The sequence below is a fragment of the Syngnathus scovelli genome, chromosome 8 (genome assembly GCF_024217435.2).
Source record: "Syngnathus scovelli strain Florida chromosome 8, RoL_Ssco_1.2, whole genome shotgun sequence".
NCBI lineage: Eukaryota > Metazoa > Chordata > Actinopteri > Syngnathiformes > Syngnathidae > Syngnathus > Syngnathus scovelli.
This window is the reverse complement of record NC_090854.1, coordinates 18,386,707-18,646,815: the sequence shown is the minus strand read 5'-3', so window position 1 is coordinate 18,646,815 and position 260,109 is coordinate 18,386,707. Positions and strand designations below refer to the sequence as shown.

The 260,109-nt window shown below is 52.8% G+C and overlaps 29 protein-coding genes, 2 long non-coding RNA genes and 1 pseudogene across 65 annotated transcripts in view; 16 read left to right on the top strand and 16 right to left on the bottom strand.

The window, feature by feature from the left end:
- The window catches only part of pde1a (phosphodiesterase 1A, calmodulin-dependent), a 7,578-nt gene extending 5,284 nt beyond the window's left edge, over positions 1 to 2,294 (top strand). For all 3 annotated transcript variants that reach the window (XM_049728326.2, XM_049728325.2, XM_049728324.2), the window contains 9 exons: positions 1 to 68; positions 186 to 311; positions 401 to 502; positions 591 to 711; positions 777 to 858; positions 989 to 1,109; positions 1,219 to 1,403; positions 1,600 to 1,773; positions 1,915 to 2,294. The exon at positions 1 to 68 is cut by the window's left edge and continues 33 nt beyond it. In XM_049728326.2, the coding sequence (XP_049584283.1) occupies positions 1 to 68; positions 186 to 311; positions 401 to 502; positions 591 to 711; positions 777 to 858; positions 989 to 1,109; positions 1,219 to 1,403; positions 1,600 to 1,773; positions 1,915 to 1,952 (1,017 nt within the window). In that variant the 3' untranslated portion in view covers positions 1,953 to 2,294. The remainder of the gene's footprint in view (positions 69 to 185; positions 312 to 400; positions 503 to 590; positions 712 to 776; positions 859 to 988; positions 1,110 to 1,218; positions 1,404 to 1,599; positions 1,774 to 1,914) is intronic.
- Positions 2,295 to 2,920: 626 nt separating this feature from the next.
- On the top strand, positions 2,921 to 11,334 carry LOC125973809 (SH3 domain-binding protein 4). The gene is made up of 5 exons (XM_049728311.2): positions 2,921 to 3,548; positions 6,287 to 6,426; positions 6,851 to 9,177; positions 10,153 to 10,341; positions 10,431 to 11,334. Exons 2-5 carry the CDS (start codon positions 6,303 to 6,305, stop codon positions 10,659 to 10,661), a joined length of 2,871 nt encoding a protein of 956 aa, XP_049584268.1. The 5' UTR covers positions 2,921 to 3,548; positions 6,287 to 6,302; the 3' UTR covers positions 10,662 to 11,334.
- Positions 11,335 to 13,637: 2,303 nt separating this feature from the next.
- On the bottom strand, positions 13,638 to 14,803 carry LOC125973829 (trace amine-associated receptor 13c-like). Its single transcript, XM_049728363.2, has 2 exons — positions 14,591 to 14,803; positions 13,638 to 14,523 (listed from the first exon to the last, which is right to left on the bottom strand). Exons 1-2 carry the CDS (start codon positions 14,752 to 14,754, stop codon positions 13,731 to 13,733), a joined length of 957 nt encoding a protein of 318 aa, XP_049584320.1. The 5' UTR covers positions 14,755 to 14,803; the 3' UTR covers positions 13,638 to 13,730.
- Positions 14,804 to 16,350: 1,547 nt separating this feature from the next.
- Positions 16,351 to 17,765, top strand: LOC125974018 (trace amine-associated receptor 13c-like; annotated as a pseudogene).
- A 409-nt stretch (positions 17,766 to 18,174) lies between these two features.
- LOC125973833 (integral membrane protein 2B) lies at positions 18,175 to 21,543 on the bottom strand. The gene is made up of 7 exons (XM_049728369.2): positions 21,264 to 21,543; positions 19,492 to 19,635; positions 19,333 to 19,401; positions 19,044 to 19,187; positions 18,855 to 18,965; positions 18,630 to 18,780; positions 18,175 to 18,557 (listed from the first exon to the last, which is right to left on the bottom strand). The coding sequence occupies exons 1-7, from the start codon at positions 21,345 to 21,347 to the stop codon at positions 18,469 to 18,471; spliced, it is 792 nt and encodes a 263-aa protein (XP_049584326.1). The 5' UTR covers positions 21,348 to 21,543; the 3' UTR covers positions 18,175 to 18,468.
- Positions 21,544 to 21,967: 424 nt separating this feature from the next.
- med4 (mediator complex subunit 4) lies at positions 21,968 to 23,642 on the top strand. Its single transcript, XM_049728370.1, has 7 exons — positions 21,968 to 22,132; positions 22,262 to 22,328; positions 22,467 to 22,637; positions 22,750 to 22,807; positions 22,889 to 22,975; positions 23,072 to 23,203; positions 23,277 to 23,642. The coding sequence occupies exons 1-7, from the start codon at positions 22,056 to 22,058 to the stop codon at positions 23,447 to 23,449; spliced, it is 765 nt and encodes a 254-aa protein (XP_049584327.1). The 5' UTR covers positions 21,968 to 22,055; the 3' UTR covers positions 23,450 to 23,642.
- Positions 23,643 to 24,161: 519 nt separating this feature from the next.
- sucla2 (succinate-CoA ligase ADP-forming subunit beta) lies at positions 24,162 to 29,388 on the top strand. 2 transcript variants are annotated; one of them, XM_049729183.1, is made up of 11 exons: positions 24,162 to 24,301; positions 25,285 to 25,474; positions 26,063 to 26,162; positions 26,236 to 26,398; positions 26,762 to 26,890; positions 27,059 to 27,197; positions 27,365 to 27,526; positions 27,656 to 27,798; positions 27,873 to 27,993; positions 28,073 to 28,161; positions 28,235 to 29,388. In XM_049729183.1, exons 1-11 carry the CDS (start codon positions 24,218 to 24,220, stop codon positions 28,307 to 28,309), a joined length of 1,395 nt encoding a protein of 464 aa, XP_049585140.1. In that variant the 5' UTR covers positions 24,162 to 24,217; the 3' UTR covers positions 28,310 to 29,388. The 2 variants fall into 2 exon arrangements, with proteins under 2 accessions (XP_049585140.1, XP_049585139.1); XM_049729182.1 differs by having other exon boundaries at positions 27,059 to 27,276; positions 27,321 to 27,526.
- Positions 29,159 to 48,233, bottom strand: htr2aa (5-hydroxytryptamine (serotonin) receptor 2A, genome duplicate a). 2 transcript variants are annotated; one of them, XM_049729186.2, is made up of 3 exons: positions 48,112 to 48,233; positions 31,578 to 31,778; positions 29,159 to 30,993 (listed from the first exon to the last, which is right to left on the bottom strand). In XM_049729186.2, exons 2-3 carry the CDS (start codon positions 31,699 to 31,701, stop codon positions 30,248 to 30,250), a joined length of 870 nt encoding a protein of 289 aa, XP_049585143.1. In that variant the 5' UTR covers positions 31,702 to 31,778; positions 48,112 to 48,233; the 3' UTR covers positions 29,159 to 30,247. The 2 variants fall into 2 exon arrangements, with proteins under 2 accessions (XP_049585143.1, XP_049585141.1); XM_049729184.2 differs by lacking the exon at positions 48,112 to 48,233 and adding an exon at positions 32,498 to 33,227.
- On the top strand, positions 37,876 to 41,777 carry LOC125974210 (NXPE family member 3-like). Its single transcript, XM_049729181.2, has 4 exons — positions 37,876 to 38,058; positions 39,038 to 39,813; positions 40,004 to 40,323; positions 40,446 to 41,777. Exons 1-4 carry the CDS (start codon positions 37,888 to 37,890, stop codon positions 41,048 to 41,050), a joined length of 1,872 nt encoding a protein of 623 aa, XP_049585138.1. The 5' UTR covers positions 37,876 to 37,887; the 3' UTR covers positions 41,051 to 41,777.
- esd (esterase D/formylglutathione hydrolase) lies at positions 48,056 to 50,393 on the top strand. The gene is made up of 9 exons (XM_049729191.2): positions 48,056 to 48,424; positions 48,884 to 48,951; positions 49,026 to 49,114; positions 49,223 to 49,321; positions 49,450 to 49,574; positions 49,652 to 49,771; positions 49,848 to 49,946; positions 50,017 to 50,184; positions 50,273 to 50,393. The coding sequence occupies exons 1-9, from the start codon at positions 48,236 to 48,238 to the stop codon at positions 50,351 to 50,353; spliced, it is 1,038 nt and encodes a 345-aa protein (XP_049585148.1). The 5' UTR covers positions 48,056 to 48,235; the 3' UTR covers positions 50,354 to 50,393.
- A 240-nt stretch (positions 50,394 to 50,633) lies between these two features.
- lrch1 (leucine-rich repeats and calponin homology (CH) domain containing 1) lies at positions 50,634 to 62,465 on the bottom strand. 3 transcript variants are annotated; one of them, XM_049729178.2, is made up of 18 exons: positions 60,257 to 61,928; positions 57,076 to 57,220; positions 56,885 to 57,011; positions 56,686 to 56,791; positions 56,214 to 56,350; positions 55,959 to 56,074; positions 55,734 to 55,821; positions 55,559 to 55,664; positions 55,404 to 55,480; positions 55,193 to 55,272; positions 55,052 to 55,129; positions 54,901 to 54,978; positions 54,785 to 54,827; positions 54,629 to 54,698; positions 53,924 to 54,033; positions 53,696 to 53,833; positions 53,545 to 53,622; positions 50,634 to 51,145 (listed from the first exon to the last, which is right to left on the bottom strand). In XM_049729178.2, the coding sequence occupies exons 1-18, from the start codon at positions 60,480 to 60,482 to the stop codon at positions 51,026 to 51,028; spliced, it is 1,923 nt and encodes a 640-aa protein (XP_049585135.1). In that variant the 5' UTR covers positions 60,483 to 61,928; the 3' UTR covers positions 50,634 to 51,025. The 3 variants fall into 3 exon arrangements, with proteins under 3 accessions (XP_049585135.1, XP_049585133.1, XP_049585134.1); XM_049729176.2 differs by lacking the exon at positions 50,634 to 51,145 and adding an exon at positions 51,960 to 52,712 and having other exon boundaries at positions 53,924 to 54,306; positions 60,257 to 62,465; XM_049729177.2 differs by lacking the exon at positions 50,634 to 51,145 and adding an exon at positions 51,960 to 52,712 and having other exon boundaries at positions 60,257 to 62,062.
- An 11,271-nt stretch (positions 62,466 to 73,736) lies between these two features.
- On the top strand, positions 73,737 to 75,699 carry LOC125974214 (zona pellucida-like domain-containing protein 1). Its single transcript, XM_049729190.1, has one exon. It carries the CDS (start codon positions 74,274 to 74,276, stop codon positions 75,432 to 75,434), a length of 1,161 nt encoding a protein of 386 aa, XP_049585147.1. The 5' UTR covers positions 73,737 to 74,273; the 3' UTR covers positions 75,435 to 75,699.
- Positions 75,700 to 86,794: 11,095 nt separating this feature from the next.
- On the bottom strand, positions 86,795 to 96,775 carry tbx15 (T-box transcription factor 15). Its single transcript, XM_049729179.2, has 8 exons — positions 96,237 to 96,775; positions 92,995 to 93,238; positions 91,651 to 91,752; positions 90,275 to 90,446; positions 89,881 to 90,048; positions 89,743 to 89,807; positions 88,734 to 88,831; positions 86,795 to 88,272 (listed from the first exon to the last, which is right to left on the bottom strand). The coding sequence occupies exons 1-8, from the start codon at positions 96,460 to 96,462 to the stop codon at positions 87,443 to 87,445; spliced, it is 1,905 nt and encodes a 634-aa protein (XP_049585136.1). The 5' UTR covers positions 96,463 to 96,775; the 3' UTR covers positions 86,795 to 87,442.
- Positions 96,776 to 98,731: 1,956 nt separating this feature from the next.
- wars2 (tryptophanyl tRNA synthetase 2, mitochondrial) lies at positions 98,732 to 107,714 on the bottom strand. 2 transcript variants are annotated; one of them, XM_049729187.2, is made up of 6 exons: positions 107,530 to 107,714; positions 102,424 to 102,678; positions 101,670 to 101,750; positions 101,177 to 101,382; positions 100,883 to 101,004; positions 98,732 to 100,113 (listed from the first exon to the last, which is right to left on the bottom strand). In XM_049729187.2, the coding sequence occupies exons 1-6, from the start codon at positions 107,641 to 107,643 to the stop codon at positions 99,665 to 99,667; spliced, it is 1,227 nt and encodes a 408-aa protein (XP_049585144.1). In that variant the 5' UTR covers positions 107,644 to 107,714; the 3' UTR covers positions 98,732 to 99,664. The 2 variants fall into 2 exon arrangements, with proteins under 2 accessions (XP_049585144.1, XP_049585145.1); XM_049729188.2 differs by having other exon boundaries at positions 101,177 to 101,259; positions 107,530 to 107,711.
- A 2,570-nt stretch (positions 107,715 to 110,284) lies between these two features.
- wdr3 (WD repeat domain 3) lies at positions 110,285 to 116,719 on the bottom strand. The gene is made up of 27 exons (XM_049728934.1): positions 116,560 to 116,719; positions 115,541 to 115,743; positions 115,172 to 115,381; positions 114,962 to 115,080; positions 114,812 to 114,890; positions 114,570 to 114,665; positions 114,375 to 114,479; positions 114,198 to 114,299; positions 114,043 to 114,131; positions 113,861 to 113,959; positions 113,557 to 113,784; positions 113,374 to 113,467; positions 113,193 to 113,294; positions 113,040 to 113,122; positions 112,456 to 112,594; positions 112,320 to 112,376; positions 112,156 to 112,256; positions 111,974 to 112,085; positions 111,771 to 111,905; positions 111,650 to 111,700; positions 111,480 to 111,545; positions 111,311 to 111,403; positions 111,153 to 111,203; positions 110,988 to 111,031; positions 110,790 to 110,918; positions 110,608 to 110,701; positions 110,285 to 110,522 (listed from the first exon to the last, which is right to left on the bottom strand). Exons 2-27 carry the CDS (start codon positions 115,712 to 115,714, stop codon positions 110,367 to 110,369), a joined length of 2,808 nt encoding a protein of 935 aa, XP_049584891.1. The 5' UTR covers positions 115,715 to 115,743; positions 116,560 to 116,719; the 3' UTR covers positions 110,285 to 110,366.
- Positions 116,720 to 116,812: 93 nt separating this feature from the next.
- asdurf (ASNSD1 upstream open reading frame) lies at positions 116,813 to 117,503 on the top strand. Its single transcript, XM_049728947.2, has 4 exons — positions 116,813 to 116,989; positions 117,059 to 117,112; positions 117,195 to 117,270; positions 117,334 to 117,503. Exons 1-4 carry the CDS (start codon positions 116,912 to 116,914, stop codon positions 117,372 to 117,374), a joined length of 249 nt encoding a protein of 82 aa, XP_049584904.1. The 5' UTR covers positions 116,813 to 116,911; the 3' UTR covers positions 117,375 to 117,503.
- Positions 117,395 to 119,588, top strand: asnsd1 (asparagine synthetase domain containing 1). Its single transcript, XM_049728935.1, has 3 exons — positions 117,395 to 118,846; positions 118,977 to 119,158; positions 119,282 to 119,588. Exons 1-3 carry the CDS (start codon positions 117,395 to 117,397, stop codon positions 119,547 to 119,549), a joined length of 1,902 nt encoding a protein of 633 aa, XP_049584892.1. The 3' UTR covers positions 119,550 to 119,588.
- Positions 119,157 to 121,202, bottom strand: zgc:136439 (uncharacterized protein LOC678627 homolog). Its single transcript, XM_049728945.2, has 8 exons — positions 120,919 to 121,202; positions 120,674 to 120,763; positions 120,464 to 120,543; positions 120,253 to 120,368; positions 120,075 to 120,172; positions 119,947 to 120,015; positions 119,815 to 119,873; positions 119,157 to 119,727 (listed from the first exon to the last, which is right to left on the bottom strand). Exons 1-8 carry the CDS (start codon positions 121,108 to 121,110, stop codon positions 119,568 to 119,570), a joined length of 864 nt encoding a protein of 287 aa, XP_049584902.1. The 5' UTR covers positions 121,111 to 121,202; the 3' UTR covers positions 119,157 to 119,567.
- A 263-nt stretch (positions 121,203 to 121,465) lies between these two features.
- Positions 121,466 to 128,184, bottom strand: sympk (symplekin). The gene is made up of 25 exons (XM_049728922.2): positions 128,013 to 128,184; positions 127,661 to 127,776; positions 127,517 to 127,582; positions 127,342 to 127,395; positions 127,187 to 127,260; positions 126,982 to 127,108; positions 126,611 to 126,860; positions 126,298 to 126,468; positions 125,992 to 126,231; positions 125,752 to 125,903; positions 125,524 to 125,674; positions 125,118 to 125,325; positions 124,885 to 125,035; positions 124,582 to 124,817; positions 124,426 to 124,507; positions 124,082 to 124,343; positions 123,853 to 124,013; positions 123,647 to 123,755; positions 123,473 to 123,573; positions 123,182 to 123,272; positions 122,966 to 123,067; positions 122,707 to 122,894; positions 122,404 to 122,580; positions 122,013 to 122,315; positions 121,466 to 121,900 (listed from the first exon to the last, which is right to left on the bottom strand). The coding sequence occupies exons 2-25, from the start codon at positions 127,721 to 127,723 to the stop codon at positions 121,613 to 121,615; spliced, it is 3,807 nt and encodes a 1,268-aa protein (XP_049584879.1). The 5' UTR covers positions 127,724 to 127,776; positions 128,013 to 128,184; the 3' UTR covers positions 121,466 to 121,612.
- A 281-nt stretch (positions 128,185 to 128,465) lies between these two features.
- On the top strand, positions 128,466 to 132,414 carry LOC125974085 (solute carrier family 35 member F5). 2 transcript variants are annotated; one of them, XM_049728937.2, is made up of 15 exons: positions 128,469 to 128,679; positions 129,017 to 129,161; positions 129,310 to 129,459; positions 129,519 to 129,581; positions 129,679 to 129,763; positions 129,842 to 130,035; positions 130,111 to 130,192; positions 130,298 to 130,385; positions 130,464 to 130,528; positions 130,593 to 130,697; positions 130,790 to 130,949; positions 131,027 to 131,117; positions 131,175 to 131,329; positions 131,404 to 131,491; positions 131,904 to 132,414. In XM_049728937.2, the coding sequence occupies exons 2-14, from the start codon at positions 129,024 to 129,026 to the stop codon at positions 131,483 to 131,485; spliced, it is 1,458 nt and encodes a 485-aa protein (XP_049584894.1). In that variant the 5' UTR covers positions 128,469 to 128,679; positions 129,017 to 129,023; the 3' UTR covers positions 131,486 to 131,491; positions 131,904 to 132,414. The 2 variants fall into 2 exon arrangements, with proteins under 2 accessions (XP_049584893.1, XP_049584894.1); XM_049728936.2 differs by having other exon boundaries at positions 128,466 to 128,679; positions 131,027 to 131,329.
- A 149-nt stretch (positions 132,415 to 132,563) lies between these two features.
- gpr39 (G protein-coupled receptor 39) lies at positions 132,564 to 134,989 on the top strand. Its single transcript, XM_049728938.2, has 2 exons — positions 132,564 to 133,886; positions 133,979 to 134,989. Exons 1-2 carry the CDS (start codon positions 133,118 to 133,120, stop codon positions 134,383 to 134,385), a joined length of 1,176 nt encoding a protein of 391 aa, XP_049584895.1. The 5' UTR covers positions 132,564 to 133,117; the 3' UTR covers positions 134,386 to 134,989.
- On the bottom strand, positions 134,796 to 147,938 carry LOC125974081 (nck-associated protein 5). Of its 10 annotated transcripts, XM_049728924.1 has the most exons (15): positions 147,788 to 147,938; positions 146,233 to 146,389; positions 142,698 to 142,832; positions 142,116 to 142,206; positions 141,926 to 142,060; positions 141,748 to 141,816; positions 141,638 to 141,676; positions 141,403 to 141,534; positions 141,168 to 141,326; positions 138,838 to 141,089; positions 138,679 to 138,766; positions 138,539 to 138,596; positions 136,704 to 137,078; positions 136,381 to 136,470; positions 134,796 to 136,318 (listed from the first exon to the last, which is right to left on the bottom strand). In XM_049728924.1, coding segments are annotated over exons 4-15 (3,489 nt in total). In that variant the 5' UTR covers position 142,206; positions 142,698 to 142,832; positions 146,233 to 146,389; positions 147,788 to 147,938; the 3' UTR covers positions 134,796 to 136,316. The 10 variants fall into 10 exon arrangements, 7 of the variants coding, with proteins under 7 accessions (XP_049584881.1, XP_049584883.1, XP_049584882.1 ...); XR_007483373.2 differs by lacking the exons at positions 136,704 to 137,078; positions 147,788 to 147,938 and adding an exon at positions 138,436 to 138,467 and having other exon boundaries at positions 146,233 to 146,822; XM_049728926.2 differs by lacking the exon at positions 147,788 to 147,938 and having other exon boundaries at positions 142,149 to 142,206; positions 146,233 to 146,823.
- An 81-nt stretch (positions 147,939 to 148,019) lies between these two features.
- On the bottom strand, positions 148,020 to 150,498 carry ftcdnl1 (formiminotransferase cyclodeaminase N-terminal like 1). 3 transcript variants are annotated; one of them, XM_049728940.1, is made up of 6 exons: positions 150,246 to 150,498; positions 149,372 to 149,492; positions 149,094 to 149,189; positions 148,855 to 149,010; positions 148,580 to 148,756; positions 148,020 to 148,514 (listed from the first exon to the last, which is right to left on the bottom strand). In XM_049728940.1, exons 2-6 carry the CDS (start codon positions 149,484 to 149,486, stop codon positions 148,042 to 148,044), a joined length of 1,017 nt encoding a protein of 338 aa, XP_049584897.1. In that variant the 5' UTR covers positions 149,487 to 149,492; positions 150,246 to 150,498; the 3' UTR covers positions 148,020 to 148,041. The 3 variants fall into 3 exon arrangements, with proteins under 3 accessions (XP_049584897.1, XP_049584900.1, XP_049584898.1); XM_049728943.2 differs by lacking the exon at positions 150,246 to 150,498 and adding an exon at positions 149,951 to 150,211; XM_049728941.1 differs by lacking the exon at positions 150,246 to 150,498 and having other exon boundaries at positions 149,372 to 149,944.
- A 3,546-nt stretch (positions 150,499 to 154,044) lies between these two features.
- Positions 154,045 to 155,967, top strand: c8h2orf69 (chromosome 8 C2orf69 homolog). The gene is made up of 3 exons (XM_049728944.2): positions 154,045 to 154,624; positions 154,749 to 154,987; positions 155,298 to 155,967. The coding sequence occupies exons 1-3, from the start codon at positions 154,397 to 154,399 to the stop codon at positions 155,764 to 155,766; spliced, it is 936 nt and encodes a 311-aa protein (XP_049584901.1). The 5' UTR covers positions 154,045 to 154,396; the 3' UTR covers positions 155,767 to 155,967.
- On the bottom strand, positions 155,941 to 161,022 carry stk17b (serine/threonine kinase 17b (apoptosis-inducing)). The gene is made up of 7 exons (XM_049728939.2): positions 160,474 to 161,022; positions 159,271 to 159,483; positions 159,063 to 159,201; positions 158,851 to 158,977; positions 158,556 to 158,604; positions 158,283 to 158,462; positions 155,941 to 157,755 (listed from the first exon to the last, which is right to left on the bottom strand). Exons 1-7 carry the CDS (start codon positions 160,593 to 160,595, stop codon positions 157,506 to 157,508), a joined length of 1,080 nt encoding a protein of 359 aa, XP_049584896.1. The 5' UTR covers positions 160,596 to 161,022; the 3' UTR covers positions 155,941 to 157,505.
- Positions 161,023 to 161,215: 193 nt separating this feature from the next.
- hecw2a (HECT, C2 and WW domain containing E3 ubiquitin protein ligase 2a) lies at positions 161,216 to 173,656 on the bottom strand. The gene is made up of 30 exons (XM_049728948.2): positions 173,103 to 173,656; positions 170,818 to 171,261; positions 170,015 to 170,122; positions 169,851 to 169,945; positions 169,712 to 169,778; positions 169,482 to 169,651; positions 169,241 to 169,380; positions 169,078 to 169,178; positions 168,211 to 169,007; positions 167,750 to 168,089; positions 167,577 to 167,669; positions 167,262 to 167,412; positions 166,882 to 166,994; positions 166,672 to 166,796; positions 166,422 to 166,607; positions 166,138 to 166,272; positions 165,942 to 166,047; positions 165,768 to 165,864; positions 165,613 to 165,696; positions 165,435 to 165,520; positions 165,232 to 165,352; positions 165,056 to 165,169; positions 164,833 to 164,985; positions 164,657 to 164,755; positions 164,240 to 164,369; positions 163,901 to 164,047; positions 163,694 to 163,808; positions 163,345 to 163,430; positions 163,128 to 163,240; positions 161,216 to 162,989 (listed from the first exon to the last, which is right to left on the bottom strand). The coding sequence occupies exons 2-30, from the start codon at positions 171,197 to 171,199 to the stop codon at positions 162,878 to 162,880; spliced, it is 4,566 nt and encodes a 1,521-aa protein (XP_049584905.1). The 5' UTR covers positions 171,200 to 171,261; positions 173,103 to 173,656; the 3' UTR covers positions 161,216 to 162,877.
- Positions 173,657 to 174,093: 437 nt separating this feature from the next.
- faima (Fas apoptotic inhibitory molecule a) lies at positions 174,094 to 176,431 on the bottom strand. 2 transcript variants are annotated; one of them, XM_049728679.2, is made up of 5 exons: positions 176,301 to 176,431; positions 175,713 to 175,841; positions 175,414 to 175,642; positions 175,262 to 175,311; positions 174,094 to 174,926 (listed from the first exon to the last, which is right to left on the bottom strand). In XM_049728679.2, the coding sequence occupies exons 1-5, from the start codon at positions 176,397 to 176,399 to the stop codon at positions 174,777 to 174,779; spliced, it is 657 nt and encodes a 218-aa protein (XP_049584636.1). In that variant the 5' UTR covers positions 176,400 to 176,431; the 3' UTR covers positions 174,094 to 174,776. The 2 variants fall into 2 exon arrangements, with proteins under 2 accessions (XP_049584636.1, XP_049584637.1); XM_049728680.1 differs by having other exon boundaries at positions 176,264 to 176,401.
- Positions 176,432 to 182,829: 6,398 nt separating this feature from the next.
- Positions 182,830 to 188,030, top strand: gjc4b (gap junction protein gamma 4b). The gene is made up of 3 exons (XM_049728870.2): positions 182,830 to 183,191; positions 185,519 to 186,695; positions 186,829 to 188,030. The coding sequence occupies exons 2-3, from the start codon at positions 185,543 to 185,545 to the stop codon at positions 186,840 to 186,842; spliced, it is 1,167 nt and encodes a 388-aa protein (XP_049584827.1). The 5' UTR covers positions 182,830 to 183,191; positions 185,519 to 185,542; the 3' UTR covers positions 186,843 to 188,030.
- A 454-nt stretch (positions 188,031 to 188,484) lies between these two features.
- esyt3 (extended synaptotagmin-like protein 3) lies at positions 188,485 to 194,169 on the top strand. Its single transcript, XM_049728869.2, has 23 exons — positions 188,485 to 188,940; positions 189,442 to 189,483; positions 189,572 to 189,706; positions 189,785 to 189,861; positions 189,947 to 190,016; positions 190,130 to 190,219; positions 190,284 to 190,339; positions 190,429 to 190,549; positions 190,612 to 190,788; positions 190,856 to 190,938; positions 191,002 to 191,050; positions 191,141 to 191,230; positions 191,321 to 191,383; positions 191,473 to 191,529; positions 191,938 to 192,009; positions 192,150 to 192,236; positions 192,302 to 192,451; positions 192,593 to 192,885; positions 193,071 to 193,169; positions 193,245 to 193,376; positions 193,460 to 193,565; positions 193,636 to 193,685; positions 193,831 to 194,169. The coding sequence occupies exons 1-23, from the start codon at positions 188,551 to 188,553 to the stop codon at positions 193,910 to 193,912; spliced, it is 2,571 nt and encodes an 856-aa protein (XP_049584826.1). The 5' UTR covers positions 188,485 to 188,550; the 3' UTR covers positions 193,913 to 194,169.
- Positions 194,170 to 194,691: 522 nt separating this feature from the next.
- Positions 194,692 to 230,082, top strand: tns1b (tensin 1b). Of its 14 annotated transcripts, none has more exons than XM_049728850.2 (34): positions 194,692 to 194,963; positions 202,421 to 202,535; positions 204,970 to 205,007; positions 210,682 to 210,720; positions 213,635 to 213,676; positions 215,328 to 215,377; positions 216,449 to 216,611; positions 216,694 to 216,744; positions 216,823 to 216,945; positions 217,168 to 217,232; positions 217,319 to 217,402; positions 217,461 to 217,573; positions 217,657 to 217,717; positions 217,831 to 217,906; positions 218,329 to 218,458; positions 218,536 to 218,601; positions 218,690 to 218,806; positions 221,401 to 222,696; positions 222,816 to 222,875; positions 223,311 to 223,489; positions 223,702 to 223,831; positions 224,376 to 224,471; positions 224,704 to 224,730; positions 224,884 to 225,055; positions 225,148 to 226,025; positions 226,148 to 226,234; positions 226,316 to 226,444; positions 226,512 to 226,604; positions 226,697 to 226,774; positions 226,894 to 226,962; positions 227,030 to 227,195; positions 227,268 to 227,336; positions 227,413 to 227,442; positions 227,531 to 230,082. In XM_049728850.2, exons 1-34 carry the CDS (start codon positions 194,841 to 194,843, stop codon positions 227,667 to 227,669), a joined length of 5,154 nt encoding a protein of 1,717 aa, XP_049584807.1. In that variant the 5' UTR covers positions 194,692 to 194,840; the 3' UTR covers positions 227,670 to 230,082. The 14 variants fall into 14 exon arrangements, with proteins under 14 accessions (XP_049584807.1, XP_049584806.1, XP_049584809.1 ...); XM_049728849.2 differs by having other exon boundaries at positions 216,446 to 216,611; XM_049728852.1 differs by lacking the exon at positions 194,692 to 194,963 and adding an exon at positions 196,594 to 196,758 and having other exon boundaries at positions 216,446 to 216,611.
- On the bottom strand, positions 215,182 to 218,841 carry LOC125974062 (uncharacterized). Of its 2 annotated transcripts, none has more exons than XR_007483369.2 (4): positions 218,701 to 218,841; positions 216,678 to 216,881; positions 215,722 to 215,877; positions 215,182 to 215,423 (listed from the first exon to the last, which is right to left on the bottom strand). It is a non-coding gene; the product is annotated as an uncharacterized lncRNA (long non-coding RNA). The 2 variants fall into 2 exon arrangements; XR_011087181.1 differs by having other exon boundaries at positions 215,736 to 215,877.
- A 20,974-nt stretch (positions 230,083 to 251,056) lies between the features above and the next one.
- Positions 251,057 to 255,577, bottom strand: LOC125974063 (uncharacterized). The gene is made up of 2 exons (XR_007483370.1): positions 251,507 to 255,577; positions 251,057 to 251,387 (listed from the first exon to the last, which is right to left on the bottom strand). It is a non-coding gene; the product is annotated as an uncharacterized lncRNA (long non-coding RNA).
- Between the last annotated feature and the right edge of the window lie 4,532 nt (positions 255,578 to 260,109).

Here is a 260,109-nt window from a genome sequence, read left to right as displayed (position 1 = left end):
GTTTTTGCAGCGGCCATTCACGACTTTGAGCACACGGGAACCACAAACAACTTCCACATACACACGAGGTACGCCGGCCCCATTTTGCGTACACTCGTGTTTTGTCGTCTTTTGTGGCCACGCGAGCCGGCGTGTGTGTGTGTGTGTGTGTGTGTGTGCGTGCGCGCGTGCGTGCGCCCGCCCAGGTCGGAGGTGGCCATCTTGTACAACGACCGTTCGGTTCTGGAGAACCATCACGTGAGCGCCGCCTACAGGCTGATGGCGGAGGAGGACACCAACATCCTGGTCAACCTCAACAAGGACGACTGGAGGTAAGCGTGCACGCGTGCATGCGATGTTGGTTAGCGTGCAACACAATAGCGCACCAACGCGTACCGTATCGCGCGTGTGTGGCGCGCAGGGAGCTTCGCGCGCTGGTCATCGAGATGGTGATGTCGACGGACATGTCGTGTCACTTTCAGCAGATCAAGACCATGCGGAACACCCTTGCGCAGTCGCACAGGTGCGGCCACACTGGCTTTGTAGCGAGCGAGCAAATAAAGCCCGCCCCTTGCTTGATTTTCTCTTTGTGTGTGTGTGTGCGCGCGCAGCGTGGATAAGGTGAAGGTCTTGTCACTGATGCTGCACGCCGCCGACATCAGCCACCCCGCCAAAGGCTGGCCGCTGCACTACCGCTGGACGCACAGCCTCATGGAGGAATTCTTCAGACAGGTGGGGGCACGCGCAGGCGCACGCAGAGGCAGCCACGCATCCTGAGCAGGTGTTTTGTGTGGCAGGGCGACAAAGAAGTGGAACTGGGACTTCCCTTTTCTCCTCTTTGTGACCGCAAAGCCACCATGATTGCTCAGTCGCAGATTGGTAAGAAAGCGAGCGAGCGAGCCAGCGCCCGCCCGCCCGCACGCACGCACGCACGCACTCACGCGGGCATCGTCTGGCCGTTTGCGTCCGGCTCTGACCGGCGACGTTAACCCAATGGATTGACGCTCAGGTTTTATCGACTTCATCGTGGAGCCGACGTTCGGCGTACTGGTGGATGTGACGGAGAAGGTGATGGGCCCCCTGATAGACGAGGAGAGGAAGGCCCGCGAGACGGGAAACCGACGGCCCAGGTGCAGCCTCGCCTGGCCTGGCCTGGCCTGGCCTGGCCTGGCCTGGCCTGGCCTGGCCTGGTCTGGCAATGTTCCCGACATGCGACCGCTGATGTGCGCCTCTGTCCAGCCTGACAGGCAGCGGCTCGGTCACCGTGGAGTCCGTCCAGAGACGCGGCGGCGGCCGCCACGGCAGCCGCGATGACCGCCAGACGGACTTTTCCCTGAGCGCCATTGACCTGCCTGCGCTCAGGAAGCACCTGAGCGATGTCATCGGCAGGAACAAGGACAGGTGGAAGGAGCTCTCTGTGGACGGTACGCATACGCCCGGCCGGCATGAGCGCCATTTACACGTATGAATCCTCCACGCATCCTACGTCAACTGGAGCAAAGGCACACGTGCGCACGCACATAGGCGGGCTCAATAACACACCGGCACACACCCATCGATACGCTGTCACACACAGGCAATCCAAATTGAAGCTCAAGTGTCTTCTCGTTGGGTGGACAGAATTGGCCGATAAGAAGCAAGAAGGTCAAGAGGAGGCGGAGTCCAAGAGCAAAAGCTGCTCAAACGACCAATCGCAGGGCTCGGCCCGCCGCCCACCGGATGAAGCGCGTAACCACGACGACCATGAGCAAAAGTCATCCGGCATCCAATCTGAAGACCACTCCAGACGCAACGGTAGAGCACGCACGCTTGCACGCACGCACGCTTGCACGCACGCTTACACGCACGCTTGCACGCACGTGCGCATCGAGTAAGTTAAACAGGGACGGGCGGACACAACGACTGTCTGACGTGATGTCATAATGACTGCTGCAGGGGCGGGGCCAGGAGAGGAGGACCAGGAAAGTGCCTGAAAGCCGGACGTCTGGCCACGGCGACACATTGTGAGGCGTCAAGGACCTTTGCAACTTTTATTTTCCGACTGACCTTGAAGGCCTCGCACCGCCCGGCTCCTCGTGCAAACGATGCGTTTGACACCACGTCGGATGCTCGGCAGGCATTTAGCCCATCGAGCTAGCCATCTAGCTAGCTTGGCATGAGTGAGCCGTGACGGTGTTGTTTGGATCTTTGTCAATCATTGCATCGCCATGGCAACCCTCTCAAAAACACTTTGAAGCCAATGAAGTGAGCAGTGTGTGTGTGTGTGTGCGGTACAGATGATTTGAGGTTCAAACAAAATAAACATTCTCAACGGATTCACACGGTCGTGACGTCACTCATCCGCCAAGCTGACACTTTATTAGATGGCGCACACGTCGTGACACTCACAACGCTTCCACAGATTCCACACACAGCGCAAAGTTGTACCACCGTTAGTGACCACCAGGTGCCAGTAGAGCGCCTACATGCGAAACCAGCACGAGCGTCAATCACCCGAAAGAAGGCGACGGACGCCTAAGACTCCGACTTCTGGACGCTCAGTCAGTGAAATCACGGCGTGTTTGATTACAGGCACATCGTTTGTTCCTAGTGGTTATTGAAAAATTCAGATTTTCTTGCCTCTTGTGAAGTCATTTTCATGCGCTCAAAGTAAAACCAAATTGTCTTAGGTGAGAGTCGAGGCGCAAGAAATCATCATGACGTTATTCATCAAATCAATCGACAACCATTTTACTGTTCTCAAGGAGTCTCACTTTTGTGTGGGCCCCACTCGAGTAGCATCTGCAATCAACATTTTTGAAGCTTTTCTGACGGATAGTACGGGCCGAACCGGGAAATCGTCGTTCCCTCTTTTGTTTCGGACGCTTCCTGTCTTTCTTTGCGCGCAGCTGGAAGCGACGCCAACAACAACAAGAAGGTGCGCGTCATTGTGAGCCCTCCCCCCTCGAGGAGCACTTTGAAAAATAAAAAGATGGCTGGTTCCCGTTACCGTGACGACGCCTGCTGCCGATCCACAAACGAGGAAAACGAAGAATCCATCCCGCGTGGATTGTGAACGCGTCTTATTGCCCTAGCAACCAATTTCGCAACAAGCCCGTCCAAATTGGCCACGCTCGACGCGCTCCGCGGAGGACACAGGTCCAAGGACCCCGCCCGAACCCGGGTTGCGCGCTTGGCAAATAAGTGGAGGCGTGTGTCAAGTTTGCGATTGCTGCTGCGACTGCATTTGAGGACATCACAACAAAATGGTTTAATGTTCCATTTCGACAGCATTTCACATTTGCTCCGTGCGGCGGTGCCGATGACGTCCTGCGGGAGCCTCGCGCCCCTCCTCCTCGAAGGGCCTCAGCCCCGCCTCCCTGGCCGGGTGACATCAGCCGGGCTGGCTGCTGCTGGCCTGGCGGGCGGGCGGACGGACGGGCGCCCCCCACCCCCGGTCCCTCCCACTCCCTCGCTCACTCGCTCGTCGGCGGAGACTCCAGCAGAAGCAGACCGACAGGCGAAGCTCCACGGCGGCGTTGTCGGCGGCGGCGGCTTCGCTGGCGGGACGCGACGCTACGTGCTCGCCGGTGAGCTGCCATCTTTTTTTTTTTTTCCTCTTCTTCTTCTTCTTCTTGCCGTCGTCGTGGCGGCGGCGGCGCGTTTAGCGGATTCATGGAAAGTTTGCCAGCCCGGGAGCAAAGTGGGGAGGCAGGAAGACTTCCAAAAACGGACTTTGTTTGATGCACTTTGACTTGTGGTGGGGTAGTCGTGGCTACCGAAGCGAGTCGGGTCCGAAGCTGAGCCGAGCCGAGCCGAGCCGAGCTTCGGCTGCTCCTCGTCCAACACGTCACGGTGTCGGAAGGTTAAGATCGCGGCGGTTGCCATAGAGATTAAGAACGCGGATGCTCCGCGGGCTTCCTCGGGCTCATCCGGCCTTGGTCGATTCGCGATTAGCTTGATTGGACATCGCTATTTCCCGAGATGAAACGGGACGCGTTGTCGCTTCCAGATGCTTTTGAGTGGAACGCGTCGCGTTCACTCCAGGCCAGCAGGGGGCGACCGAATGCCGCCTTCGCCATGGAAAGCAAGCAAAAACAAGCGAGCTCCGGCCTTGAGCGCAAAGAAACGGGAATTATTCACGAGTGATTCGAAACCGATAGACGCAATTCATCAATAATTACAATTCATTGTTACAATGCTTCACTTCAAATCGCAAATTGATTGTATTCTAAGGCGATGTTTTCTGCTGTTTTTACGTGTTGAGTGGGAGCAAACAATAACAATGAACTAATCATTACAATCTAACCGTTTTATGGGCTAAATCACGTTTTATGCCTTTCAAACAGAAATTTTAAGTTGGTAACAAAAGAAGAAGGAAACCCTAACCCACCAGAGTCAAATAAAATACATGCCATGCCAACAATTGATGGTAGGCAAGATCAGTACCAGTGCAAAGAGACAGACAGACAGACAGACAGACAGACAGACAGACAGACAGAGCAGCAGAAAAGTTGGTGGCAGTGAAGGAAACACTGACCTACCTGAAAAAGAGTTTTTGTCATTGGAAGTGATCTCTCAATCCATTAAAAGATCAATAGATAGCCAAGTAAGTGTCAGTTCAGACGATCACTGAAGGCAGAAGCAGAACATATTTGTTGAAACGCTAACTCCAATGTTGTCAGATGAAGACGCTCTCACACCGCGGAGTCGGGATGGCAGACAGATGGATTCGATTCAAGCAAAAGTGCATAGAAGGCATGAAAGAACAACCTACAGTTGGCGTGGTGTGAGAAAAAAAAATAATAAAATGCAGTAGCAGAAAACGTAGCTTTTTTGGGGGCCTGACATAGGCAGAGTGTGGCCCGGCCGGCGTGGAGGTCCGGGCAAAGTAGCGCTGATCTCGGGTTGCTTCTTGAATGACTTTCATTGTTTCCGTCAGCGCACGTGATCTTAGATAAGCCCGGTCGGAGCCTCGGCGCCCCGTCTCCCTCCCTCGGGGTAGACCCCGCTCCCGCGTCACGGGCTGGTGTCAGCCGGCGAGCATGTGACAACCTCGCATGCAAATGTTTGTTTGCTCACCGACGGCGCGCCGCCTTTTGCCGGGAGCGCATGCTGACCAAGCACAACGGTGAGCACCGATTGGCCATTGCGTTTTCCTTCTCTGGGCACAGCCGGACTTTATTCCCCCGCTCGCGCCTCAGGTGCTTTCTTGTTGTGGTGGTGGTGGTGGTGGTGAAAAATATGAATCGGTGGGAACGTGGCTGCGGTCGTCATGGCGATCGCTTGCTTTGCCAGCTCCTCCGAAATAATTCATGATGTCATTCCAGGGACTGACATTCCTGGCATTCCTCCCGTCCAGATCCCACAATCTCAGAATCACACCTGGGAATGGAAAGTCCCGTCAGGGCCTAAGAACAAACCTCTTCCAAGGAATGCACAAGCCTTTTTTGGAAAAGGGGGTTAGGGTTAGTCGAGATTTGTTTGGTGGTTGTTCGTCTTGGCCAAGTGCTTGTTGTAATTCCATCCCTCCAAGAGAGGGGGCGCCATGTGGTGCTCAACGTGCAGATTTCAGTTCCACTTTGAGTTGGAGCTGGAGTCACGTTCTTTTTGCAGGACAGGTCATGTTGTTTGCTGTCGGGCTACGTGGGCGCTAGTGCAAGATAAGTGCCCAGGGAGGGAGGATCTACCTTCCAGTGGTCTCAGACTGTCATCACAAAGGCATTTCCTCCTCAGCCGCTCACTTCCTGCCTGCTGGACGGCCCACTGGCGGGGTGCTTCTACTACTGCGGTGGGGGGGGGGTGTGCCGCTTTTACTGCTATGATGAAAAAAGGATGACATTTTGGAAACATTGCAATGAAAATAATGGCTCCATTTGCCGCCACCTTTCGACTCAACTGTTTGACTGCCAATCATGCGCAGAGGAATAAAAAGTTGCCCCAAGTGTCCGAAAGGCCGTCTTGAAAAGGAAGATGCGCCGTCACCGGGGCGACCGGAGCCGAGGCGCACATGGGCGTCGTCGACATGGGCGTCCGCTCACGCTGCGCGCGGACAGTGGGAACATTCCCCAAAAGCCAGTCCAGGGAGTTTCTTCTCTCTCTCTCTCTCTCTCTCTCTCTCTCTCTCTCTCTCTCTCTCTCTCTCTTTTCTGTGGCGTTTTGCGGCCGTTGCTGAGCGTGCCAGCTTGGCTCCCTGCCACAAATGGGGGAAAAAATGCAAACACGTAAGGTGATGCCGTTTGGTGACGAGGCGGGCGCCACGACTCACCGAGAAGGCCCACCGTTCCAAGTCATTTCATGCAGTCTTTGCGCTTTGCTCTGCCACCAGGGAATCCGCTGCGGTCATGGCCGCCCATCGAATCCGAACCACGGCCAATAGCAACGCCTTGCTGCCTCGCTGCAGGTCCGAGGGGACGCTGATCGACCTCGGTGACGGCGTGTCCGAGTCCGGCCTCGGTGATGTCAAAGGTAAGCTAAGGCCGCCGCGCTGGTGGTTTGTGCTTTTCGCTTTAGACATTCGAGTCACGACATCGGGGTCAAAGTCAGCATTAGCGTTAGCGTTAGCATTAGCGTTAGCAGGGCTCCACCCAAACATGGACAACGTGCTTAAAGTTTTTGGCACAGTATTTTTTTTTTCATTGTCTCATCTTTTTTATTAAAGTCAAAACAAGTTGTTGTTTGAGCAACCTAATTTGTAAGTATAAATTGAGCCACAGTCCGTCTTACAAAACAGACGAAGACCGTTTGAGGTCAGGCCGATGGCTGCAAATGTGGTCGGCCAGCCCCAAAATCGGCTGAACAAGTCGGTGGCGCCAGTGCAGAAGCTGGAATGGAGCTCTGGTGCATTTCTCGACCTAGCTGACGGCGTCGCTCGCCCCTCTTGTGTTTCCAGTGCCTTCTCCCAGTGCCTTACGCTTGGACGCCGGCGCCTGCTTGGGCACGGCCCGAGAGGTGGTGGCCATCAAGGACTACTGCCCGTCCAGCTTCACCACGCTCAAGTTCTCCAAAGGCGACCGACTCTACGTTCTGGACACGTCGGGCGGCGAGTGGTGGTACGCCCACAACAACACGGAGATGGGCTACATCCCGGCCGCTTACGTGGAGCCCGTGGGTCTCCGAGACTCTTCCTTCAGCGACAGCGGCATGATAGACGGCGGCGGCGGCGACGCCAGGGAAGAGACGGCTTCGGAAATGGACCTACTCGGAGAGTGGGCCGGCGTCATTCTGACGCCGACCGCTTTCCATCACGGAAATCCTTTTGCCAGCGCACAGAGCTCAACCAACCCGTTCCTGCACGGCGATCCTCCAAACCCGCTGGACCAAAACGACAACGAGAAGTCTGCTGATCTTCTTCTTCTCTTTGACGCTCCGTCCGTGCCAAACCCTGTCGTGAACGTGAAGGGCTCCGGCGGGAGTGGTTTCGACCCGCTCGCCAGGGATAACCCCTTTTTCCGAAGCAAGCGCTCCTACAGTTTGTCCGACATGTCGGTCCTGCAGGCCCAGTCGGACAACCCTCCGACGTCCGGCGGCGGTTTCTTCGGCGGCCTCAAAGCGCCGGCCCCGGAGCAGTTCCCGAGCAGGGAGGCTTTCCGCACAGCGTGGCTTACCCATCGCAAGCTGGCCAGGTCCTGCCACGACTTGGACTCTCTGGGCCAAAGTCCCGGCTGGGGTCAGACGCAGCCGGTGGAGACCAACATCGTCTGCCGGCTGGACAGCTCGGGAGGCGCCGTGCGGCTCCCGGACACCGACATCGGCGTCCACGTCCCCGAGGGCCATGTGGCCCGGGGCGACACCCAGCAGATCTCCATCAAAGCGCTCTTAGATCCGCCTCTGGAACTGAACAACGATCGCTGCACCATCTCTGGGCCGGTGGTGGAGCTCAAGCTCAGCAACATGGAGACCAAAAGCGGCATCACGCTGGAGATGAAAGTGTCGGTGGCGGTGAAGGCGGAAAGGCGCGAGAGCGCCCGCATCGTGTGCGTCAGGAGCGACTGCAAAGAGGGGCCGTACGGCCCCGTCTCGCAGACTTCCCTGTGCGGCGACACGCTTCGGGTGTCCCTGGACAACTTGGAGCCGTGCATGTACGTTTGCGCGGTGGTGCAGTGCCAGTCCTCGTCTCCGGACTGCAACGTGTGGGATCACGTGGACAAAAAGATGACGTTGGGGGTGTACGGACCCAAACACATCCACCCCTCCTTCAAAACGGTGGTGGCCGCCTTCGGTCACGACTGCGCCCCCAAGTCGTTGCTGGTGAGCCAAGCGGGCAAGCCGGCGCAGTCCTCGCCCCCGGTCGCGCTACAGCTGTGGGGCAAACACCAGTTTGTCCTGTCCAGGCCCCGGGACCTCCGCGTGGGGGTCTACTCCAACATGGCCAACTTTGAGGTGAAGGCCGGCGAGCAGGCCAAAGTGATCCGGGCTTTCCAGATCAAACTGGGCAAAGTCAGCCGGCTGGTCTACCTGATCAGTTGCCGCAGTAGCGCCGCCGCCGATTTTTCCGACTTCACCCTGAGGATCCAGGTCAAAGACGAGCGGGATGCCATACTGGCCCAGTTTTGCGTTCAGACGCCCACGCCGCCGCCCAGGACGGGTCCCAAGACGTCCATGCAGCGGCGCTTCCTGAAGAAGAAGGAAGTGGGCAAGATCATCCTGTCTCCGCTCGCCGTCGCCACCAAGTACCCGGTGTTCCACGACCGCCGGGTCGCCAACCTCAGGTTCGGAAAGCTGATCAAGACGGTCATCCGGCAGACCAAGAACACCTACCTGCTGGAGTACAAGAAAGGAGACGTGGTGGCGCTTCTGAGCGAGGAGAAGGTCAAGCTGAAGGGCCAGCTGTGGACCAAAGAATGGTACATCGGCTACTGCCAGGGCCGGGTGGGACTGGTCCACGCCAAAAACGTGCTGCTGATGGGAAAGCTCCAGCCCCTTTCCTTCAGCGGGCCCGAGCTCACCACCTCCCTGTTACTGGAGCAGGTTCTGAGGCCCTGCAAGTTCCTCACGTACATCTACGCCTCGGTCCGCACCGTCCTGATGGAGAACATCGGCGACTGGCGGGCCTTCGCCGACGCCCTCGGGTACCAGAACCTTCCCGTGACGCACTTCTGCCGGGCCGAGCTGGACAGCGAACCGGAGAGGGTGGCCTGCGTTCTGGAGAAGCTGAAGGAAGACTGCAACAATACGGACAGCAAAGAGCGAAAGTCCTTCCAGAAGGAGCTGCTCACGGTAAGCCCGCAAATGGCCCACCGGAAAAAGGCCCTCGGCCGGCCGTGTTTGCCGCCCGCATCCGTGTCCGAGCTGTCCATTCCCACCTGCTGGCTGGTTGGCGGGCGGGCGGGCGCTCCGCTGGCTTTTTCCTTCCTGGTCTAGCGTCGGTCGGTCGGTCGGTCGGTCAGTTGTCCTTGGATGCAGTAGCACACAAGTGTGGTGGCAAATTTTGCTTTTACAGCAGCTTGCCTCTCCACCCAGACTAGAAGTAACTTAAGATGAAGGATCAGGTCCGACCGTGTGCTTCTGAGCTATCTGGGGCCGGCAGATGTTTCCTGCCTCATTGTTCTCAATAAACACAAGAAACCCCAGCTCAAGTCCAAGCCTCGAGCAATCAGAAAACTGCCCATTCGTCGCCGAGTGGCGTTTGCGCTCAGGTCAAAGGGCAAACGCGACGTCCCGATGACTCGAAGGCGTATCCCGGGGCGTCACAAGCGCGCAGTGCAAGCAAAGTGTTGCCGAGCGAGGCAGTCCCGCCCGCCAAATAAGAGTTGATTCCGGAGGAGGAATCATCTCCCGCTTGACCTTCCCGAAGCTTACTGGTGTAGCTCATTTTCAGTTCATTCCCGAGCCGCCCTGCGCCCCCCTCGCTCTTTTCTGCGGGAATGAACGGCCAAGTCATTACAGTCCGTCCGACGGAAGGGTCAGAGCTCACGCATAGCAAGGAATGGTGTGAAATGGCGCGGCGGGCCGGAATGGCAAAATAATGACGACAAGAAGAAGACTCACAGAAAGGCCAAGGAAGCAATCAGACGAGAGGGAAGTGGCCACTTACAAAGGATTCTTGGAATGGGCCTTTTTTTGAACCCAACAATTGAGGCAAAGTCATTAAGAAAGGCTACCTCGGAGTTAGTTGATCCACTCCAGGCTCTATTATTAGCAAAGCAGAGCAAGCTGGCCTTTGACGTGTCAACCTCTTGTCGTGTGTTTCAGGCCCTCCTGAAGCTGGACTGCCAAGGCCTGGTAGCCCGCCTGGTGATGGATTTTGTGCTCCTGACCACGGCGGTGGAGGTGGCGGGACGCTGGCGGGAGTTGGCCGAGCGCCTGGCCAAGGTTTCCCGTCAGCAGATGGACGCCTACGAGGCGCCGCACCGTGACAAGAACGGCGTGGTGGACAGCGAGGTGATGCCGCACTCGTGTTTGCTCCGGCTTGCTCTTGCTTGCTCTGGCGTTCTTTGCCAGCCCTAACATGTGCGCGTGTCGCCGCTCAGGCCATGTGGAAGCCGGCATACGACTTCCTGGTGACTTGGGCGGCTCAGATGGGCGACAGCTACCGGGACGTGATCCAGGACCTCCACGTGGGCCTGGACCGGATGAAGAGTCCCATCACCAAGCGCTGGAAGCACCTGAGCGGGACCCTGCTCCTGGTCCACTGCCTGGACGCCCTCCGGAGCTCCGCCTTCAGCCCGGCCTCGGCCGCGTCGGACGACTTTGCCATCTGACGACTTTGCCGCGGGACCTTTTTTCTACTCCGTTTTCGACACGCACGTCTGTGTTTCTTTCCGCTCGGTTGTGCTCGCACTGGTGTCATGAATTGGCGTCACCCGACCCGCCAAATGCTCAGGACCGCAAAAGCGGGCAGCCATTGTTTTGGAGCTTTTCTTCTTTTGGACCTTGCTTTTTTTGTCGGTCCATGTTCTCGTTTCGGAGCTTTTAGGTGCAAGCACACTCGTTTCTTTTGGTTCTCATGTAGTTGGCTCACTTTCTCGACTCCAATGGTGATGTGAGCAGGTCAGGTTCTTGTGTGAGTTTTGTTGATGTCAGGTTGTGTTGTTTTTGTGCCAACTTTCACATTCTTGCAGTATCGGGTTCCGGTGCGTTGAGGTCAGGACTCGGTGGCGGTGGGTGAATTGGGTTGGCTTCTGTCTGTCGTGTTTGGTCGGGCTCCGCTGCTACTGGCTCACTTTGCGATTTGATGGAATGAGCGATCGTTAGCTGACGATTTGTTGAGCCTGCAGCTTTCGACCAGCTACCGAAGATGTGCAGAGGGCGACCTCTAGAGGATCGCAACGGGCCGTACACACAAATAGGACAGAAAACCACTTGCCATGCGCTATTAAAACTGATGACACTTTCAAATTGCATTGTTTTTAAATTAAAACTTGTAATCTTTGATTTTTTGCTTCCACCTTTTTATGTTTGAAACCAGGGACGTGCGGGAGGTCAGAGGAGGCAAGGGAGGCCGTGGCATCATGAAAAGGGGAAGAACAAATTCAATTGTTTGGATCATAAAATCATTTTCCTGTTCATTTCAGCAGTTTCGTATCATTTTGAACTCGCTGAACTTCTAAATACTTTAAAAACCGAAGCCGATTCGCTCCCTCGCTCGGAGGAGCCAACGTCCGGTCTCGCCTCCTCTGAGGATTGCGTCATCACACGGCTGCCTATGTTGACAGGCCGCTATGCAATTCGACCGAGCTACTCTCTGTCCATACGTCGCTCTAAGTGTTCAAACACTGTGGCTATACTAACTCATTTCCCTAGTTAAGCTGACGTATATAATATCTTGTGGTTTTTGCCATCTGTCTGTAGCGTCTTGTTTCTTTAGCTGAACAAAACGGCTTTGAAAAGAGACCTTACGCAGGGCCTACGTCGTAGGCAACGAAACAAAGGTTCCCCAGCCTTATGGCAGGGGGTGCTAGTGATCCCGGGATGCTTCATGCGCCTACCTGTAGAAGGAGAGATCTCCACTTCAAATTTACGGTCAACGACAGAGGGGCAGTCGTCCATTTCTTTCGTTTGACATTCGTTTTTTTTTCCCCCTCCGTTTTTACATTTCGTTTCGCAATGGAGGATTACTTATCCATCCAAACGATTTTCAACGATGGATTTTCGGTCGAAGACGGAGGTCATCGGTAAAGGAAGAGCAACTCCGGAGTTCAAAGGTTGGAATCGGACAACGGGACTTCAGAGCATGTCTTTTCAAACGGCACGATCGAAAACAAGTTTTTCCATTCCATGTGCTTTATTGAGTGTTTTGATGTGTGAAGACCGCTGATACGAGATTTTAATTCAAATAGTTCAAATTAGGTAACGAATAAGCAGAGCAACCTTTTTTGTGACACGGTTAGGTGCCGGACAAATTTGACCGGGGGGGGGGGGGGGGGGTCAACCACCAGAATGGGGAAAAACAAAGATGACTTGTGGGTTTGACTTCATTTTCAAGTCTCAATTTTGCCCACATTTACAAATGCAATGCAATGGCCTGTTATTAGGTGTGGCCAGTTTGGGTGTACCTAATGGAGTGTCCGAGTGACGTCACATATCAAACAGCCAATCAGCGGGTGTGGTGGCACTTTTCGCTTTTTCTCTAATGAAGTGACCTGTGTTGGAGTACACCTGAAAATAGCGGGGTAGCTATTGGAGCGTCCAAGTGACGTCACAGATCAACCAGCCAATCAAGAGATGGGGGTGAGGGTGGCTGTGGTGGCACTTTTCGCTTTCAGTGAAGCTTTTTCCCTAATGAAGTGGCCTGTAAATAGGTAGGACACTTCAATGGATACACTACACGAGGTAAAAAATAAATGAATAAATAAATACGAAAGTGTCCTAATGATTCGCCTGCATATTTACATGTAAACGCCGGATAAGAGAGAGCTTCAAATTGTTTGCAATCCTCAGTTAGTAGTCACCACCGGTAGAGCGAGCCGCTCGCTCGCTCAACTCACCGGCGTGCCCGCCTACGGTAAACGAGAAAGCTCAATTCAGTTAGAACCAAGCGCGGTCCTTGTTTTGACTTGTCACTGACGCAGCAGATATGATTGCGTTTCAAACTTGAATCTTTTTTTTCCTTTCAACAATTCCAAGATCTCATTACTCTCAGTTCCTCTTCCCTGAAGGCAGCAGCACCTTTGAGAACATTTGGTAGGCATGTCTGTCATGAGTAGTAGTTTCAAGAGACCGTTTTAATAACAGGCGGTCGGTCACCTTGCACACCTCGATTGGGGCAGGTCATAGTTGCCCATTCTTCCTTGCAGAGTTGCACAAGTTCATTCTAATTGTTGTTGTCGTCACTTGCTGTGAATAAAAAGAAACTACAATAATAAAGTTAAATCATCGGGAACTCTCGTAAGTCTGTTTCAATATTTGCACTTCTACTGGTCGTTGAACAGTTGCAATGCAAGCATACGTATTTTGCCTTTTAATCGCAAACCTTTGCTTGGTTTCTCATCTTGGCATAGAGTGGCAAGTAGATGGCTTCACTGCGGCTGGCTGGCTGACGGGCGGAGTCAGGTCTCATCCGATCTGCTGCTACAGTTGCCGCTCAGCTGGGGGAAGGAAGCGGGCGGGGGGAAGGAAGCGGGCGGGGGGAAGGAAGCGGACGGCGGGCGGGCGGGCGGTCGTCCTGGAGGTGGGGCCGTATACTGTATACAGGCCCAGGTTTCGGGCCGCCGCCGACTTGTTGGGCGGCTCGACGCACGGGAAGGAAGGGCGAGAAGACTTGCGGCGAGGCACGACCGCGTCCCAGCTTTGCTGTGTTCTGGCAAGAAGCAAGCCCGGCGGGCGCCGCTCTATGCCGCGTGGCCCCCCGGGGAGCCCGGATGCAGCACGCGCAGCGTGAGCAGGTGCTTGACAGCCGCTCTGAACCATGGGTAGAACCACGCGTAGATCAAGGGATTCACGCAGGAGTTGAGGTAGTACGCGTTGAGCACAAACGTGGGCAAGCTGTCGGCCGCCAGCAAGACGCAGTAGTACGGACAGAAGCACATCAGAAAGACCAGGACCAGGACCCCCAGAGTCCTGGCCGCCTTCAGCTCCGACTTCTTGGCTCCGGAACAGCGCGCTTTGCTGCACGCCACCCGGGAGCGCGCGGCCCGTGCCTGAGACAGGGCCGCCGCAAACACGCGCGAGTACAGAACCACGATGGTGCTGAGAGGAAGGACGAAGGTCACCAGCAGATCAAAAACGCCCGCCTCGTAGTCCAGATGAATGAGGCACTGGCCGTAGCAAGAAGCGTGCTTGCCGGGGTGCGCCAGGTCCTCCCTCATTAACACGCCGCTCACCAGAAGAGAGCAGAACCAGCACACGCAAACACAAAGTTGAATTCGCTTGACCGTCACCGTAAGGTTGTAACGCAGCGGGCGGCAGATGGCCACGTAGCGCTCGGCCGACACCAGCACCACGTGGCCCACCGAGGCCGACGTCACCGTGAAGGAGACCAGGTTGTACAGAGAGCACAGCACGTCGCCCAAAGCCCAGCAGGATTTTGCCAGGTAGATCTCGCCCGGCCACACCAGCAGGCCCACCAGCAGGTCGGACACGGCCAGCGAGAGCAGGAGCAGGTTGGTGGGGGTGCGCAGACGCCTGTCACGAGAAGCACAAACAAATGAAATAGAGCCTTCGCTAAGGTTAAGAAGGAAAGGCCACCTGCCTGAAGTGGCCGATGGAGGTGATGACCAGCAGGTTCAGCAGCACGGTCAGCGTGCAGACCGAGTAGAGCACAAGAGTCCAAAAGACACCGTGGCTCCAACCGGACTCGGGCTTCCGGCACGACAGGTTGCCCAGCTGTGGAAAGCACAGCTCCTGGCGCTCCATCAAACAGCGCTCTGTCCGGTCTCGCTCGGAGGTGCCGTCTTTGTCTACGCCGCTGACTTGCCCCTCCCCTCGCGGCGCGCGTTTCCTCCTCCCAGAATGGGGGGTTGGGGGGTTGGAGGGCTTTGTGTCCAACCTCCGAGGTTGCTCTCAGCTTTACAGGCCTCAAATTCAGACGGTGTCCTGGCAGAGTAGCCGTCGGCAACAAAACAAGCTGGCCGGAAACGCGCCGCCCGTATTTTACGTTGGAATCCGTGACCTCAAAAGGGGCCATTTGGAAAATGACGCCGGCCGACAAACCGCGCTGACTGACGCTTTCCCAAGGCCGCAAACAAGGCCGAAGCGCCGCCAAGGCGCCTGGTGTCGGGCAACGGTCCAAAAGAAACCCACGGTGGAGGTGACACGACCACAGCAGAAGCTAGCTATCGATGTTGGCTAGGAAAATGTCCCGGCAAAAGCAAAAAGTTGAAATGGCGTCACAAACGCCACAGGCCAAAGGAGACTTTCATGGAGTACACTGGAGTTTGCTGGAAGCCAGATCGGCAAAAATGTCAAATGCCATTGCTAAGCCGTGCTTTGGCTGCTGACTTTGGCTCCTAAAAGGTCACCATGCACAAATGGGTTTTTTGTTTGTGACACTTTTTCTTGAAAAGAAACAGCGGCAAAACATGTTTTGATGCAATGCTTTGAAAGGAATCTCACAGCGAGGTGTCCCTCCCGCGAGGACGTCCGTCCGTTCGTCCGTGGAGGTTCCCTCCCCCAAGCGCCCCGTGTTTTTTCACACCTCAACCCATTAGCGAGCGAGCGAGTGAGCCATGTGTGAAGACAACACGACAACAAGTGAGGCTCTCGACACGCTTGTTATTCTTCATCCGCCGGCTGACGTCACGACCGTCCCGGAGCCGAGGCCGGCCGGCCGGCCGACCGACCTTTGGAGTGCGTTTGCTTTTCCGAAAGGGAAAATGACAATCTTCAAGACCAAAGGTCTGAAAATTCAGCCCCGCCGCCAGCGGCCATTTTCATCTCTGATCACGAGAAGAGCCGCCAAAAGTTCTCGAGGACTTTGGGACCACGGCGCAAGTTGTCAGGCTAAGAATGGAGAAGAATGAGCCGATCCCGGACGTGGCCTCCTGCTCTGCTTTTCTGTCTTTTCAAAATCCCAAATGGCCTCCGACGGAGGTGGCCAGTGAGGAATTTGTGTTTGGCTTGGTCGAGATGCACCTGCTTAGTAGCTGCCTGCTCTAGCTTGAAGCAAGGCGAAGGCATAGTGACTCCAACGTTCTGACAACATGGCCTTTTCTCCATGTTATTGCCCGAGGCTGTGTTGACGTCGTCACCAGAAGGTCAGCCGAGCTCCTGAATCCGATTGCCTATTTTCGAACTCCTGCTATTGTAAACGCACGCGTGCACGCACGCACACAAGGCAAAGAAAGAAGGGTGTCGAATCCACTGTATCGCTCAGCATGATGTCATACTTTGAAGCAACTTTGATCCCGTGGGAGTTGCCCGACCGACCGACCGAGGGAGGGAGGGGCCAAAGCGCATAAACGCGGCGGCCGGTCGGAGGTGGCCGCACAACGCGGGCCGAGCACGGTCCGCATGGAGCCGGGGGAGGCGTGCTTCCCGCAGCTGGGCAACCTGTCGTGCCGGAAGCCCCCGTCGCTGCCGGGCGTCCTGCTGCCGGCCGTCCTGCTGCCGGCCGTCTGCCTGCTCACCGTGCTGCTCAACTTGCTGGTGGTGGTGGCCATCTCCCACTTCAGGCACGTTCTTCCCGCAGGCCGAGTGCGTGGGCTCTATGCGCTATTGGGTGCCGTTGTGCGTGTGTGTGTGCGCTCGCAGGCGTCTGCACACCCCCACCAACCTGCTCCTGCTCTCGCTGGCCGTGTCCGACCTGCTGGTGGGCCTGCTGGTGTGGCCGGGCGAGATCTACACGAGCGCCGGCTGCTGGGCTTTGGGCGACGTGGCCTGCTTGGCGTACCACTGCGTGGCCTTCACGGCGACGTCGGCCTCGGTGGGCCACATGGTGCTGATCTCGGTCGAGCGCTACGTGGCCATCTGCCGCCCGCTGCGTTACAACCTCACGGTGACGCTGAGGCGAGTTCAAGGCTGCGTGTGTCTCTGCTGGCTTTTGTCCGTCCTGCACACCGGCGTCCTTCTGAGGGCTCAGCTGGCCCGGCCGCAAAAGACCAGCCCTTGCTACGGCCAGTGCTTGATCGAGGTGGATCTGGAGGCGGGGCTCCAGGACCTCCTGCTGACCTTCGTCCTTCCCCTCGGCATCATCGTGGCTCTGTACTCGTGCGTGTTTGCGGCGGCCCTGTCTCAGGCGCGCTTTGCCGCGCGCTCCCGGGTGGCGTGCAGCAAAGCGCGGCCTTCCGGAGCCAAGAAGTCGGAGCTGAAGGCGGCCAGGACTCTCGGGGTGCTGGTCTTGGTCTTCCTGATGTGCTTTTGTCCATTTTACATCTACTCTCTGGCGGGCGGGCTGAGCTTTTCATCGTCAGCGGCGCAATATTTGCTCTACCTGTTTGACTTCAACTCGTGCGCCAACCCCTTGATCTACGCCTTGTTCTACCCGTGGTTCCGAAGAGCCGCCGGCCACGTGGTGACGCTGCGCATACTGCGGCCGGGCTCCCGGGGACTGGCGCTCTGACGTGCGAACGAAGAAGCGCGCCTGCACCAGTCGAAAGCCATTTCCATGTCAGGAAGGAAAATCAAACGACAATCGCGACACCCTCAACAGTTGGCAGGATTGGAAGCGCCCATCGAATGGATGGGAAACTCCGCCAAAAAAACAACCCCATTGTTTCCTGACATCGGCTGGAACAATGAAAGCACTTGACGTGTGTGTGTGTGTGTGTGGCGATGCAGACAGCAAGCCGCTCGCCCAACGGCTCTGCGCGCAGTAAACCAGCCCGCCCGAACGCCGGCTCTGTTCACAGTTTGGACCAAGTCCAAAATAAAGTTTGTGACAGGGGTCCGGCTGACATTTCAATAAAAAAGATTCCTTGCTTCTAACTTCAAAATAGACTTGACGTATTCCCTCCATCTTCAATTTTTTGAATTGCTTCTCTCATGTTTTGCACGCGTCGTCGTCCTCTTGTGAGCAGCCCGAATTTCCGGCCGGCCGGCGGGCGTCCTCGTCCACGACTGGCCTGGCCTGGCCTGGCCTGGCGGTTGCGCTTACGTTTGCACCCGCTCCTTGTTTCGACCCATCGGCTCGCTCCCAATGTCGTCTCGTTCATTGGTTCTGTTTGCATTCAAGGGAAGCGACGAGTGGGATTTTTTTTTTTTTTTTTGCACTGCAACGAGCACCAAAAAGAAAAATCTGCAGCAACTTGGTGAGCGTTCAGGACGGAAAATACCGCTACCTTGTGGCCACTTTGGACGGTGTGCTCTTCATTTGAGGCGCAAAAAAAAAAAATGCCATCAGCTAAACGATTTGTTTTATTTTCTTTTGAACTGTACAAAGATTACATACTTATTTAAACCCCCCAAAACACACACAAATTGATCAATTTAAAGCCAACAGGAAAGAAAAGTCCAGTTAACGAGTCAGGAAGTGTGTTTAAAGAAAAAAAAAAAAGCCCCAGCATCCGTGGTGTGCCCTCACAAATGTCAAGCAATCAATCAACGCTTGAGTAATGCCGGCGGCGCCTTTACGTTTTCATTCAAGGAACACGTGAAATAAGAACAGATGGAAAAGTGGCCGGTGGCGGCAGCTTAAAACTGGCAGATGGAGGTCTCCACCACAAACTTGCTCTCAAAGTGGCGAATCCTGCGGCAGTTGAGAACTTGGCGCTTCTGCATGCCTGTGGACAAAAGAGCATGCACGAGTGGAGCAATGACCGCCGCCGCCGCCGCCGCCACCTTTCATGTCATACCCAAGATGCGCTCGCGCCGCTGCAGCTTGAAGGTCTGCTTGCCGCGGCACAGCTTGCCGATGAAGTCGCCCAGCTGCTCGCTGTGCTCCAGCCGCTCCGTCACCACCATTTCCTCGTGCACCAGGTACGACTGCGGCAGGTAGGTGCCCGCCTGCGCTCAACCACAAATGCCATTCATGCAATTTCAAGGCCGGCCAGATGAAAGGCCAGCGCTGCCGGCGACACCTTGATGTTGATCAGCAGTTCCAGGAAGTCCCTGGGCGGCACCACCACCGAGGTGTTGAGCGGGAGCACGTAGCACTTGTTGAGGCTCAGGTCCAGGTAGGCCGTCAGCCCCTGAGCACACAGAGAGCCCGGGTCACAGGGCCTGCCGTCTTGCCACCAAGGGCGGGCCCTGCGGTGGGCGAGGCTCACCCGCTGGAAGTCGTGCACAATGTCGGCCGGGTCGCCGTCCTCAAAGTCGGGCACGGGCACGTTGATGAGCGCCACCTGCTCGCGCTCCAGAATCCGGATTTGCTCCTCCAGCTGCTTCAGAGGCTTGGAGAGCTCCGCCTCCACCTGCGCTCAAAACCACTCTGGCCTTTCAAAATCCAGACTCCGAGTGGCTTCCAAATAAATCCCTACTGATTGGCTTTAGCGCCTTCAATTTGTGACTTTCGATCCAGAAGTCACAAACTTTCAACAAAATGGTTGCTTTGCTGACCTGCTGCAGTTCCATCAGGCTGAGGTCCTCCTCACGGTAGTTGACCCCGCACACAAACACCTCGCTGTCCTGCCGGGGATAAAAACAACCTTGAACATTGCCACATTCCGTTTGCCGTCTGGCTGGCCGTGGGCACAAAGACACGCTCGCGCCGCTCACCTCCAGAATGTAGTAGCGGTAGAGGTAGGCCCCGCCCACCAGCAGCCCCGAAACCATGAGGGCCAGACCCAGACACAGGCACCAGCGCCACGCTTGGGACCGCCGGCGAAGGAGCCCTGCCGCTGCCATTGCCGCCTCAGCGTCCTGCCGGGAGGGAGGGAGGGAGGGAGGGATGGAGGGAGGCCGGCAACAAGATGGGAGTATGCATGGAGGCGCTCCAACATGAGACAAAATTGACTTCCTGCGATGTATTGTTGACACTTCACTTTTTGTCAACAAACGGGGCCGGCGCACGCCACGCCCGACATATGACGGAGTTGTGTCCGCTGACTCACAGCAAAGGCATTTTGCGAGTTGCGACTGGCTTTCCCCGTGGGGGCGGAGGCTCGTTTCGACACCTAAACGCCAGAGGACGGAGGAAAACTATTTATCGGCGGGTGGCCACATGTTTCCTGGCTGGCCATTAGCGGCTCATTTGGTCCTTTGGCCAGATGCTTTGTGGCGGCCGCGCGTGTGCGCCAGGCCCATGGCAACGTTTTGAAAATTCTTCTCTGGCCTCCAAAGTGTTCTTTGCTTTGTGGCAGGCTTCTTAGTGGCTGACAAACTGACAAGTGACCAAATCCAAGCTCGGCCGCGGAGGATAAAGCGCCTTTGCGCTGGCCTGCCCTGCTTCCAAGTTTTAAAGCCACTTTGGTTAAGCGTCACCAGAGCAGCTGGTCCAGCACGAGTGGCGGCAGAAAATAGGAAGCCACGCACATGGGCTAAGCGGCGGCAACAACTTTGCCCAAAGTGCCTTGAGCATAAATGCACAAGCGCTTCGCTTCCTCTTTTGCCTGTCAGTGCTCGCTCTGCTTTCCCACATAAGTGCAATTTGTCCACCTTAAGATAAAGCAGCTTTTCTCAAGTCACCCCGTCGTCGTCATAAGTCACACCACGGCAGATTACCTTGACCTGTTTTCTCTTTATGAGAAAAACAACTTCTAAACAAAGGACAGGACATCCCGTGTTTATGACATCACGTAGCAGGATACACGCTAACAAAGTTGCGATAAGGGTGGCGTGGCGATGATTGTCCCCATCAATATCAACAAGTCATAAAGTGCAGCTTTATTGTCCACAAAAAAAGCAACCCTGTTTAACCAAAACGCCTAACTGACTTGCGTGCGTGAGGGAGTGAGAAGAGTGCAGAAAACAGAGAGAGAGAGAGACAGACAGAGAGAGAGAGAACATGACAGGAAACCAAAGATACCAAGTCAGCAGTCATGGCCTGACTTTGTAATGACATTTGTTTGGTGCACAAAAAAGCGGAACCGAGAATATTTGCGCACGTAGCCATGTTGAGTAATTGTTGACGACCATTAATATCGTTGGCAAACTTGTTTGCGACCTTAAACGAAACATGCCCCCCCCCCCCCCCCCCTTAAAAAACAACAACAACAACTTCGGGGCGGTGCGCAAACCCTCGCCAAGCTTCGCTGCTCAGTTATGAGATACGGACTTTAAACCCCGAGAAGACATTTGGTCGGGACAAGACAAAATTGGGGGAAATAACGCCAAATGTCAAATCCGATTTGAACAGACGCGCGAGACACTCACCAAAACAGCGTAAAACGCTCATGGTCATTTGAATCAACTCTAATCGAGGGGTGTATAGAAAAAGAAAAGAAAGCCATCGTGCATGTAACAAAGCCAAGCGGTCAGTTGAGTGTCGACTTAAGGAGTTTTAAGCTGCGTTAGCCATTTTTTTTTCTTTTCTTCCGTCTCGCACTCACTTTGTCCTGGTCGGGAAGGAGCGTCACCGTGTCCTTCTTCATTTCTTTCAGCGTCAAGGCTGAGTTGAAAGACACTTTAACCATCGTGGAATCGCTTTAAACTCCAACGCGGTCAGAAAAAAATCGATGTATAGTACTAATAAGAGTGCCGCCAGTGAAAGTAGCGACAGAAAAGCAGAAAGTTGTTGCGGGCGGCAACTTGACGTTCCACTTTCGTTGTGAGCGGAGCTGCTTGTTGCGAGAGGAAGCAGTGGGAATGTGGCACAACGCTTCCGGTTGCCTTTCACCGTAAACCTTATTTCAACGTAATAGCGACGTCACAAAAGTGTGATAACGTATCGCATCGCATCGCATCGCATCATTCTTTCATCGACTCGAGTGTCGATAACGTGGGACCGGCTCGGATGGGACAACTCACAATACAAGTGATTGGTCGTTTGCTGAGACATTAAAGTCCGCTGAATGCAACAAAAACAATTCTTATGGCATGTTATGTCATCGCAGTCGCACAGGCAGGTCGCACAGGCAGGCCCGCCCCGCCCCGCCTGCCCGCCCGCCTCGCCTGCCCGCCTGCTTAGCTTGTGTTTGAGAACTGCGTCATAGACGCTCGGTGTCTACTAATTTATTTTCCTCTATTTGATATGGGAATGAATGATTGCAGCATCTCGTTCAATCCAAATACACCTCACTGTAACGCAGTTAAAAAGAAATTAGAGTTGTAATCGAAGTCGTTTCCGTCTCATCACTTCCGTTTCGCCTACATCATTTCCGTTACGGGTGGCGGGAGCTATCATGGCGACCGCCGCGATGGTGAAGCCGACCAAAGAGCGTCTACTGAATGTTTTGGACGATTTGGAGGTTTTGTCTCGGTAAAGTTCCATCCCGCGACTTTGTGTTGGTGTCTGAAAAGAGTTAGCTTGCTTCTTCTGTCGACCTTGTCATTCTTTCTTCTCTCCTGTCGTTGTTTCTGACCATGCGTCGACTGTTTGCCTTTCCAGGGAGCTGATCGAGATGTTGGCTCTGTCCCGGAGTCAGAAACTCCCACAGCCCGGCGAAGACACTCAGGTACCGGGCACGACCTGCGGACATCCTCAGCATACTTGAGAAGTTTTCAGTTGAACTTATCATTTCTCCGGTTGTTGTCCTCCTTCCGTAATGCCACGAAAATGACAACAAATCGAATTTGTGACTTTTGCTGGTCAGATCCTGGAGCTGCTGGTGCAGCGCGACCGCGAGTTCCAGGACCTGATGGAGGTGGCCCAGCGGCAGGGCAAGGTGCACCAAGAGATGCAGCAGCTGGAGAAGGAGGTGGAGAAGCGAGACAGCGACATCCAGCAGCTGCAGAAGCAGCTCAAGGAGGCTGAGCACATCCTGGTGCGCGCCGCTGCTGTCGCCAAACGCACGCACGCAGAATGACGTTATCCGGACCCGCAAAGCCACGTTGGCAATTCCATTCGTGACCACACCGGTGTCCCTCTGTTGTCAGGCGACCGCCGTTTACCAAGCCAAGGAGAAGCTCAAATCCATCGAGCGTGCCAGGAAAGGTGCGCCCGAGTGACCCATCCACAGATTGATTGATTGACTGACTGATCAATTGATTGACTGATTGGCTTTGGGCCCCGCAGGAAGCATATCGTCCGAGGAGCTCATCAAGTATGCGCATAGGATCAGCGCCAGCAACGCTGTGTGCGCGCCGCTCAACTGGCTCCCAGGTTTGCTCTTGGATTCCGTTCTTTGGCCAACTCGGCCCATTCCAGATGAAATGTGTCAGAGCAAGGTGGAAATGGACAGGACGTGCGCTCTCTTAGGCGACCCGCGGCGGCCGTACCCCACAGACCTGGAGATGCGCAGCGGCGTGCTGGGCCACATGGCCAACCTGCCCACCAACGGCGTCAACGGACACCTGCCGGGCGACGCCCTCGCCGCCGGGAGGTTGCCAGGTACTCCTTCTATCTGCGTCCTTCTCCTATCTTCTTTGCCAGTTTGTAACTCTTGTGTGTCCCCCACGCGCAGACGTGCTGACGCCGCATTACCCCTGGCAGTCGACGGAGTCGTCGGCCGGCATGCTGCCGCCGCACAACGCCGCCGACTTTGGCCTCGAGCCGCCGGGGCACAACAAGGAGAACGAGGACGACGTGGAGGCCATGTCCACGGACTCCTCCAGCAGCAGCAGCGACTCGGACTGAAAGACCTGTGTGTGTACCTGTGTACCTGTGTGTGTGTGCGCGTGTGTGTGTGTGTGTGTGTGTCGGTCATGTTCTTATTCATGTTTGTAAACAAAACGCTTTGAGTGGGACTGTGCGATTTGTCTGCAGTTTAGTGTTTTGTACAGAGTTTATTTTGTGATTTATAAATAAAAGAATGAGCTTTGTCACTCAACTGAATGTTTGTCTTATTAGTGTTTTTAAAAGTACATAAATGTATTCCTTATTTAAAAGCACCTAATTCCTGTAATAAACTACCGACAGAACGTGTCTCCTTCACGGGCACTTGGAAATAATTCACGTAAATGAAACAGTCTATTGAGTGACAAACTTTATGTGACCTCCTAAAGTATGAGGAGTGCCAATTTAGCTAAGCTCCGAAGACATGATGAAGAAGCGTTAAGATCAAAATGAGAGTAAAGGCTGTGAAAATGTACGAACTGCGTGCTGTATGGCCGCGATGCCTTTATGAACACTAAGTCATTTGTTTCCTTACTTTTAAAACGTTTCTGGTTCATGGGCCATTATTTGAAATGGCAAGCAGGCTGTGGTGAAGGTGCATGGGCCATTATTGGAAATGGCAAGCAGGTTGTGGTGAAGGTGCTAACATAACATGAGAGCGAGAGGAAGCTCTTCAGTGATCAGGTTCAAGAGTATTTTCAGCGTGTCCGACGTCATAGAACGCGGCACTCGTGGGAATTGGCCGTGTCCTGCGCATGCGCACGACCAGGCATCCCCTGACAAGCAGACATGGCGACGTCCCTGATCTGCGGCCGTTTGACGGCAAGCCTGAGGAACTCGGGGCCCAGAGGTGCTCTTAGCGCCGCTTCCAAGGTGAGCTTTTAAGCACCTGCGAGCGAAGGCTTCGGTCGCCGGGTGGCCGTTCGAGTCTCGCCGCCACGGCCTCCTTTGACCGCCACAGCAGCCACTGAAGTGACAGGGTCAAACGGACATTAGCCGCATTGCTAGTTGCTTTTATACGCTAAGCAGTGCGGCGTTAGCTTTAACTCTTAAATAGCCGCACGAAAGTCTGCTTTTTGTTGGCGTTTGATGTGCGCAGCGAGCTGGCACGCTGGTGACTTCTCACTAGTTAGCTGGACCGCTGTTCTCTCCACGCATGAGCTAAATGTGTCACCGCAGCACAGCATAGCGTAGCATAGCGTAGCATAGCGTAGCATAGCATAACACAGCATAGCATAGCATAGCATAACCCAGCACAGCTAACGCAAGTAAACAAGTGAGCGAATGTCGTCATTCATGGTCGTAAACGTCAACAAGAACTGTCAACTGTCGGGATTGATCACACAGGTGCTTTGCTCTTTTAGCAGCGTACACCGCCCCCCTCAATATCTCGTATTTTAAGTATTTTTGTCTGGGGGTGTGCTACCTCCGTTTTTTTATACCTCTTATTTACGGTATCATTTCTCTTCTCTTCTTCAATATTTTGGAATTCACCACCAGCCAAGTTGTGATCCCATGTAAAGATGGAAGTCCGATATTTGGAAGCGGAAAAAACCCTGAAACAATTAGATAACCATTATGGTGAAAATAATGCTTCTCAGAATAATGTGATCAATATTCTAATCCAAATGATTTATCGAAGTTATTCATCATGTCAAGGAAAATATTTGCATTTTAATTGCACTACCTATCGTTATTTTTCAACAAATGATTGCTGAATAAGAAAACAGTCAAAGTTACTGCTGCCATCGATCATGCTGTACGTCACTCGCCCCTCTGGCAAAATTGTGCTCGGAACGCAAGCTTAATGACTTGGTCCTGCCTCGTTGTTAGCGGTTCCCTGTGTGCGTGTCCAGGCTCTGGCGGGCTCTTCAGGTCTGCTGGGAGGCCACGCGTCGGCGCCGTGTCAGCAGCAGCAGCAGCGGAGGAGCCTGTCCCTCCATGAGTACATGAGCCTCGGCCTGCTGAAGGACGCCGGCATCTCGGTCCCCGCCGGCATGGTGGCCAGCTCCTCGGACGAGGCCTACGCCATTGCCAAGCAGATCGGTCAGTACCGAGAAAGCAAAGCTGCCAAATTGCGGCGTTGGCTCCTCTGCCGTGCAACAAAAGGAAATGCACCCGGCTCAGCCCACGGGATCATCGGCGTCAATCTACGTGAACGTGCAAGTCAGCACGTGCGTGTGTCTTAAACAGCTGTTAGCGCTCTCGCCGGCCTCAGCCGTGCTGTCGTTTTCACTCAAAGAGACGCAACAAATGCCAGCACATAGTTTTATTCCCGACACTTAATGCACAACATTTGCGTTTGTCATATTTTTAGTAGTATTTGTAAAACCAATTTCAATTTTTTTTCTTTTTTTTGTTGAACCCAACGTTTCTTTTGAGAACTCATTCGAATTTTTGAGAAAATATAGGAAAACAACATGCTTATTGTTTGGTTCATCTTGGTTATATTTTAGGCAAAAAGTGTCTGCAAGGGAAATAATATGTAATAAGTTGAAAACAAATTCATTTTGGGGGAGAATAATTGTCGCGTATCATTTAAAAGAAGTTCCACTTTTTCAGATCTCTCGACCACGCTGCACTGTTGCCATTTACAAACGTGTGTGTGTGCGTGCGTGCGCGCGCGCACGACAGGTTCCAAAGACCTGGTGGTGAAGGCTCAGGTGCTGGCAGGCGGACGAGGGAAAGGAACGTTCGAGGGCGGACTGAAAGGAGGCGTCCGGATCGTCTACTCGTAAGCCGCCCACCGTCTCACTGCCTGACTGGCTCATTTTTAATGGTGGCGAGCGTGCGTGCACGTGCGGCAGGCCCGAGGAGGCGCGGGACATTTCCTCCCAGATGATTGGCCGCAAGCTGTACACCAAGCAAACGGGCGAGGCGGGTCGCATCTGCAACCAGGTCTTCATCTGCGAGCGGCGCTACCCGCGCCGGGAGTACTACTTCGCCATCACCATGGAGAGGTCCTTCCAGGTACGGCCCAAAACTGCCAGCATGAGAAGGTGAGACCAAGTCTGATCTCCCCCGATGACGAAAGGAAACGTTTCGTCGCTAAAAAATAAAAAAGGTCCATTTTAGATCATCAACTGGAACATTTGATGACATTGAAAATAACAATATGACAAGCCACATATTTCTCAAGCGGATCGGCCCACCAACAAGCAGTTTGCGCGCAGGGGCACCGCACCGCTAGATGGCAGCGTATGACAGAGCTTGCCAATGGAGCTTGCCGGCCAGATTCAGACTAGTAGCCATCCAATATTGGACTTTTGGAAAAGGACAAAAGAAGCTGGCGGCCGCAGTGCGCATTTGTAGCCGAGCCGCCCTCTGCCGCAGGGCCCCGTGTTGATCGGCAGCTCGCAGGGCGGCGTCAACATCGAGGACGTGGCGGCGGAAAACCCCGACGCCATCGTCAAGGAGCCCATCGACATCGTGGAGGGCATCAAGATGGAGCAGGCGCTCAAGGTGGGCTTTACCAAACATGCTCGTCTTTTGTATTTGCAAGGCAAAAAAGCCCTCCTGATTTTGGGAAGGCAGGGTTGTAATCTTGCGCCTCGCTGCTGCCGTTTTGGCTCGCAGCGGTTTGTCTTGCGTAAGAAATTGTAATTAGCGGCCGGCGTTGCGGGCCCGCAGGTGGCGCAGAAGATGGGCTTTCCGCAGCCGCTGCAGAAGGAGGCGGCCGAGAACATGATCAAGCTCTACAACGTCTTCATCAAGTACGACGCGTCCATGCTGGAGATCAACCCTATGGTGGAGGACTCCTCGGGCATTGGTATGTGTGACACCCACATACAGCCAGGCGCAGCCAGGCGCAGCCAGGCGCAGCCAGGCGCAGCCAGGCGCAGCCAGGCGCAGCCAGGCGCAGCCAGGCGCAGCCAGGCGAAGCCAGGCGAAGCCAGGCGCACGCGACAATCAGGCTCTTCCGTTTGGGGCCCGCAGTCATGTGCATGGATGCCAAGATCAACTTTGACTCCAACGCCGCCTACCGGCAGAAGAAGGTGTTTGACCTACAAGACTGGACCCAGGAGGACCCGCGCGACCGGCAGGCGGCCAAAGCCGACCTCAACTACATCGGCTTGGACGGAACCATCGGCTGCCTGGGTGCGTTCAAAAGTGGGACACGTGGCTCGGGGCAAGCTAACAGGAGCCTACCTGTCTTACTGCTAGCGCGTGGAAGCTCAATTCCTTGCCGCTAGCTGGGGCAAGGGCTGACTCGCTCTTGTCATTTAGTGAACGGCGCCGGCCTGGCCATGGCCACCATGGACATCATCAAACTGCACGGGGGCACACCCGCCAACTTCTTGGACGTAGGTGGCGGGGCCACCGCCCACCAGGTCACCGAGGCCTTCAAGCTCATCACGTCCGACAGGAAGGTGCGGCCCGCGCAAAGCACGGTGGGCGCCCAGCGTGGCGCTCGCTCAAAGGCCACGGCTTTCCGCTACCGCAGGTTCAGGCCATTTTGGTCAACATCTTCGGAGGCATCATGAGGTGCGACGTCATTGCCCAGGGCATCATCATGGCCGTCCGCGACCTCGACCTCAAGATCCCCATCGTGGTGCGACTGCAAGGTGCCCAACGTCTATGTTAAATGACGCGGGCTGGTGCGTAGGGCTGGCTCCATGCTAACCGGCGGGCGCTCTTCACTAGGCACGCGTGTGGATGACGCCAAAGCTCTGATTGCCGCCAGCCCGCTGAAAATCCTGGCCTGCGATGACCTGGACGAAGCTGCAAAAATGGTACGTGCGCACGCACACATGCACGAGATGTGAGATGAAAGGCCGCATCAAGCTCGCGCATATGTGTCGGCAGGTGGTGAGGCTTTCGGAAATCGTTTCGCTGGCGAAGGAAGCGCAAGTGGACATCACCTTCCAGCTTCCTATCTAATCCCCTTGCTACAAGCAAGCACTCCCTGTTTGACTTCATGTGGACACTCCCCCCCCCCCCCCCCCCCAAGTAGCCCCTCCCCTTTCTCTGTGGCCTGATGGCGGCGGGCACCCTTCACCACCCCTTTAGCTTTTCTTCTGGCTATTTAATGCGCACACTCCCCGCCAGTGTTGACACACTCCACCGCACTCGCGCTCCTCACCGGACGCAGCTTCACACACAGCAGCTGCTTATTTCCCAATGACGATAAAGGATCACGGAAGGCATTTTAGCTGTAAGACCACGGCACTAGCCCCCTACCCCCCCTTACTTGACACCGATAAACGGTCGCGCCATCTTTGAAGGCTACGCGCTAGCTCTGATTTAGCTCTGTGCTAAAGGTCCCATTTGTCTTTCCATTCCTCCCCGGTGTGTCGGTGGGGGCGGCTCTCGCCACCCATCTCCTCCTGGTGAATTATTCACCGCTGCTGTAATGGAACTTCTGCTTAAGCCCCTCGGGGCGGGGCGGGGTGGGGTGCCAGTCTAAAAATGGACTTGTCGCAACGCTAAATTACCCTGCGGGAGGGATCTGAAATGAGAAATGTCCTTTGCATTCAAAGACGGCACCTTATTGGGCGGGCGGGCGGCCGCAACGCTTTCATTTGTCTGTTACAAGCAAACGCTGCAATTGCGCTTCCCGTCTGGGTCTTTCTTGACTTTGACTGAACCAACGCTGTCTCGGCAAAAAGGTGTTTGCAATATTGGAAAAGGGTCCGCGGTGTCGGGCGCCACTTGTTGTCCCAGGGATTTTTTTCCCACAATGTCTTTATTTGGCAACACCTGCCAACTTTCAATAGCAACGGGAAGGTGCGCTCGTTGCGCCTCGACGACGTTCTCGGACAGGGTGATACATTGTGAGCGCAATGTGCCCCCCCCCCCCCCCCCCTTCCGCCGCCATCACGTCACTTGGGAATTTGTCTCTTTGTCTTTCTTTGTTTCCATCACGCAAGCGACGCGCAGATGACATGTAAATAAGCAAAGTGACGTTCTGGCTCTGTAAGATATTTCTGCTTCTGCGAAAAATAAAGACGGGACATGAGGAGGCGTGCAAGTGCGGGAACGCAAACGAGCAGCGTGTCAGACGCAAAATGCAATTTGAGAGCTGAGAAAAAAAAAACAACCATTGACATCAAACCACAATTCTTTACCCTCTTCCTTTAAAAAAAAAATCACCAAATTGACATCTGTAGATAACAAATGGTTCATTGAAGAGTTGCAAGATTTGACGGGGAAGAACGATGAGGCCCAAGACGAACGGATGAAAGCTGCCATTCATGGAATATCAACGTTCCCCTTTGGGAGAAGATGAAAATGGCTGGCCGGTTGGCCGGTTGGCCGGCCGCACTCCTGAACATTGTTGGCTGCCTCAAGTGCTGCTTTGACAGCCAAATTGGGCACATGAGTGCAACCAGGGCCAAATGATGACGATGATGAGGGGAAGAAGAAAAGCTGCCGGCTTCTGTGTGTTGATGTTTGTGACGTGAGGAGGTGATGGAGGGACACAGGGCGAGCTAGGCGACGCTTTGAAAAGCCAGGGTCCCCCCCCCCCCAGCCACCCCTTGTCACATGGCAGCATGGCGAAAATGAGGCGCATGAGTCATCGCAGGCAGCACATTTGGTCTCCTTGACAACTGCAGTGAGGGTTCTTTGCCAGCTCCAGCAGCCCTTCTTGCTGCTTTTAGGGGCGCCCTTCTTGCCTTTTAGGCTCTCCTCTCCCAAGCATTGCCTCGCTTGGGGCGCTCCGCACCCCCTTTGCGTGTTTTGCGCAAGCGGTGCACACTTCACTCACTTGAAATCTTCTTCTGGACTTTTGGCTTTTCTTGATCATGTTCTTTGTTTTCCTGGTTTTTTCTTCATCTTTCCCTTGTCCTTTTAATTTCCCCAAATTTTGGGGCGGGCTCACACGCAGCTTTCGTCCTCGTCGCCAGTCTGCGGGCCCCGTCGTCGGGAGAAATCGGGTAGCGGGCCTGGGTTGCGTCGGCCCCCGACGGAGGGGTAGGCCATGGGGGGGATGGTGTTGAGCGGAATGAGCTGCAGCGGCTTGTTGGCGGGCGGCGCGTAGCGGCAGCGCAGGTAGCGCAGGAAGGCGGCGCGGTACGTCTTGTTGAACAGCGTGTACACCAGCGGGTTGACGGCGGACGACAGGTAGCCCACCCACACAAAGACGTTGAGCAGGCCCGCCACCAGGGCGTCATCGCAGGCCGGCGCCTCGCACGCCGCCGCCAGCACGTTGGTGATGAAGAAGGGGCACCACATGACCACAAAGAGGAAGAAGACCACGCCCAGCACCTTGGACGCCTTCTGCTCGTTGCTGATGGACTGCGCGGTCCGGCGCCCGAAGAGGGCGGCGCCGGCTTCCCGCCGCGTCAGCTTCTGGGAGGATAGCGAGGCCTGCGAGAAGAAGCCCAGCGTGACGGCGGCGGCAGCGGCGGCGCCCCACCTGGGCCGCCCCGAGCGCAGCGCGGCCTCGTCGCGCAAGGCCCGGACGGTCAGGAAGTAGGTGACCACCATAATGGTGAGCGGCACGAAGAAGGCCACGAAGGAGCCGGCCAGCACGAAGCCGTCGTCCGTCAGCAGGCAGCTGCCGTCCTTGAACACCTTGGACGGGTCGCGCAGTCCCAGAACCGGGACGGGCGTGGAGATGCCTGCACAGCACACCCAGTCAAAGCGGTTAGCCACAAGCCCAGCAGGGCAAAATTGGACACTTTTGACATTGTCATGCAACATTTTGGCCAAATCTGCTTCACTTTGTTTGGAAAGGAGCTATTGTCGCTTGAATTGGATTGCTACAAAGGCTGCACGCGCGCGCGCGCGGGCGCACACACGCATTCACACACCGGTGTGAACAGTAACAATATTAGCGCTGGCGCGAGCAAGCGCGAAAGCAGCATGGCAAGTGCCTGCTCGGTTGCCGTGGCAACCGAGCCGACGCTAGCCGTTAGCGGCTCTTGCGTCCTTCAGTGGTTGCTGTTCGGCCAACATACGAAATTCTTGCCGATGATGACCCAATCCGTCATGACGTGGACGCGACGTGACCAAAGCGTATTCGGCAAGGAAAAAAAAGAAAAGCATCTGTGCGCACCAGACGCACATTCAGCCAGCGCACGTGGCAACCGTGCGGATGGATGCGCGTCGCTTGTCTCTGAGTTGCGCTAACAGATGTTATGCTAACACGTGGCGACCGCAGGTGGGTGTCCCGACCAACGCCTGGATGCGCGCTAGCACTCGCCGGCCGAGATGCTCCACACGGCCACGATCTTGATGCGGGCCTTGGTGCGCGAGTTGAAGCGGCTGTGGTGGATGGGCTTGCGGATGGCCACGTAGCGGTCCAGCGAGATGGCGCACAGGTGCATGATGGACGCCGTGGAAAACAGCACGTCCAGGTAGATCCACACGGGACACAGCTCTGACGGGAGAGGCCAGCCGTAATCTGAACGAGGCACACGGACAAATGGAGTGAGTACAAATGCTCGCTCGAGGACCGCACGACAAAGCAAGGACGCCTTCCCATTCCAACGCTCGAGTGAGTCGTTGAACGTTTTGAAGGCGGCGGCGGCGGAAAAGCGAGAGCCTCAAACGCAGTTGGCCTTCGCCAGCTCGTAAACAGCCCCCCCCCCCCCCCAACGTGCAAGAGATTACGGCGTGCGTGTTGTCATGGCAGCACTTCAAGTGGGCATTCGCTTTGCTGTTCAAATGATGAAACCGTTTGGCAAAGGATAGAAAACGGAAGGATTTGATCTGCGGTCATACTTTTTTATCGCCACAAGCAGCTCGGACAAACGTGGAAGTGGGAAAGCGGAAGGAAGGAAGGAAGGAAGGAAGGAAGGAAGGAAGGAAGGAAGGAAGGAAGGAAGGAAGGAAGGAAGGAAGGAAGGAAGGGCTCTCTCTGAACCGAAGGCCAGCGACCGTCAAAGTTGCCGAGAGTCACTCAGCAGGGGGCGAGTGACAGGCTACAGCAACATTTACAATACTGAAGATGGCAGCAAAGCACTTGGTCGGATTGGACGAGGTAACGGCGTGACGAAAAGCTCAAGTTTGCCTCCGAAGATGGCTTTGGATGGGATGGTGGAGCTGGCAAACGTGCGATGCCACGCCACGCCACGCCACACCACACGAGCCACCAGAATGAGTCACCCAATGTCAGCTCACCGTAAAGGACGGTCACCATGGAGACCGGCATGACCAACACGCCCAAGAGCATGTCTGCCACAGCCAGAGACATCAAAAAGTAGTTGGTTGCGTTCTGGAGCTTCTTCTCCAAAGACACGGCCAGGATGACCAGGATGTTGCCCGTCACCGTGATGCCGATGGCCGCCAGGATCAGCAGCGCCGCCCAATTTTTGCCCGCCTCGTCCCGGCAGAAGCCGGGGTCGCCGGAGCCGTTCCCGACGTGAGGACAGCCGTCGCGGCTGGCGTCGCCCGTCCGGAACCCGTGCGGGGGCTCCGGGATCCGCCGGCTTTGAGAGATGAGCTCTGACACGTTGCTGGCGCCACCGCCGCCACCGTGCAGGCTCATGCTGTGGCCGGCCGCCCGGGCTCCGGGAAACGTGGCCGCGTTGGGCTCATGATGCAAGCGCCGGCTGGCCGGCCGGACCACTCACTGCTCGTTCCTAGTCTTCATCCTCGCCTGTTGTTCTCCTCCTTCCATCCAGATGCTTTCAGTTGGAGGTCTCCAAAGGACAAATGTACCTTTTGCCGCCTTTCTACCTCCACGTCTCCAGCACCCTCACCTGTAGCTCGGAGACTTTGCCAAACATGGTCTACTAGAATCCCTCCGGAAGCTTGGGCTGGGATTTCGGAGAGAGCCGGAATGGATTTGCGCTTGTGGTTTCCTTCCCGCTGCCGCTGGCTTTGGCTCTCGAGTGGGCGCTCCCTCTCCTCCCCCATCTCCTCCTCCTCCTCCTCCTCTTCCTCCTCCCTCCTTCCCTCGCTCTCTTTTAGTTGGCGCAGCAGAGTGAGCGCTCTGGCTGCAGGCGCACAAAGCGGACATCCTCCAGGTGTAGTTAGCCAGCCTGACTTCCTTCCTTCATTCGTCCCAGTTGCTCTGTCCATCCGTCCGTCCGCCCATCCATCATCCATCCATCGGTTTGGCTCGTCACCGTCCGTCCATCCGTCCGTCTGTCCGTCCGACGCTCCCGTCTCGTCTGCCTTTTGCTTTTCTCCACGTCCTTTGTGAAGTTCTTGACGTGCTCCATAACTCCAGTCCTGAAGTGTCTTTGACTCCCTTTGTCTTAACGTTCTCATCTTAGTTCTTGACTTGGTGCTGGAAATAGGCTCTTGATTGTTTTGTAAGGCTTTCATTCTTTGGTCCTTAACTTGACACACTTTGTTCTTGAGCGGTTCTCCACCCGGGTCCATCCTTCTTTTCCAGACTCGGTGTTTGACGTGCTTCTCTGTGTGTTTCGTCTCTTGTTGTCGCTCGCTCGGTCAGTCCTTGGAGGAGGTCGCCGCAAAAGGTCGCGCAGGCTGCTGCTACTGCATATTATTGATTCTTATTGGGTCATCGGTGTTGCAAAGGTTACATCAGGTTTCAACCTGTACTGCGTATTTATTACTCACAGTCTTTGCACCCCTCCGACTTCCTCCAAATACCATCTGTCAATCAAACGCCCCAGGCGACTCTTGGGCGTGTGTCCGAGTGCGTGTTGCCATGGCAACGGCGATGCCGGCATCAGGCCTGCTGACCTGTCACACCCAAGTAGTAGGCAAAGGCTAAGGCAACGTGGCAACAATGTCATGAAATGCCAACGTGGTGAAGCAGCAGGTGGTTCCTCGCCCGCGGTGGTTGTTGTTATGTTTTGAAATTGCATTCAGAGGTGCGCAAGAACCAGATCAAGACAAACTCTGACGGGATCCAACGGCTGATGAAAAAGTGCGCGTGGCAGATGCTGATGACAGTACATCCATATTTGTTCATGATTAGTCTTAAATCCATTCAAAACAAACGAAGAGAAGAGGTCGCCTCGTTGAGCTCTGCTGCCATCTGCTGGCTGAGCAAAATCAGCGCCGTCGTCCAGAGGCACGCCGGCCCAGCAGCGCTTGGACTTGTGGACTAGTAATGTGCATTCCAGTTCTTTTAAGTGAACTGAATCTTTAGAATCGGTTCAAAAGAATCGTTCACCGAATCGTTCGCTATACTTTCTTATTTATTTATTCACTTATTTATTGTTTACCTCGTGCACTGTACCTATTGAAGTGTCCATGAGGTGTACCTAATAACAGGGCACATCATGAGGGAAAAAGCTTAAGGGAAAGTGAAAAGTGCTACACCCACCCTCACCCCCACTTTCTGATTGATCTGTGACGTCACTCGGACACTCCATTAGGTACACCGACATTTTCAAGTGCACCTAATAACTACCTTACACTGAGTGCTAAAAGTCCCAATGAGCGTGAGCAGCAGGGGGGGCCCCATTTCAACCCCTTACACTGAGTGCCAAGCAGGGAAGAAATGGGTACCATTGTTATAGTCACTGGTATGACTCGGCAGGGGTTTGAACCCACGACCTCCCAATCTCAGGGCGGACACTCTCCTCTCAGGCCACTGAGCTGGTAAACACTTGTATCGTAGTATAACACTTATAGTCGTTTTTAAATAACGTGTATAAATATTGTTATTCAATATATCTACTGCAATTTCGCATTAGATTGCTGGTTTGAAATTTGCTTTTAATATTATTAATAAACATTTATGTTAAAACTTGTCTGGCGTCTTATTCCTTGTTTTTATATTCGCCAATTAAAACATTAAAATCAGACATTTGGTTAACTGCTTTATATGACAATATGTGTAGGTACACTACACGAGGTTAAAAATAAAAAAGAATAAATAAATAAAGGGTTAATTGCACAACAAAAGCATTTCCTCACACCTGGGATCGAACCAAGCTCTTGCCGAGCAAGAGCCCGTGTCACTAACCAGTGGGGTATTTCGACAGGTAGTCAGTATACTATAGCTTGCACTGTTTTGTACGAGCGATGTGTATTCCAGTAAGTGAACTGAATCTAGAATCGGTTCACTCAAAATATTTGTTCAAAAGAATCGTTCACCAAATCGTTCGCTACACTTTCTTATTTTATTATTTTTTTTACCTCGTGTAGTGTACCAAAATATCCCATAATTATCTGCCAAAATAATTATGACGAATTTAAAACTATTCTACTTGTTAATACCTACAAAATAACATATTCTAACCGGAGATTGCATTGACCTAATTTTCACATGGTCCTTGTTTACATTTTGCATTTGACACTGACAGCTGTCAAGTGCAACGTTAGGGCTCTTCTTGTGTAAGTTTTATTTGTTATGGGTTTTCTTTTGTAAGTTTAACTTTGGGTACTTCGAAAGTGTCATTTTAAATTGTACTTTGCTAGGTGTTCGTGTACACGCGTTGACATCTGGAGCTGCTCCATAAAACCATACATGTTCCATGTGCTGAGAGCAAGGCTTCCATAGGTTAGTGGTTAGTGCTCTGGGCTTCCATCCCGGCGACCCAGGTTCGAATCTCAGTGGGACCCAAAACATTTTACAACATAGTTGCTCGTGTAACCATAAAACCATACATGTCGCATGCACTGAGAGCAAGGCTTCCATATATTTACAATTATATACATTTTTAAAGCATAAAAATTCTTCTGTTATGATCACCCTCTAAAAACCATATTTAAAAAACCACCACCAACAAAACAAAACAAAACGTATTTTTCTATTTTCACGCATTTTTGCAAAAACTCCAGGGGGCCGCTAGGCGGCGTGCTAGAGAGCCGCAGGCGGCTCCGGAGCGGCGAGTTGCCGACCTCCGGTCTAACAAATAACCACATTCCAAGTTCTGTTTTTTTAGACATATCTCTGAGACCCATCAATACTAACAAAATAAAGGAGGGCGTGTGTGTTTGTGTGTGCATTTTTTCTCCTTGTCAGTCAGGCCATAAACTGGTTTGTACTTCACCTAGTTTGATTTATAAATATCATTCAGTCTTTTTGGTTCTGTCACGGCAAACGTGGGACAACATCACGTCTACCATGTTCATCACAATGGCCCTAGGAGGGTGCACGTCGTGAGGTTGGTGGTGCGCCACACACATCTGCCAAGCGTCCACCAGCAAAACGTCAAGACCCTCGAACATGGCGCGCAGCACCGTGTCCAGCTGCAGCGAAAACCAGTCACTGAACTTTAGGCTGAGGTCCCGATCTTGAGCTCGAGGGTTGGGCGTGCGGACCACCACCACCGTCCCAGGGAGGGCCGGAGGTGGAATCGAACCCGCACCCTCCCAACTGTGAGGCGGACGTGCTACCCAGTGCGCCACCGAGCCGCCATGTGCAAAAACAATTAAGAAAAATAATACATTCAAAGAAGGACATTTGAAATGAAGTCAATCAATCCAAATTCTTTATTTGTTTTTTATATATATATTCATAGTTTAGGTCACCCCTCACAAGAAAGCAACTGTCTATGGAATTCCATAGCTTCTGCCACGGGTGTTTAAACCCGGTCGTTGGGGGGCGCTGTCCTGCATGTTTTCAATGTCTCCCTCCCAACTGTGAGGCGGACGTGCTACCCAGTGCGCCACCGAGCCGCCATGTGCAAAAACAATTAAGAAAAATAATACATTCAAAGAAGGACATTTGAAATGAAGTCAATCAATCCAAATTCTTTATTTGTTTTTTATATATATATTCATAGTTTAGGTCACCCCTCACAAGAAAGCAACTGTCTATGGAATTCCATAGCTTCTGCCACGGGTGTTTAAACCCGGTCGTTGGGGGGCGCTGTCCTGCATGTTTTCAATGTCTCCCTCCCAACTGTGAGGCGGACGTGCTAGTCCATTCTTTCTTAAAGCCTCTGTTCTCATCAGCAATCTTTCTCTTTTTGCCTTTTGAATCCATGGCCCATCACTCACACACCTGTTTGTTTACAACTCACCTGTGCCGTGTCGCTGGCTATGACGCCATTTTGCTATTTGGCGTCATTCTTAAATTTGGTATTTTTAATATATTTACAACTACATACATTTTTGAAGCATAAAAATTTTCGAGTTATGATCACCCTCTAAAAACCATATTTAAAAAACCACCACCAACAAAAAAACAACAACTGTGTGTGCTGAAGATGTACTCGTGGGCTTACTTACCCTGTAACGTGTAACTTTCTTTAGAGAAAACATACTGTAAGTGCTCGGACAAAACGTGTTTTATTTTTCATGGGGATTAAATGGCAATGGATGGTTTTGATTTGCCCAGGGTGCAAAAGTAGCCAGGACCGCCGCCTCTGGTGGTTAGTGGGATATCTCGATCTGCCGTTTTCAATGTAACTAGACTTTCTTTTGCTAAATTTCTTTTCTTGCCAAACTATCTAACACAACACACAGTTATATTAAATAAATATGGGATAACTCTTGTACAATTAAACTTTTTCTATAATACCCCCTAATGAAGAAAGAAACATTGTGGTCATTTCAAACAGTCTGACGTGTCTTTACGTAGTGCCAAAAAGAGCGGAAATTTAAAGATACCCCCCCCCCCCCCCCCCCCACGGTTTATGTTTGTGACGCTTCCGTCTCGCTCGTTTGACGAAGTTAGGTCCCGGTTGATGATAGTCAGACAGGTCGAAGTCACTGTGAAAATGTGGCTCAGGTATAGGAAACTTATCCGCATCGTTTCCACCCTGTTCGAGCTCATCTTCTTGCTGGACAATATCATCAATGTGGAGGTGAGAGAAGCTTGTTCAACTTTTTTTTTTTAAACCTGTATGTTTAATTTCACATAACCTGTCAAAATGCGAGCAAAACCCATTTATCTAAATTTAGATAAAAGTCAAACCCATTGGAATACCTATTTAGTATACTAAATATATCCATGTATAAACACTATGTCATAGTGATCATAGTGACTATGATCTTTCAACTTGGAAAAGGCTCTTGAAGACTTATGTCTTATGTTAATGTCTTATTTAAATGTTTTTAGTTAAACTGCACATTGGAGACTGGTCAAACGCAATTTCAAACTTCTGTGCTAACCCTGTTACATAGAATTTTTGACAATAAAGTAAACTTGAACTTGAACAAACACTATGTCATAGTGATCATAGTGACTATGATCTTTCAACTTGGAAAAGGCCCTTGAAGACATTTCATATCAATAAAGGTGGAGAGTTGCCAGATGAATTTACTCCTCTTAGTTATTCATCTGTGAACATCCACAAACATTAAAAACTGAACGCATCTATTGACGTCTAAAACATATTCGTCCCTTAGCTAAAGTAACGTCATGACTGAAAGACTTTTTGCAGCGTCTCCTTTAAACGTGATGCCTTCTCAGAAGACAAGTCGCAACTTTGTTTATCACCCAGGCTTCTCTGGTCTGTTACAGTTTAGATGTTTCGAAACTTCATGACCAAGACACTGAAAAATTCTCACCGTGGTGTGACTGCGACTGGGTACACAACTGTTATTCACTTACATAATTGGACAATGGTTAACTGTGATTTTCTGCATGCATCACCCGCATAAAGTGATGAGCAAAAATACATTATTTGTCAGAAATAAATATTTTTTCAACCAATTACATATGAATGCCAACTTTTTTGCAGTACACTTGACCATTTTTTGTGACACACTACAACAGTTGTTAATGACTGGGATAAAATGATCCGTGGTTAATCATATTTTCATAACGTGTCATCTTTTCAGATTTGGAAGAATCACTTGGTGTCAGAACTGTGCAAGGACCAGACACAGATCCAGCCATCCAACATCTCTGAAACCCACCAAGCGTTTCACCACAAGCACACCACTTACTGTCCACATCTGGCCCAGCTGCTGTCACCTGAAGAAGAGTTGGAGGAACGCAACTTGCTGGACCTCATCGCCTGGCCCAAGCCGCCCTCTGGCTCCGAAGCACTTGAGTTCTCCCAGACAAGTGACCCGTTCCATAGTCACTTCTCTATTGGCAATGGCAAAAACTGGTTCGTGGGCGACCAGCTGGAAGTGAACATCCTAATGCGGGACTTCAAGGGCCGACCCAAGCCCTACGGCGGCGATTTGCTGTTGGCCAGTTTGCGCTCGCCAAAATACGGGGCAGGTGTGGCCGGGCAGGTGCTGGACCACAACAACGGACATTATAGCGCTCGATTCCCGCTGCTGTGGGCGGGCCCGGCTCGGGTGAAGGTCACGATGGTGCATTCGAGCGAGGCCGTCGCCGTGCTGCGGCGACTGAGAGAGCAACGGCCCGATCGGGTGCACTTCTCCAGCATCTTTGGCCAAGGTAGTCGTTCTGAGAAGACGGTGTGCAACATGTGTCTGCCGCCAGACCAGGGGCCACTGTGCAATTTCACGGACCTTCACACCGGCGACCCGTGGTTTTGCTACAAGCCCAAAAACCTCAGCTGCTACACCCGAAACAGCTACGTCCTCGAAGGCTCCCCTGATAACATCATCGACAGCAACGAAGCGTGGCTCTTTCGAAGGTTTGCACACTCAATGATTTTTTGACATGAACTCAAGAACACATTTGAAATAATGGACCCACATATTCCAAATGAGATACTTTTGAGTGTCATAGAAGAATGAGAGTTTTTGGCAGCTGGTACTGTTGGAGCAGCGCGACCGACCTCTGTATTTCTGTTCTAACCATTGTGCTCATTTTTTTCACATCAGTGGCATAAACCTCAACGTTCCAATCCATGCTGACCCATCGAATGACATCATCGTGCTTCCTTCCACGAATGGTACTGTTGATCTTCAGAGTCATGATTTTTTTGAAGGGGGTGGTGGTGACAGCACTCAAAACCCGGACCACGCAAAGTTGGCAACGTCTGGATACTATTACAAGGAAGTTTGGAGGTCATTGGGTGGCGTGACCAAGCGCCAGTTTGATAGTGCGTCCATCATTCAGTGTTTGACCAACAAATCGGTCTACATGTACGGTGACTCGACCATGCGCCAGTGGTACGAGTACCTTGTCACCGTAATTCCAGGTTCGTGCCTCTCATTGCAGTATAAAATGGGTTTCCTGTTGAGGGAATCAAATAATACAATTTGGTTGCTCGTGATCACTTGTTTTTTTGGGTGTGTAATTTTACTGCACTCTGCCCTGCAGGGATACAAGAAATCGACGAGGAGGGTGAAGTAAATGTGGGGCCCTTCAGGGCCATGGACCTCACCCACAAAATTGTGCTCAGGTTTCGTTTCCACGGCCCACCCATCGTCAGCCGCACCGCCGTGATGGCACGCAAGTTGCGCTACATCGCCAACGAGCTGGACGGCCTGACCGGCGGTCCCGACACGGTGGTGGCGCTCAGCCTCTGGGCTGACTTCGCCCCCTTCCCCCTGGAGATGTACCTACACCGCCTCCGGCAGATCCGCAAGGCGGTGGTGCGACTTCTGGACCGGGCGCCTGGGACGGTGATCGTGATCCGCACGCCCAACCCTCGAGCACAAAAACGGGACCTCGTCTTAAACTTCAGTGATTGGTTTTCGCTGCAGATGGACACGGTGCTGCGCGCCATGTTCGAGGGTATTGACGTTTTGCTGGTGGACGCTTGGCAGATGTGCGTCGCGCACCACCAACCTTACGACCTGCACCCTCCTGGGGTCATTGTCAAAAATATGGTAGACATGATGTTGTCTTACATTTGTCCCGACTTGACCGGGAACGAGAGCCGGCAATTGAAAATGTGGCTGAATGTGATCGATCTTATTTAGCGAGCCGCTTCAGCTGTGATTTATGTACACTGACTAAAAAAAAACAATCCACTTATCTGTATGCTCAATTTAGGCATGTCTAATCTTCACCCTCAGAGAGCACGTTGATAAGAGTCGAAGAGCAACACACCATAAAAAAGGTTGTGTCATTTTCAATGGTTAATGTTTTCACGGCGCTTAATTAAACTATAAAGTCAATAAACAAACAGAATTGATTCTTCGAATGACACACCGACCAAACCTGGCTTTATGGAACGGGAATAGCCTCGCGAGGCGACCGGTTATGGAGTCAAATTGTAATTGTATGAAACGTTCCTTTAGGTTCAAAATAAATGTGTTCAGTTTGGTACTTTGTTTAATTTTTCACTTGTCATAATAGTATGTATTAGTAATAGTATTTTGTTTTCGCTTGTCAATTATTTAACGGGTTCTTTTATCACAAACCAGATATTTAGGTTGCATTACCTGACATGTTTCGGCTTGTACACTCTGATGAAGGCTTTATAGTGTCCACAAACAGGAACAAGGAAGAAAAGGGAGAGGGGAAAAGAAGGAAAGATATCCTCATAAGGCAGACATTTCTTCTGTTATCACCTGAATGTCCTGTTATTGACTGAATGTTTTGTATCTGTGTCATGGAGTTACTGAGCTGTGCCTTATGTGTAAAGGAAATGTGTGCTGTGTCAGTGTTTTGATTAAATAACTTTGTGTGTATACATTTTAATAAGAGTATTTACACATTGATTGACATGACAAATGATATAAATTAATAGAAATATGAACACATTGATTGACATGATACGTATAACAGTATGAAAAGTATAGAAGTATGTATAAACTAACAAAAATACGCTGTTGCTCTCATCACTACACGAGGTTAAAAATAAAAAAGAATAAATAAATAAAGGGTTAATTGCACAACAAAAGCATTTCCTCACACCTGGGATCGAACCAAGCTCTTGCCGAGCAAGAGCCCGTGTCACTAACCAGTGGGGTATTTCGACAGGTAGTCAGTATACTATAGCTTGCACTGTTTTGTACGAGCGATGTGTATTCCAGTAAGTGAACTGAATCTAGAATCGGTTCACTCAAAATATTTGTTCAAAAGAATCGTTCACCAAATCGTTCGCTACACTTTCTTATTATTTTTTTTACCTCGTGTAGTGTACCAAAATATCCCATAATTATCTGCCAAAATAATTATGACGAATTTAAAACTATTCTACTTGTTAATACCTACAAAATAACATATTCTAACCGGAGATTGCATTGACCTAATTTTCACATGGTCCTTGTTTACATTTTGCATTTGACACTGACAGCTGTCAAGTGCAACGTTAGGGCTCTTCTTGTGTAAGTTTTATTTGTTATGGGTTTTCTTTTGTAAGTTTAACTTTGGGTACTTCGAAAGTGTCATTTTAAATTGTACTTTGCTAGGTGTTCGTGTACACGCGTTGACATCTGGAGCTGCTCCATAAAACCATACATGTTCCATGTGCTGAGAGCAAGGCTTCCATAGGTTAGTGGTTAGTGCTCTGGGCTTCCATCCCGGCGACCCAGGTTCGAATCTCAGTGGGACCCAAAACATTTTACAACATAGTTGCTCGTGTAACCATAAAACCATACATGTCGCATGCACTGAGAGCAAGGCTTCCATAGGGTAGTGGTTAATGCTCTGGGCTTTCACCACAGTGACCCAGGTTCGAATCTCAGTGGGACCCAAAAAATTTTATCATAGAAAATTTGCAACACAGTTGCTCGTGTAACCATAAAACCATACATTTCGCACGCACTGAGAGCAAGGCTTCCATAGGTTAGTGGTTAGCGCTCTGGGCTTTCACCCCAGCAACCCAGGTTCGAATCTCAGTGGGACCCAAAACATTTTACAACACAGTTGCTCGTGTAACCATAAAACCATACATGTCGCATGCACTGAGAGCAAGGCTTCCGTAGGGTAGTGGTTAGTGCTCTGGGCTTCCATCCCGGCGACCCAGGTTCGAATCTTAGTGGGACCCAAAAAATTTTATCATAGAAAATTTGCAACACAGTTGCTCGTGTAACCATAAAACCATACATGTCGCATGCACTGAGAGCAAGGCTTCCATAGGGTAGTGGTTAGCGCTCTGGGCTGTCACCCCAGCGACCCAGGTTCGAATCTCAGTGGGACCCAAAAAATTAGGGGTAGGGTTAGGGGTAGGGTTAAAGGTAGGGTTAGAGGTAGGGTTAGGGTTAGGGGTAGGGTTACAGGTAGGGTTAGGGTTAGAGGTGGGGTTGGGGTTAGAGGTAGGGTTAGGGTTAGAGGTGGGGTTGGGGTTAGAGGTAGGGTTAGGGTTAGGGGTGGAGTTAGAGGTGGGGTCAGGGGTAGGGGTTAGAGGCAGGGTTAGGGGTGGAGTTAGGGGTAGGGGTTAGAGGTGGGGTGGGGTTGGAGGTGGGGTTAGGGGCAGGGTTGGAGGTGGGGTTGGAGGTGGGGTTAGGGGTAGGGGTTAGAGGTAGGGTTAGGGGTTGGAGGTGGGGTTGGAGGTGGGGTTAGGGGCATGGTTAGAGGCAGGGTTAGGGGTAGGGTTAGAGGTAGAGGTGGGGTTAGAGGTAGAGGTAGGGTTGGAGGTGGGGTTGGAGGTGGGGTTAGGGTTAGGGGCAGGGTTAGGGGTGGAAATAGGGGTTAGAGGTGGGGTTAGAGGTAGAGGTAGGGTTGGAGGTGGGGTTAGAGGTAGGGTTAGAGGTAGGGTTAGGGGTAGGGGTTAGAGGTGGGGTTAGAGGTAGGGTTACAGGTAGGGTTAGAGGTGGGGTTAGAGGTAGAGGTAGGGTTGGAGGTGGGGTTGGAGGTGGGGTTAGAGGTAGGGTTAGAGATGGGGTTAGAGGTGGGGTTAGAGGTGGGGTTAGAGGTAGGGTTACAGGTAGGGTTAGAGGTGGGGTTAGAGGTGGGGTTAGAGGTGGGGTTAGAGGTAGGGTTAGAGGTGGGGTTAGGGTTGGAGGTAGGGGGTAGGGTTAGGGTTTTTCTAAAAAAAAAAAAACGGTAGTTTAACTACCATGTATGGTAGTTTAACTACCGTGTATGGTAGTTTTTTTTTTTTTTTTTTTAAACGGTAGTTTAACTACCATGTATGGTAGTTTAACTACCGTGTATGGTAGTTTTTTTTTTAAAAACGGTAGTTTAACTACCATGTATGGTAGTTTAACTACCGTGTATGGTAGTTTTTTTTGTTTTGTTTTTTTTTTTTTTAAAAAACGGTAGTTTAACTACCATGTATGGTAGTTTAACTACCGTGTATGGTAGTTTTTTTTTTTTTTTTTTTAAAAAAAACGGTAGTTTAACTACCATGTATGGTAGTTTAACTACCGTGTATGGTAGTTTTTTTTTTTTTTTTTTTTTTTAAAAACGGTAGTTTAACTACCATGTATGGTAGTTTAACTACCGTGTATGGTAGTTTTTTTTTTTTTTTTTTTAAAAAAAACGGTAGTTTAACTACCATGTATGGTAGTTTAACTACCGTGTATGGTAGTTTTTTTTTTTTTTTTTTTTTTTTAAAAACGGTAGTTTAACTACCATGTATGGTAGTTTAACTACCGTGTATGGTAGTTTTTTTTTTTTTTTTTTTTAAAAACGGTAGTTTAACTACCATGTATGGTAGTTTAACTACCGTGTATGGTAGTTTTTTTTTTTTTTTTAACGGTAGTTTAACTACCATGTATGGTAGTTTAACTACCGTGTATGGTAGTTTTTTTTTTTTTTTTAAACGGTAGTTAAAACATACATGGTAGTTAAACTACCGTTTAAAAAAAAAGAAAAAAAAAAAACAAACTACCATACACGGTAGTTAAACTACCATACATGGTAGTTAAACTACCGTTTTTAAAAAGAAAAAAAAAACTACCATACACGGTAGTTAAACTACCATACATGGTAGTTAAACTACCGTGTTTTTAAAAAAAAAAAAAAAAAAACTACCATACACGGTAGTTAAACTACCATACATGGTAGTTAAACTACCGTTTTTTTTTTTTTTTTTTTTTTTAGAAAAACCCTAACCCTACCTCTACCTCCAACCCTAACCCCACCTCTAACCCCACCTCTAACCCTACCTCTACCTCTAACCCCCACCTCTAACCCCTACCCTTAACCCTACCTCTAACCCCACCTCTAACCCCTACCCCTAACCCCACCTCTAACCCCACCTCTAACCCCACCTCTAACCCTACCTCTAACCCCACCTCTAACCCCACCTCCAACCCCACCTCCAACCCTACCTCCAACCCTACCTCTACCTCTAACCCTACCTCTAACCCCTACCCCTAACTCCACCCCTAACCCTGCCCCTAACCCTAACCCCACCTCCAACCCTACCTCTACCTCTAACCCCACCTCTACCTCTAACCCTACCTCTAACCCCTACCCCTAACCCCACCTCTAACCCCACCTCTAACCCCACCTCTAACCCCACCTCTAACCCCACCTCCAACCCTACCTTTAACCCCACCTCTACCTCTAACTCCACCCCTAACCCTGACCCCACCTCCAACCCTACCTCTAACTCCACCCCTAACCCTGCCCCTAACCCCACCTCCAACCCTACCTCTACCTCTAACCCCACCTCTACCTCTAACCCTGCCTCTAACCCCACCTCCAACCCCACCCCACCTCTACCCCCACCTCTAACCCCACATCCCCAACCCCTAACCCCACCTCCAACCCTACCTCTACCTCTAACTCCACCCTTAACCCCACCTCTAACCCTAACCTTTCCTCTAACCCTAACCCTAACCCTACCTCTAACCCCAACTCCACCTCTAATCCTAACCCTAACCCTACCTCTAACCCTACCCCTAACCCTTATCCTAACCCTACCTGTAACCCCAACCCCACCTCTAATCCTAACCCTAACCCTACCTCTAACCCTACCCCTAACCCTACCTCTAACCCTAATTTTTTGGGTCCCACTGAGATTCGAACTTGGGTCGCTGGGGTGACAGCCCAGAGCGCTAACCACTACCCTATTGAAGCCTTGCTCTCAGTGCATGCGACATGTATGGTTTTATGGTTACACGAGCAACTGTGTTGCAAATTTTCTATGATAAAATTTTTTGGGTCCCACTGAGATTCGAACCTGGGTTGCTGGGGTGACAGCCCAGAGCGCTAACCACTACCCTATGGAAGCCTTGCTCTCAGTGCATGCGACATATATGGTTTTATGGTTACACGAGCAACTGTGTTGCAAATTTTCTATGATAAAATTTTTTGGGTCCCACTGAGATTCGAACCTGGTTCGCTGGGGTGAAAGCCCAGGGCGTTAACCACTACCCTATGGAAGCCTTGCTCACAGTGAATGCGACATGTATGGTTTTATGGTTACACGAGCAACTGTGTTGCAGAATTTTCTAAGGTAAAATTTTTTGGGTCCCACTGAGATTCGAACCTGGGTAGCTGGGGTGAAAGCCCAGAGCGCTAACCACTACCCTATGGATGCCTTGCTCTCAGTGCATGCGACAAGAATGGTTTTATGGTTACACGAGCAACTGTGTTGCAAATTTTCTATGATAAAATGTTTTGGGTCCCACTGAGATTCGAAACTGGGTCGCCGGGATGGAAGCGCAGAGCACTAACCACTACCCTATGGAAGCCTTGCTCTCAGTTCATGGAAGATGTATGGTTTTATGGAGCAGCTCCAGATGTCATCCACGCGTGTACACGAACACCTAGCAAAGTACAATTTAAAATGACACTTTCGAAGTACCCAAAGTTAAACTTACAAAAGAAAACCCATAACAAATAAAACTTACACAAGAAATAGCCAACTGGTGAGTGAGTCGGGCTCTTGCTCGGCAAGACCTTTGTTCGAACCCAGGTGCGAGGAAATGCTTTTGTTGTGCAATTAACCCTTTATTTATTCTCTTTTTTTTTAACCTCGTGTAGTGTACCTACACATATTGTCATATAAAGCAGTTAACCAAATGTCTGATTTTAATGTTTTAATTGGCGAATATAAAAACAAGGAATAAGACGCCAGACAAGTTTTAACATAAATGTTTATTAATAATATTAAAAGCAAATTTCAAACCAGCAATCTAATGTGAAATTGCAGTAGATATATTGGATAACAATATTTATAGGTATACACGTTCTTTAAAAACGACTATAAGTGTTATACTACGATACAAGTGTTTACCAGCTCAGTGGCCTGAGAGGAGAGTGTCCGCCCTGAGATTGGGAGGTTGTGGGTTCAAACCCCTGCCGAGTCATACCAGTGACTATAACAATGGTACTCATTTCTTCCCTGCTTGGCACTCAGTGTAAGGGGTTGAAATGGGGCCCCCCCTGCTGCTCACGATCATTGGGACTTTTGGCACTCGGTGTAAGGCAGGGGTGTCCAAGTCCAGTCCTCGAGGGCCGCATTCCTCCATGTTTTCCGAGTTTCCCTCATTCAAATGATCAGTTCATCCTCACGTTCTGCAGGAGCCTGATCATTGAATCAGGTGTGTTTAACGAGGGAAACTTGGAAAACATGGAGGAATGCGGCCCTCGAGGACTGGACTTGGACACCCCTGCAATAATACAAGAAAATTTCAAACCAGCAATGTAATGTGAAATTGCAGTAGATATTTTGGATAACAATATTTAGGCATGTGTTTGCATACACGTTATTTAAAACCTACTATAAGTGTTATAAAATCAAGACTCTCCCCGTTGTTGCATAACGGCGCATCCCTTCATGCAATAAAGTTAGCTGGAGTAAAACGTGCATAAAAGTGGCGCTTTTTTCTTTCCTTGGCAAATCGTAAAGGGACATTCAGGCTTCCGTAGTTCACTCCAGGAGGGAGACGACGCAACACGTTCACTGACTGATCCGTTGATGCACGGGGGGAAGGAAGGAAGGAAGGAAGGAAGGAAGGAAGGAAGGAAGGAAGGAAGGAAGGAAGGAAGGAAGGAAGGAAGGAAGGAAGGAAGGAAGGAAGGAAGGAAGGAAGGAAGGAAGGAAGGCAGGCAGGCAGGCAGGCAGGCAGGCAGGCAGGCAGGCAGGCAGGCAGGCAGGCAGGCAGGCACGCAGGCAGTTGACCCATTGACTCACTGATCCGGTCTCGCGATGATCTGGAAATGCAAATCACTCAGTCACTCATTCGTTCACTCACAGATCGTTCGTTGGTGAACGAGAAATGCAATTGGCGACTCGTTCGTGAAGGGGAAGTGACGTCATGTTCTTCTTCGTTTTGTTTTTCGGCGAGGTGGCACCAGCTTCAATGCGCATTACCGACACCTACTGGTTGAAGTCATATGAACTGAAAAAAAGAAGGAGTCAACACTATCGTGGACTCTGGATAGGCCTGGCTGCCTTGCATGTTTGGAGCGCCATTTCCAAGCAACGCGCGGCGTCTTCTCTCAAGGTACGTCCCGTCCGGGCAGCTGTCCGCCATTGCTGCAAAATGAGAGGCAACGCAAAGCAGCTCACTTTTCATTCCCGGAAAGAAGCTAACTTTATTGTCCGCTAACTTTATTGTCCGCTTTTCGTCGCTTTGCTGCGTCTGAGGCAGTGACAGGCACTCGCTGCTGTTCGGCGTACTCGACGCTCGCTCCCTCGCTCGCTCGCTCGTTCGTTCTCTCGGGCGCTGCATTCTGCAGCGACAGCATGAGCCGCTATTTTGGGGATCGGGTTAACCATATGTACAATAGATCTTGGCGTGACTTTGCTCATTTTTGCCATTCTAACGTAACGAGGAAAAAAGCTCAAGGTTTGCTCCAGGTGTCCCTTCTTCAAATCGCCCTACATGAAAACCTACCTGTGCCTGCTAAATGTCGGTTTGTTTCTTGTGCCACCTTAACGCAATGCTCGGTCCCACCATCAGATGGCGCTCACTCAGGTGTCCTCCAACAAGTGCGCAGGAGGTTTCCAGAAGGTCTTTGAACATGACAGGTGAGGGAACTGCAGGTCGTCTTCTCGCTTTCGCTTTACGGCTCACCTTCTTCTTCTCGTGGTTGTCGGTGCAGTGTGGAGCTCAAGTGCAAAATGAAGTTTGCCATCTTCCTGCCGCCCAAGGCGGAGACGCAGAAGTGTCCCGTCCTGTACTGGCTCTCAGGTGAGAACCAGAGCTCGCCTCGTTTGAATTAGAACCGGATCAGGTGTACAGCTCAGAGACATTTGTTTGCTTGTTGAGCCTCCTTACGGCGCTGGCGCTGTCTTCCAGGCCTGACGTGCACCGAGCAGAACTTCATCACCAAGGCGGGAAGTCAGCTGGCCGCGGCCGAGAACGGCATCATCGTGGTGGCGCCGGACACCAGCCCGCGTACGTGCTGCGCTGTGCTGGTGATGTGTTGAAATGTCTTTGAAGCAAACTTGGCCGGCCGGCCGGCCGGCCGCCCGCCCACCTTTGGACGTGTTCTTTGCTCAAGTTCAGCCGCACGTGGGTTCCAGGTGGCTGCGGCGTGGAGGGCGAGGACGACAGCTGGGATTTGGGAACCGGCGCCGGTTTCTACGTGGACGCCACCCAAGAGCCGTGGAAGAGCAACTACCGCATGTACTCCTACGTGACCCGGGAGGTACGGTGCCAGGCTTTTGCGCTGTCCTTGAAACAAAAAGCGCCGTGGCTTTTTTCTTTTTTTGACGGCGCCCACAGCTCCCCAAAGTGATCAACGACAAGTTCCCGGCCGACCCCGACAGGATGTCCATCAGCGGCCACTCCATGGGTGGCCACGGGGCGCTCATTTGTGCCCTCAAGAACCCTGGAAAGTACAAGGTACAGCTTGCTTGAGGAGGGCCGGAAGGCCATCTGCTCGGATGGATGCCCACTGGGCTTTTTGGTGTTTGCCCAGGCGGTGTCAGCCTTCGCTCCCATCTGCAACCCCACGCAGTGCCCGTGGGGGCAGAAAGCACTCGCCGCTTACCTGGGCCCCGAGCGTGCCGCCTGGGAGGTACGTTTGCCGCCAAAGCGTTGAAACCAAATAGCGTCACGGCAACCTCTCTCTCTCTCTCTCCCCCAAGGCCTACGACGCCACGGTTCTGGCTGCGGGCTACTCGGGCCCGCCGCTCGACATCCTGCTGGACCAGGGCCGCGACGACCAGTTCCTGTCGGCCGGCCAGCTGCTGCCCGACAACTTGATCGCCGTCTGCTCTGACAAGAAGATCCCCGTGGTGTTCCGCCTGCAACCTGTCAGTAGTAGCGGCCAAATTCTTGCAAAATGCTGACAGTGCTCCTTTTAATGTTAAAAGGCTTCTCCCCCCCCCGTCCTGTCCGCAGGGTTACGACCACAGCTACTTCTTCATCTACTCGTTCATCGGCGACCATATCAAGCATCACGCCAAGTTCCTCAATGCCTGAACACGCCAATGCCCATTTGCAATAAAAGTCCTTACTCAACTGCCTTTGTTGCTAGTTGTACTACGCATGTTCATTTTGTTTTCACTTGTCAATTATTGAAGTGGTTTTTCATCACCAACAAGGTATTTAGGTTGAATTACCTGACATGTTTCAGCTTGTACTTCCACCTTCATCAGAGTGTCCTTTGTTGCTGTCCCAAGCGATTTTCAACTGGCTCACTAGCGCCACCTGGGAAGTCACAAAAAACGTACTCGACATCAATCCGTGACATTTAGCACACTTAACATTTGATAGTCAGCTTTTATTTTCTGCTAATGTAGCAAATCAATCCTAAAGCTGCAGCCAAATATTTGGAAGGTTGCCCACTCGTCCTGGCCGGCGCACGTTTCGCTCCAAGCTTGCCGCCATTGTTAGCTCGTTTGCTCTTCTGGGCCAAGAAAAAAAGGGAGTTTACAGAGGTGCTACAAACGTCCTTGCAAAAATCCACACAATGATGATAAAAATAGACTTGGCAAAAATAGGTGGTCATCTTCAATGTACACCAATGTGGCGTTATCCAGTTCAATTTCAGTCCTGGAAAAACAGCCTTGTCCCCCAAAGTTTGCCTCTGGGGTAGCTGGCAATGCCGCCGGCGGGCTCAAGAAAGGTTCCGCTTGGTGGCGGGCGTCATCGTCAAGCACGCGGTTCCGCTCCCGGTGCGGCCACCTTCTGCTCCAGCAAGGCCTGCACCATGGCGCAGACCTTGAGAAGGCCTTTCTCCTCCAGGATGTGCTGCGGCAGGCACAGCTTGTCCTGCAAAAATGAAGGGTAAACAATTTGAAAGCCTCATCCTCGTTTCAAATGCTGACCTCAAAGCAAAAGCCTGATTTGAAATCCTGATACGAGTTCAAAGCCCTCATTGGAAAGCCCAACCTTAGTTCCAAACCCGAGTCCCAAAGCCTACCCCAATGTATCTGATGGTCGAAGCTACTTTCCGCTCAAGAATGACTTGGTGTCTTGCTCGAACACCATTCTTAACACATGCTCAATTCTCTTTGAAGCATACTGCCGCCTACTGTATAGAAAGAGTCAACGCAATGGTTTCTGGCAATCCCTTGTTTGGGTCATCCCGACCGAGTGCTTTATCCTCAGCCCAGCCCAGCCCAGCCCAGCCCAGCCGGGTTTGGGCAGAGTAGGCGGGGGTCGCCAGCCGATGGCAGCACAACCAACCACCTACCATGCATGTTTTGGAAAAGCCGCAAACTCCGCACAGGGAGGCTGGAGCCGGCCAGCCGGGTGAAACTGTTTTCAGACCTATGTTGGAGCAGTTTAGGAGGTGGAACTTGGATTTTTTTTTTTTTCCTCTTCCTTTCCGATTCCAATTGGTCGACCGTTCGATTCATTTGGGGGTGTTCAAACTGGTATTGAGGCTACTTTGCTTTTCAAAATTGGATTTTGGTCATCTTCAAGCGGCTACTTTTTGGATTGAAAGTGGGAACTTGAGCTTTGCAATCGGAACAACATTGGCCACTCCGCCTCCGGGCGTGACGTCAGCGGGCGGCTACGCTGCGTAACGGGCGAGCGCAGCACCTTTGACAAAAGATGAACCACACATCACAATTCAACGTTAGGTAAATATGGGTTCTTTGTTACAAACACCAGTTGACAGTTTTGAAGGGCACAACACAGCACAAAATGGACATTTTTCAAACGGAGGAGCGCTTCTTCCGTACGGCTTGGCTTGGCTTGGCTTGGCTTTCATCGCTTCAAACGAGTCGTACAGTTGCCGTGATGGGATGTTCTCTTCTAACTATGTGCTAAGTTGTGTCAAGTGCTTGGCTTAGGCTGTTGCAAAAGCGCGATACAAGGAAAGACTTTTAAGACCTTCTGGCGGGATTGTGCTAAATCGCCATTGTGTGGCTCAAGTTTCAAAACCATACAAAAGTCAGAAGACACTCAAAAGGAATGCTAAACGGCCAATGCTAACAATGAGGCTAGCGTTAGCGTTACATTTGGACCTGCGCAAGCGAGCGAGCGAGCGCTTTTGCTTGACGTCGGAAGCCTGACATTAGGGCTCCTTTCAGGTTGCCATTGTGCCAAAACCCGGCCATCGCTGCCGTTACGTCAGCTCGCTCCAAAGGTAGACGGCAAAAAGCAGCAGCAGGCAGAAGAGGTGGACAAGGCTGCAGCCAATCAGGTCCCACCACCGCCAGGCCGGGGGCGGGGTCTGAGTGGTCGCAGAGACCGAATCCGGCGCCGCCGCTTTTTTGTTCAGAGGTCGGACGGCCTCCGAGCGCTTCCCGCCCACCAGCGTCCTGACCGTGGCGCACAGGGGCGGCAGGCGGCATTGGATGATGTCGTACGCGGAGCACAGAGAAGACTGGCCACCCAAGAGAAGAATAGCGGGACGGACGGGGAAGAAACAAAGACCACCACCACCACAACAAAAAGGTGGGAAATCCAGGCGGACAGCGAAAAGAGAAAAAAGAGGTAAGAGATTAAAAAAAGTGAGCAAGGAGAGAGAGTCGGTAACCACGGCGACCAGCGGGGATGGATGCTGACCGGGAGCGGGAGGAGGAGGACGTCCGACTCTTCCTCGTCCCGATGCGACCGGCGAGGAAAAGCGGGCCGGCCGTGCGTGTGTTAGCGCGGGCGGGGAGCTTCTAGCCTGCGCAAGCTAGCAGTCTGTTAGCATGGGTGCTTTGAAGCCAGCTAGCAGGAAGTTAGCAAGACCGTTTGGAGCCAGCGAGCACGCCGGCTAGGAGGACAACAGTCATGCCAGTGGTGTAGCGTGTGGCTAACCGCCAGGCAGTTAGCAAGCAAGCAAGCTCCACACGCGTTAGCACCGTTAGCTTGTCCTCAGCAGTTTAGCGGCACATATAATAAGCGCAGCAGTTGGCGACGGAGCAGGTGCAGATGCTTGACAGCAGCATTTAAAGCTAGCAATGCTAATGCAGCACTTGTGCTACTGAGCTTACGTTCAAGGGTAAACAAAAAGAAAACAAAAAAGAAAAAAAGTGAGCACAAACAGGAAGTTGTTGCTCGGATGGATGAAGCAGCCACGCACGCACGCACGCACGCACGCACGCACGACACGAGGGTAACATCCTGCGAGGAAGGCCGAGCGCTGCCGGGTTCGAGTCCCTAAACCGGGACAGAGGATGCGAAGCCTCGACCTTCCCGCCAGGACCGTGTTTGTTTGGTAAGCTCACCTCGGGCACGCCCATCTTCCGACAGGCGTCCAGGAAGTTCTCCACGTTGCGGCGACACTTTGCCATGCTGAGTTTGGGCTGCGGCAAAGGAAAGGACAGCTCGGTCGAGGCGTTCCGCAGCGGGCGGGCGGGCGAAGGGGGCGGGGCCTACCACGGCGGGCGAGGGCACGTGGATGCTGGCCACAGAGCGCGGGCGAATGTAATTGGCCAGGTGGCAAAGCACCACGCCGTCCATCAGCGACGAGCCCAGGTCATCGGGAAGCACCACCTTCAGCCGGCTCTCGATACTCTGCGGCCGGTAGAGGGAAGGCGAGCGTCAAATACAAAAAGCTCGCCCGCCGCCGCCGCTCACACTGAGTGAGGCAGGACGGCTGCTTACGTCTCGGAGCTGTTCCATCAGCTCCAGTTCTTCCCTCAGCTGCTCCATCTTCCTCCTCATGGTGAACTGCGGGTCCACACACTCCACACTCTTATGGCTGCGTAGGAACACTGAACAACAAGGCCGAGTGGACAGAGAAGTAGAAGAAGAGGGAGGAACTTTTGAATTTAGAGCGAGCCAGTCATTCGCTCCCGCCGCCGGCTGCTTTGCAAACTGGGAAGGCGCCCGGGCCGGCGGAGCCTTCCGGTCGGGACGCCAACCGGGTCCGGACCTACCGCACTGGGGCGCGCCTCCCTTTCCGCGGCTACAAGTTCCGCAGAGGGGCGGGGCCTGCGAGAGACGGGTGGGGGAGAGAGGGGGCGAGCAGGCCAGCGAGGAGGGGGCTGCCAGCATGCGGGGATCATTGCAAATAAATGGGAAGATGGCAAAACGGGAGGCCACAACACCAGACGGCACAGAGAAACAAAAAAAACAAAAACAAAAAAAAAAAAAAAAAAGCAAAGAGCCACGTTAGCCTGACATTAGCGGTTAGCCACACGTCACATGCTCAGCGGGCCCCACATAAGCGCTACGGATCTGCGCAAGTCAACTCAAGCTGGCAATTAGCACAGTTAGCTCAGACTGACAAATTTGATACAAAGACCGTCAAAACACTCGGATGGCGCGATCATTTGATTTGGCATGGCGTTCAGCTTTACAACTCACCTGAGCGAGGTTTGAGTCCAAAGGGCGCAGCCGGCATTGTGGGAATTCTGCTCGGAGACCGGTTCAGTCGCTACGGTTGGAAGAAAAGACAAGAGCAGTACATTCAGCGGACGTTCACCATTGGTCACTGATTTCTTTCTGGGACTAAAGTCATACCTTTGGCGCGCCGCCGCCGCCTTCGTCGTCGCTGTCCTGCCCGCTGAGGGGGGAAACAAAAAGGCCCGCTAGTGTCAGCCCAATTCATCATCACAGGGTTCACCGGGCTGACTTACTTGACGGAGGGGTCCGCCGTGAGCCTTTCCACCGGGTACAGTCGCACGCCGCACAGCTCCTCCTGCTCCAGGTTGATTCTGAGGCGCACACGCGGCACACGTCGGCAAAGAGCTCGGGGTGGGAGGGGCAGGGCGGGACGAGGATGCCCACCTGCCGGGATTCCGCACAAGCTCCGCGGCCTCCTTCAGCTGGCCGATCACATCCGAGTCGTCCCCCGTCACCTTTGACCTGCAACCGTATTCATCATCCGTATTGTCAAAACGGACATCTGGCTAAGCAAGTTTCTCTCACTCGTGCTCTGACGTCCAGTGAAAGTCTTCGTCGATCCTCAGCGGCTCGTCCGAGTCTGGCGCCGCCGCCGCTGTCCGGCCCTGAAAGCCACAGCCACATTTGTCCAATATGACGCCTTGTGGCCACGTCGGACGTAATATCGTGACGTCACGTAACAATCGTTTCCTCGGTGTTTATCAAAGTCATGAAGTGCTTGTCATGGCCGAGTCACCTTGCCGTACAACGGCTCGCTGGGCGGCCGCTCGCTGGGGCTCTCCTCCGTTAGACGTGCCGCCTCCGAGCTGGGATCTGCACGGACACAAGACGTTCCAAGAAGGGGGCAAAAAAGCAAGCGGTTGGGCCGGGCCGAATGGCGCACGGGCGTACCCGTCAGGGAGCTGATGTGTTCGCTGGAGTCGTCCTTGCTGAGTCCGTCCTCCTCGGTGATGTGGCTCATGGGCACGTTGAGACTCAGCGTGTCTTCGTCCGACGGCTGCCAAAATATGCACACGCGCTCGCACAAGCAGAAAGAAAAGAGCGGCCGGCGGCGCGACCAGCAGACCTCGGTTGCCGACAGCCTCTTGTCTCCGACGTCGCTGTCCACTCCCGAGTCGCTGTCTTGCTTCCTTTGCTGCTCCGAGTCCTCCCCGCTGCACATGAAAGGCAAATGAAGCTCCTTTCTCCCACTCTCTGGCCACCGCTAACCTGATGACTTTTGCATCAGACTGGCTTTTTTGTTTTACGGGAACGCTCGCCGCCCGCCCGCCCGCCCGCCCGCCCGACTCACCGCATCAGGCTGAGGCGCTCCATGACGGGCAGGTAGAGCGCGTCGGCCATCTTGTCGCTGCGACACGCTTCTGTGCTGAGATACTTGAAGATGTGAACTTTGCCCTTGAGACAGATCTGAGGGGAGGGGGACATGTCGTCCTGTCAGAAGGTTCACCCCAAATGACGTTTTTTGCCTCTTAAAAATTGCACAGAGCAAAACAGAACTTTTGATGTCGTATGTAGAATTTGGAGCCCCGGGGAACAATGGCGCTACCTGTGCCGGCGGGCTCTGCAGCGGGTTGTTCTCCAGGCGCAGGGCCTGCAGCCGCACCATTTTGCGGTAGCTCAGCGGAATGGTCGACACCTTGTTGCACGAGAAGTCCAACTTGACCAGAGGAAGGTCGGCCAGGTCTGTACAAAATGGCGCCGTTAGCCTCTGTGTTGCTAACATAAACTAAAGCATGCTACACGCTAACATCAATTGTTAGCATAGCATTCGACCGCAAGGCACAAGATAAAAACCCCGGCATCTCCAGACTCAGGTTTCGATCCTGCCGTACGCTAGCATAGCGACAGTTAGCGTGTCACTGCAAATGTTAGCATTGCAACGGTCGTCCGTTGTGGGCTTTAAGACGAGAGCTCGCGCCGGTCCGCCCGAGCCTTCGTGGGACAACGCTATTAACGCGCGAGGTGTTAGGATGGTTAGCGGAAGCGCAGCATCCGGGCGGGCGGAGCGAGCGACCGACCTTCCGGAAGGACGCAGAGCAGATTCCGTCGTACGTTGAGCTCCCGTAAGGCCCGAAGACGTCCGATGTGTCGCGGTAGGGTCGTCAGCTCGTTACAACTAATGTCCTGTCGGTCGGGGGAGACAAAAGCGCCTTTTCAAAAACTTTTCCTTTGCTGCGACGGAGGAGTCGTCCAGAGTATGTACGGTCGCTCCCTCACCAGCTCCATGAGGCGACGCAGTTGTCCGACGCTCTCGGGCAGGCTGACCAGTTTATTGTTGCTGGCGTTGAGGACTCGGAGCGGCAGAGTGCACAAGCAGGCCGGTAACGAGCTCAGCTGGTTGCGACTGAAAGGACAAACCAACCCGTCATTGGCGACTGGAATGAGGCCGCCGGCCATATTTTGCAGACCTGAGGTTGAGCCAGGTGAGCGAGTGCAGGCTGATGACGCCGTCCGGGATGCTTCTGATGCAGTTGTGGTACAAGTTGAGGCTCTCCAAGGCCACCAGGTGGCACACTTCCGAGGGCACGTCCGACAGACGGTTCTTGGACAAATCTGGACGCACAATAACGCAAACACGCACGCTTGTAACGGGCCATACAAATGCTGCAGCACTCCAGAAAACAGCGGATTTCACGCAGAAATTCTGCAAGGTCGGCGTGTGTGTGTGTGTGTGTGTGTGAGAGAGAGAGAGAGAGAGAGGCAGCTGCATCCTGAGGAAAACGGCAAGACTCCTCCCCTATAATAACAGAGTCGGTCGGTCGGTCGGTCGGTCGGGCAAAAGCGTGACAACAACACGACTGCGCCTTGCTGTCTGTCGTTCTCCACTCCACCTCTGCTGTTGTCCGGAATTCCATTTTTTTGTCTTTCAAGACAATCGTTGGCAAATATTTCCAAATATATTATTGCAAAACACATTGGAGAAAATCTATTTTTTTTTCTCCAAAATAGTTGACACTTTCACATTTCTTTCATGTTGAGAGCAAAATCATTTGTGCACACTCAAACAGCGCGCACGCACGCACGCAGACCTCCAAGTGTATCTTTAGAACACGCGGTAACGTTTGGAGGCCGCAGCGGAGTAGCGCTGAGGGTCACGTGACCCGAGTGAGCCCACTCGCATGAGCGGCGGGGAGAGCGTGGGTCGGTGCTAGTGCTGCCCGCCCGTGCAAACACATAGTTGCACTCGCTCCAATTTCTATACATAGATGTGAAAATGTGTCGGCACAGTTGCCACCGACGCAACATCAAAGACGCGCAAGATGTGCCGACGCCAAACTTGCCCGTCCGTCTCGAGAGCCGAAATTCAACATTTGCGGACGTGATGTCACCGCGGGTTGGGCTCTTTGCTGTTTGCGGGAGAAGCGCGCCTGCCGTCATTCCTCATCCGTCCCACTTTAGCGCCCGCCTGCCTGCCAGGCTTTTGAAAAAGTAGGACGAGGAGAAACCAGAGCACCGGCCGGCCGGGGAGACGGTTTGCAGTCGCTACGTCTTTGTTCTCATTTTGGGGGCGACCAGCTTGTTAGTGCTCTTAGCTTGTGCTATAAAAGACACCATGAAAAAGGCCACCAAGAAATTGACAGGATTAAGTAGAAAAGGGAAGGGGGGGGGGGGGGGTGGGGGGGGGCCGCTGGGAACCAGACATGTCAAAACACACACACACACACACACACACACACACACACACACACACGAGGTTGCTGAAGGCTGAGGAAAATGTGGGTCACGGGGGGTTGTGTGCGCCGTATGTGCTTGTGTGATACATTAGCTGCATCAGCATCAAGTGTGGATGCGATCACCGAAATATTTAGCCAATTGAGCCGGAAGATTGTTCAAGAGAGCAAGATGAAATTTGGAGGCGGCCCTGTCCCTCTGCTAATCTCGCTCTGCCGCTTTTTACGGCGCGTTTGCCTGAGCCTCCAGACAAAGTCTGACAGCGCACGCGCGGCCTTGATTTTGGCCGCGCCACTTTAAAAGGGGAGACGGACGGCGGCGAGTCGCAGACGCCGCCGCCGCCTTCACGTCTTTGGGTCTGGCCGGCCCAATCTGGCGGCGAGCGTCTAATGAGATGCGTCGCATCCAAAAATAGATCTCACTTGAAACGGACGTCGGTGGCGGCGGCGGCGGCGCGCTGGCCATTCTTTTTTCCCCTTTGCAGATTTGCACCGGGCATATTTGGCCACAAATGTACCTGGGGAGACTCATTGGAATTACATTTAAAAAAAAGCAACAACACTCAATGCCATTTCAGAGCTAAACTTTTCAAATGGGCTCCAAATCCGCTTCCATTGCTAAGAAAAGGCACAACACTCATTTTATGAAGCAAAATGGTCACGCTCAAAGCCAAGGCAAGCCTTTCATACCTCACAAAGCAAACGGCCGAGGATGACATCCTCTCCCCCAAAACGACGCCATATTGGAAATCAAACGATGAGGATTTATTTGCCTGAGCGACGCAATCGCGCGGCAAGCAAACCTGCGCGGTCGGCCGTGCGGCAAGCAAACCTGCGCGGCCGGCCGAGCGGCTCCTTCGGGCCCCGGCGTTGCTCTCTGCTTTTGGCGCACTCTAACCCGTTTGCCCTCGCAATGGTCTCAAGACTTTCAAGCTGGAGCCGGCTGTTTCTCAGCTTCCGGCGGAGGAAAAGATGGCCTCCGGAAAACAATGAGCCGGCCGGGGTGGGCCCACTTCCCGCGGCTCGCTCGGGGGCTAGCTTCCGGTCGGCCGGCCGGCGAGCTAGCAGGCCAGAGGACTGCTTAGCGCCTCTCCCCAGCCAAAGATTTGCCGCCTCCGCATAGACAAAAATAATGCTAATGCAGGCGCCAATGTTAGCTTTGCCTGCTGCTGTTTCTTAGCTTGGGCCTCAGGCCCCACCTCAGGCTTTGCGTGCGTTGCAGCCATCCGTCTGAAGAACACACCTCAAATGTCCCCCACTTGGCTTCATCACCAACCTCCGTACGCTTTTCTAAAATAGTATCCGTTATTAGGACTCGCTCGCTCAGTCTTACGTAACATGGGCAGGACGGTTCGAAAAAGAGCTCAGCGGCGCTGTCATTGTCATTTCACAGGCATCAAATGCGATTGATGTTTGGCTCTTCCTGACCTTTGGAAATGATTGCAAGACATGAACAGGGCAAATGAACGACTGCTATTGAAAACACAGCATCGTGTGCTTTTGGAAGCAGGGTTACCTGAAGGGCCGGCCGGCCGGCCGTCAATTGCAATCTAGCTCGCACAAGCCATCAAATAGGAAAGGAAAAAGTTGCCTTTGTTAGAGAGGAGACATCAAGCTCCGCCCACATCCCCTGTTGACAAAACATTTTGCGGTGGGCGGGAGGGAGGGAGCCTGACGCGTCTTTGTGACGACACAGACCTCCCAGGTTGACCGCCCGCGCGTCCCCGTGGATGTTGGCAGCCGTCACACACAGGAAGACACGAGTGAGGATGGATGGATGGATGGATGTGTGTGTGTGTGTGTGTGTGTGGGGGGGGGGGGATACCGCGAGAAGGCACACGCCATTGACAGCCCTCCCACGCCCACTCACTCACTCACTCACTCACTCACTCACTCACTCACTCACTCACTCACTCACCTGCTTCCACCGTATCGCTCAGGTCGACTCCGGCCGCCGTCCGCGGGAACTCCTTGAGTTTCCTGGCACTGAGGTTGAGCGCGCCGCTGAGCGTCGCCTCCTCCAGAGCTCGCTCCAAGCCGCGGCTGTTGGGCGGCGCGGCCCCGCCGTTGGCGCCGATGTGGCCGGGCGGCGGCGGCGATGCCACCGGCTGGCCGACCAGGGGCTCCGCTCCTGGCGTCGCCATGCTGCTGCTGCTGCTGCTGCTGCTGCTGCTGCTGCTGCTGCCGCTGCTGCCGCCGCTGCTTGGCCGTCGGTAGCGGTCCGCTCGTCGCTCCGCTCGTCGCTCCGCTTCCTGCCTCGTCGATGCTGTGCGAGCGGCATCAAACTCAACGGCCAAAAGAAAACATCCGCGACACGTCCGCTCGGCGCCCTTTCAAAATACAACGAGCGGAAGTGCCTCGTCCACTCAAGGCTTACTTGGGAAAATGTGGACGTGAGCGAACCACGCATGCGCCTTACGAGGGGGATTGGGGGGACTTGACCGACGGCGACATCTGGTGGATGCAAGCTGCGTTACGTGTTCGGTGGCTGTGCGTGCGTGAACTGCGTGTTGTCTGAAGCGTTTCGCTCACGCTAGGTTTTTCCATGCTTCTCGTTCCACTTGTGGTGACACCACACACAGACAAAAAGGGACAACAGAATTTTTGCGGTAGGGGCGGGGTCATATCCTGCTGACCGCACCGACCCAAACCAAGCATGTCAGCTGGTGCGTGGACTCGCCCGCCCGCCACTTCCTGCCAGTTGTTGCTCCGGTTGCTCTGCTGTCCTCGGCTCGTCCACTAGATGTCAGCCAATACCTACGTTTCGTTTTGCTCCCGCACGCGCGCACGCACGCACGCACGCACGCACACAACTTGCTCCCTCCAACAAAAGTGGCCGTTTGCCGCTATCGTCCGGCTTCTAAAGTTGCGAAAGAGAAACAATTGTTCCCCTTGGGTTCGGCAACAATGTGCCGTCCAAACAAGAGCTGGCACCTTTGCGATGGCGGACGCGCTCGTTCATGCGCACTGCTTCCTGTCAAGACTTTTCACCTTTGACCCCGACGCCTGCTTAGCATTCAAGGCGGCGCTGCCTGGAATATATTGATGTTTTTTTTAAATTTTTTTACACACACGTCACTCTCGACACCTATCTAACGCACCCAATCATACAGCGCCGTAAAGTAAGGGCAGTAAACAAGCGGACTGGCGAAGGGACTGGAAATGACGTGAGTGGTTCGTTGCAAGCGCCATGCTGACAAACAACAGTTTGCTTCACTTTTGGCCTTTTACGAGGCCCACACTTATCACGGCGTGCGTAATTGTTCAAACGTCAACAAATAAAGCTGCCAAACGGGCCGTGTAACAACGACTCGTTAGCCGGACGCTTAATGTTCGGGCAATTGTTTTTAACGGGACGCCGCGCCGCGTCCGTCTGTCGAATCACCGCTTGACACAACGTTTGATGGGAGCGCGAAGCCAAACGAAATGCGCCGACGTCAGTCCCGCTTTTGATCAACTCCGAGATGAGTCATAAACACGTTTTACGTTTGTGTTGACACAACGTTTTAGACGTGTAAAAAAAGACACTTTTGCGGCTTTGTTAAATGCCCCACGCGCCCCAGGTGGGCGACGGTCCGAGTTGGCCCGCCTAAACTGACGAGACGGAATTCAATTCAAAGGCGTACTTGTAGATTCACGCTGGCCGCACTTTTCTTTTCGAATTGTTCGTGCATGGGTGAGCGAAGAGCAATTTGGTGAACTTAATCGTTAAGTGCGTGCTATCCAAGTCGCACGGCTCGCTCGGAGAAAAGGCAAAGCAATTGATCAATCGGCGGCCCGGCCCGGCCTGGCCCGGCCCGGCCCAGCCGCTGGGCGTCTTCCTGGGCCGGCTTCTCACGTGTCCCCCACCCCCAGTGGGGCGGGCAGGCAGGCGGCTCGACAACGGACGGCCCGATGGACTGTGACAAGGCCTTTAATCAGGCCCGGCCGACAATTTATGCTAATGGCTGCGGCCGGCTCCAACGGGGAGGATTTGATTACGCCGCGGCTTGATCTCGTCCACATCTGCTGCTCGCGCAGGCTCGGGACTGGGCTTCTTTGATTTATGCGGCCCCGCCCGAGGCTCGAGCCCCTCGCAACTTTGGGCCATCCGTTGCTGCTCGTCCCATCCGTCCGTCCGTGGCGATGGGGTGGCTCGGCCGGGAGCCTGCCGGGCTGACTTTGGAAAGGAGCGTGGTCCTCATTTGAAAAATGCCTGCCTGCCTGCCTGCCTGCGTGAAAAATGCATCAGAAAGAACATCTTGTTTGTGGCCGCCAGCCTTGTGCCTTTTGAGACGTTTCCCTTTGGGAGGACGGCGGCTCAATCCGAGGCCAAGGCTCGCTCGCTCGCTCACTCGGACGAAAGCGCTGTCAGGGAATGCTTTTGATTAGCGCTTACCTGACGGTCAGCCCCGCCATGTGTCCGTCCGTCCGTCCGTCGGTCCGTCCGGGATGAGCTCACGCAGCGCTCGCTGGCCAGCACAAAAGCAAAGACAGATGAACGTGGCGTCGTACCAAGAGGACTTTGACAGCAACCCTGCTAGCGTCGAGCTAGCGTGCTTTCTTGACGAGGTTGGGGTCACGTTGTGGAAAATGTCATGCCCCAAACAGGAAGGCAGACCTTTTTCTTTCGTTTTGGAAATAAAAATGTCTTTGGGTGGGGGATTGAAGAACCTTTGGCAAAAATGGAACAGGAAGGCTTGAGGCCCGCAATTGGAAGACGTGGCAAGTTTGATGACGTTGACATTTACTTGTTGCCGGTGTTACAAGAGCTCTGCGCTGCGGCCACACATGTGGATGACGCGCAACCACGGCGCCGCTTTTCCAATAAGTTACAATCAGATGTCTCACGTGTTGAACAGATCCGGGATGATTGTTTTTTTGGGGGGGGCCGTGTCGTCGACACGGGTCAAAATTTACGTCCGGAAGGAAGCGGGTCCTCTCCCTCTTCATTTGCGCTTGTATCCGTCATCAAAGCAAACGGGCTTTGCGGCCACGCTCTCCACGACGGCTGGCGTGGGAGCACGCTTCCTGCGCCGTCTGCGCGACAGACAGCCTTTGGACGTCCCACGGGAAAGAGGCTCGGGGCATGTGTCGCCGTCCGTTATCTCCGTGCGCCTTCTCTGCGTCCCGCTCCGGAAAGCCTGGAAGTGGCCAAAGTGGCCGACTTGCTTGCTGCGCCTTTCACAGCGTGGCCTCGCCAGGCCAAAGCGGCTTCGGTGACTGAAACGAACAAGTCAGACGATCCCAATTTTGAATGGCGAGAAGGCTCACCCGGAGCAATATGTAGTTTGAGGCTGATCCTCGGCCGGCCATGTGCGATCGAGGCGAGCAAAGAACAATGGGACAAATTTGTCATCTGCGAAGCTTAACGGGAACAACACGCCACGCAGACGCAGAGGAGGCGCGATGAGCACGGCTTGCATTTCCGTCAGCCGCTTTATTTGTTTCTCTGTCCGTCTGTCAGCTCAGAACAACACATCAGTAGCTAGGCCGACTGGAATCAAGGACTATTGAGGATTTTGTTGTTTGCGCGGCTGCAGAAGGCAAATGCAAGGGAACAAGTGTTTTGTAACCCCGGTCCAGCCGCAGGACCAGAAGGCCCCATGCAGAAGCCCCCCACGCCCCCCCACGTCCCAGGGGCCCTGCGGCGAGGCGGCCGAGCGGAGATTGGAGCCGGCACCTCCTGTTCGCTCGCTGGAGGAGGCTCGGCCTGAGGGATGGTGGAGGAAAGCAGACATGGCAGCCCCACTTCCTGTTTCCCACATGACAGCATGCAGGCCAGAATCCCGCCTGGCTGCCCATGTCTCTCTCTCCCTCTCCCACCTACGTCTCTCATCTCACACCCTTGCGTGCCTTTATCTGGCTTTCTATCTCTTCCTCCTCCGACGCTTTGTAACAGTGCAGAAATATAATCCAGATGATGGCCCGGGCAGGGTTACTAGTTTTTAGCGAGTTCCGCTTTGATTAGGGCACACCACGACGCGCCCGGAAGGGGCGGCATCATATTTCCAAAGCAGAAGTCGAGCTTTGACGTGAAAATCTTCGCGCTCCTCGTATAAGTCGATTATTGCGAGGACAAATATCACTGTTTGTGTCGGCTCTAATGATCCCAAACAAACGACGTCACAGAGCGAAAAGAGGCAAATGTTTTCCAGATGCCATCAGATGACTGACTAGTTTGGGCTGCAGCTTTCCAGCCATCACAACGCTATTTTGCTTCAAATCTCTTTCGGGGCCACGTCGAGAGAAGCGGCTCGCCATCAGCGTGGCGTGGCGTGGCGTGGCCTGCGTGCTAGCAGCCGTTCACCCGTAAAAAGTGCATCCCGGGGACTCATCAGTCCCCCGTCACAGACAGTTTGCCTCACGGTGCACGGTGAGGCCTAATTGTTCCGAGACCAGCAGCTGCTCGGGGCCGTCCGCGCGGGCTTACAAGAGAAGAGGCATGACGGGAATGGGCCGGAGGTTCCGGTGAGAGGCGGACAACTCAAGGGCCGCTTATTGTGCTGCTAATTGCGCCGCTAGTTGCGCCGCTTATCGCGCCGCTTCCGAAAGCACAATGGCACCTGCTGGCGCCTGCTGCCTGCCGCCTGCTAGCTGGCGCCTGCTAGCGCCTGCCGCCTGCCGCCTGCTTGCTTCTGCCTGCCGGCAACCATGACGGCCTGACAAATGTCGGCCACGAGCCCACACAATGCAGCCATGCAGGCAACACCCATCATCTCCTAAAAACAACAAACATTCATTCACAAGAGCATATTGTAAATGAAGCAACACTTTTGGTTGTGTATTTTTCCCAATCCTTTGATTTTCTATATTCTAGAACTTTCCCTTGCTATTTGTTGAAACGCATATTTGTGTTTTCTATACTTGGCATTTTCTTTTATTTGATACAATATCCGAGTAGGCTATTTTTAGTTTTTGCGCACATGCACATGTGCGCGTGTGGCCATAACTCTGACTCCCCATGCACGTGTCCGTCCGTCCGTCCAGCCATAAAAGCTAATAAAGCATGACTGGCTATGCTCTTCCTTCGCAAGACAAACATCAGATTCTTTTTTTCTTTGCGCGTTCTTCATAAATCACGACATGCATTGGCGTATTCAGCAGAACGCACCAAGTGAGTGTGCGTCAATGTGGAAAGTGTTGCAGGCTGTACGTATTCAAATCAACACGCGGCATGCATGTGCATGCTTCACCGGTGCTCATTTATGTAAAAAAAAAAAAAAAAAAAAAAAGAAAGAAAAAGGAACCCATGCACTACAAGTAAAGTAAACAGACCGACCGGAAAAAGTAGCAATAATACAAGGAAAACGTAGCAGAAACGAAAAGTCCAAGTCGTGTGAGACAAAAGTACAATCACCGCCAGAAAACGTCCAAATCGATTCCGAATAAAATGCAAACATGACAGGCCACAACAGTTTGTACAATAACATCCGTGAGTGCGTGCGTGCGTGCGTGCGTGCGTGCGTGCGTGCACGTGTCAGACCGGCTGGAATGGTTGAGCGCGGCCGGCAGAGTGTGTCAGGTTGACTAACGAGCAGAGGAGAAAGTCTCCCTCCATCCCCTCGCGTCTCTCGTGTGTGTCATGTTCAGACGGAGCGGTCGCTGATGGATGGCCGCTCTGCTTTGAATTACGCGTGCACGGATGAAGCTTCTCGCACACATTATTCCAATTTCATGTTCACCCACGTTTGTCAAGACTCAGGCACGCGCAAAAGCGCACAAAGGGACACGCACGCACGCACGCACGCACGCACGCACACACACGCCTAGCTAGTCTGACGTGACGCACCGCATCGCACCGCACCGCACCGCACCGCACCATATTCTGGAAAGGAAACATGCTCAAAAGGGAACAGAAGGTCCATGCCGAGGCTGGATTCCAAACCAATTTACAAGTTAAGTATAGTTAAGATGGCACAGCAGGGCGACGCACACCTCTCGTAACAGGACGCCCCCTTCAGGAAGTCCAGCGCTGCACATGCCCCAACGATTTTGAAAGCGCCGCGCTCGCCAAGCATACGCGCGACAAGCCGCATGCGGACATTCGATACGCCGGGACTGTTGATTCTGCTCTTTTATAGCCTCTCGCCCAAACAGTAATGCCACTATGTGCTCCCGCCCGGCCCACAATGGCCGGCCGGCCGTCCGTCCGTCCGTCCGTCCGTCCGTCGGTCCGTCCATTCGAGCCCATTACAGGCACAAAAATAAACAGCAAATGGAGCGTTCTGGACCGCTTTTGCTCCAAAAACACTTTTTACGAGGGCGGTGGCGTGCATGCCTGAAAAGCTGCTGCCGGGTTGACGGGCCGAGGTGGATTTTGTCGACATGCGTGCGCGTGAACGAGCTGAGAGGCTCCGCCGAGGCCCAACGCGAGAGGCCTGATGTTGCAAAGCGGTCCCAGCACGGGGGTGGGGGACCCGGGTCTTGAATTGTGGCTGAGGCCGGAACCTCAAGCGGGCAATTTGAAGCTCAGCATTGAGTTTGAGTCACTTGCCGTGAGGTGGCGTAAAAGTCGTGATTTACGAGGGCGACCGTGCGCCGCCGCGTTCCCCTCGACAGACTTGCAATTTCCTGTGCGAGAAAACACTCACTCAATCTGCGCCGAGGGGGAAGCACTCAAAAAGGCAGAGAAGGCAGCCCCAGCAAGAGAAAAAAAATGTATAATAATCGCAACCACCCGAAGAAAATGTCCGACAGCTCTCACTCACTTGACATTTAAAAAAAAAAAAAAAAACATTTTATTGACTCGCGAGTTCCCGGCAAAATTCATAAAGGGTGCGCGCGTGAGCGGGCCGTCCCGTTGATTGATTTGGAGCGCGCCGAGGCGCACCTCATAAATAACCCCCCCCCCACACACACACACACACACACACACACACTTGGAAACACATGGTCAAGGCATTTTCCACTCTGACGCTGCCGCCCAGCCAGCAGCAGAAGACGATTTTTGACATTGTCGATCATGACAGGATCCACCAAAAATCTCGGGAGTCGTGCCCCAAATGCAAGAGGAAGTCAGCCATTTTGACATGAAAAAATTCTCGGGGAGCGACAGCTAACAGGAAGTGTGGCCTGTCGCTCGCATATTCCAACCGCTAACAGGCTAACAAGTTGCCGGACAAAAAGCTTTTAGGCAGAGCCTAAGCTCTCTCAAACGCTTCCTCAAAGCGGGACGCTAAAGAAAAGAATCACAAGTTGACTTGGTGGCCCACCGCTTCCTTCTGCACCGAAGCCTCCCAGGCGACCAGTTTGGACCAGACGTCAACCAAAGCTTTCTTGAATGTTAAACCAAATAGTTTTCACTCATTTCATCTGAAAAAGCACCCAAGCTTTCAATCTTAAGGTAACATATCGCTGCGCAGACACACACCCACACCCACACACACCCACACCCACGGAGACCACCCAGAAGGACACGGGCTGTCAATCATGTCAGTCAGAGAATAAACAAGAGCATGTTTGATTTTTTAGCTTTTTTCAACACTCACCATGGCGAGAATTTGAACGTGGATGAACTTATTGACACGCGCGTTTCTTTCATTTTGGTCACACAGATGAGACACGTGAGTCTCCTGGCATCAATTTCATCTCTGAGCTGAGACACTTTTAGGTGAGCTAATTCAATTAGTGAGGCGCTTTCAAGTGGCCCTCATAAACACACATGCACGCACACACACACACACGTGCATAAACACAACGTGTGTGTGTCTCTAGGGCAAAGTTGTCTGTCAGCACAGAGGCTTGAGCGCAGGCCTCATTATAAGCCTTCTGGCCATGCAACACACACACACGTGCACACACACACACACACACGCACACGCACACACACACACACACACACACGTGCACACACACACACACACACACACACACGCACACACAAACTTTTAACATCAGCCCAAACGTGACCCGCTGACCTGGTCTAGTCTGGGTCCAGACTGTGGTCATGTGACTAATCCAAGGAGATTTTCAGTGTGTAAAAACATTGTCATTTAAAAAAAAACACACACAAAAAGGACATCATCGCGTGACATCATTAAATCTACGCGCGCACGCACACACACACACACACACACCCACACACATGCAGAAGACGTGAGGAGAAGTCGAAGAGGAGATGTCGGCCGCCGTGTGCGGCTTGCGACTGCTTCGCATTAGCGTCTAATCAAGTTAAAGGCGTTCTCTTCACCTCTTTGGGCTCCCAAGTGCACTAACTCAATTGGGTCGTGGCATCTCGGAGTCCACGGGCTACAACGCCGCCTGCCCGCCCGCGTCTACCATTTTGTTTTCTTTTCCTTGTACCTGCCTTGGCCCTCCCGCTTCAGGTTTTTAGCCCCGAGGACAAAAAGTTCCACCTCGCTGCCGTCAAAATAGTCTCGTTTTATCACCTTGGAAAATGTGGCTCAACTTGAAGTCGGTTTTCGAGCAAGGTGAGCAAGGGCTAGGAAATCAACGGGCCTAAAAGTGAGCAAGGCATACAAAATATAGATTTGCTTCCTGCTCGCGGAATCGGGACAGGGAGAGCGGTGGCAACAATATACCAGCACAAAATGCATTTCTCTAAACAAGTCCAGAGAAGCCCAGAAAAGCGCCAAAAAGTCCCACTTCCTTTTAGTGTCAATGTGCAAAACAGCTCAAAACCGCCAGCCAATTAAAAAAACAGTACCCAAACCCGGCGGGACCACTTGGAAATCCACACGGGGTCTCTGCTTCGACCCAATGTCAGAAGTTGACCCTGAACCCGGCCGGCACGGTGCGTGCGTGCGTGCGAACGCCAGACGCAAAACCCCGATGCGGCTACTTGCTAGCGGCTACTTGCTAGCGGCTACACCGCTCTACCAACATCACGGTAAGAGCTGAAGCTCGCTCATCAGTGCGGCAACGCAGCGGGCAAAGTGTCGCTCAAGCCGTCGCAGCCATGCACGCCACGCCGCCTTCCCGATAACAGGCGGGCCGGGCCTACTGTGAATATGACAAAAGCACACACACTTTTAACAGTTACACACCCCAATGCGCTACATCCCAGCTATGCGCACGCTAGCTTTTTGAGTTAGCACATTCTTTTTCAGTAAAAGAACACACACACACACATGCACCTGCTGTCCCTTTTGTTGTACGTGGCAATTAGCGCGGAGTTCTCGCCCGTTAGCGAGCCATTGTAGCATTAGTGCATTGTCCTAGCCGCATTAGCGCTGTGGCACTTGTGCAGCAAAGACACAAAAGCAAGCCGTGGTCATCACGGCGCATTTGAGAAAACGGGGCAGGTCAAGCAAAGAAAACGAATCCAAAAAGACGGCCACCCCAGTGTGGACAGAATATTTCCTCCAAGAAGAAAATATCCCCCTGCCTGCCAGCCAACGGTTCTCATGCAGTGACTATGAATAGTATCATTTATCTATAAAATTGCGGTCGGTAGAGCTAGCCTCATGAACACGTTCCCTGCCTGGGGTCAGACGTGCCACTACATGGACAATTTGAGAAGGACTGCAGCGGAGGGAGCCACACTTTGGCAATCCCAGCTAGCCACGCCAATGACCTTGTTTAGAAATACTTTGCGAGCAAGCCAGGCTACGTCAGCACCCAGCCAGCCTTCAAAAATAAAATCCAGCAGATACGTACGTATGTATAATAGAGAGGCGAAAAGCGCGAGGAGGGCCATTAGCTCGCTCGGGGCTAACGTTTGCGCATGTGGCAAGGTGTTGGGTGTAATGTTCAAGCATTAGTTTCAAGGTCTCTCACACGCACGCGCATTGAGGGGGGTCGTGCGAGCAAGCGAGCGAGGGTGCGTGTGTGCGTGTGTGCGTGCGTGTGTGTGCGTAATAGCCGCATTGACAGACATGAGCGACCAGCTGCGCTCGAATCCGCAAAGTTGCTCACTCGGAGAGAAACACGATCAAGGATTACCGCAAATGTTGACGACAGATGAGCTCATTATACCTTGTTGGGTTTGCTCGGGATTCGTTATTTCGGTTTTTGCTCTTCATTCAAGACGTCCAATTATAACGACTATAATGCGACTAATATTCCTTTCAAAACATTTGAAACTGTAGGAAAAGTTCCAATAAGGGCACATTCAATTATGGATAGAAATTCAAGTACAAACATCTATAAAATGAAGTCAATTTGCATTGTTGTCCTATTGTCGTTTTTTTTGCTCTTTTAACTAAGTGAGGAAAAATCCAATTCCTGAGGTGGCCACCTTCAAGACTACCACCAAAATGCTGGCTTGCTTGCTCGCTTCATTGAGACGGACATCGCGTTTAGTACGTAGTACTATATGACGAATAGCTGATGAGTGCTGGTCTGTCCTGAGGGCGTGATGCCACGCACGCACGCACGCACGCACAATGCACAAGTGTCGATTGCGCAACACTTGTATGCATTTGCGTTGACTTCTGCTCGGTCCGTGTTGCTTGTCCAGCTGTTTAAAGGCAAATCCCGACCCGGCGTGTTTCCACAGCTGCTGCCGGATCAGAACAAGCTGCTCCCTTTTACCCAGGGGGACCCCCAAGTCGAGAGCCCTTCCCCACCTCGTCATTTTTTGGGCGGACCCTCGGATCGGTGGCATCACGTCGAATCGCTGCGTTGTATTCAACGCTAAGGTGACATCGGAAACGAGCGACGTTCATTACCTGACGTTGTTCTCAGGCTGGGCTCTTTACCCATTGACCTCCAGATGTTATTTTGAGGGACCCCCATCCCGCCCTTCCCCCCATCGTGCCCTCGTCCCCGCGGCGTTCCGAGGCTCATCCAGAGACCTGCAAGGCTTTTTTATTTACTGCACGCAGACACGTGAAGGTCACACGTGTAGAGGCGCCTGATGACTTTGCCAAATGGAAAGAAAGGCTGCCGTCACCCTCGCCGGACATCTGGCTTTGTCGGTCGGCGGGCCACGGGAAGTGAAGGGAAGGGAAGGGAAGGGAAGGGACCCGGGCCGGGCGGGCGTCAAGCGGTGAGTCGGCCCGTAAAGGGCCCTCCGAGTGGCGTCCGGCGAGTCGTTCACCTTGGACACTTTGGGTCCAAGGCCCCCCCTCGCGCCCCCGTCTGGCAGGTGGCTTCCTCTCTGGATAATTTAGAGCGGGGCACACGGGTCGTCGTGGTCGTAGGAGCGGCCGCCTGCCGCAACTCGCTCGGCAACGCTAGCTTGCTTTGTGATGTCGCTTGCGCAACAACGGCGCTTAGTTTGCTAGCTTATGCCGCTCATTGGCTTTGGTGCTTTTGTCAGGCCGGTGGAGCGGAGCGGACCGGACCGGAGCGGGTCGGAGCGGACCGCTCGGACGGCTTTGCCGCTTGATTGATTAACAACAAGTCGGGGCCACGCCTTTCAAGGAAACGGCAGCTGAAAATGGCGGCCTTGAGCGCCAGCTGCCTACAAAGCAAAAGTTACGGCGTGCCGTCAGTCGCCGGAGGGGTCAAAGGTTGAGCGTGTCAAAGAGATTTTGACCTTGAATGACTTGTTGCTTCTTCAAACGTTAGTTGTTTGGAGGATTCGCTCGGCGTCTCCTTCCTTTTGAAGTTCTTTGACGGAACACGTTGCCATCGTCACTTTGGCGTGTGTCTTTTACAGGACGGGAATGTTTGACGGGGGGCTGGGGGGGGTCATCCATCTCCCACTCCGTCCCTGACACCGACCCCGGTTGCGCTCACACAACATGATGGAGTGGACCACAGATGGAGCTGCGGCACAGCGGGTGTCGGCCGGTGCTATGGCGGGCAGGTACGCCCACTGGGCGACGCGCACGCACGCACGCACGCACGCACGCACGCTAATGACTTTTACATGTGCGGGGCAGCCTCGGCTCCCGGCGGCCGAATTCCGCAAATAGATTTTGCAGAGTTGAGCCGCCTTCAGCTCAGATGAAATCTCAACGTGAGAAAAATAAGAATCAGCTCTTTTCTACGCTGCTTCTGCCAGTTTTTTCATTGGCTTGCCTACTTTGTTGGTCACTTCATTGTCAGGACTCAGGATACAATCAGTGTTTCATTTCACACTTAAGCATTTTCTATAAGTAAACTTCACATCACAACCCAGCAATGTGTCCTCTAGCAGCATGCACGCACGCACGCACACACACACACACACACACACACACACACACACACACACACACACACGCACGCACACACACACACACTGGACGCTATGCGAGAAAGGTCGCACACATATACGTCCAGCGTGGGGCCGACACCTGAGGCCACACGTTCATTTGCTGCATTCAAAAACACACGCGCACACACACAGTTGTCAAAGCGAGCCGCCTCCACAAAGGTTGTGTGTGTGTGCGTGTGTTTTTATGAGCTGTGGCTTGATCCCATCCTGCTGCAGCTCAAATCAGACCATCCAGCTGCTCTGGTGCAGCTCACCGTCACCATCCATACACCTGCTGTCCGTGCCCACACATGCACACGCGCATGCACACACACACGCGCACAACAACAACAACAACAACAACAAGGGCATCCACACGCAGCCTATTCATTACCGTTCCAGGCCTGCGCCTGCGCCTGCGCCTGCGCCTGCTGATGTGCGCCATGTAAAAACAATGAACGATAATCAACAACGCCAAAATCCTACTCGCATCCTTCCTAAAAACAATGTTCAAGAAAACAATCTGACTTTAGTACAGTTTTTAAAAATGATCATGAAAACGCATATATGTATGTGGAGCATAACAACAACAACAACAAAAAACTAGCAAAACAGTGTAAAGTGAGTAAAATAAAAAGAACTAACTCTGCAAACAGTGTGACCTTTAATAATTTGCGTCTTCCAAGTCTCCTAACTCAACCAACGGACCCGCAGAGTAACGCACGCACGCACGCACGCACGCACATACACGCACACACACACATATCTGCCCGCGGCTCTTTCACTTGCGACATTTTATCATCTGAGCGCCAGGCCAGCTCCACCAAAGACGACATTTTATCCGGTGTGAAGCGGGTCAAAGAGAGGCGGCCCAACCGCGGTGACAACCGAAGCCCGCACCGGATCAAAAGTGGCAAATGGCATATTTGTTTCTCTTGTTTAGGAAATCCAAAGTGATTGCGGCTGCTATGAAAGGAAGCATGGGCTTAGTTGTCTCCTCTTTATGTAAGACGCACGCGTGTGCCCAGGAAAGGACCACCGTCATCATTTGCATGGCTTCTGTAGATTCTGTTACCGGGGCGACAATACGCCGCCGATCAAATATCACTGTGCTCTTTTCACAACAATAGCTGAGCGCCACGCACACAATGTCCGCCTCGTATGTGGGACAGCCATTCGACGTGGTCCCGACGAGACGAGCCCGGCCCGGCCCGGCCCGGCCCGGCCCGGCCCGGCCCGGCCCAGCCCAGCCCAGCCCAGCCCAGCCCAGCCCAGCCCAGCCCTTCCCTAAGAACGAGGTCACGCTGAAGGAATTTTAGGCCTCGTACTCGGATTTGGAAAAACAAATTGAAAAGATTCAGGCCCAGGCAACAGCTGATCTGCTACTTTGCAGCAAAACGTCGGGGAGGGAGACGACCGCATCAAAGATAGTCAACGGGAAGTCAGACGCGCTTGCGTCCATTTTGGCCACCTGCCTGCCGGAACTCGGGCGCGCCAACGCTCGGCCCCGCTATTTGATGACTTGGCGTACTTATGTGGAGTTCTAGGTCAGCAGAGAAGGTGTGGTGGATGTCCATTGTTTAGTAGGTCAGGTAAAGTAAAGTGGGTCACGGATGAAGCCCACGGGCACAGGCGCTTCACTCGCATTGTGCTCCCAAATCCAGACGGGAAGCCCGGACGGGGAAACCCAATCTGTATGTCAAAAGCGTCGGATTTCAGGAGCTTGCCCCGAGGCTCGGGCCCACCACGCCGGAGCCACAATGGCAACGCGGCTTTGACCTTGATTTGGTCCAATCCCTGAAGACGCTCGCCTATAAAGAGTCCTGAAGTGGTCAGGTCCACCTGAAAAAGCTGAAGCGCAAGCATGAAGATCTTGTTGACGCTGGCGTGCATGATAGCGAGGAGCAGTCCGCTGAGCCTGAGCGACTGCGGCGGCGACGCCCGGCGACCTCAGATGGACGACATGGCGGTGGAGTGCGGCACGGCGTCCATCGCCCTGGCCATCCAGGTGTGCCCCGTCATCTACACGGGCTACAACGAAACGCTGCTCATCCTCAACCACGAGATGGGCCGGGACTGCCGCGCCACCTTAGACGAGTCGGCGTGGCCTCCCGTGGCCCGCTTTGAGTTCCCGCTCAACAGCACGCACGCCTGCGGCAGCACCTTCCTCACCACCAGCTCGGCCGGCACCGGCGTCTTCTCCGACTTCTCCAACATCCAGACGGTGAACGTCAGCGGCATCGTGCGCTCGCTGGACCCCACCAGCGGGACCATCACCTACAACGCCGAGCTCAAGTACTACTACTCGTGCGCCTACCCCTTGGAGTACCTGATCAACAACACGCAGTTGGACGTGTCGGCGTCCTCCGTGGCCATCCGGGACAACAACGGCAGCTTCCTCAGCACCCTGACCATGGAGCTGTTCCGGGACGCCGACTACGCCCAGCCCTTGCTGATCCCCCAGCTGGGTCTGGAGCTCCGGACCGACATCTACGTGGAGGTGAAGGCCACCAACCTGACGGGCCAGTTCCACGTGCTGCTGGACCGCTGCTACGCCTCCATCTCGCCCCTGCCGTCCAACTCCAGCTTCTTCAACCTGTTTGTGCCGTGCTCCCAGGACCAGCTCACCACCATGGTGCAGAACGGCGTGAGCCAGAGCGCCCGCTTCCACTTCCCGGCCTTCCGCTTCATCGAGCAGCAGAACCAGACGGTGTCCACCTACTACCTGCACTGCATCACCCGCTTGTGCGAGACCAGCACCTGCGCCACCTTCATGCAGTGCAACAAGCGGCGCAGGAAGAGGGACGCGGCCGACGTCACCCGGCCGTACACCGTCACCTCCCCCATGCTCATCACCAAGACCGAGAGCGGCCGGTCCAAGGAAGAGAGCCCGGAGGGCGGCGAGGGAGGCCCGCTCCCCGACTCCACGGTGGGACTCGGCGTGGCCGTCGGCGCCCTGGCGCTCGCCTGCGCCGCCGCCTCCTGCGCCGCCGCCGTCGTCTTCTACAAGAGGTTCAGGAAATAAGGAGGCCCAAAATGGCAAATCTCTAGCGGGTCGACTGCCGACGTCCGTTAGGCTAGTCCATCCGAATCAAAGCTTTAGCGTGGATGTTTTGAAAGCAAACTCAAAGTAGCTGTCAAAGTATTGTGTTTCTCTAATTTATTGGGAATGTCTTTTTACGTTTGAAGCCCAAAATGCCAAAAAGTTCCAGTCAGCCGGCCAGCCAGCCAGCCAGCCAGCCAACCACCTGTCACCCGATCCCCCTATCCTAGCCTACCCTAAGCCCGATCCCAAGGACAAAACGGATGTTTCTCATCTCATTTATGTAACAAATAAACAAGTATGGAAAGCTATTGTGTCCTCTTTTTTTCATGTGCCACAACAGGAAAAAGGGCCAAATGACGTCACCACGCTGCCGTCGAGCATAAACAATGAGGAGGCCATTTGGGTCAAAAGTGGATATTGCCGGAGCGTCTGCGACCCCTCGGCGTTGCGTCCGTCAGCTTCAATAAGCGGGAGTCTGGCGTGCGCGAGCGGCGCGGTGCAGCGCGGCGCGGCGCGGCCATACTTCACGGGCAGGAATCCGGCAATGACAGGCCGCTCCCTGCGGAGCCATAAACACGGAGCGCTCACTCAGCGCCGGCCGGCCGGCCGCGCCGGATCGGGATGATAGAGCGCAGCAGCTTTATTAAGTGTCGCGCCAGCCTCAAACCAAACGATGCCCTCCCTCCCTCCCTCCCTCCCTCCCTCCCGAAGCTCCCTCCCTCCCTCGTGACGTTCTTTGGGCAACGTTGGATTTTTCCCATTTCATTCTGTCCTCAGTTGATAGGGCTCAAAGTCGCTGGCAGCAGGTGGCACGCGCAAAGGATGTGTGCCAATCGCAAAAGGCCGGCCGGCTGGCTGCGCGGGCATCGCCGTCGGCGACCCTCCGTTGCCCAGTCGGCCCGCTCGCCCGCCCGCTGCACGTCACCGCTTGCACTATTTCACAGACGGGCGACGACACGCGCAATTTGGTCTCGGCCTTCAACATCATGTTACCATTACACGCCTCACTTTGCGTGTGCGCGCGCGCGCTCGTCCTTCCTGCGGAAGCGGCACACCTGAGCGCCGCCGGCACTATATCACGGAGGGCGGATGCGCGTTGCCGCGGTCTCCATGGGTGGCGCGTCCTTGGCCTTCCTAAATCTTTGCGAGCTTTCAAAGCGTTTTACGCGCGCAGCGGGACGAAAGCGGAGCGGCTTTAAGATGCCTTTGCAAGGCAACGACTCCACAAGTGACAGACTTGGTCAGGTGCTGGCTTCAGCAGACGCAACGCATTTGCCCAAGCAAGCACGGCTCAGCAACTCATGCAGGGCGTGTAAGTTGCCTTGCATGGACCGAGTGAAAGCGCCGTGCATGTTTGACGCTTCGCTCTGCTGTTCCCCTTCATTTGGCGTCAATTTACTTTGGCTAGTTTTCAAAACTGGTTGTTTGTTGATTGCCTGCGAGATTTCAAAAAGAAAGAATTGCAGAAAAGGAAGATTTTTTTTCTCTAACCAAAAAAAGAGAGCTCGAGCCAAATCTTAAACCTCGAGCATGAGCAAAAGAGCCGCGCGTGCATAGCGTTGACCTTCAACTTGCGGACGAGGACGTTGGCGGTGCACAAGAAGACACTTACTTGGCAACAACAGCTGCCCCCACCCAACATGCATTGCTCCTGTCACACAAAGACAAACACAGTCTGCAGAGAGCACACGTGCGCGCGCGAAAAAGAGCGAATGGGCGCAAATGCGGACAACCGAGGGAAGACGAAGGAGGTGACGAAGCGGAGGAAGCGGCGACGACTGCCAGAGCGGCGAAAGGCGCGGCCTTGTCCGCACATAAACACCTGACACGCAAAACCATCGGCGCTAACAACACCATGGCGGCGAGCGGCTATTTTTAAGCGCGACGCGGACGGGGACGCGGACGGGGCAGCTTCATTTCCACGTCTCATCTGTCACTTTTATTTCGGGCCGGTTGAGAGGGAGGGCCAAGTTACGCTGCGCAAAGAAGCCCAAGAGGCGGGGCCAAAGAGGACCGATAGTTTGTGGCTCCCCTCGCGGCCTTTTTGCTCAAAATGTAGTCAAAACGTTGGCTTTTTTTTTTCTTAGCAAAGACGTCGTTCTGGACACGAGCTCGTTGCTATGTTTTTGTTGTGCTATTTGACTTGCTTTGTTTTCAGAGGCTTTTTCATCCATCCATGAATTAGGCCGAGTCAGAAATGGTTGACTTATTTCATTGGTTTTGATTCGTTAAAATGAGCTCTCTCCTGTCCAGGCACACAAACAAATCTGTGCCATACAATGGCAGAGAAAGGCAAAGCCTCTTTTCCACACTGACCAGGTCACATCATTCCATCCTGGTCACAGACAAATGTGTAAATCAATTTTACACTCAAGCATTCATGTCTGTCATGTGTGCGTGCGTGCGTGCGTGCGTGCGTGCTGGCGCGCGTGCGCGTGCCTCCGCATAAACCATTTCAGCACAGCTGTGTTCTGCCACTCTATCTGTCCGGCCGGCCGGCCGGCCGGCCGGGATAAGCCTTTCAAATCTCCCCCGAGCATCACGCGGCCTGCGGCCTAAACGCCTCGCAAACGTGTGTGATGTCGCCGGTCCGCGCCTAATCCAATTAGGTTTGGCGCGGGAAGTAACCCGGCACCGCGCAAAGCCGGCACCTGAAGACGTTTGCGCCAACTTAACTTGATTTCCAAAAGGGAGGCCCGGAACAAAAAACACATCAGAAGATGTTCAATTGACAGAGGGTCCAAACGGGACGCCACTGCTCACGCTCAGAAGATGTCAAATTGACAGAGCGTCCAAACGGGACGCCACTGCTCACGCTCAGGAGATGTCAAATTGACAGAGCGTCCAAACGGGACGCCACTGCTCATGCTCACAATGATCAAATTGTCACTTTCAGAGCAGAACTTTTCACGCACTAATTGCAAGCTCGGCTCATTCCCTGGAGAAGAGGCAGGGGGGCCCAATAAAAAATGAGGAGTGGGATTGAAATCCGCACGGGGGGGGGGGCTCAGGGCCTTAGCACCTGTCGCGTTCGGCCTGGGAGTCATGAATGCGATTGATGAGCCAAGCGGGGCGAGCCCGGACCCCGGGATCTCCGGCGCAAAGCCGGGGGATCGGCGGACACCTGTCAATCAGCCGCACTTGGCTACCGACGTCGCAGCTGTAAGACGGCTAAGCTCCGAGCCCGAGCCGTCTTGTGACATTCTCACGGAAACCGGATCGGAGCAAACGCGCAAGCTTTTACTAGCCGGAGGACGTTTTGCTTTTCGCCCAAAAGAAGTCAAGCAAGCAGCCAGGACAAGCCTCCTGCAAAAAGCGGCCGAACGTCTCTCGGCCATCTCTCGTGCGGAAAGGTCTCCAGGGGTGGGGTGAGCTGTGGGCCAAAAGAAACAGGAAGGCGGCCATTTTGGTTTCAAGCTGCCATTTGACGGCAACTCTTTTTGCCGTCCCCGGTACTGTGGAGCGGCGTCCCGTTTTAGAGGGTGGCAAGAACAACACCCTTGAGCACTTTGGGTTTGATCTGGGTTTTATGCGCGGCTTACTTCCAAAATGTCACAAATTCGAAGTGGCTGGCATTTCCAAGTCCAGTAATAGTTAGGCCACAATATTAGAGCCTCCAAGAATTGGCAAATTTGTTTTGCTAAAAAGCACGACAACAAATGGAGGGGTATGAATACGCTCCAAACCTTTGCACTGACACAAATGCGGCCATCAAAACGGACGCCAATTTGGAGTTGAAGGACGCTATCTGGAAGATCCGCTATTGCTGGCGTGATGGTCCATTTGCTCTGCGCGCATGTTACAGAATATGCAATGACATCACTAATACGTGTCGCCGATTGACGACGGCTCTTGATTTCTCGTGGTGAAACGCTGCCTTTTCTTGCCAAGTCGTGATTGCAATTAGCGGCCGAGCTAAACGCTATCGCTAGCATTCGTCCGCCAATCAGTCGCCAATTGGAAAAGCGCTCGAGCGTCTGCTTGTTGAGGTTGATTCATGCTCGTCTTGTCGGAGGTCTCGTGACCGTATATTATGTGATGTAGAAAACCAGAGTAGAAATAAGAGTAATAGAATTCCGAATGTAATTGTACATATCCTATGTCCAAGATTGATCGTCTTATTATTATTAAATAGAGAAACACAAGTCATAAATGAATCAATATTTTGTAGGGGCATCAAGAATCCAACAAGGTCTGCTCATGTACTGCCAACAGATGAACGTGACGGTTGGCCAAAAATACAGTGGCTGTCATTGTGTGTGTGTGTAGGCAGGTGTCTAATGACCTGGGGGGGGGGGGGGGGGTCTGACACTGCAAACACATTCACACCAGGGAGGTCTTGGTGTTGCAGGAAGCATCATCGATTCAAAGAAAAGACAGGACGTCCCATGACCGTTTTCGCTTCCGAGGATTTGGCCAGTAATCCAAATTTGCTCCCCCCCTTGCCTTCCAATCTCCTTTTCGAGCCACAACATACCCCCCCCCCCCCCCACCACCACCCCCCCACCCAAGCACCGCTCGACTGGTCGGCTGCAGCTGTCCCGTTTCCCTCTAATTTTTCTCTGTCAGAATTTGCTCCTATAATTAGCAGAAAGACCTCAGCGACTCGGCCTCAAGTACTCCCCCCCCACCCCCCATCGGTAATCCCGCCGCTCCTTCCACGTTCCCAGCCGGGCCACCACCTGCCGGCCCCTTTTTTTACATGACGGCCGACAGGTTCTCCCGAGCACCCGCTGCCCGCCGACGACAACGTGGGAAGAAGTAAATAAGAGAGCCCCGAGAGCTCGCTGACTTGTCATTGCGTCCGTGTCGACCGGCTAATTGTTTTCCCGCCACATGCCGAGCGGTGCGCCGGCAAACTTTGTGGCTGGCTGGGAGCTGAGCATTCCTCAAGGTGAGGGCGCAGAGCCGCCTGCTGCCAGGCCGGCCGGCCAGGCGGCCTTCCGAGGTGGCTGCTCGCCAACGAGAGAAAAAGTTGCCACAATTTGCCCAAAACAGCGGCGTCCTTTTCTCCAAATGTTCCTTTCTGGTGGTTGGCCTGTCTTGTCTTTGTTCTTAAGGCGTTTTCTTTCCCTTTCCCACGCCGGTTTTGGCCGTCACGGCGGATTTGTCCGCTTTAGCGCCTTTTGGAAAGCTGAGGCCATGTTGATTTTGGGGGTTTAATTCCACATAGCGTGACGAAAATGTGCCACATTACACCTCTCTGAATTGGCTTTTTCATTGAAAGAAAGAGTCAGACGCGCCACGCCACGTCTTGGGGCTTATGAGACCACATGTAGGGCCACGCAAATATCATCATTATTATTATTGGATGGACGGGCGGACAGAGATGAAATGACAATTCATCCGGAATTGAAAATGGCAGCGAGGTGACACGGAACAAACTTTGAAAAGGGTGCGCACGCTTGGGCAACCCCACGACCGCAGTTAATTATTCTCGCTCGGAAAACACTTTGCATCTCGTCAGCTTTGGGCGGCAAATTAGCAACATTGCTAACGAGGCGGTTGGGGGGCGTTTGGCTGGGGGGCGTCCGGGGACACCGTGCACGCAGCTGTCGCTTTTATTGACCCGTCACTTCTTATACGTCGATGACAGTCGGCTGATACAAGCGGCTGGCGAGCTGGCAGGAAACCGCTTGTAAACTTCTCGATGGCGCTCATAAAAACACGCAAATAGATCACGCAGCCAGCCCTCATTCATTTTCCAGAATAATCCGATTTTTGCCCTGCAAGAATGAAAAGCGTCTCGATGTGATACTGATATCGTGGCATGATATCCATCTCCGTTCAAATTGAGAGATTTTCATCCAATTGTTTTTCAACGTGGATATGACGACTACTAGAATTTGGTGCATTTTCCAGAGCAAAGACTGATTTTTAATCCCAAAAATACGACGGGGGATTCTTTTGCGTGTGTAACGTTAGCTGCGCGTGCATCTGAGCACGGCCAGGCCAAGTCACCAAAGCGGATGCCAACCACGCCGTTCAAATGCAGTCTAGCGGAATGTTCCACTTGACCATCCAGCGACCGGCTCGGCCCGCCACGGCCCGCCACGGCGCGGAGAGCGCGCATGCAAGCACGCGCCGCGTTCTCGCCTTTCCGCGGACCTTCTCGTATTGCCGCGCTCGAGCAAACATTCGGGCTCATAAAACAGGAGATGCGGCCAGCGACTTTGTCCGCTACGACGTGTTAAGAGCGGACGTGAGGAAAGCCGGCAGACATAAACGTGCCGGCCGCAGTTCCACGTCACAAGCACATTCCTCGCGTCATCGTTGATGCTCGCTCCAGACCGTGCCGTCATCGGTACCGTACGCAAAAGTGTCTCTGAGAAAAGACGCCGTCTGCCCAAGGAGCCAAACGCCTGAAACGGTAAACCGAGCACGTCTTTTCAACAAATGAGCGAGCAGGTCAGCAAATTCAGCGGACAAGGCAAGGCAAGGCAAGGCAAGAAACAAAGTCTGTCTGTGGCTTTGCGCTCGTCTAGACAAGGCGACGTTTTTCAAGCGCTGCCAACAAGTTTGCGACTTTTCAACAGAAAAAAAAAACAAAAAACGGTCGCGACAAGAGGTTTCACGTTGCCGCCGCCAGCCGACAAGCATTCAGCGCTCGGCGACCCGTCTGTCAGCGACCGCTTGACAATTAGCACTTCATAAATCAGAGCCTCCTTTTCTTCAGCGATGGAACTCATTAGTGGACACAAGTATTGGGACGCAATTAACCAAAGCCGGAAAGTCCCTCGGAAGGCTCGCAAAAGACAACGGGGAGCAAGCTCACATTGCGACAACGTTGAGACTACTCGGTACGGCAAACGTGGCGATCTCGGTCGGCCAAGGAAGCGCCGGCGGCCGGCCGCCCGCCCGCCCGCCCGCCCGCCCGCCTGGTGAAAGTCCAACAAGTAAACAAACAAACAATCGGTCCAAATGTCTGGCTTTCCCCCGCTGGGCCTTTGCGGGTCAAAGGCAAAAGACCAGCGGAAAGCTCATAAATCAGCCAGATTTTAGAATCTGATGACAAACCAAATTCCTGTCTGAAAAGGTCCGCGGCCCCGCCCCCCACCTAGCGGGACTGTCATCGAAGCCGCCCTATAAAACATGGCAGCTGTCAGCCAGGCTCGCTCGGACCGCCATCCGACCGCTCACATGCTCCTTCTGAGGGACAATTCTGGCCCGGCGAATTCCACTTTGCATTTTGTCACATTGGACTGCTGAGGTGCTGTTCGTGGGCGGGGAATGGGGCACGGGGGGGGGCTGTCACAGCTTCCAAAAAACAAGAAGAACAAGCACTCGCTACCCGCCCGTTAAAGGTGGTCCCATAACGGGCCAGGCCGGGGCGCCCAGCTGGGAAATGCCAAGTCGAGGTCTCAGGTTTGGGTCATCACATCGTGCTAAATGTTGTCACGGCCATTTGATGAGGGGCTTTGGAGCTCATTTTGCACTCACCAAACGCTCAGTGGTGATTTGGGGATGGGCCGCTTGGTTGCTTTCATGCCATCCTTTGTCACTTGAACTGGTGCGGATGCTTTGTGCTAATGAGCTAGCAGCTGGCACGGCGTCTTACGCAACTAAAGCCGGAGGAGCACGTTGCTGCCACTTTCAATCTTCATTTGACTCGATTGCGCCGTTTCTTCCTTTGGTGGCTTGATCAAGAGAGGCGAGGAGAGCGAGCGAGCGAGCGAGCGAGCGCAGCGTGAACAAGTTGAAGCGCTACTAAAGTGTCACAGTCCAACTCGGGCGTCCTGAATTCAAAGCTGTCCTTAGGCGCTAGTAAATTTAACTTGACATTCCGCCAGCCAGCAGGTGGGGGGGGGGGGATTAGCGTGGAGCGCTAGGAGGCGCGTGACACGAAGGAAGGGAGGGAGGCTGGCGCTGCAGGGTTCAAGGGTCGCTGCGTACGGTAAAAAAGGCCGCGGGTGGGTCTAAATGCATACGGCGTATAAATACATACTATGCACGCGGTGGAGGCACATGAAAAGACGTTTGCCCAGAAACGGCCCACGCCGTGTTCTCAAGAAGTCAATCAAGAGACACCTGCTCCCCGTAGCAACAGCAGCGCTTACATTTAGCTAGCGCTTAGCCTTAGCTAGCGCTTAGCTTACGGTTAGGAAACCTTAGCTAACTTTGGTTTCCCCCTTCAATTGATGTCAGTCAGCGCCCTGTCTTGTTATGATGGCAGGAAGTTCAAGCGCGGCGTAGCCACAATGCTAACGAGTCGCTCTGCCCTCTAATGGCTAAATATTGAGTCATAATGAAGCGGCACACACATGCGTGGCATAAATCACTTTTATAACGCTTGTCACGTAAAATTGGACTGCCGAGTGTGTCGGCTGCGTTTCAAGTGGTGGTCTGTTTCCTGGCCGCTTGGGCCCCCGCCCCACCCCCACACAAGTCTATCTATGGGGGGCTCACACAAACACATACGTACGTGCGTGTCTGAATGCGAATCTGAAGGTGGCAGCTGAACCGGGACACACAAATGCACACATCTCAAGGTCAAACAATCATGACAGACATGCAAGGAACTACTTGTCCTACTTTCTTATGTGGAAATTTGTCGGGGCAACTTTGGTCCCATGTCCGTGTCGATTGCGCAGAAGGACGGGCGACCTTGAAACAAGGCGGAGCTTTTTACGATTCGGCGAGCTTAAAGGGCTACGATTGCCATTCGGGCCCTGCCAATGCCCACTTTACCCCTTCTGACTTTGTGGGTAGGCCGTGCTATTCATGGCTAAAAAAGGTACCACGCGCCCGCTGCCCACCTTTCCTGACACGAACTGACATGAGAAGAGAAAAGCCAGGTGATAATGGAAGCGGCCCGGCGTCTGGAGGCGGCCGGGGGGTGCAAAGCGTGTCGTTAACAAGGCGGCTCAAAGCCAGCGGCCGCATTAGCATGCGTCGCCCGCCCGCCCGCCCGCCCGCCGGCCGCCGCTGCCACCACGTCTCTTGAGGTGTGAGGTTTACACGGGCGCTAGCATGCTACCGTTCCTCGCACCCCGCAAAGCTAACACCCCGACAGACACGGAAGTAGGGTGCTGCTGATGCGCTTTATTGGCCAAGGGTGCTAAAAACGTGACGCTAGCTAATGACACATTGGAATGAAAAGTAAACAAATCAGGCTCGGGCACAAGTTTCACCACTGGACCTGAAGCTGGCTGAATTTCATAATGGGACACACACACACACAAGTCTCGAGGACCTTTGCCAAAGATAAAAGCGGAGGCCGGCCATTTTGGGCCTAAACTGACATTTGGGAGCAAATTCCAGGCCTCAAACGTTCATTTAAAAAAATACTGCCCTCAATAGCAGTTTGACCAAGGCATTCAAGTTCATGAGAGAGTTAGTCAAAGAAATGAAAACATTGGTCACCGACAGACAGCAAAAAACTCAAGACGTGACATTCGATAGAACGTCGGCCATTGTGCTTTGAGATGCATGACGGCTCCCGAGGTAACAAAAGCGCTAGCTTAGCCGAGCGGCAGGCTCAAAGTGTCACCGGGGTGCGGGCGGACGGATGCACGGACGGACGGGGGTTGGGCTGGTCACACGATCCGCTCTCGGGACCCCGCCCACCGAAGCGGACCTTTCTCATTTAGACGCGGGGGTTTCTCGGCGGGACGCCTCTTCAAATGAGAAACACCTGCCCGTGGGGGTCGTATCTCCGACATCTCCCGAGGCTTTGGTGTGCGCGCGGCGGGCTGGCTGGCTGGCTGCCTGCCTGGCCGGCTGGCTGGCTGGCTGGATGGCTGGCTGGCTAAAATGAGGCAAAAAGGCCCGTGGCCACAAAGACTGTGATCCTTAGAAGCTTCAGTCTGGTGCTGGTTAGGCTTGAAAGTGGTGGCCAAACGCAAACTCAGTCTTTTTGTCATCCACCAAATGTTGTTTGCTCCAAAAGCTTCCAGCAGTGATCAAAAGCACCAACTTGATCTTGACCCTCAAGGGGGCAATCTACTATTCTTCTTTCTGCTCTGCTTTTGTCACAGGTAATGAAGAAACAAGCAATTAGATGCCACTTCTTTGACCAGCAATCTCACCGAAAGACAACAACAAAATTGGCAAAATCCATCGTGGCTATTTGCTTGACGTTTTTGATTGTCCAAGGCCATGAAATTGTCATTGAGCTTAATGAGGTCAAGTGGACGTTGAACAAATTGGAAAGCATTTCCAAATTAGCTAGAAAATGCGGTCTGTCTTGCGCGGCCAAAAACTGTCTGAAGGTGCTAAGTCACTCCAGTTGAAATTTTCAATGTGGAAATCTTTTGAGCACATTCCTGACACGCGGATGACGACTTCACAGATGACTGCCAGTGCTTGGGAAGCTTTTCTGGCACTTTTTTTTCTTTTTTTTGATTGAACGCTTCAACACGTGTCGAAACCCGCGCGAACGCAATGATTCACGTCTGCGGAATCTCGGCAGGAGAAGAACAAAGGTGACAGGGCGACCTTTCGTCACATCCTCCAATTGGACAAGCGCAAGCAAATTGGCGCAAAGAGAAGATGGCCGCAGACGGACGGGGCCGTCCAATTTATTTGCCGCCGACGCCGCCGCCGGGGTGTCGGACGCCCGCTCGTCCGTCGGCGCCTCGGCCGGAATGATGAAAGGCTTCCGGGACCTTGTCTTCCACTCGGAGATTCTGATGGATGGCGCACGGTCCATTAAGCCATTGATGAATCGGCGGCGGATGGAAATAACGTCCGCATGGGTGGCGCGCCGCCAAAATTATGAAATCACGTCCCTCCCGCTCAGAGGGGGGAAAAAAACAACAGGTGGTTCCAATCGTCTCGGCGCTTGTGATGATGGCCCGCATCTGATATTTCACGCGCGTGATTGGCTAGAAATAGGCGTGTAATGGACGCCGATTGGCCCCGCAGGCAAGAAGGAGAAAACTTTTGGTGGACGTGACGCAGCACTGATTCCGCCGACCGTGTCAATTTGATCACCGTATGTGTGAGAAGTGACTGGGTTCGGGCCCTCGGGCCCCCTCGGGGCCCCTCTTGCCGTTCGCTTGCGTCCGGAAAAAAAACACAACAGCTAACGTTACGTAACGGAACATTACGGCGCACAAGTAAGCTGACGGAGCGGTGCGAGCTTACTCGGGAGACCTCGGCGCAGCTTCTAATGGCAAAAAGGTGTCAGGAAAAGGAAGGGCTGACTTGTCTGCTGCCGTCACCAATGTCCAGCAAAAGTAGCAGCAAATAGGACACACACACACACAGACAGACAGACAGACAGACAGCCAGACAAAGGCAAAAAAGATTCTTTTGGCTCACGTTCCAGATACTCATTCAAGGTTCTGTCCTCTGGGGAATTTTGGCCACATTGCTAAAGGAAATGAAAACGTGCGTGAATTTAAACGTTTATTGAGCTTCTTATGTGCTTGGCACTTTTTTTTTTTTTTTTATTTACATTTGCGCAAAGACATTTCTTTCTTGCTATATCACACATTTGAATAACAACCGTGGGACTGCTCAGCACATAAATACCACAAAACACACACCTGAGCAACTCTGCTTGGCTATTGCTGATAAATTCACACATTGACACTTACTGATTTGACACACATATATACACATATATATATATATATATATATATATATATATATATATATATATATATGTTTGATATGCTGAAAGACATACGAGTAATCCACTCCAAAATAGTGACAGCAGGTTTCAGTCTGTCAAAGGTCTTTTCTTGGGGGTCAATGTTGCCCGTGAAGGGGGGGGGGGGGGGGGGTTTGTTTCGGTAACGTGTTTAACAAGACAGGTCCCCAGATCTCTGCCCGCCCCACCTGAGGTGCCAACCCCAAGACCGCCCGCAATTCCGCTTCCAGCCCTCATCATGCCTACTGCACATGCCACCCCGAACATAAAGTTTAATAGTAGTAAGGACGTCCCCCACAAGAGCTTTTTAAGAAGAGGGGCGCATTCACAAAGTCGCATCCTTTTGTCTTCCAAATTTCCGTTTGGGTTTGTCCCCGCCTGCATGGTTACACCATGTGCATGGACATCTGGGAGGGGGCCCCGTACTGGCGAGCGTCGCAGGCGGCGGCGGCGCCCTGCTGCTGCCCGCCGCCGCCGCCGCCGCTCATGTGCATGGTGTCCACGTTGCCGTTGGACAGGTACTGGCGCTCGGCGAAGGCGCCGGCCTGGCCCGGGGGGCACAGCAGGCCCCCCTGGGGCTTCTCAGGACTGGTGGCCAGGCGGGGCGAGGCAGGGAAGTTGTAGCCGTACAAGTTGTAGGGGTTGTGCAGGGAGAAGGCGTTGTAGGAGCCCTGCTGCACGTGGTGGTGGTGGCCCCCGCCGAATACGTGAGCCGAAGACGAGGAGGATCCGGAGGGTGCGGCGGCCGAGGCGCCCGCTGACCCGCCGGCGCCGGCCTGCATCACGTATTGCAACTGCGAGGCGGGGAAGGAGCCCAGCTGGCCGCCGTAGGCATCCATTTTGCCGCCGCCGCCGGCCCCGGAAGCGCCTCCCTGCATGCTGATCAAAGAGGAAGTCCTCTGCGGCAGGAAGGAGTCGGCGGGCTGGGCGGAGGCCACGCCCGCTGCCGTGCCCCCGCCCGCCGCCTGCAGGCGTCCGTAGGAGCCGTCGGCCAGGCCGCCGTAGCCCTGCAGCGCCGCCATGTTGCTGCGGGCGCACGGCGGGTACTCGGGCAAGCCCAGGTTGCACAGCTGGCTCTCCCGGCAGCCCACGTTGAAGGTGTTGGGCGCCAGGTGGAAGGCGGGCGGCGAGCAGGACGGGGACAGGAGGTGGGCGGCTCCGGAGGGGGAGGGTGTGCCCGTGCTGGAAGCGGTCGGGGACGTGCCCGTGCTGCCGCCTGAACACACAAAACGGCAGGCACATTTTCAGCACCGTGGGCGCTGGCTGGCGGGCAGGCGGGCGGGCGGGCGCGTCGGCGGGCAGGCCGGCCACGCATGCTGATGCATGCAGATGCATGCAGATCGTCTTGGCGAGGGCATCCACTGGCAAAAGTGGCAAGCAAACCATGCGACGTAGACTGCTACGTTTGCAGGTGGAGCATGCGGGACAAGTGGGGGGAGGGGGAGGGGGGGGGGGGGGCGCCATCATTGCTTTCTTTGCAGGACATGCGGGCAGAAAATGAGTTTTTGGACTGGGTTGTTCTATGTGCAAAGGAAATACTGTGACTCGTCTTAAGTTCTTTTTTTTCCACTCTAACAGAGAAAATGGTGGAAAATGGTGCAAATGATTTGTTTGTTTGTTTGTTTGTTTGTTTGTTAGTTTGTTTTGAATTGAAAAGCCGAAGTCTGCTGGACTGACCTTGCTGCTTCTGCATGTTGGTGAAGTCCTCGAAGGTGAGCGTCCTCACCGGCGGCCTCCAGAAAGCGTACGTCTCCATGATGGCCTCCAGGCCCGTCCTGAACCGCAACAAAGTTGCAAAGTTGGCATGGCTTCAGCTCAACCGGCCGCCGCAAGTCAATTTGGAAGACGCGCCTTTGGAAGAAAGTCTACCAGGCTGGGAAGCCCGGCCGGCGGTCTGCGCCAAAGAGACCAACCGACTGGCCCGCTTTCAACTCCCACTTGACCGCGTTAGCGCTAACTGGACGACGGAGTAGCGCTGAAATATGTGACTGAGCAGTGGGAAATATACGTATTCAGGCTCATTAAGAAAAAATGCATCCATTTTGTTTGATGCCACGCTTTTACAATTTGGAATGTCAGCACCAGATGAAAATGGCATGTTGGACTTTGGCCGTGAATTAGGGAGCAATATTTGTCACTTCTCAGATTTGATTACGGCCTGATGATCTTTATTGGGGTCAGGTCGAAATTGCGAGGGGACCGGAGACGAAGAGGCTCTCTCGGTTTCATTTTGACGACGTTCGGCGAGCGTTATCGTCTCATGTGTTGCCGTTTTTCCTTTTAACGCTCGGCCATAAATCACAAAGTCTATTGTTTGAAAAGCGAAAAAAGATGTCCGCGCCGCCAATAATGCGGACCAGATGACGGGGGCTGCTTTCATGTTCCCCCCCGCCCAATCCCTCCAACGCGCTGATTCAAAGACAGACAAGGAAGGTATGATGTCACCACGGACGCAACAGAAGCCAACGAACGATCTGATCTGCCCGTCCAACCGACGTGGTTGGCTCCAAACAAACAGCGACCCGAGCGGCTCACAAACGGGAGCCCCCTTTCACGCAGACGACCTCAGTCTGGACGAGCCTCGTCCGGGACCAGAACAGCCACTAGTTCCGTGGCCGGCGACGACTGCTTTGGACACAACGAGAGCGTCGGCCAGACGCGCGCACGCACGCACGCACGCACGCACCTGTTTCTGCCAGAGTCCCGGAAACCTTTGGCAAAGGGGTTCCGGTCGATCTTTAATCTGGTGATCTGCCGAGAGAAGAAGAACGGCGACGGTAAGCGCGGCGGGTCGCACGGCCTCCGAGGAGGACGGCTACGCCACCTGCTGGTTCTGGTAGGCGGTGACGGTGGTGAAGACGGTCTCGGGAAAGCTGAAGGTCTTGACGCCCTCGCCGGCCGGCACCGCCTTGTTGGGTGACAGCTCGCCGCTGAAGTCCTTGCGGATGACGTGAACGCGAGGCTGGTACTTGTGCATGGAGTGAAGGATGATCTGCGGGAAAAACAGCCGTCACTCCAGCCGATGCCCGAGCGGGATTCAAACATTCGACTCCAGATGGAGCCAAGGAACATATTTGCGGCACATGTCGCCAGCGCGGGATCAGCCAGAGGACGAGCGCTCTCGTCCTTGTTCGCACTCGACGGCGCTCAACGGGCGACGTTTGTGCTTAAACCGAGCCAGGAAAGTCAAACAAGAAGCGGGCGGGCCGGCCGCTTACGTGTCCTTGGTCATCCAGTTCGTTGTTGGTCAGCTTGAGCTTGTCGAAGCTGACCACCTGCCGCATCCAGGTGTCGCCCGACGCCAGCGAGTCCGGGTGGATGTAGACCCGCGGCGGCACCGGCGAGTCGGCGTTGCCCGCCACCATCCACTTGGAGCTGTGGTACACGTACCTGCCCGCAAAACAACAACATGAGTGAGCCGCCAATAGTTCTGCTGGCCAAAATGGGAGGCGAGTGGTCCTTTCGGTGCTTCGCGTCACAAGCGAAAGGGCAGCCTCAACCGTGAACATGAACGCTGACGCTGATGTTTTTGACGCTCACCTATTGACTTGGCACGGCGCTAACGTGTCGCTGGGCTGGGAGGCAACGTATCGCTCGTTGAAGGCTAGCTCGGCTCGCGGCAGCGCAAAGGCTGACGCCTCCCATCCAAGCAAGCACAACAACGTTTTCCTTTTTAAGAATAATCTTCATCATTTGACAAGATGATTGGTATCAAAGTTGACACCGGTTCGGCTAATTTCACGTTTGTTTGCTTTGGCTGGTTAATGCGCACACGCGCTACTTATTAGCCACGAGCGTTAAGTGCAAACAGACGCGCGTTTTTCCTTCCAAACGCTTTGAAAGCTTCTTGTCCTTTTTATTGCAAGCGCGGAACAATATGGCAAGTACAATTGGGCCTTTTGGTGACACGCAAACCTGTCAGGACGTTGGGTATTGTGTCCCATTCACTTTTTTGGGTCTGTTTTTTCCATTTTATTTTCATTAAGAAAACGTCTCGTGTAAAACGAACGCATATGAATTCTTTTGCAATGCACTGTTGATGCTTCATGTTTGGATCTATTTGATCGTGGACAATATTTGCGGTGACAAAGTGACACGTTGCTCCTTTGGCTTACGCCACACGTGTTTATTGCCGTCACGCCCCTTGCGCATTTTCTCAGTCAAAAGTCGTTTCAAAAAATAAGGTCCTAAATCTCTTCAGGATGTCAGCGTTTTCAATTGAGGCTTCTTTGGCGACAAAAAATAAAACTTGCTAGCCGAATTACGAGGCCAACTATATATCCTCCGCGAGATTACCCAGATTAGTGCCGTCAACAACTTCTGCAAATAGTTTCCTGGATGTCAACACATTTAATTGGTGGCAGAAAAATGACAATGAGGTTTTGCGGAAAGACATTTGAAGCCCTTTCAATGCAAATGCTCGGCGCCAGCGTCAGTGCCACGTTTCGGCCCACGCACTCGCTCGCTCGGTCGGCACTAGCGAGCGACAGGCACTAGAAACGTCGCTTCGACGGACGCAAATTCACAAGAGGCACAACCATACAAGTTGCCCATTTGCTTGGCGGCTGGCTCGCTCACTCGCTCGCTCGCTCACCGGTAGCGCTTGTTGTCCACGGGAACGATGTCCATGGCGATGTAGTACTGCTGGTGGGGATCCAGGCCGGCGATCTTGACTCGCATGGCAGGAAACATCCTCCTGAGGCAGCAAACCAGCAACAATAAGTCACCGATTTATTCGCAACGATTAGCAATCCAAAAAAATACAAATAAAATTTGGAAATGGTCATATCATGCGGGAGAAAACAAAGCAAGATGCTTGGCCTTGTTTCAAAGACACCTAGCATTGCGCGTACGAACGGCTTCGTTGGGGAGCTTCTCGCCTATTCGCAAAAGCGAGCAGCACATGGGGAGAAAGAAAGAAAGAAAGAAAGAAAGAAAGAAAGAAAGAAAGAAAGAAAGAAAGAAAGAAAGAAAGGCGACGACTCGGCGGGATCAATAAACGTGGGAATGATCTCACGAGGGCCGAGCACGCAGTTGATTCAAATTCCTGGTCGCCGTCATCGTGGCCGGACGCCGACGCGCCGCTGTTTTACGGCGCTCGTTTGGGCCGGCAGAAACAAAGAAAGAAAGAAAGAAAGAAAGAAAGAAAGAAAGAAAGAAAGAAAGAGAGAAAGAAAGAAAGAAAGAAGTGCTGATCTCGCCGTTCTTATCGCGACATGAAGAAAAGATGGAAAGGCATAAAACGAGAGTAGACGAAAACAAACTTCGCACGAGAGAGAGAGAGAGAGAGAGAGAGAGAGAGAGAGAGAGAGAGAGGGAGAGAGCGCAGTCGTAAAATGAGTCGGTCGGTGGTCACTTTATTAGGGAGGCCATGCAGGTTGCCATCTCATCTGGCTCCGTGAGAAGGTCGGACGGAATATGAGGAGCAGCTGTCGGCTTGGCGCGCGGCCGCCTTTCGAGGAGACGCTGCACGTAATTCAAAGCCACGAAAAGCAAACAGCCGCTTCTGCCTTTCCCGTCCTTTGCTCGCGGGTGGACCTGCATGATCAAGCGGCCCACATCGATCGATCGATCGATCGATCGATCTATTGATCTATCTAGCGTCCGTCCGTGCGTGCACTCACCCCCTTATTCTTCCACTAACGCTCATTTCGTCTTGGTCTCGCCTATTGATGCAGCTTTGACATGTTGATATTGCATCATCTCCAAATTTAAAACATCATATTTGATGTATGTTGTTAATGATAAACGTGGATACTAAATCGAGTCGATCGAGCTATATTTTACAAAAAAAAGGTTTGTATTTTTATTTGATGAAGCAACTATGTATTTTGACAAAAATTCCCCAAAAATGACAATACTTTTTTTTTTTTTTTTTTGCAAGGACGTTCAAGGCAGCTCAGGAGCCTCACTGGTGTTGCTCTATTTTGGGGGTTACCTGCCAGCCTTGGTGATGATCATCTCGGTTCCGATGTCGTGGAATCTCTTCCACAGGTCGGCGCACTGCAGCTCCACGTGGATATCATCCATGGACGCGCAGGCGACTGCTGAGATCGCCGGCGGCGGCTGCGGGGAGGCCTCGCGCGGGCCGCCCCCACCTCCCGCCGCGGTCAGCTCGCCGAAAGAGCACGACGTCCCGTCGACCAGGTCGGAGCCGTCCGAGCCGGGACTCGCCTCCGAGTCTGCGCCGCGAGTGGGAAGGAAGGAAGGAAAGAAGAAGAAGAAGAAGAAGAAGAAGAAGAAATTAGCCGTTTGGCGTGGGCGGCGTCCCACAGCACCGACACGAGCAAATTACGTTTGCATGACTGCCATTCAAATTGCGCCTTACATGAAGGCGGCGGATGTTTCTGCACGACCGCTTGTTTGTGTTCTTTTCCTCCATTTGAGCTGCAACGGTCTGGTCTAACTGTGCATGGATCGAGCAATTGTTTATTATTTATTGAAACGGTTATTTTATCGCAGCTTAATCCCGGGGAACTGAAGCAAAGCTTTTATCGAATGAATGAATGAATGAACTTTTTTTTTTCCCCATTCAATTTTTAGGTCTTCAATTCCAGTCAACTCTATTTTCATGTCTAGGAGCAAAGCTAAATTGAAAATGCTCCGCTGTGATGTGATTTTCACTTATCGCCAGATATGATATTATTACACGCCAAGTGGCCCTGCTTCTAGGAGCTGAAGCGCGTGCATGTCCAGATGGAACTTTTTGCACCTGGCACCATGCAAATAAACAAAGAAAAGATAAAGATTGGGAAATGCGTGATGTCAAGTCCATTTTTCAAACACATTTAAACGCGTCCATACACTTGTTGACGTCATCACACGACAACACGCAAGCAGCTGTTTGGTTGCTTCACTTGCATTTTCACGTGCACGTGCTTGCCATATTGTTTTTGAAGCTGGCGTCCAAATGGATGCGCGCGTACATATGCGCACATGGACGACATGCGCATATGGCGCACGCAGATGTGTACATTTGAACGGAAAGTCGGAGCGCGCTGGAGCTGTCAACGGGCCCGCCCGCCAGCCAGCCCGCCCGCCCGCCCGGCATGCACCCTTCCGCCCGGCCGCTTGTTCGAGTCTTGGTTTCCGGCGGTGCAGGAAAAGGGAGCAAATGTTGCCCTTCGCCCGAGCTTCTTAGCGATGTTTTCCCAACCATTGCAATAGAATGGAATGGAGCATTTTCCCGGCTCGGTTCGAGTTGGCAAACTTTCGTTGGTGGAACTTTTTGGTGGTGTCGTTGGAATACAAGCCAGTCATGGCCGCCAACATGTTTGAGTGGCAAAACATCTCTTTGAGCCTTTGGAAATGCACGAGGCGCTTTTCCCGGAATTATTTTTTGCCGCATAAACAGGTGTGTATTTGGCCTCACGCAAGGACACACGCTCGTTTGTGCGTGCGTGCGTGCGTGTGTGTATTTGTGAATAGTGAGTGTACCGTGTGCGGTGTCGCATCAATGTAAAAAAATTAAAAAAGGAACATTTATTGTGCAAAAATGGTGAGTATAGCTACTTAACATTTCATGGTAAGTCGAGAATGGTGCGTCTTTGCGTTGCTTGGTTGTGTGCGAGGCCGAGCGAGAGGCCGAGGCCGATCGAGCGAGCGAGCGAGCGAGCGAGGCCGAGCGGTGCAGGCGAGAGACCAGGCCGGCGACCGCGTGCGAGGTTCAGCTCTGCTCTGCTCTGCTCTGCTCTGCTCTGCTCTGCTCTGCTCTGCATGGGCGCCCGAAAGCAGCTCGGCCGCCGCCGCCGCCGCAGTCTGACTTTAATTTTGCCTTTTCTTCCGCTGCAGCTTGCTCGTATTTTAAATTCGCATGTGCCGCAGCTTCGTCAAGTGATTTCAAAAGTGACCGGAAGGATGGATGCATCTCTTGATTGCATGCACACAATCGCGTCAATGTCTTTTTTGCGCGCGTCGCTCATCAGGCAATAATCAATTTCATTTTGGGTCAAACTACATTTCGTTGATAGACGAACCTTATAATTTTTTGGGAATGCTTCGGTACATTTGCTAAACGGACAGTAAACAACTATCAATCATTGTCTTCTCCTTTTGGAAGATTTCAAGCCAATGTCGGCAATATTTACACCCTAAAAGATTGCAGCGCTCATTTCATGCGATTATCAAAATATACGTATTACTGATTTGTTTATGTCCATATTTTAATTTCTTTTTCAAGCCAGACTTTTTTTCAGATATTTGAATTGTATTTGGTGTTCATTTGAACATTTTTCATATTACCAGTATTGGATTTTTTCCCCCCCTTCACATTCTTGCTGAAACAGATGAACGGTTTGCAGATTTTAAAAGCATTTACAGATTGACATTTTACATTCATTTTATTTGAATTTTGACCAAATAGTCAAACAACTTTCCCCCTTAAATATGTGTAATTAAATAACAACATTAGGTGTGTCATTTCAATCTAGCGCTATAGGGCTATATCAATTGAAAGAATTATGACACCGGTGCGCGCGCGAGAATGTGTGTGTTCATTCACGCAAATGAGAAAAAGACATATGGCATCGCATGATGCTACTAACAACTCAAGGACGTCTTTTGTTTTGGGACGTGCGCACGCACTATCAATCAAAGCTATCTGACAAAGACGGCCAAAAAGTTTGGAAAATAATTGTTTTGTTTGTTTGTTTGTTTGTTTGTTTCGTTTTTCCGTTCCATTGATCAAAAAATAAATATCCCGAAGATTTGATTTCGCTCAAAGCCTTATTTTGGTGTGACGTCTTTAACTGCTCATCCGCTCATTTATCAAGTGCAAATTCCAACATGGTTGTTTGCGTGCTTTCACTGTCACGGCATTGAACAATGTATACGTTCTTTAACGTCATCTTGGTATCATTACAAGCCACATTTCAAAGAGTAATTCATCTTATTCAAACGTATAACTTGGCGTTATTTAAATGATATGCATGTTACATTTTTTGGGGCAATTGAAAACTGTGAGAGCCTTTTTTTTTTTTAGGATTTGGGACGTGCACTTGAACGTGCGCGCTCCCGCGGGCCTGCGGTCAGCCTTCGCGTATTTGCACGGCGATCCGTGCTTCCTTGCAGGACCGGTTAAAACATTGCTGTCCGGTTAATGAACACGATGGTTTATGCAAATGAATAAAAGAAAAGAAATGTCAAAAGTGCGTGTGTGGTGTTGGGAGCATGCGTACTGACCAGGGTCTATGTCGAGACAGTGTGCCGGGTCGTCCAAATGGAGGTCGTCGTCGTCCTTGTGGTGGTCCCAGCCGACGCCGGAGGCGGCGGCCGTTGCAGCTGCGGCGGCGGCGGCGGCTGCAGCCGCCCGGAGCTTCCGCTTCTTGCTCGAGCCGATCAGGGCTTCCACGGAGAACGCGTGGGCTCGCGAGCTCAGAGCGGCGGCCGAACGCCTTCTCTCACTCATGTCGGACGGAGCACAGCGAAGCACCCGCTCGGTCCAAACCGCGCGTGGCCACGGAGACGTTTTTTCCCCCCGCAAAAAAGCAACCCCGAAAAGTAATCCAGCACTCAGACGGCGAAGGCGAAGCTGGAGCGTTGCGTGGAGCTTCCTCGGGCCGCCATGGTGGAGTGAGTGCTGGGCTCGTCGCCTCTGATTGATTCGATCGCTCCGATAGATAGAACTTGTTGGGTTTTTTTTATGCCGAGGGAGGGGCCGCTCCCGACGTCCAATCGGGAATGAGAGCGAGCTGCCAGCCAAACTTTCTTCACCAATGGCGTGAGAGCGAGCCACTCCTGCCTGCCTGCTGCCTGCCTGCCTGCCTGCCTGCCTGCCTGGCTGCCTCACGACCCGGAATGCACGCGCAACCAAACTGGAAGAGTTCACAACAGCTGTCAATCACACGCACATGCCAAATAAGCAACATCAATTTCGCTGACGATTATTGATTTGAATCTTATTAAAAAGCGTAAAGGAAAACCGATCTTGGGTCGCAGAGGACTCCCATGCACGATGAGATATGGATATGTACAAAAAAGACATGATTAACAAATACACCTTATGTGCCTGTATTTCACATTGTCTATTTCACCACTAACTCATTCCAACAAATATGTTGTGACCAACAAGTGGGAATGTAATGATTCCATTTATAAGTTGATGACATACATTCATACAAGTTAACGGGTGGTTTATGAAAACGTAAAAAAATCCGTCATCACAAATATTTCTGGTTTTCAAAAAAAAAAAAAAAAATCACACAACCACAATGACGTTTGTGTGCTTTTAATAGTCACATATATTGAAAAGTAGTTACTGAAGGGGGAATAGCAATATGTGCATGCCTTACGCATTTCGATAATAATTAACGCCGCTGTGTGCCGTTGAATTTCTATTTCAAAAATACACAATTACGAGGAAACGCCAACAAAAATAGATCAAGTATTACAAACTCCAAAACCTAAAAATCCAACCCAAGTCATATCATTTTTTTAAGGATGTCTGACTTTATTTTCATGTATTTACCGAGCAAGTGCAAAGATCCCGTTGCTTTTTTACATCTCTGTATGTGGACCTGCAAAACAGGACTAAAGTACACTCGCACGCACGCACGCACGCGCGCACATAAACACACGCTCATGATATTAATTGCATTACACTATATGAACGCCTATTACGTTTGATTTATTGCCCTATGAAATAATGTATAGAATACCTTTGGCCGATTGCATTTCAGTACAATCAAGACTCCATTTAAAAAATAAAGAAAATCCAGACCAAATATGGGAAACATAAATCATGCAGGTCATGATTTGAATGTTGTTAAAATTTCAAAAAATTAAAACCAAAATATGAGAATTATGAATGAATAGTTTCTGCTTTCCGTCGTATTTTTCTTTCAGGCATGGTTTCATGATTTGAATGAGCTGCTTGAGGACGTGGACGCGCTGCGCCTGCGTCAAGGGAAGGCAAGGCAAGGCAAGGCAAGGCAAGGCAAGGCAAGGCAAGGCAAGGCTGCCGCTGCTGCTGTTTTTAATATGCAATTAGCAGAACCCTTTTGACCCCGAGCGAGTGACCCCTGCAAGTGCAACAACTAAAACGTGCTGCAACAACAACCCCAAAAATCATTAGCCAGTGATCTCTGCAAAGCGCGCGCGCGCACACACGCACGCACACTCACGTGCAGGACGTGTTTTATGTTCAAATAAAAGCTAGTCAGCGACATGATTTTTTGTGCACAAAAGTAACGAGATTTTTTTTTTTTCTACAAAATGCTTTTAAACAGTCATTTTTGTTTTGCAGTTTAAAGCAGGTCGCTTTCATTATTGTCCAGCGTGGTGACTTTTTTTTGTGTTCATAAAACACGTTTGCACGTTTTGGTTTATTATAGACTAAAATCAACTAAATAGCACTTTTCGCATGTTCGTTCATTTTACGTTGATTTTTTTTAAAGGGTGCGAAAATGGCCTTATTTAGGGGGCGGTTAACACACAATGTGTGTGTGTGTGTGTGTGTGTGTGTGTGTGTGTGTGTGTGTGTGTGTGTGTGTGTGTGTGTGTGTGGAGGGGCGTTATATAAGGGTGGCAAGAAAATTGTGGAAATGAAGAAAAATAAAGGGTTAGGGTTGGCGAAAACTTTGGATGGTTCCTTTTTGGGCAACTTTGTATGCATGTAAACTATGTCTACATTTAATGTTCACATTTGCGTCCCAGTTGAGACAAAAATTGAAAGGTGCTTAACAATGCATTTTATTTTATTTATGAATCAAAACAATGCATGTGAAAATTGTGAGTTTTGGACATAACATATTCTAGTATTTGAATGCATCTCATGGCCTATTTTGTATTTCTTAACCAGAAAAAAAATATAAACACAGATCAAATGGTTTGATTCAAAACATGATGATTTAGTCTGTGATGTCATAAAAAATGGACCGCGCAGGGGCCATAAATGTCATGGCCATCTGTGAGCTGTTGTCTGACATTTTCATCAAACACAAAAAGTGTGTCAGAAACTACAAACAAAACCCCAAAAAAACAATAATAATAATAATTTATCGTTTTTAAATATGACTTGCTAATTTTTGTAATCATGATCGCGGAAAAGAAGAAAAGAGGAAAGGACGTTTTGCGGAGGAAATAATCAGTGAAAAAGTAATTACTTTAACTTAAGTACAAACAAAACAAAACAGAAATATTGACTATTCAGACATTTGTTATTATTTCTGCCAATTGTAGTCTTGAAAGACAAGAAAGAAAAGAAAAGAAAATGAATCTCCGCAAAGGCATAAAGTGATGTCCCAAAAAATAAATAAATCAGCCAGCCAGCCAGCCAGCCAGCTGGGCATCTGTGCCATGTTTGCCCGTCAACCGCCTGACTTTGGGTGAAAAACTCAATTTTTTGTATTTCAATTTGAATTTAGTATTTAAAAATGTGTCATAATTATTGTGACCGCCATGCATTCAAAAAGAATGCAGAAAAATAAAACATTTCAAAGACAGGAAACAAAAAATTAAAAACAAAAAAGACCAGGTGGCCTCTGTTCCAATTCCGTCTGTCAATAGTCAGAAAAATGATCAAAAAATGCATATATTGTTTGTGTCACAAACAAGAGACAAAGAAAATGACAGGCAAGCAGAAGGAGCAATGGGGCGCTCCCACTTCCAAGTCAACTGAATCCGACCAATCTCCTGACTTGCCGTATGGTGGGAGCTGCCAGCTCCCTGGCTCGGCGACGCCCCTCGTCCAGCACGGCCTCCAAGTGGGCGCCATCCGCCCGGAGCCGCAGCAGCCGCTGGCGAATGGGCGCCAGCCTCTGGACCAGCACCTCGGCCACCAGTTTCTTGTACGCCGCCGTGTCCAAACCCCGGGCCTGCGACACGGCCTCGTCCACGTTGATGGCGGCGGCGGCGGCGTGGATGCTGACCAGGTTGGACACGCCGGGCCTCGTCTCCGGGTGGTACGTCACCTCCGAGGTGAAATCGGTGACGGCGCGCCGGATTTTCAGGGCGATGTCGTCCGGCGTGTCCGTGATGTAAATGGTCGCCATGGTCTGGGGGTCCGACTTGGACATTTTGGAGGAGGGCTCGCGAAGGGATTTCACCTTACGGGTGGAGCCTGCGTGCGGATGGATGGATGGAGGGAGGGAGGAAGAAGGGGTCAGGGTCCAAAGTGATAGAAAATGGGTCACTTATTTGGGGGTGCGCACGCACCACTGAGATGTTTGTGCGGGGGTGCGCATCAGAAAATCTGGGCTAGCAAGAGGGTAGTCTGCTCCAACGACAAAGCGAGAGCTGGGACACAACAAACGGCGATGTTCAGCCGAAACCTTCGGGCAAAATGGCACTCGTATGACTTCTTGGGAAAAGGAGGGGGGGGGAGGCAGCAGAAAACCTTTAGGAAAGGTCACCAGGGTCTGCTACGATGAACACCAATTTGGAAGCGCGCATCTTCTCTTAAATGCGTTCAAAAGTTGCAAAGACAAATTTAAGGGTTGAATGTTTGGAGATGCGCAGCTGAAAAGCCTGTCCAATTTTCAAACCTCATCCATTGGCCTCCAAAAGAAAGAAGAAAAAAAAAAAAGACAGGATGGCGGCTGCAGATCAGAGCATCCCCTCCGCCGGCCACCGATCAATCACAAGTCCTGCCCCCCTCAGCAGTCAATTATCACCCTATTGGTGGCAAAGAAGCTTCTTTCATCAAAACTGCTGACGCCATTTTGTATTTTTACGACGCTTGGGAATAAACAAGCGCGCTTGGCGTGTGTGTGTGTGTGTGTGTGTGTGTGTGTGTGTGTGTGCGTGCGTGCGAGTGTGTTGACCATGTGTGTGTTTAATTGCAAGGCTTGCGCTGCACACGCTTTTAAAAATAGGGAAGGTGTCCTTACTGAGCAAGGCGCGGGGGTGCGGGAAGAGCGGCTCGCCGTAACGCGCGTTGAAGATGCGAGCCAGGTCCTGGGCCAGCTCCAGATGCTGGACCTGGTCCTCGCCCACGGGGACGTGCGTGGACCTGAGAGCCGGCCCGCCCGGATGAGAGCACGTCAACAGAGCATCATCTGGAGAACACGCGCTTGCGCAAACGTGCTTGAGCGTGGAAATCAAATCAAATCAAAGCTGCGGTGGGGCATATCGCCACCTAGAGGCCTGGAGCCAAAGCGCACGGCCTGGGCCGGCTCACTCACTTGTAGAGGAGAATATCGGCAGCCTGGAGGACGGGATACGTGTACAGGCCCACGCTGCCTTCGTTCTTCTGCGTGCTCTTCATCTGGACAAAAGAAGACATTTGGTGCCTCCAAACGGGAACATTTTCCGACTGGACAAGGTGCCTCCTCGGGGCCCGATCCACGCCGCATGTGTCCGGGAAATGACGGCTATTAAGAGGACAAATCTGGCAGGTGGAGAAAGCAATAAAACAGACGACGACGGGGAAGCGAGATGGAAATCCGACACCCGGCGGCGGGAGGAGAAAAAAAAAAACACGTGCTGCTATTCCAAAGGTTTCGTCCACTTGAACAAATAAACACCTCGCCTCGGTTTTCACAAAATCCGAACGGCCAATGCGCAAAGCTAAACAGATGTGAGCTTGCCACAAGTTGCGGCATGTGGCGTTGCTCACGTGGGGAGAAATGAGCTTGTGTGTGTGTGTGTGCGTGTGTGTGTGTTTTGCATGGCTACCTTCCACTGCGGCAGGTGGCGGAGGCGGGGCATGCTGGTCAAGCATCCGAGGATCCAGGAAAGCTCGGCGTGCTCGGGCACCTGCCGAGATCGGATAAGCTTTCACACGAGTCACGTTTTCAAACAAGACGGCAAGTGAGAAGGGGGCCCCTGAGAGGCGGCGGGAGGTACTGCGCACGGGGCCAAAGGCTTACATGAGCCCAGGTCCAACCAAACGGAAGGACAGTCGCAGAAGTGCGCCGCGGCTCCATTGCTTTATGTGACATCCTCTGGGCTTTGAAAAGCGTTTGCGGTGACAAATTGCAGCCGAGCGGCCGCTGGGATTTGCCGCTTCGTCGCTCCAGTGATGAAAACGTGCAAAATGGGGCCTCGCTCTTTTTTTTTGTTTGTTTGTTTTCTTCTTTCTTCCTCCTTGCCACTGAAATTCTTTCATGCGGTTAAAGCGGCCATTTCTCTGCGGTTGCTGTTTGTGTGTCTTTCCATCCTGTCCTGTCAAAGGAGAATGAAGCAGGCGCACGCGAGGGTGTCGGCGGCGGGTCAAGGCGACGACGGCGCAAAGATCAACTCCGAGATAGTAAAGAAGCCGTGGAGGGCTCCGAGCAAGGGGTCGGACTGCATGATTACGTTTGGAAGGCGGGTGCGTCAGGCTTGTGAAGGAGGGAGGGAGGGAGGGAGGGAGGGAGGGAGGGAGGGCCTGTGTCAAATGTGCAGGCGGCGGCGGGCGGGACGTGCGATTGGCCGCTCTGCTGCGCACCTGCGACTGCTGGAAGAGGATGGCCTTGCGCGGGTCCACGCCGCAGGCGAGCAGGCTGGCCACCATGTCCAGGATGTTGGTGCGGAGAGCGCGCGGGTCCTGCGGCCGGGTGATGGCGTGCAGGTCCACCACGCTGTACAGCACCGCCGGGTAGCGCTCCTGCAGGGACGCCCACTGCTCCAGGGCGCCCAGGTAGTTGCCCAGGTGGGGGACCCCCGTGGGCTGGATCCCGGAGAACACCCGCTGCGCTGCCGCCTGCCCGGCAAAACACGCTAACGTTTAGCATGAGCATTACGGCTAGATATCAAACACTTGCCAGGGCTTAACTAGCAAAACCAAAAAACATCATTTGAATTGAAATGCCAAGCCCGACGAGCGGCCTTCTTTTCATCGGATTTCCTCGGGCCTTTCTGCCGAGCGGTGCCGAGATCGGCCGGCGAGCGCGGAACGAGCGCCTGTCGCCGTTTGCAAAAATGCACCGGAGAGGCCGGAAGCGCTTAGCTCATTAGCCGCCGCCGCGTGATTGCGCCGAGCCTCTTTGGAGGTCGACCTGGGGCGCGAGCGGGACCCCGAGTCTGGCTCATGTGTGTTCTCACTTCCAGCTGACATGTTAACCCCCCCGAGGGAAGCCATTAGTCACGCAGACATGCTAATGGCGTCATTTGAGCCAATCAAGTGGCGAGCAGAGTCAACAGCAGCGGCTACAAAGCGCCCGTCACCTGGCCAGACACCGCTGAGGAAGGAAGGCCTGCCTGAGCTCGCTTTGTGGGAGGCAGGGTGGGAGGGAGGGAGAGTGGGGGAAGAGGTAAATCAGCCCCCGCCCGATGACAGGCCGGACAGCCACGGGTGTACGGCAATTAATTTTTATGACGGATGCCGCAACACAAGCGCAATGGTTGTAAAAGGTGATACGCTTTGAAATCACAGCGGCCACTGCGCCGCGACATGATTTGTTGCGCAATATTTCACGCCTCTAATAAAATTATTGGAGAATAAAGGGGGGGGGGGGGGGACTTCCTAACTTTGGAGGTTTAAAAAGGACACAGAGCATTTTGGCCCACAAGGTCAGGCAAAAAGTTGTCCAAATCAAATGGAGTCCATTCTTTTTCGTTTTTTGCACCATCCACGTTGCCTGGGAGGTTGGGCCCGCTCGGGTGGGTCGCTTGTGGCGGCTTCCATTTGCGAGCTCCCAGCTTGTCCACGTGGAGTTAAAGTCGGACGAGTTCCCGTGCGATCCCTCGCTCGCAGTTGAAATGTTCCGACGCCTCCGCTCCACGCTTGCTCACTCGCTCGCTGGCTGGCTGGCGTCTTGTATTTATTAAGCATTCTTGCGCGAGGATGTCATTTTGTTGTGGCTGATTAATGCAACATTTTCTCGCCGTGCGGTCGCTTGTTCATTGCAGAAGAAGAAGCCAGAGAAATGTTGGAAAAGGGCTCTCCTCAGGAACCCGAGAGGGGGAGAAAAAAGGCTCGCTCGCCAGCCGGCCGGCCATGGCATCCCGTTCGCTCTTTGCCCCTCCGCGTGAAGTGACGGCTGTTTTTCCGTCAGGCTGAGCGTGAGGCAGCTGGGGTTTCTTGGGTCCAAGTTTCAGATGGAAGCATTTGCGCCCCCCCAGCGCACGGTACAAGCGAAGACCTATTCTGGGAAAACGTGTGAAAACACAGCGCAAACGTAAGCTTGCCGTGGCCCGCCGCCTTCACACACACACACACACAAAGCGTGTAATGTCTTCAGCACATGGCGGCCGCAAAAGAGCAAAGCTTTCGTCGCCTTGGCGACCGCTGCTGTCGACGTTGAAATATCAAGAGCGGAGCGGGGGGCGTCGTGGTTCGGCTTCGACGTGCCGACAGTCGTTGGGGTTTTTCTTTCAATTTTTTAGATTTCATTTGCCAAAGAGGGAGCGCATTTCCTCAGCGGCAGTTGGCTGCGGAGACAATGACATCACTTTCAACCAAAATGGCCGACTCGCTGTCGGTGTCCAGGGCTGATTGACTTTTTTTTTTCCCTTGAGCAAAGGTGACATTGGCCACTTACCACTAAAATGGCTGACTTCCGACGTTGCACACATCTGCGACCAATTTTGGGATGGGGGGGGGCTAGTTTTGAGTGACTGTGATGTTGCAAAAGCAAAACCCAAAGCATCCAAACTTTCAGTTCTTCTCAGCATTTGGCCACAGACACGTGCGCCCCCTAGCGGCCGTGAGCGCTATACAGTAGCAATGCGACCCCCAAAAATCTTTTTTGTACAGCAGCGCACTCTTCGGCATACAGTGCCAATTTGAGCTCCACGTCGGAGTCCAAACGCGGGCTTCCGATAAGTGCGCGCTCGTTGTGAACGGGCCACGCCTTTTTCAACTCGGGATGACGGTTTTGGCCAGGCTAGGTCAGCGGTGGAGAGCATTTTCTCTCTCTGGCCGAGGCTTGGCTATTGTCGCCGACGACGTTCCAGCAGAGCCGTCAAGGTTATTCATCACGGCCGGCCCGACAGAGCGTATCTGTTGGGCCGTGGATGTGCTCTGGGCATCCTTTCAGGGCTTCCACGCGGCTTCCACGGCAGCCAAGACATTTCACAGCGTGCCAATTTCAACAAGCGCGCGGGACAGCCGCCCGCCGCCGGCTGGCTCGACCACTGGCTCGGCCCCCCGCCGCCGCCGACCGTCAAGTCTTTGCGGGGGGACTCCGGTGTCACGTCTTTGCCAGCGCCGCATCCCGGCAGATGGAAGGGCGGAAGGATTTCCCCCCACCGCCTCGGCTCTCCCGCAGCGCATCCCCACACAGAGGGCCCAGTGTTCCTTTTCCGTCCCGTGTTCACGGCGACGTTAATTCACCTTGACGTGCCTCCCCCCCCCCCCCCCACCATCCCACTTGGTCAAGCGAACTCTACGACATCGCCAGTGTTTTCGTTCGAGGTGAGAACACACCGCAGGTCCAAAACCCGGTACTGAGCGAAAAAGAAAACCGGACTGTTCTTCCCAAAAACTCTCCGTTCCAAGCCCTCATTTTGATGGTTCTTCAGAAAAAGCCTTTGGTGGATTTGCACCTGCGGAATGTTGGCGTCGGCCGTGCGGTCGGTTGGGGGGAAGCCAAGCTGAACAAGTCGAGAATCTCCTCGGCGGGGCAGAGAAGAATGCAGCTACATAATGAGCCCGAGGGAATAAACGCTGACGTGGCAGATCCCACCAACGGTGCCCATCCTCATTTATGCCCTGATATTTGGTGGCCAGCGGCCGGCGGGTCACCGGCGAAGCCCAAAGCTGGTTTGTTTTTCCTTCACCGATGGAGGGAGGGAGGGAGGGAGGAGCGCATTTGATTAAGTCTGCGTGTGAAGGCGGGACAGGTGAGATTGATGAGGTTCCTCCGAGCGTCACGCTGTGCAGCGGCAGCGGCGGCCGGGCAGGAAGAGAAACGCCGCAGTGTGGCACCGGCGGGTGGGCGGCACGGCCGGCCTGATTAATGGCGAGCGCAGCCCCTTCAAAAACAGCAGCGTTCCAAAAATAACCTGCACGGGCCGGCCAGCCGCGGCTTCACAAGGCTCCAGACTTCAAGACGGCCCGGAGGGAGGCCGGGGCAAGAAGGGAGGGGAAGGCTCAGGAAACAGTCATCGGCCTCATTAGGAACTCCAGCTTTAACGAGCGTTTCCACTTTACGCAAAAGTGACAAAAGTTGACGAGGGCAACCCAAGCAAGTATATGATCTTGCCGGCCAGTGACAGACGCAATTAGGGGGGAGAAGTTAGCGGCCGGGGTCAGCCGGGCCCGCCCGTAAACCACAGCGACCGACCTTCTTGCTGCGACCGACGGCGCTCATCCCAAGGGAACACCCACAGCGGAAAGGTCCAATAAATAAAATAAAAATAAATAAAAAAAGAAAGCAGAGTCACATTTGCAGCTCAACAAAAGGAAGCCGTTTGGGCAATTGGTTGTTATCCTGTTCCCGGGCGGAAGACGGACTCTTGCATTTTGGTGCCGAGTGGACAGAAAAGCACGCCCCCCGGGCCCATGAAAACTTTTGCCTGGCGCCAACATTTGCAGGTGGGGCTGACCGATGGATGAGCTGCTAATTTGGTGGAGCTGGCGGCAGACGGACGGAGTGTTGCTTTTCCTTCCTCGTCACGCTCCCCGAAAGGGGGCCGAGGTGTTATTGGCGTCAAACCTTCGCTTCCCCTTCACGCCCTGGAAAAAAGGTTTCTTTTCCTTTGCTCATTCTGCCTTTTTAATGTGGTTGCGGGATGAAGTGTCGCCTCTCCGTCACGTGTTCCACATTCTCACACACACGTGTGAGCAACATTTTCACGTGAGCGCTGCTTCAATTCTCTTCACACTTGCGCTAAGACTGTTTGAGGTGGAAGGCGAGGCGGTGTCAAGTGGAATCAAAAGTTGGACGCGAGTGGGTCAAGTCGAAACGGAGGTGGAGTAAAGGTGGTCACGGAGAGGAGGAAAAGCGCTAGCTTGGAATATTGTTTTTGTCTTTGCGTAGGAGCTGCTGCACCGGTTGTGTTCAAACGTCAAGGTCCTGCAATGCAATGTTTGTTTTTCAACTGTGGCGAAGAAAGTGGAAAGGAAGTTGGCAACGCGGCGTTACGGCGCAATTGTTTTGTCAACAAGCCACCATCTATGGTCTTGACCCCAAAGAAATACATTGAAATCGGGAACTACATTGTTTTATTGTTGTGCTTGCCTAACAGATATTTGTAAACTAGAGTTACAAGAAAATGAACTCGAAAATAATATCTGTGACTAAATTATTGATGAATAAATTGTGATCAGGACGCTCATCTACGACTATGAACGAGTCTTATATTCCTATTAGAATATTACTCCGTGCTATTTTAGAGCGAACGAGCGTTGAACTCAAGCTTTAACAACCGGACCAAATTGTCCGCACAGTTCGAACACACAACACAAACACAAACACAAACACAAAGGCTGACTGTCAACAGGCTCACAAATACGAGCGTCTGATGTTGACATTTCCACCACTGGTGGAGTGAGGCGAGGCAGGTGAGGGCAAAGAGGAGAGTCGGGCTCCCAGGAAAGAGCACGACACACAAGACACATAAGACACACAAGACACACAAGACAACTAGCACCGATCTCCGTCTTTACCTTGTTTTCCGACACGCCGCCATCGCAGAGAGACCTTCGGTGCACTCGCTGAAAGCTCCTGGAGAACCTGAGCAACACATGTCGCGCAAGCTTGGACCGCACCGGCAGCGCCATCTTGGAGCAGGGGATGGTGACGTCACAGCCGGCCAGCTCGTACGGCAGCCTCGCGAGGTCAAAAGCAGTCGGAGAACAGACGCGGCTCGAGCGAGTTTCCTCATCAGTCACCTTTTATCCTTCTTTTGTTACATGTTTGACGGTTCGAAACGCATTGCATAATTGCAGCACTTGTCATTAAAGCTTGTTTAGCGTGTTTAAGATCAAGAGGTGTTTTTAGGGAGCAACAAGTCCGCTGAAGTGGAAATAAATAAAGGCGCTAACAAATTCGAGTTGAAACAGAGTGCCGTTGTGGTGCCAATAAGAGCCACTTTTAAGGCAGAAATGAAGGTGCTGATTAAGGTGTGTTGAAGGGGGACATTCTTCAGGTTGTTGAAGTGCGCCTCGTTGTTGTGTCTGGGCCCCAACTGGCTGGCCTTGGTTTTCCCATGACCGCTGAGCTGCGCTGCGCTGCGCTGAGCTGAGCTACGCTGCGCTGAGCTGAGCTGAGCTCTTTTCCATGCGTGGCTGTCACCTATTATTATGATGACACACATCGCCTATACATTAGCGATCAGTCGGCACACGGGGGTCGGGTTACGCGACGGACGGACGGACGAACGGCGTGTCTGCGGGGCGCGCTCGCTCGCTCGCTCGCTGGCTCGCCACTACCTGGGAGCTTTCATGTCGGCAACATCTGCCGCATCTGGTTGCGTTTGCCACGCAAAACGTGAGCGCGTCATTCCATATTCATTAGCGTTTCCCGAGGCAACGCAAAGCAACGACTGCCGCTGCCGTCTCCCACGCTGCTCCGCGTGTGCGTCTGTGCGCGTGCGTGTGCGCGCGCGCGCGTGTGGCTCCAGCTCCTGTTTCCTGGCCACCCACCAGACGCGCGCGCGCGCGCACACACACACACACACCATCGCGCACCCAGTTGGAAATTCCTCGACTTGACTCAAGGCAAAGTTCTTTGCAACGAGGGAGACAAAAAATGCAGAATAATAATAAAACAGAAAGAGCTCGGGTTACTTGCAAGGCAGCCATGGAATTGTTCAAACGGGAATGCCACTCTAATAAAATGTGTGCGCCAGATCTGAATAGATAGCATTCACTGTCGTCGTGCCTATGAAGCTATTGTACAAATGCAGACGACCGTTACCATCAATACACAACTCCACAAGAACAACATCTTCACAATTTTCAAGCAAGAGTTAAAAATAATTGGACTGGAAATGTTGCCTATTTCTGAATACTATCTGAATACCAAAAAATGCAAATATACACGATATTATTATGTGTACGTAAAGTGAAAATTAAAAAAATGCAAAAACTTATGTTGTCATCAGCTTTTAAAAGCATGACTGAAAAGGAGCATTTATGACTCAAGAAAGATTGGCGTCAAAGCCTTCGATGTGTCCCAAAGTAGTTTGACCCGCCCGAGAAAGGTGACGAGCGATAGGCGACGAGTGAACGCGTCAAAACACTTTGAGCAATAACAGAGAATAACAACAGCGCATTTGTCTTCCCGCTCCACATCGGACACCTCATTAGGTACACCCACCCACAACGACTGACCGACCGACCGACCGATCGACCGACCGGCCGACGCCATGCCAAACGCCTTTACGCGACAAACGCAAAAACAAGTTGAGAGGTGAACTGGAATGCGCATTGGGAATGAAGGTCGCTCTGTGCGCTCGGGGTGAAAAAAAGGTGCCAATGAAGTGTCGAAGGTGGAGTTGGAATTCGGGCTGCGTACGTGCAGGGGGGGGGGGGGGGAGATCGAGCTGAGGGCTGTTGCTCTTTCATGCGTGTTTATTATGCCGGTTGTAGTTTTTCGGGGTGCCGTCCACCTGTCATAATAACGCCAGGGGGAAGGAAGGAAGGAAGGTGATGAGTGACGCCTCAAATGTGCCACTGTGCGCATGTGCGCGTGCGGACGGTGACGCTGAAAGACGGCAACTCCTCGGGCCGACACCGACGGAACGGACGCACGCGCGCACGCACGCCACCCAGGCGGACGGAATGACGGACAAGCCACTAAGGATTGACAGACAGCTCGAGGGAGGGACAAACGTGAGAAACGGTGACGACCCCAAAAGATCCACGTGTGACACTTCACATTCAGATACCAAATTTAAAACGAATCAAAATGCATGCGTATGCGAGTTCCCTTGGGGAGGCCCGTTTCAGCACCTTGTCTCGTTGCCTGTCGGGGCGTCGACAGCAGCCCAAGAGTGCAAACTTGCTCGTGCGTTTGTGGGCTAGGGGGGAGTGCATGTGTTGACCTCCTTTCAGGCCAGGGGGGGTTGTGTGTGCGTGAATGGTTTCCCCCGCCCTGATCTGGGTCAAGTGTGGTTATTAAAACATGTTTCCCTCTTCCGCTCACATGAGAGGAGGTGCGAGTCCCAAACCCCCCATCAAGAGCTCTCCGCGTGTCGTGAACTGACCACTTTTTTAACAGGCCGTCACTTCACTCTGGAGGGAGGGTATGGGGGGGGGAAAAAAAAAAAAACCCTTGCCATCGGATATCCTCGAAAGGGAATCCATGCAAACTTGGATAGGAAACGAGTTAGGTTTCCAAGTTGGGTTTAAACAATTGAGGCGTTGGTGGACATTCAGAAAATGTCATCAAGGAGTCCTTTGAAAAGATGCACTGGTCTTAAGTGGGAACAAAAATAAGTTTTATTGTTATGATTGGAGAGACGAGTAGAAAAACGCAAGAGTCTGGTTTGCCATTAGCGTCAAGTGAGAGTGAGGATGGCCCTCTCGCGTTTCCTCCGCCGTTTCTTCTTGTCGGCCAGGCGTCCCGTGGCGTCGGCGAACAACATCACCTCCTCTTTGCTCTCCAACTCGCGCTGGAGGAACTGCAGGGCGGCGCTGTTGAAGCCCATTAGGTCCTGGAAACAAACAAAAAAAAAGACACCACCGTGATGACAAAGAGGAGGGGCGAGGAGGAGGCGGAGCTTCGAGCGGCGGACGTACGCGGATGTCTTGCACTTTGGAGAGCGTGTTGGTGCGCAGGTCATCGATGACGGCGAGAAGCTTCTGGCTGTCGACGATCCGACCGAAATGAATCCTGCGGGGAAGAAAGAGCGGCCTTTCAAAAACGGGCCCGTCCGTCCATCCGTCCGTCCGTCACTGGTCAAGGGAAGCGAGTGACTCACTTGAGCAGGAAGAAGAGGCAGCGGCACACGAGCTCCACCTCCAGGCCTTCCCGGATGAAGCCGTCAAAGAGCTCCAACAGCTCCGGAACGTACGGGAACGGCAACACCAGCAGAGACACTTCCAGCTCGCTGACACGGCACAAAACACCAGTCCAAGAAAAAGAACATTTAGTCCTGTGAAAGAAAGTTGCTTCTCACCTGGATCGGACTTTCTTGATGACGTCCAGAACGTAGCGGGACGGCTGCAAGTGCGACACGTGCACAAACGAGCGAGCAGCGTGTCAAAAACTTGCCGCTCAAATCCGGAATTCAACTCCAGAGAAATTCTACAAAGACTCTGCGCTGACAGAGGTTCACACTTACAGAAATGTTCCCAAAGGCTACCAGGATGGGATTTGCTTCGGGAAGCGCCAGCTGCAAGTAGAGAGCGAGGGAGGGAGGGAGGGAGGGAGGGAGGGAGCGAGCGAGCATCAGCCAAACTTCCACATACTTGATGTCCAAACGCACGGCAAGCGGCTCACCTCCTTTCCGGCTCGCTGGCAAGCGTATTTATGTTCCTCCATCTTCCTGTTCTCCCCGCGGAGGAGCTCCAGAGCCTCCATGATGCGTTCGGCCTGTTGGTCAACACGCACGCGCGTCAACGTGACGAGCCACGTCGCGATTACCAACGGCTGAGCAAAGTCAACTCACAGCTTTGACCGTCTCCACCGTTTTCTTGGCGGCCGGCGCGGCTTGGCCAGGGGTCTCTCCGGGCACCTGCGAAACGCAACAGCAGAGTGACTGCGCTGCGGCCCGCTAGGTGGATTCAAACTGTCCTGAAGCCTTGGAAGAAGTAGAGAAGGAACAAGGTGGCAACTCACCGCCGGAGTATCACCTTTGGCCAGGCTCTCCTCAAACTCCGCCTCTCGCTCCTGACAAACCCGAAAACACGCTCAGTGGCGAGAAAGTCGAAAAGGAAGATTGATGAGAACGCTTACTCACCATCTCCCGTTCCTCCTCCAGGATGACGGGCTCCCTGGTCCTCTCCCACAGGCGCAGAGACTTGTCATGCGACGCCGACACCACGTGGTCGCCGTTGGGGCTGATGCTCAGGCACCACACCTCGCGGTGGTGGCCCTTGCGTGGGCGAAAAGAGAAACGTCAGCGGCCGGGCCCGCTCCCGTTTTGGGACAGGAGAGACTGACCTCCAAGGTCTGGATGTGCTCAAACTTGTCAGCGTCCCACTGTTTGATCTTCTTGTCCTTTCCCGCCGTGAAGAACAAATGCGTCTTGGGGACGAACTGCAGGAACATGACGCTGCGCGCGGGGCAATCCACGTGAGAAATTGCGAGGCGAGGCGAGCGTGCCGCCTGGCCACGCGGCCCACCTGTCGTCGTGCGCAAACATGGAGCGGTGACAGTCGCCAAAGTCCAGACCCCAAATCTTCACGTTGCGATCTGCCGAGCCTGTGGCTATCAGCTTGCTATCCTGGGGGGTTAGGGTTAGGGTTAGGAAGTAAAAATCATTTGATCCTGGCAGCGGGCGACTCACGTGTGTTATGTCCAGGCAGAGGACGGGCAGCTTGTGTCCGTACAGCGACAGGAAGAACTGCAGACGAGATGAGACGAGAAGAGTCATTACGTGCGGCGAGCCCCTCGCCTCGCCCCCGCCCGCCCGGTTGCCCCACCTTCAGCGTGTCCGTGTAGAAGACTTTGACGGTGCAGTCCAGTAGGGAGACGGCCAGGAGGCGGTGATCGGGAGAGAACTTCACGCACAGGACGTCGTCGTCCAGCTGCAACGTGCGTCTGTGCTTCAACGTCAGCTTCCTGCAACGCGTTGGGTGCAAACGACCATCGATGACAAGGAAAACATTCAAGAGGGAGAATGAAAAGAAGTCATCAAATGAGCAAAGAAAAACGCAAAGGTAAAAAGAAAAGGACAAAGATAAAAGACAGAACACAAATGAAAAAGGAGAACAAGAAAGGCAAGACGGAAAAAGTGCAAAAGAAAAAGCAATTAGAAAAGCACAAGGGAAATGGAAAACAAAATGGAAGAAAAAAGAAACTGGAAAACCAGGACCCAAACGGGAATAAAGGAAAACGGGAGAACAAATGGAAAGAGGGGAAAAACAAAACAGAAAGAAGGAAAGGAAAGGAAGAAGGAACACAATGACAATCAAGAGAAACGACTGTAATATGCACATCACGCCACCAGAGGGCGCTCCTGCACTTTCATCAGCTTCTGCCAGTGGCGTCTTGAAAGCAGACTTACTTGTGTCCACTGGCCTCGTCCTTCACCAACTCAAAGTCCCACAACTTGACCTTTTTGTCGGCGCCTCCCGTCACCACGCCCCGCTGCGCACCATGCAGATTGTTACACATACGCACATACGTACATCCATCGGAACGGCACGGCACGGCGTACCTGGTCGGGCGCCAGGCAGAGGGACCACAGGGCCCCGGCGTGGGCGTCCAGCGTCTCCAGGAGGCTCGCTGACGCCAACTCGAAGATCTGCAGAGCACCGCTCTGCAAAGCAAAAGCTCATTGATGAGAGCGCCTCGCCTCGCCCCTACCGGTGGGCACGACTCAGGACCGCTCAGCCCACCTTGGTCCCCAGGATGATCTGCCTGTCGCCGGGCACAAAGAGGGAGCAGAGGGCGTAGTCACACACCATGGTGCGCACCACCTGCAGCGTGGACCTGAGAGAAAAGTGGCACACACTTTGATTGGCACACCGCGAGGGCAAACGGCCGGCGCACGGCCGCACGAGCGGCGACGTGCCAGCGACCTGTTCCACACTTTGACGGTGTCTGCCGACGCCGACAGCACGGCCAGGTTGTCGGAGCTGAAGGCCAGGGTGCGCACGTCGCTGCGATGGCCGTCCAGCGTGAGGCGCGCCGTCTTGGCGGCCGTCGCCGCCTTGTCCCTCGTCTTCAGGCTGTACGTCTCCACCGTGTTGTTGTGCAGCAGCAGCGCCACCTTCAGCTCACCGCCGCAGCACAGGCAGTCGGCCCACCTGAGGCGAGGAATCGGCCCGTCAAGTGGCGGCGGTCGGGCAGATCCGAGGCGCCGGGCCCCTGGGACTCGGTCACCTGATCTTGGAGGAGGCCCTGATGTCGCTCAGTCGCACGATCTGGTCTTTCAGCGTCCAGTCCACCTGCGGCTCCTCGCCGTCGGCGCCTCCCGCCGTTCTGAAGGAGCAAGGCGAGCGTCACGCTTTTACTCCATACAATTGGAAGCGACAAAGGATGTTCGCGCCTTTGTTGCAACTCACTTGGCGGCCTTCTTGATCTTCTTGTCCATCTTCCTGCGCGCGTCGCGCTCCGACAGCACGGCAAACACTTCCAGGACGCTGTCGTTGCCCTGACAAGTCGCCATATTTCATTGCGTCTTTGCATTTGTCGTCTTTCTTCCGAAGGTTACACTCACGTGACAGGCGAAGATGCCGGCCTTGGTGTCGGCGGTCAGAGACACGACCCTGTCCCTGGCCTTGCGGAGGACGGAGCCCGCTTCCTTGCACCTCAAAATACGCTAAAGACGGCGAGAAACACAGAGTTGGTCACACATGGGCTCCAATGGTCAAGACACGCTTAACTCGCTCCGTACGTCTTCCGGACTCTGCAAGGCGTCGCCATCATTTTCGCCGTCGTCGTCCCCGCCGCCGTCGTCCGGCAGACTTTTGCCCTTCTTCGCTTGGGGCTCACCCTTGGCCTGCCACGACACACACACACACACACACCGCAGGCGGGCATCAAGCGCAAGGCGTCCACGCGCCCTTCAGGGCGGGCGGCAGCGTCTCACCTCCGACACGTAGGTGACGTCCCACCCTCGGAGCTGGCTATCGCCCGAGCCCGTCAGCAGCCGCCGCTCCTCGTTAAGGAAGGTCATGGCCCACACCTGATCACGAGAAACGCAAAACTGAGTCAGCGATCAAACTGTCATCTCAAAAGCAATTGATTTCAGTTGACGGCTCCACGTGTTTGAGACGGCTGTATTTTTGAACTACAATTGCGTTGAAGAAGTGTGTTGACGGGGACGCTCACCTCACTGCGGTGGCCCACCAAGGTCTTGAAGCAATGCTGAGTGTCCAAGTCCCACCACTTGACAAAAGTGTCCTTGGAGCTGCCCACAGCACGTTCGGCGGTGAGATCAAGTCGTTGTGCGTTGGGAGAAGAGAATTCGAGTAAGCTTACCTGGTCACCAGGAGGTTCTTGTCTTTGAGCAAGAGCACTTGCGTGACCTCGTCTTTGTGCCCCCGCAGTCGGTACAGGCCGCACTCGTTGATCACGTCCCACACGATCACGTCCGTGTCCTGCGAGCGCAAAAACAACCACAATAAATGGGAGGAAATGGGTCCGGCCCAAAAGTGAAGACGAGCGGGGCAAAGGTTTTTATTTGTTGACCTTGGAGCCGGTGACGAGTCTGGCCCCCAGCGCGTCGTAACACATGGCCGTGACGGCCGACTTGTGTCCGTTGAAGCAGACGTTGCTCTCTCCGTTTAGCAGACTGAAGAGCCGCACGGCGCCGTCCTCGTAGCCCACGGCCACGTGGACGCCGTCCGGCGACGGCCGCAGGAACGTCACCTCGTGTTTCTGGCCCGCCAGGATCAACACCTGCACCGGGAGACGAGAGAAAAACAAAACAAGTAAAAAACGTGAGCAGGAAGTATCCCAAAACAAATATCAAGAAAAGTTGTTTGAGTCAATTGATTAGAACGGAACCATCTCTGCCTCAGGAAAATCCCAAGGCAAGTTTGTTCATCTTCTTCTCACCTTCTCCGCTTTGCGGGTGTCCCAGATGAAGACGTGCTCGCACGCGGCCACGGCCACGTAGCGGCCGCGCTCTCCGCCGCGTAGCACGACGTAGCAGATGTTAGCTCTCTGGCTGCCGATCACGCCAAACACGGCGCCCGCCACGTAGCGTAGGTACTGCTTGGTCAAGCCCATGATGCGTGGACTCCAAGTGGCGCCGATCCCTGTGGAGACAAACCGCGGGAAAGCTTGTTGTGGCCAACTATTGTATTTGTCTGAACAATTGCAACCTACTGTGAACACTTGCTGTGTTACAATTACTTCTTGTTCTATTCCTATAAGAAACTACTACTTTCCAAAACCCAAAAGAGGCAAGGAAATAGTTGATGACAAATGTTAGTTACAAAATTGGCCGGGAAGGTGGTCGGTGTAAACCAAATGCAATATTTTGCAGTTTAAACACGATTTGTTCCAAGGATGTGCTCGAGAGCCATTATTGTCATTGTTTGGCACAGATGCAACGAAACTGAGTACACAGTGCTGCAATATTGACAACCTTTTTTTGTGGCAAAATGTTGCCTTTTGTGATTCAAACGTTTTAAGAGCTCATTTATGTGGGAACCAACCACTGTCTGTGTATAAATATTGTCCAGTCGTTGGTAGATTTACTAACAGACAAGATCTGAATTGTTTTTCAACTCAATGGAGAAAATAAATGCACTTGCAATTCTATGTGCCGTGGGGTAAGCTAGGCTACCTTTAGCCGGAAACTGACTGTTTAAACGTAAGAAATGCCCCGAGCGGGCGGAGATAAAGCGTCAAGCCAAAGGAGCGCCGTTTAACGTTCTTAACCCCGCCCGCCCGGCTACCCATGTGCATCAAATCGCTCCACCCTTGCACCCACGTGTCGATATTTCTGACTCGAAAGAGCTCATAAAGTCGCGCCTACGTTTTCATATGTTTGTTTGTGTTGTGGAGTACTGTGAGCTTTATATTTTAACGATCGTCCTCAAGAATCGGGCTCTTTTTTCAAGTCTTACCTCTGAAACGCAGCAGCGAGCTCCTTTCCTTCCTCCGCTGTTGTGAGGGGATGGAATGGCTTCAGACCGGACTCATCAATCACAGATTCGCATCAAATCACAAATTGCAGAACGATTTTTAAAAAACACATTTCCACATTCATTGTATGGTATAGATTCCGATCAACTCACAAAGCGAAACGGAACTTTGAACTAGCGTTGATAAATTGCAATCAGCGTTCTTGATTCTATTGCTTCTGACTGGGGTTCAGAACCCGGAAGTGTTTTCCACCGTCTGTCAATCGGTCGCTACTCATGGGTTAGCTTAGCATCAACCTTCGTTGTATGTGCGTGTGCGTGTTTGGGGCCAAAAATGTCTTCGAAAGTTAACAATCAGCAGCGCAATGCAAACGCACAGTCAGCCGAACGCAAGGAGGAGCTAAACAAACAGGTACTTGGATTGATATGAAAGAAGACATGCCTTGATCTGTCCCACAAACGTTTGTGTTTGAACTTTTAGATCAACGAGCAAACGGTGGTTGTGGACGAGCTCTCCAATTTGAAGAAGGACAGAGTGAGTCGGACTAAATGAATGCATTACATTCCGTCGTGAATGATTGCAATTGGACTGAAATGGATTTTCGCTTGACCTTTAGAATGTATATGTCCAGCAGAGGAACAGCAACATATTGTTTTTGGCGGACAGAGGGCAGACGTTGAGTTCATGCAAGAGTAAGTCCAGCTCCTGTGGGATAGTTTCATAGAAAGATAACCTCTTTCCTTTCTCGTCCACAGAGAAGCTGGACAGCCTGACTAAGGAGTTACAGGACATGTGAAGCCGAGCAATTGTGCAAGCATGTGTGGCATCTTCTGTCTTGTGACTCCAGCATCCTCTCCTTTCACATGGGACAAAGCCATCGACGAACGTTTAAAAAGAAGAGGCCCCGACTCCAGCAAAGATGCAATTGTCTCGGGCTGCCATCTTCCTTATCGGTGCTTGTTCTCGGCGCACGTTCTCCACATGAGAGGTCTTCTCACACCTCAGCCGCTGCAGGACCCCGCCGGCAACATCCTGGTCTGGAACGGGGAGGTCTTTGGCGGTTTACGACTCCTCCCAACTGAGAATGACACCGCTGTTGTTCTGAAGCATTTGTCCTCTTGTAGTAAGCCGTGTGACATTTTGTCATTCCTATGCACCGTTCGAGGTCCCTGGGGCTTTGTGTACTACCAAAAGAGTAAAGACTGCCTCTGGTTTGGGAGGGATTACTTTGGGAGAAGAAGTTTGCTGTGGAAGTATGACCAAACACTGAAAGCCTTGACACTGAGCTCAGTGGCAGCCCGGCCTCGCCGTCAATCTGCCATGCGCGCGACCACTCACCGTGAACCCGGTCACGAATCTGGCGCCGAGTTCAGCCCGAGTGAAGCTTGCCAGTGTACCGCTCCTTGCGAATGTGGATCTTGCGCCTGGCAGGAGGTGCCTGCAGTCGGTGTGTACACAATCAACCTGAAGTCAATTGTAGAATCCGGCTCACCGACCATTGAGCTTCATCCCTGGTCTCAGGTTGGAGATCATCTTGTTTCTGCCTGCCTGGAGACGACCCAGCCTTCTGGTCCGGGCGGCTGCGTCATACTAAAGAACCCCCCCAGCTTGCTTAGATCACCCGTTGCTCCTCTAAATACCACAGTGGATAAGGACCACGGAAGCCCAGAGTCCACTGTGGAGGATCTGGAGGAGCTTCTGGACCTTATCAAAAAGGATAAGGCGGTGAAAGGTCTGATAGACGTTCTCAGCGAGGCTGTCAGGAGACGCGTCCAGTCTTTGCCCGACGAATCGCAGGCCGGCGACCGTTCACGCGTCGCCGTCCTTTTCTCTGGCGGCATCGACTCTATGATCCTGGCCGTCTTGGCTCACCGTCACGTACCCCATAGTCAATCCATAGACCTTCTTAACGTGGCTTTTCAACAGCACGAGGCTCGGAAAGACTCTGCCAGGGGACAAAAACCCAGTCGGAGTAAGTCGGAAACCCAAATGCGCACGCCGATGTTTGACGTCCCGGACAGAATCACTGGCAAATCGGGCCTGAAGGAGCTACAAGCCTTGGCTCCGCAGAGGCGCTGGAACTTTGTGGAAGTGGACGTAAGACGGGAGGAGCTGCAAGAAATGCGGCGCACGCGCATCGCTGACTTGGTGTATCCGCTGGACACGGTCCTGGACGATAGCATCGGGTGCGCCGTGTGGTTCGCCGCCAGAGGGGAGGGCTTCCTGGCCCGGGACCACCACCGGACCGTCTTCATGTCTTCGGCCAAGGTAGGGGCGGGCCGGTGATACCCCCCGCTTGACTGTACGCCGTTTTGGCAGGTGACGAGACGGCCTACCTCTCTCTCTCTCTCTCTCCCTCCCTCCCTCCCTCCCTTCCTCCCTCCCTCCCTCCCTCCAGGTCATTCTGACAGGAATCGGCGCCGACGAGCAGCTGGCGGGTTACGCCAGACACAGAGTGCGCTTCAAGACCTCCGGGCACCAAGGACTGGTCCAAGAAATCGCCATGGAGATCGGGAGGATCTCGTCCAGGAACTTGGGAAGAGACGACAGAGTGATTGCAGACCATGGCAAAGAGGCGAGGTAACGGACCTTTATTGTTTGTTAGTCACGATGGCGCCACTCTGAGGGTTAAGAAATATTGAAAGCCGCACCGTGTGTATGCAAATGGCCGGGATGAAAAAGTCCGCCTCGACCCTCCCTCAGGTTTCCCTACTTGGACGAGAGCGTGGTGAGCTACCTCAACTCTCTGGCCATGTGCGACAAGGCCGACCTGTCGCTCCCGAGGGGCGTCGGCGAGAAACTGCTGCTGAGGCTGGCCGCCCGCCGGCTGGGCCTCGGGCCCGCCGCCGTCCTTCCCAAGAGGGCCATGCAGTTTGGCTCGCGCATCGCCAAAATGGAGAACGGCCGCGAGAAGGCGTCGGAGCGCTGCGGGAGGCTGCTGGACGAGCCGGCGGGAGGAGTGGCCCTTTGAGTCGCGTCTGTACATCAATCAATAAAATGTGGAAAGCTGCGTCGCTTCGTCTACTTCATGTACGCCCGCCCGCGTGCGTGCCACGAGGCGCTCTTTGAAATAGCCGTCGCACTCCACGTACGATTGCAAGTTGCCCACGTCGAAGCGGCCGCAAATCTCCTGCACGTACACGGGCTTTCTGCCAAAAGTCCAATTCAATACACACGAGCAGATGGGTATTACATGACGTTCAGCAAAAATCACTTCCTCCAAATGTTTTGTTTACCTCGGAATGAGCCAAGCCACAAAGTTTCCAGGGGCGTCTTTGTGCTCTATGGCCGCATCCTGACGTGATGGAAATTCAAATTCATTCAAAGGATCGAGCGTTGAAATGGAACGCGCGGATGAAGAGCGTCACCTTCTTTTCCAGGAGGAAGGTGTCCAAGAGAGGGAGGCTGTTCTTGGACAACACGTAGAAACAAGGACACTGCGGAAACACAAGCAAGATGAGCAAGCAAAGGGGGAGGGGCTTCGTATACAACTTACCGCTCTCCTTGACGTGGTCTCCGAAGGCAGCGGCTTCTCTTTCATACGCAAGGCCCGAAGATCAGGATCAACTTCCACTATTCCGTATTTGGCAGTTTCTGCACCAGAAGCAGGTGAAGACTTTTTTTTTCTTTTTTTCCTTTTTCTACTTCATAGACCAAAGCGGCGCAATGCTCACCGTGGTCTCTGCACTCGTAAGACAGCACCAGATTGTTATCCTCGCATTCGGCTTGGAGTTCACAAAACCTGGACTGGATCTGAGCAAGGCTGAAGTCTTCTTTGAAGAGTGTGTCGCTTGTGAGGATGGGGAAAAATAAACAAAAAAACAGTTAAGTTGGTCAACGTTTTGCCAGCAAAAAGCTGCTCACGTATGATATGTATGAGCTCACCCTCCAATCACCATGACATGGTCCTGGATGTGGAAGTGCTTGACTGCCAGCTGGAGGCAGGCCACCGCACCAAGGCGCCCCTGCGGATAAAACAACAACAACAACAGAGTGGGCGGGCGCACTCCATTCTTTTAAATACGAAATGGACTAAAGGCATCATCAGATGAATACTAGGCAAAGTTGAGCAAGAAAAAAAATGGCTATATTTACATCATTGCTCGTGGTGTGGTCGCAGACGATCTTGACCTTTGGCAAGTGTGCGGCCCATTCTTCAAATGCTGACAGGTAAAGAGCGTTGCTCTGTGGAGGAAAAAAACACACTTTCATTTGTTAAAGGCTCAAGGACCCATGGGCCAAGTTGACCACATTGGGTTGCCGTCGTGTGTTACTGCTGTCACACAAACAATGGGGGCGCAAAGTCCATCTCATTGAGTCGAAAAGTGGACTGAACTCACCACGACGTAGATGGCGTCCAGCCCGTCGGAGGCGCTCAGTGCTCCGATCCAGTGGCTGAGGAGCGCGCGGTCGCCTACGGGCAGCAGCGGTTTGGCGACGCCGACCAGGTGAGCGAAACGCCCGCTGCGGTCGGCCGAAACGTCCCGCTGGAGCCTGGTCCCGTAGCCGGCGGCCAGAATCACGGCCTTCATCGATACGCAGCGGCTGACGTGCGTGCGCGCGCGCGTGCTTGTTGCAGCAGTCGTACTTTGGCAGTGGCCAGCCCTCGCGCCCGCGACACTTCCGGGTTGCTGTCACGTGGGACTGCGATTGCCACGCCCCTCGAGGGAAAGATTTGCCGATATTGATTTCGTGCAACTCTTTTCGAGATGATTCAACAAATGTAAGAAAATATTTGATTTTTTTTCTTGTTTATTCATAAAATAAAATGCTCCTTTTTGCTACTATTTCTTCTACCTACCAACCACTACCCTCCAACTCGCCATCAGTCAAGACTGCGCTGCAAAACGTCAAAGAAATCTAGAAGGAAAAGCATGTGACAATGTCTCTTATTTTGTTGATTTATTGTCGACCGCTACGATGGGGGTGTGGAAACAATCCTGACACTCAAAATCAATTTTATACAAGAACAAAAGGAAGAGAAGGAACATTATAGTCCACAAACATTTTTCTTTTTCTTTTTGGGAGCGCTCTTCATTTCGCGCCTTCACAGCCACTCCCAATGTCCTGTTTGGCATCTCCGTCCTCGTCCTCTTTCAACGTCTCCTGGGTCTCGCAAGGTTCGGCTTCTGAGGTCTCCATTGGCTCCTCGGCTGGTTCCGTTTCCGGCTCTGGTTCGGGTTCAGGATCAAGCTCGGCTTTTGGCTCAAGTTCCGGTTCAGGTTCGGCTTTAGGTTCTGGTTCCACCTCAGGTTCGGCTTTAGGTTCTGGTTCCACCTCAGGTTCGGGTTCAGGCGTTCCATCGGTTCTCGCCATCTCCACCTAATGGAATTCAGATTGGAGTTAGTAAAGTCTGCTTTTGCGAGGTTGCCGAGGGATGTATGGCCACACGCGGGTTTGTTAATGGGATTCACATCAGGAAATTGGATTTCACCTGCAAGGTGGCATCGACGGTCTCCTGGCTTCTCACTGGATCTGCTTGATCTTGCTGCTGCTCCTGCTCCATGGGCTCTTCCTCTTCCTGCTCCTCGTCCTCCTCCTCCTCTTCCCCCTCCGTCTCCACATTAGTCGCAAGGGCACGCACTTCCTGCTGCTGCGCTCGCTCGGTGCCCTCGGCCATGAGGTCGGCAGCCCTCTCCGTGTGGGGCGCCTCCTTCTGCACGGGCTCCGCCGGCTTAGCCGCGGCTTTCTTGCTGGCTTCCAGGACGGCCATGACGGAGGCAGGGATGTGAGCTTGCTGTTGGATTCACCAGAAATAAAATAAAAAACAATGAGGGGGGGCACGATGTTGCGAAAAACGATGTCGCGTAGGGGTCGGTCCTTGCCTGGTGCGGCGTGAAGGACCGGACGTGGTGCAGCAGGGGCTCCCTCATCTCCGGGCAGCGTTCAAAGACGCCGGCGAGCTGGGCGGGAGGCAGCTGCAGGAGGACGCTGTACGACTGCGGTCTGGTCCTCTGGCAGCATTTGACAAAGCCCTCCCACACCTTGGGATACTTCCACACCTGAGGGGAGAGGAGAAAAGAAAAAAATAAATAAAGTAGAGCTCTCGTGTGACCTTTCACCTATTCTACTCGCCAAGCCACAGGAAGCAAGATCAAGGCCGAAGCAGGAAACGCCTTAAAGCTGACCTGCTTGACGATGAGCCGGGACAGGATGTTCATGACGAAGCCGCAGAGGCGCGGGTACATGCTGAGCGACTGGATGACGGTCCGCATCAGCAGGATGGGCAGAGGGCTCTGCTCCATCAGCTGCTGCATCACCACCGCCAGAACCTCCGAGGTGTAGACGTTCTTCTCGCCGAAGCACAGGTTGGTCGCTGACGAATTGCAATTTGACACATTTCAGGGCGGCCGGTCCAGCGTCTCGGGGCTCCGCCGGACTTCTAACCTTTGATGATGGACTTCATGTCGCATTTGGCCGAGTCGATGTTGTGCAGGGAGATGAGCAGATCGCCCGGCGTCAGAGGGGACACCGACGAACTGCCCTCGCCTGAAGGACAACACGCACAATAAAGCGCACTGGCACCGGTCGCCGAAATGGCCTCGTTGCCTTGGTTTCTTCCGAACAAGCACGGCAAAATGGATTGACGAGGGAGCATCTTACTGTGCTGGGTTCCCAGGAGCCGGTTGAACACCTCCTTGACCACAATGGGGTTGAGTTTGATCAGCTTGGGGAGCGCCTGGATGACTTCATTCTTCAACACCAAAACAAAGGCAAAAAAATGTTTCACTCAAATTTGCCAATCCTTTGTTACATTTAAAAAATATAAAAAAAGGTCATCATGGACTTGATCAAATGGTAAATTAGAGCAAAAATGTTTTGTGACTTGACGTGATATTTTGCATGCTTTTATGACGCAAACGACATAAAAATGTAAATGGTCCAATTTGTTACCTTTTCGAGGCCGTTGATGACCGGGATGAGGAAGCGAACGTCGGGCACACGTTTATGGTAAAGGTCCCGCACCCGCTCCACCAGTTCCGGAGACGGAGGCACTGCAAAGCGCAAAAATGCTTTATACTTTGGCCGTCCTTCTCAAACACGCCGTCCGTCCGTCGTCGGGCTCACCTTTGTCGGTGAGAATGTGCAGGCAGCGGGTCACCAGCGTCTCGGCCCCCTTGGGGCAGTTTTCCACCAGAAGCAAAAGCTCGGGGGAATTCATGCCCATTCCGCGGATCTGCCGGCCAAAGATTATTGTGGAAACAGACGTTGGCAAAAAGCTCAGAGGCGGGCCGGCGGGCGGGCGGGCGGCGGCAAAGGCCAGTTTGACTTACGGGGAGTTCGATGGCTCGCAGCACGCTGCGCTTGATATCGGCGATGGCCTCGGTGTAGACGGACGCCAGCTCGTGCACCAGCTTGTGGTTCAACGGCAGCAGAGACAAGTAGAGGAAGAGACACTGACGCACCGTCTCTTCGGTCCAAGGGGACGCCACCTCTGCGCCATCAAGCAAAGGCGTCAGTTTGCGAAGACCTGAAACGGCGGCGGCGGCGGCGTGTGCCCACCTGTGTCTTTGTCGGCCCCAAAGAGCAGCGACGGGGGGTTGGGGTGCACCAGGAGTTGCATGTAGTTCAAGGCAAACTTCTCAATGTAGTCCCGGAGGTGCTCTTTCTCATACATACGCTTCAGAAAGGCCAGGGCCGTCGAGCGCACTTTTTCCTTTTCATGGGAGCTGAGATCCAGAAGCACGTGAAGGTACTGGAACTGCCTGGAGGGCCGCTTGACGATGAGCTCCTTCAGCGTGGTCATGCCTAAATAGACGCGCGACTGCAACGAGACGACAGGGCCGAGTTGAGTCGACCTCCGGACGGAAGGCGGAACACCCCCCCCTCCGCTGCTACCGACGCACCTCGTCCTCGCAGTAGCGCCGGATGACTTCCAGCGCCGACTCTGTGATGATGGGAGCTTCCAGGACCAGTTTGGTGAACAGCCTGAAGCGCAACGAGGACACGGGTTAGGCCAGCCGATGTTTGGCCGCTGTTTCAGGAGGCTGTTTGGCGCTCACCCGTCCTTCTGCTCGGGCTTCTCCTGCAGCCCGGAGAGCAGCGTGTAGAGGCATTGGTCGTAGCTGTCCAGCAGTCCCGACGGCAGCTGGCTCAGGTACGTGTTGTACTCTTGATAGAGCAGCGAAAAGGCCAGCTCGCTGCGGCTGCGGATGTCCTCCAAGATGAAGTGCAGCACGTCCTCCTTCATGATGCCCTCGAACTGCGTCACCAGCTTGGAGAGCAGCTTCACTCGCACCTGGCAAAAGACGCAACGAGACACTTTTTTCTCCCCGTCGGCACTCGTGACGTCGAGCGGGCCTTACGTGGGACATGCCGCTTTGAGAGATGGTCTTTTCCGAATGAAGGATGCGCTTGATGGTTTTGGAGGTCAACTGCTCAATCTGCGTGTCGGATAAAGGCTGGATCACATCGGACAGCCTGAAGACTTTCTTCCTGCCGCTGGGCCCCGCCAATCTGCTCCACAGGGAGACAAAGAGAGTCCGGGAGAGTTCTCTTTTGCCATTACTTTGGCCGTTGCTCGGCTCGCGCCTCTGACTTAGTTTGCGCCGACGGAAGGATGGGCTCGGGAAGCCTCTTGGTGGCGGGGACGGTGGCGGCGGGCCTTCCTTTTTCCGAGTAGCCCCCCACCACCGAGATGGCCTGGCCCACCATCACTTTGCGCTTGATGAGCGAGTCCTTGCCGTCGTCTTCGTCGCCGTCCTCTCCGCCCGCCTCGTTCTCTCGCGCCTTGCACTGCTCGAGGCCTGCGCGTGCACCAAAAACACACTTCAACGCCAAATCACGCTCCCTTGTCCAAAACGACTCCTATGGGTCGATGCCAGGACACTTCATGGATGGTTGTGGGCGTTAGGTCAGGTCCACTCAAATTCAGCCGTTTCCACGCGCACGCCGCTGTTGTGGTTAGCGACAGAGGTCATTTTGACAAGCGCGGTTGGACCGACCTGGCCCGATCCCAGCCGCAGTCATCTGCGTGGCCATCAGCCGGGCCAAATGTTTGATTTGAGCGTCGGTGCCCGCCGACTCCACGGGCGTGTACGTGGCCTGGAAGGACGCCGGCATGGTGTCGGGCAGATACACCATGCTGATCAGCACCTGCGCAAAAAGACGGCGGGGTCGGTCGGGGGGGAAAAAAAAAAACAACGTGAAGAGAGTTCTCGTCGGGCGCTCACCATATTGGCCACGTTCTCCGCGTTGAGGAGCGGGCGCAGGAAGTCGGCAGTGAGGTCGATGGCGGATTGCGCCACCGGGACCGGAGCCGGCTTGGGCGCCGAAAGAGGGGCCGGCTCCTCCTTGTCCTCGTCGTCTTCCATCAGGGTCGGCTCTGAACGCCGAAGCAAAGCCACTTTAATAGCGGCGGGCAAAGCGCAAACTCCGATTTGCGCGGCTTTGCGGAAGGGCCACTCGCTCACCCATCTTGACCTTCTTGCCCTCGACGTACTGCTCCTGGCGCGGCCTCTTGCGCTGCTCCCGGACCGGTGGCGTGGAGCGCGCAATCTCGCTCTGAGGCATGCCCAGGTCCAGCAGCAAGGTGCCGATCTGGCCCTGGAACTCCACGCTGCACGGATGCTTGAGCACGGCCACCAGGTGCAGCTTGAGGTTCTTTCGCACGCTGCTCACTTGTGACTTGGCCAGGGTGGGCGGAAGGTTGGCTGCAAAAGAAAACAGCTCAAGGCACGGAACGCCGCGCTCCATTTCAGCCGCCGCCGCCTCCTCACCGTGCAAGGTCTCGTACGCCTGGACCACTTTGGACATAAACATGGGCCTTTGGCGGGCGATGGTGGCGAGGGAGCCCAGCGCGGTGGTCAAGTTAATGCTGGAAATGGCCGGATGCACCATGAACTTGAGCAGCTTGTCCAGAGCCGACTTTCCCTCCTCACACAAAACATCTACGGAGGAAAACACGCCGACTTGGATTCAGAAGAGGCTATATCGGCGGGCCGGCATCCTAAATGGAGTCCAATTTCGTCACAGAAACGACCAAATGTAGGTCGGCGGCGCTCGGGCTCCCGTATTGTAGTCAATTCCTACCGTAGCGGATGTACGCGTGGTCCTTGGGCACTTTGTCCAAGCTGATATCGCTCTCCTGCCGCTTGGGCACATCCGAGTCAGCCACGCGAGGCGACAGCGTGACGATGAGCGACTCGGTGAATTTGATGGCGTGAGTGCGCACGCCGTCGTTCTCGGAGTCCAGCAGCGCCAGGACGTCGCCTTTCATCTGCGTCACCATTTCCCAGCAGGCCTCCTGCATGTCCGACACGGCTTTGGCTCGCACCAGCCACTGGTGGGAAAAGGCAGAGGATGACGAAACAGCCAAAAGCGGGAATACCTTTTCACCCCGATAAAGCTACTGAGCAAAACCAGAGCAATGGCTACTATGCAGGCAAAAAAGAAGGCCTTACCTGTAGCGTCACCTTGTACATCTGCGTGAGAGTGAGAATGGCTTTCTTCACCACGTTGACACTGTCGTCCTTGAGCAGCATGTTCAGGTTTGCGATTAGCCTGAGCAGCAGCTCGTTGTCACGTTTACTGCAAAGACAAACAGCATGACGCGAGGCTGCCTAACCGCTCGTTTTACGACGCTCCGACCGCAATTCGAGCGCGCACCATGCTTCCTCGATGAAGCCGATGACAAACTTCCTCACTTCGATGGATTTGTCCGTCTGAAAGGCGATTATTTCCTGAAAGGTGAAGAAGAAGAAAAGAAAGGCTGAATTTCACATGACGATTGGGAGAAGATGCATGCTCACGTGCGCCCTTACGTCCAGAAAGTTGTCAAGGAGAGACGGATCTTTGTTGATGATAAGCTCTTGGACCTGGACAATAAAACGGAGGTGTCAAAAACAAAAGTTGGTGTTGGGGGATGTCTCCCATTGCATGTGAGGGGGATCACGAAGACAATTGAGCTCTATTGGACTCTTGCAGGAGAGTACACACCTGTTTGAGCACGGCCAGCTTTACATCTGCGGGTATCAAGGCAGCCTGATTCAAAAGCTCCACCACCTGAAGGCAGACACGGAGCTCACTCATTACGTGTTCATTCTACATTTGATTATTATTACTTCATAGACTCCTATTTACCTTTTCGCTTGTGGTCATGTTGATGACACTGGGTGTCTCTCCGTCATCTGCGGAGAACTCCATCGTGTCCTTCGACTTCCTTTACTTACTAAGTGTATCGCACCATATTCCCAATTCTGGTCGCATAAACATAAAAGCAGTGTCACGGACAGCCGTACATGAATTCAAGGCAACCGCGAGTAGGACGTAACAATGGACACAAGATCAGAAACCATGTTTACGGCTAATAGGCTAACTGGCGCAATGCTAACCACCAGGCACACAATTGGTCGCTGACGGCCAAGAAGCCCGAAATAACACACTCGCTAGTTGATACCGACGCATGTAACACGCCTTGATACAGTTGAAATACCTTCAATCCGATGAAAACGAAGCTTAGCTCTGTAAATGAAACAGGCACGGTCCGGCAGCGGCGTTTTTTTCTTCTTCGTGTAATAAAATGTGTAAGCCCGCAGCCACACTGCCTCCCCAAGGCACATTGCTCATTACACACACACGCACACACACACGGTGCAGTACTTTGCGTCGCATTTCAACAAATAATATTACAGCTAAGTCATAAATAAAAAAAACAGAAATACAAGTAGTTTTTAAGCATTCGCGTCGCGCAACATCCGAGTAACGATATATAGGAGCATTCCGGAAGTCTGTCTCTTCGCAGTTGCTCGTTCATTTGGCAAAGTATGTACCATTCAATGAAAACCAGTGTCTATAAAACCCGAATTAAGGGTTAAAAACGAGTCATTTAAACGTTGTTGCTGTTGTTTTTGGACGTTTACATTTTCTTTTATCTTGAAGGTGGATCCCGGAAGTCATCTCTCGTCGCTATTGGTTACCTTGACTCATCGCTCGTGGAAAAAATGGCGGCCATCGTCACCCAAAGAAGGAATTCAAAAATTCCCCACCTTTAGTTTTAACGAATCAAGCGGCGGAAAATTTCAAGAAAAAAAAAATCTGGAGGAATATCATTTGCTTCCCCATGCTGGCTGAAAAGTAGAAGGCGTCGCGAGCTACTTCAGGTTTGTCTCGCTGTGTTTTGCTCGTCGCTTCGCTCTTGTCAACAGCTGTTGAACGAAGTGCTGAAGCAGCTCTCCTTGTTTACAACAACACGTCTGCGCCCTTAACTTGCTGCCAATGAGATAGATAGATAGATAGATAGATAGATAGATAGATAGATAGATAGATAGATAGATAGATAGATAGATAGATCTCCGCGTCAATTTGCTGCCAACACTATTTCATTGCGTGCGTGTTGTCAGCGAGACGCTTTGTAAGGAAGTAGTCAAACGCTCCCTTCTGTCGTTTCTGTTGTTTGTTTGTTTTTTTGTTCATTTTCCATCTTGTGTGCGTGCGCAGCGTGGCGATGGACTGCATGCTCATCATGAACCGGATGGGTTCTCTGGGTAACTCGGCTGCAGCCCAGCGGAGGCGCATGGTCCTTGGGGTGGTCATCCTCCTGCTGGTGGACGTCATCTGGGTGGCCTCCTCCGAGCTGACATCAGTGAGGGCCACGTTGGCACCACGAAGCTTGATTTGATATCGATCGATTGATCGATCGATCGCTCGCTTGTGACAACTTGACTACTAGCGATGTGGATCTTGAATCTTGAACCTTCCAGTGAATTGTCTTCTTTCTGTGCCCGTTGCAGTACATTTTCAGGCGGCAGGAGTACAACAAGCCCTTTTTCAGCACCTTCGTCAAGACATCCATGTTGGTGCTCTACTTGCTGGGCTTCCTGCTGTGGCGGCCCTGGAGGCAGCAGTGCACCGGCACGCTCAAACGCCGACAAGCTTCACGTGTAAGCGGAAGTGCGAAGCGGATACGTGGTTTCCTATTGATTTTGTAATGTGTCCACAGTTTGGCGATACGGAAGCCTACTTTGCGCCCTGCGCCAACGACACCGCTGTCAACGACGGCTTGGTATGTCCAAAGTCTGCTCTATTTCTCCACCAATTTCAATAAACGAAAGACGAAAATGCAACTTGCGCGTGTCAATGGTGGTCTCCTTCTCACGCAGAGCGAACCGCTCTACGTGCCCGTCAAGTTTCCGGACGCGCCCGCCGATCTGTCCAACGGCTCCATGGAAACCAATCGCCAATCCGGTGAGTGTTGTTTTCCGTTGACGCGGCCGGGCGGGAATGGTGCTTTCTCATTCACCCGGGTGTGCCTTTGTGTCCCAGCGGCCTGTAAAAAGCAGCGGGTGCGTTTCAGCGACATGACGGAGGTGCGGCGGCTGCCCTCCACGCAAGCCGTGGAAGCCAAAATGTCACGGATGTCCTACCCGGCCGCCAAGGACCACGAGGCCGCGCTGCACGCGGCTACCAAGCTGAGCATCCGCGACGTGGCCAAGCTCAGCTTCTTCTTCTGCTTTGTGGTGCGTCCGGATGGCGCCGTTTTGAGCCATCCGAAGATTTGGTCACCGTGTGCCTTTCGCTTTGTTCCCGGGCAGTGGTTTCTGGCCAACCTGTCGTACCAGGAGGCCCTCTCGGACACACAGGTGGCCATCGTCAACATTTTGTCGTCCACCTCAGGTGACTCCCGCTCATCGGAACGGGCGCCGTGCTCGCTCACTGGCTCGCTCGCTCGCTGAAACGCCCTGGTGTGTCTCCCTCCCCGTGTGCGTGCACGCAACGCAGGCCTCTTCACGCTCATCTTGGCCGCCGTCTTCCCCAGCAGCAGCAGCGACCGCTTCACATTGTCCAAGTTGCTGGCGGTGGTGCTGAGGTCAGACATGGGCCAACGGGAACCGTTGCCGAGACGCGCGCTGCGCACTTGACATCTTGTGCCCCCCGCCCCCTTTAGTGTGGGAGGCGTGGTCTTGGTCAGCCTGTCAGCCTTGGAGCGGCCCGACGACAAAGGCGCCGCGGGTAAGTCCCCCGACGACAAAAGCCGCGCAGAGCCAGCATGAGTGCCGCCGGCGTGTCGCCGCAGGTTCCTTGTGGTCCCTGGCCGGGGCCCTTTTCTACGCCGTCTACGTGGTCATGATCAAGAGGTGGGCGGATGGCGAGGAGAAGCTGGACATCCCCATGTTCTTGGGTAAGCTCCGGCCGGCCGGCCAGCCGGCCGCTCGAGGCGAGCCGGCTAGCCGTCTAGCCTGCTAGCTAGCCGGCTTGTTTTGCGCCAGACAGGCTTCGTGGGGCTCTTTAACCTGCTGCTGCTGTGGCCGGGCTTCCTGCTGATGCACTACGCCGGCTTGGAGGCCTTTGAGATCCCCGGCCGGCTGGTGTGGACCTACATCTTGCTCAACGGCCTCATCGGGACCGTCCTCTCTGAGTTCCTGTGGCTCTGGTGCGGGCTCCGCCGCCGCGCAGCGCAGCGCCACGCCGCCGTCTTGCGTCTCAGGGCGCTTGCTCTGGCCTCCGCAGGGGCTGCTTCCTGACTTCGTCGCTCATCGGGACCCTGGCCCTCAGCCTCACCGTGCCGCTCTCCATCTTGGCCGATATTTGCACGCAGAAGGTGACGGGCGCGCTGGCAGCTGGCCCACGCGGGAACAAAACATTTTGGGCCTTGCAGGTGCGCTTCTCCTGGCTGTTCTTGGCAGGGGCGGTGCCCGTCTTCCTCTCCTTCTTCATGGTCGCGCTCTTGTCCCACTACAACAACTGGGACCCGGTGACGGTGGGCTTGAGGAGACTCCACGCCTTTGTTTTTCGAGCACATCGCCTTCACAGGTACGTACGCACGCTCGCAGCCGGCGCTCAAAGTGAATTTGTAACGCTTCTCGTCTCGTCTCGTCCTCCCCGAGGCTCCCCGAGGACCGGGAGCTGTGCGAAAGCCTTCTCCCTTTGCACGCCGTCTCCATGAACCAAAGAAGCCCGTGCTCATGATCTGCTGTAAGTCCGACCGCTTCGCTTCCTGAAAGAAAAAAAAAAAAGTTGCACATCAACGCAGGGCTGCTCTTCATCTGACCAGAAGCATGGCTGTTTGTTTGTCCAAAGTGCCGATAAGGCCCGTGCTGACATTCCGTTTGAAGGGGGATGGGGGGGGGGGGGGGGGGGGGGCAGCGCTCCAGACGGCTCGTCACTTTGTGTTGCTTGAATCACGTTGTGACTCAGCTTTGCTCACGCGCTCGCGTTAATGGAAAAAAAGGTCAGCGCCGGGAGCCTTCATCGTCCGACTCCCAAAAACAGAAGGTCTGGCCCATCTGCTGGCCACTTGGACCAATCTGGATTCCCAACACACGTTGCGCCGTCTTCCTTTCCGCAAGGCGTGCAAGCTATTGATCTTTTGATTTTTGTTTCCCAGGTATGAAAAAGCTGCTCGCCGTCCGCCCGGCCGCCGCAGAGACGATGGAGCCGGCCCGTGCCTCTATTTTCAATGCTTCAGTGTGGCGGTGGCGGCGGCTTCTGTCTTCTTGACTTCAGTGGCAACCCAAGAGGTCCGGGCGCCGGCGGAGGACTGGAGCGGGACTCGTCACGCTTCCTTTTGCTTTTCCTTTGGCGAGATTAAAAGAAAGGATGAGTGCAAGCACAACATCAATTTTGGGGCCGCTGTCATTCCAGACTGAAGAATTTGAAAAGATTTGATGATGAACCTGCCAGTCTTGTTTCCTGAACGGGTTCAGCACTTTGGGACAAACGTGTTCCTTCTTCTCGTGTGACGTGACGCGGCGCGGCGCCGTTTGTTTGAAAACACTTGATTCCAGTTTCTTGTCATTTTGCCTTGATTGTTGACCTGATCATCTTGTTCTTTGATTTGACGGATTCTCCTTCTCGGTCGGGTTCAACACAATTAAAGACTTTTTTGTTGTTGTTAATTGCTGTCGGTGGGCATTTTCTTATGGTCAAATGTAAATACTTGACAGACTTTGCAAAGTCGCTTCATGACATGTGTCCGACTCACTTTTTGATCTGTTTGGAATCTTGGAGGACAAAATCGAATCTGGCTGGCAATCCAGACTGCGCTTACGAATCAAGCGCTAAAGGCGAGGCGATGAGGCGCTCATGATAAGGAATGAGAGCAAATCTTTGTCATGGCGTTTAATGGTTAACTTGGCTGCTTTTGGGGGAGGAATCAAGCGAGGGAGGGAGGGAGGCAGGCAGGGAGGAGGACTTTTGTCCAAGCGCAGCTCCCCGTTGAAACAATTTTTCATGGGCAAGGAACACAGAGGACTATTTCAGGGGGTCCCACGGAGACAAGATGAAACCTCTGGCGTTAGGATTCACGTCAGAAGAGAGCGTCCTAGCCGCCCGCCGGTTCTAATCACGGCGACTGCGCCCAGAAGCTGATAAGACACAATCGATACGAGCAAAATCCAAAGCGGCGTGGAATAGGAGATAGCCGAATGAAGAATTTGGCCCAACGAGCTGCCGCAAGTCTTTAGTCCGCCACGCTTTTGGCGAGACGGTGCTTGGTCAATCGCAGGTCAGTGAAAGAACGTCTTGAAAATTTCATTCAAACAAGAATTGAGTCTTGAACTCCGGGGAAGCCTTCGGTCCCGGTTCTCCACCCACGGCAACATGGACGAGGAGATAGGCGAGGAGAAAGATTGGAGGCGGCTGGAACCCCAGCGCGGCGTCAAAGTCTTCCTGAGCGTCTTGTACAGCCTCATCCTGGTGACGGGCATCGCGGGCAACTCCGTCACCATCCGAGTCACGCAGGTTCTGCGGCGCAACGGCTACCTTCAGCGGAACGTGACGGAGCACATGGTGAGCCTGGCCTGCTCGGACCTTCTGGTTCTGCTGGTGGGCATGCCCGTGGAGCTCTACAGCGCCATCTGGTTCCCGTTCAGCACAGCGTCCGGAGGGGACGCCGCCTGCAAGCTTTACAACTTTGTGTTTGAGGCGTGCAGCTACGCCACCATCCTCAACGTGGCCACGCTTAGCTTCGAGCGCTACGTGGCCATCTGCCACCCCTTCCGCTACAGAATTCTGAGCGGGCGCCGTACGTCGGCTTTGCTGGCCCTGGCCTGGCTGCTGTCCGTTCTGGTGGCCCTGCCGCTGCTGGCGGCCACGGGGACGCAAGGCCACGTACCCGCGCGGGCCGACGGCCCGGTCCAGAACCTGACCTTCTGCACCAATCTGAGGGAGCGCTGGCTGATGTACCGAGTCAGCGTCTTTGTGGCCTTCCTGGTCTACGTGCTGGTTTTGGCCGCCGTGGCTTTCATGTGTAGGGCCATGATCGTGGTCCTGAGAAAGTCTCTGGGCTCCTCGGACGGAAATCTCAAAAGGCCCCGGCATGAGAGTGAAAAAGTGAAGATGGCCAGGAAGCAGACGATCGTTTTTCTGTGTAGGTTTTCGGCACGCTAGCTAGCTAGCTAGCTAGCTAGCGTCAACCCGAGCCGCCCCCGCCGACAGTGATTGGCGTTTGTGTTCCCTCAGGCTTGATCGTGGGCTCCTTGCTGGTGTGCTGGTTCCCCAATCAGATCCGCCGGCTGATGATGGCCGGCGCGCCCAAGTCCCGCTGGAGCGCGGCCTTCTTCCACAGCTACATCGTCCTCCACCCGGTGGCCGACACCTTCTTCTACCTGAGCTCGGCCCTCAACCCCTTCCTGTACAACGTGTCCTCCCGCCGGTTCCGCCGGGTTTTCGTGCAAGTGCTGCGCTGCCGCCTCGGCGTCCGGCACGTCAACATGCGAAGCGTGCCGTCGGTGCCGAGCTCCCCCAGCCGACCCGTTCGCTCCCTGCCGCTGGCCGACGGGATCCGATCCGAAGAGGAGCCGCGCGGGAAGGGGCGTGACTCGGGAGCAGAGGCGGCGGAGACTCTCAACAAGGACTTGGCTTTGTAGGAATTGACAGATTGATGCCATATGCATGCTCAAATGGCTTGATTGTTGCAAATTGTTGCCTGTCCAGCGTCGTGTGCGCCAGCCAATTGACCGCCGGGCACAATTCATCCAATCTCACAATGAAGACGAGTCACTGACGACTAATCAATCAATCGTCTTTGTTGATCTCGTGACGCCAGTTGGAACGAGCAGTGCGATTCAATGCTCTTCCGCCAGATGGCAGTGTGTACAATATTTCTACCTTTCGTGCAAGATAAAACCAAATCGAGTCTGCTTTTCACACTGAGTAAGCTTCTTCGAGATCAATACAATACAACACTCACAGGTTTCTGCCATATTTTCATCCTGAAGATTTGACCCCACTTGGCGTAGCTTGAGTTGTGCCATTAGAATAAACGGAGCAAAGAAAATTTCAGGTCAAACAGGAAACACTTTATTTGTTATTTTTTCCCCTCCAAAGTAAAACAAAGCAATTTCATAAGTGATTAGTGCAAAGGAAACGATCACCAAAAGACATCATTGTGATTAGCCATTTTTTATATATTAAAAAAAAAACACACATCAATATCAGGAAGTTACAATAAATGTGCAATAAACTGACAAGTCCACCAATCAGTGCAGTGAGTAACAAATACGAGGTAAATGTTAGAAAAATACAATATGCATACTCATTATAATGAGCCTTTTCTGGGTTTGTTTTTTTTTGTACACGACCACCACAAGAAGAAGAATGCCGAGCTCAATCTACCCGTATGTCAGTGTTGCCACTCGCTTCCCTGATCAATAAAAACCGCCTCACGCATTTCTAAGAGCTTTGTGTTGCTACGGGTACTGCTATCTTTTTTTTTCTTCTCTCCAACATGCACATAGCAGGTGAGCATAGTTTAAGTCACGAGGTAAATAAGAGGTCTAATGCTACCGTTTGAATATTTCTCCCCTCCAACCTTGATATGGCTCAATAGTGGCCCGATTGATGTGTAAATGATCCTTTGGTGCCAATGGACAGTGCTTAGCAAATAGAAAAAAGGTGGCTTTGGGACATTTTCACATCAATCCATTCTTTGCGGCTCTCCACACTGTCCAAAGTGGAAACGTGGGAAATTGGCTTGTTTGCAACCTGAGCCGGCGCTCTGCACTTTCCCCCGCCCGCAAAAGCGCACAATTTTTGCAAGCCGAAAAGCTTTTCTGGCCGTTTGGTTCTGCGCAAGCAAAGGGTGGAGCCAGACGCTCACAAGCAGGACTATTCAACTCTGCACAGCAAAAGAATAAAAGGACCATTTCACGAACAAGGTAACAGAGGCAACATGATTCAACAGCAACAACAACACGCAAAAGTAAGATGGAGCCAAAGCAGGCGTCTAAATACCATACCAGCAAAGCGATGAGCGCACCTGGACAAGACCGCTGGCCCGAGGGAGCCCATTGCTGACGAGAACAGGTGCAAAGCAAAAGCTAGCCGGGCACACGCAACCGGGACGAGACCGGCCGCCCGAGGGAGCCCATTGGTCCACCTGACGAGAGCAGACGCAAATGCTAACCGGGTGACGTCGCACCAAAAAGGATGCGGGGAAAACATGAAACCAAACCAAATGTAGCAAAAAAATCAGCAAGGCCAGGCAGCAAGTGGGCAGACAAAGTCAGCAATCCTGACACAAAAGTTTGAAGGACACGTGCTTGCAATTGGACCAGAAAAGCAAGCAAAATCCAGAAGCAGTGCCACGAGGAGCTTGTGGCAAGACTGCAAAGCGCAGCGTTCACGCCGCCCGTGTGCGCAAGCACCATCTCTCTCCACGCGAGCTTTGCCTTCTTCGCATTGAATCCGGATTTGCACAAATGCAAAGTGAGGAAAAGCGTCTCCGAGCTCCGGCCGCAAGCTCCGGCCGGGTCCTCTGGCGGGCGAAGCTCTCCGAACCACCGCGTGGAGTCGAAAGCTCTGGAAGGCAGACAGCGAGTGAAAAGGAAGTCGCGGGCGGCCTTTGGCCTTCACGGTCTTACAGTTGGCCAGCTGCAGCCTGCTCTGCTCCTTCTGCTGGGCCGCCCTGCTCTTGCTTTTCATGTAGGTCAGCCTCTTTGCTTCCATTTCACCTGGCAAAAAGCAGAGCGCAAATGTGCTGCGGGGATGCGCCCAACTTGAGGCAGAGGCCTTGGCGTTAGTAGCAAAAGCAAAGCGGCCATCATTTGGGGACAAGAATGCTGAAATACGGAGCAGCGGAAGGGGCGTCCCGGGTCTACCGCTCGTACGACGGATCACCTGCCGGCGGGTGGCGTGAACCCGCTCGGCGTCTCCGAGCTCCGGTGGCGGCTCTCCTTTACTTTACCTTGCGGCTCTCTCCGGGTTGCGTCGCGGGGATCGCACACGCGCTGGCGGCGGCGCCGGCGGCAGGCAGGCGTCACAACGGCTTGAGGTTGGGCTCGGAGGAAGGCCACGGAGGGGAAAGGCGGCGACCGGTCGGGGGCGGACAGAGAAGGGGGCGCCCCGTGGTCCCGAAAAGCCGAGGGGATCCTCCAGCGGGGGAGCGGGGACGCCTCCTCGCCGGAGGAGCCCGCGACGGGCGGCTGGGCTTCGGGCCCAGGGGTTGATGATGAGGACGACTTGGGGAGGAGGTGCAGGATGGAGGAGAAGAAGGAGCAGGATTCGGGGAGGGGGATGGTCCCGATTCCGCTGTCCAAGGTTCGCATCTGGCAGCCGGACCCTGGGGCACAAGCACAACGGTCGGCGGGGGGAGGGAGGGGAGGGAGGGAAGGAAGGAGGGAGGGAGGGAGGGAGGGAGGGGCCGGCGACACCGCTAACCGGCTAACTGTGGCTGAAGTGGCTGGCACTGAATTCCGTTCTTTAGCCCACCCGTCATTATTTACATCACCAAGACGGACAACACTGCATTGGCTTCGACCTCGTTAATCCCCCCCCCCCAAAAAAATCATCATTTTTCTGTTGCGTTTGTGTCACTCTCCAAATAAGCAAAGGACTTGTAGCCATGGCGTGTCATGGACTTTACTTTCTACCAGTGCCAATTGACACGGAGGCTGGAAAAGAGCCAATTGAAGTGAGTCCACTTGAACCACGCTGTCCATCCGTCCGTCCGTCCATCACGTTTGACATTGAACAACCAGCATGCGTCCACCACAGCCACCATGGAATGCACCATGCCTTGAAATCCACACCGCATTTTTAAGCCGGATCCCTCCGGGTGTCAACAAATGCCATTTTCTTAGCTCAGCATCTGACAATAAACACGACGAACTGCGGCCAGACAAAATCAACCTTTCTGTCGGCGTAAGAAGCAGGAGTGAAGAGCAAAAAGTAGGCACAGCTTGAAATACATATTCCAATTGAGTTGCCCTGCCATTTGGTGGCCGACGGTGGAATTACACCCAAAACCGCCGGCCCAAATTTGACAGAATCTGACCCTGGGATCCGCCACGCCGGGGGATTCCCGTACATTGGTGAGCAAACAGAAGCAATACGATGGCGACGTTTGCATGAAACGGAAACATTAGCTCTCCCTCTTTGAAAAGGGGAAAAGACGCCCAAGAGTCTCCTGCGCCGTTGCCGCCGCCGCCGCCGCCGTTGCCACCACACGACACACAAAACCACGACACGAGCATCGAAAGCACGACTGGCAATGGATCTAATTGAACAATTAGATCCAGAATGGGCTCACCCTGGCAACATATGAGGAGGACGATGAGGCCAGGCGAGGCAATGCGTGGACAACATGCCGCCGGGCTGAGCCGAGCCGAGCCGGGCTGAGCCGAGCCGGGCCGGGCCGAGCCGAGCCGGGCCGAGCCGAGCCGAGCCGAGCATTACCTTCACAATGCAGACTGGCCGGATTGCTCCCGAGTGGCTCCTGTCACCATCGTAAAAGTTCACCTTGTCTGCGGGACGCCTCCCACATGCCCGCACGCGCGCACGCGCGCACGCACGGCGGGCCCGACTCCAGCAAAATAGAAATAAGGCTAAAGCGCTTTCCCCCGTGTCGGAAGCAACGCAACGAAGCAAGTAGCAGAGGGAAACTTAGTTGGGTTAGTACTTAGGAGGCCTGGACTTACAGCAACATTTCAAAAGTGCTCTTTACTTCTTTCTGCAAAAAGGCAAGAAAGCCTCAGTGAGACTTCCCAGAGGCACGGCTTGCTGCGGCCGCTGCCAGCTTACCCGTGACGGCGTCCTGCAGGGCGCTGGCCATCAGGGCCGCCTTTTCCCCCTCTCCTCTCTGGCCCGCCCGTCACAGAAAGCAAAGAAAAAAGCAAGGTCAAGCACGCTAGCGGAAAGAAGCTCACCGCCGCTTCCTTCACCTGCGCGTCCCCGATGATGTCACCGCGCGGGCAGGGCACGGCGATGCACGCTCGCACCGCATCGTGCGACTCTCTCCTTCCCGCCGAGCTGAAATGGCAAATGGTTAGCGCCGATCGCGCCTTGGCCATTCCCACGACGACGACAGCGACACGTCTCACCAGTCTTTTCCGTCGCTTTTTCTCCGCTCTCTCTTCTTGTCCGTCTTGGTCTGCTTCCCCCCACCCAGCAGCGAGCTGATCTTGGGATCCCTCTTCTCCTCTTTGGCCTTGGCCACGTCCGTCTTGGCCGGAAGCTTCCCCTTGCGGAAACCGAACCAGTTGGCCAGGGCCGATCCGGACTTGTGCTTGACCTGGCTGCTCCTCTCCTGCTCCTGAGACTTGTGCAAGTTCTCCTCGATGCCGAGCATCACCTTCTCCTCGATGGCGGTGACGGCGCTCCGCCTCTCGGCTTCTTCGCAGACGGGTTCGCCGAAGGCGCTGCGGAACTGCTGCTCGATCTGCAGGCGTCTCTGGAGCCTTTCGCCGGACGAGCCCGGCCACGGAGGAAGCGCCGGGCCTTCCTCCATCAGGAAGTTGTTGAGGAGCGATCGGTTCAAGGGGCAGTGGTAGCTGGCGGAGCAGCTCACGCTTCCCGGCAGAACGTCGCCCAGGGAGTTGAGGGAGCTCCCGGAGTGCGTTTTGATCTGAGTGCGCACCTTGCCGGAGCGATTGAAGCCGGGGCGCTCGGCGTAGCGAGCGCCAAAGCTTTGGCTCCGGGCCTTGGCCCCGTTCATGCCCATTACCGGCTTCAACGGGGGTCTGGTGGACACCGAGACGGAACGCTTGAAGAGCCAGCCTTCCTCGTCCAAGCCCCAGTCCGGCGTCACGCCGCCGCCGCCGCCGGGCTCGGAATCCAGAGAACTGCAACGGGTCTCCTCCGTCTTGCGTTCCTTCATCACGTGCGCCTCGCAAATGTACGTCTGGTAGCTTTGGACGCCTTTGGCCCACGGCTCGGGATCCTCCCTGTTCTGCGGACGGGCGAACGTGAAAAAGGTAGCGCTTTCCGCTCCCGAGATCGCCTCGTGGGATCTGGCGTTGGCGGGAAGGGACGTTTTGGCAGCTCTGGAAGCAGCACTCTGGCACTTGGCGTAGTAGACGTCGGCGTACGTCTGAGGCGGGACTTGGGAAAGTTTGGGCTCGCTGATGCTCTGCTGAGACCTTTGCAAAACGTTGGGCTTTGGCGCCACCGTTCCGCCGTGGTACGCGGCGGCTCTCCCGACCCCCGGTTCCGATTCAAGGTGGGGGGCGGCCGGCGGCGGCCTGGGCGAATGGCCGTTGAGGACCACTTGATTGTCGACTGAAAAGTCGCTCTGGCGAACGGACGCGCTCTTGCCCGCGCACGGAGGATCGTTCACTTGTCCGGAGTCCGACGCGGTCCTGAGCAGGAGCGAGGCGGTCCGACCCGGCGGGAGCAGGGCGGGCGGGGAGCCCGGCTCCGAAGAGGCCGACGGGTCGGCGAGTCGCTCCGGGTGAACGGTGGCGGCTTGCGGCTGCGCCGCCGGAGCCTTTGAATCTTCACCGTCGGCCGTCAGCGACGCGCTTTTGACCGGCGACGCCAGGGGGGAGCGCTGTTGCACGCGCTCCAAAGACTTGGAGTCGTCGTCCTTTTCCGCCTCGTGATTCAAACTGTGCGCTTTTCCGTGATTGGCCCGTTTGTTGGGGCACCCGGACTTGTGACCCGGGATGAGGTTTTGATGCAGAGGCGAGCGGACCTGTTTGTGCTGTTCCGCTCCGGCGTCGGCGCTCTTGCTGCGCAGGATGAAGGCCTTCCTGGCCGAGTCGCAGAGCTGCGCTTTGGGCTTGGGGTTCCTGGAAACGCCGTCGCCGTGGCGAGGGACCTCGGCCGAAGAGCTGCGCTGCCGGGCCTCGCTCACGCAGCTCAAAGCTTTGGCGGCAGAATGGCGCGCGCCGGGGTCGGCGTCTCTGGCCCGGGAATCCGGGCGGTCCAGCCGGGATTTGCGGTCGCCGGATGGTTCCGGGTTGTTGTTGCTGTCGCTCAAGGTGACGCCAGAGTTGTGGCTTTCCGCTCGCGGGTGCTCTTTTAAGTTCTCCGGCGCCTCTGCTGAGAAGATGGCGTTGTCTGTGGTGGCGGTGAGAGGTTCTTCTGCCCCGTGGTGGCTCTGGACTTCTCCTGACATGTGGCCACCGGATTCCTGACTGATACGCCAGTGGTTGCCGCTCTCGTGGCTGATGCCTCCGACCACGTTTTTGTTTGTCCCCGACGGGTTCATTTTGACGCCCGGCAAGGAGATGCCCTCGTCGGACGCAGTCGTGCGGTTCTCCTTTGAGACGCTGCTCTGAAGACGCTGGAGGTCTGCCGGACGAGCGCCAAGGGGGCCGGCGCTGGTCTCGGGGTCCCAGCCGGCGACGCGCTGCGTTGCAAGCATCATAGTCATCACAGTGGCTCGCTGGCGGTGGTGACCTTGGGAGTGTCGGAGGCTGTTTGTCACCTGTTGTTTGGACGGGCCCCGCCCCTCCGCCCACGTGCGCGATCCGGCACCGGACGACGGCAGACGGCCGCCGCCTCTGCTGCCACGTGGGCACGTTAGACTCAAAAGACCGGGCCACCTCCCCACGCCAATCGACACTTTTCCATTCCTTTGGATTTCCTGGACAGAAGAAAGCATTTGACTTTCAACCAAACAAAAAGCGGACTGATGACCAATGACAAATCCAAAAGAAAACCTGTGGCAGCGGCGGCGGCGGCGGGCTCGGCGCGGTGCCGACTCGCTGTTGGAAGAAGACGCTCAGGAGGCGGTTCTGCTGCTCCAAGTCAAAGACACGCGTACGCAGCTTGACGCATTCCTCTTTCAAGTCCTGCCAAAAGCACAGGAGGGAGGGAGGGAGGGAGGGAGGACGTGGCAAGAGCGAAGAGGAGAACATCGCCAGAGCGAACACTTGAGTCTCCAACTTGGCGTACCTTTTGAGCGAGGAGAGCCTGGACCACCTGGTTGGCCACCTGCAGTCACAAACAAACGGTTGAGTAGACGTTTGACAGGGCGCCTCCGCCTACCGCGGGCGGTGTCCTACCTCATCTAGGCAGCGTTCGTACTGCTTCCTCTGGTTGCGGTTTTCCAAGGAGAGAGCCGAGTTCTCGGCCTGCGAGAGCCACAAGCACACCGGATGAGAGACGGCCAGCGCATGGGCGCTGATCATCAAGCGGAGTTGCCATCGTGACCAGCCTAAAATGTTTTCCGCCGAGTCGCACCTCCAGCGCTCTGAGGCGCCGGAGCACGGAAGCGCCTTCGTCGGAGTCCTCGTCCGGAGCCTGCGGCGACGTTTGCGAAGGCGCCGGAGCCTCCAGGCTGTCCTGCTGCTTCCACATCTCCTCCAAAAGTTTGTCCTGGAAAACAAAGCGCAGATTTGGCCTAGGTGGATTGCGTCTCGGTCTTTTGTACCTTATATGCTTTCATCAGGTCCAGTGGGTCCACCTTGGGGCCCTCCGATGAGTCCTGGTTCTGCAGGAGGCTTGGCGCGCTCTCCTCCATCCTGCAGAAAGAAGAACGGGACCTTGTCATTTTGCCGTTTTCTTTTTGTGACTCATCTGGAAAGCGGCTGCATTGAATGTCATTCATTTGACGCCTCCTCAATGCTCATGTGCGCTTGATGACTTTTTTTTTTTTTTTGCAACATCATCCGTCCATCCCCTGATCGGGCTCAACGGTTCTGTGATCACTTGTGATGGCTTGGGCTCATGTTGAAACGCCAGCCAGCTAGCTAGCCAGCCAGCCAGCCAGCCAGCCGCAGTGTATTTTTAGAAAGCCATTTGCATTTGAAGGAGCAAAAGAGAAGCCAAGTTGCCTGGTGCGCGTAGCTCATCAAATTGCTCAACGCGCAAAACAAAGCCAAACACTTGCTGTTAAACGCTTTGGTTACGATTGACAGCTCCTAAGTTTGACTTGATGGCTCAGATTTTCTCCAACTTCCTGTTACCGCTACGGGGTGTGTTTGCCGCGGTGCACGAGGGGCGAAGGTTTTACCCGGCCGGCCGGAGAAGTTCTGTCGCAGCGTCACCGTCTGCCAGAGCCTCCGCCACGGGTCGGCCCGCTTCCCTTCCCTTTCCTTCCCTCTGACCGTCCGTCCGTCCGTCCTTCAGCTTCGCTCCTGATTGCTGCCTGCGCAAATGAATACATTCTTGTTGATTGGAAATGCGTTGAGAATTGCAGAAGGACTGAAATACAGATGTTGGTGAACAGGAAGAACCATTTGGGTCACATTCCAGTCCATCGCTGCTGCCAGCTTGATGGTTTGTGATCCTGGAACTTACGGTCATTTTGCAATCGCCCCGGCGTGTACAAAAGGATGCGTTGACACGGATAGGCCTTTACAAATGTCCATTAACGTGATAAGAGTTGCTTCGCTCACAATGAATCCAGGTCAAGTGCCACGACACTTGATTGCGCCTCTGGCCGCTTCCGACTCACTCCGACCCATTTACTGCGCTGGGATGCTCGCCGCACGTGAACTACTGCCAAGTTAACACGACGCAAATAAACAAGACTCGGGGAGACAAATCAAACACCGACGAGGAAGGACATCTCCAGGCAAACGCTCACCGTTTAGTCTTGAAGAACAAGATTGAATAGCACTGCTGCCTAGTGGCGCTTAGCGGGAACGGTCGCACGGACATCGGAACCGACTCAAATATACGTGGACGTTGACACTTGCTCCTGAAAAGCCGCGAGTTCGGGCCCACGCTGAAGCCCCCCCCCCCCCCGAAAGGCCATCGCAAATGAAGACAGCCATTCCAAGTGAGTGAGGCTTTGTAAAATTGCAAATGGCCTCAGGTGCACGTGCGAGTCACTGGCAGTGACGCTTGCCAAGGAAGCGCTCGCCGCCTCTGCTGACCTACAAATCATTTCTGGGACGAAGGACTTGCGAGTTCACTTCCAAATCATTTGGAATACTATGATGAACGGGATTGCTGTCGTATCGCGCGACTAACAGGACACCGACTCGTTTGTTGGGCTCTGAAGACGAGACACGTTGTTTGGAGAATAAAGGCAGAGGTGCGCTCCAAATGTTTTTGGCGCACAACGGAGCCTCGCCTCGCCTCGCCTCGGCTGGAAGAAGAAGAGCGGGCCGCGCTGCCTCCGCCGGCTCGACCGGGACAAATGTGAACATTGATGGCGCTTCACAATGGGCGGCAAACAAAGGCGGCACGGCACGCGCTGACTTTGGGAGTAAAGAGCCCTCTTATACGTCTTACTACGCCGTTAAAGTGGCCATTCAGCCTCGGACGTCGGAACCATCGGGGACGGGCCCCCCAGGGCATCGAGTGCAGACGCTCACGTTTCGACAGCTTCCAAATGGGTTAGCTTGTCCCCAAACTACGAGCGGATTCCACTCGGCCCGTGCGGAACGCATCAATGGCCGTCGGGCTAGCTTAGCGCTAACTAGCGGCTCCATCTTGTCATTCAGCCACACGGGTGCATCGTCTCCATTTCAAACGTGTCTCTTTCAATGAATTGACTGTAACAATGGTTTCATTCAACAACATCATGGCATCTAAACAATGTAACGAGTTAGCTCGTCTTCCAACAAGGCGTAGCGGATGATGTCCATCTTTCACTTTGTATTTTGCTTGCGATTGCGTTTGGCCTGCCTGCCTGCCTGCCTGCCTGACTGGCCGGCCGCTGATATTCTTAGCGCTTTTTGAAGATGGTTGACGTTGCAGAGGTTGTTACCCCGCTGAGACGACGTTACTATTCTGTCGCTCTCGCAGTCTAATCTGGTCCCGCCGCGTGTTTTTATTTCTGGAGTTCAATCTTTGAGCGAGAGCTATTTATTGCCGATGTGCTTTTAAAAATAGACGTATCTTTTTTGATTGTGCTCACGCTGAAGGCCAACAATCAGGATTATTTCAGGTAGCACATTCATCTTTTGACATCTGTTGTGAAAAGGAAAGAAAAGGATTTGGACCAATCCCTTCGGGACACTTTGGACCTCGGTCAAATTCATTGAACCATTTCATTTAGCAACTCAACGTCGATTGAACGATGCCGCCACGTCGACGACACCTGCGAGTTGCAAAAAAGCCCCAAAACGAAGTGCTGCGCTCCGATGCGGACTGACTGGGCCGGCCGCTTCTGAGCCTTTCCGCTCAGGTCCGGTGGCAGCCGCTCGCCACAAGCACTCGCTGGGAGCCTCAAAGAACCTCCGGGCGAGCGCCGACCCCCTTTTTCCTCGGCTTGTTGTGGCGGTGCGACAGAATCCATCAGGCCGCCTGATAACGCGTGAGGTCTTCTTTGGCGGAGGCCCGATCTGCGCCGAGGTCAGAGCCACCCCACTCGAGCCGCTCATTTTTCGCCAGGCGGCGGGCGGTTAACACGTTTGTTTTTTTTGCCCGCTTGGGTTTAGTGCGGTGTCAGGGCTTGATTTTGTTGGGAGTGAAACTTTCCAAGAAAGCGCCACGCCAAGAAGTGGCCCAAAAAGCCTCAAAGTAAAATGGCCTGCCGGCTGGACCGTTGCGATCGACGTGTCCTGCGGGCGGGCCAACTAGCCTGCAGGAGCCAGTCAATTATTGATGCGGGGCTTAGCTTAGCCTACTTTCTCTGCGACTTCGGGGCAAGCAAGCAAGCATGCCGATTTGTCGCCATGTGTGCGTGCGCGCGCGCGTGCCACGTCTACCTGTTTGTGTATTATGCACGCAGCGTAGCCAGGCTCGGCCCAAACCGTTTCAATGTGGCCGCAGCGTCTAAACGGAGGCTTTGGTGAGACGTGGAAAGACTCGACTTGCTTTGCGCATGGCTTCGCTCCGGGCCATTTTGCCAGCGGGGCCAAAATCCGGCTTCCGGAGCCGGATTTTGCCTCAGCGAGCCGGCAAATCCTCCAGTGTCAAAAGTCAATAAAGGGCTTGCTACTTTGAAATCTTCTGCTTTTCCTGCTTCAACTTTGACGTTGTGATTTGGAACAAAGTGAGAGTGTGACTTGTCAAAGTACGGCTGTTTTTGTCAAGATGTTTTTTCTTGAAAAAGATTCTTCTCAAAGCAACTACTACTATGTATGTTTATATTACAACCTTGGGACAAAGTCATTCCAGCTATTCTATTAGTCAAACTGAAGGCTTACTTGCATTTTTCTCTTGCTACATAACAAGCTATTGAAAAATGCCACGTTGCATCATAACAATACGTCTTTTTTCTTGGGGGAAAAAAAACAACAACTCTCTTCTCCAAATTGTTCCCCCATTCATGATTTTAACAAATAGACAAATATGAATTTGTCACGTTCGTGTGTGTGTGTTTTTTGCCTCTCGAATGGAGTTGGCTTTTTACCAGCCGCACGCGCGCGCATGCATGCACGCACGCACGCACGCACGCACGCACGCACGCACGCACGCATACGTGACATCACAGGACCTTTGCACCTTTTCGGGATATGACAATTATGCCATAGTATGTCTGCATTGGCGGACATCAAAGCGTCAACTTGTGCTTAAGCTAAGCTAAGCTAAGCAGAAGCAATGGGTTGCTTGCCGGCACATCATGCTCCTGCTCCTGCTCCTGTCCTTACCTCGTCAGAGATGGACGTTACATCCCCGGAGCGCAGCGGGTAATCTGGGTCAGTGGCGGCAGCAGCGTCGGCGGCTGCAGCAGCGCATCCATCCGGGCCCGCCCGTGCGGACGCCCGCATCCGGCATCAGGAGCATCTGGCAGCAGGCGCTCGCATCCTTGCGCACAAAAAAGAAGGGAAGGAGAGCAAAAAATATGGATGAAGGGGAAGCAGAGAATGGGGATTCTATCTAGCAGGGCTCTGCCAAGGACTCAGCAGCTCCGCTCCGCTCCGCTCCTCCTCCTCCTCTTGGTGTTCTTCCTCCCCCCCTCACGCTCACGGTGCCTAATTTGCCGCTTTATGGCTCTATTTGTGTCTCCCTGTGATGCTCAGCCGCGTTTCCACCTCGCCGCTCTCTCTCTCTCTCTCTCTCTCTCCTCTCGCTCTTTGGGTTCCTCAGCTGCCCAGAGGATGCTGAACATGTGTGGACGGCGGGGGGCTGGGCTGGGCCGGCTCGGAGTCCAGGGCCACGCTTCATAGGTGGTGACGCGTGTGGAGCCAGCGCATTTGGGGGGCATGAAAGTGGATTGTTTGTTTGTTTGTTGCATGCACTCCCACCTCCCCTCCCCTCCCCTCCCTTAACCCAGTTTTGCAGTCTGACAAGAGAAAAGGCATTGCAGACATTTGGGATATTAACAGAAGGATTTTTGGATTGGGGGGGAAAAGGGACAACTTGCTATTCAGATGTTGAATTTGAGTATTGCAAAAGATAGAAGACTAAAATAGTCTTTTCTAAACCCAAATGTGGTGGGGGCGGGGCGGGGCAGGGCAAGGAAGGGAAGGGATCTGCTTTTACAGCGCTGCAACAGAGAGCTGCGTGTATTTATAGCAGGCTTGGCGGCGGAGGACGACGTGAGGAAATAAGCTCCTCTATTTTCTCGGCGCCCGCCCGCCGTCACACATGCGTGCGTGCGTGCGCTCGCTCGCATCTCGGGTGGTACGCTGCCAGGCTGCGTTAGATCAAATGGTGCGCAGGCACGCACGCACGCACACCCAAAATGCACTTAAGTGTCTCTTTTAGGATGGAGAAGACTCGCTCCCGAGTGCGCTTAGTCACGCTGGTCTTGAGCCAAATTACAAGTCGGCTGAGCCAATATTGAGCACGTGAACGGTTGAAAGATGCGCTCATATGAAGATGCATGCACGCATGCATGCATGTGTGTGTGTGTGTGTGCGCCGTTGCAGGAGAATCCCTCTGGGCTTCTGCTTTGACCTAGATGGAGCCGTGATGCTCGGCAGCCTGACAGGCAGGCAGGCAGGCAGGCAGGCGGGCAGGCGGGCAGGCACGGCGTGTGCATATGCGCAGGATGCGCACGCTCCGCCTTCAAAATGCAGCCCATGCCAAAACGGAAAAGATGCAGCAAAAGAAGCAGAGATGCCAGAAGCGTAGCTGGAGGCCGGCCAATGACAAGGGCCTCAAAGAGGGGCCCCGCTCAGCTTATGTAACTTGAAAAGAAAGGAAACCAACCATTCATGAGTGGCCAGTCAAAGCGACAGTGAACGTAGCAGAACTCACCTAAAGGGAATCAGTTGATCTTCAGGGTGCTGGCACAATGGCACAAGTCGGCCGCTTTTGCTTGATAGTCCAAGGCGGGAAGTCGGCCGGTATCTACAACAAAACGGGAAACTGCTCATGGGGTGCTGTTTGTCACTTAAGCAGGCGTCCTACTCACTGGCGCAATAAAGAAGCTTCCACAATGAAGCATCACCGTTCATCTGCAAATCCGAGTCATTGAAAAAGAGAATACTTTGCTGAAGCCCAATTTATTTTCACATGCGTACACTTTGCCGCTCTTTCCAAAATTCAGCCATCCCTCGAGACAGAGCCGTCTCGGCTAAGGCCCGGCACTCGTTGGGGGTGAAGCCCGCCAAAACGGCGCCCCCGGTGGCAACCCCGTGCTCGTCCGCCAGCTCGGCCACCCTGGCGGCGATGAGAGACGCCGGAACGTGGCAGTAGGGCTGACCCGCGATGCTGAAGGACGGCCAGGGCGCTGCGGCGCCCCTCTGGCCCGGCGGAAGCCCCGGGGGAAGCCCCGGCGGAAGCCCCGGCGGAAGCCCCGGCACGCTCTCCACGTTGCAGGCGATTTCCACGGCCCCCTCGTGCGGCAAGGCCAGGACTTGGACCCCCGGAAGACCTCCCGGCGCCGATTCCCTGAGGGCGGCGGCGATGCGCCGGCCCACGCTCAGGTCTTGAGTGTCGATAGTCACGTTGCAGTTCATGACGTAAGGACTGGCCCCGATACCTGCCGTAAAAAAAAAAAAAAAAATGAGAACAAATTTCTTTTGGATCGAAGCGTCATGCCATTACCGGTGAGGCCAAAGCGTTTGTTCGACACGGGCCCGACGCCGTTGGAGTCCGCCGTCTTCCGGAACCAGCCCATCTCCTTCCTCCGCTGAGCCAGCCCCCGTTGAAGAGGGGCATCCGCCCACCCGAAGAGGAAGACGCTGGTGCCCGGCACTCGCCGGGTGAGGCCCGCGGCGATGGCTGAGCAAGTCCGGCAAAGAGCAGAGACAGACAGGAAGAAGCCCAACATGAGCGCTCCGGACCTCCACAAAAGAACACGCGCCCAAACAGAAGCTGACCGCGAGATTCTCGAGCACAGTCGTCAGGTCCCACGTCCTCCCCCAAGGGGTAGATGGGTACCAGGTCCACGGCACCCAAACACGGGTGGACCCCCGAGTGGGCGCGCATGTCAAACAGCTGGCAGGCTTTCTCGCAGGCGGACAAGACGGCCTCCCCTTATGTAAGTACACACAAAGAAGGCAGATCTTTTTTTTCTTCCTCGTCAATTAGGATGGCATCAAAGCCAATCGGGACCTACCGATGGCTTCGATAGCGGCCACGATTGTGATGACGGAGCGGTTGTAGTCACGGTCGTTGAAGATGTTCAGCACCGCGGTCGCCTCTCTGCCAACACCTGAAGACAAGATCTGCTCAAAATGGCCGATTCAAAACTAAATGTCCGACTCACGAGTCCATTTGGAGAGTTGTGTTCAGGAGTCAGGACAAGTTTAACAGCAGATTCATTTTTAGCAGTCGCCTAACAACCTTGCAAAAATGGGAGAGAATCAGCTCCACGTGATTAGAAATCAGATTTGCCTTGAGAGTCGTACAAGGCGGCCTTGGCCACGCTTTCCACCAGGTCCGCCTTGCGAGCTTCCGACACGTTGAGCAGACACGTCACCAGGCGTCTTCCCAATGCAGTGGTCGACATCTTTCTCTGCAAGAATAAATCGGTGGAATTAGGGTAAGCAACATGCTAATCTTGTGATGATGCTGATTTTGGGGGGAAAAAACTGAGAAAAGGACACAGAATGTCAACTTTGGAATGGTCCAGCCTACAACCTCCAAACTGGGAGGCAAGTGCGGTAACCGAGTCATCCACCGAGCAGTATTCGATAAAAACAAGGTATTAAAACTCATCTCAAAAAGTGGCTTAACAACGACGTAACATCCATACTATCTCCTATCTTGTGTTTGGGAAGACGCAATAATGGTTTGTTTTCTTCTTACAAAAGGGCAAATAGTGCATGATAGACACTTTGTCTTTTTAGGAAAGCGCAACATTTCCAAGTTTGTGCGCTTTTCACTTGTGTAGCCGTAAAGTAATGGTTTTCTTTTTCATTTGGTGTGTGTGTGAGTGTGTGTGTGTGTGCGCGCGTGTATTTCGTGGGTTACTCTGTTTATTTCGGCTGCATCGCTCAAGCATCTATTGGAACTTTACAAGCAAGTTAGCTTTAGCGGTTAGCACGACTTCTATGGAGCCCACAAGCCACTCGAGCTATTTTCAGACACTAGTTTTTGTAATAAATGCAGTTTAAATTTGGTGGCCGACTACGTAACCCTCCGTTGTCACACTTCCTGTTCCATGCCTATTCCGTTCCGTGTTGAAACTCGCAGCGAATGTCTGAGCAAGGTGTGAGAATCAAAACAAAGTTTTCAACAGGTAAATAATAAAATGTTTTATACGCACCGAGTGCTCAAGAATCACTGGCTGCTTATCATCGCCGGTGGCAGTGCAGAGTTCAGCGATTGGCCAAAGTCCAACCTGTCACAATACTACTGTTCAATAAAGAAATTAATGAAAACATTTTATTAACTCATTTTATGTTTGCCACAGATCTGAATATTAAATGTAACCATCCCTATGTTTGTGAGAGAGCAGCGCATTGGAATGCGTTTAACGAGGCGACCGGACGTCGTCTCACAGCGAAGACGGAAGTAACCATAAGTGAACTGTCTTGGTTTATGGTCGCTTCTGATTCGTGTACTGTAGCCAATTGCCTCGCGACAGTCACGTCTTGAATATGTTCATCCATCCATCCATCTTCTTCCGCTTATCCGGGGTCGGGTCGCGGGGGCAGCAGCTTTAGGAGGGACTCCCAGACTTCCCTCTCCCCAGCCACTTCATCCAGCTCATCCCGGGGGATCCCAAGGCGTTCCCAGGCCAGCTGAGAGACATAGTCTCTCCAGCGCGTCCTGGGTCGTCCCCGGGGTCTCCTACCGGTGGGACATGCCCGGAACACCTCCCCAGGGAGGCGTCCAGGAGGCATCCTGATAAGATGCCCGAGCCACCTCATCTGGCTCCTCTCAACGTGTAGGAGTAGCGACTCTACTCCGAGTCTCTCCCGGATGACCGAGCTTCTCACCCTATCTCTAAGGGAGAGCCCGGACATCCTGCGGAGAAAACTCATTTCGGCCGCTTGTATCCGAGATCTCGTTCTTTCGGTCACGACCCATAGCTCGTGACCATAGGTGAGGGTAGGAGCGTAAATCGACCGGTAAATTGAGAGCTTTGCCTTTTGGCTCAGCTCTCTCTTCACCACAACGGACCGGTACAGGGTCCGCATTACTGCCGACGCTGCACCGATCCGCCTGTCGATCTCACGCTCCATCCTCCCCTCACTCGTGAACAAGACTCCAAGATACTTGAACTCCTCCACTTGGGGCAGGATCTCATCCCCGATCCGGAGAGGGCATTCCACCCTTTTCCGATCGAGGACCATGGACTCGGATTTGGAGGTGCTGACCCTCATCCCGACCGCTTCACACTCGGCTGCGAACCGTTCCAGCGAGAGCTGGAGATCACGGCCTGAAGAAGCCAACAGCACCACGTCATCTGCAAAAAGCAGGGACGCGATGCTGAGGTCCCCAAACCGGACCCCCTCAACGCCTCGGCTGCGCCTAGAAATTCTGTCCATAAAAATTATGAACAGAATCGGTGACAAAGGGCAGCCTTGGCGGAGTCCAACCCTCACTGGGAACGAATCCGACTTACTGCCGGAAATGCGGACCAGACTCTGGCATCGGTGATACAGGGACCGAACCGCCCTTATCAGTTGGCTCGGCACCCCGTACTCCCGAAGCACCCTCCACAGAACCTCCCGAGGGACACGGTCGAACGCCTTCTCCAAGTCCACAAAACACATGTGGACTGGTTGGGCGAACTCCCATGCACCCTCGAGGATCCTGCCGAGGGTGTAGAGCTGGTCCACTGTTCCACGGCCAGGACGAAAGCCACACTGCTCCTCCTGAATCCGAGGTTCGACCTCCCGACGGACCCTCCTCTCCAGCACCCCTGAATAGACCTTACCAGGGAGGCTGAGGAGTGTGATTCCCCTGTAATTGGAACACACCCTCCGGTCCCCCTTCTTAAAGAGGGGAACCACCACCCCAGTCTGCCAATCCAGAGGCACTGTCCCCGATGTCCACGCAACGTTGTAGAGGCGTGTCAGCCATGACAGCCCCACAACATCCAGAGCCTTTAGGAACTCTGGGCGGATCTCATCCACCCCCGGGGCCTTGCCACCGAGGAGTTTTTTAACTACCTCAGTGACTTCGACCCCAGAGATTGGAGAATCCGCCTCAGAGTCTCCAGGCCCTGCTTCCTCAATGGAAGGCGTGTAGGTGGAATTGAGGAGGTCTTCGAAGTATTCTCCCCACCGACTCACGACGTCCCGAGTCGAGGTCAGCAGCACGCCATCCCCACTGTAAACAGTGTTGACGTTGCACTGCTTCCCCCTCCTGAGACGCCGGATGGTGGACCAGAATTTCCTCGAAGCCGTCCGAAAGTCATTCTCCATGGCCTCACCGAACTCCTCCCACGCCCGGGTTTTTGCCTCAGCAACCGCCGAAGCCGCGTTCCGCTTGGCCATCCGGTACCTGTCAGCTGCCTCCGGAGTCCCGCAGGCCAAAACGGCCCGATAGGACTCCTTCTTCAGCTTGACGGCATCCCTTACCGCCGGTGTCCACCAGCGGGTTCGGGGATTGCCGCCACGACAGGCACCAACGACCTTACGGCCACAGCTCCAGTCGGCCGCCTCCACAATGGAGGCGCGGAACATGGTCCACTCAGACTCAATGTCCCCCGCCTCCCCCGGGACGTGGGAAAAGCTCTGCCGGAGGTGGGAGTTGAAACTCTTCCTGACAGGAGATTCTGCCAGACGTTCCCAGCAGACCCTCACAGAGCGTTTGGGTCTGCCAGGTCGGACCGGCATCTTCCCCCACCATCGGAGCCAACCCACCACCAGGTGGTGATCAGTTGACAGCTCCGCCCCTCTCTTCACCCGAGTGTCCAAAACATGCGGCCGCAAATCCGATGACACGACTACAAAGTCGATCATCGAACTGCGGCCTAGGGTGTCCTGGTGCCAAGTGCACACATGGACACCCTTATGCTTGAACATGGTGTTCATTATTGAAAATCCATGTCGAGCACAGAAGTCCAACAATAGAACACCGCTCGGGTTCAGATCGGGGGGGCCGTTCCTCCCAATCACGCCCTTCCAGGTCTCACTGTCATTGCCCACGTGAGCATTGAAGTCACCCAGTAGAACGATGGAGTCCCCAGAAGGAACGCTCTCCAGCACTTCCTCCAGGGACCCCAAGAAGGGTGGGTACTCTGAGCTGCTGTTTGGTGCATAGACACAAACAACAGTCAGGACCCGTCCCCCCACCCGAAGGCGGAGGGAGGCTACCCTCTCGTTCACCGGGGTGAACCCCAATGTGCAGGCGCCCAGCCGGGGGGCAATAAGTATACCCACACCTGCTCGACGCCTCTCACCGTGGGCAACTCCAGAGTGGAAGAGAGTCCAGCCCCTCTCGAGAGGGCTTGTACCGGAACCCAAACTGTGCGTGGAGGCTAGTCCGACTATATCTAGTCGGAATTTTTCTGCCTCGCACACCAGCTCGGGCTCCTTTCCAGCCAGAGAGGTGACATTCCATGTCCCAAGAGCCAGCTTCTGCAGCCGGGGATCAGACCGCCAAGGTCCCTGCCTTTGGCTGCCGCCCAGCACACATTGCACCCGACCCCTTTGGCCCCTCCCACAGGTGGTGAGCCCATGGGAAGGGGGACCCACGTTTCCTTTTCGGGCTATGCCCGGCCGGGCCCCATGGGCGAAGGCCCGGCCACCAGACGCTCGCCTTCGAGCCCCGCCTCCAGGCCTGGCTCCAGAGGGAGGCCCCGGTGACCCGCGTCCGGGCGAGGGAAAACGAAGTCCATTTATTTCAATCGTCATAAGGGGCTTCTGTGAGCCGTGCTTTGTCTGGCCCCTCACCTAGGACCCGTTTGCCATGGGTGACCCTACCAGGGGCATGAAGCCCCCGACAACATGGCTCCTAGGATCATAAGGGCACGCAAACCCCTCCACCACGATAAGGTGACGACTCACGGAGGGGTAAGCGACGATCGTTGGTTGTGAACTATCTTGGCCTACATGGACATTTGCGCAGGCTCCGTGGTGTCAAAAGTGCCACGCACGCGCAGTAGCAGTTGACGATGTGTTGAATTTCAAGCATGTTTCGGAACATGACACTGTGCTGCCGTGGATTTAATAAACAGCGCCTCTCTGTGGGCACATCACAAAAACAAGCAGAAGAACGCAAATTGGAAGATTTTTCAGGAGGCGGCGCGCGCCGCCCCCTGATATAATAGCGAGAGCGGAAACGTCACGCAATAGCTCCTATGCCAGAGGGAATGTCTCTTACAGCCATCCCGGAGCTAAATGTGCTGCGAGTTGCACCGAGGTGGCTCCTGCACGTGTGAGCGCCTATCTAAATGCTTGCCTTGCGTTGGATTGAAGGATTGACCCGATTATACTGACAGCTGCAGCCCAAACCGCGCCGATGACAACCACGGTGGCGCCGTCCTCTTCTCCGGCGTCGAGCAGCCGCCCGGTTGGACTCTCCAAAGATCCGGACGCGCCGAGGGTCCACAAGCTACTGGCCGTGCCCGGGTGCAAAGCAAACATGCTCAACGATCTGCTCCTCCTCCGGCCTGGAGACGGACACGAGTCGCAGGCAGATAAGAGCAGCATTAGCTGGCATGTGGTGTTTTTCCACGGGGATATTCAGGTGAGCACAGGTAGAAAATGAACAGTGCGGTGTGCGCTCTACTGCATTGGATGATCATCACAGTGAAAACCATATGAGCAAATTCCATCCAAGTGTGTGCTGTGCTGGTGTTGTTTTGTTGCAGAACTTCCAGGAGGAGATGTCCTCGCAGCCGGAGTGCGCCCAGTGGCTGGCGTGGAGCCTGGAGCAGGTGGGCGTCGCGCTGGGCCGCCGCTTCCCCGGCCACCACGTGTGGGTGGTGCGCGCCTCCCGCATGCACCTGCACAAGTTCAGCAGCTACCGCAACTTTGTGGAGAGCAACTTGTTCGGCGCCCCGCAACACGGCCCGTACTCGCCCGACGGCGGAGCGCTGCGCCAACTCAGGTAGGGGAAACTTCTTTCCTTTGCACGGCCCGGGTAGAAATCATGGCTTAGCATTACAGCTAAATGCTAGTTCCCCATGTTTGCTCCACTACTTGACACAAGTCTGCAGACCTTTGAGTCCAACTGGGCTTACACGCCATCAACATTTCGCATTATCACGACCACTCTGTCATTTATAGATCAGGCACATCATTTGAAAACATATGCCACGATAGTTTGAATAAACCCACCCAAAAGCGATGCGAACAAAGAAGTGGAGTGTCCGGAGCAGTTGAATCTTCAAGCTGACGAACCTGGACTGTGGTCGCAGGTCTCTGCTGGTCCACGGGATGGAGCGAGCCGGCCTTCCAAACACCATCCGGCCTCCGGGCGGCGCCAGCGGCAAATTCTCCCTGACCTTGGTGGGCTTCAGCAAAGGCTGCGTGGTCCTCAACCAGGTGGTCCACGAGCTGGCCGGCGCCCTGGCCGACCCGGGTCTGTCGGACTTTGCCGCAAGCCTTTCGGACATGTTCTGGCTGGACGGCGGCCACCCGGGGGGAAGCGAGACCTGGGTGACGGACAGGAGGCTGCTGGGCCAGCTGGCCGCCAGCGGCATCGGGCTCCACGCCCACGTGACGCCCTACGAGGTCCGGGACCCCGCGCGGGCCTGGGTGGGCCGGGAGCACGCGGCTTTCGTGAAGACCCTGGAGGAGTTTGGGGCACGTCTGTGCCATAAAATCCATTTTGCCGACGAGCCGCCGTCCATTGAAAACCATTTTGGGGTCATTGGGGAATTCTGAGCCCCCCTTTAAGAGCTTTTCACAAGCAACAGAGAATTGAACTCGCAGTCACGGTCAACCTAGGCCGGCTGTCGTCGCGCTTGAATGTAGCAAAGCCAATCATTCCATTTGAATGCCCTATTCCAATGTGTCTCAATGACCCGTCAGCCTTGAAATGATGTCAAGAAATGAAAATCTGCATAAAACCTCTGTTTTTATTCATTTTGCTCATTGCTGGCTTAAAATGAGTGATTTTAATCGTTGCGCTGAATACAGGAGAGAAGTTTAATTTCATGGTTCGACATTTCCGCTGCAAAAAATGGCAATTTGTTTTTTTACGGGTCTTCAACGCAAAAGTCAAGCATACGGGAGGGAGGCGTCGCATCTTTTCCATCAGCTTTAATGAGCCCAAATGTGCACTAGCTTGATCACAAAACCTGAGTTGGATGCAATCAACTTACCCCTGGGTTCAATTGGAGCAGTTCCAAAAGAAACAAACATCTGCGGCCAAATGTGCGCGTGAGGTATCAGACAAAACAGCAGACCATTGTCATGACATCAAGAGAAAAACGCAAGTTGGAGCAAGCGAGCGCAAGGCTATTGTTTCAATACAACCTGAAGAGGCCGCTCGGGGCTCCGATTCAATTCATTCCATGGGCAGGCTGCTAACAAATGATCTTTCCCCACCCAAATGAATCTAAATGCCAATCATCCGTTCCGGTGCCTCCCCCAATTTATTTTTGAAATAAAAAAAAAAAAGCACTTTTTTTTTTTCTTACAAAGAGGTCAGCTTGCATTAAGCTAGAAAGAGCTTTCTGGAAGGCAAAGTAGTTAAATGAAGGACAAAACTTTGAAACTGGTTTTGTTGGAGCGTACAATTGAAAATCAAACAGCTGGAAGCCAGCGAGCCAGCGTGGAATGTTTGCTTGCTGAGCCGGCCGGCACTCAAGCTTCAGCACGTGAGTAAAAAAAAATGTCAAAAGATGGCTTGTATAGCAAAAAACTCAGGTCACTCATATCTCAAGGCACTGAGGTACATACTTGCGTCACCTAGACGACCCCCAAAAAAAGCAGCCTCGTTCTGAGCTGAACGTTAACAGAAGGCGACGAGCGCTTGGACGCATGCCGTTGATGTCACATGGAGTGTTGGTCCATCTCAATTGCCTTCATTTGTCACCAGCGATCGATCCACATAGCCAAAACATATTAGTGACATGAAAAAACTAAAACAACGTTGAGTTCCAGCGCATAAATAAAATCAGTAAGGATGACGTTAGGAATATGAAAAGTGAGCAGTGATATATATATATTTTTTTTTTTGGTCTTTTCTGTTTATACGCAAAGAAGAGCCTTCATTTTAAAAACATGCGTGAATGCATAAAGCGCCGCGTCGATGAGGAAGTTAAGTGCCGGTCGGCGGGCTTCCCTTTTCCGCGGGACGACAAAAGCGGAACCGGTTTGGCCGCCGACGTGTCGTCACCTGAGAATCGGATTAACACTGAAAAGGGAAAAAGACCATTCAAAGATTCGGGTTTCCAAAATGTACAAAAAGTGGCCGTCAAGTGTGGGAATGTGCTTTTTGCATCAGTCCGGTCCAGCCCTTTGGCAAAACAGGCGAGAAGCGCAGAACGTGCCGCGGCCACTGGCGACAAGAGGGCGGGCCGCTTTAACTCGGCGGCGAAGGAGTGAGATGATTATCTTTGGCTTGTGTTAATCAACAAATGGAAATAGTACGTCGCCCGGCGCTCTTAAAAGCCATTTCACACGTCACCGTCTCCGAGACGCGTCTCCTCGTCCAAGCGGACGCGTTTGGCGTGGAAGTGCAGCGGCGCCGCTGACTCCAGGAAGTTCTCCTTGTCTTCGGGGTCCTCGGGCGGAGGCGCCGCCCACTTTCCACCGCAGCTCCGCTCGCGGGCGCCGCGGGCGGACGCCGCCTCGGGACCGGCCGACGGCGGCGCCGGCTGCCACAACCAAGGGTGGCCGATGCATTCGGCCGCGCTGGGACGGTCCCTGTCGGCAACAAATACTCGTTAGTGCGGTGCGGTGCGGCTCGCGCGAGGAAAACGAATGCAATCGGCGCGGCAAACAAAGCCGGCCGGTTGAAGAATTTACAAAGGAAACCGCCGGCAGGAAAAAAACAAACAAACAAAAAAAAAGCAGCAGTTGCGCTTTTGCGGTGACGCTAAGAAGAAAAAAGCATTGAGATTGGCCAAGCCGGCTCCAGACTTGAAGCCGGCCACGGGGGATTTGGAGTGGTTCCTTCAAGCAGTTTGGACAACAGCTTGGAAAAAAAAAAAAAAGCAAGAGGAAAAAAAGAGGCAGGCTTGACGGGAAAGTGGCCATGATGAGGGGAGGCGGCCTAATTGCTACTTCCAAACGTGTTTGTTTGTTTGTTTATGGAGCGTGCAAGGAGCTGTTGGCAGGTGCCCTCCTCCTTAAAAAGAAGGAGCATTGCTCCAAAATGAACCGAGGGCAGACGTCCGCTCTTTCGCTCTTTTCAATTGCTGGCTCGTTCGCCGGCTGGCCGGGCTACTCACTCGGGCGCTTTGACCAGCAGCTTTCGGATGAAGTCCACGGCCAGCTCGGAAACCCTGGAGAAGGCCTCCAGGCTGTAGTCCACGTTGACCTGGGACACGTTCAGGTACGTCTCCTGCTTGTCGTCGCCGGCAAACGGCGACTCGCCCGTCACCAGCATGTAGGCGATGACGCCCACGCTCCTGAGGCAAACGGCGGTTGGGCTCAGCAAACAAAGCCCCTCGCTGCCTGCCGCCTTTCAAAGTCGCCGCTCGCTCGCTCGCTCGCTCACTCACCAAAGATCCGTGGAGGTCGTGATGGGCTCGTAATTGAGGACTTCCGGTGCTGAGTGAAGAAAAGCGGAAAGAAAGCCGTTTAAGGTGGATGACTTACTTCCTGCTCGAGACATTTTTCACTCGAGGCTGCCCGCTTCAAAGAAAAAAAAAGGGCTGACTCATTCAGTTGAGTCATTTCAACTGGTGTGGGTGCGTTCAATTGTTGACTTTTTTTTTTTCATGTCGGAAGGAGGTTTCGCAACAGAGCCAGCACTTTCTTCCGCAAAAATGTGACTTTGGTCTTTTTCTGGCTTACCCACATACTCAGGTGTGCCGAGAATCTCTCGCAGCTCGCCGACCGCGCCCAATCTGCGCGCCAGGCCAAAGTCGACAATTTTGATGTCCCCGGGTGGGGAAAGGCTGGTCAGGAGGATATTCTGAGGCTGAGACACACAGCAAAGAGTCAACGCGGAAGCAAAGGTGCAGCAGAGGCCCGTCCCGGCCCGTCCCGTCATGTCCGTCGCCCACCTTGAGGTCCAAGTGCACCAGGTTGCTCTGGTGAAGGTGCTGAACGCCCTCCAGCGTCTGCCTTATCAGACGGGTGATCTGGGCCTCGGGCAGCAGCTCGTCACTCACGCAGTGGTCGAAGATCTCGCCGCCCGCCGCGCTGGAAAAGGCCACAGCGTCAAGGTGTCCGTTTTCAGCGGCGAGCGGACGCTTTGCCGTCGGGACTCACTATTCCAGCACCAGGACGATGTCGTGGTCCGTTTCGTAAGCGGCGTGCAGGTTGACCACCCTGGGGTTGCTGCGGGCCGTCTCCAGGACGGCCATCTCGTGGACCACCTCGGCCCGGCAGTCGCGGCCCCGCCTCCTTTTGCGCAGGAACTTGGCGGCAAACACCTTGCCCGTGGCTTTCTCCACGCAGCGCTTGACCACAGCAAACTTGCCCCTTGAACAAAGTGGACACCGTTAAGGTTCGGCTTGCGGCCATCGGGCAGGCTCGCCAAAAGTGCGAGTCGAACAACAGGTGAAAAGGTGACACTCAACGAGATCAGGAGATGTTCCCATCAAAGTGTCAGACTGCAGGAATAACACAAGTTCAAACCGCTAGAACAGGTTGGACAAAGTTCATGTTTAGCACTCACGAACAAGAGCAGAGTGGAAAAGCGACCTCGATTTGCACCAGGGCAACATGAAACCAAGCGCCTTCCACTGTCGTGTGGAGCCAAAGCAAATAGTCCTGTAAACACTCCACCAAATCTCATCATTTCATGGGCCTAAAATAGCAAGCGGTGCTCAAACTGCGGTCCCGGTCGGTCACCTGGAGGGGCTGTGTCGCTCTGCAATTTCAAGAACAAAGGGCACACTATTGCAGGAGTCGAATATGACCTTTTGGAGAACAAAATGGGTTTTATTTTGAAAATGCTGCCACTTGCTGTTGGCTCAAAGTGACATCACATGTTCTCCGACATTCACTCTCCTGCTGAAAGTTTCCTTTGCAGGCACACAACTAGAGAGTAGCGTTGTACTTTCAAAATTCACGTTTTGAAAGCATCTCACGAAACTTTATGCTGGTAGAATTCCATGTTGCACGAATCAATTCATGACTTTTGATTCTGGCAACTGCGCTTCGGTTTCAAAAGCGATGATGACGTCGTCTTCGTGCTGATTGAATGGACTTTGACACTGACTTGATCTCGAATTGTTTCGTATGACATTATTTGGTGGACCTTGCCCTGCCCTGCCCTGCCCTGCCATCTCATGGTTTCTCCCCCCCCCCCCCCCCCCCCTTGCCCCCGGGCACCAGGGGATGTGGATGTTAACATCTGTCACCCTTGAGAAGCCCCTTTCCGCGGCGAGAGAAGAAACAAATTGGACTTGCCTATCATATCATATCATATCTATTTAGTGTGTTTGGGAAGTGCTCCCTCCGACTCACCTCCCCAGCTCGCCGGTGACTTCGAACACGGCATCCAGAGGCTCCGCGCTGATCGGTGTGTGACTTTCGGCCAGCAGTCCGGCAGCCAGTCCGCTGCGGCTGTCCAGCCGCCTCCGAGACATCGTCGCCTAGATCAGCACCAGTCGGCGCAAGGAAGCGAGCGGGTCGCCGCGATGCGAAACACGGTGGGAGGGCTGTGAAGAGGACTCTCGAAAAGGGCGAAGCGAAGCGAACGAAGCTAAGACCGCCCGCCGCCGGCTACTTCCATGCTAGCCCGGTTAGCTTCCGCGGTCAGCTCAGCTCAGCTCGACGCTCGATTTCGTCAACTTAACCGAGGAGGAGGAGCTCGACTACAAAAAAGACGATCTACGACATGTCCCTCCATTGATTAGCGCGTCAAAGGTCGAGCACTTCATTCTAGTTTGTGGGCGACTTTCCGCTTCTTTGCTCTTTTCGCCTGTCTTTCTTTTTTAACGACCTTCTTGTTTGACACTTCTCGACGCGTCACTGCTCTGCTCTGCTCGGCACGGCACATGCGCACTGCTCATTTGCGGGCTTTCGTTTGAAACAGAAAAGAGTTGAAGGAGATTGTTTTTCTGAATGTGACTTTTAGTTAACGCATTTCTAAGAATGTAAAAAAAAAACAAAAAAAAAACGGTGTAATTCCAAAACAAAATAACCACTTTTTCAGTTTTGGGTTGCCTGTTAAATTGGACAGAAACAATACATTTAGAATCAACAGTGCCTTTTTATATACAGTAATTTTAATATTCGATGGACTTAAGAGTTTTATACGTTGTGTAAAAACCACTGTAGGATTTAAACCCGTCTAAATTTCCTGTGTTTTTTTTGGTCAAGTCATCGAGCCTCACTGCCGTGCCTTGACCAATGACGCAAAAATGTTTAGCAATTTCTCTTTGTTTACCTGTCAATGACATAAGGTTCAAATTCGGCAGCAATTGAGCAAAATCTAGAAGATAAGGTTTTTCAAGGACTCCTGGAAAGAACCATATGGACTCGAAAATGGTGACTTTAAGCAAAACAGCCCAGACGTTTTCAGTCAGAGCTTCCTGCTCATAATGGACACCAAGTTTCCAAATTGGCAAACTCAGCTTCATTGGATTGAATGCGGCCCACAAACTCAAAGGAGTCATTGGAAGCAGGCCCACTTGTGGAGCCCCTTTGGTCCATTCAGTGCAAAATATATATTTGTACACACAACAGGACAGATATGCTGTACATTTACAGTTCTGTACAAATAAGAGACAAACACGATGACTGCGCACATGGTCCACATACATGTGGTTTTTTTTTTTTTTTCTCAAAACAGCCCTATCGGTTCATGGCCGTCTGACTGGCGATGAGCCGCAACCATGGAGATAGGCGGGCCACGCGCGGAAAGTGACGTTTAGTGGTAACATGCCAGACGAGACACATTCAAACTACATTGCACATTGCCAGAGCTCATTCAAAGTGACTTTTGCGGAAGAGCAGCGGAGCACCCCATCCTTATTACTCTCAAGCCTCGCTCGGGTCAAGCGCGAGGGCCTCACCGCAGTGATTTCCACGATGGAAAAAAAAAAACAATAACAATTCATCCTTCATCTTGGTTTTTTCCTGATAACAATATCGTCATGCAGAAAAAGCTAGTAAGGACAGTCAGTGTCTTGCAAGAGCCGAGCATGCGATATCAAGCGAGAACACGCCGCCGCCGCCGCCGCAGATCTTGCGGCCCCCGGCGCGGCTCACGGAGCCCACCGAGAAGCGCTCACATGCACGGGAGGATTCAAAAGTCTCGCCTCGGCGTCTGGCGGCACACGCCGCCGCTGCCGCCGCCGCCGTCCGTGTTAGTTAGCCGGCTGGCTACTCCGTCCTCGGCCACACTCAAGTTTCCCTTTGCATGCATCCCCATAGAAAAAGAAGGAACATTTTGGTTGGCGACGGTAGCAAAGGGCTTTTCGCCGCGGACGCAACAGTCTGTTTGTTCCATGGCATGCTGTCGAGGCAAAAGTAGCGAGCGGCGTCGCACGAGTCTTAGGTCGGTGGCTCGAGGAAACGCTTTGGTCCTCCGAGCGCTAGCGGCTGTCAACGACACAGTGCTAGCAGACGGGCATAGACAGGGACGCTCACAAAATGTTGATTGGGTCTCAAAGCAAATGTGTGGTTGTCAGCGTGTCACCTTTGCCATGGAGCACAAAGGCCCATGTCATTCATCCATGCTGTGAAAGAGGAGCGATGCGCAAAATGGCGTCGCCGTCGTTGGCTGCCGTGAAGGTGTCAATCCGACAGCTCGCATCATCGTGCCGCTTTGGAAAAGCACTTTGTGGGGTTCTTCTCTCTCTGCTGGGAGGGGGTGGTGGTGTCACTGTGTGTGCGTGTGTGTGAGTGTGTGTTAGGGTTAGGGTCACTCCAAACCAAAGGTGCTGGTCTCCTCCACGGCCGTCACCAGCTTCTCGTAGAGCATGGAGAAGGACGGGTAGGGCGGCAGGTCCAGCCGATTGAAGCAAGTGTGCGCTCTGGAGGACACACAGGTAGATGGACTTGGCATGTTTGGGTGACATTTCAGACACAAGTGACACATGGCTCAAAGGTTTGCGCTCGCTCGGCCCACCTGTCCAGCAAGCAAAATGGCTGACTTGATGGTGTGCTCCTACCTGGGTAAGGAGGTGATCTTCCCCCACTTCTCCACACAGAACCGGCGGGGTCCGTTACTTCCGCGTAGCGAAGCGAAGCCCTCATAAGGAATGCTGGACGTGCCCGTCACAAACTACATTGGAAAGAGGACACGGTGAAGACGTTCCACCGCCGTTCTTCTTGTTTTGTCCAAGGCAATACAGGCTTTTGGCCAGCGGGTGGCAGCATGTGCCTCACCTGCAGTAGGCGCAGCCTCTGCTCATTGTTGAACCTCTCCACAGCTGCCCAGAACCAGCGGATCACTATGTGGTTGTCATGGTAACCTGCCAGAGGAGAGGAAGGGGGGGGTGATGGCGGAGCATGAGTCAGAGGAATAACAAATAAGGTGATTCCGATGCTTTCATCTTTTGAAGGCTCTGCGGGCCGTGCAGACGCAGGACAGCGGCGAGACAGAGCCACATTATGAAAATTGGACCTTAGTTCCTCACAGTTTTCGCTTTTTAGCTTTGACGTTTCTCCGTGATGATTGTTTTTGTGTCTCTATTGGATGGTGTTTTGGGTATTGCTTCTATGGAAGCCAACTGACCTCCTCTGTACTCGGTGTTGTTCCTCCAGTCCGCCAGGTCGATCTCGGCCGTGCCGGCGATGACCAGCTCCAGCTCCCTGGCGTCAAACACCGACACCAGTCGCACGTCCACCACCTGAATATGGCAAAGGGGGCACAGGGTTGGAATTTGGATGCGGTGGCTTTTGAAGCCGGCGGCGGCGGCGGCGGCGGCGGCGGCGGCGGTACCTCGTAGAAGCCTCGCACCAGGCTCTCGGTCTGCTGAGCCACGCCCCTCTCGATGCGCCACTTGACCATGCGCTCGATGTACTCCTTCTTGTTCTTCTCCGACACGGGGATGCCGGCCCCCCCGGGCTTCAGCTCTCGCTCGGTGATCTGCAACGTCACACGAGTCACACCGACCCGCTTTGGGGGAAGATACAAATATTTACTCCATTTTTTTTTTTTTTTTAACCTGGGCAACGTTTTATCCTTCACCACTTTTTTACAGTGGTTTGTTTTGACAGTTGTACTTTAAGCTATGCAAATGACTCAAAGTAGTTTTACATCAATTTTCCAAGCGGGTACCTGCCCAAAGACCTCCTCGTTGACAGTGAACGTGAGATCCAGCATGTCCTCGATGTCGTTGTCCTTCATCCACTGCAAGCTCTGGTGGAACTCCTCGTCCAGGAACTCCAGGTCACTCAGATCGCACGGTCTGCGCAAGTAAAAAAAGAAAAGCATCGTAAAACATCCCAGAGGTTGTTTGTGCGCTTTGAAATACAAATCATGCGCGGCTTGCAATCAGGCCGTCGCAAATGCGGACAAACAAAGTTGGCCAGATCCAAACGAAACGAGCACCGATGCCGTAGGTTCAAATGGGAGTGCGGTAAACGGACGACCGCCGCCGCCGCCGCCGCCAAAAGAAAACTCGCGTGAAGCTAAGCGGCCCTGCAAAAGTCGCACGGGGTTTAAAACGTTCGCCCGCTCGCTCGCACGACTTACATGCGTAGCAGCCCCTTGTAGAATGGACGAGTGAAGAAGGCATCCAGCAGATACTGATGGACCAGGGCCAGGCCCAGAATGCGCCCGCTAAATCGAAACCTTAAGACACGCAAACGCACGTGTCTTCACTTCCACCCGCCGCAATGAGCGGCACTTGCCAAACGGCGGCGCCAAACCATTCGTGGTGATTGTCCACAAAGGCCGACATGGGGCTGATTTGGACCGTGTACGTGTCGTTGGCCGAGTATTCAAACAGGCCGTAGTAAGGGTTGAAAAGCTCTCTGGACACCAGGAAGAAGAATTCTCTGGAGGGGCCGCTGTAGTCCAGCCTGCGCAAAAACAAAACGGTGACGGCCGGCGCCGGCCGTGGCTTTCCACGGTGCGTTGATTTGCGCTCACCCGTCCTCGCCCACGAAGCTGACGTAGAGTTTACTCCTCTGCAGGTCTTTGCGGGAGTAACACATGATTTGGTTGAAGGCGTCCTCCAGGAGGTGGTCCCGCCGTATGATGAGCCTAGGTGACAGTTCAGAAAACAATTGAAGGCAATGGATGAATCGTGTTTCACTTGCACATACTTGACTTTGCCGGGGCCCTGCCCGTATCCCTTGGTCTCCAGTTTCCGATAGAAGTTCCTCAGCTTGGCCTCAAAATCTCGCTTGTAGGGCGCGGGAGCGCGTGCGTTGGCCCGTTGGGTGCCTGACGGAGAAAAAGGAGGGAAAGGTCCGGCCGGGAGAGGGAAAGGCGGCAGGGTGAAAAGTTCAGCCACGCGTCTTCTCACCCGGGGAACTCTGAGGAGACGAGGACAGGCTGTAATTTGGGTGGAGCAAAGGCGGCACGTAGGACATCACCTCCTCTTCAAATAAACTGCGGACAGAGGGGGGGAAAAAAAAAACCATCCGATTTGCAACCTGCACGCGTGCATGTGGGTGCGTGCGGGCGAGCGAGCGAGCACCAACCTGAGCAGCATGACCAGGTCGGCGTCCCCGGACAGACGCGCCAGCCCGACGGCGCCCTCGCTGCGGATGAACTGCACCTTTTCCCTGCGAGCCACACAAGCAAGCGCGTGCCATTGGCTGACGGCGAGGACTGAGCGCCAGGCGGCGGAACCTACTTGAGGGAGTTGTTCCTGGCAAGCTCCGGTTGTCTTTCCTGCAGCACCTCAAAGACGTTGGGCTGCCTCAGGAAGGCTACGATCTTGTCGTTGTACGCTGGAGGACGGCAACGAGAAAGACACGTCATGGCAAAGGCGCTCGGCGGCGGCGCTCTTCCTCGGCGGCCCACGCACCGACGGGCACCGGCTCGTGGTACTGGCCGGAGCGACTGGACCCGCCGAAGGTGTTGGAAGGTCGCGGCGCGGCGGACGGGTTGCTTTGCCGTGAGTCGTCGCCCACCTGCGGCAAAAGGAGCTGCTGAAGGTTCAGCTCGCATCCGGGCTCTGACGCATTGTGGGAATGCGCTGACACGACTCTGGGATAACTCACCTCGCCGGCGCTGTGGCTGCGTTGGCGGCTCAGGTGCTGGCGGTGGGCAAGCAGCCCGGTGGAGCGAGAGCTCTGGAGAGGAAGCCGCGGGTCGATGAAGGTTGTGGAGCGACAGTTGTGATCCACAAAGAAGGGCTGACAGGGTGAAAGGCAAACTCGTTTAGGGGCTTCAAAGGTTTGGCAAGAGCGAGCGGCCCAGCCCGGCCCGGCCCGTCCAACCAAACTAATTGGAAGACACATCCATGCATGCATGCATGCATGCATCCAGCCAGCCAGCCAGCCACCTTGCCGGTGTGGTCGTGCTTCATTTCCCATCCGCGGGGAAGCTCCAGCTGCTTGTTGGAGAACATGTTGAGGAAGGTGACCAGGTCTCGGTTGTGCTGGTAGCGCTCAAAGTAGTGAGCGTCTCGCCGCACCTTGCTGATCATGTGCTTCAGGCAGGTGTTGCTCGTAAACATGCGGTAGGCACTCTGAACAAGAGACAAACACGGCTTTAGAAAGCTTTCAAGACCCCCAAAGACGGTGGACACTGACAGGGTTAGAATGCAGCACAGTAAAGAAGTCGGGACTGCACAGGAACTTGGCGCTGGGCGACTGGAGCAGCAACGACAGTCGGGAACGACCGCTGGAGTGACCCACCAGACTGTCTCGTCTGTATTCTAGGAGAAAGAAAGAAAGAAAGAAAAAAAAGGCTTACACGACGACGCCGATTGTTTGTCTGGTCATGGGCGTGTTCAAACGGACCGGAAATGGAGTGAGGAATGAGCTCAGCTTCTGGTTCTGGTTCCGGGAGCAGCTCAGCAGGGCTTTCCTCCGGTCTATCGCTGTTGGTTATGGTTCTTCGAATGCTCTGGTATCTAAAAATACAATCAGCAATGGCAAGTCGGAGCTATCCGTTTGCATTTTTGGGAAAACTCAAACAAACGACAGCTTGAAATTCCAAGAAGAAAGCTAGAGGTCAAGGTGAAAAAAGGTGACAACATCACAGTCCCCTGACGTCAACAAAAATACATTGACACTACATTTTGGGCCTGAGGAAAAAAAGTGGCATCACAGCAAACTATATCAATGACGGACAGGGGGGGGGGGAGAAGAAAAAAGCACCAACGTTTTCTCCCAAATACCTGCGATTGAGTTGCTCCATCTGCTGAATGGAGTTGGAGCGGGTCAGACCCTGCGGCGCGGGGGGTCCGGTGGGCCTCTGCCACGTTGTGGTCCTGTTCACGTGGTCCACAAAAAAAATCCTGCCGTGACTGTCGATCCGGGCCTCCCAGTCTGAGAGGACACGAGCAAAAGTTGCTGAAACATCCGCAACGACAACATCCGAAGAAGAGGCTGGAAATGGAAATCGAGACCGGAAGCCGACAGAACATTTGAGCGGCCCCGACGATACACCAAACAAACCAATGATGGAAATGCTCAAGTACATCAAGACGTACTCGGCGGCAGAGGCTCGTCCACTCGCTGGTAACGGTGAATATCGTGCCGTACGGACGGAAGCGAGCGCACCGGATGGCCGTTGACGGGCGTCCCTGCGTAGGGACAAACGCAGCCACTCCACAAACGGAGGATTTGCAGATTGACAAAATGTTCGGGGACCTGCTGGCCATACCTTCCTCTCCGTCTGTCTCGCCGCCAACTTGCTCAGACTTGGCAGAGCCCGTCTCGTCGTGCGGCTTGGGCTGGTCGCCGTCCGCCTCTTGGGCCACGCCGCCCGCCTCTTGGGCCACGCCGCCCGCCTCTTGGGCCACGCCGCCCGCTGCCTGCAGACTCATCTTTCTCTCGCCTATCTCCTCGGACGCCCGAGCTGAAGCTGCTGCTTCTCCTCGGGCCTCGGGACAATCTTCACGGTGGACAGGCGGACCGCGAGGTGGCGGCGGCTGCGGCGGGGGGTCGGCGTCCATCACACCTCCCCCTGGATCGATGGCTGCATCGGCCCCTTTCTCTGCTTCCTACGAGCGGAACGATCAGAAAAGGGAACACCATCTGCAGCAGCTACTCGAGTATATTCACAAAGTCCATCAAGTCGAGCTGGCAAATTTGCCAGAAAGAGATCAGTGGGTTGAAACTCACCACAGCTGTGGTCAAGGTGACCGGACAACTATCTGACGACGACGCCACCGTCTGCCGGGCTGTGGCCATGGAGCACGTGTCCACCTCGGAAGAAGGCTCCTCGCCGGGTCCCCCTCCCACCTCCAGGGCCTCCCCGTCCTCCGGCAAAGCTTGGCGGCAGGCGCTCTCTGCGAACGGCGCTTCCTCCGCCTCGGAGAATACCTCCGCCTCCAGAAGGTCATCTTGTTCCGCCTCCGGAGCGCCGGCACGCTCCGGTTCGTCGTCTGCGGACGGCTCGAGGACCGGTCGCAGCTCAGGAGACGGCACGTCTTCATCCGGACCGCTGGTATCCGGAGGATCCCCGTTAAGTAGCAGCGGGGACGACATGGGAGGCAGTTCTCCGAAAGCGGAGCGCTCGTCATCCTCGTCCGAGTCAATGTGCAACATGGCGCTGAGCCGCGTGTGCGTGGGGAAGCTGGAGCGCAATTTGGGCGAGGCTGCGCCCAAGGGCCTTTCGCCGGGCCCCTTGGGGGCCTCGATAGCATCCAGACCCTCGCTGAAAGACCTCTGGAGCAACTCGCCGTGGCCCTCCAAAAACCTGGCCCCGCCGGCTCGGACGAGCAGCAGCTCCTTTTCCGGGTAGGCCGCCGCCGCCGCCGCCTCGGCTTCCCAGATACCTCGAGGACTCTGCGATCCGATGGGGGAGCTTCCTACCGAAAGCACTCCCGGAAGGTGATGAGGCAGGTCCTCGTCGTCCGAAGGCGTCCCCGGAGCTCCGTTGAAGGTGGAAAGGCCAATGATGGAATCCGGAGAGGCACCTGGGCAAACGGAGACTCTTAATATCAGCATTGATTGATTGTTTGTTTTAGTATTCATCTCGTTCCTTACCGTCAGGTCCGGTGGACGTGAGTTCAACCTTAAACTGCAGCTGTCCGCTGACGTGCTCCGTGGGCAGGCGGCGGCACAGGGGAAACGTGACGGGCTGGACTCTGCAAGACGCGCCCGCCATTCATCTTTAGAGCATGCTCCCATTCGGCGGCTGAGCACCTACCCGGGTATTTTCTCAATGAGCCGCTGCACGGGGATGGTCAGCTGACCCAGGAAACGCTTGATGATGGGCCGACTTTTAGCAAACTTGTCCTTCACCTCAATGTACAGGATGTCTGTCATCAGGGCGACAAATGTATATTTCTGCAAAGAGACGCCCGCGTCGGGCTCGGGTTAGATCGCTCGTAGGAGAAGAGAGAGAAAAAAAAAAAATAGGGGTTCAGCCTTCTGGTGCCCCGACCTACCTCTCCGTGCCAAGTGGGGTTGACGGTGTTGGCGATGATGGCCGAGCGACGTTCCTGCCCGTGGTGGCTGAAGACGGGAAAGACGCTCCTCTTGCCCGGGTGGATGGACATCTTGAGGTACGGATCGGGATGGAAGAACATGCCTTTCTTCAGGCCGCTGGCACGCAGATCTGCGGGCCGACAGCGAGCGCTTTCATTTGCACTTTGGCTTAGGGAGGAAACCGACCCACCTGTCAAGGTGAAGCTTATCAATTTCCGAGGATGCTCCACGCCCACCTGCTCGGCCAGACCCTCCACCTAAAGGAGCGAAGAACGGTCCAAATCACGGATGGCTATCTGTGTTATTTGGCCTTTCCCCCTGTCACAAACCAGGACGGCCGTATTCTTCACAGTGATGCAGGGGGTGGTTGCTCTCAGAGCTCCGCTCACTCCGTGGTAGTACTTGAAGCAGATCCTGGTCTCCGCTGTGAGAAGAGCAAAAAGAATCGATGCTGCCAGTCGAGCGTCTCGGTCGGTGAAGCTCAGGTACTCACGTTCCATGAAGTAGGGCCCGGCCTCCAGCCTCCAAACGATCTGCCCCTTCTGGGTACCGTTCACCCCTCGGTTCTTACAATCCCACACGTTTGACGGACTGGTCTCATCTGCGAAGACCAGAACACAACCTGAGACCAATTGCTCCCTCGCGTGAAGGCGTTCCAGGAACAGAAAGAAGAAGAAAGAAAAAAAAAAAAAGTCAGACAGACACACGAAAAGTCTCACTCTTGCCGTTTGCAGCAGCAATCTTTGTATTTTTTTTGCAAAGAGTCGAACTCGCTGACATAGTTAACGCTCGGATCGATGACCGAGCAAAGGCGTCATCCGATGTCTGCTTGGTCGACGGTCGGCTGTGAAGACCTCGGCGTCAATAATGAAGTCCTCCGTCGATATCGAGTGACCCGATGGCGCCGGATGGCACCGGATGGCGCCGGACGGCACCCGACGGCACCCGACGGCACCCGACGGCGAGCTGACAGCTTTTCACGTGGTTACAGGCTGAAAGTCTGAAAGTGCTTGCTTAGATCCCATCCAGCGAGAGGAAGGAAAGGACTTTGCCTCTGCGTTGCGATACTTTTGGAGGAGAGCGCGGGCGGGGTCTCCATGACAAATGTGCCTGTTGGACACTATTACTCGAGTATTACTTTTCAGCCCAGTCAGAGAGATGGATAGCCTTGTTCAGCACTCACTCCTTCTTCCCTGTAAGCACAATTCTCAATAGCAACTACGCTAGCCCGGTTAGCATCGCGGACAGAATTGCCTCCCAAATCGAATCCGGTCCCCAACCGAATCCCGGCCTTACCGATATGGTAGAGTCCGATCCAGTCGGTGGCGTCCACTTCCTCCTTGATGTCCCAGGATATGACCAGGGTCTGGCCCCGGTTCAGCGTAAAGTCCAGGGTGGACGCGGTCAGCGAGGACCTGGTCTGCGAGCTCACCAGGTCGGTGTCGCTGTTGGCGCGGGGGAGGCCCACGGGCCCGCTCACCACGGACACGGCGTCCAGCGAGGCCCCGCCCCTCTCCGCCAGGCTGCGGAGGTTCTCCGGGCTGAGGGTGTGCCGAAGGTTGGGGCTGCGCCGCCGCGGGGCCGAGAGGTGCTCGCGGCCCCCCACGGCCAAATTGGGTACGGCGTTGTGCGTGCGGGTCCTGGCCGGGAGGACGGCCGTGGCGAGGGACGGGCGCATCTTGACTTTTATTCACCATCCATGGCGTTGACCCAAAGCCGGCCGGGCTCTTCACTCATTACCTGGAGACGGGCAAGGACCGGAGAAGCCGTGAAAGTACTTTGAGCAATTGGACTGACTTTCCACACAAGCAATTCAAACCTCGACCTTGAGAACTTTTGCAGTGTAAATAGCAGGCAGGAGAGAGCAGAGGCAAGCAAAAGCAAAAGCAAAAGCAAAAGCAAAAGCAAAAGCAAAAGCAAAAGCAGAGCATTTGCTATTTGGGCCACAAGTCAAATGATTGCAACGGTCCATCTTGTCAGAAATCAAACGTGAGCAACACACACAAAGTCACCACTAAGTCACTCAATCGGCGCCGCTTGTGCGTTTAATCTCCGTTCGGCTGCGGATTACCCATTGATTCGGGGGAAATGACAGGAGGCTCGGATTGATATGACAATCTAAAAATAGCCATGGTGAGAACACGTGTCGGCCAGACACCTGGAGAGAGTCGAGCCGCCGCGCGGCGGACAAATCAAATCCCAGCGAGCGAGCGATGAAGCTGCGGCGGCGGGCGGCAAAACTCTAAACTGCTCTCAATTGGAATGTTTCCAAATCAACTCGTATTTGGTAACATTTGGAAAAGCCTTGAGGTGCTTTTGCAGGCCAAAGTGCGGTTGTGCTCTATTGATTGCCACTTAATGAATTGCACCACCGTGCCTTCCTTGGTGGAGACGAGGGAGGGATCCCTAGCTGCCGTCTGTGCTGGAGGTGACTGCAGCACTTTGTTGCATGACACGACGGGCACCTTGGGGAGCGCGCGTGCATACGCACGCACGCACGCAGCCAGGGCATTGAACCCTGGCCATCGGAGGAAGCAAGAAGAGCACCTTTTTTAGCTTTGCTCCAGCGCAGTCACCCCTCAAGCGTTCCCTCCCACTGTGATTCTGCGATGACGACGGCGACTCGATGTCACCGTCTGCTTTGGCTCGAAAGCAGCACCACGTCGAATTGGAACGCTACTTTGAACAGCTCAATTTGAAATGGAACAGGCCTTTGAAGCGGGCACATTTAAGAGCGTACTCGTGGAATTTGTTCTGGGAACAAGCTCGCAACTCAAATGAAGTCAAAAGCAAAAGCTTCCCATTTGAAATATTGCAGGCTGTTCGCTCCCGTTGACAAAGGTTGCATTTGGTGTTAGCTTTTTTCTTCACACGCCGCCGACCGACACGAGCGACATGTCATAAACATTGTTGAAATTGTGCTCAGCTTGTTAGGGCTGTTATTTATGTTGCATTCTATTTTGGTAGGTAGGGTAAAGGAAAATGGCTGTGACTGAAATGTCATCTGCTCACTGCCTAACAATTGAGCAATTGTTTGAGAATTGCGCCAAACGAACAGCAAAGTCGTGCACCGACCGAATGACTGACTGACTGCATGGTGCAGATCCAATCCAATTGGAGGGAATGTGGCCTTGGAACTCAACTGGGCCTCACGGTTCCAATATTATTTGGCGCGAGGGGGAGCGTATGATTCCCTGACAAGTCATCCACAGGTTGGCTACCCCTTCCATCTTTGTTTACCTGCCACGCACGCACGCACGCACACCACATTATTTATCATGACTACCGCACTCAGGCAGGCAAGACACTGAAGCAAGGTATGCGTTGTGCGTTCCTTCAAATGGTTATTACGCAACAACTCGAAACCCCCCCCCCCCCCAACTTGAATCCTTCTCCATCCATGTGCGCCTTGCATGCATTGCATGCAATATGCATACATGCATGTGATGCATGGCTATTGGACTGCTGCGGGAATTCCCTACGTCATTTTCCACGCTCGATTAGAATCTTGCCAAGGGACGCATGCATGCAAACGTCGACGACACGACACGACACGACTGCATGGGAGCCATCGCGCTTACCTTTGACGCAGAGGCAAAATCAGCAAGAGCAGCACCGAAGAGGAGGAAGATGCGCTGGCTGGCTGGCTGGCTGGCTGGCTGGCTGGCTGGCTGGCTGGCTGGCTGGCTGGCTGGCTGGCTGGCTGGCTGGCTGGCTGGCGGGCGGGCTGGCGGGATGGCAGGCTGGCTGGGTATCTCTTCTTCCCCACTTGCAGCTCGTTATCCCCGCAGTCTAAATGAGGCGAGACGGGCGGGGTGCAGCCGCGGCGGCTCTGGGCCCCTCCCACACCCACGCGCACATCCACCAGCGGCCGGGGGTAGTCACGTAGAGCGGGATGGATGGATAGATGGATGGATGACTGGATGGATGACTGGATGGTGGTCCCGGACAAGCAGCCTTCCCAAGCCAAAAACAAAAATATCCCAAATAAGTCTCGGGATGACGTAGTGTCCCTCTCTACTGCAGCTGTGCTGTAGTTCTATTATAAGAATCCACGCATGGAATCATGACAGCAGCTTTTTTAGTATCCACATGACGTCTTCAGGGGTTCCTGTGCACCACTATTTGAAAAAAAAAAAAAAAAAGGTGGGGGGGGGGGGGTAAACTCGTGCTTGCCGCAGAGCGCGAGGGAGTACGGTTGGCAACACAATGGCGCCCCCTGGCAGGCCCTTGGACGACATGCAATACGTTCATTTTCGTTATATCAAGCAGTTATTTCTCGACAGTGTCTTCTTTACGTGTTATGATTATTATTTCTAATACATATAGGTTTTAATTTGATGTAAAATTGCGGCTGGCAAAACGGCGGCAAAGTGGCGCCCTCTATTGGCCAATCAAAAGTATTGAAACGGAAGGATTTGTTTCTGTTGTACGCTGGAGACCTTCAGATTTCAGATCAAAAGAGGAATAAGAGAGAAAGGTTCAGAAGGCCAGAAGCGAGGTCGTGCCAAGGGAGACCCGAGCGGACAGACGTTACGGACGCTTTAGTCCGGAAAAAGTCAAACAAATAAATTGATGGTACAGTACTTCAGTTTTTATTGAGATAAATACTTATTGCAGTTGGCGTAACAAAATCTACTGCTACTCAGCTACTTGACGAGAAATGACTTACAAAGTCAAACTAACGCAGGTTCTGTTCACTTTAAAAGACCGCAACTATGAAAGATACGATTCAAGTAACTCCACACGACTGCTGGGTGGGAGGGAATCTTTCACCGTCACCGTGAAAAACACAAAGATTCCCGCTAACCTGTCCGCCGCCGTCCAATCGACGTGCTTCAAAGTGGCCCGGCAATGGCAGCTTCAAAGAAAAGTGGCGGGGTTCCCAAGCCACGTCATGGCTTCTGGAAACTTGGACACGTGACGACGGAGCAGCCTATCAAATGGGATGCTGGCCAACAGCGGATTCTTTGGCCCAAAATCTTGACACGACTCAATACGGAGAACACAATGCCTGTGGAAAATGCTGAGGAAAGAATGCTTGAAATGTTTGAATCCATGGAGAAACACGGAATGAATAGAAAGGACAAAGAAGGAGAGAGTGATTGGTCCTGGGCTCTTTCGCATTCACACAATAATGTTCATGTTTTCACAATCGAGTGCACTCGAGTTTTTCCAGTGTTTTGCAAAGGGATTTAAAGAGCGTGCCCATCCGACCGCTGGCGGCCGGCCGGCCGGCTATTTGGGACGGAAGGTCACTCGGCGCATTCGGCTATCTCGGCCCCGTCCACCAGCAGCGTGTGAATGAGTCCGTCTCGGCGCTTTCCGCTGCTCACCGCCTTGACGCAGCAGTTGTGCTCGCCCAGGGTGAAGTGGGTTTCCGTGCCGTCGTCCACAAACTCGCCCTTGGAGTCGACACACACTGACTTTGGAATTTGCTTCAAACAATACGGAACTCTTTTTCTGTTCTGATTATCGACTCTGGAAGTGACAAAGGCCCGCCCCGCCGCGCCGCGCTGCCTCCGTTGTCTTTACGGGTGCTCTCTAGATTTCGCTTTCTGAAAGCCCTTTTGAAATGTTTTTTTTTTATATTCCTACAGGACCCCGCCCGGCCTCTCCGGTCGGTCTCGAGCGCTGGCTGGCTCGCACAATCCTTGATGCTTAGCAGTATTTTGACAAAAGCATATCACATCATTTAAATGGTGGGGGGGGGGAAGAATTTGCCCATAAATGCACTTACTGCAGTTTCAATCTTCTGTCCATTACACCAAACATCCATGGTGTCTTTCTCTGCAAGACAAGAAAGGGAAGCTGATGTTTCGCCCATCACTTGATGATAAGTCCTGCCGGTCGCGTGGCCACCCCAGACGCAGTGTACGAGGAGGAACTCACCCAAGACCACCCTGGAATCCATCCCGTCCAGGTTGAGCAGCCAGGTGCTGGTCACCTTGGACCTATTCTCCTGGTACTTCTTCAGGCTCTTGCCGTTGATGTCCAACGTGTACTCGTAGGCGAAGCCGCTGATTGCGTCGATGTTGATGGTGGCTTTGGTGTCCAGCTTGCCCACCGTGAAGGTCTCCTTGCCCACCAGCTTGAACATCCACTCTCGCCTCAGCACCTCCTAGCAAAACAAAGTTCAAGAATAGGTACTATTTGAGCCCGCCCCCTTCTCATAGGTTGCTTGAATGCACCTTCCCGTCGACGTAGATGACCCTCTTGCCGGTGGTGGTGCCGTGCTCGAAGGCGATCCTATGGACTCCGTCGCTCAACGCCACGTCCCACACGGCAGCGAGGTCGCCGGACATGGCGGACATGACAACCTTGGCGAGGGAAAGAGATGAGTTGACACGTCCGGGCGCCCATCAATTAGAACTCGAGTGAAACGCGGTGAAGAGCAACGAGGTCAAAATTGCTTTTAATGTAACTTGACATTTCAGCGTCATCCCTTGAAAATAACAGCGAACGATCCTCGCGCAAGATCACACATTAGTCCCTAATTGTTTGATATGCGCATCAAATAAAAGTAACAGCTCGACTTGAGTAACTTTTAACAATCAATGAATGGGTTTTGATTGCTTTTGGCTTCAGGCAGCCCGTCAATTATATTTATTTTGAAAACAAAACCGGAAACACCGCTGCAAGAACGGTCGTAATCTCTGCTATTAGCTTGTATCCGCCGCTAGCTCGCGTCATCGTACATACCCAGAAAATTCCCTTTTCGGGGTCATTTGATAAAACTTACTCTGCATTAATGTAGCCTTTTAACCATCACCAATTACCTTGACTGTCTTGCGGAATGGGGTGTAGCGTCTAATAGACGACTTTCGACAAAAATTGTGGGGCGAGCTTGAGCCGTATGTACGGTGTCGTGTAACCATAGCAACATGACATCCGCCTACGTGTATGCTTGGCCACGCCTTCTTAAAATCCAACGCGGCTTCTAAGCTTAAAAAAAAAAGAAGAAATCTCGTTTTCGTGTCTTGTTGTATCCGAACAATGTTGTTTTTTCACTTTACAGTACTGTTTATACTATATGTTAATGAGAGCTCTCATTTTTGTGTTGCATTTCCCGCTTCAGCCAGAGAGCGGCAGCAGTCAATAACTCTTAACGGCATTCCAAATGTTAGGAAGAGTTTCGTCTTTCCTGCAAGCAGAAACCATCAAACGTCGTTACGTGCGAATGTTGTTTGTCTGCAAGTAGGCTGCCTATCCCCCAATTGACCATGCAGTTTAGGGTGTGTCCTGTTTCTCTGGCCAAAAGTCTTGTGGAATCGCCCCTCCGGGGAGGCTCACTCGCTCGCGGTGCTTTTATTTCACTGTGTGGGGCTCCTTTTCCATTGCTTCATTCAGACGAAGACGCAATGGAGACGCACTCGTAGGCTTGCGTTACACGGGCTTTGACTTTCCCCTAAAACCCGATCCGCCGCTTTTATGCTCCCGAAGTTAGTCGCAATCACGGTCAACCGCGTTTGCCGACCGAGGAATTTTCCGGCCTCCCAGTTTAGGCTAAAATAACACGTGCAGAAAGCAGCCACGGAAATGTGCGGCGGTGCGTCCAAAACAGAGGACGGCTTGTGGAGGAGAAAAGCCAATAGGTATCGGCGTTAGGTTGACAAAGGCGCTCGCTCTCTAGACCCGCCGCTCGTTGCCATTCCTGTCAAATAAGCCAACACAGCAGGCCTTTGTAAACACACACACACACACACATACAAAGATTTCATAATACAGGCATTTTGGCATGGAGGGTGTTATCCTCATAAAAGTTGCTCGCTCATCCAGATTGAGACGCAATGTCATAGACTTGTTCCTCGGGTAACCTTTGCCATTTGACACACTCGACTGTCTCTCGCTCGTTAGCTTTACGAGCGGCAAAACAAAACAATCATGTGCCAAAATGAGATACTGGAAAAGGATCCAGAAAGAAAGTCCAGTTGTAATATATTTCACGCAGGATGCCGGTTTATTATCCAAAACAAGGACAAATATTACATGTGCGCAATGTAGGAGGAACAGTCATGCAAAATGGCCGCCCCTCTTAGGTGGATAAAAACAGGTGCGTTTTGCCTGTTCAATTCATATTCCACAAACAAAACCTAAATGAAAACGCTGTGTTTCGACGAGTTGGGCTGCACAGAACATATCACAAAGAACATTTTTGGGTTGCGTTACAAAAACCCAAAGGATTTGTCTTGGCATACCACTAGAGGGAGGGCGTCTCGCGAGCTCCGATTTCTAGATGGCAGCATGGCAAAGGAAGCTAAAGTGCAAGAAGGGGAAATGGAAGCAACGATCATGCGTGTCCTGTCAACAGCTTGCTCAAACTGGAATCTTTTGCTGAGTCATGGGGCCCAGCGGGGACAAATAGCGAGACGCTAATCACTGACACGCTGGAGGTGTGACAAGAACGACTTGTATTCATTCATAAAGCGGCAAACAAAATCCCTCTTTGTCACCAAGCGCACCACTGTTGATTCCTTTACATTCCTGACAAATAGAACGACAGCGCCTTTCGTGTCGATTCAAGAAGGAGCAGTTGAAAACATTTCGTTTTCACCCCGCTCGCCAAGGTCAGGCGACGCGTGTCGTTCTCTGCCTCGTGGTCAAAATCGCCGGAACTTTCAAGGCCGTTGAGAAGAAGCTGCGGAAGCTTTCGTTCTTTTTTATGGACCCGCCAAGACAATATGTCGTAAAATGGAGTCCAAAGTCCATTGATGAAAAACGCCCGCCCGCAGTCAACGCATGAGTGATGAGCGTCAAAATTGCGGTCAACCAGCGAGACAGTTTTGCGGTTGACACAATCTTAGCCTTGAGCAATCCCGACATGGGACTGTGTCAGCCCCCCCACCACTCAAAACCAAACCAAAAAAACCCACTCTTTGTCTTGTGTGCTTCTCCAAATGAAAAGAGATGCAATGGGCGTATGGGCATTGTTGTCGCAAGAATGTTGTCAAACAGGTCAAAAGACAATTTGATGGCACCTGGCAAACCTGTTGGCAAATGGCAACCAAAAAATGACAGCGTAATTATGGACTCTTTGATGGCACCTGGCAGAAGCTGTTGGCAAATGCCAACCAAAAAATGGACTCTTTTGAAGTACAAGCAATGTTTGGAAAAACGTCCCATCAAAAAGTGATCATCCGAGGTGAAAGAATTGAAAAAGAACAAATGTGCAAATGCAAAGTCACAGGCGCCATTTCCAAGGTGTGATTTGTTTGCGCCAAACGGCCGTTGCTCCACTCGGACAGGATCGCTGCACTGGAATGTCAACACGCAATATTTTGCAGCCGCTTCCTGAATAAACAAAGGTCTGGAGCATCAGCATGAGCATCTGGCTTTTTTTTTTCCTTTTCTTTCCGGATGTAGTGAGAGAGACCTCCAAAGTGATTCCATGTGTTTGTTTGGTTCTCGTTTTTAAATGTTGCTAAACTGTCGGCTGTGAAAATGAGTCCAATGACTTTTTTCAATTGTTTTTATTTTCCCCCTTTCTCCAGCCTATCTATCCTGTCGGCCTGCTTAGTCATGCGCTAGCGTCACAATGGGTGAAAGAGTCTCAGCAGCTCATTAAGCAAAACGTGACAGAACAGGTGGTGCTACATTTTTTGGGCAGATACAACAAGAGTAGCAAACGCTATGAATCAAATGAACCAATCAAATCCAACTCCCGGGCCATATTACGGCGAAACTCTCGTCTTTGCATCCAAATGTTTGCGGGAACTCTTTCGATGGTGATGGCGTTGCAAAATTCCCTTCCCAAACCATTGCAATTGTTTTCAGAGGCTTGAAATGGTCTTGTCAGCTCTTTTTAATACGCGGCGTTTTTCTTTTCTTTTTTGTTTTGATTTATTTGGTGCAAGCTGGCGGTTGACACCGCTGTCTACTAGCAAGAGGAGCATTGATTACACGCCACGTGGACCTTTTGCATGATTTTCAGGGGTGTGAAGCGGAAATGAAAGTCTGCGTGTGTTTGGTGCTCTGCTTGCCAAGCCAATGGATTCAAATCCCACCCTGGGAAGATGTTAGTCATGTATTCATTCAGATTTTCTCTGACTCACTGGCTGAAATCTTGAGGAAAGCGTGTGTCATTTCACAGGAGTCTCCCCAAAAGAAAGTCTACGTTTGGAAAGGAGAGAGCCTTCTAACTTTGTGACCTCACCGCCCAGACACGAGAGAGCCAGAGCCAGAGCCCATGAAAAACAGACGCCGCTTGTCTTCTGATCAAACGGCCACAATGCGTGTGATTCAAAGTCGGTAGCCCGGCTCCGAAGTTGAGGCGCGCTGAACTTTGGACCGGAGGCCGGCGCTTCTTTTTTTGGGCACACTTCCGCCGAGGAGTGCAAAAAAGCGCTAGACGTGAGGAGTCGGTTTGTTCGCAAGAGCCGAACTGCATGTTTCTCTTTTCAAAATGGCCCCTGGAGAGAAAACAAGTCAGAATGCAATGTTGCAATGCTCCATACCAGATGTGGACAGCTGCAGAGTTGAGTCATGTGCTGCACACGCACACACACACACACACACACACACAGCCAATAACTTTCATGTGGCCGACATCCAAAATGTCAAGTTTGGCATGGCTCTCACGTGAATGTTGAGCTTTTCCGCAACTCTACGGCCAAGCGGCCAAGTAAGGCGAGACGGTGCGACGGAGCCGCCCATGGGACGGGACGGGACGGCCCTCTATCCACACGCTTCCCGTGCTTTAGGGTGTCTCTGGGTTCACTTTTGAGGCAAGTCAAACAAAACGTCGAGCAAATGGAACACAAAGGCCAGCTAGATTTGAGGCACCGCAATTGTTTTGATCGTGGCTTTGGCAATCTCCTTTGTTTTCAAATTTGGAATAAAGGACCTGAAAAAGGTCTGTTGAGGGGATTCATTTGAAAAGTCATTGACGAGTAACATCTTTAGCTGTGGCCTGAATGTAAACTGAACTAAGAGGCGTGATTTTACAAGGATCTTCTAAATCCCGCCATAGCTTCACCGTCACCATCTGCTGCGGCCGGCTGGGCTGGGCTAACGGGGGTAGGGCTGTAGTCTGTTTCCACGGCAACGCTGTACCCTTCCTCCCAAGAAGTATGGGGGTGAGGGCTTTGTTTTTGCGGGTCCCGCACGTGCGGCGGCCTCGCTTCCTACCGAGGGCGGCCGACGCGCCGTGCTATGCCGCATTCCTTTCCCACCCAGCGGAGAATTGAAAGGGGCCAAGTCATGGTGAGATTAGGGAGGAAGGGAACCCCTCCCCCACTTTACAACAAGGTGAGCGTGCAAATGGAGCACCCGTCCCGTCCCGACCCCCAACACAGAATAGTGGGTTGTGAAAAAGTCCATCAGCAGCAACTAAAGCGCACAAACTAGGGAGCTACGTCGCAGCGTTTGCTCCACATCCTTCAAATGCATCTTCAACCTGTGGGTGAAGAAAAAAAAGAAAACCTCCTCATTTGGTGTTTATCACTCCAACACCGGTTGACAAATCCGCCGAGTCGGCCCGATGCGTGTGCAGAAACCTTCAAGGGATGAAAGGTCGGAAGATGCCAAGAAGTCGCTGGCAGGCAGGGAACTCAACTCCCCGTTGCGCTCGCAACGATTATCGTACTTAATGCAATTGCGGCTCGCTCGGCCAAAACAAACACGACACGTACGAGCGAGTGGATTTACGAGCGCCGGCCGGGCGGCCGACCGGCCGTCCAGAAAGTATGGCACGCGTTTGCCTCGTCATTCCAGATACGCTTTTGGAAAAAGAAACGCGACGACTCGACGCCCAAAAGAGCCGCCAGCAAACGGAGGCAAGGCCGGCGGGCCCGATGCGCCTTCTTCCATGCACTGAATAAAAGACAATAGGGCCACGCCGCTCCCCCCCCGACCAGGGGGGAAGGGCATCGCATTCCTCGGCTGACCCCCGCTTTGCGACGCCCATGAAAAGATAACAGGATTTATGCGGCCAAATCGTAGCTTGCACATTTGATCTGTTCCTCCATTCCAAAGGGCCGCAAATTGCCATTTCTAACTGCGCATTTGGTGTCTATCTGCAATTTTCGTGTTGTGTCATTTATAAATTTCCGAACAGGCAAAAATCATCACGGTGAAGATGAGTCACGCCGAGGGCGCTTCTCTTTCCCCTCATTTGTCACCCCCCCCCCCAGTCTCTGGTGAAAGTGCCGAGTCATCCCTCGGGGAAGAAGTGCAGTCTTGAAAGGGACGCTCGCTTTTTGATGGAGTGCGGTTTGAGGCTTTACGTTGGGCTATTGTGCAATGGGGCGGGCACTTTTATTTTCTTCAGAGTGCTGAGCTCAGGCGTCCGCCGAACTTGTGATTCACGATCCGGGCCTACTAACGTCGTAATGCGGGGCATAAATCTCCCGGTGGAAATGCTGCAAACTGTACAAACGAGTCGGCCGCGCGTCACGCCTCATTCGCGTCGGCGGCCCCAAAAAGCTCGGCGACAAAGTTGGAGGTTGTTTTGGGAGACTTTTGTCACACGCAAGACCAAAAACCGTCCTGGCTCGATAAGCGAGGAAGGAAGCAGCTCCGTTTTCCGCCATAGGATGGTCAAACGATGACGTCGTGCTCAGTTGCGCAAAGGTGTCGGTTCGAGCTTTGGGCCCGAGATGGCCGCCTCCTTCAAAATGGCCAGCGTGCCGGCCGCTCCGTCGACCTCACATTGAACGCTAGCAAATCAGTGGCCAATACAAGAAAGAAACGTGACAAACGCAAACAAGCAGCCACACTCGCCAAGCGGCAACGTTGCGAGTGTCTCGGCTGGGTACTGTCGACTCGCTTTGAGATATGTTGCTTGCCGACCGAGCGAGCGAGCGAGCGACGAGGGCGCGTGTGGCCTTGAAGAAAGCCAAGTCCCATTTGTTAGCAAATGAATGCAAAGTTTCAAAGGTGCTTCAAATTTTGATTTCAAGTTTTGAAATGGTGCAGATAGACATCTGGGTGCTATGGCTTTAAATTCAGAAGAAGAAAAAAAAGCACAATGAACAATTTGGCATCGTAGCAGTATTACAAACGAAGTCATTCCAGAAGTGACATAGAAAGAACTCATAAATATATGTAGCTATCTTATTTGTCACGTCATGTGTGTAGATCGGGAGATAGCACACACTAACTTCCGCCTATGTAGTTCGAGGGCGACACAGTCTCAACGGCACCGGGGCGTTTGGACCGGTTGTGCAGGGGGGGTTGCACGGGGGGGGGGGGGGGGGGGGGGGGGGGGGACGCCGGCCGGCCGGCCGGCCGAGCAGGTTCGGGAAAAATGAGGTTGCATCAGGAGCAACCAACGCGGATGAGGGAAGACAAGGCGGAGGCGGAGGCGGAGGGGGTGGTGCAGCAGCAGCGGCGGCAGCAGCAGCGGTGAAAAGGAGGGGGACACCCGCCCTGCGGGGCTCCAGGCACTCAGTCTTTGTCTAAAGCCCGCCTGCCCGCTGCTCGCGTCCAACGCACACAAAAGCTCTCGACGTCGCCGCCGCGTAAGCACACGAGCGAACTCCTCCACTTCGACAAGAGGACACAACGGATGGCTTGAACGGGGACGCCCGTGGCGCGTGTTTTCTTTTTTTTTGTGCAACCCCCCCCCCAAAAAAGAGAAGAAAGTCCGAGCAGCAGCAGCGAAGAAGAAGCAGCCGGAGCAGGAGCAAGAGCAGGAGCAGGAGCTGGAGCAGGAGCATCGCAATCACAAGGTAATTGTTTGGCTACTTGGCGAACAAAAGCAGCTTCTGCGCGTTCGTAGCAGCCATTTAAACGCAAACTTTTCAGCCAGGTAGGACGTGGCGTGGCGTGGCGAGGCGAGACGAGGCGACTTTTTGGCTCCGTTCGAGCACAAAAAGAAATTTTCCCTCCGCTAACATTTGACTACGTGTAAGAAGCTACGCGCAATGTCTGGCAACACGCACAAGCACAAACTGCTTTCAACGCAATTTGTGCCTTTTGGGAAAACTCGTTGAAACCGTGAATCATTCTAATACCAAACATATATATATATAAAACATAGTATATCAAAGTTTGACGTGGACGTTCGGAGTCTGAGGCGTAAAATGTGACGAAAGGGCACAAAGAAGGACCTTTTTTGTCCTCCCCATCCTTCCATGCGTCCATGCGTCCATCCACCTATCCTCCCAACGTCAAATTCCTTCCATGCGTCCATCCATCCACCCATCCATCTAACCGTCCCAACGTCAAATTGTCGATCGTCTCGGTTTGTTTTCCAACTTGTTCGTGGTTGCGAAGTCATTGTTGCCTAAATGTCGAGAGGGGTAAAACACGTGGAGCATGCAAAATGGACCACGAGGAACATTGCAAGCTTCACAATCGCGTTTTCCCCTCTCGTTGTATTCGGTAAGACGCCCTACAGGATTGTTTTTGTTCCAACTCGCGGAAAGGACCATAAAACGAGCCCATTTTGGAGCATTTATTTGGCTTCCTAAATGCAGCGCCTCCCGCTGAGCCCTCTCGGCCTGTGGAGGAATTCTTAACTCACCTCCCAGATGTGGAAGCCACAGCAAGCTTTTTTCTTTTTTCTTTCTTCTTCCCTGTTTGCTTGGCTTAGTCAACGCTGTGAATACACACGTTGTCATATTGACTCAAGTTGTGAAAACATTTGTCACAACCTTGAGGAACGAACCACACACACCAAAGGCTGATTTTAGCAGGCAAAACATTGGAAAGTTGATTTGACAAAAGTGATACGACGACCCTTCCTCCAGCGATACTTTGACTTACTAGTTGAGTCTCATCACTGGGGGCCTCAGTTTCATCAGTATTGAAGTTATGACAGATGTTATCTAAAAGACAAGATAAACGGTTTTAGCATTGAAACCTGTGGGATTCCTTTTTCTAAGGTGGTTCTCCAACCCTAACAATTTCTGCGTGCTTCTCGGCATTTTTGAGGTGGTGCTTGCTGTAAAAAGTTTCTTTTACCACATGATCTAATGGGGTCAAAGTTGGATGAGGCTTAAATGGGTCATTTTTTCCCATGAAAAGCAAGCAAAAATCACATTCCTTGCTGGCTGGACGGCAACATAGAGTAGACAACAACAAGGCACGTTAAAGCATCCATCCGCCTAGGCCCGTATCTCGGCTTGGATCTCGGTCGCGCGTTAGCGCTCGGGAACCACAACATCTGTGTCGCGGGGTTGCTCTGACACCTGAAGACGACTTCAACTTGAGCTTTCCCACCATTTTAGCGCCAGGGTTTCAATCGACTCACATCACTTGCGAGTCTGTTCCGCCTCAACGTCATCGAGAAGCCTCTTTGTCCTTGTTGCTGTCTTAGACGTGGCTTGAGGGTCCTCTCTGAAACAGCAAATGCTCGTTCAGCACTTTTCTGCGCCTGCTCGTGTCGCGCGTCGGAAACTTGCGCAAGCTGGGATTCATAGAGGAATACTTTAGCACGTGAGCAGCGAAGCGTAAAGGCAGAGCAGCTTCTCGGATTGATTTGCATCCCGAAATGAAGGCAAATTGGCTATAGGTGGGAGTGACGCTTTGAAAGAGGCGTGAAAACGACATGCGTGTGAAACTGTACAAAGGCCGCAAGAGAGCAGGCAGGAGGCATCTGATTTCCAGTGCCAACGCCCAAAAGCAGCCACACCCGGCCGGGAAGAGCGACCACGTAAGTGGCGGCGGCGGCGGTCGCACATGACGCGAAAGCACAAGAGACTCGCCGGGTCACTGATCATTTTGTTGTGACGGTCTGCTTCCTAAGCTCAGTCGGCGGCCTCAAATGTCAGATTCCGAGCAAATTGCGTGTTGGGTAATGAGGCGAGATTAGGAAGGAAAGGAAAGGAAAGGAAAGGAAAGGAAAGGAAAGGAAAGGAGGCATGCCGAGGTGAGCCGAACCAAAGCACACCGTGGCTGTGAACGTTGGCAACATGTGAATGCTCTCCGAGCGGCAAACGGGTGCGAATGGATGGAAGCAGCAGTGCGGTGGCGCCCCCTTGTGGCTCAGTTTGAAAACGCTGATGAATGTTGTGTCACAATGTAACCTAATGTTGTTTGTGTCCTTTTTCAGATCTGAGAAGCGGATCGCGGCAAGATGAGCTGGAGTTTCCTGACGCGCCTCTTGGACGAGATCTCCAACCACTCCACGTTCGTGGGCAAGATCTGGATGACGCTGCTGATCGTCTTCCGCATCGTGCTGACGGCGGTGGGCGGCGAGTCCATCTACTACGACGAGCAGAGCAAATTTGTGTGCAACACGCAGCAGCCCGGTTGCGAGAACGTGTGCTACGATGCTTTTGCGCCGCTCTCGCACATCCGCTTCTGGGTCTTCCAGGTGATTATGATCACCACGCCCACCATCATGTACCTGGGCTTCGCCATGCACAAGATCGCCCGCATGGAGGACGTCGACTACCGGCCGCGGGCCCGCAAGCGCATGCCCATCGTCAGCCGCGGCGCCAACCGCGACTACGAGGAGGCCGAGGACAACGGCGAGGAGGACCCCATGATCCTGGAGGAGATTGAGCCGGAGAAGGACAAGGAAGTGGAGGAGAAGCCCAGCAAGAAACACGACGGGCGGCGGCGCATCAAGCGCGACGGCCTGATGAAGGTGTACATCTTCCAGCTGCTGTCGCGCGCCATCTTCGAGGTGTCCTTCCTGCTGGGCCAGTACGTGCTCTACGGCCTGGAGGTGGCTCCGTCCTACGTGTGCACCCGCTCGCCCTGCCCGCACACGGTGGACTGTTACGTGTCGCGCCCCACCGAGAAAACCATCTTCCTGCTCATCATGTACGCCGTCAGCGCCTTGTGCCTGCTCTTCACCGTGCTGGAAATCCTTCACCTGGGCATCAGCGGCGTCCGCGATTGCTTCTGCGCCCCGCGGGGAGCCGCGCGCCCGCCCACCCCCCGACACTCGGCGCCGGCCAGCCAGAGGTCCTCCATCTCCCGGCAGCCGTCGGCGCCTCCGGGCTACCACGCGGCGCTCAAGAAGGACCCGTCGGGCAAGCCGGGCTTCCGGGACAACCTGGCCGACTCGGGCCGCGAGTCCTTTGGCGACGAGGCCTCCTCGCGTGAGCTGGAGAGGCTCCGCAGGCACCTGAAGCTGGCCCAGCAGCATCTGGACCTGGCCTACCACAGCGAGGAGCTCAGCCCGTCCCGCAGCAGCAGCCCCGAGTCCAACGGGACGGCGGCCGAGCAGAACCGACTCAACTTTGCCCAGGAGAAGCAGACCGCCGCGGGCGACAAAGGTTGGACTTTTTTTTTTTCCCCAATGACTTTCTTCCGAGACGAGACGAGGCCTTGTGGCAAAGATGCAGAAGCCAGCGCCAAAATTGTGTGCGCATGAGCATCACCTTGAACTCTTTCTCGCTTTCCTTGCAGGTCTGCGTGCGTAGGCAGTGGTCAGCGCCGGCCCGGCCCAGCCCAGCCCAGCTGAGCCTGGAAACCGGACCTGACATCTGGATCGCTGATTGGGCAGAAGGGAAACCCGCAACAATTACAAATGTGTGTGTGTACGGAAGAGACGCAGTGACTTTCTCCGGCCGGCTTGAGGTGTATGAAGTCAGCCCCGAGCAATATCAGTGTTATGGCCCGTCCAAAAAGGAGGAGAACGGTGGACTCAACCTGACATTGCTTGAGACAAAAAACAAAGTCCGATCCAAAGTGCTTTTTGCCATAAAGCGTCTCCCTCAGGGCAGCTACTTCCTTTTTTTTCTTTTTTTTTTTTTTTTTTACACATATCTTACTATCTATCTTTGTTATAGGAGACTTAGAGCTAGTCACAATTTAAGAGTTGGAAGTGTGGGAGGTTGAGTCAAATGCATCTCAGCTTTACAACTGGAATGCCACATTTTGGGAATAGTGTGAACGGTGAGCAAAGCTGAATGGATGAGGCACCTTGCTTCAAAAGAAAGGTACTGACTGGACCAAGTGTTGGTTGACCAGACCAAGGCCCTCCAGTGATTTTTTTGGATACTGTTCTGTTGTTGTTGATGTTGTTGTTGGCGGCCATGCTGCACCAGCTTTGCAAACACTCCGGAGGTGCCTCCGTCCAAAGACAGACAAACCTGGGTAATGCTTGAAAACTCTTTATATTGTTCTTTATTATTATTATTTTTTTTTTGTGTTTTTTCTACAATCTTGTCAGAAAAGGCGCCTTTTTGTTTTTATATACTATACCGCTATCTATATATAAATCACTGCTGTCTTAGCTCCCTTCCGCAGCCTGATTGAGTCTGGGGGGTGGGGGCACGTTTTGACTATTTGCTTTGGTACTCGTTCATTTTCTTCTTTCTTTTTCTGAAATCGGTACACAGAGCACACGCTCGTTTGTTCCAAAAAAGGGATACTTGTTGTTGAATGACCGGTTGTAAACCTCGCAATCATTTCAATGTGAACTCAAGGCCTTTGGATTTTTGGGGTACGTGAAGTCGACCCGCTCAGTGCCACTTTGTGCCGACTCAAAAACAGTCATCTCAATGTATTTTTGTAGAATGATACTTTTGTACGTTTTTTATACCTTTTTGTAATGATAGTTTTTGTGGTGGTTGTTTTTTTTTTTAAATAAAATATTCGCAAAAATGGTTGAAGTGGTTTTATTCACCGTCTCAAGTTTGTTTAGAGGACATAATTTGTGTACAAGAAAAAAACAGACGGTCAGGAGCTCCTCGCTAATCTTATTTCAAACGCTTTGGTTTTATTCGCTGAGCGTTTGTAGAAATAAAGAGAAGATGGAATGCGCTGCGCTGCATGGCTGCTCTGCGGCGAGCTGGATGCTGGAGGGCGCGTCCTACCTGGATGCAACAGCCAATCATTTCAGCGGGGCGTGTCCTTCCTTCCTTCCATAATAACGATGGCAGAAATCAATACACTAAAAAGGGAGTGAAAACAACACGCGAGCAACACGAGGCATGTGACGTGGATTGAAGCCACGCAGGGGAGGGCAGGGCAGGGCAGGGCAGGGCAGCGTGTCCAGGTGAAAACAAATGGAAAACACTTCCATTTGTTTTCACGGCCCCACCCAAACGGGCTCAGGTGTGCCTCCGCCCACTTGTTGCGGCTCCCGAGTGCGGAAACGTCTCGCTAAACTTCCCCGCTGCGCCCATGGCGTCCTCTTCGGTTCCGACGCCCGACAGCGGAGCTTCGTGGCCTCCCGGGAGCTCGGAGCTCGGCGCGCTGCACCCGATGGCTCCCCCGAGCCTCGAGGAAGTCGACGCTAGCTCGGAGAAACTCACCTCGTCCGGCGTCAACCGCATCCTGACCGAATTCTTCATGTACTTCCTCCGCGGCGCGGTGCTCTTGTACCCGGTCTACCTGACGGGCTACCTGGGCCTGAGCGTCAGCTGGCTGCTGCTGTGCATGCTCATGGTCACCTGGTGGAAGAAGAACCGCCAGTGGAAGGCATCTCGCATCGGGGGCGCCATCGACTTTGTGGACAACGAGACGCAGGTGGTGAGCACGGAGCTGAAGAACTCCCTGCAGATGGCATCGTGGGTACGTACGTCGCAACAAGAACAGCACTCGATTCCCCTAAAATGAGGAGAATGTGCAAACCGCGGTCCGAAGCGCACAAATAATATTCGAGGTGCGCCGTTCCCGTCCCGTCCCAGCCCAGCCCAGCCCAGCCCAGGCCAGCCAGCAAAGAAAAAAAAGTGCTTCCACTTTCTGCAAGGCCTATTTCTGTTTTCTGTCTGTCAATCGAAAGAGCCGGTAGTTGTTCAATTCCATCCTTTGGGAAGTGAAATCGGACGCTGCTGTGCTAGCAATGGATTTATTTGCATGACATACCTGACTTGGGTTGATCCTCCGAAACTTTGCACCACACCCACAAAGTGCTTGAATGTGCTTGTAGTGTTTTAAAGTGATTAACAGTTAGGATTCAGAATTCATTCATTGGGGGAAAAAAACAAGGAAGATTATTCAAGATGCCTACATCAGTCAAAAACTTGATTAACTGACGTTGCTGTTGTTTTTTTTCCTCTTCCTCCCCCAAAGATCCAATTCACCGACGTGGAGAAAGTGGAGTGGGTTAACAAGGTACGACTTTAAAAGCGCTCGCTCGCTCGCTCGCACGCACGCCGAGCTATCTTGGGCAGCAACGTAAGCGAGCGCTGTTTTTTGGAAGGTGGTGGAGCAGGCTTGGCCTTTCTTCGGGATGTTCATGGAGAAGCTCCTGCGGGAAAACATCCAGGCGGCCATCCAGCAGTCCAGCTCTGAGCTCAAGACCTTCACCTTCACCAAGATCCACTTTGGACACATTGTGAGTGGGTCCTCGAGGTTGACCGCGGCGCGTGCCCACATAGCCTCTGAAGTTGATCTGTGCCTTTCTGGATGGCAGCCGCTCCGCATCGTTGGAATCAAAGCGTACACGGACGAGGTGGATCACCGGGAGGTGGTTCTGGACATGACTATCAAGTGGGTGCGGCTGGTACAGTCGTCCCGCGGCGGCGGCGGTGGCAGCGGCGACGCCCCCTCCTTTCTGACGCCTTTGCTTTCCTAGTTACGAAGGCGACGTGGACATCGACGCCGAGCTCAAGTCGGCCATCACGGCGGGCGTCAAAGGACTCAAAGTGAGCCGTCTGGCCGGCCCGTTGCCCCTCCGTGGGGGCCAAAACGCCGACAGCGAGCACGGAAAGGCCAAAGCTGGGCCAATTTGCCGCAAGCCTCAATCTCAATCTTTCAGCTGCGGGGGATGATCAGGGTGATTCTGGAGCCGCTCATCGAACAAGCACCGCTCGTGGGAGGAGTCACCTTCTTTTTCATCCAACGGCCGGTGAGTGGGCTCGTCCGTCCGTCCGTCCAGCCGGACCATTATCACGTGGCCTCTTCTCTTTCAGACCCTGGAAATCAACTGGACGGGCATGACCAACATTTTGGACAGCCCCGCCTTCAGGTACCGCCTCCGCTGGGCCGATGGGGCGCCGGTCCCTTTCGCCCTTTCGGCCCAGTCAGTCTCGCCCGCGCGGTCTCTCTGACGTGCAGCTCCTTGTCCGAGGGGACCATCATGGACATCATCGCCTCCCTCATGGTGCTGCCCAACCGCATGTGCTTTCCGCTCATTGACCAAGTCAAAGTGGACCAGATGCGCTTCCCGCTGCCTCGCGTACGTCACAAAGGTCCCGGTCGCTTGGTGCGCAAATGCTAGCCAGCCCCTTTGCTCTTCAGGGTGTGGTGAGAGTCCACTTGCTGGAGGCCAGGGACCTGGTGGCCAAGGACACGTATATGCTGGGCATGGTCAAGGGCAAGTCGGACCCGTACGCCGTCCTCCGTGTCGGCGACCGCAAGGTTAAGAGCAAGACCGTCAAGGAGAATCTGCACCCCAGATGGGCGGAGGTCTACGAGGTAGGAGAGCTTCCCAGCAGAGCGACCGTCGTCCCCATTGAGCAATACCACGTGTCTGCTTTTGCAGTTTGTGGTCCACGAGGCACCGGGACAAGAGCTGGAAGTGGACATTTTTGATGAAGATAGAGACAAAGACGACTTCATCGGAAGGTCAGAAGAATCATACGCACAGGTGAATGGTCTCCAGGCGTGACTACGAGTTTGTCCTTTCAGGTATCGCCTGGATCTGGGAGAAGTGAAGAAGGAGAAAGAAATGGATCAGGTGAGGCCGCACTTGTCATTTGAATGAAGTGGAGTCACCCCGCCCCGCCCAGCCCCGCCCCGCCCCCCCAACTTGATGTTTCTCTGCCAGTGGTTTCCTCTGGACGGGGTCCCGAGTGGAGAAGTTCATCTGAAGCTTTGTTGGCTTTCACTCCAAAGTGACACCACTCTGATGAAGGAGGTACGAAGCGGGCCACAATCAATCCAAAAAATGGAATGGCTTTGACGCCTGCGCATGTGGAGAGACGAATCCATTTTCCTCCTCCCGCAGTCTTCCGAAGGCTACGCCTGTGCCATGCTGGCCGTGTATCTGGACAACGCCTCCGACCTTCCCGTAAGTCACCTTGGCGGCAACGCTTGATCCAATTTGCCTTCATGATGCTTCTCGGGTCAACGAGGATGCCTTCAAATGCATGTCTGCAGAAAGACCGCAGTGAGATCGAGCAGCACCAAAAAAAGAAGCATGGGCGAGAAGGTCGGGTAAGTGACGTTTTTGTTTCTGTTTGGTGCGTGCGCCAGCCGGTATTTCCTGTCTTTCGGCTGTCATATTTTCGTTGGCGTGCTTCCCGCTCCCTTATCACTCTTTTTTTTTTTTTTTTTTTTTTTTAACTTTTGCCTTACGTTTAATTTGTTTGGGGATGAACTTTCTTCATAAGACATCCTGGTCATTGGGGTTTTCGTATTTATGAGTACCCAATATTGTTGTCTGCTGAATGCCAGCGCCTCAGTGGGCTCTTGCTTTCTACTGCCACCTGCTGGATGTTTACTGAAAGTACACTTAAAAGCACACGAGTGGAAATTTGGACTTGCCAGTCGTTTGAAAAAAAAGTGCTTCCCCCCCCCCCCCCCACCCCCCCATATTTCCTGACGGACTGGCTTCATTTCCAGCTCACAAGGAAGTCTGCAGGTCCGAGCTCCTTTACGGAAATTTCCATCGATGACAACGTTCAGAAAAGCAAGGTATGGCGTATGCCGTACAATATTCTTGTTTTATTTTGAAAATAGGAGCAAGAATAGTTTGACTCAGATGGCATGCACATGCCAAGCTAATATTACTAACCGACTTATTACAACTAGCGCTTGTCCATCTCTGTTCGCAGGTTGTGTTTTCCAATAAAAACCCCGTATGGGAGGAGGGCTTCACTTTCTTTGTCCACGACGTCAGAACGCAGCAGCTCATTGTTCAGGTCGGTCGACGTTACGAGCCCTCTCTGGCCCGATGAGCGTGTCCCTTGCTGATTTGTGCTGGCAGGTGAAAGAGCACGAGAAGAAGACGCAACTGGGCATTCTCCGCCTGCCCCTCGCCCGCTTTGTCAACATCTCCAGCATGATGCTGGACCAGCGCTTCCAGCTGGAGCAGTCCGGTGCCAACAGCCAGATCAAACTCAAGGCCACGCTCAGGGTGGGTCGAGACGGCCAAAAGGAACAGCGGCTCACATTGACCCATGGACATTTTTGCAAAGTCTATTTTCTGCCCGTCCGTCCCCTTTGACAACAAATTCCCCTCCGCTGATCTTCACGAGTCCTTTCTTTACTCCGACAGGTTCTTAAGGTGGAGCAGCCAGAACCCAAACCACAAATGGCGGCGAGCAACGCCGGCGCGTCCTCCCTCAGCGCGCTTTCTACCAGCACCAGTCTCGCCAGTCAGGCCTCGTCGGCCGCCTTCCCCCCGGAGGACTACTCCACCCACCGGCGGGCCTCCTATCTGGCTTCGGAGGCCTTGAGGCCGTCCCCGGCCACCCTGAGCACGCGGCGTTACGACTCGCACAGCCTCTTGTCCGAGAACGCTCTGGCGGCGTCGCGCTTCGATCTGGCGGACGGAGCCTCCTATCCCGAGTGAGTTTGTCTGGGTCAAAGTTTGCGCAACACTTGGCGGCTCCTTGGGCTCACTTTCATTCGGCCAAATCAAAGAAGTGAGAAACCTACAGCAGGTCTTATGGACGGACGGAGCCCTATCTAGAATCAAGCAGACAGAGCATGTCACGTGAACGCTTATCTTGACACTTGGTGGTTTTCCGCAGGGTCCTCCGCAAACATCGCGGCTCCTTGGGAGAGATCAGCCTGACCGTGCGCTACGCCACCTTGAGGAAAAAACTGGTCATCATGGTCAACGGCTGCAGGTATTGCCCCCCTCCCATCCAGTCTGCGGTGGCGCTCTCTCTCTCTCTCACTCGCCGTCCGACGGCCGTCCGCAGAGACATCTTCCCCTGCAGCGAAAACGGAACGGACTCTTACGTGCGGCTGTACCTGCTCCCGGACCAGACCTGGAGGCACCGCAAGCGGACCCACGTCAAGAAGAGGACCGTCAATCCCGTCTTTGATGAGAAGTAGCCGCTCTCGCTTTGCTTAGTATGGACCGGCCGACGCAACCTTTTCTCTGACGCTGCCGCCGTTGCCGCACGTCTTCCAGATTTGAGTTTGATGTGAGCCTGGAAGAGGCCCTCACGCGCACCTTGGATGTGGCGGTGAAAAACAACAAGATGTTCCACATGCGGGAAAGGAAGGACATTGGGATGGTAGGTCGGCCGAGGCGAGCGTCCGCGTGGCCTTTCACAATTGAGCTTGACCTTCATTTCCTGTGTGCAGGCGCTGATCAATCTTGCCCAGCTGGATCTTGTCAAGGGTGTCAAAGACTGGTATGTGATGCCTTCCTTCTTCAAAGTCTTTTCTTAGGAATTGAACTGCGGTGTCAGATATTTTTCTCCTCACCATTACTGTAGAGCAAACAAGACGTTTTCTGTCAAGGATTCTTTGTGAATATTTCTTTCTTTTTCATGTAAGGTACAAGCTCTCGTTACAAGGCCCGAAGAGTCGAAGCAACAGCACAAACGATGCTTCCGGATCGAGCTCATTTTCTAAGTGATTTGAAGATGTTACTGTAGACTAACTGGGTTGATGTTACATATCTGAGAAATATTTTTCTGCACTACTCTCATTTTTGTAAGGTTTGATTTACAAGCTGTTCTGCATTGTGATGTCATTTTTTATGGTGTTTTTGTCATATGTTAAGGGATGGTAAAAAAAACAAAACAGTTTTGATTTGTTTTTGTTTTTTAATTACGAAAAACAGCACCGATTTCATATTATTTCACTTAATAAAAGCATAGAGTGATAATGCAATCTGGTTTCCGCATAAGCGCGATCCAATGTGTTGTGCCCACCTTGGCCACCAGAGGTCAGTAGAGAACATGCGAATTGCGCAGAAACAAGCGAAGACGGAGAAGAAGAAGCAGACTACCGCTTCTGACGCTAATTGCTATCGCTGCGTGTTAGCATTATGCTAAAGGACTCGAAGAACAACGTACAAATGTTAGCTTGGAAGGTAAACTAAAAATGGGAGTGTTATTTACAGCGCGAAGAGAGAAAATTTGGTCAAGTGCCGTTTGTCGGCGAGTGCCGTCACCGTGGAGTGTTCTGATGCCACCTTTGAGCTCGCACGTCAAGGCAAAGTCGGTTCACGCCAATCACTGTGTAAAATAAAATATACTGTATAAAATAGAAATTCCGTGGAGTAGTGGTTAATTCACGTAAAGTTGTAGTCTTTGTAAACGTTGCAAAGAACGCCCCAACACGGGCTCGGAAAGACACCAGCAGAGGGCAGCAACAACTCCAGAGAGAGGGACAAACAGACACACACGCACTCACTCACACACATAGAGTGGGAGCGCAGGCTCCCGACTGGGCATGCAAAGTTTTCTTATGCAAGCATTGCATCCACTAAATTGTGGTCTTCAGCCGCTTGGGAAGAATCCCGAGAGTCCGCCAATGGGATCGGCGGCCTTTCTGCTCGGATGGGATGCACGGTGAGCTACATGTGCTGTGAAGAAGAAGACTTCCTCCCCATGCCTGGTGAGCTGCATGACGATGATGAGGACAAGACGAAAAAGAAGAGGAAAGACGGCAGCCTTCTCGGGGTGAGCCATTCAAAACCTTCAGCTGCTCATCTTAAAACTTTCTTATCAGTCGAAATCAACTGTGGTCATGGCAAAACTGATTACTGTCAGCATTTTTGAAAATTCAATTCGAGGGGGTTATTTATTCAATCGTCTTAAAAAATATTTTGCAAATGTTTTCAGGGACTGTTTACACTAACAGCTGTCCCAGTGGTCAGGCTTTTTTTTTTGGGTTGACTGCATCCAGGATTTCAGAAATCAAATTGCAGTGATTATTTTCTGCGCGGACTGTCGCCATGTGTTTCTTGCAAAACAACTGGCTGACAGTAAAGGAACCACTGAATGAGTGAGACTGCATTGTAAGCCATGACAGGTGGTCAGGAAAAGGGGGGTGCCTTTATTGCACAAATGGTTCGAAAATGGAGTGCAGACAAGCACGTTCTTCGACGGTCTGCCCGTGACCTCAACTGACGTCGTCACCCCCCACACGCAGTGCAGTGGCTCACACTTCATTTGGCTCCCTGACTGCACTTTTCAAGGCTCACGCGCACGCATGAGACCATGGCGACCTCACGTAGATAAAAACAAAACCTGCACCTCACTTGCGTATATGAAGAATTAATATATCTATCGATATATGCTAAGTAACTGAGGGGTTCCTATTAGTTTGTGTGTATTACACTGCCCTCTGGTGGCCAAAGAGGAGCAACACAAATACAATTGAATGGTTCAAAACTTGTTTTTGTTTTTATAAGGTGATAATCGATTAGATTGACGCAGATTCTAAAAAAACCCAACGTTGGATGGATGCCTTTGTGGGAATGAGTGGGATCTACTTTTGGGCTTGGGTGTGTTTGAAAGGGATGTGGTGAAAGGTGATTTTTTTGGAGCATTCCAGTGATCGTCAGCGGCAGACAGTGCGTCCTCTGTGCTGAGTGCGCGAGGACGGCCTATCGCTTGACTCCTACCTGCCAGCGGGCCAGAACAAGAGCCTCTCTGTCTCGCCGGGGTCTTTGCGGCGTCCGGCCCGCCTGCGACCCGGGAGAGAGGCGTGCGCTGCTCTAGCAAACGCAACCTCTGCTCATTCTCAGTGGCGGGACATTGTTTTTTGAAACAGGCTCGTCTTTAGTTCTAGCATGTCAGATTGATCTGTTGGTTGCTTTCAAATGCAAAAAAGTAAACACGGATCTGCGGATGGATTATCAAGTTGGGCCGGGGGAGCTGGGTCGCCCCATCATGTCCCGACCCCCCCCCCCCATCGGCATGCTGCATTTACTTTGAATGCACACGGGAAGAAAGAGCCCGCTTTTTTTCTTTGCCCCCACACATCTTTTCGTGACAAGCTGAGGCACATCGTTGACACTTTGGGCTGACTTTTTTTTTTTTTTTTTTTAAGGATAGATTAGTAGGTATTGCCACTGGAATGCGCTTTCAGGTTAGCCTCTGCAAAACAAATGTTGCCATTAGGCACCGACTAGTATTTTCAAATTTGACCGAGGGAAAATAAAGCCTGTTGTTCGCTTCAACACTGACCTTGGCCAAAGCAGCGCAAGAAAAAAAGATTTTGCTTTCCATGTTGTGTTCGTAAGCTTTCCATGATGTGTATGTGTGTGTGTGTTTCCTCTGCTCTGGCTAACAATGCTGCTCAGGAAGTATGTCAGGATGAGGGCCAGCCGACAGGGCTGGCTTTTGTCACTGGAAGCCTCAGCGAGAAGAACATCCAAGTGGGAAAGCTTCAAGAGTGACAGAGCGCTTTGCTTTGGATGTGTCTAAGGAGAAGGAGAGCGCTGTCTTGGCGGCAATGTCGTTCTTGTTGGTGAGTGCCGTTGACGCCTTTGGGTGGCTGCCTGAGGCGTTTTGCTTTGGCTTTTCCTCGAAAGGAGCTCCCTTTCACTTTGTTCAAGTCGCTGGCTCAAAATGCCTTGTTTCTACCTCTGGGGTGGGTGGGAGAGGAGGACAAAAAAGCAACATGGCGGCTTCTTTTAGCAACGTAGCGGTCGAGCGTAAGAAGCTCACGTCGTCATAACATTGTTGACTAGAACGCTGGTGACTGTCTGTGCATCGTGATCAATTCATTGCGGCTCTTTCTGGTGTGTGCAACTTGGCCACTGGGCGGCAGTGTAATATGTAGAGACAAACAAAGAAGAACGTAAATATGCAATTAGGTTGTTGACCTCGTTCGAGCCAAGACAAAAAGCACAGCGAAACAAATACAAATGGCAGACTGCTAATTTAGCACAGCTTGCTGGCAGCTTGGGCTAAGTGTCCTTTCCTCGTTTTCATGTGACGCTGTGTGGGCCACCAATTAGATTTGATTTTTTTTCTCCGGCAAAAGTGATGGACTCGAAAAGAGTCTCGCTCCCATTTGCTGACTCGAGGTAGAACCTTGGTGCTTCTTCGCACTGCTAATGAAATGAGCTTTGATTTAATCCCTGATGGCTTTCTGCCACGTACTTGCGTTGGCCAAGCTCTTGAAAAAAAAAAAGATGGCTGCAGTGGATCAATCGTGGGGGAGGAGCGGGAGACAATTGAAACATTAATCATAGGCACTTGGCTGGGATGGAAGAGGACGGCTGGCCGGCCGGCCGGCCAGCCGCTAATATGATTAAAAACGCTCTCTTGCGGCCAACCTTTTGGATGAGCAACATTGAAAGGCGGGCCGGGCCGGGCCGGGCCGCAAGGCCTTGCAGAAAAGAATCTGCTTGGTCTGCTTGTCACTGAGGGGATCGAAAGTGCAAGCTCAGCACAATGCGAGCCACTTGCGCAAGACGGAAGCAGCACCACCGCATCCGACCGACCGGCCGGCCGGCCGGAACGCTTGACCCGGACCGATTGGAAGAGCCAAGTAGCCTGTTGACTGCTCGCTCTCCTAGGAGCAAGGAGGTCGGGCCCGGATGGACGGATGGACGCTCTGCTTCGGGAGCGTCAATGACAGACTGCTAGCCCGCCATTACTCGCGCTTAGCACATCTGCTTCGTAATTGGCGTCTTTCTTCAGGGTGGCGGGGAACCTGCAGCCCAGTTCTGGTCGCCCGTCATTCAATGAGGCGAATTGCCATAACGTCATTGGGTCCTCCGAGTTGATCTTGGTGTGGAGGAGGAGGACACATCTGTCTTGTGTCAACTGGAGTCATTAGCCTGAAAAGCCTCCCTCCCTCCCTCCCTCCCTCCCTCCCTCCCTCCCTCCCTCCCTCCCTCCCTCCCTCCCTCCCTCCCTTTTTCATCACTTTAAGTTCCTCCCTCAGAAGACGAGCGGTCCCGCCGCCTCCCACTTGATATGTACGACTCTCTTCTCCTCCTTTGCCTTCTTCTTATGCTGCAAGGAGGACGGATGGATGGACAGATGGATTGACGGACGTATGCAAGGCCACTCACTGGTCAGGAGTCGACCTAGGCACATGCGTCCGCCACGTCTGTGATTGGCCGGAGCGCCCGCCAAGCCAGGCCAGGCCAGGCCAGGGCAGGCCCGGCCCGGCCCGGATGGTCTGTGTGATTTCTCAGCTGGCTGCTTTTGAGGGAGCGGCAAGAGGCGCATACGGCGAGGAAGATCTGCGCTCCCACGGCCGTCCCGAGAGGATGGGCAGACTCCAGCGCTGTCTGGCCGCAATCTTCAGCTGGGCCAGATTGTTCCTCTGCTGCATCTTCCCTTTTTGGAAAGGCGGCAAAGGCCAACGCCAGGTATCGCTCGGCTCTCCTCGTTTGCCTGCGAGCCACAATCAAAAGTCATGATGCGCGGTGAGAAAACAATCGGTGCATTCAGAGAGCAGCTTCATCTTATGTTTGTCCGCTTGGGGTCGCCGGCCTCACGTTGTCCACTGTCGTATCTCTGATATTGGACCAGTGCGCTCTGTTATAGACAAACAATCAAATATGTCTGGGAACGAATGGAAAACATTGTTTGGAATGTTTTTTTTTTTTTTTTTTGAGAATATCGGCTCAGTTTTCGTACTTAGTCAATTGCATTTTCTGGCAGTCGGTCGGGCTTAAATGCTGGCCGTCTCCCTTGGAGACTTTGCTTCTCTCCGGGTGGTCTGCGGGAAATACCAGGAGATTAATCCTCTCGGCTTGCTGCGCGGTGTGTGTGTGTCTTTCAGCACCTCGGCGGAGGTTTGTCTATTTATGCGGCGTGTGAGAAAGATGTCAAGAAGCTGAGCGGGTGATTATTAGGAAAGATGCTTCGAGAGCCCAGAAATGTGCGTCTACTTTTTGTGTGCACGTGCTACATAGGCATGACTTGGAACTCCATGGGGTAGGAATCTGGGTTTTGGTCAGCACCCGGAGCTGACCAAAGCCCTTCTCGCACTCTCTGGACGCAATCTCGTGTCTGTGCTGGCAACGATGGGGGAGGTAGAGGGGGCGAAGGGAATCAAGAAAGGAATGAAATTAAAATAAGTGCGGCCGAGAAGGGGGGGGGGGAGTAGAAAGAGGAGGGGCAGGCAGGAGAGATGGAGAATAAGAGCACCCCACCCCCTTGGCTCCATGTGGAGAGGTCGGAGCTGGCTGACCCCCTCCCCTCCCCTCCCCTCCCCAGCCCGTTGGTTCCCCTTGTTTCCAAAAAGCTTTGTCAAACTTTGCCTTGGCAGAAGGGAGGAGCCACGGAGTGACGAGAAAGAGGAGAGGCAGTCGGGATCCAATTAGAGGACAGAGCCACTTTGACATTGGGGGGAGGGAGGCAAGGGGGGCGAGTCGAAGGATCCTGACGTTCCCAAGCGTCCGCCTGGTGCGTGGCAATGGATCGGCGAGCCGGGACGGGACGCCCGGAAGCCCTCTAAGCGAGCCCTCCCCCTCCCCCACCATGCCGTCCGTCTCCTTCGGCTTGCCGAGCGTTTTGGCCGCCCCCGCTCGTACCTGGGTCTGCCTGTCCTGCATGTTCTGGGTGAGATGATGTCGTGCGTGGCGCCTCGCTCTTTCTCGTCTGGCGTGCGCGCTCCAGACCAGACGACTGTCTTGATGACACGGGCGACTTTCTGGCAATGAACAAGGAGGAATCGATGGCAAAGCTCTCGGGAGTGATTTGGTTGCAGACCTTTGGTCTGGATCCAGATGCAAGCAAGCCAAAGGATCTGTTGGGTGGTCTGCTTGTCGGGGGTTGGCTGGAGGTTGAGCCCCTGGAGGAGGGGGGTCCGCTGTGACACTTTAGGGACTTCTTGGAGGACAGCGCATTGAGACAGGAGGCGCATTGTCTCCGGCTGGATCCAATGAGTGTGCATTTCTGCTGGCTTTTAGGTGGTGGGCACGCACGCACGCACGCACGCACGCACGCACGCACGCACGCACGCACGCACGCACGCACGCACGCACGCACGCACGCACGCACGCATGCACGCAGCCTTTTTGTTGTTGTTGTTGTTGCTGCTCTCGCTCTGGTTTAATTGAATCCGCCGTGTGCTCGCCGAGCTCTTGTTTGTGCAGCGCCGGCCGGCTCCTTCCGGGTCTTGAGCTTTCCTGTGTGTTTGCCTGAAAATGGCTTGAGCAAAAATGTCCTCCGTTTGACCTGCCGCATTAGTCCCTTGCACCTCCGCTGTGTCAAGATCGGGTCCGATTGACCCACTGAGGAAGTTGTGGCACTTTTGCTCGATTGCTGAAGTCGGCTGATTTTGACACGAGAGGCTGGCCTTCCAAACACCTCGGGCGCTTTTCATTTCTCCATCTCAAAGTAAAGAAGGAGCTGATCCCGCTGGCGCCGGTCCTTCGGGACTTGACGAGCAGACCGGATAAGCTCGTCATCAGTTAATTACCATTCTTTCAGAGGGGGTGTGGGGGTTGTAAAATATCCTCAAAGCGCTCAAGCAGCGGTATAGCTTTGTTTCACTGATTGAGCGCACCACAGCAGCGTAGAACAAAGGCAGCCAGCTCGCTCGCTCCCGGCCGGGCCCAATGCGGGTCGCCGTTAATTGACGCTCCATCGGGCGAGGACAAACCCCAGGCTCCCTCCAAGGAGCCTAAAAATTGGTCTCTCGGAGATCCTACTGCAAAGTCACAACGTTGACATTGTCAGAGGTGGGAAAAGCCCGGCGCCCGGCGCCCCCGCCCGTCGGCCCCTTTTCCTCAACGTGTTTGCTTTGGATGACTTGCATGAAAAATCACAAACAAGAAAAAAGGGAAGTTCAACCAGCGCTGGGTTGATTTATGAGAGGTGCCGGGCTTTGTGGAAGGCCCCTCCCAGGCCTTTGGCTGGCCTCAAGACCCCCAACTTGGGGCACGCTCGAGTGGGCACATTGGCCTTAAAGCTCCCGGCGGCGGCGGCGGCGGCGGCGGCGGCGGCGGCGGCGGCGGCGGCCTCTCTTGGCATTTGCGCAATTTTCCAATTTTTCCGCTGCCTGATCCAAGGCTGCTTGACTTCACTTATGTCCACTTAAGTGCACATACGCTCAAATTCTTTTCATTCCGTTCTCTTGTGTCAGTTCTGATCAAAATATATATTTTTTGCGTCAACATACTGCTTTTTGCTTTTCACAAATGCCATTGCAGGAAGTGGTTAATGACGTTGCCGTGTTTTTTTTTTTTTTCAAACAGCTTCGGACAGGATCCAAAAGTAACGCATGAGCGAGTTACGGCGTCATGGCCGCACATGTGTGTATGCTCTTGCATCTGGATGAGTCACACTTTTGGAGTGATTTGAGAGCAAGGCGAGGAAGGCTTGTGCGGGTTACCTTATGCCGCTGGAATGCGTGCGTGCAGTCAAAGTCCAACATGGAGTCCTTGATCTTGTTGAAGAAACGTGACCAACCATTACTCTGCTTAACATTTTTGGAATTGGAGGGGGGCGCACTTTGACAGCCTGTACAAAAGTCCGACACCATGTTTGTGTGGATGCATGCGCAACTGTTCCCATGTGTGCGTGCTAATGAATGCCGAGAGGGCGTCAGATTATGCATGCGTCGCCGGGGTGAGGCCGTCTGTTCCCAGGAGCTGGGAAGGGCGGAGCCTACGCGTGCACCCCGTACAGCCGAGCCTCGGGGTTCTCATCTGCCCGCCTGCCCGCGTCACCCCCACAAGCCGCTGGCTGGCTGGCTGGCTGGCTAACCAACCCCAAAACAATAAACAAACTGCGCCAGCTGCATCGCTAATGCTCGGAAACAATTAGGGGCCCACAAAAGGAGAGGTGGCCGACGCTTCAATGTCTGCCTGCGACCGGATTGCACCAGGACGTATGGCCTCCGCATTCCGGAGCATGACAATGTGGAAATAGGGCCAGTGCTTGCCCCCCCCCCCAAACATGCACCTCCTCCAGCGCTCTGTAGAGAACCCAGCTGACGCGCGGCTGCCATTTCAGCCAAACTCGATTAAGCTAATCACGTTAAGTCGCGATGGCCGGCCGCTACGAAGGCTTGGCCGGATGGTTCCCGCCATGCGCCTCTCGAGCGAGCCGGCACGCCGGCTGGCGCCGCTCGCATCATTCCATTTGTCTGCCCAAAACCACACGCGCTAAAAGCAAAACACGTTTCAGCACCGACACCTGATGTTTTTCTTTTGCAGCCTGAGGAATTGGAAGCGGTGCATTCCCACACCTTCCGCCAGAAGACTTTCAAGAAGCCCAAGACCTGCGGCGTTTGCAAACACATCATCGTCCACGACGGACTCATCTGCAGAGGTCTGTACTCCAACCCGCTAGCGTTAGCCTCGTAGCGGAAATGTCTGTTTTGGGCCCGATAACTTTGCTGGTGGCCCAGCGGGAAGGTGCCCTTGTTTGGTTTGCCGGGAAAATTGGGAACACGCATTTGATGCTTGCACTTTATTTTTCGTATTGGGATGAATGCACTTAATTTGTTGAGCAGCAGATTCTAGATGGATCGAAATGTGTTTGGCAGCTCCCCTCTGCTGCTCTTGTTTACTAACACTGTGCAGTCACATGGTCTCCCCAAGCATGACGCAAGCGTTTGGACTTCCTCCCGTCCGTCCTTCCGTCTGGCCGGCCGGCCGGCCGGCGGTTGCCAGGATACCGCGTGTGGGTTACTCTCACAATAGGCGTGTTGACGCAGGTCAGCGGTGCTCTTCCAAAACAAGCAGCTCTGCAACCGGCTATTTTGGGCCAGGAAGCCACTTTGATTTTTATTGACAGAGGGGCGGCGGCGGCGACAGGAGTGCGTGTGTGTGTGTGTAACTGTTGAGCTCATCCAGCTGCTCTGTATGCATGTCCCACGCTCGCACGGTTCCAAACTTTCCAAAATATTTCTTTTGTGTGTGTGTGTGTGTGTGTGGGGGGGGGGCAGACAATAAGGACATTTGTCAGTAATAGGAACATGTTGCTCAAGATTGGTCATCATTCGTCATAGCCATCCGTGCAGCAGAACAATATCAAGGCCCGCGTTTGACCAAATTGTCAGTATATTTTTGTGCCCAATTGGTGGAGCCTGAAGCCTACCAGAGTTCTATCCGGCCCGTTTTTTAGGCTGCTGCAACCCAATAATGATGACGTGATGGGAATGGTGCTTGCTGAGGAGCCGAGCTCATTTGAAGCAGCAGCAAAACAGGCACAAGAACGTGGCGGTGGCGCCCGGCCGGCCGGGCTTGCCTTCCCCTCCTCTCGTAGTCAGGAGCACAAGCGTCAGCATGCCATCTCCTGGACATAGGGCGTCATTGCAACCATTTGCACCCTTTGGCCTGCGTTTGCGTTGCGTGTTGATAAAGAGATCCGATGCAAAAGCGTTGGCGGACTCTTTGACTTGACAAAGATAGAATTGCAATGATGTCATGAATGTATTTGTCTGGACTGCTGCGTCAGATTAGCAAAAACGCTCACGGGCCCGCCACTCTTACCATGTTTACATTCTCGCTCAAATTGTTTTCTCAACATGGCATTTGAGACAAGATCATCGATAGTCTGACTAAATGGAGCCAAATGAAGATGGCTGAACAGGAAACAATGATGGCTCATATCCCAAGTGTCTCGGGTTAAGGTTGCGAGACGGTGCGGCCCAGTCGCCGCAACCTGTGCACGTGCGTGGCCGCTCACGTGGCGGCGCAGCTGAGGCAAAGGACGTCGGTGGGGCGGGGCGGGGCGGGGCAGCCACACATTATCAGTAGGGTAAAACTAACCTGTCTCACGACGGTCTAAACCCGGGCGGGCCATTGTGTCCGGCCTGGTAAGTACGGGGAGCGGTCGGGGACTATGCGCTCGTTCGGTACTGAAGGGCCTGCGGAAGGAAACGGCTCGAGCCTACGTCATCTTTTCCTTCCTCTCACTCTCCGTGCCAAGCAGCAAAGTCAGGGGCGGGGCCAGGCCAGGCCAGGCCAGGCCAGGCGCTGGTGTCGGACGCGCTTGGCTTGACTCGTCTTCTGTTGCTTTCCACGCCTTCTGTCAACGGATTTGATTATATTTGGAAAAATGACCATTTGCTGATTGTGGATGCGGGCTGGGCCCCTTGCGCAATCTGATGCTAGCTGTTTTTTGCTCGGATTTCACGGCGCTGCCCATTTTTGATGGCCTGTAATTAACAAGTCAGAATGCCCCCCCCCCCCCCCCCCACTCGCGCGCGTCTCTGGAGGGCCCAAATAGGAACCAAATGTCTGATGATGTCATTGGATTTCGTTTACCCTCCTGTTATGCTGTGGGTCAAATTGACCCATTTTCAATGAAGCTTGGTTTAGAGGAGATGTTAATGTAAGCCTTCCCAGATGTCTTTGGTCAGAATATTCCCAAAATGAACAATTAAAGCACAGTTTGATCCACTTTGCTTTTATGACTTGTATGTGTTGCTTCAGACTTCCGCGCCTGTTTGAACTTTTTGAAGCAATAATAAAAAACGGGATGTCAATGCAACATGCTGCAAAGACACTTCCTGTTAAAGATGTTCAAATTGACTTTTTGCTGCTGGATATTCCAACATGGTTTCACAAAGCCCCTCAAGCCACATGACTAGAAAAGATTGGAGGCACAAGGTGGGGCCACAGATTTTTTTTTCCTGTCATGGAAACGGTCCGGTCCCGCTGACAGTTTGAATAAATATGAATTATTATTTTTTTCATTGTGCTATGCAACTGTGGCAATAATCCATTCTCTTTTTGTGGTCTTTTCTCTCCCCTAGTGTGCCGAACTCCTTGCCACAAGCAATGTGAAGCCAAGGTAAGAAGCACGCGCTCGCTCGCTCGCAAATGCATCAAAACGCGACCGGTGCCGTCTCGTCACATGTCTTGTTGGACGTTTGAAGAATTTCCAAGCGAGCCGTGACTTGGAAATTGTTCTCAAGTCAGGAACCCAAACACCTGCCGGCGCGCTCGATCCCTGCCGGAGCGTCCGAAGGTTGCGCAACGCCCGCTTGTAGCTTTCCATTGAAATATTCTCTGGAGCCCAGCTCACTCACTCTTACTGGCAGGAAATGCCACACAGTCTGTGCTAAATATGATTGGTGTGAGAGAGCAGGCAGGAAAGGGCAATTTGAATTTTTTGGGGATCCAAATTCTCCAACAAGTCTGACATTTATCTGTCTGGACATACATTTGATGCACAAGTTAGCAAGCGTGCACTTGCTAGCCGGCCGGCTACCGCGGCTTTGTTTGGCTTTTCGAAACACACCGTCAGCAGTGGGAAGTCGTTTCCGTGACGACGGCTATTTCCTCATTGGAATGACTTTCCACTACACAAATATTGCGACACGTTTCCAGCTCATCTGCGGAAAGAAAACGTTGTCTTGTTTGTGTGCCATTTTGAGCGCAAATGAGAAGCCATTTGAAGCGGCGCTAAACTGCCACGATGGGCTGTTGTTCTTTTTGGAACGTTGGTCCGGCTTTGTCAAGCATTCCATCGCCCCGAACGGCAGTGGCATTTCCTTTTGCAAACATTTCCGAGGATGGCGTCACGGGCCGGCCAGGAAACAATTTGCCAGCCAGGCCGAGATGACGAGCAAGGGCGGGACTTTGATGGCCTTCCTCCCGATGGCTATCGGGTCGGTCGGGCATTCTTCGCCGTCATGGCGCTCATGGCTAATCGGATCGCTCGCCCGTTTCTTCTTCTTTCCAAGAAATGCATCCCAGTTTTTGGGCGGGGCTGGCGCGCAATGGATGCGTGGCACTCACTTGTGAAAATGTTTGTAGCAGCCATGCGCTTGCTTGCAAGGGAATGTGAAAAACACGTTTGGCATGTCGGCAAAATTTCACACGGAGGTGAACACGCAACATTTGGTCCTCCTTAACTCAATAACATGTCCAAAACAAACCGGGCCCCCGCCAGCCTCAGGGATGATGCTCATCTTTCTTCATATTTGCTAACGCCTCCTTCTGGCCGCGTAAAGCTCACGTGGCCTCTGTCCTTTTGAAAAAGGCCCCTTGCACATGGGCCGCATGGATACGCCGGAGAAAACAAACAGGAACGCCCGGGCGCTAACGCGATGGTGTCATTGGGAGTCGCAGACGCTCTCGCAACTTATTGCTCCCTTTTGGCCACACCGGAGCAACGGTGTGAACCAAAAAAAAGAAAGGCAGTGTGTCTTGATTCAGCTCAGAGCTATGTTATACTTTTGAACTTGACTTGAAAACGGCAATCAAAGCAATAGAACGCCGTGTGAGGTACGAGTGCAACAAAGTCATTGCAAAGTTCATTTTGTCCATTTCAAAGTCCCGGACAAACGTCAGCGTCACATCTGGCCCGCAGCGTCTGGGTGTTGGCCAAATGTTGCACATCGCTCTTGAGGAGGGGGCGGGGTGGGGTGGGGTGGGGCGGGGCGGGGCGGATCTGTCAGCTGCTTCTGCTCTTGCCTGAGTCCGACATGTCAAAGTGGACCTCACCCTGTCCCTCCTTTTCGTATGCCAGCCCTTTTGCAACAGGAAATCGTGGAGGGTGATCTGCATCATCATCAAAGTGTGGTCTGACTTTGCCTCCATCTCCCTCTTGAGCGAAAGGCTTATCTCACATTAGCAAGCATGGTGTTTTGGGGCCATAAAAGCAACCCCCCCCCCCTCCCCCCCCCTTTGCCCCTCGATTCTTTCCTGGCCCTCGTCGAGCAAGGGCTGACTTTAAATGATGGACGTCATGCATGCGCGCAAGATGTTGCCCGCTCTTCTTCTTCTTTGGGCCACGTTGTGTGCGTGCACGCGTGTCGAAAGAGAAAGTCAGGACAGGATTTTTTTTTCCTCCCAAGTGACTTTTGAGGGAGGAAAGGAGGGCTTATATTTAACCTGTAACTTGAGACCTTGATAAGATGGACAGAATGAGGAATGGGACTTTTTTCCCCTCCCTCTTTCCCAAGTCCAAGTCCAACCATGGGAAATTCACTTTGAGTCTATTTTTTCCCCCACTCTCTTTCTCTCTCTCTCTCTCGCTCTCTCGCTCTCTCGCGCTCTCGCTCTTGCTCTCGCTCTTTTTCTCATGACTTGTACGCCTTGAACAAGAGGGGAGGAGAAAAGCCCAGGCAGGCAGCAAACACACTGAAGGGGAGGAAAAAACCCAAAAAAACCCCGAAGCAAGCTGTAAGCGAGCTGCAAGCGAGCTGTGCGCCAGATTTGACTTCTTCTCTTGTCGCTTGCGGTGTGCTGCACTGCGATGTTTCCAGTGGCGGGATGTTAGCGTTTGCCTCCGGCTGCACTTCTTCTTGCGCTCTCAGCGAGACCGCTCGGACATTTTTCTGCTCCTTTTCCAATGGGAAGGAGGAGGTGGAGGAGTGAGAGCCACGCGAGGAACGAGAAGCCAGACGAGAGCCAGACCTACCAGCCCGGAGCTTCAACATACACGCACATCGACGCTCGCTTTCTCTTCTAACAAACGCGCGCACACACGCACACACGCACACACACTCACTCACTCTCCCCAGCGACTCTGCGCTGCACCAAGGTAACCCTGAGCGGATTCAGCCTAACTGGAGCAAGACCATGCAGCACTAAAAAGAAAAAAAAAAAACCAGTCAGGAGAGGATGGCCACCGCATTGTTTCAGGTAAGTCCACCCAAGTGGCAAGGAATTTCGAGAAGTCCAAATTGCCTGGTTGGAAAAAGCTTGGCTTGTCGTGGGTCGTTTTTCTAGCCTTCATCAATCATCAGTTTGGTTGGATTTGCTGTCACGTGGCCACGACGTGTGCGCGTATTTGCGCGGGCGGCAAATCTCGTTTACATTTGCTGTCAATCCTGCGTGGCATCTTCAGGGCACGTGCGTGTGTGGTCTTCTTGCTCGCTCGCTTGCCCGCAGCATTGGTGGCATCTCCGAGCAGGCAGGCAGGCAGGCAGGCAGGCCATTTGTGTGGCTCGCTCAACGAGAGCGTGATGGGCTGCATGGCCTCAGCAATTTGCTTCATCAAAACTTCCTCCTGGAATTCTTGGGCTCTCTGATGTGTTTGCAACACACTGCGCTAGGCTAGCTAGCTTTGTACCTTTGTTTCTCTCCGTTTGTTGTTTCTTTCTTTGTCAGGACATTCCAAACGGTTGTTGTAAGCGGCCTTGTGCAACGGCTGCCATTGACTTCCCTTTGCCGCCTCGAATTCAAACGAGCGCAGTCCTCGCATCAGGCCACGTCCTGAGTCAAGTGACAGACGTGATTGACTCAAAGTCATGGAGGCCTCCAACAGACAAGAGCTGGCAATCGCAAAGGGCCCAATCCAAAGGCAAAGTACACAATTGCAACGGGCTGTGACAGGAGTCGCTCGCTGGCTGGCTCGTCTCAGCTTGTCCAAACTCCAGGATGGAAATCCATCTCGCTTGTTGCCCTTCCAATGAACGGATGTCCCTTGGAGCTGCTTTGACTCTTTGCCCCCCCCCGCCCAGTGGTCAGCTAATGACACGCCACTAGAGCCCCGCTTTCACGTCTTTCACGTTTCCCACGTCCTTCTTTGCCGGCGCGCTCAATCTGCACATTACTTTGAGCTCGCCAGCAGCTGCCTGATGACATCACATGGAAAAATGTTTTTACTGGCTCGGAGATGCAAAACGGAAGATGTTTAAAGGCCTACTTCACTCTGTGATGAGGCTTGGAATGGGTGAAATCTCCGCTCGTGGCGCAAAGCTCTTTCTTGGCGTGGCTTGACACGGACGGCCACCGGTTGGGGTCCCGTGAAAAAGCGCCACTTAAGCGATTGGCCACCTCGTCGCGCCTTCTCCTCTCGGTGTGAGTCACACCCTGACTGACTGTACGACGCCATTCCCTCCCGAGTCAAATGATCTCGTTTATGAGCAAGACTTTTCCATCTTGAGGGATTACGCCCAAAAAGACAAAGAGGCAGCCCCAAACAAATCAGTCATGCCTGTAAGTCTCAAGTCCTTCTTTGCGGGAAGATAAATCAGCAGCGTTCCGACGGGAATCGCTGCGTGAGCCAGGTGCTTTGACTCACGTTTGCGCCGCTCTGTCCGGCCCGCTTGAGAGCTTTCCACAAAGTTTTCAGCGAGAAAGGAGAAATGGCGTAACTCTCAAGCATGTAAGACTCTGCGATAAATCAAGCCTGAAGATGCCTGCCGAGATTCCTTTTCTCTTTGATAAGCGTCCCAGCCGGACCTGCCTTCTGGCACGCTGCGCCGTGACGGACGGCAGGACGGACGCAGCCAGACAGCTCGCCAGCTAGCTAGCCAGACAGCTCGTTGGCATTTTGGCCAAGCGGACTTTTGACGGTGTATGTTTGCACCCGACCGAAGCCGACCGAAGCCGTGCCACCGGGATCTCTGTCGGCAGGAAACGGGCCCTCGCCTAATGTCGTTTCCACAAGCACGTCGGGAATGCGAGCCTTGATTACATTGCGTTCGTTTGAGTACTCCCGATGGCATGGCCACGCGCTCTGGCCGCCCGGCCGGCCGGCCGGCAGGCCGGCCTCCTTCCCACGCAGCGCAAAGCGCGCACAAAGACTCTGTGTTGCTTTTGGCGAGCCATGCATGTCGCCGACGCACGTCGGGCATTGTTTGGACCCCAAGTTGAAATGCAATTGCCGACGCCCGCCCTCGCATTCCGCTTTTCAAACTGGCATCCAACTTTGATGCCACGTAGGACGGCGCGGGCGACAAAAAGCTCCGTCTGTCCACAGTGGGGCTCCCAAAATACGGGAGTTACTTTCCGGCCCAAACGGTGGACTTGGTCTTGCTGACTTTTGGTCCGGCCCCCGAGTAGGCCACTAGAGGGCCTCGGCCGCACGTGGCTCGAATCCACCGCGTCTTGCGGTCCGCCAGATGCCTGTCAGGTGAAAACACTGAGCAGGCCGGACAAGTGGAGGAGTCGGACGGCCGCGACTGCCGGAGGTCAATATTGTTGCCCATATTTAGGAAAGGGAAAGAAAAAGCATGGCTCCCACTTTGACGTCCAGTTGGACTACGGAAAGTGCAACTGCTTTTCTTCTGTACTGTTGCCTACGCTGGGAAAAATGATTTGCGGATGTTGAGGATGGAGACACGAGTCGCGGCGCCCTATTTGTCTTGATGCTCACTCACGGCCGGCCGGCCGGCCGAGCGACCGACCGGAGGCCATTATCGGCGCGCTCTTCCTGTCCGCCAGAGTCGCTTGGTGGATGCTCGTTGTTTGACGGCTGGCTGGCTTTTGTCGACTGGATGTCATTGTTAGGATTGAAGCGCGTGACGTGCTGAAGCCAAAGTCACTTTGGGTTGCAAAGACAGCAATTGGCTGCGCTCCCAGCGCTGCCCTGTAATCACTCGGTGGTCAGGACAACTTTCAAACATTGTTTTTTTCATCATTCACTCACTTAGAAAAAGAAAAAAAAGCCGCCCCCGCTAGCTTTCGTTGTTGTTGAGATATTTGGGCCTCAAGCTGAGCTGCTCCACTTCCTTGACTGATAAAAGATCAATGAATTTTTATTGATCAAAGTCTCCTTTTGTTTTCAGGTGTCTTCATCTTGTGTTCCGGCGACCAACTATGAGCTGGTAAGTGTATTTCTTTGGGGACGAATGACTGTTAAATGTCGTTCCCGCTGTTTTATTACATTTGATATCTATTCACGTACTTTCTAGTTGGCGAATCCGTATTCGGACGCAGGCGATTAAAAATGGCGGCCCTGAGCAAGGTGACGTTTGCGTGGTGTTAGATGCACGTGAAGGGCAGTCATTTTGCTGTCTGAGTCTTTTTGTCGTCCCGCTGGCAAATTTGAAACACGCCTCCCGAGCGAGCGAGCGAGCGAGCTGCATGACATTTGGCGCCATTCACTCTGCTCTTCTGGAGCATTTGTGTGGTTGCTACCAGATTTGAACATGCGTACTTGACACATGGACCGAATGACCAAAATAAAACGTTTTCATCTCGCTGTGCGGGGACAAAAAGTGTCGCCGCTTTTCAAGTTTGCACGAGAAGCAGACGTTGAAGCTTCTGCCAGGCTAAAGCAACTGGAAATCAATATCAAGCCGAAGGTTGTGAGGGGAGGCGGGAATGCGCCGCTGGCTCGCTGGCGCGCTGGCGCGCTGACGACATCCTTTGCTGGAGCCGTGCGAGCGGGACGGAGTGCGAGTATGAAGAGAAGTCAAAACACGCTTGCCTCCTTGCCTTTTTTGGTCACGGGGCGCTACGTGCGGCAGCGGCACGGCTACGGGCCGCTCGCTCACCCTCTTTCTGCATGTTTTCTATTTTAACGCTTTTGGATGCTTGACAAACCTAAGCAAACATACGACCCCTCCGACCCCGCCTCCTCCCTCCCTCCACCGCTTTCCTTTGCTCCCAGGGAAAATGCTTCCCAACGTGTCTTACGTTTCATGAAATGGCGCTTATGTAATGACACAAGAACGAGCTATTAGACCCAACTCCAAAATTGAATGTAACTTGTTGAGCTTTCTAATGCAGAAAACGAGATGGAGCAGTCCACGGAGCAGTCCTTTGGGAAGAAACGCACTTTGATTGCATTCACGTGCACAAAACATTTGGGGGAAATTGGATTTCTCAAGTCATTGGATTGACAGATGAATCCTCAAATACTTGATGGCCGAGGTCTGCCCCACCTCTCGCACAAAAGTCAGCTGGCATCCAAGATGGAGGACGGTTTGCCACTTGACCGTGTTTACAAATGCACATTTCCTGCGGGAGTGAAAAAACAAGAAGATAGAAATTCCTTTGGCCCCTCTATTTGGCTATTTGGTCAGATAAGAGGAGCAGTTTGTTTATTGGGAGCAAAACCACCAAGGTATTTTGGGCTCACGCGTTTCCCACAGAGAAGACGCTTGCGTTTGAGGGAGGGTCCCGGCCGGGAAGGGAAGGGGGGTCCCGGGAGGGCCTGAAGGGAATGGGAAGCCCACCAATTTGCTTGCAACTCGCCATACTTGCTGTGTTTACATTTCGGGCCCAGCTGTGTCTTCATTTGGGGATTTCTTGGCCATAATCACAGCTTAGCAAAAAAGAATCCATTTTGGTAGAATGTTGACTTTGCCTTTGGAGCCCTTGTCGTCTGTGGACGTCAGCGCTTTTACTTGGACTTTTCCCAACGTGACCCGAAGAGGACTCGGTCACACTCTGGCAACGCTGACGACGTCGTAACTGCTGAATGGCCGGTTCATAATAGAAAACATTGACTGACCAAAAGCAAAAGAATCTCCTTTTATGTTTTTGAGTTTGCTTTTCAATTTCCCATTTTGGGAATTCACCTATTTGTGATTGTGACCTGCCCTTTATTTGTCACAGAAAAACGTGACGTTGTTTTGTTGTTGCTCTTTCTGAAAGACGGCGCCGCTGTGGCTTCATCCCATCAGCCGATTCCTCGAATGTTTTGCATCTTTGGCCTCGGAAAGTGGGCTCCTTTGTTGGCTGGTTGTGTCCGCGTATCGTAAGGCTCAACATTGATGATGTTAGCGAGCATTTAGAAATCGGATCATTATTTGGCGCTGCACATGTCGCGTCCGGTCCTCGCAGGCTTATACATACGGTTGGTTGTTTCCCCCAAGTCCCGCCCACTCGTGTCACACACGCAGACCGAGACGGCGAGCATCTGGCTGCAATTGCAAAGGCGGAAATGCACACGTTGGTTGGAGAGAGCGAGAGAGAGAGGAGAGCGTGTTGTTTTTCTGTCTTGATGCACAATGGCTCTATTTGTGTCAAAATGCCTGCGGCGGCGGCGGCAGCGGCAAACTTGCGGCCGGCCGACTGGCCGGCCAGCCGGGAGCCATTCCACTCGCTGATTTTAGCGCATCCGTCTGATGCTGCTGCCTTTTTGCTTCATTTCAAGGAGCATCAACCACACACATGCAGGCGCGCGCACACACACACACACACACACACACACACTCGGGTGGCCTTCCTCAGCCACACTGTAATTTGATTTTATTTTTTCTTACACAAAGAGGAATGCTGAGCATCATTCACCTTCCCGCCCGCTAACTCAAAAATAGACTCTCTTTCTGCACCTCAAACATTTTCAGTGTTGTGAGTGAAAGGCGTTGACTTTTGTACCTAATGGAGCGTCCAGGTCTGCAATAGCCAACGGAGAGCGCGCGTGCGCTCAGCTCAGCTCAGCTCAGCTCAGCTCAGCTCAGCTCAGCTCGCCGTAGCGAGGCAGCGAATGCCGGAGATGCCTTGTGGTGTTTTTCTTCCTTGCGCTCGCTCAGCCCTCATGTCTGTATAAGGCCTTGAAAAGCGGGTCGGGCCTTCTGGCTCATGGAAAAGCAGCCTCGTCTGCTGGAGTAAATATTTGCGCGGCGGGCTAATAGCTGCCTCAGGGGCCACATTAGGGCAAAGAACGGTGGCGGCGGCGGCGGCAAATGACGTCAGGTTAAGTTTTGCAAAGCCAGCCAGCCAGCCAGCCAGCCAGCCAGCCAGCCAGCCAGCGCTGACCTCACTTGTTGTCTCTTCTCTCCCAAACAGGCGCCCGCCACCGAGCTGCCTCTCCGACATGCCGATACCTCGGTGAGTGAGTGTCATTTTTCTCTGGCAAAACAAAGAGCCAAAAACAAGTTTACAAATCTCACGAGCATCCTCACAAATCATCACACTTTGGCGGATGTGGCAGAAGTGACAGCAAACATTGTTTTCCCAACACACACATCACACGCTGCCATTAGCAGCTGATTTGTGACCGCTAAAATGCGCCTGCTTTCTATTTGCGCCTCACCACACAAGTAGTTGAAAGTTCAGCTGAGTGTCATCCGCCTCACACACAAGTTTGTCAAAACCGCACGTCTGTGGGAAGTTACATCTTAAAGGAAATGTTCAATACTCCGAGATGTGTCGAGAGGATCGTTTTCTCTCGTAAGCGCACCGAGACGTCTGCGTGAGCCCTAAACATTGTTTGGAGCGGCGCTGGCCGATGATTTTCCTCACGGGAAAGCGGAGCGGCCATCGTGGGCCACGGCAACTCAGCGCTAAACTCAGCGCTAACCTCAGCTCACCGTGTCCGCGCTAATTCATATGAAGTTGTCTGGCTTTAATAAGACGTCACTTTTGCCGTCGGAAGTTATGCAAAGGTGTGTCGAGGCGGCCGTGGTTGAAGGGGCGGGGGAAAAGTTGAACCCGGGGTGAGACAGAACCAGATGCGAAAGGGAGGGGGGGAGGGAGAGAGAGAGAGAGAGAGAGAGAGAGAGAGAAAGAGGGGGGCAAAAGCAGAAGGGCTTGACGAGGACCATACGGAGGGACGACAAAGGAAGAAGCGCGGCGGCGGCGGCGGCGGCCGAAGCATGCGGCGGCTCGGCATTTGAAATAGAGAGCCGCTTTTCCAAGTACAAGTTTCCCGGCCAGAGATGGACAGAGAAGGTTCTTTGAGGAGGCGGCTGGCCTCTCTCAAGGGGGCCTGGAGATGGAGTACCGGCTACGTATTCAGGAAGGTAGGTAGGATTGCTGCTGCTGCTGCTGCAAAAAAAAAAAAAAAAAAAAAAAAAAAAGAAAACATTTTATGCAACATTTGGACGTGCCAAGTAAAAGACGCGTTCCCTTGTTAGTGTGAAGGCAGTCAATCAGCTTCACTTGTTGTGGATTTGACTCCCGCCAACCTTGAGAGTTGGACAGTCTGGAGTCTCTTGAGCTTAAGCCGGGCCGGGCGGGCGGGCTGTCTGATGGAAGGCCCCGTGATGGATAGCGGCCCCTCACGTGGGAGGGAGCCAAACGCCGCAGCGGAGATAACCATTCTTTAGGCCCACTTGCCTGCACTCAAGCCACCTTTAGTAAGAATCTCGGCATGCACACTTGCTTTGTTAGAGAAAAAAAAAAAAATCATTGAAACCCATTTGCAGCACCTAAATGGTGTGACTAACAAATGCAGGCATCATTGGAGAAAGTCGTTGAAGTAGTGGTCAGTGCGCCCTCCAGTGGACAAAATTAGTAACAACAGTTTATTTGAGGGAAACATTGCAGCTAGCTGGCTACCTCTTGCCTATGGCAAAAATAAGATGCGCCAAAGCACTACTTTTTGGGGGGGGTGGGGGCAGTCTCATAGCAGCATCGAGATGTGACAGAGTGGTGCCAAAGTACTACTTTTCTATTCGACAGGACTGAGGCAATGGCCCAAATAAAAAGTACATTTGGTGCATTTGTGTTGAAAAATGTCTCTTTTTGTGTTGTACAGGCTTCAATCAAATCGTCCAAAAGCATGGAGTCACGCCGAAGAGCGTCCAGGTAGGGTCCTGCTCTTTTTCTTCACTGTGGACACTGTGGTTGGTTCCTGAGAAAAATCATAGAACACTGACTGACTTGATGCCTTTCTTCCTTGCTTTTTTTCCCCACACCAAGACTTTGTCAGACACAAAACGCACTTGCTATATAAGTGTAGACGCAAATTACACGCGTGACTTTACTGGAGCGTAACCTCTGGTGCCGAACTCGACTGAACAGCTAAAGCTTTTCTTTCGTGCTGGGAAAAAAGAAACAAAGCCGGTGATCATCTGACATTCTACCGCATGTGTGAGTCCGTGCGTGTCCAGTGGCTACGAGGAATCCGTAAGCGGGCAGCTGTCGCTTACGTAACGTAACGCACGTGTTGGCAGGCGGGGCAGGCGGGGCAGGCTGGGCAGGCTGGGCAGGCTGGGCAGGCTGGCTGCTCTCGCTCGCTCGGCCCTTGCAGATGCTTTTGACGGGACGGGCTAAATCATTTCCACCATAAAAGTCCGACCGAGCACCTACCGGCAGATCAAAAAGAAAGATTAGAAAAAAGTCAAGTGCAATGAAAACTTGCTGGCGGGAACATTTGTGCGGCTCCAGATGTGGAGCACGTTTGCTTGTACAGTCGGAGCGGCGGCGGCGCTCTTATGAGCAATTTCCTGTGGGCCGCTCGCAGATGACCAATGTGGGAAATATGAAGAAGCCGTCTGAGTTGGAAGCCACGGGATGAATGCATTTCTTTGCAAAATTTGCTGCGTTGCTTTCAAAGACCCCAAAAATCCAAAGATAAATCAGCGTGCTAAATTATGCTGAACATCTCGTCTTTTGTTTGTTGCGAATGAGTAGCACAGAGCTATGCAGAAGACATAACAATGCCGTTCTTTCTTTTTTTTTTTTTTTTGTATATCCACAAGCACATGTATTGAAATCACATGGGCTGGATTATTTCCAAGTGGCATATTTCACAGCCCACTTGCAACAGGCCGCCTTGTGTTGACGGCCGCCTCTTTCTTTGAATTCCGAACGAAGCCATGGGAGAAAGGCAACATTCATTTCAATGATTAACGTTTCTTTCGTTTTTGCCAGCAGGAGCGCCAGTCTGCTGCAGGAGAGCTACGAGTTGGACCTGCTCTACATCACAGAGAGGATCATCTCCGTCTCCTTCGCTAGCGGCGCCGAGGAGCCCGCCTACGCCGCCAACCTGCGCGAGGTGGCCTCCATGCTGCGCTCCAAGCACGGCCACAACTACCTGGTACGCGTCTTGCTCAACCTCAAGCCCCCTGCCCCCTCCCTACCCACCAGCACCGAACATCTTTACCTTCTCCCCTCCTTAGCTCTTCAACCTCAGCGAGAAGCGTTATGACATCGGCGAGCTTCATTCCAAGGTAAAGGCGAAAGCGGCCGTCGGTCGTCCTCGTCGTCCTCCGTGGCCTAACGCGCGCCGGCTGCTCCTCTCTGGGCAGGTGTTGGACTTTGGCTGGCCCGACCATCACGCGCCGGCCCTGGAGAAGATCTGCAGCATCTGCAAGGCCATGGACACGTGGCTGAGCGCCGATTGCCACAACGTGGTGGTCATCCACAATAAGGTACGACCAAGCGTGGGAGGTCGCCATAGCAATCGCCTTGTTTGTTATTCCCCGCGAACCGCTCTGTTGCAAGTTTTGCGGCTTGTCGCTAAGGAGGAAAATGATGTTTGGGTGTACACGCGTTGTCGCAGTTCATTTTTTTGCTTCTCGCACATTCACACGCAAGGACAAGTCGTCTAAACCGCCGGCCGGCCGGCTGGCGTGCGTCTGCTTGCTTTTCAGGGCAACAGAGGCCGAACCGGAGTGGTGGTGGCTGCCTATATGCATTACAGCAATATATCCGGCAGGTGGGTGTTGAGACTTTTGCAATGATCTCCGGGCACGGCTGTTTTCACCTGACTTTTTTGTGTGTGTGTGTGTGTACGCGATGCAGCGCCGAGCAGGCTCTGGACAGGTTCGCCATGAAGCGCTTCTATGAAGACAAAGTGCTTCCTGTGGGGCAACCTTCTCAGAGAAGGTCAGCTTCAGTTCCTTGAAGCTTCCAAAACGCGCTCCTAACCCCCGCTCCCGCGCAGGTACGTGGAGTACTTCAGCGGTTTGCTGAGCGGACACATCAAGATCAACAACAAACCGCTGTTTCTTCACCATGTCATCATGCACGGCATTCCCAACTTTGAGTCCAAAGGAGGTATGCGGGCCCTGCCCACTTTTGCACCCGCAAATGGCCGCCACCCCGTACCAATGTTGTATGTGTTTTCCCCTTCTCCCCAGGGTGCCGTCCTTTCCTGAAAATCTACCAGGCCATGCAGCCCGTCTACACATCTGGCATCTAGTGAGTGGCGTCAACTTTCACCAGAATCCGGGGAACTCCTGATGGCGCAATACAGACAGGCTGTAACACGACTTTGTTTTTTTTTGTTTTTGTTTTTTCCCCCCCCTTTGCAGTAACGTTCAAGGGGACAGTCAGACGAGCATCTGCATCACCATTGAGCCCGGCCTCCTTCTCAAAGGAGACATTCTGGTGAGGACGATCGAAGCGGCTCCCCTCCTTACACTAAAAGGGATGGTTTTGATTTTTTTTTTACCGTTGAATAATTAGGAGGAAATCCTGTCGTTGGTGGTGTTTTATTTCTTTTTTTCTTACAACTCGACATTGGAGCGTGTGGGGATTTGATTGTACTTGACATTCGCAGCAAATGATGGCGCCGTAAAACATGCGAGCGGCCGGCTGGCTTCATTTCAAGACTTCCATTAGCAGGCAGCTTCTACATATGTCGTCGGAAAGCATGACATCATAGCAGCAAATGATTTTTGGCTTTTACTCCTCCTCGCCCAAGGGAAATTGTCTTGGAAAGGATGTCGGCGTAGGCGCGGTGAATCTCATCCCGTGGCTTTCCTCCCTCCCTCCCTCCCTCCCTCCCTCCCTCCCTCCCTCCCTAACAGCTCAAGTGCTACCACAAGCGTCATCGCGGCCCGTGCCGGGACGTGATTTTCCGGGTGCAGTTCCACACGTGCGCCGTACACGACCTGGCAATCGTCTTTGGCAAAGACCAGCTCGACGAGACCTTCAAAGGTGGGCCGGGCCGGGCGGACCTGGCCAAAGACTTTGATGCGCAAAATGAACATTGTCGTCTCCTTTCTCGGTTGCAGATGAGCGGTTCCCAGAATATGGCAAAGTGGAGTTCCTGTTTTCTTTCGGCCCAGAAAAAATGTATGGTAAGCGTCAAGGAATGGTTTTGCCGCTCATCAAATTGTCGTGCTTTATTTTGTGAGGGATTCACATGTCTCGGTACCTCTGCTCAAGGTGTGACTCACCTGGAGAACGGGCCCAGCGTCTCGGTGGACTACAACACGCAAGATCCGCCCATTCGCTGGGACTCTTACGAGAACTTCAACGAGAATAACCAGGACGTGGCGGAAGGTGAATGGAGAGTCAACGTAGTTTTTGTTTTTGCCAGAAAAGCCGACTTTGATTCTGATTCTTCCAACTCGGCGGCCAAAGTCTTTCATCTTCCGCGCTGGGATTTGAAGGAGACAAAGTTGAGCTGAGGTTATTTTTACCTGCAGCCTGGTTGGTCGGGATGACCGGCCGTGTTTTCTTTCTTTCTTTCTTTCTTTCTTTCTTTCTTTCTTTCTTTCTTTCTTTCTTTCTTTCTTTCTTTCTTTCTTTCTTTCTTTCTTTCTTTCTTTCTTTCTTTCTTTCCTTCTTTCCTTCTTTCTTTCTTCCCTCCTCGAATGCAACGGCTCTATTTTGAATGGCATGTTATTTTTACCAGGCGGTCGGTCGAATGTCAAAGGTTGCTCGCTAAGTGGCACGAGGTGGCGCGCGCATGCTGAAATAGAATTGCTGGCCTCTCCCCCCAAGAGGCTTGCTGTCTCTCTCTCTCTCTCTCTCTCTCTCTCTCTCTCTGTCTCTCTCCCTCTCTCTTCCTTTCTCTTCCTTTTTGAGTAATCCGAGGGACGTGGCCTTTCCCACGCTTGCATCTTCACCACTGGAGCCTTTTGGGTACATTAGCTAAGCGCACTTTTCAAGAAGATGCCTGCACGGGCAAAAGCGCTTTTTCTTCTTGCCTTGATGAAGGGGAGCAAAGGCGTCAGTCACGCTGAGCGCCAAAGGCCAACGAGGTTGTCGTGCCAACCAGCCCAGCCGGCTCCTTGGCATCGGGCGGAGGTTGAGGCCGCTACGTTCCTTGGACGCTACGATGGCGCTTAAATATAGCTGCGGAGGCCAAATGCCGCCTTGGCCGGAGGCCTGGACGCAGTCGTATTTTCCGGCACATTTTGACTGCAAACATGCGGTTTGCCCCCTCCCCCCGATTTAGCACAACAAGGCACTTGTTCTTCCTCTTGTCTCTGGTTTCCTGGTCAATCGCAGTCACTTAAGTGGCTTGGGAATGTCTCCATGTAGTTGTGCTTGTGTTGAGCTGCGTCAGGATTGCATTTGGCAGCAGGCAGCCTGGTGTTTCCAATTCCATTCTTTATTGAATCAACAGGGTCTGTTTTTGCTCACAATCAATGATGATTTTCCTTTCTTCTCCACTTTGAACGCGTCCTTCATTCCAGGGGCACTCGATGGATTGATGAATATTTCATGGACTCAATGAGCCCGTTTAGCTTTCTGTACTTGACTTACACTTGCGCGCTTAGTCAGCCGAGCTGTGCTGGATTTGGATGACTTGATTTTCGGGCGTCTTGTTTGGTTTTGGACACTCCCTTCGAGTGTCTCCGCTTTTTGTACTCCCTCCCCACTTTGAATGGCTGCGACGTAAAACACGTGCTACGTCCGCCGCTCAAGGGGTTTTGTTGCCACAGAGTTGAAAGGTCAGATTAAAAGGTCACACAGATGCCCCATCTGCCCCCGCCTCCAACCTTAAAATATCCGGCCGGCCGTGCGCCACACCTTTGACGCTTTGCGTGTGTTGTAATCTCAAGTTGTGGGCTTTATCTGCAGCTGTCTAGACAAGAAAATATGCCAGGTGGGATGGCTCATGTTGGTTTTTTTTCAGCCTGTCTGAAAAGAGAACATGCGTAAGCAAGCGGTCACTCCAGGCAGGCAGGCAGAACGGTCACGGTCCAGCCTCTGCACTTGTTGCGTAACTGCTGAAAGCTCAGAATGGTAAACATTCTCCTCCTAACTAGCGTGAGAGAAAAGAAATGCACCCCCCGGAGAGTGCCAGAAGATATCACTTTTAGGAAGCCGTTTGTGAAAGTCAACTGTCTTGCAGAAGCTCCGTGACGAGTTCTTCTGCTCTCTCTCAAGATGAACTTGTAACGGCTCCAGTTGCTAATGAGATGAATCAGACAGCAAACAAGTAGCGGGTCAAGAACATTCTTTCTGTTCCTGAGAATGAAGATAACCGGAGGGAGGGAGGGAGGGAGGGTCGCTTCTATGTCCCGCATTGTCCATGTGTCTTGAGTAGGGCGGACGGCCCCCCTCCCACTGTTTGAAGGGGCGGAAATGTCAACGGCGACATTAACATGCATGAAGTGGCTCCAGTGGCTTTCAAACGTTGCTTACCGTGTAACGCCCTGGCCTGCCCTCCCCATCCAGAGTAAAAAAAAGCTGTCAGGGACCTCCCACTCCAGTCAATGAGCGGCGAGCAAGAGGACTACCGGCCTGCACACACACACACACACACACACACGTACACACACACGCAGGCAGGCAGGCAGGCAGAGCGGGCCGACGAGCGCCATAGCGCACAGCACAGGGATTCCGTCAGGGGACATTTGAGTTTGTCTTCCACAAACGGGTAGGGCGACGAGGCATTTGCGTCAGTGCGAGGAATTTGCACAGAAAAATTAGTTTTGAAATCTAGCAGCCACATTTGAGTGTCCCGAGCGTAAGGCGAGCTCTCGCTTCAGTGATGCTTTTGAAAATGCAGCCGCCGGGCTCGATGCCGTCGTCTCGTCGCCGACTCGCAACTTTGAAGGGCACAGGGGCGTGGCCGTAACCCCGCGCTCGTCCTCGTCCTCGACCGTGACCCTCTTCTCTTCTGCTTCTTTTTCTTGCAGACGTCGTCCACACCCAAGGCCCGTTGGACGGGAGTCTCTATGCCAAAGTGCGCAAAAAAGAGTCTGTTGACGGGACGGTCGCGCTCAACGGACTGGCGCCGCCGGCTGCTCTCGAACACACGCTGCCCGCCGTCGATCACGCCTTGTCTGTGAGCAGCGACTCGGGAAACTCCACAGCCTCCATTAAAACGGACGAAGCGGCGGCGGCGGCGGCAGCGGTCCACCTCGCCGTGAACCCGCCAAGCCCTCCCGCCGTAGCCCGCTGTGACGAGCAGCGACCCATCAGTCCGCAGGAGAAACAGGAGCTGGAACAGCTCCTGGGTGGCCTGGAGGGACCTACCATGCGCGGACAGGGCGAGCGCGCCTCGCCCGGCGCCTTACTCCAGCGGGTGCCCGCCCAGGTCCACGTCAACGGTCACCGCAACATGGACCGGGAAACGGACATTTTAGACGACGAGCTACCCAGCGCTCAAAAGGCAAACAGCGTGGACAGTCTGGGGACGTTGTCCTCCTCCGCCGACGGCCGAGCCACCCCGGCCGATCTCTACTACCGCTCGGAATCGGCCCTCGACGCCCAGGAGCGCGTGGCGTACCTGGAGCGCGGCGTGGCCAGAAGCCCGGCGCCGTCGCAAACGGGCTCCGCCGACAAACTGGAGACGTGCGACCATTCTGCGCCGGCCTCTCGGATTCTCTACCGTTCCCAGTCGCTGGGTTCGGATACGCGGGCCATGCCCCCGGCTCCCGCCCGCACCACCAGCAGCAGGGACGCCGTCCAACGCGGCCTCAACATCTGGCAACGCTTCGGGGTACCCGAGGAGCCTGTCACCGAAGGACTCACTTTCGGGACGCCGCCCGCTCACCGGAGCCTTCCGCAGTTCCACAGCGCGTCGCAGGAGGAGATTGAGAAATCCATCGAGACGCTCAACCTCCTCATGTTGGACTTGGAGCCGAGCCGTTGTTTCGTGCCAAAGTCGCAAAGCGCTCCTCTGAGGCCGAGCCACGTGGTCACCGCGCAGCCGTCCTTCTCCCAGAGCCAAAGCGGAGCCATCTATGAGGTGGAGACGCCTCCCGCGTCCGGCCGACAGTCGCCCGTCAAATCCGGCTCGCCCCTCGGATGGGAAAGGGGCGGAGCCGCTCCATCTGGATCCGGTCCTCTTCAGCTCAAAGCCGCCCCCGCCGCCGCCGATGACGCCTTTGCAGCGAGCCCTTTGTCCGGCCCCGGCACGGAGCCCGCTTGGAGGGACCGTAAACCCGACCAGCACGTCTTGGAAGGACTGGTGGCGCAAAGAGTTGCAGGTAAGAGATCCACTTGCACCCTGTCGTCAGCGGCCGGCGCAATCCCAAATAAGCAGCTGGCAGCTTTGTCATTCTTCTTTCATTTTCACGTCCGTTGCCTTTCATTCCCATTTGCCCAGAATACTCAGCACGAGCTCAAAGGCTCACCTCCAGAATTTCCTCCTCTCACGCACTTTGGGGTTTGTTCTCTCGTCCCGTTTCTGGTGTGTTCCTGCTATCTGCATTATGGAAATGTTTCTAACATCTGACACGCTCGTTGTGTTGATTCTCAGGAATGACAATAACGTCCACACAGGGCTCTAAAAGTGCCCAAAAAAAAAAAAAAAAATTAAAAAAATAATAATTCCATCATATTTCACTTGTCACGCTTAGACAAAACGAACTATCAAATGTAAGTCGTCGACATCTTAGCCAGGTGTTTTTGCCTTTGTGCAATTTGTGCAGGAAGCTGAGCCTCCCTCCCTTCCTCCCTCCCTCCCTCCCTCCCTCCCTCCCTCCCTCCCTCCCTCCCTCCACCAGCAGCATGTCGGCCTCACGCTTCTGCGCTGCTAAAACGATGCGGTGCGCTAACCTCCCTGGCGCCCATGACCGAATTTGCGCTCACTCACTCGCAGGTGTCCGCTCCCATGGGACGTCTGCGGACGAGCCGGCGCTTTTCCCCCGCCGTAGGATCACGAGCGACGGCTCCGAAGACGCCGCGTCCCCCGACGTCCCGCTTCGTTCCCCTGTCCGTTGCGTTTCTCCGGAGTTCGCCAACGCCATCGCCATGAACCCCGGCGGACGGCCCAAGGAGGTACGTCCGTCCATCTGTCCGTCCATCATCAGTGGTTTGATTTGAGCCCATTTGGGCACGTTTGTCTAATTGTAAGTAGATGCCTATTGGAGACCTTGACTTTTTAAATATATTCTTTTTTTTTTTGCCTCCATCATCTGTCGTGGCAGTTTGATTGAGGTTTTGCGCGCGAGGGTCGCTAGCCCGTCACAGTCTGTCTTTCTCCTGCGCAGAGACACATGCACAGCTACCGTGAAGCCTTTGAGGAGACGGAGGGCGGGCCCACCAGTCTGACCCCCGCAGTCGGTGGTGAGGTGCTTCCCCAAAGTCCCGCCTCGCCACACAGCCCTTACTTCAACCTGTGTAAGTGTCAGGCAGAGCGAGCCACGGTAGCTTTTGTTGAGCGTGGTGGTCAGGAAATGTTCTGGCCTGTAATGGCGATGACATTCCCCAAATGTTTGACTGGTTAATGATGCACATGTAAACAATGTTTGTCTTCAGTGATGTTCTGGCCTCGTTTAGGACTTTGACTCTCTTTGGCGACACCAAATCTAGTTAGCTCGCTGTAAATAGCAAAACTCAAGTCACGCATGTGATACGGGAATTCATTTAAGCAGAGTCCGCAAGTCACGCTGCCCGCCGTGTCAGCAGTCAGTGGCTAATGCAGGTCTCTTCTATTGTCCCGGCCCCTCCCTCCCCTCCCCTCCCCGGCCTCCCCTGTGCCTGCTGAGTGATCCTTGAAACGATTACGCACAAAACCAAATCGACCCAATCGTTGTAAATCTACACATGGCCATCGCTGGGAATGGCAACTCAGCTTGACGTGGCTAGCGCATGCGCCGCACGAGGCACGACCTTGGCCAATGTCATCCCACGCTAACTGTCGATTCCTCCTTCTTCTCTTCAGGTCGCTCCCCTCCGGGTCTGGCCAAGACGCCGCTGTCGGCGTTGGGCTTGAAGCCCCACAACCCGGCCCATCTCCTGCTCAACCAAACCGGCGCAGGTTGTTACAACTTCTCCTGGATTGTCTTGTAAAGAAAAGTTGCAAACTAAAGCGCAATGGGTGCTACCATGCAAAGGTGGTTGACGATATCGACACGCGATTGTAAAATGATCACGAGCGAGATAGCCAAACATGACATCACGAGGAATTGCTCGCTCGCTCGCTCGCTCGCTCGCTCGCTCGCTCTTACAATCTTTTGTTTCTCTGACTTATTTGCAACGACGCCTCTCAGACGATGAGCACGTTCAGGACGAAGAAGGTAAGCTAAGATGAGGTGCGATCACCCCGCTCTGGCCGAATGTCATTGGCGCCGTCCAAGAGCACCTCTTGACCCACGAGTCTCCTATGTTGACGTTGCAGCCCGCTCTACCGACTGTGCTTTCATCACAAACGCCTTTGTATCCCCACTTAGCGCCCCGAAGTTACGTGGAGTCGGTGGCGAGGTCGGCCGTGACGGGCGGCGAGCAAGCACCCCAAAGCCCTCAAGGCGACGCCCCGGAGCAGGCCACGAGTCCGAGTCCCGCATGCCCCACCCTCAACCGGCCGCTGTCCAGTAGCAGCGGTCCCGAGCACCGCTCGCAGGGGTGTGTAGCGCACGTGCGTGGCGTGGCGTGGCCTTTCCGTCAGAGGCCACCACCTCACGTGACTGAACCCGCATCTTTGCTTTGTCCTGCAGCAACGCCGCCTCGGCAGAAAGCAACTCCGGCACTCCGCCTCGAGCCGCTACCGATTGGAGTTTGCTCATGCAGGCGGCAGCGAGCGCATCCTCCACTCCCGCGTCGTCCGCTTCCCCCAACTCCTCTCATCTGGATTCCATTTCCGCAACGTCCTCCTACCTCGGCGCGGCGACGCCGGCCGGCCTCGGCCCCGACGTCCAGACCGAGAGCCGCGCGGCCTCCGATTCTAGCCGAGCCCCCTGGACGGAGGCCTTCCATACCGCAAGTCCCCAGTCGGGGCTGCGGGCTTCTTTGGAGCACCAGCCAAGCGCCTATCAGGAAGCCTACACCAATATCCCCGCGGTGAACGGGGGAGCGGACTTCCGGAGCAGCCCCGTCCTCGAGTGCCATCAGTCGTCTCAGGGAAGTCAAGCGCTCACGGCGCAGGCCTCGACGGGACAGCGCTCGCGACCGAGCCCCACCCTCGGCAGACGAGCGTCCTCGGGACAAGCTGCGCTCGGCGGACACCCGTCCGTCTCCCAGTTGCAAGGGAGCCCCGGTTTGGAGCGACGCCCCGTGCGCAGCGGCTACGCCACGCCGGACGAGCGGCACGCCAACCTCTCCCGACAAAGCAGTTCCTCGGGTTACCAGGGACCGCCGACCCCCTCCTTCCCCGTTTCGCCGGCGGCCTACCAGGACGCCGGCGAAACGGCGGCTGCGGGCGGAGGCTTCCGACAGGCGAGCGCCACGCCCGCTTTTCAACCTCAGCTACCGGAAAAGAGGCGCATGTCGAGCGGCGACAGAGCCAACGGAGCGCCGGCGTACGGCTCCCTGAGCGAAAAGAGCAATCCCGGCTACTTCCACACCCTCTCGGACTTCTCGCGCTTCAACATGCCCGGTAAGGAGCTTCAAAGACCAAGTCGCAATCTCTCCAGCCTGAAATGCAGAAGACTGGATCGAGCGAGGCGTGAACGTTTCTTTAGCTCGACGTCCCATCCATGGCTTTATCTTTTTCAACAGACGGAGGTCCCGAGAGCAGGCTGAACGTCAAGTTTGTCCAAGACACGTCCAAGTTCTGGTACAAGCCCGACATATCCCGAGAGCAAGGTAAGCGGCGGGCGGGCGGGCGGGCGGGCGGAGCCGTGCGTATGGAAAGCAAAGCGTGTGAACCTTTTTTGGTGTGAGCAGCCATCAGCGTGCTGAGAGAACGCCAACCCGGGGCCTTTGTGATCCGCGACAGCCACTCCTTCAAGGGGGCCTACGGCTTGGCCATGAAGGTGGCCTCGCCCCCTCCCTCGCTGCATCCAAACAAAAAAGGTCCGGCCGACACCGAGAAAGCGGCCACTTGTAGTCTGCGCACATCTGACTCTTGCTGTGGTCGCAGGTGACATCACCAACGAGCTGGTGCGCCACTTCCTGATTGAGAGCAGCCCCAAAGGAGTCCGACTCAAGGGTTGTCCCAACGAGCCGTACTTTGGTGCGTGGAAGCCAAAGAAAAGATGCCCGCTACTCACGCGTGCCGTTCGGAGTCTCCATTTTCTTGCTTTTGCTTTTGCTTTTGCTTTGCAGGCTGTCTGTCGGCGTTGGTCTACCAACACGCCATCACACCGCTGGCCCTGCCCTGCAAGCTGCTCATTCCTACTGCAGGTTGGCCCCATCAAGTTACTTCAACAAAAAGATGGCGTGCGAGCGAGCGTGCGTGCGTGCGTGCGTGCGTGCACCGCGCCCAAGCATCCATCACCGAAGCAATCTGGTCTACTTTGCAGATCTTGTCGAGGAAGAGCCGCAAGTGGTGAAAAGCAATCCGCTGTCTGAGCGACTGAAGGAAGGAGCGGGTACGTGGCCACGATGAAAAAGACCCAAATTGGAGGCGCATTTAGCATTTAGCCTTTTGTGTATCAGCGTGCAACGTGCTCTACATCAACTCGGTGGACATGGAGTCGCTGACGGGCCCCCAGGCCATCGCCAAGGCCATTTCGGAGACTCTGGCCGCCCCCGCCTGTCAGTCGGCCGTCGTGCACTTCAAGGTGTCCTCGCAAGGCATCACGCTGACCGACAACCAGAGGAAGTACGCCAGCCAGCCGTCAGGTCCCGCCGGACGTGGCTCGGGAGACTGACGTTGCGCTGGTTTTGCTTTCAGGCTTTTCTTCCGCCGCCACTACCCCTGCAACACCGTCACCTTCTGCGACATCGACCCTCAGGACAGAAAGTGAGCAATTTGACTTCATCTTGTGCGCCCAATGCTTTTTTGCCTCCACTTGACGTGTGGTTGAACACATTTGCAGGTGGAAGAAGCCGGAGGGCGGCACGGCCAAGTAAGTGCCCGGGGCGCATTTCTTGCCGGAATTGCCGTCAAGGCTGTTTGAGCGCCGAGCACGGCGCGCGTGTGTTTCTTTGCTGCAGGTTGTTTGGCTTCGTGGCGCGAAAGCAGGGAAGCACGACGGACAACGTGAGCCACCTCTTTGCCGAGATGGACCCCGAGCAGCCCGCCGGCGCCATCGTCAACTTTGTCACCAGGATGGTTACGTTGCAAAAGCGATGAGCACGGCAATTTCTTCCCTCCACTCATTCGCCCCTCCCTCCCTGCCTCCCTCCCTCCTGCACCCAAAACTCTATTGCTTACTTCCCTCCCTCCTTTGACCAACAGACAGCTGGACGGACAGACACTCCTTTCCCCCCGCAAACACTTTGTGTCGCTTCTCGGCGTCGCGTCCGAGCACACGTTTGTCTCGTCTCGTCTCGCTTGCGCCTTTCTTTGCGGACGGACTCTCGAGCGGAGCTGCGGAAGTGCAGAAAGGGGGCGCAGCCGGATGTGAGTAAGTGCAACATTTTTGCACTTTTGTTGACCCAGACGTCACATGGGCGGGAACATAATCAATTGTGGCACACACTGGAAAAAAAAATGTTGTGTTGAAATTTCCTCCATTTCACTTGACTAAACAAACCATCCGGCCGGATCCTTCCAAAAAAATCCGGACAACATGCGCGTCACGTTTTGCAATTTCTCCCATTTGCTTGCGCACACGTTGACAGAAACCACCTTCAAGCCGCAAAATGAGCCCTTTGTACGGTGCCACAATGTTGTTGTTTTTTTCCCTTCCCTTCTCCTCCCATGTCATGTCTGGGTCTTTGTCGTTTTGGGGATACGCCAGAAGAGAAAAGTCAAGTTGTGTGACCTTGGTGGATTGCAAATGGCAACTTTTGAAGTGCTCAACCAAAGACAGCTTTTGCGCATCAAGACACGCACGCACACACGCACACACGCACACGCACACACACGTGGCTGCTGGCTGGATTGTTTGATTGCGTACGTACTGATACCGTAGGTCAATTAATCGCTCGCAAAAACAACAACAATGTTACAGGGCTGTTTTTTTTTCTTTTCTATTTTATCAGCACTTTTGTGCTCGTTGTAAATATTTCTCGTGCCTGACTTCCTTTGATAAAGCAACCTTTTTTAATTGAAAAAACAAACAAAGAAAACAGTCAGCATTTCAGGATTTCCTAAATATCTGAAAGAAATGCGCAATATTCTTATGACTTGGCTTGCTTGGTGTGGTCCCCCCTCCTAAAGGCATATCTTTCGGTAGTGCCGCCCTTAGAACTAAAGCCTATAAATCACGTCAAGGGTGAAGGAAGGAAAAAAAAAAAAAAAAGTATTTTCCGTGTCGAAGCGGCTTCATAGAAAAGCACTGTGCCATTACACTGCTGTCGAATTTCTTTTCTGTTTTGTTGCAAACATGTTTATAGCTCTGCACCAGCTGACCAAAACATCGTTTTATACAAATATTTATTTTTTTGCTTTGTTGCTCGATGCTCACTTGTATACATGAATTATGTAAGCTGACTGAAACAATAACAGAATATATATATACAGAATATACAGAACAGAATACATATATATATACGTGTACTTGTGTGTGTGTGTGTGTACGCACATTCACGTTATAGGGTGTAAAAGTGAGTATAACACTGATTTATTTTTACTACTCTTGTTTTTCTTCCCACATCAGATAATGAATGCCCTTTTGAGATGTTTTGGATGAGTCCAACCTCATCCTTATTGTCCAAGTCAAGCACTTAACTTCAGTTGAAATGAAGCTTTTGCATTTGAAGATTTGAAGCTTGCCTTTTAAAATGAGAATGTCCAACTTTTTGAATTTTATTTTGGGCATTTTTGTTTATTTGGTGGTGTGCCATGAGAAGTAATAATGAGCCTCAAGTCGGCCAGTTCGTCGTTTCCCACTTGTGGCAGACCGGGATCGTTACAGAAAATACAGGGTCCATGGACTTGCAGGTGGTTTCAAAGTCCAGTTCCTACATGTTTTCCAAGTTTCCTTCGTTAAACGCACCTGATTCAATCGATCATTATCAGGCTCCTACGGAAGGTGAGGATCAAGTGATCGTTTGAATCAGGTGTGTTTAACGAGGGAAACGTTGAAAACCTGCAGCGATGCCGCCGCCGCCCCCACCGAGGCGCGTCAAACTGGACTTTGACACCTGTGTGATAGACACTTTTCATAGCAACAATTTGAACCTGAAAACAAGACCAAAAAAAAGCGAATAATGATAACAATTCATTTTGTTTGCATTGGGCAGTGACATCACCACCACCAATTCAATCAATGCATGTTGGTTTGAAAGCTTGCACTGAAACTGAGCAAAAGAGAGAGCGAGCGAGCCAGCGAGCCAGCGAGGGGGCTTGAAAATGCATTTTGATACAAAGTGTTGCATGCAAGACAAGGCGAGGCGAGGCGAGGCGAGGCGAGGCAAGGCAAGGCCTTGGAGTGCATGTTTGCCGTCCTTCCCCCAATCAATGATTGGTCTGTAAGAATGTCTCACAGTGCCTGCATTGAGAGCGCTGTCCATATTTGGTTGGCAACATTGTATGAATGAATGGCTTTGACTATTTCTGATGGAAAATAATCATTAAAAACAAAGCAGTTCAAATAAGAGTTTGTCTCTTTGATTAAATGAGTCCGACATCTTGAGAACTGTGTTTCACCTTTGCCCATTTCCCCCCCATATTTGTTTCACTATTTCATAAAAACAAAAGTGCACAAAACGAAGAGACATTTGACATGAAGTTGAACTAACTTTAATGTGTAATGAGGCGTTTTGACCTCGTGGTGTCACTGTTTCTCTTTCATACACGCAGAGAAGGACAAGGAAACCTAAGACAGGCCAGGCACGCCTCCGTTTGCAGGAGTTGAGACTCGTTGCGTTCTCCATCGGTGTCCCGATGACGGTGTGGGGCTGGGCTGGCCTGGCCTGGCCTGGCCTGGCCTGGCCTGGCCTGGCCTGACCTGGGCCTGGCCTGGCCTGGCCTGGCCTGGGCCGGGCCTGGCCTGGCCTGGGCCGGGTCATGTTCTATTTTTGGGCGGGCGGCGAGACGAGGCGAGGCGAGACGAGGGTGCGTGACAAGGGGCTAATCCTTTTAATCTGGGTGTGCTTCTGCTTTCTGCTTTGCCTCCTCGTGATTCGCCTGCGTTCATTTTGAGACTCGCGCGCGTCTGACCTTGTCCTCTTGGAAAGCGGCCAAGCTTGGTCTAAACGCCCTTCTTTCACCATGCTTTTCTATGCGCACCAAGCTTATCATGCGCGCAGTTTTACTGCAATGCCCCAACATGCCGCAAGATGGCGCCAGAGCCATTTCATTTTCAATATCAATTCATCTGCTCAATAGGAACTCTTGGCCGTCATCACTCGAGGAAATGTTTAAAGGAAAAACTGTGTTTCACATTTTGAATGGCAAATTGTTTTTTGATTGTGCAGCATGTTTTCCGAAGATGCTATTTTCATGTGAGCGTGCCGCACGTTGGAGCATAGGCCACCTTGCTTCGTTGCAACGTCACATCTCCCATTCCTACTCTCCCAAAAAGTGATTCATAACAGAACTTGCTGTGTCTATTTTTTTTTCTTGAAGATCTTTCGCTACATATTTAGTTGGACAGAGTGCAAATCCGAAGATAAAGCGCATGCATTTTGCAGGAAGGTCCAATTGAAAAGACTACGCATGTTAAGTGGTCCGATTTGTGCCAATAAATGTCAAGCACGTTTCTTGCCTCTGCTTCTGGCTAAAATCAACAACACTCGAGTGGCCTAAATGCTTTAACAGAGATGTCATTCATTCATTGGCAACCCCCAAAGTGTTTTCCCAAGAGCCGAGGAAAAGGCCGAGTCAGCGTATGTGCAGACAAAACCAACTCATGTACACGTATGCACGTGTTCTTTCGATTAGGACTGTTTGGGCGCTGTGATGAGCCACGGCGTCTCATGCGACTGTCCCCACTCTTTGTTGACGACGCAAAAATCTTTAAAGCTGCCAGCAAAGACCAAGCGGATGGATGGATGGATGGATGGATGGATGGATGGATGGATGGATGGATGGATGGATGGATGGATGGATGGATGGATGGATGGATGGATGGATGGATGGATGGATTGGGTGGATGGACGGATGGACGGATGGATGGACGGATGGATGGATGGATGGATGGATGGATGGATGGATGGATGGATGGATGGATGGATCCTCCACAGGAGGCTTGTGTTTTGATGCCATGGGTACAGACCTTGTTTTTTTTTTTTCTCTAACCCCCAAAAGGCTGCTTGAAACCAAAAACACACAGGCAAAACGGGGTGCAAATAATCATCCACCGGCGATACGAGTGTGGTGAAGAAAATGCTGTGCCAAACCAAGCAGCGGGCTTCGAACAAATCAGCCGCTGCCGCTGCCAATTTGATCCAAAACGGGCGTCCGAGCCCGCTCTTTACCCCGCAGCCAATGGGCTCGTAGCAGATGGCCGCCAGGGTCTCCGGGGGTCATCTGGAGCGGGTTGGGGGGTTGGCTAAGGTTACGCAAGGGCACTGGGGTGTTTGGGATTGTTGTGACACGGCCCGTCTGCCTGTCAGCGTGCAGGTGGAGGACTAACATGTGCTTGTTCAGATCCCCGTGACCTCCCCCGCCCCCACCCTCGCTCAGTCAGGGGGCTGTGATTGCAGGTCAAGGGATTCCGTTGACATTCTTGCGCAAGCCCCCCCAAAATCATGTTTGGCTTACTCAGCAGTCCCCTCCTCTCTCTCTCTCGCACCTGCTTTGGAAAAGGGGCATCACTCAAATAAAAAGTCCAAGGCACCTGCAATGGCAAATCATACGTGTAACTGAGCCGTAGCTGCTTAATCTCTCGTTCCAGTTCCCGAGGTCTGACCGGCCCCTGCCCCCCCCAAAAAAGCTAATCAAGCCTCCGAGTGTCGGCACGAAAGGGTCACCCAAAAGCCCATCTGCTCCCTGACCTTGACCCCCCCCCTCGCTTTAAATCACCCCCAGCTGTGCGGACGTACACACTTGTGACACGGGCGCTGTCACGCTACCCTGGGGGGCTTTAAAAGCGACAGGGGCGGGGCGGAGCGGGGCGGGGGACTATCCTGCTGAGAAGGCAGAGTGGCGGAGAGGTGACGACCTTTTGAACTTTGGCCGTCGCTGTGGACTTTGCGCGTCACAGCCTCCGGCGGGCGGCAGGTGTGGCGACCGCTTTACAGCTCAGGCAAATCTCACTTTGACTGTGCCTTCGCCCCCTGGTGGTCGGCTGACTTCTTCATTTGTGTTCTGAACATGCATTAAGCAAAATGCACTTTGTTGTTCATAATCTTCAATGAATGGAAGGTGAATGTCCTATTATTGGCCTATTTGTTGGGCGCAAATGTGCCATTCAATGGCAACATGCAAAACGTTGCTCTGCTCACTGAACCTTGGTGCGCCCCGACCATTGGCAGACCATATTATGCTCCTTCCTTTCCCAGACAAAAAAAAACAAATCAAATATGACTAAGAGAATTTGCTATGTGCTTTTAGTGTTCTTCCAACGTTTGAGGAAAATGTGCATCCGCCCGCCGCACCTGCAATTGAACGCTCGCTCGCTCGCTCTCAACATAGAAGAACAAGTTTGCACCGGGAGACCTCACAGGCCGACCGATGCAAAATTGCTCCGATTTTCTGGAAGTCTTTCCACTAAACTTGTAAATCATTAGTTCATGTGTGCTTGCATCCTTTGAGCCAGCAGAGGAAATCACTCATGCTCAGTAGCTATTTGAAGCTTGGCAAAATTTGAAAACTGCTCTCTTGACAGACTTTTTGCTCAATTGCACCTGTGACCAATCAATGCAATTACAGAAAACAAAACAGCTTTCACGGCCGTTCAAACCATTCCGACGACAGCCGTCCGCTCGACGAGCATCGGTGACTTCCGGTTCAAAACAGAGTTGCTTGCAGGTGAACCATTTGGAGAGCCGAAAAGCAATCTTCTGTCACAATGGGCAACCGTACGAGAAGACGCCAAGCTAGCCAGCCACGAGCAGATTGATAGATAAGCCGGACTGGAATCAATTGCGCTTCCATCCACCGATGAGACAATGACGAGTCTCCGGGTGGAAAAATTCCGTCACGGAGCTCAACACGGCCACGCCCGCTTGGATTGTTTTGCGGGTGGCGTCACTTTTCAACTTGAATGGAGCCCAACAAACGCATCCGACCGACATCCCCCTTCTGAAATGTCTTTTCCACCTGACGCAGCAGACAAATGAGTTCCTTCCCTCACTCGACTGGGCTTATTGGAACTTTCCTTTGTCTCTCAGGACTCTCCGCAATTCGGCTGCTGACGGGAAATACGAAAGTTGCTCTCTGTCTTTCTTTCGCATCTTGAACGACTCTTTATACCACCGGGAAGGACAATGGCGCCTTTGGGCTGGAAAGTGGCCTCCCGTCCCCTACAATGTCCGTCTGCTTGGCCCGCTCTTCATTCTTGACCAGCGGTGGACTTTTTTTGGGCTCCCAAGCCATTTTGCCAATCCAGTCTATGTTTTCGAAAGGTCCGTTTGACGACGGACGCTGCGTGGGGGTTGGAACCGAGCACGTCCTTTGCCTTTTGTACGCCGCTGCCGTCCGTGGGGCACTCATTGTGACAGTCGAGCAGGTCTCGTGATATTAGGAAAGCGGAGAGAGCGGGGCTCGTCCAGATGCTCGTCCGCACGCCGCGCACCGCTGCCGGGAGGGAGAATGACTGCTGTGATTAATGGTACAGTCATGGAAAAGCCAGTTTGGGCCGTGCCAAAAATGTTTAATGAATTGGAACCGTGCAAGGGAAAGTGAGGTGGGAATGCTGAGGGGGGGGAGGGAGTCAAAACAAATCAAGGATGAAAGATGGCCTTTCTGGTGATCAAACTCAAAGGACGGAAGAACACAACCTCAAAAATCCATTTTAAACGGAGGCGTGCCGCTACAATAGCCCGACACGGATTATTTGTCTTGTGGATTTTTTCCCCCCCCCGATTTTCTGTGTGGGTGAAACTGACACGACAGAATGTCACGGGCAAGGTTTGTCTCGTCAACTTCTTGTACTCGGAGACGTACAACAGACGTGCGTTTGCGGATCCAACTTTATGTTACGGTGCTCGCTGGCTATGTTTTCCCAAACTTTTCTTCTTGTTCAAACAGTCCAATGATGTATGCGCTATGCTCAACTATTCCATTGCCTTCCTGGCAGCGTTGTGACGACCCTGCGAGAGGCTCCGCCTTCTCCGGCGACTCAACCCAAATGTTCTTATCCGTAGAGAAAAAGGCAACTTTTTGAAACGTTCCTTTCACATCTGGACAAAATGCAAGTTTTGGTGTGGGCGAGGCCGCGGCCAGCGCGTTGCTCCCATGGCAACAAAGGAAGAGGATTCTTTGAACGTAATCCTCGGCAAAGATGCGAAACAGGGCAACTTAAGGCAATCAGCGAATGATCACAACACCAATGGACATGAGATCAAAACCACTGAACCATCAACGCGCGTAATACACTCCAAAACCCCCCCAAAAACAATCTGTCTTTGATTATGAGACGGTGATGCTGTCCGTCCACACCTACACTCATGATTCTTCTTCTCTGTTGATTTATGCTCTCAATTGTATCGATATTGTTTCTTTTTGACCTTGTATTGATTATTTATTTCTTGGTATGGCAGACAATGATGGTCAAGGTGAAGACACCTGTCTAGATTGAAGACACCTGTGTTAATTGAAGACACCTGTGTTGAGTGAAGACACCTGTGTTGATGAAGCGGGCGTGCTTACTAAAGAGAAAGACATCAAATATGCCATGTTGCGTTGGCATCAACAGAGTCTTGCAAAAACACAAGGAGAGACGTTATGTTTGGGTAGACAGACGTAAGAAGCATCCCATTTCCCAGGTCAGAGAAATGAGATGACATTGACAGCTGGTAGCTGAGAAGGGCGTGGCCATTCAAGGGACCTGAGAGGGACTTGCATGATTCTGGTGAATGTTTCCATTTGTTAGCAACATTTCTCTCATCAGTTTGAAGGCGCATTGAGACGATTGGCGCACGCCATATATTGATTGGGCTGCAATATCCCGAAAGCAGGACGGCGCCGTGTTTTCCGAAGCCCGCTAAACTCGGACGATGGCGCCGCCAGCCAATGTTGCTAGCCCTGTTTGTGCCGCAGAAGCCGGTTTCGTGCCAATACGGAGCTTGTCCATTGACTCGGGCCATGCGAGCGTGCGTGAGGAGCAGGCACATCCGACCGACCGACCAGAGCGTGAAGCCAGGGCTCGTGTTGATGCTGATATGCCCGCTTGAGACACCAGGAGGGGGGCCGCCGGATCCTTCTGATTTTCCCGGAAAAGGGTGATTTATGAACGTGAAGATGACCTGGGCCATAAAATGAATCATCAAGTCAAGAAAATTGACTGCCATTGGACAAGTTGATGGGCTCTTGGACTGGACGGGTAACTAAACACGGACACCTCCCGGAATATATCCTGTAAGCGCATCCGACAGAGGAGTGAGTTGGAGCAGCTGCTTCTAATTCCACCGCCACCGGCTCTGGGAAAACACAGCTGATCAATAGACAAGAAGAAGAAGAAGAAGAAGGAGGACGCGCCCAGACGCTCCATATGCTCTGTCAACATGGGCCAAAAGGGTGTGGTGGCCCCTTCTTGCTCTTGCTCCGTCAGCCCATGTTGTCTTGTTCTTATTATTCCAAAGTTGAAACATATCCCGTGTCGTCTCTGACGATGCCCGCCCGCCCGCCCGGCCGGCCGACCGGCCGGCCTTTCCCACCAATTTCAAGGTTGACGTACTTGGAATTTTCTTCAGCGGTGCCCGTTGATAGGAAGCAGGTCCACCCACCCACCCACACGTGTCGAAGAAATTGCTTGCGACTGCTGTATTTCAAGAGCTCGGTAGGCTCGCAGTGTCAATATTTCGAGGGAGTAATGAGAGGTCGACGTGTTCTCATCTGAGGGAAGTCCTGGCCGTTTGGGTGTGCAACCGTGTGACGATCACATTTTCCCTTTGACGAGTGCGCTCGTCCGTCCGTCCGTCCGTCCTGTCCCGTCCGTCTTCCTCTGGGCAGCGGCAGGAAGGAAGGGAAGAGAAGGTGTAGGCTGCCGTGACGTCAATGTGAAATAGACGCCACTTGATTTCATCTTGACTTTTGCCTTTGTGACCATTCTGACAACGTCCTTAAGCAGCATAAACAAGCAGGGCTGGAAATATGAAGCCCTTGAACTGGAGTAGCCCAAAGAGGCGAATTGCTTCTGCCCCCCCTTCTCTTCTCTTCTCTTCTCTTCTCTTCTCTTCTCTTCTCTTCTCTTCTCTTCTCTTCTCTTCTCTTCTCTTCTCTTCTCTTCTCTTCTCTTCCCTTCCCTTCCCTTCCCTTCCCTTCCCTTCCCTTCCCTTCCCTTCCCTTCCCTTCCCTTCCCTTCCCTTCCCTTCCCTTCCCTTCCCTTCCCTTCCCTTCCCTTCCCTTCCCTTCCCTTCCCTTCCCAACTCATCATGTTTGAAAGTGATTTTAAGGCTCCGTGCTTTCCCGTTGACCTTGCTCAAAGCTTTTCTTTGCGGTGCCTAATAAAGTCTTGCACCGACATGTGCTTTCAAGTTGTTGACGTAACGTGTCTTTTATGATCCTTTTTTTTTGGTCTCTCCCACTAATGACCGCTCTCTCACCTCATTTCAACCATCTTGCTTTGATTGCACTTCCTTTTGCCGGGCATCGGCGTTATGAGGATATTCATCACTCTACCCTCAGTGGCTGTGCTTGAACGTTTTCCAAGGAGGAAATTCTTCTCTTGCTTGTAAAGCAAAGTCAAAGAGCTTTACCATGTGTACTCACACCTGTCCAATCCTAGCCTAGCCTAGCCTAGCCTAGCCTAGCCTATGTTGCTAAGCGTGTCCACTTTGATTTATTTTCTTAATTTCCCTTCTGCATTTCAATGCAAGCAACTTGAACCCGTCGATCCGGCGAGCAGTATTTTCTTTCATGCCTCCAAAGCAAACAGCTTCGTTGACCAAGCGTGTAGCTGCGTAGAAACGAGAACACGGTTGCTTTTTTTTCCTCTGGAAATATTGTTTTGTTAAGACGCGAACGAGGAAGGGAGATAACTGAAAGGGATTTCTCTGAAGGTTTTCCCTCAAATTTTCCACAGTGGCGTTTGTGCGCGCAAGACATAACACAGGTAAAGCACACGTGAACGTTATCACGGTCAATCATCTTACATAAACCAGACTCGGCACGTGCTGAGTCAAACGGATTTTCCTCCGTCAAGTAGAAAAGCGCTTTTCATAAGTTCATCTGGCTGAGTATTTCTTTCTTTCTTTCTTTCTTTCTTTCTTTCTTTCTTTCTTTCTTTCTTTCTTTCTTTCTTTCTTTCTTTCTTTCTTTCTTTCATGAAAAGGACTTTTTGGGTCACGGCCTCGGCACCACCATCTTTGCTCTCATTGCACAAAAATGTATGACGGCATAAGCGACAAGCGTGCCAAACCTTGTTTACTGCTCCTTGTTTATTTATCTGCCCACCTCTGGCTTCATCTCTGCACCACATCAATCTGGTGACGCCTTCCAATCAAAAGAAGCGGGCCATCGGCTTCCGAGCGCAGGTGTTCCAAAGGAAAAGGGGCAGGGCAGAGCAGAGCAGAGCAGAGCAGAGCAGAGCGTGGCTTAGGCGGCGTGATGCTCTCTTTCATCACCTCCAATGTTTAACCCTTGAAGGTTGAAACTTTTAAAGCGGAACATGGGGGTGAGATGAAAGCCACGCTGGCAAGACTTTGTCCTCCTCTTATTCCTGCATCCGTCCTATCCCAACGTAAACACAGCTGCCGTCCCTCCGTGGAGGAGCTCATGCGTGGCCCCTCTATATACGTAAGCGAGAGCACCTTTGACCCTGGCTGCTCGTGGAGATAAATCTGCTGCCAGCTTCTTGAAACGGCTTTTACTGCCTGGCACGCATCACGGTAGCCGAGCGACTATGCTGAGATGAACTTTTGAGTGTGCGTCACATCCTTTCAAGTCAATCTTGCCGCTGAGTCAACCAAGCAAGGCCGTTCGCTCGCGGCAAGGGAAAGACAGACGCCCGCCCGCAGGCAATTTTTGATTGATTTCACGAAGCAATGCCTCCAATCTGCCCGAACATTGCCCGATGACATCATCCCGTACGGAGAAAAGACTGACTCATCCCCAGAAGGAGCGTGGCATCGCGTAGCCAGGCGGCATCTGACCGAAGAGAGCTAGATAAAGAGGAGACTAAAATGAAAACAGATGACTTGTCCAACAGAGCTGACAAAGAAAGGGGGATGGGCGTGCTCGTGACAATCAAACATACGCAGCAACGTGTGGACTTGATCGAAAACAGGCATCGTGGGAAAAGCCCAGCAAGACACCCGGGCGAGGGACTGAGGTTCATCGGGGCAGCGCACAGCTTGAGCCGCTGGATCAAAACACAGCGAGGATAGCGGCGGGCGGAACAGCCAAAACAAAGCCAATCCAAAGAAACCAGTCAAAAGGCTTTTCTGCAATCCTCCTTGCATCTGCAAAGTTGGAGAAAACGGAGGATCGGTGCCTTCCGAGAAGGGATGGACGCGTTCCCATCGATCCCACGTCTCCAAAGTCTCGAAATTGGCCACTTGTAACTTGTTTGAGCTCTGGCCTGAATTGGGTCAAGGAAGGGAGTGAGGGTCCAACTTGGGCTTTGCTCTTCAGATGCCTGTGTTCTGAAACTTGATCTACTCCTGAAAGATTGATGTTTCCAAGGGAATGAATGATATGAACAAATAAGTCCATGTCTATCTTTTCAGCCATTCAGCCAGATGTGTGGTCAGAGTTTAGCAATGGCTGGCTTAGCGTTGATTGTGTTTGTCAATCCCCCCGTGTTCTGAAACGGACTCTTCTCTTGAAAGACAGACGTTTAAAAAGCAATCCATCAAATATGATTTGATACATATCTGCACGCCTCAAATCATTAGCAAGGCAAATGCTTTTCTTGGGAACTTAATCTTCTCCGAAAGCCTGGCTGATTTGGGTTAGGGACATTGAGATTTCCCGGTATTGTTGCACATGCGCTCATTTGAAAATGGTCATTGTTTTTGTTTTCTGTGTCCCGTCACATGAACCAATTTGGTGCGCCTCCCTTTGTCTTCTTTGTTGATGTTTATTTGCCTTCAAAAGGGGATCTTCTCAGCAATGTCAACTGCTGGCCTGCTTTGCTTCTGCTTTTGCATTCTATGTTGGGTAGAGGTGGGGTGGCGGGGGGATAATTGAACTCCGAGTTTAGGCCAAAAGACAAGGCAAGGCAAGCGAGGGGAGTCTTTGAAATTCAATTCTCCGGAACATAACACGAACTTGAGGTAATCCACACCATTTGTGCGGATTTCTCAAGATTCAGCCAAGCGCTTTTTTTCCACCCGTGTTTATCGCCCCGACAGGTTACGATCTGCCAGATGAAAAGGACAAACGACATTTCCACTGGCTTCTAATGGTGGAACGAGGATTTGAGCCTCCAAACTTTTCAAAAATGTTAACTCGGGCGAGGGTCGAGGTTCTACGTTCGTACATTCCTTCCTCACGTACGCCGTGATTGGGTGATTTGAAGTTGTTGACGCTGACGCCTTTTATGCTCCTCACAAAGAGTTGAGACAAGCCGACATGCTTCCGAAAATGCAGATGAGCAGAGGAGAAGGAGCCATCGCCCACTCTCAGACTTCCACTGAGATCCCAGAGCTGTTGTGTCCAGCTTTTCGTTGAACTTGAGGACAAGCGTTGGCTGTTCAAAGGTCAAGTTAGGAGCACATTGCGTAGCTCTTGAAATCTCACCGTCAGCTTGTCAGCGCCGCCTCGTTTGAAAAGAAGCTCTCACCGGCCTGCTTTGTTGATTTTGTAGCCGCTCGTTTTTCGATCAACTCCCGATCCCGCCTCCTTGCGCCTTTGTCTCACTTGATGAGTTCTTGGCTCAGTTTCCTGTGCTTCTTCAACCACTGCCGGCCTCCTGACCTTCAACCTGTCTGACCCGAGGACGATGTGTGCCGTTGTGGATGAAAACACCTTTGGGGTTTCTCCTCCAAAATACACCGAACCGGTGTGTATTCCTCACGTACCTTGAATAGAAAGACTTCCTACGGCATCGTCTGAGCTTATACGGATTCTCCATCGATGCAGATTCCGATTGCCAGCGTTCGTTTTTCAAAACCTAGAAGTCTTTAGACAAGTCATCGACTCCAACACGTTAGCTCTGGAAAAATCGTATAAATGTAGTCAAGCAATGTCATCGCAAACGCCAACGTTTGATTATTAGTCACGACTGCCAACATGGCTTGTTTTGAAATCCAAAGTATACAGAAATAAGAACTCTGTGTCAAGGGGTGAGTTCAAGTTTACTCCAAGTGGACTCAAACAATGCGTTGAACACAATTCAAAGCGATGGTGGGCCGCTTCTGATCCAGAGCAGTTTGGTCACCTGTCACGACGGCGTCGAGGCGACTCTGGTGTCATTGTGTGACAATTGAAAAGTGCACTTTATGGCTTGCCTTGTCTTCCCGGGGACCACGCTTGACATCAAAAGCCACAAGGCAATGCAAATGTTTCCCAAGCAGGGTTGTGTGCTCCGGTTACGGGGCCAGAGCCAACTATCTGTGCACGTTTGTTTGACTTGGACAAGTGCTGTGGAGGCTGGCTGATTTCAAAAGGAAGGGGATGTGGACAAGAGAAGAGAAGAGAAGAGAAAAAAAAGGGTGGAGGGAAAAACTGTCCTTTAGACTTATGCTCTCAACTATATATTGTTTCTATTTGACGTTGTATTGATTGGTTCTTGCTATGACAGAAAATGATGGTGGAGGTGAAGACACCTGTGTTAATTGAAGACACCTGTGTTGAGTGAAGACACCTGTGTTGATGAAGTGGGCGTGCTTGCTTACTAAAGAGCCCTCCTGGAGCGGCCGCCGCCGCCGGCACTAGCACTAGTTGCGTGGTGGTGAGTGGTGCGTCAACAGAGCACCTCCTGGGCTTACTTTCATTTAGGTTTTGTTTGGGTGCAATTGCCCGGATTTCACACAAGTACCTTCTGCTCTACAAAACCTTCTTTGAACTTACTCCATCGTTCATGCTTTGAATGCAATCTGGAACATTTGATATTTTCCAGCAAATGTAGGAAGAAAAAACATCTTCCTCTGATTTGTCCAAAAGGGCGGGTGCCCAAAAACAGACTCTCAAATGACAACATACAAGACAGACGGCAAGAAACTCATAATAACAACAATGAAATCTGTAGCTGAATCAATCCCACAAAAACAAGGCAAGGCCTATTTATCTATGAATCTAATTTGTAGAGCAATAATTTCATTAGGATTTTTTTTTTTTCGTGTGTGGTTCGCAAGGCTAAAGAGCAAAGAACACGCCCAGGCGTCAATCTAGTCATCCCGATGCGTGCGCTTTAGCATCAAAGGTGAAAACGACACCATTTTGTTCCTCGTTAGATGTGCCGAACGGTACAATTTGTCAAATGAGAAAGCTCGTCAGTACACGCATAAAAGAACAATTAGGCGCATAACTCTTGAGGTTATTCATTTAGCAGTTTCTAAATTTAAAATGCCGGGCTATTTTGGTGCGTCGCCTTCCCTCCCTTCCCTTCCCTTCCCTTCCCTTTCCCTGCCGCAGTTGTCGGCTTGTAAAAAGCCTGGGCTGCCACCGCAAAAGCCGTGCAAATGAATCAACTTTTATGGCCTTTCAAGCCCATGCGAGCGGGCCTCGCCTTCACATGTTACTTCTCTCTTTTCAAGGCTGTTGCCCAATCAACACGGGCGGCGGCGGCGGCGACTTTGCTTGGAGTCAAACTAAAGGAGCAAACGTCCAACGTACAGTCAAAGCGGCGCGTGAAAAACGCCACACAAGAGGAGCTCCACGCACATGCGGCGGACGATTCAATCACGGCGGGAAATGCCGGCGCAGTACGATCAAGAAAGTCCGATCCGAGCCAATGAAGGAATTTTGTTGATATGTAGGGATGGGAGAAACGCTGCAAGTCTATAGAAAAGACGGTAGCTAGCTAGCTAGCTAGATGGATGGTTGGATAGATACTCTTATAATGGCCACATCTGATATCCTGCAACTTGTCTAGGAATTAGCAACGTCATTACGTAATGACGAAGCCCAAGTACGTAGGTCTAGTCCTATTTGCGAAAGGAAAGCACAAGCTATGTCGTTGGTTCCACCTTTGTGCTGGAAGGCGCTGGGCTTATTTTTAGCCTTGAGAAAACAGAACAGGACACAACGCACTTCAGCACGTTCCGCTCCAATCCACTCCAAGCCCGTGTTCTGGTTTCCCTTGTTGAATTTGTCGGAACATTTCTGAGCGCTCGGTGTGAAGTAAGGTACAAGATTCCAGTCGGGGAGAAGGCGACGCGTAAACACAATGTGGCTGCCACGTTGTGATTCAGAGGCTATTTTAAGACAGGAAGTGAGAAATAGCGGCAGGAATGCAAATGAAGATGGACATTGGCCGCTGCCGCCGCCGCCGTCGAGCGAGCGAACGAGCGAACGAGCGGGCTTCTTCATTTGCTTCATCAGAGTTCAGTGTAACTTCAGCAGCAAGAATCCACAAGGTTGTAAATGTGCGCTGTATTTATTTTTACGACGCAAGGAAAGCCTAACTGCTCTGCGGTTAGTGTTGTCACCTCAATCTTTCTTCCATCTGAGGTCGTTCACATTGTGGTTGATATTCTCCCTGGCGGTGGTTGGAGTGAAAAATGAATTTGGGAAAAATCCCAGGGGGCACATTTGGACATTTATTGACTTGTCTACGAGCTTGTATACAAGTTGCTTGCCTGTCCACCCAACAAGTGTGAAATGAAGCAACCGAGTCAATGTTTCATCTGCTTCCAAAAATGTGTCTGCTGCTCTGAATGCAAGTGTCCCAAAGCAGAATCTCTCTCTCTCTCTCTCTCGCTCGCTCTCTCTCTCGCTCGCTCGCTCTCTCTGCCCCCGACTTGACCAAAAAGTGTCGTTTCCGAGCCGGACGACCAACGTTCCCTCCTGAGCCGAAAGTGAGCGTTTCCATGGCTCGTGAGTGTAAATAAGTGTTGAGCTAGCATGTTCTTCTGTTGGTTTGACGGCTCACGACGGAACCTGCGACGTCCGTCTGACGGGAGAGGTCGGCGTGGATACGGGCGGGACTCGGTAGCCGAGCCTTCCTCCCGAAAGCTGTTTTCGATCCGCGCCGGCCTGGGTCGTGCCTGAGGATCAAGTTAACTAGGCTGAAGGTCGCGCCGCGGTGCGTGGCTGCTTTCCTCACTTTGTCACAAGAGTTGCCGTTGCCTTTGGAATCCAATGATCTGCTTTGAATCAAAGCGCTGCGTATTGTTACGCCGTTGTCCTTTGACTTTGCGGCGGTCGGAAACGATTGCTTCTCGGAGGGAGGCCTTTCGCCGCACTCGTGTCATGGGTCCACGTAACGAAATCAAACAAATGATGTAGGATAGAGTTTTGTATTAGTTGGATTTCTTCCCGGTGCGAACTCCCACCCAAAATAATTCACGACTGATTTCACAGTAAGTATAATTGAAGTTCTACGTCGCCGCCCGTTTCGAGAGAAAGCGCTGAGCCATCTGCCCAGGAATGATATCAAGATTTATTTGTTGGATTTTCACCTCCACATGACAGGACAAGAGCAATGGGCCAAAGTATTTGAGTGAGAGTCCAGGAAGATAAAGCACACAGCAGCAATTTCTGAGGTCTGGCGTGAAACAACTTACAAGTTCCAAGCTGAGAGATGGGGGCGGGGAAAAAAAAAAAATGGAGGTCACTCATATCACTTGGAGGACAATGGAGAGATTGTTTGGAATTTGGAAGTGTCTTTGGCCAAGAGCAACTTGTCCTCCATCCTTCACTCCTCCATTGATAGCATATAAACTTAATTGAATCATTTGATTGCAGATCTGGAAACTCAGATCAGCCAAACACTTCAAGTCCACCCCAACCGACCGACCAAGTTCTCTCTGGGGGTTCTCTCTGGGGTCCAGAAGGTTTGTTTGAAGCAAATAGCAAAGAATAAACATCAGCCGCAATGAGAAAAGAGGAACCGGTTGCGTGAGTCAGCTCCTCCGAAACGTTGGCGTAATAGTCCGTTTCCTGCGAGCAAAATGCAAACACGTGCACACAAGTTCGTCATTTGAGAACGGAGCGGGGGCTTCCGTCGGCGCTGACCGGAGAAAATATGATCATTCTTTAATAACAAGATTGATTGTGCCAAATGCCGCTTCCCCGCGGGATTGCCCCGTTCTTCCACGGAGCGCACGGCTCCCACGGTACGACTCGCGCAAAGAGCCATGAGGCATCACTCAATATTACTTTCAATGTTTTCTAAATAACTGTCAGACACGTTGAGTGAAGCGCAGATATTTGAGGCTTGGACAGCCAGCCCGGCCGGCTGCAAAACATTCAAACCGAGATACGGAATTTTGCATTTTTATTCCTGTGAGAGAGACGCAGCCGCAAATGCGCACACGCACGCACGGCTCACGTTTGGTCTAAGTTCTCTTAGGTCATCACGAAGCTCATTTCTCAGAAACGGACAGAATGTTCCTGGGTGAGATTGACCCGGAAAATAGCCAAAGGTTTCTGAAACTTGTAACAGCTGGAACCTGAGAGATGGTTCCAGCTACGTATTACGCAGCAATATTTCGTTTGTGTGCGTGCGCGCGGCGACAGGTGGCCTTTGACCCTTTGTGGGCTTCCCCCTTGGCGATTGTTCTCCAATCTGGAAACATCTGTCCGCCTGCGCCAAGAGCAGCAAAACCGCGGCGCCACAACTTTGACCTGCTGGCGGTTGCTCTGCCTGCCCTACTACTACCTTCTGTCACCAAATTGTCAGGTGCGCCGAAAGCCGGCCCTGGCTCTGCCAAATTCCCAAACGTAGATGAGAATCAATTTGCCCACGTTGTTGAACGGCGATACGGCTGGAGGCAAGAAAATGAGCGACGTGAGCGATTTGCGTCATCGCCGTTGATGCTGCCGTTTTATGAGCTATGGCAGCAAGCACGCTGCAGGGAAAATCCATAACGTCACCAGTCAAGGTCTGCGGCACGTTTTGAACAAAGGCAGATGTTGCGGACGGTTCCGTTCAATAACAACACGGAGGCTTTGCGTTTGTTGATTCGCTGCCGCGCCGCCGCCGTTAAAGTCGAGGCCGGGCCCCCGTCCAAAGTCGCTGCCAGGGGCCCTGGCTTGAAGCAAATCGAAACAATCTTTTCTGACTGTCCACATGGGTTGGATCAAGCGGACACGTCATTGGTGGTAAATGATCTTGATGTTGCGCGGACGCACATGAGACGGCGAGTGGCGCTTGTTGGATGGATGCTTTGTCTGTCAACAATATGGACGATTGCAAATGTATATCAGCTGTCGCAAAGAATGTTTTTTCCATGCTGCATTTCCTCAAACACCATTTGTGTTTGTTTAAATGCCAAGAACTTTCTTTGAAGGAGTAGACCCAACGGGCCTTGATTATGGAGACAGGTGACAGCAACTAGACTAAGCTGGCGGCATTTTCATTTTTCAAAAAATATAGTTCAGCATGTTTGTGAATTGGGTTAAGCGCGTTTAACCTTGCAGATATACAACTGGCAATACGGTATCAAAAGTCGATTTTCGACTTGCTAAAAGATGGTCTAATTGGCGGCGCTGTGATGCCGTTTAGCTGAATTTGTTTGTGGTGCATCTCATCCTATTTTGTTCATATATATGAATCCCTATTGAAGCATTTGTTAACATTGGCATTTTCAAAATCTGCTGGCACATCCACGGACGGGGCAAACTTTAGCTGCTCTCCTATGGACCCACAAATACCTGAATGGTGGCGTTTGAATGTGTCTTTTGGTGTTCGTGCACTTTTTTTATTTGCTAGCTCCCACACGCACTGCCGTCCGGTACCTTATTTGCCATCCGACAGGACGTCTGCACGCTACCTGCCGCCTCCTGCAAGTGTCCAAGTTTTCCGTTTGGATTTATGGAGCGTCAAAGGCAGCTCATCTCTCTGCCAAGTTGGACCGGAGCACGGGCCATCCAAGGGCAACAGAGGCACCTAGCCTCTTCCTGAGAAAGGAAGTTGAATTTGACTATAAATGCCATCGCGTGTAGCGACTCTCCACGGAATAGTTTGGCACGGGCTGTGCTCAGGATGAGGATTCCATTCGTCATTTTGACCAAAATAGAACTTTTCGGGACCTCCCAAGTTTGCTCCGCTGAAGACTAGTCGCTCGCTCGAAGGTGTCAAATCTCCGTGTTGCTGCTATGTATGCCTGTTTTCAAAAGGTTTTCTGCGTCTGCCTCGGTCGGGATTAGCCCATCAACATTGTCTCACATTTTTGCACTTGACCGACACTCGAGTGGCTTTAATCGACCCACATTACCACCCAAGTGTGACTGATTCAAGCAGTGAAGTCACTCAGTCTCCGGATGATAGCGAAAGATGGATCGGCTTGTGTTTTGCCACCACTGACAGAATGAAGCATCAGGGGAAATATACAAGTGAGCTGTGAACTTGATTTCAAGTGAAAGAAAACCTAAGCTCAAACACTAAGCACAACCCAAAACAATTCCATGTTGCGCGTTCAACTTCTCCACTTTGGCAGTTCCCTTTGCCTGCCTGAGGTCGTCTTGACCTGCTGCGATTATCGCTCCATAGCCTTGAAATGAATCAGCAACATCGAAATAACATCCAGAAAATTGGCAGCAGCTTGATGGAGCGGCTTTGGTGCGAGGGAGAGGGAAACTTCTCAAACAGGCAGGTCGGCGGCGCTCTCGGACTAAACTTTCCTACCCACGAGTTCACCAGATTCTAAATTGGATTGAAACGGTCAATCAATCAATCAATAGATATAGAGATCTATAAATATATATATATACATAAAAAAATCAAATATATCTAAAAAAAAGATACGTATATGATATATATATATATATATTACATAAATGCGTGGCATGTCAGTATGTTGACAAAAGCTTCTGAGAAGGTGCAAATGCAGATTGCACTTGCGCAATCCTCTATTCATCCTTTGCGAAGGGACATGGGACCCGGAGTGTGGCGGGCAGTTCTCATCCTTAACAGAGAGAGATAATGGCTGGCCAAATTGTTCCCAGGCACCGTCTTCACTGTGCCCCAGTGAATTTGCACCAGTACAATAATCCGATTTTTTCCTTCCTTCCTTCCTTTCTCTCTCTCTCTCTCTCTGCCAGCGCAAAGAAGAAGCGAAGGGGCTTAGAGATGCCGTGTCTACTTGTCACGACCCCTTTTGTGGCCCATCCGCCGAGCCGGGCCTCAGACGCCCTTTCCTTTTTCAAGAGCTCACTGTCGTCACGGCCTCAAATAAACCTGCCCGAGGAGCCAAGCCCGCTTTCCATTTTCCCCCTCTGGTTTACGCCACGCCACGCCACGCCACGCCACGCTCAAGGTTAAGCGGTGGAGTTCACGCCGAGGTTGGTGGAAATTCACCAGATCTCTTACAAACGGCCGGGCCGAGAAATGTGAGTCACGCCGGGCTCCCCACAATGCGTAAGAGGCACTTGTGCTGCCTTGAGCTAAGTTGCTGGTGACAGAGCCGTGCCAATTCTGCCGCTACAATTACGGAATTGTTTGGAGAGAATCCCAAAAGAGCCCCGGCCCCCGCTCTGGCCTGCCCTAGCGCCAGGAGCTCTGTGGGGACGCCAGCCATCCTTGGGATGGACGCGCAATGCCCTAATTTAGTTCCGACAATTGTTTCAGGTGAAATGCTGGTTTCACCAATCAGACGCTATGAGTCGTCAAGGTGAAAGCGGGGACAGGTTGCGGTCAAGCGCCCGCCACGTCAAAGCGGACCGGCCAAGTGTCCTTTACGCATGAAAACAACAGTTGTCTTGAGCAAGTTTTGGATGGATGGATTTCAACTGGCTCGTCCATACATGACAGTACCTCGTCTGTTTTTGTTCACGTCATTGAGTCTTTTTGTTTTTGGCAGCGGCGCGGAGAAATCACTTCATCTCCAGCGCCTCTTGCCAGCCGATCTGGATCAGAGCATTCATCACAAAAGCAAAATGTTCTGTACATTAGAAACATGGAAAGTCGTAACACTGGGTGGTCCGAGAGATTGATTGAGGACTTACAAGCAGATTCATACGTTGCTAGTGTTTCATTTCAGTTTTTTTGGGGGAACTTTTCTATGAGAACTGCTGGGGTAACGGTTTTGTAAATGGAATCTTTCACTATTGATCTTTACTGTCCCAAAGACTCATCCAAAGGATTCGAATTGACTGCTTTTAATGGATGGCACGGAAAAGTCAAAGCTCTCCACCGACCGAGTTGGGTGCGATCGTAAGGATTTCACACAAGTAGAACGGCTACTCTGCCAAGCCGAAGAATGGAGGTCTTTGACAGGAGGGGAAGGGGGGGAAGCCACCGTGGACTCCCCCGTGCCCTCGCTCTGTGTCGCAAAGGCCTTCTGGAGACAATAGAAGCATTCAGCGCAGAGTATCGATGATTCTCCAGGAGTAGATTTTCTTTCAGTAACTATTTGGATTTGAAATTCTTCTCACCCTGATCCGGCTGCTTTTCCTCATAGCAACGCATTTTCCACCAAGGACAGATTGTCTCGGTGTTGTTGTTTTCATTTTCGGGCTTGGTTGGCATTCCTTTCAGGTTGCAGTCATCCTAACAAAGACGTGAATTCTTCATTTGGCAGGGCCAAAATGGACGATAAATGTTGGGAGCAACTCCCAAGCAACAATAGCCACTTGCTTGCCTCCTCCAAGGTAAACATTGTGTTGAGTCATCCCCAACTAGTGTCCTCCTCCTCCTCATCTTCAAGCCACGGCGGGTGTAATGCGAAACCTGCTGGGCCATAAGCTCCGCATTGCCGCTTAACACAATTAAACGCATGACAAGTTCAGGCGAGCGAGCTGCAATGTGGCACCAAATTGCACACCAAGAGGCCAGTCAGCCATTTTCCACCTCAATGTAACTTGAGCCCTCCCAACAGATCGGTCCAGGAAAGCCCGTCTGAGATGCGCAACACACAAAATGGTTGCAGACAGTGAGAAGGCAGCAAGCAACGTGCCTACCGAAAAGCAGATTTGTGGCTTGGAAAAACAAAAAAGTGGGGCAATTGTTGCACTTGTCACGCAGCACCTGCAGCATTCACCAAGCAGCAAGACACAAAAAGAGCGGCGTCAATCCCAGGCAGGCATCGACAGGTCGCTCGCTCGCTTGCTCGCTCGCTCCCATAGCCCACGGACGGATGACGATTGAAAAGCTCTTGGCTCAGATGGCGCCTGTCAAAACACGGAGGAGAGAGAGAGAGAGAGAGCGCCGCAAACGTAGACAGCCCCATCCCCGTTTATTTATAGTCTGCCATTTCAATGCAAACAAATGTGGATCGTGAGCAGAGGTTAGGGACTTTGCCTTTTTCATTTGCTTTTTGGCCGCAGGTCCTCCTGAATCCATCAAGCAATCTGGTAGGAGACCCCAGCCAAGTCGTAGAAGAGGAAGCGATGGAAATGACATTTACAGACGACGATGTCAAATAAAGAACGAGAGGGCCCATCTCAGGACTCGTCTCCAAAGTCGTAAAGCTTCAGGAACAAGCCTGCTCCTGAAATAATGTCACATGGAATCAATTCTTTCAACTCAAAGCAAGGAAGCAAAATCCCAAGACGTCTTGCGTTGCGTACTTTTTCACTGCGCGCGGCCATCTGAAAACGCAAACGGTTCAATTGATATCATTTATTTCAGCAATGCGCCCAACGTCAGTTCTTATGAGGGAGAAAATGACAAGCACCGTGTCGTTCGTTTCGTGGCCGCACCGTCTTGGAGCGAGAATGCGCAGGTTCAAACTGCTCTCGGGACGGATGCCAAGAACATATCCATCTTTACAGGAGGCCCAGCATCTGTCTCTTGGCACGTCTCCTTGAGCTGCTGACTGACAGCTTTAACAATGTCGACTGAGCCAAGTAACAGCCCGAGGCGCGCACGGTGTAACTTTAGCCATGAGGTTATTTGCCTCTGCTTTTTATTCTTTTTTGTTTTATTATCTCTCATACCCAACTCGGATCTACCGTACATTTCAGGTCCATTATCAATATATATGTATGTATATATACGTATACATACGGATACATACGTATATATACGTATACATACATACATATATATATATATATATATATATATATATATATATATATATATATATATATATATATATATATATATATATATATATATACACACACACACACACACACACACACACACACACAGATCCATCATGGATTTCGAACCGTCTAGCCATGTCAACGATGTGCCTCGTGAAATTCACCACCTGAGGCTGTCACGCCGTGGCGTCGTCTGTCATTAGCCGTCATCTATTTGACACCGCCGTATGTCAGCGGGGGAATTGAAATGATTGTACATTTCTAATTTCATTTTCCAAAGCAACGTGCTGACGGCGCCACTCGGCTCAAGTGACAGCGCACTAACAAGTTGCGACAGCTCAAAGGTGTTTCAAACTGACCCATGGCCATAATGTGCTTATGAGGGATGCAACCTCTGAAAATCCACATCATCAGGCGCAAAGCATGTTTCTTGAGATGTTTATTTTTCTGACCGATTTGGGTCTTTAAGCAAGTCAAAGTGGCCCAGGTACATTCCTGTTGTCACGCATGGTCTCGACGGTTGCCAGCACCGCAAATGGCCGTCGTGGCCCGGGACCATTCGCTGCCGGCTGCGCGGCGGCGGCGAAGCCAGTGACGACGAAACGCTGTCATGAGGTCAGATGAGGATGTAACTTGACTGTCCCGGTGGCCTCGCCCCGACCCCGGGAAAGCAGGCCATCTCGTCCAACGTCATTGTCTGGCCTCACTTGCGGATGAACGGACACAAACCATCATCACACGTCTTTCCAGAAGCTGTTATAGATTGGAGCAGACAAAAAAAAAAAAAAAAAGAAAAAGACCTGGCAATGAGTCAGTATTTTTACTATAGTTGTGGAGGCCCTCTTCTGAAATACCTGAGAATTTGTCCTTACCTGTTTGCAGTTATTTTCTATGGCCTCGCTGAACTTGTCCCACACCCAGCCATCCATCCATCCAGCCATCCATCCATCTTTTTGTTGTGGAAACCACGGATGCCTTGCTCCAGCCAATCCCACCTGTTTTTTTTTTGGTCATCTTTCTGCTTCCACGTAGCTTTCACCTTAATTAAGAACCACCCTGATATAGAAGTGCGCTACTAATTCCTTCATTCCATCACACCTTGGATCACACTTGACACGCAAAATTCTGCTCGACAGACGGACGGAAAATGGAGGCAACAATCACATAACCTCTTGCTCATTGACTCAGTGCCACAGGCCAGAGGCATTTTCTTTTTGGCAGCGCCACCGCTGAGGGCTTTTCTCATAATAGACTCTGTCCGGTGCCAGCCAATAAGCAGCCAGTTCTATATTTAGCTTTTGGCGGCGCACCTTCTCGCCCACGCTCACGAGAACAAATGAGCCAATGAACTCGCACGGCGAACAAGATGGAGCAAAGTTGGGAACGGCTGTCTCCTTGGAGGCCAAACACAATGCACCAGTCCAAAATGTTGCCAAGAATATTAGCACAGGCCACCGATGATGAGATTAGTCAATGGAAAGCTTTCAAAAGCAAGAAATGATCAAAGGTGTGACATACGACCACAAAGTCTCATGTGAGTGACATCATGGCCATCACGTCATTTTTTGTTTGAATGAAAAGGCCCGCGAGTGATAGCTTACTCCATGACAGGAGTTGTCACGTGCCGCGCCGCGCCGCGCCGTGCAAGTCACCAAATGCTGAACGAGGATGTGCAAATGTGCTACAAGTCAGAGTTGAAATGATTCCAAATGAAATCGCCAGACTTTTTTTTTTCTCAAAGTCCCCAGACGGAAATTGGAAAAGGTTTGATAGTGCGACTTTTTTTTTTTCTTCACTCGCCTTTCAAAGTCCCCAGACAGAAATTGGAAAAGGTTCTACGGCGCGACATTCCCACTGTGTTTTCATGCCAGCCGGGTTGAAGTTTTCTTAATCACAGCCCAGAAAGGAATGTATCGATCAAAGAGTCACTTCTCTCCAATATGCAGAATGTATGAAAACAAGCTCAAGTGCGAGGAACACTGATTCACAGTTGGCAGAAGAACGGCTCGATAATGCGTGTCACCTAGAAAAATATTTATTTTCTCTTGGCCAACACACTCTGTCTCCCGCCCTCTTTTATGGACGCAGATGATGGCAGGTGAACAAACAAGCAGCGACCTTTCTGGGAAGTTCCTTCCATTTCATCTTGGGATTTTTCCATGTGGCAGTTATGACATTTCCTCAACTTGCAGCTGGCTCCCTTTGACCCAATCAAAAGGTCTTGGGTGTGAAGCAGCGGCCAGTGGAAATGGTTTAGTAGACGTGTTTGAAAGGTGAAGAGATACAAACAATGTTGATCTGGGATTTGTTTTCATTTGCGACATGTTGGGATGATTCAATCCAATTGACTCTGCAAGAATAGTTGTTCTTGACAAACAGAAGCAACAGCGATGTTACGTTTACGATGCCTCGTGCCGGAGCACATTTTTCACTGTGGTGATGTCATCAACGCGGAGAACATATTTGCTGCAATGAATTATAGACAAATGTTCCGACATAGTGTGCAGTCCTATGGAAAGTCTCGCCAAAGTCCCGACCGAGTCTCTTATCGTCCCTTTTTATAGCCGTGAAGTCACCGCGTGATAAAATATACATGGTCGAGTGGCTCGAGTTTACATTCAAACACGGAAAGTACGGAAGGATACAAACGAGATAGAACAGATGACATTTCCAAGACGAGCGTCTTCCTCATCAAATCGATGACGGCAGCATTTCTGTGAATAGACTGAAATGATTAAGAATGCATAGCTATGGCCGTCTTGGGCGGCTCTCCAACATGCCCGAAGATGTCGGTCTGTCTGTCTGTCTGTCTGTGCCACCCCCCGCGCCCCCACTCAGTCTGGAATATGATTTCATGGTCTACTGAGTTAAAAGCAGTTCCCGAACCCCTGCGGGTGACTGTTTGTGTCTGTTGGCCACAAGTGTTAAAGGCTGGTCCTTCCATTTTATCGTTGCTTGACCTGGGACAACCCTCAACTGTTATAATTGGTTAGCAAGCCCAAAAAGGGGCACACATGGGTTCTTCCCTTTTATGATGACTTGTTTTCTGCCCTTGATATTGGGCCAGTTTCTTTTGTGCAACATGCTTGGCACCACGCCCAACTCCTACAAAGTGCCCTCCAATGGCCCCTGGCAGCCAGCGAGGGCCAAGTCGTAACTCGGCCAAGAACCGCAGGTGCTCTCAAAGGTTGTGGCCGTTTTGGCCCCCGAGATGGCACTGAGGACTGACACGCCCGAGGCCATTCTGCGCTGAGGGGGGCAGGTGCAGCATTTGAGCTAAGCACAAAGCAGAAGCGAGACATGACAGATTGTAAAATCTGCAAGCTCCTGGGAGGGGGGAAGTAAAGATCTTTGAACCCTGCAAAACCAACTCACAAAATCTACCAAGGTGACTGCCGGGGCTCGAACGCGGTCACGGACCTTTGGAGATTCCGGCTTACATTCCGACCATTTACTTCCTCTCTGCGCTCAAAGTGGTCAGGCACACGTGTTTGGGCTTCCACACGTTCCCAATAGAGGATCCTAATCAAAATAGATGGCGTGTGACCAAACTCCATTTCGCTAGCAAGAGCTTCATTAGCGACCCGACCATCCTTCGCTGCGCAAGACTCAATTACAATAACCGCTTGCGAGGATTGTACGAATTGACGGCCCCTTTGGGTCCCTCTTGATATTCCTGCCGTGATGGTCTTTGCATACGTGTATTAGGTGCCAACAAATGATGATTTGGAAGCAATCCACCTCTTATAACGTGACGGACGAGCTGACGGGAGACGGAGGCGGCTCGTCTCTGTGCAAACATGGCAGCGAATCTATTTTCATTTGTCGTCTGGGTTTCTATGGAGACCTGGGCGGGGACGGAACGTCCAAATCGAAACCTGGCAAGTCCCGATCAGAAACCTGTGGAGGAGGCTGCTCCCATGTGAACACCATTGGCCTCAGTCATCCGTGAAAGAAAAGTTGTCCCGCACGAGATTGACGAGACAGGAACGCACCCAAGGTGGGAGGGACCGTGTCACCTGGAACATCCATCAGGTCCACTTGAACAGCACAGGAGCTAGAACCAGAGGTCTGTCTTGACCATTGATCAGCCCTTGCTTTAGAAAGTCTTACTCTGCAAAAGTGAAGAGTGTTGAGCTGCCACGAATGCAAACTCAATCTCGCGGCTGTCAAGAAATCGGATGAAGACCAAGCGCCCGTCTCGAAAGAAAAGAACGTCACGCTGAGGGTATCGGGTACCACCACAGGTGACTCCTCATTCTGCTCTTCCTACCTCAAGATGAGAGTGACCCGGCCGGGTCTCCAAGGTTGTCAGCCAATGGGCAGGCCCTGGCAAATGATCCCAGTTCAAACAATCCCAAATGTTTGCGCTCTCCGGTTCCACAGCCGCAGACATTTTCTGGTGTCAGTAGAACGCTAACGCACTCATCCGACATGCTGGCAACGCTGCGGACATGGGGCTGAGCATGAGCAGCTCGCTGTCACGGAATGTTTTCTTTGGTGTCGCTTTCTCGTTCCTTCCGACGTCGCTGTGCGCAAGCTCAAGTGGACTAAAATGGTATTTGGTCCAGCATAGAGATACTTTTCCAAGTGTGGGACCTAAAAGTAGTTGACCTCCACAAATCAAATATCAGCTGACGGCTTTATGTAACAGGACAAGACGGACTTTTTGACTCTAGCAGAAGTCTGACGCAAGTTTGAATCTTCACGTTCCAAGCAAGTCCCCCGATACCCTTGTAAAACGTCGCTAAATTTCGAGCCGCTCTGGTCAAGTATTGTCGGCTATTCACTCGCTAGCTCCGCTAATCTCGCTATCTGGGCTTGGCTTTGCTGTACTGACACGAATGGATTTGAAAAGTCTCGCAATGGCCGATGACTGGATTTTTTTTGTCTCTGGCTGACCTCGCTTTCTACCTCCCAATTAAATCCGCAGTAGGAGCCGAGCCCGTCCCAGCTCAGGTTCTCTCTCAAGGCAAGCACCCCCTCGTCCCCCCCCCATTGTCTTTTGTTCTCCACGATGAGGTCATGTTTCAACCATCTTTCTGTGGGACTTTGCATGATACAAGCCCCAACAGAAAGGAGCCAAAGCTCTGCTGATGAGGTCAAGATCGTCTGGGGCACGTTTCCACCCAGCGAAAGCCTCGGGGGAACACGGCACGGCGGCAGGTGTGTCAGGCATGCGCCAAGCTCGCCCGCCCGCCCGCCACTCGTACTCATTAGCACACGATAATGACGCTGGAAATGTAATGACTGCTAAAGTCGAAATTCTTTTGCAAAACTATTTCTGTCATCACAAAGGAATCCAAAATATATATACCGCAGGGGACCCGCTCACTTGAGGTCTATGATTTAGTGGGATTCCATTTAGCCAAATGAAGGAAGATTGTTTTAATTTCTCCAGTGTTAATGTCAGGCCAAGGCATGTTTGGCCGTGGCAACAAGCTGACATCTTCTTAATATGACCAGAATGAAAAGTAAACAAAAAGGAGGTGTACCACCCACCGAGAAATCGTCGGCGCTACAAAGTCATTGAATGGAAAAGTCCAATTTGTTTGGACGGGTCCGGGACAGGTTCTTGATTGTACACCACAGTCAACGTTGGCGCCCTGCCACCACTTTTTTTTTGTCTGCCCTTTCCCTTGGCTGATTGGGAGGTCCACACCAAGGGATGCCAATGATTTTTATGAAGCCCTTTGAGACTGTCGCATAAAGAAACTTGACTTGATCAACAAACTCCTCTGCTCGCGTCGCCGGTTCGGCGCTCACCTTGAGCCAAATGTTTCGACGGCCGAGGAGGGGCTATCGCGTCTGCGGACTGACTGACACCGTACTCTGTGGAGCTGTGTTTTTTCTTTTCTCCTCTGTGATTCTTTTGGAAGCGACGCCGGATTCTTGGAGGCTGCGCCAGATGAAAAATGCATGCCCGGACCTGCCCGCTTTAAGAGCAAATGCATGTTAGCCGCGCACTTTCATTTTCATCTTTGTCATGTCAGCGACACCTCACGCGCTTAACAAATGCTGGAGGCCTGCTGAAGGCACTGCCTTGGAAAGCCACATCAACCTGTCTGAGCAACAAAAACTTCTCAAGATGGCCAAGTGTTGGGTTTTGTCTAAAGCCGCGTCAAGAGGAACACTGGCTGTTTTGGATCCATGCTCGTCTGGACCGTTTTAAAATGTGACTTGGGATTGGTAGAAGATTTGCTCCAGGTCTTGTAGCACTTTCAGATCACTTGATCCACCTCTCAAGTTTGCACCGCAAAATTCACAGCGAGACCATTTTGTTTTGTTTTGAAATGTTGTTCATTACCTCTCACAGCGCCTCACTCTGTTATTATATCCACATTTTCATCACACTTAAGTGAAACGAGAGTCTGCTAATTTCACTTTGGTGAAATAAACGGCCATACATAATCGGATGTCTGTTTCCAAAACCCGCTTTGAAGATGAAACAAAATACGTGTTCACACCCACGCCGCATGCCGCAAGACATGCGTGCACTACATGAACTTTACAGTACCCAAAGAAATCCAGGGAAATGCAGTTTGAGCTGGCCGGAAGGGAGGGAGGGAGCAGCGTGATGGGCGCCAAAGGAATTGCGCGTGACGCGGATCCGGGCGTGCTCGCCGACTGGCCGCCCACACTGGGAAAGTGCTGAAATGTCCAGTTAATTCAGTCATCGGACGGGAGCAGGAAGTGAGCGAGCGGACGGGATGTTGACATTACCAAACATTTGTTTCTCTAACCTTGTGAATTTACTCACACATGTTCCTCATCCCTCACTGGTTTTGCGCCAATGACGTCTTTTGCTGGGGATCTAACCACCTCCAGCATCAATGGATGGATGGATGGGTGGACATCATTCTGGATGTCACATCGCACCAGTGTTTTTTTCTTTTGGGTTCCAGATAGTCGAACCACAGCAGAGCTTGCATTTGGAAGGGAAGAAACCATTGTCACGTCAGATCAATTTGGATTTGATTACATTGGCTGCACATTGTAGTTGTCATTTTGAAATGATTTGTACTGAAGAATTTGGAGTCAAACATTGCATTCAAAGTTGAAGTAGAAAAGTCAAGTATTTCCTGGGTCCAACACACCTGACGGAAATGACCCAGATGATTTGCGTCAGGTGCATCTCCAATCTTGCGTGACCAGCGAGCGACAACCTCGATGAGCGTTTCAGCCTTGCAGTCTGTTTTTGCCGCTGCTGCTGCTGCTGCTGCTGCTGGATGAGTCGACATTTTATGGCTCTGAAAATAAGTGCGCTAACTCTCCGTTCCCTGGGCAATCGCAAAGCGCAGCCATCCATAAATGGATTTAGTGGCTCATGTCATCAAGAATAGGTCCACTCCAGTTCCACCGTGCATGTCGACAACACAAAAGATTGTTGTTGTTTTTTTTACTTGCTTGCTGTTGTCAATGTTGATTTTGCATCTACCAGCCCAAGACAGCAATTTTACTTTTAGCCCCAAACATTACATCCTATGTAGCTGAATGGGCAAAATGAAACATTTGAAATGGGTTCATAAGAGACTTTTTGTTTGGGCTGGAAAATCAAACAGGAGACACTATCTCGGATGGCTTTTCATTTCCACAAGCAGTGGAGTGCTTGGGGCTTGCACTAGTTGCCCATCAATCAATCAATCCATCCATCCATCCATCCATCCATCCATCCATCCATCCATCCATCCATCCATCCATCCATCCATCCATCCATCCATCCATCCATCCATCCATCCATCCATCCATCCATCCATCCATCCATCCATCCATCCATCCATCCATCCATCCATCCATCCATCCATCCATCCATCCATCCATCCATCCATCCATCCATCCATCCATCCATCCATCCATCCATCCATCCATCCATCCATCCATCCATCCATCCATCCATCCATCCATCCATCCATCCATCCATCCATCCATCCATCCATCCATCCATCCATCCATCCATCCATCCATCCATCCATCCATCCATCCATCCATCCATCCATCCATCCATCCATCCATCCATCCATCCATCCATCCATCCATCCATCCATCCATCCATCCATCCATCCATCCATCCATCCATCCATCCATCCATCCATCCATCCATCCATCCATCCATCCATCCATCCATCCATCCATCCATCCATCCATCCATCCATCCATCCTGTTGAAAATGGCAAATTTCAATCTCCCAATCTCAACTCAACTTGCTACCAAAAAAGGGCTTGAGGGGACCTGGTGAATATTTGTGCTGATTGATGATGGACCACCGTCTTGAAGAGCCTCGCATGGCCGCTAATAGCAAGAAAGAGTCTTTCCCCGGGACCGTATATCAGTCAAGACGCTTTTCAGCTGCCAGTTTGTGAGAAATATGCATCCGTTAGAATCATCAGCAAGTGAAAAAGCGCCTGCATGAACTTTCTCCGATGGACTTTTATCCGTTTGCATTTCTTCATTTCTCTTTTTTGGAAGCATTCTTTGGACCTAACAAGCCGCACCGTACTTGACTCGGCCCCTCGGACCGGAACATTTCTGATCCTCAATAAAGGCTTCGGCTCGTCCAAGTCTCTTGGCTGACCTCCACTTAGCAATTGGACGTACCAGTCAGAACAAATACCCAGGCCGCTCTGTGTGTGTGTGTGTGTGTGTGTGTGTGTGGCAATAAATTGAGTGAAAGCCAGTTATAAAAGTTGATGTAAACTCGGTAATATGATCGTGCTCACCCTCTGAAAAGTTGGATGACCAACCACACTGAAACTATTTGATGAAGATCCAAATTCCCCTGGAACATGAGAGTTACACAAATTTCTCACGGGGTCAGAGCAGCGCCTTGGCCCAGTCTAGTGCCATCCCCGCCCTCCATTGCAGTCAATTTTATTTTCTTGAGGAAAAGAAAAACAAAACATGGTAGTGTAGTCCAGGCCTTATGTAGGTTCTTTACATGGGGAAAAGTGGACGTAATCTGTGGGGATGGTCGTTCAATGTAAAAGGATCTGACTGTGGTTGATCTCTTGTTTAGAGAGGATACGAGGTCCACATGACGGACTTGTTGCACGTGTTCCTTCCTTCCTTCCTTCCTTCCTTCCTTCCTTCCTTCCTTCCTTCCTTCCTTCCTTCCTTCCTTCCTTCCTTCCTTCCTTCCTTCCTTCCTTCCTCCCTCCCTCCCTTCCTTCCTTCCTTCCTTCCTTCCTTCCTTCCTTCCTTCCTTCCTTCCTTCCTTCCTTCCTTCCTTCCTTCCTTCCTTCCTCCCTCCCTCCCTCCCTCCCTCCCTCCCTCCCTCCCTTCCTTCCTTCCTTCCTTCCTTCCTTCCTTCCTTCCTTCCTTCCTTCCTTCCTTCCTTCCTTCCTTCCTTCCTTCCTTCCTTCCCCCTCGTCCGAGGAGCGCATATGCGCAACACATCTCCACTGTTTGGGCAGAAAGATGATTAGGAGGCAAGAGAGAAATGCTGGAAAATGACATTGGGTGGAGCCCGTCCGCTTCT

What these genes read in the sequence shown, in the direction of transcription:
- lrch1 (XM_049729176.2), bottom strand. Translation starts at nt 60,482, where the DNA reads ATGGCGACGCCAGGAGCGGAGCCCCTGGTCGGCCAGCCGGTGGCATCG. An exon ending in GAGCGCCTCAGCCTGATGCG is followed by an intron (nt 55,822 to 55,958) that starts GTGAGTCGGGCG and finishes TTTCATGTGCAG; the next exon opens with CGGGGAGGACTCGGAGCAGC. An exon ending in TGGACTCAAACCTCGCTCAG is followed by an intron (nt 54,307 to 54,628) that starts GTGAGTTGTAAA and finishes GCATGCTGGCAG; the next exon opens with CCCCCTCCTCGCTGGCCTGC.
- sucla2 (XM_049729182.1), top strand. Translation starts at nt 24,218, where the DNA reads ATGGCGACGTCCCTGATCTGCGGCCGTTTGACGGCAAGCCTGAGGAAC. An exon ending in AGATGGAGCAGGCGCTCAAG is followed by an intron (nt 26,891 to 27,058) that starts GTGGGCTTTACC and finishes GCGGGCCCGCAG; the next exon opens with GTGGCGCAGAAGATGGGCTT. An exon ending in GCAGCCAGGCGCAGCCAGGC is followed by an intron (nt 27,277 to 27,320) that starts GCAGCCAGGCGC and finishes AGCCAGGCGAAG; the next exon opens with CCAGGCGCACGCGACAATCA.
- wars2 (XM_049729187.2), bottom strand. Translation starts at nt 107,643, where the DNA reads ATGGCGCTGCCGGTGCGGTCCAAGCTTGCGCGACATGTGTTGCTCAGG. An exon ending in TCCTCTTCCAGCAGTCGCAG is followed by an intron (nt 101,751 to 102,423) that starts GTGCGCAGCAGA and finishes CGATCTCGGCAG; the next exon opens with GTGCCCGAGCACGCCGAGCT. An exon ending in GCCGATATTCTCCTCTACAA is followed by an intron (nt 101,005 to 101,176) that starts GTGAGTGAGCCG and finishes GCCGGCTCTCAG; the next exon opens with GTCCACGCACGTCCCCGTGG.
- LOC125973829 (XM_049728363.2), bottom strand. Translation starts at nt 14,754, where the DNA reads ATGGAGCGCCAGGAGCTGTGCTTTCCACAGCTGGGCAACCTGTCGTGC. An exon ending in ACCTCCATCGGCCACTTCAG is followed by an intron (nt 14,524 to 14,590) that starts GCAGGTGGCCTT and finishes TTCTCGTGACAG; the next exon opens with GCGTCTGCGCACCCCCACCA.
- zgc:136439 (XM_049728945.2), bottom strand. Translation starts at nt 121,110, where the DNA reads ATGAAGGCCGTGATTCTGGCCGCCGGCTACGGGACCAGGCTCCAGCGG. An exon ending in TGGACGCCATCTACGTCGTG is followed by an intron (nt 120,764 to 120,918) that starts GTGAGTTCAGTC and finishes TTTCCTCCACAG; the next exon opens with AGCAACGCTCTTTACCTGTC. An exon ending in ACCACACCACGAGCAATGAT is followed by an intron (nt 120,544 to 120,673) that starts GTAAATATAGCC and finishes TTTTATCCGCAG; the next exon opens with GGGCGCCTTGGTGCGGTGGC.
- LOC125974214 (XM_049729190.1), top strand. Translation starts at nt 74,274, where the DNA reads ATGAAGATCTTGTTGACGCTGGCGTGCATGATAGCGAGGAGCAGTCCG.
- esyt3 (XM_049728869.2), top strand. Translation starts at nt 188,551, where the DNA reads ATGGCGTCCTCTTCGGTTCCGACGCCCGACAGCGGAGCTTCGTGGCCT. An exon ending in GATGGGCGGAGGTCTACGAG is followed by an intron (nt 190,789 to 190,855) that starts GTAGGAGAGCTT and finishes CTGCTTTTGCAG; the next exon opens with TTTGTGGTCCACGAGGCACC. An exon ending in CGCAGCAGCTCATTGTTCAG is followed by an intron (nt 192,237 to 192,301) that starts GTCGGTCGACGT and finishes TTGTGCTGGCAG; the next exon opens with GTGAAAGAGCACGAGAAGAA.
- LOC125974210 (XM_049729181.2), top strand. Translation starts at nt 37,888, where the DNA reads ATGTTTGTGACGCTTCCGTCTCGCTCGTTTGACGAAGTTAGGTCCCGG. An exon ending in ACAATATCATCAATGTGGAG is followed by an intron (nt 38,059 to 39,037) that starts GTGAGAGAAGCT and finishes TCATCTTTTCAG; the next exon opens with ATTTGGAAGAATCACTTGGT. An exon ending in CCTTGTCACCGTAATTCCAG is followed by an intron (nt 40,324 to 40,445) that starts GTTCGTGCCTCT and finishes TCTGCCCTGCAG; the next exon opens with GGATACAAGAAATCGACGAG.
- LOC125973809 (XM_049728311.2), top strand. Translation starts at nt 6,303, where the DNA reads ATGGCCGCCCATCGAATCCGAACCACGGCCAATAGCAACGCCTTGCTG. An exon ending in TCCAGAAGGAGCTGCTCACG is followed by an intron (nt 9,178 to 10,152) that starts GTAAGCCCGCAA and finishes CGTGTGTTTCAG; the next exon opens with GCCCTCCTGAAGCTGGACTG. An exon ending in ACGGCGTGGTGGACAGCGAG is followed by an intron (nt 10,342 to 10,430) that starts GTGATGCCGCAC and finishes GTCGCCGCTCAG; the next exon opens with GCCATGTGGAAGCCGGCATA.
- asnsd1 (XM_049728935.1), top strand. Translation starts at nt 117,395, where the DNA reads ATGTGTGGCATCTTCTGTCTTGTGACTCCAGCATCCTCTCCTTTCACA. An exon ending in TCTTCATGTCTTCGGCCAAG is followed by an intron (nt 118,847 to 118,976) that starts GTAGGGGCGGGC and finishes CCCTCCCTCCAG; the next exon opens with GTCATTCTGACAGGAATCGG. An exon ending in GACCATGGCAAAGAGGCGAG is followed by an intron (nt 119,159 to 119,281) that starts GTAACGGACCTT and finishes ACCCTCCCTCAG; the next exon opens with GTTTCCCTACTTGGACGAGA.
- asdurf (XM_049728947.2), top strand. Translation starts at nt 116,912, where the DNA reads ATGTCTTCGAAAGTTAACAATCAGCAGCGCAATGCAAACGCACAGTCA. An exon ending in AGGAGGAGCTAAACAAACAG is followed by an intron (nt 116,990 to 117,058) that starts GTACTTGGATTG and finishes TTGAACTTTTAG; the next exon opens with ATCAACGAGCAAACGGTGGT. An exon ending in GACGTTGAGTTCATGCAAGA is followed by an intron (nt 117,271 to 117,333) that starts GTAAGTCCAGCT and finishes TCTCGTCCACAG; the next exon opens with AGAAGCTGGACAGCCTGACT.
- med4 (XM_049728370.1), top strand. Translation starts at nt 22,056, where the DNA reads ATGGCGACCGCCGCGATGGTGAAGCCGACCAAAGAGCGTCTACTGAAT. An exon ending in GATTTGGAGGTTTTGTCTCG is followed by an intron (nt 22,133 to 22,261) that starts GTAAAGTTCCAT and finishes TTGCCTTTCCAG; the next exon opens with GGAGCTGATCGAGATGTTGG. An exon ending in AGGAGGCTGAGCACATCCTG is followed by an intron (nt 22,638 to 22,749) that starts GTGCGCGCCGCT and finishes CTCTGTTGTCAG; the next exon opens with GCGACCGCCGTTTACCAAGC.
- LOC125974081 (XM_049728924.1), bottom strand. Translation starts at nt 142,205, where the DNA reads ATGGAGGAGAGCGCGCCAAGCCTCCTGCAGAACCAGGACTCATCGGAG. An exon ending in CGCCGCCGCCGCTGCCACAG is followed by an intron (nt 141,327 to 141,402) that starts GTTTTCTTTTGG and finishes TCTTCTGTCCAG; the next exon opens with GAAATCCAAAGGAATGGAAA. An exon ending in ACATCATCGGGGACGCGCAG is followed by an intron (nt 138,597 to 138,678) that starts GTGAAGGAAGCG and finishes CGGGCGGGCCAG; the next exon opens with AGAGGAGAGGGGGAAAAGGC.
- wdr3 (XM_049728934.1), bottom strand. Translation starts at nt 115,714, where the DNA reads ATGGGCTTGACCAAGCAGTACCTACGCTACGTGGCGGGCGCCGTGTTT. An exon ending in ACCGTCAAAGTGTGGAACAG is followed by an intron (nt 113,468 to 113,556) that starts GTCGCTGGCACG and finishes CTTTTCTCTCAG; the next exon opens with GTCCACGCTGCAGGTGGTGC. An exon ending in GCCAGCGAGCCGGAAAGGAG is followed by an intron (nt 111,204 to 111,310) that starts GTGAGCCGCTTG and finishes CTCTACTTGCAG; the next exon opens with CTGGCGCTTCCCGAAGCAAA.
- c8h2orf69 (XM_049728944.2), top strand. Translation starts at nt 154,397, where the DNA reads ATGACAACCACGGTGGCGCCGTCCTCTTCTCCGGCGTCGAGCAGCCGC. An exon ending in TTTTCCACGGGGATATTCAG is followed by an intron (nt 154,625 to 154,748) that starts GTGAGCACAGGT and finishes GTTTTGTTGCAG; the next exon opens with AACTTCCAGGAGGAGATGTC. An exon ending in GGAGCGCTGCGCCAACTCAG is followed by an intron (nt 154,988 to 155,297) that starts GTAGGGGAAACT and finishes CTGTGGTCGCAG; the next exon opens with GTCTCTGCTGGTCCACGGGA.
- LOC125973833 (XM_049728369.2), bottom strand. Translation starts at nt 21,347, where the DNA reads ATGGTTAAAGTGTCTTTCAACTCAGCCTTGACGCTGAAAGAAATGAAG. An exon ending in TTGTGCACGACTTCCAGCGG is followed by an intron (nt 18,966 to 19,043) that starts GTGAGCCTCGCC and finishes CTGTGTGCTCAG; the next exon opens with GGGCTGACGGCCTACCTGGA. An exon ending in GCGGCGCGAGCGCATCTTGG is followed by an intron (nt 18,558 to 18,629) that starts GTATGACATGAA and finishes TTTTGTCCACAG; the next exon opens with GCATGCAGAAGCGCCAAGTT.
- faima (XM_049728679.2), bottom strand. Translation starts at nt 176,399, where the DNA reads ATGGTTACACGACACCGTACATACGGCTCAAGCTCGCCCCACAATTTT. An exon ending in GGATTCCAGGGTGGTCTTGG is followed by an intron (nt 175,312 to 175,413) that starts GTGAGTTCCTCC and finishes CTTGTCTTGCAG; the next exon opens with AGAAAGACACCATGGATGTT. An exon ending in GACAGAAGATTGAAACTGCA is followed by an intron (nt 174,927 to 175,261) that starts GTAAGTGCATTT and finishes GTCGACTCCAAG; the next exon opens with GGCGAGTTTGTGGACGACGG.
- tns1b (XM_049728845.1), top strand. Translation starts at nt 198,422, where the DNA reads ATGGTCTGTGTGATTTCTCAGCTGGCTGCTTTTGAGGGAGCGGCAAGA. An exon ending in CCCGAGCACCGCTCGCAGGG is followed by an intron (nt 225,056 to 225,147) that starts GTGTGTAGCGCA and finishes TTTGTCCTGCAG; the next exon opens with CAACGCCGCCTCGGCAGAAA. An exon ending in GCGACTGAAGGAAGGAGCGG is followed by an intron (nt 226,963 to 227,029) that starts GTACGTGGCCAC and finishes TTTGTGTATCAG; the next exon opens with CGTGCAACGTGCTCTACATC.
- gjc4b (XM_049728870.2), top strand. Translation starts at nt 185,543, where the DNA reads ATGAGCTGGAGTTTCCTGACGCGCCTCTTGGACGAGATCTCCAACCAC.
- htr2aa (XM_049729184.2), bottom strand. Translation starts at nt 32,864, where the DNA reads ATGAGCCTGCACGGTGGCGGCGGTGGCGCCAGCAACGTGTCAGAGCTC. An exon ending in CATGGTGACCGTCCTTTACG is followed by an intron (nt 31,779 to 32,497) that starts GTGAGCTGACAT and finishes TGCCTCGTTCAG; the next exon opens with ATTACGGCTGGCCTCTCCCG. An exon ending in CGTGTGGAGCATCTCGGCCG is followed by an intron (nt 30,994 to 31,577) that starts GCGAGTGCTAGC and finishes TGTGCTGTGCAG; the next exon opens with GCATCTCCACGCCCGTCCCG.
- gpr39 (XM_049728938.2), top strand. Translation starts at nt 133,118, where the DNA reads ATGGACGAGGAGATAGGCGAGGAGAAAGATTGGAGGCGGCTGGAACCC. An exon ending in GCAGACGATCGTTTTTCTGT is followed by an intron (nt 133,887 to 133,978) that starts GTAGGTTTTCGG and finishes GTGTTCCCTCAG; the next exon opens with GCTTGATCGTGGGCTCCTTG.
- hecw2a (XM_049728948.2), bottom strand. Translation starts at nt 171,199, where the DNA reads ATGCGCCCGTCCCTCGCCACGGCCGTCCTCCCGGCCAGGACCCGCACG. An exon ending in CATTCCTCACTCCATTTCCG is followed by an intron (nt 166,797 to 166,881) that starts GTCCGTTTGAAC and finishes TCTTTCTCCTAG; the next exon opens with AATACAGACGAGACAGTCTG. An exon ending in GTCTCCTCAGAGTTCCCCGG is followed by an intron (nt 165,353 to 165,434) that starts GTGAGAAGACGC and finishes TTTCTCCGTCAG; the next exon opens with GCACCCAACGGGCCAACGCA.
- esd (XM_049729191.2), top strand. Translation starts at nt 48,236, where the DNA reads ATGTTCTTCTTCGTTTTGTTTTTCGGCGAGGTGGCACCAGCTTCAATG. An exon ending in GGCGCCGGACACCAGCCCGC is followed by an intron (nt 49,322 to 49,449) that starts GTACGTGCTGCG and finishes CGTGGGTTCCAG; the next exon opens with GTGGCTGCGGCGTGGAGGGC. An exon ending in ACTCCTACGTGACCCGGGAG is followed by an intron (nt 49,575 to 49,651) that starts GTACGGTGCCAG and finishes CGGCGCCCACAG; the next exon opens with CTCCCCAAAGTGATCAACGA.
- sympk (XM_049728922.2), bottom strand. Translation starts at nt 127,723, where the DNA reads ATGGAGTTCTCCGCAGATGACGGAGAGACACCCAGTGTCATCAACATG. An exon ending in AGCTGGCCGTGCTCAAACAG is followed by an intron (nt 127,396 to 127,516) that starts GTGTGTACTCTC and finishes TTTATTGTCCAG; the next exon opens with GTCCAAGAGCTTATCATCAA. An exon ending in CCCGGCTCATCGTCAAGCAG is followed by an intron (nt 122,581 to 122,706) that starts GTCAGCTTTAAG and finishes CTCTCCCCTCAG; the next exon opens with GTGTGGAAGTATCCCAAGGT.
- LOC125974085 (XM_049728936.2), top strand. Translation starts at nt 129,024, where the DNA reads ATGGACTGCATGCTCATCATGAACCGGATGGGTTCTCTGGGTAACTCG. An exon ending in CATTTTGTCGTCCACCTCAG is followed by an intron (nt 130,193 to 130,297) that starts GTGACTCCCGCT and finishes CACGCAACGCAG; the next exon opens with GCCTCTTCACGCTCATCTTG. An exon ending in TCTGAGTTCCTGTGGCTCTG is followed by an intron (nt 130,950 to 131,026) that starts GTGCGGGCTCCG and finishes TGGCCTCCGCAG; the next exon opens with GGGCTGCTTCCTGACTTCGT.
- ftcdnl1 (XM_049728940.1), bottom strand. Translation starts at nt 149,486, where the DNA reads ATGTCGACCACTGCATTGGGAAGACGCCTGGTGACGTGTCTGCTCAAC. An exon ending in CTGTGCTCGAGAATCTCGCG is followed by an intron (nt 148,757 to 148,854) that starts GTCAGCTTCTGT and finishes GGACTTGCTCAG; the next exon opens with CCATCGCCGCGGGCCTCACC. An exon ending in CAAACGCTTTGGCCTCACCG is followed by an intron (nt 148,515 to 148,579) that starts GTAATGGCATGA and finishes TTTTTACGGCAG; the next exon opens with GTATCGGGGCCAGTCCTTAC.
- tbx15 (XM_049729179.2), bottom strand. Translation starts at nt 96,462, where the DNA reads ATGAGTGAGAGAAGGCGTTCGGCCGCCGCTCTGAGCTCGCGAGCCCAC. An exon ending in CTGTCTCGACATAGACCCTG is followed by an intron (nt 93,239 to 96,236) that starts GTCAGTACGCAT and finishes CTCGCGGCGCAG; the next exon opens with ACTCGGAGGCGAGTCCCGGC. An exon ending in GTGGACAACAAGCGCTACCG is followed by an intron (nt 90,447 to 91,650) that starts GTGAGCGAGCGA and finishes TTTTGCGGGCAG; the next exon opens with GTACGTGTACCACAGCTCCA.
- stk17b (XM_049728939.2), bottom strand. Translation starts at nt 160,595, where the DNA reads ATGTCTCGGAGGCGGCTGGACAGCCGCAGCGGACTGGCTGCCGGACTG. An exon ending in GTCACCGGCGAGCTGGGGAG is followed by an intron (nt 159,484 to 160,473) that starts GTGAGTCGGAGG and finishes ACTTTGTTCAAG; the next exon opens with GGGCAAGTTTGCTGTGGTCA. An exon ending in TGGTGCACTTGGACCTCAAG is followed by an intron (nt 158,978 to 159,062) that starts GTGGGCGACGGA and finishes TGTGTGTCTCAG; the next exon opens with CCTCAGAATATCCTCCTGAC.